At 39.9% G+C, this 288,358-nt stretch overlaps 6 protein-coding genes across 11 annotated transcripts; 3 read left to right on the forward strand and 3 right to left on the reverse strand.

Annotated features, from left to right (window-relative positions):
• Window positions 1–43,532: 43,532 nt before the first annotated feature.
• Window positions 43,533–89,112, forward strand: SYBU (syntabulin). 3 transcript variants are annotated; one of them, XM_048939373.1, is made up of 7 exons: window positions 43,533–43,675; window positions 44,169–44,370; window positions 56,923–57,120; window positions 80,323–80,425; window positions 82,817–83,020; window positions 84,023–84,172; window positions 85,279–89,112. In XM_048939373.1, the coding sequence occupies exons 1-7, from the start codon at window positions 43,649–43,651 to the stop codon at window positions 86,369–86,371; spliced, it is 1,977 nt and encodes a 658-aa protein (XP_048795330.1). In that variant the 5' UTR covers window positions 43,533–43,648; the 3' UTR covers window positions 86,372–89,112. The 3 variants fall into 3 exon arrangements, with proteins under 3 accessions (XP_048795330.1, XP_048795331.1, XP_048795332.1); XM_048939374.1 differs by having other exon boundaries at window positions 44,172–44,370; XM_048939375.1 differs by having other exon boundaries at window positions 44,178–44,370.
• A 13-nt stretch (window positions 89,113–89,125) lies between these two features.
• EBAG9 (estrogen receptor binding site associated antigen 9) lies at window positions 89,126–106,078 on the reverse strand. Of its 2 annotated transcripts, XM_048939377.1 has the most exons (8): window positions 105,897–106,078; window positions 101,103–101,277; window positions 100,071–100,168; window positions 95,891–95,969; window positions 95,598–95,756; window positions 93,990–94,097; window positions 92,952–93,043; window positions 89,126–89,671 (listed from the first exon to the last, which is right to left on the reverse strand). In XM_048939377.1, the coding sequence occupies exons 2-8, from the start codon at window positions 101,133–101,135 to the stop codon at window positions 89,551–89,553; spliced, it is 690 nt and encodes a 229-aa protein (XP_048795334.1). In that variant the 5' UTR covers window positions 101,136–101,277; window positions 105,897–106,078; the 3' UTR covers window positions 89,126–89,550. The 2 variants fall into 2 exon arrangements, with proteins under 2 accessions (XP_048795334.1, XP_048795335.1); XM_048939378.1 differs by lacking the exon at window positions 101,103–101,277.
• A 6,949-nt stretch (window positions 106,079–113,027) lies between these two features.
• On the reverse strand, window positions 113,028–122,343 carry ENY2 (ENY2 transcription and export complex 2 subunit). The gene is made up of 4 exons (XM_048939510.1): window positions 122,106–122,343; window positions 120,033–120,103; window positions 117,901–117,975; window positions 113,028–117,144 (listed from the first exon to the last, which is right to left on the reverse strand). Exons 1-4 carry the CDS (start codon window positions 122,171–122,173, stop codon window positions 117,068–117,070), a joined length of 291 nt encoding a protein of 96 aa, XP_048795467.1. The 5' UTR covers window positions 122,174–122,343; the 3' UTR covers window positions 113,028–117,067.
• An 86-nt stretch (window positions 122,344–122,429) lies between these two features.
• On the forward strand, window positions 122,430–150,533 carry NUDCD1 (NudC domain containing 1). Its single transcript, XM_048939509.1, has 10 exons — window positions 122,430–122,657; window positions 129,715–129,869; window positions 134,259–134,444; window positions 135,835–136,018; window positions 137,639–137,824; window positions 140,406–140,613; window positions 141,235–141,379; window positions 142,936–143,061; window positions 145,280–145,439; window positions 147,721–150,533. Exons 1-10 carry the CDS (start codon window positions 122,540–122,542, stop codon window positions 148,011–148,013), a joined length of 1,761 nt encoding a protein of 586 aa, XP_048795466.1. The 5' UTR covers window positions 122,430–122,539; the 3' UTR covers window positions 148,014–150,533.
• An 18,204-nt stretch (window positions 150,534–168,737) lies between these two features.
• On the reverse strand, window positions 168,738–184,637 carry TRHR (thyrotropin releasing hormone receptor). Of its 2 annotated transcripts, XM_048939396.1 has the most exons (4): window positions 184,438–184,637; window positions 183,485–184,340; window positions 172,569–172,955; window positions 168,738–171,892 (listed from the first exon to the last, which is right to left on the reverse strand). In XM_048939396.1, exons 2-4 carry the CDS (start codon window positions 184,277–184,279, stop codon window positions 171,887–171,889), a joined length of 1,188 nt encoding a protein of 395 aa, XP_048795353.1. In that variant the 5' UTR covers window positions 184,280–184,340; window positions 184,438–184,637; the 3' UTR covers window positions 168,738–171,886. The 2 variants fall into 2 exon arrangements, with proteins under 2 accessions (XP_048795353.1, XP_048795352.1); XM_048939395.1 differs by lacking the exon at window positions 168,738–171,892 and having other exon boundaries at window positions 172,378–172,955.
• A 64,418-nt stretch (window positions 184,638–249,055) lies between these two features.
• Window positions 249,056–255,656, forward strand: TMEM74 (transmembrane protein 74). 2 transcript variants are annotated; one of them, XM_048940159.1, is made up of 2 exons: window positions 249,056–249,134; window positions 250,078–255,656. In XM_048940159.1, the coding sequence occupies exon 2, from the start codon at window positions 250,284–250,286 to the stop codon at window positions 251,241–251,243; it is 960 nt and encodes a 319-aa protein (XP_048796116.1). In that variant the 5' UTR covers window positions 249,056–249,134; window positions 250,078–250,283; the 3' UTR covers window positions 251,244–255,656. The 2 variants fall into 2 exon arrangements, with proteins under 2 accessions (XP_048796116.1, XP_048796118.1); XM_048940161.1 differs by having other exon boundaries at window positions 249,067–249,134; window positions 249,824–255,656.
• Window positions 255,657–288,358: the final 32,702 nt, after the last annotated feature.

The following is a 288,358-nucleotide window of genomic DNA, read 5'->3' on the forward strand; positions in this document are numbered from 1 at the left end:
GTATATAACAGACTCTCCTAACATCTGCTCTGCCTGGAAATTGGGGTCTTTTCTGTTGGTGGTCGTTCAGAAGTCTGTGTTTTAGCCATCTGGAACTTTAAAGGCATTGATTTTGGTTCACAGTTTCCAAAATGAATGTTGGTCCTTCAGATGTGAAGGCAGTCTGCAGAGTAGAATCCATTTTTCCATCCACATGCCAACATTGATAATCCCTCAAACAGACTTGCTAATTAAAACCAAAAGCTGGAAATGCCACTTGAATAAAAAGTGGAAATCAATCCAAGTAACAGAATATAGGAATTAATAAGCAAAAAGACTATCGAGTTTCATGAGGGCTGCAAGAGTGAGAGGTCTGACAGCAAGTCTAGGGGCAGGTCAGCCAGGGAAGCCAAGATAATTCCCCACCCTAATGGGTAGGCTGAGACAGGACCCACTCTAGCAGTGGGAGCTGCTGTGCTGCCCTGCCCAGACGTGGGTCTCACAGAGCTAGGCTCACATTCAGGCCTGCCGCACAAGCTGTACCCAGGACTAGGCAAGCCCCAGCTGCCCTTCTGCTGGCTGCAATTGGTGTAGGATGCTGTCTGCCAGTCCATTATCTGCCATCCCACAGCCTCAGCCTCAGGGAGATGCTGGCCCCTGCAGAGCCCTGACAACAGTGTCAGTCTCCTCATGTATATAATAGATACATTCAATACTAACCATGCATGTTATGTGGTGTAACAGCTGCAGAAGCAAACCCACCTCAACTGTAAGCGAGCACCTGGAAGCATGGCATTTGTCCCAGGGAATACCTTGATCCAATGAGAGCTCTGCTCAAGGCCATACAGCTGATATACCACAAGTTTCTTCGGTGAAACCTTCTGAGGAGCACCTTTCAGGAAGAAGCAGTGGGCTGCCAGGAACCGAGAGTCCAAAGCTGCCTGCACCCATCCTCACTGCAACTGCACACTGCTGTTGCCCAGGACCATGAAGCCATCGCCCCACTAACAAGGCTGCTTTGTCTGGGAAAGCTGCTCTGTCAGAAGCTGCTCTGTCTACTTGATTTTCACTTGTAATTCAGTGGGTCTGGAGGGCTGCTGGAGTGGTGCTGTTTGGTTTCTTGCAAAGGCACAGTGTATTACTGTATTTGTACACAGCGTACTTTTCACAGTGAGGTTAAATCTATGGAGCCCCTACTTCTCTCAAAGTAACAAAAACAAAACACTGAAAGAAACACTTCTAGGTCATGTAGCCAGACCAATGCACTTAAAACGGACCTGTAAATTGCTTCCAAGATTTTCTGTGCACGTGACCAGTCCTTCCTTGTACCTCAGTGGTCTCAGAGATACATGGGCTGAGCTGCTTGTTTGTACGGGGTCTCAGATGCCACCATTTTTTCAGAATGCTCAGAGTAGCTAAGGGCCAAACACAACAGAGCTCAGGAATATTGTGGGGAATATATATGCCTAAATCATGGCAGCATCTTGAAGCAGGAGAAGATTTATCAGGCTTTAACCAGCTAAGATGGGAGGTAATTGTTTTGATTAAAATGAGAAATAGGGAGCAGCCTATGACGAGTGAATGAAGCTAGAATAGAAAATAGCAAATAGGGGAAACATCACTTCAGGAAAAGGAATTCATCCTGATGCATATGTTTAGTTGAATTAATAAAAATAAGTAAATAAATAAATAAATAAAATTTAAAACCCCATAACTAATTGATCTTTTGTTATTATCATGCTCTTATGTGAGATTCATATGTACTAAATGTATTTCTTTAAAATAGCAGTATTATTGAAGCCATAATGCTACACTGAATCTTGATATTGTTAGTCTCTGAGCTGGTTTTATGCTATTCTTCTAGTGCCAACTGTATCCAGAATGTCCTCTGCTCCTCTTTGACATCAATGAAAAAACTTTGTTGCTTGCCGTGGAGATTATTCATGGCCTAAGAAGATATGGGAATCACTATTAATAAAATAACTGTTAATAGGTATTAATTGGCACAAAGAGAAGTCTGCAGTTCTATTAAGTCTCCTCCCTGTAGTCTTGTATTGTTCCCATCTGCCACCTCGTGGCAGTAAACATTTAATTCAACTCGTTAAAAACATCATTCTAGACCCAGTTAGTTATGCACAGCAAACCACCAATTCTTTGTCCATCCCACAGTTTCAAGTTGTTTCCTTGTATAAAAATATAGAATCATAGAATCACCAAGACTGGAAAAGGCTCCCAAGATCATCCAGTCCAATCACTCATCTACCACCAAGATGTCCCTATTAAGCCATATCCCTTAGTATAACATCTAAACATTTTTTTAACACCTCCAGGGATGGTTACTCAACCACCCAACCTCCCTGGGCAGCTCAGTCCAGTGCCTGACTTTAGAGAAGAAATTTTTCCTGGTGTCAAACCCGAATCTCCCCCAGCACAACTTCAGGCCATTCCCTCTAGTCCTATCCCTAGTTATGTGGGAGAAGAGGCCAACTCCTACCTCACCACAACCGCCTTTCAAGTAGTTGTAGAGACCTATAAGGTCCTCCCCGAGCCTGCTCTTCTCCACACTAAACAATCCCAGTTCCCTCAGCCACTTCTCGTAAGACCTGTGCTCCCTCACCAGCTTCATTGCCCTTCTCTGGACACACTCCAGGGCCCCAGTGACTTTCTTGTAGTGAGGGGCCCAAAACTGAGCACAGGATTTGAGGGATGGCCTCACCAGTGCTCAGTACAGAAAGATGATTGCTTCCCTGTTCCTTCTGACAACACTATTTCTGATACAAAGCCAGGATGCCATTGGCTTTCTTGGCCACCTGGGCCTACTGCTGGCTCATGTTCAACAAAGCGTCAGCCAGTACTCCCAGTTTGGTTTCTACACAGTCTTCCAGCCACTTTGCCCCAATGCTGTAGCGTTGTCTGGGGTTGTTCTGGCAGGACCTGGCATTTGGTCTCGTTGAACTTAATCCCACTGGCCTCAGCCCAGCCTGTCCAGCCTGTCAAGATCCCTCTGTGGGCCCTTCCTAGCCCCAGGCAGATCAGCTCTTCCTTCCAACTTGGTGTTATCTGCAGACTTACTGTGGGTACTGTGGGATCCTCCAGTTGTCCCACACATGCCTGTGACCTCGAGATTATCTCTCTGTAACCTTTCCTGGCACCGAGGTCAGGCTGGTGGGTCTGCAGTTCTACAGATTCTCCTTACAATCCTAAGTGTGTTCATCACCACCTCCTGTTGTGTGTTTAAGGTGCACTCAAAGCAGCAGGGTCTCCACTCTCCCTTCAGAACCTCATGACGAGTATAAAATGAAACTTTCCTGTTAACAGGTTGGAAGACATTCAGAGCAAGAAGGGGAAACTAGATTAGATTAGAAAAATGTTAAGTGAGCAATTCACAGAACTGGAAATTAAACCTTGCACAGAACAGCTAAAGGCTTTGTTTGCTTTCTGTAATTGTCTGTGGAAGAGGTTATGAAACAACATAGAAGGGAAAACCACTGGTGAAGCAGAACCAGTCGCTGCCACAGGCAGACTTGGGAACACTGACTGAGAGTCAGCAGTGAAAGAGAAGAGGCCATATAGCTAGACATGATCAGAGACAGGCCATGGCTTCACAGCAAGTCAACCCTGGATTTGCCATTTCAGATATGAGGAACAGGCCACAGCTGTCATGGAGAACAAAGGGCAGAAAGAAAGGGCAGCAGTGGAAACAGAGGGCTCTGCTCCAGTTTCAGAGGAGTATTTTTAAAATCACACCAGATGTTACTGTTGCTACTGAAACTCTACAGTAGCATATTCAGCCATGCAGATAATTTGCCGCAGCAGAAGACAAGGCTTTCCTGACAGCCTATTGCCTCCAGCAGCATTCCATCCTACACACCAGTTTGCTTTATCCTAGCTAGAGCCATTTCAGACACATGAAGATCCTTCTGCATCAAATCCACAGGTCTTGCTTGCTTGCTTGTCAGCTGTGAGTGCTTGCACCACTGGCACAGCCCAGTGTCAGAAAAGGCTGGGCACTTAGAAAAGCAGACAGAGATTGAGCACAGCTCATAGCTGTGGGCTAGATTCATGAGGGCAGAGTGCTAAGACTGGGGACATAGAAGTCAAATGCTGTTAAGATGAACAATCTAGTAAGAAAAGGCAAGGAAGAGGAAATCCCTTTGCAGTGAATTTAATAGTGCCAACATTTACACACATCCTACATGATAGCATTTCTGTTGGAACAAATAATTACTAATAATATAGATTGAGGCACTTGGAAGTGAGGAAATGCCAGCACTGAGGCATAATTACATAGTCATTAATTAAACGATGACATACTTTTGGGTGATGCACGTGGAATCAGTCAGGCACTTTATAATAAAAGGAAGAAAAATCAGTTGCTTAGATCAGTTTTCCCTTGCATTTTCTGTAATTCAAGGACTGCTGAATATTTTACAATAATCTCTGAAGATGAACAAGCCCCCAGAACATTCAATTTGAAAACAGCTCAGGCAAAGTAATGAATGCTCTTTAAGCATTATATTTTCAGCCTTGTTTCTGTGGACAAATCTGTTTTTAAAACTGAAATCTTTTTATGGACAATGGGCCAATATTTTCTCATATTTTGCAGCTTCCCAGGCTGATTGCATTTCAGGTTAAAAGGTAGTCGTCTGGATTATTCATGCCTTGTTCCAGAAAGAGATTAAATGGTAGTATGATCAGAGTGGCTGAGTGTTGTTCTTTATTTCTGTCACCACACAGTGAGCTAATCAGTTAATCCAGGCCTTCTTCAAGTAGTCACTAGTCCCATGTATTGCATCTTCCTGTTTGCTCAGTCATAGAATCATAGAGAAATCCAGGGTTCCAATGGACCTCAGGTAGTCCCTAGTCCAGTGAAATTGATCAGGCCCATATCCAGCTCTGTTTTAAGTATATCCAAAGATGGAGACTGCATGGACTGTGTAGGAAACTTGGCTCATTTCCTTACTGGCCTAATGGTCAGAAAGATTGACTTTAGAATCTGCTAGTGCTCTGAATATATAAAGTGTCAAATTGATTTCACAGAATTTTTAAAAATCAACTCATATTTGGCTAATGCTGAGCATCAGAATTAAGAGATATTCAGCATTGCTCTCAATCTGCTTTTGTCCATTCTCTGCAAAATAGGATTAATATTAGACATTCCTTTCATGTTACTGGGAAATTAAATTAATTAACATATAAGTTATTATTTTGAATCAAATGGATGAGGAATATACTGATCGGTTTATGAACTAGAATTTGAATATTGAGTAATAACAAAGTCTAACTAATAAAGAAATGCAGTCCTGTGTGGGGGGTGGGAGGAGTGGTTATCTGTCATGGGTAAACAAGGGTGGTGAACTAAAGCAATTTTACTTATATTTATTTACTACTTCTTTCTTTCATTCTTAGTTAATGTAATTAATTCCAGTGGCGTTTCTTTGTATAGCAGACTAAAAGGAAACCAACCACACAATTTCTCTTTAATACAACTTTGTAATATAGTATGTTGGTTGTTTTTTGTTGTTTTTATTTGTTTAATTCAGACATGCTAAGAGAATAAATCTGAAGAAGGGCTTTGAGGTAAATGGTGGCTTTGGTGGCCTTGATTTGAAATGGAAATGATTCGTATGAGAAAAGGAGAACTGAAGATGCAGCTGTTTGCCTCTAACATTTGCCATCTACAAGAAATAGAGTTTTAAGGCGTCCATATCACCTCATTTTAAAATATACCGTTTATATTCTTTTGTTTGCTTGTTTTTCTTTTATGCAACTAATTACCTGGATGACAAGCATAAATATATAACTAGTTTGCTCAGAATCCCTTCCTCAATATCTCCTTAGGGTTGCCATTTGTTGGAGTAGCTGTAAAGTATTGCCTGACTGCGCCTCTAGATGTCAGCCTTTCCCATTATTTGGAAATGGAACGTCCTCAGCATCACTTGTTTCTAAGCAACCATGAAGCTAGATGGATTTTAAAAGATTCTAGCTCTCTTTCTCAAGTAATCTCAACAGTTTGGACTGGAAAGAGAATGATGATCAGAAGAGAGATGGGAGCTGAAAGCAGTGATTAGCAGAAAGCCTTTCTGTATCCCCAAAGGTTTGGACAGAGACTAAAACCAGGAGCCTCTGGAAATTAACAAAGAAAAGCCCTCTTTGAAAATATTTACTTTAACAACTTAGTGCACTGGGTGAGATTTTTTAGACATAAAGATTTGTGAACGCAGTCTTAGACTGTAATGATCATACCACATCAAGACCTGGCTCTACCCTCTTTGGGTATCTCAGGCACGTGAGATATTTCTGGAATCTTGCGTTTATTTTTGTTGGGTCCTTAGTACACCATATTATAACAAAGAAATTGCATTTGGAGGATTCTTCAATGGGAACATACCCATTCAAAACTGCAGTTTTTGCTGAATCTTCTTCTTTATGAAAGAAAATAAGCTTAAACATATGAACACTACGAAGTCTGAAGGTGTCAGCAATCAGAAAACAGCTCCTGCTAGAGCTATAACAGTTTAATCTTATAATCAAAATACAATATTTTTCATGAATATTTGGATAATGAAATAGAGAAACAAATGTAACAATAGTTCTATTGTGCTTATTTCAAATAAAGGGATAATCATATTCAAATAGAATTATATACAATTTCAATTATTACTCTATTGGGAATAGTCTCCAATGTTAAAAAAAAAAAAAAAAAAAAAAAAAAAAAACACATTAAATCAGTGAAAGAAAATTATATAGCTAAGACTGTATTTCTTAAGAAAAGAAAAATAAGTGATAATTCATGCATGAAAATCAAAGTGTTATGTCCCATGGATTTATATTCGTACCGTTGTACATTAACAAGTTCAATCTGACAAACACAGCATGTTGTTAGAACTCTGACCCCTGAAGCATGACCTACAGTTTCATGATGAAATTAATGGAATTTTCTTTTATTTTTATTCACTGCACTGTGTTATGAGCTAAAAGAAATCTTAGAGTTAGGTAGCATTCAAGAGTCTGTCATCTTCTGTCTTTAAAAACACTTGTTTTCTAATCAACTTTACTGATGGACAGTTGCCGAATAATTCAAAGTCAGATATAATTGTTCATTTAATTACAGCTGTCTGAATAAAGGTTCAAATAACAAAAAAATACATTCTGAAACTCATGAAAGAAAACCTCTGCTATAAATGTAGTCTCAATTAAAGATGGTTGTGCAATATTGTCATAGCCCTTTTAACAACCCATTAAACTGGTTTTGATTTACAGATGCTTTTACAGTACCCATGTGTAATGGAAATGGTGTAAATGATCTCATAGTAATGTACAAATATGAAGATACTTTCCTGCAACACAGACAACTCTGACCTTTTGTATCAAATTAGGGACCACTTAAAGAAAGTGGTAGTAAATAAGCCCATATGACAGGGTGGGATGTATTTGTAGGTACTGTGAGAGATGCTGTAATCCACTCTAAGGCCAATCTGAGTCATCACTGTGAGATCATGAGCATTAGGTGAAATCCCCATGACAGCAAAAGGGAAATGTCTTACCCTTCTTCAAAGGGCAAGAAGGAAAACCTGGCTAGCCAGTTCACTTAACATCTGACCACAGGAAAATTAAGAGTCCAGTCTTCCCAGAGGCCATTTCCAGGTATATGAAATACAAGAAGCTGATTGGGAACGATCAGCACCAATTTACCAAGGTACGTCAGGTCCGATGAGCCTGACAGCTTTATATGATGAGATGACTGGCTCAGCTCCCATTGGAGACCAGTGGGTATGGATTTAGCAAGCCTTCAGCATAGAAGCCCATCATATCCTTACTGTCAAAATGAAGAGACAGAGTGGATAGTCGAGGCTGCTTTAAGCAGCTTTCAGAATCTGCCTTTGTCCATGACTTTGTCCTCTTTTTATTTCAGCAGCAAAGGAGCCTAAGTACTTGTCTTTAACAAGCAAATCATTGTGAATTACAATTATTACCTGATCAGTTCTGACATCCCTTGGTGTGTGCAGGAACACAGTGCAGTGTACAGTGCAGGAAAAGAGTCTTTGCTGAAAAAACAGCCCACATTACAAGCTCAAGGAAAGCTGGACAATCTAAAAAAGAAAAAGTGACTGTGATCTTTGTTTACTTCACTGCCTGTCACTTCTTCTGTCTTCCATTAAGACTGTACAGATTACAGAGCACTTATAGATGTATTTGTGGCCTGATAACTGCTACCTACTTGTATTTTATTAATTTTGAATGTAAGATCAGAAGTACTGAACACAAAGTTTAGACAAACCCTGTATCAAGGATGACTACATTATAATGTGAAAGGAATTCTCACAACTTTTTAAGATAAAATTTTTAAGATAAAATTTAATTATTTAAGATAGAATGTAAAGGATCTAGGAGATTAAATTCTGCAATAAATTTACAGTTATACACAGAACTGACACAATGCTTAAGATTAGGAATTGAAGAACTGTTGAAAGAAATTGGCTGTCTACAAAACCAGCTCAGAAGAATCAGTAAGAGGATTATCTGGGTCAAGTTAGGATCTTTTCAGATCGACTCACATACCAGAGCCCACACCAGGAAATATCAACCCCGGAAGTGTCCTCAGAACATCCACAAAGAGGATTGATGTGGGAGTTGCTATCCACCTGCCTAAGATTTTGTGAATCTTCAATGACAGTTAAAATGGAGCTTGTGTGAAGGTGGATCCAGAGTTTCTCAGCACAGGGAACAGACATGTTTTAGGATAATGGGGAAAAAAATAAGGAAAAAATTACTGAAGTTCTACTATTTTCACTGCAGTGTTGGAAATAGTTTTGATTAATGAAATGGGCTGCAGTTTCTGTTCATGACTAAATCCTTTTTTCTAATAAAGCCAACCATATCTTGGGTTGTATTAAGAGAAGTGTGACCAGCAGGTCAAGGGAGGTGATTCTATCCCTCTTCTCTGCTCTCATGAGACTCCATCTGGAATACTGCATCCAGTTCTGGAGCCCTCAGTACAAGGACATGGAGCTGTTGGAGTGGGTCCAGAGAAGGGCCACAAAGATGATCAGAGGTCTGGAGCACCTCCCCTATGGGGACAGGCTGAGAGAGTTTGGGCTCTTCAGCATGGAGAAGAGAAGACTCCAGGGGATTAGATAACAGCCTTCCAGTACCTGAAAGGGGCCTAGGGGAAAGCTGGGGAGGGACTTTTTGTAGGAGTATGTAGGGACAGAACAAGGGGAAATGGTTTCTAACTAGAAGAAAGTAGATTTAGACTAGATATTAGTAACAAATACCGTGATGGTGATGAGACACTGGAACAGGTTGCCCAGAAAGGTTGTGATTGCAGCCTTTACGGAGGCATTCTAGGCCAGGCTGGACAGGGCTTTGACGAACCTGGTCTAGTGGGAGGTGTCCCTGCCTATAGCAGGGGGTTGGAGCTAAATGATCTTAAAGGTCCCTTCCAACCCAAACCAGTCTATGACTGTATGATTCTATGAAAATGCAATTTCTATCAGGTAGAAATTCTGATCGGTGTTCAGCTTCCCTACTCCTTCTTCCTCTCTTTGTCCTATTTCTTTGAAGTTCAGTAAAATTTAAAATATTCATTGCATGGCATCACCATCACTTCTCTTAAAAAGCTCAGGAATCTGCAGTACTCCTGACAAATTCCATATAAATAACATTATGGTTGGGTGAATCCATACAGCTGACTGGCACGTTTCTTCCGCTTTGTTTTTTTTCCAGCTTTCATAGGAAATAGGAAGTAAAATTCCTTTCCAGACAGTACTGTATCCAATGGAATTTGCTCACAGAGTAGAAGAGAATATACTAAAGATCTTACTCCATGGTAAACAGCTGAGCTGACATCTGAGTCAAAGTAGAACATGCTTCTGCCTTCAGGAAGCATTGCAAAGCTAATACCATCAAGCAGGCATCAGATGCAGCTTAGTAGATATGAAACATTGTGGTTCATCAAACTGACAGCTCTGGGAACACAAATCCTTCATCTACAACTTAGATATCAGGTAAGCTATGACAAATCAGATCTTTCACAAGCACGGTTATATTATTATCACACACAACCAATCGTGGTTGTTTATATCACCTCCATTTTGACTATCACCAAGGGCATCTATGTTTTTTCCTCTCACCTTCTGCCATAATACAAGTTTTTCTGGTACTGTATCAAGCATAGGTGATTAACTGGTGCAATTTGCTTGTTCTTTTATCTTCAGTTATTGTGTTGAGCCTAGAAGGTTAAACGACTTTTCACACTCTTTGATCTCAAGACTTTTAATACTGTGAAAATAAGAGACAAAGATTTTGAATTTGATCTGACACTCTGTGGGAAGCCAGCACTAAGTGGAGCCTCGCTTGATGTGTCTGTGGCAGCCACTGCTGCTAAAGCTGTGGTGGTGGCTACCAGCCGGAGCTCCCTAAATTCTAGCAGCAGTCTTCATTAGGAGACTGAATTAAGCTATCTCAAGTGTATTGCCTATAAAATAAAAAAGACTGCACCAAAACAGTCTGTAATTGTTCAGTTTTCACCAGCTTTTCATCCTCTAGCATAACTTATATGCTAACAGCTGTAATTTTTCTAACAGTCCTATTGCTATATGTGGCAAAGATCAGTAGCTCTGTATCACCTGTCACTTCATATCATCTTAATCTATCTGCAAGTATATGTTAAATTGGATTAGAGAGAAAGAGCTAATCTTTCTGTTAGTAAAACTAATCCTACAGATTGAATTTTCCTTCATTAGCTGTTTTATTGTTCCCTCCAGGAAGTACTCAAACCAGTTTACCAAATTAATCTGGATTTCTGATGGCTCTTTTAAACAGGACTGAGCTATTACAAGACAAACAAGGGTTGAGAACATAAGGAATGAATGTGTCCCCTCCATCTTTAGAAGTAAAACCCATTGTCTCTTTGCACCACTGGTACAGTTGGAATGCCATGCATAATCCAGAGCACTAGCTTCAAATGCATAGATTTGTATTTGCTAGGCTATTCTGTTCAGGAAGGAGGGACCTTGGGCAACAAGTCAAATGTATCCATGGTGATTTTCTTACATGCTAGTAAGATCTTGTAAGACTCAACTTAAAAATAGGGACTATTTCTCCATAGGAAAAAAGTGCCTATGTCTGTTATCTTTCTAAAGCTCAGGAAGGAAAAAATAAAAAATACTAATAATGAAAAAAATATCATAAAAAATAAAAAGAACAGAAAAAAAAAAAAAGGATGTGAAAGTAACTTGCAAGTCTGAAGTACATTTGTTCAAACTGAAGCACAGTATGATGTCAGAAACGTCTGGCTTGGAGATTAATTCTGAAATTCTTACTGATTAAATTTTTAGTCCTAACTGCTGCATATCTGCCCCAGTTCGACTCCAGTGCAATGTTTTCAGTAGTAGTTCTCCTCTTACAATCTAAAGGAAAAAAAGTCCTGTTATTATTTTTTGTTGCTCCTTTAAGTCATCATAAGATGTGTTTGCTTCAGTGAGTACTGTGATCAGTGTACATTTTGCATTTTATAAAAATAGCCTGCCCTCTTTTTCCATTGCAGCACGGAGGATGCTTGAAAATGAGACTGGCATAATAAGGTCAGCGCTGCTGTGTAGTGCAACAAACTTGTCAGTAAATGTTACTATCAAAAACAGCATCTCAAAATCATCTGCTTTATTCTTATTTGTTTAAGTCATGCAGATTCATCTCTCACCACATGCTGCTTTCTGTAAAAATATATGCACAGATTAAAAATAAATGTAATTAAAATCTTTCTTCTATAGGTAGGAAAAAGATTCAGAATTTAGTCACGAGAAGAAATGAGCACAGGCAGCTATACGTTCTTATTTTTTTCTGCATACTTGCAATAATGTTTCTGTGGTGAATTTCTTACATATTTAATGCTCTTGTAACTGGGAACCATGGTTCAAATCCTTGACCACGTATAAATCCTCTTTTGAATGCTTCAGTGCAAGATTCACATTACAGAAAATACTATGCAAATCAGATTACATTTTACTGCCTTAGTGATTGCCATCCTTATGCCCATTGACCATATCAACACTTTCCATACTGACACAGTAGAAACTCCTTGAGAAAGAAGAAATAAAAATAACAAAATAGTGAAAACCTTGCCATATAGGGAGAGGGAAAACATATTAGTTTGCTGGGAAAAGAAATGAGAAGGGTCTCGATAAAAGGACAAAATCTGAAGGAAAAAAAATAATGAAGAGAAGAAATAGTCACACTTATCTATTTTCCTAATGTAGAAACAAAATACAAGGCAATTATGATTTCATTTGTAGATCTTAGTACAATGTATAATATTCTGCCTTTGGTGTAAGGATAGTTGAATCTTGAGCATTTGTATTGAGTATGTATTGCATGAAATGTGTGTCTGGACTCAAATTTACTGCAGGAACCAAGGAACTAAATATGTGAAATTATGGCCATCAGGAGTAACATTTTGCTCACTTTGCCTGCACCTCAAAAGCTGTGGTGTGCACGACAGCCAGTCTGTGCCAATAAGCACTGACACAAGATGCACAATAGTAAATATTTATACTAATATAATAATCTGGTTACCAGTTAACTTGAAGGAAAGTGGAGAAAGCTGTTACGTGGGTAGGAACAGGATGTAGCAGGCTCCAGTCTGCTGGTAATAATCCACAAGTAAACAGATTCCAAACTACCTAGGGCTTTTCAGATAGTGCCTAGAAAATACCTTTTTCCTTTAGAAACTGTCAGGTATTTTAGTTTTAAGACATTTTTGCTTGTCTCTTTCAAGAAGAAAAACAACAGACTTGTGATGCACAGAAATGGTGTGGGTAACTTCCAGACTTCTTCATCTCCTTTCCCTGAGCAAGCGATTTACAGCTCAGCTTCCAGAGTGGGGAGGGATCTGTAATACACAGAGGTATCTAAAAGTGCAGTAATACCACTTAACTCTTTATTCAGTGAGTGTAGGATTTATTTCACAACCACTTCAGCAAATATGTTTATGGTTTGTATATTTGTGATGGCTTAGCATTCTGACATAAAATTACCCACTGTTTATTCAGGCTTGCCAAGCAGTACAAGATTGCTCTGCAATCTCTGCATTTTCAGATGTTTTAGAGTAAAACGAAGGTTCTATTTGGAGACTGTGCACTTATAAAATCCCAAGGCAGGAGGTTGCATAGCAATGGGAAGAGTACGTGTTCAATACTGAATCATCATCCTTTCCTTTCTGTTACTATGGTGATGGCAAAGCTGCCGGGCAGCTTGCTCTGCCATCTCCGTAACTGCAACAGGAGCTCTGATGGGATGCATGCAATACTCTCTGCTAATACCTTCCATGTCCTTCCCAAGCACAAATGAATAAACTGATCTTTTTTTTCAGCTGTGCATAGGTTTGTTGAAGTACTATGTCACCAGTGTTTAAGTGTCAGTGCACCCTGGAACTGTGTGACACTCAGACTGACTCTTTAAGTACATACACCTTTAAAATTTCTGCTGTGAATTATCTCTTTACTGTCTAAAAGGCTAAGTAGAGAACGCCTTAACAACCCATCTTTGAGAAGTCTATTATAAACATTCAACTTAATGTGAAAATGTGAAACCATTTTAATAAATGTACAAGAATAACATAGGTTTTTCAAATATTTTGTATTCTAGGGCTATAGAAAGGAATAAATGGAGAAGAGGTAAGCTGCAGATGCTCCAGGTATGAGATACATATGGCAGGGAGCCATCTCTCTCTCATTGTTGTGCCAAAAATATTTTAGTTAACACACTGAACAAAGAAGTAGGTCATATGCTGATTTCTCTTTATGAACAACACTTGAAAGGCTACACTGCTGCAAAATTACATCTCATTTTTTCAAACACATTTCGTCTTTCAAGATTGGAGAAGCAGCTATATTCATATGTATAAAAGTCAAGTTAAGGTGTGTGTGAACAATCCCAATAATCTCAAGTGTGGATGACCATTCAGTCCTTTAGCAAATCTGTCACATTACCCCAATTACAACCACTTTAATCCCACTGGGTAAAGGTCATTCTTTCATAACCACAACTACCACATATTTATTTTTTTTACAATGAAAAAGACACACACTTTTTTCCACTGAACAATCTTCATCTAATTCAGACAAAAAAAATGCCTTCTTGTTTGAACTTTTGTCTGAAAAGTATTTCATTATAGATGAAAGAACTTAAACAAGCCTGCAAGTGCTATATTACAGCAATAAATCTGTGACTTCAGATATTTTATTGGGGGCCAAAATATAGTAAAAAAAGTGAAATAATGGGTATGTTCCATAATCAAAGATAAAATAAAAGCAAATCTTTTGAGAAAACATCAGTCTGTCTAAACACCCATTAAGCAACTGAGCAGCACCAGAATCATCCAAGAAGTTTCAGAAAGACTATCTGCTTGCACGTATCCCCGTTCCTGGAGATATTCAAGGTTAGGTTGGACCAGCTCTGAGCTACCTGATGAAGCTGTAGATGTCCCTGTTCACTGCAGAAGAGTTGGTCCAGATGACTTTCAAATGTCTGTTTCAACTCAAATGATTCTATGATTCTATATTATTTTATTAACTTTACTGAATTTTGTTACATATAATCACACCTGTTATTATTTGTTACATATATTCTGTCCTTTGATAGATGTAAAATGTAAACAATTCTTTGCACGTACCTTTTCATTTTTGCGGTTCACACTGTCTACCTTTGAGGGTAGGCTTTATGGAGATTTACATACTTCTACTCATTGAAGTATGTAAATGCTCAGGCTGTGTAGTGGATCAGTTATACATCATGTAATGCGAATGGTCAAATGCCTTGGCCTATTATGCTAGTTGTTTTAAAGCCATTTTGACGCTACGTTCAGAGAGGCGTGAAGCACTCTCAGCTCTCCTGCTTGGTATGTACAAGGGCAAGCCCATTTTTTATTATCATTAGTCATGCTCCTTCCATAAGTACAGCTCTCCTAAGCCTGGAGCCTAGGCTCCGTCCCATGAGGACTAATGGCAGTCGCACGCATACATCACGCGCACTTCAGAGGACGGCTCTAACGAGGCCGCGGAGCGCAGCTCCCGCCCGCCGGGCCTCCTGCCGCGCTCGGGCGCTGTCCGCGGTGCTGCAGCGGGAATGATGCTGCTGCTGCCCTTCCTGCACGGCGACAGGGAAAAAAGGGTTTGGGGCACAACAGAAGCTATTAATTGTACTAACCCGTGAATGCAGGCAGCCAGGAAAACTGCAAGACAATTCTACCTGCGCCGATCAAAAACTAATCCTTACTAGTTACTCTGTGAGAACACTCACCTTTGTACAAGCATACATCTTAAGTGGATTAAAGCAACACTCATTCCATTGCAAAACGGCCACATCTTGATACTGATGTCTGTAGAACAAACCAGCTTTCTCCAGTGAGAAGACAGTCACTCTTCTGCCATTAAAGGCTGGATGTTGTGTTGAGGGACATGGTTTAGTGGGAGCTATTGGGAATAGGTGAACGGTTGGACTGGATGATCTTTTAGGTCTTTTCCAACCTTGGTGATTCTATGATTCTATGATTATATCTTACACTAATAATTTCAGAATCTGACATATGTCTAAAGCGAATAATACTATTTAAGTTGTATATGAGTTCTGGAGATTGTTAGAAATTAGTTGGGTTTAACAATGCAATCTAAGATATCCCACATTCTTTATTGAAAGAGAAGAACTCTTAGGCTGAACCTAAAAAAAACAGAAAAACGAAACAACAACAAAAAAAAAAACCTGAATTTTGTTGATATTCTCATTCTAGAACTAGTTTAAAGATGTTAAATGTAAGATGTAAACAAGGTCAAATATCTGAGTCAAGAAAGCACACATAATAACAGCTGCTTCCACAGGGGAATCGTGGGTCCTTCATATCGGGACACCAAGAGTCTTGAGAAGGAGGCTTATTAAGAAGAATGGGGCATTGAAAGCTGTTCTTTGATCAGGAAAATAAACGAGTGAGGAGCATATAAACAAAAAGAATAAAAGCAATTATAGTCAAAAATAGTGCATAAAAACTCTCCTTGAGACAAAGTAAACAAGTTGAAAATCCAAAAGGGGGATACCAGAGAAGCATAACCAAGCCTGTAGGTCTGGGAAGTCTTTGGAGGATCTTTTAGGATTGTTATTTACTAGTGGTTAAGATAAAAATTGATTCCATTGCTGTCCTATGATTTCATCAGCGGTAGCTCTTTTTTTTTTTTTTCTTTTCTATTTTTTTTCCTTCCTAAGTAAAAGCTTACGGATATTTACACAAGTTAGAAAAAAAGATCAAAATCCATTAATTTGAATGTCTGGGTAACCAACTTTTTTCCAACTTATGGTGCTGAAAGCACAAGTAGATCCATTAACGAGATGGATTTTCCACAGTCCCAGATGTGACACTAGCCGTGGGATAGATGGCATCATCCAAAACAGATTCTGCCCTTTTGTGCCACCTAGAATTAAACTGCTTAGGACTTACGATGGACTTCAGGATGGGAAGTGTTTACATCATATTCTGCTTGCCTTCATCTACTTACTCCTGTGTTTACATCTTTTTTTTCTTTTTTTTTTCATTGCAAACACTGTATCTCCCTTGCAGAAGGTGCATACTATTCAGGAGCAATACTGACATGTCTGACTCAGACTGGCTCACTAAAAAAAGGAAGGAATTAATCAACATTAAAATTGTGTTTTCATTTCTTGTATATGCTTTGTAGAAGTATTTCTGGGAAGGGCAAGAAGCAATTCCATGTACCTAATTTACTCAAGCCTTTAACTGTTAGTTGTTGTTTTTTTGGTGGATTTGTTGTAGTGTTTGTTTTCTTTTGTTTGTTTACATTCACTCCAAAAAGATGCAATAAAGCGAGCCTTATTTTATGAATAAAATATCTGGTTGGAAGCTCTTTGTCAGATCAAATCATTGCTCAGTAAAGTAAAAGAAGCAGTGCCAACTGGCTGTTTTTCTGTGAGTATTCTACCTAGAAAAAAAAGGTGCAGAATTTAGTACATCTTTCTTCTTTCTGTTTCCTAAATGACACAACAGCTGTATACTAAGTGCATTTAAACTACTTCATTCTGATATATGTTACCAGAGTGTCCAAGTCATGGTGCTAAAGGAACACAGCTCTTGCTGTGCTACCTCATTTCTTCTTATCAAAAGACAAGTCTTTTCTTGGTTAAAGTAAGAAGACTTACCATTTATTCTACTGACAGTGCTGAACCAAGCTTTGCTTGATTTTTTGAATCAAATCAACAGATTCGTTCTAAACATCAGCACTAAAAAGATTAAGAAAACAGCATTTGTGGGAGGAACTTAATTTTGAAAATCCTTCATGTTCAAATCTTCAGAATAATAGAGCAATCAAGAAATCTGCATGTTTCATCTCAGCAAGTAGCATAGAAATCTTAATCTTCAACTGTTACAATAATTCTAAAATTATTATTTTGGATGCCTTTTAGCCTGTTAGAGAGGATTTCACAGTAACTGATTTTAACAGTTTTTATCAATGTTAGCAGAATTTAATGTGAGTCAATAAGCATCCCAAATTGGCTGTACAATCCAGCACAACTAGAAAAGTGCCTGACAGAAAAAGAGCGGTTATTAATCTGATTGCAGGTGCCTTATGTATCTTTTAAGATTATTACTTAACCTTTTATTAGCTAACTTCGTAAATCCAGAGTAAGTTTTGTCTTTATTGGAAAAGTGTGACATAAAAAGTTGTCTTTTTAAATGTTGCTAAGCTTTGAGGCAAATAAATAATTATTCGGTTTGATGTAAAACATTTTTGCCTCTTTCTTCAAGGAAATCTCAACATTAAATATGAAAGCGTTGAAGTCATAATTTCACAATAGGTCAAAACTTGTAAATGAGTACATGAAATGTGCTTAGTCCATAATGCTTCCAGACTGGTAAGACTGCATGTTTTGATTTGGAGATATGGGCTCACACACAGAGACAAATCATTTTGCTTTTGATTGCAAGGTGTTCCTGGTACTTAGTGTGCAGTTCAGAAGAACATCATGCAGATTAATTGTGGGCCTATATTAAAGTTCACTGCTGTAACTTTCTTCCTTGATGTTGAAAACACACTACAGGAAGAAAAGAATGCACGGTGAATTTTTATGGGAAGAGCCTATGAGCTTGAATAACGTATGGGCAACAGCACTGCAGACAAGTGCCCTAGTTTTTGCTGTCATAAGTTTGTACTGAGAAATTTCTGCATTTCCTTTTCTGAGCTATCTTCATAGGAAGATAAAAGCTGAAATTCTCATTTATATTTAAAGTCCTCCATGCCAAGGATGCTCACAGACATGTGCTTCACAGAGCCACATTGAAATTCTGCTTCACTGCACAGTTATTCCTGGTAGAGTCAGCATAGATAAAATAAAAATATGACCTTGAATGTCAGCTTTCAGTCTTACATAGATAAGCACGGTGTCATTTGAAATTTACTGGAATTACCTGACTCATGTCAAGAGTTTATATGGAGTTTTTGTATGAATGATTTTTCTGGATTTGTATACCATAAAGAATGGATACCTTGTTGAATCTAGGGTATCTCTAATCTGCCCCAAATATTCTCTCAATTTTTTCTTGTTTTCATTGTTGTTGCAAAACAGCTTGTAGTACCCTTGCTGTACAGAAGACCTAATAACAAGTTCTCTGTATATTCTTTTGTCTACACCAAGAATATATGAAATAAGTTTGCTACACTTTTGTACAACAAACACATTTGTTGAACGTCATGCGAGTCTTCCAGTCAGTTAGGAAAAAATAGTTTTATTAATAACTAAGGACTAAGAATCAAAAGGAAAGATCCCTGTGACCTGCCATGCTTATTTTCTTTAAGTGTCTCTGATAACTCCCAGTAGTTCCCTCTTTTTCAACTAGGAAAACACAGGAAAGGCTTTGACATTGCTCAGCATTCCCATCAATTTTGCAGATGGAGTTCAAATGAACAGAATAAGTTACCACGTCTTCTGTTTCACTATAATTGTCCTTGTGCCCTTCTACTATCTAACAAGCGTTAAGTAATGTAGGTAGCTTACAAGGCAATTGCTGATTCATTTGAGAGAAATAAGCATTTCCAAAGCCAGTTGCTGCAAGCTGGTTATGTATAGTAGCCTGCTGACATGTTAGTTCACTTTAGAACCATCTTCCATGGTCTAAACTGGGGTACAGTGAACTACCGCTCATGTTTTAGAAAAATTTGTAAAGCTCAAGACTTTCAATTTGCTAGCAATCGTATTCAACATCATGATTTGATTTTAAATCTCCATAAATATTATCTGAGTAATGTATCCATACATTAGTGTAAATTATCCTCCCTCTTCAGAATGAAAAGGTCAAATTTAATGCAGAATTTTTAAAGTATCTAGAATTATTCATATCAAATACAAACAAAATACTCCATACAAAATAAAGCAATCATTGTTTCAAACAAATTATCAAGTTTATCAACTGAATTGCAAAAGTTGTAAGTCTGGCACAAGGTTGATGCCATTTAAGATATTTTAGGCTGTACTGACGAAAGGTTAAATTAACTCAAGTGACTTTGAATCTGTCATAATAATAAGCATGTAATTCTTCAGTATTACTCAATTACTGAAATATAACTTGCTACATTATAGAAACTTTTTGCCTGATTCCACTCTTTTGCTCAGAATCATCAAAAGAGCCATTTTAGTTGTACAGATGATTTCCTTCATCACTTGTGAAGAAGGAACATGATAACCAGTTCATATGGTTACTAGCAGTATACACAGACTCAACAGGAAGAAGGTGTTGTTCCCCATTTCTCAGTCTATTTTGACTATGAGAAAGAACAAGATGTCAGGCTATAAAATTATAACTCTTCTTTGCACTTGGTGCAGCCTTAGAAAACGTGCCTAGAATGGAACCTTGAAGTTTGTCTTGTATTCTGAATTTTACAATTTTACAAGTAAATATAATACTGGAGTTAGAGATTAACTGAGTTTTTCAGAAATTCACTTGTTTCAGATCTGCCCACAAAGAAAGACATAAACCTGTAATAATAACAAATGATGAGTGACACAAAACAACTGGAAAGTCTTTCATAATGAGAGAAGTATTTGCAAGGACTTTAATAAAGTTTGTATTAACAAAAATAAATGGATTGCATTTGACACATAGACAGTGTAAGGAAGTAGAAAAAAATTGCTTTGAACTTGATCAAGTTGCTATGCATGTTATCAAGGAAGATGACTGGCAATGTAATAAATCCTCTTGGAACAAAGGTGCTTGAAGAGATAATTCACGAGATGATACACAAGACTTTAAGATTCTAAATGTTTACTTGCTTCAGCTGTTTCACGTGGAATTATGATACTAAATTTATTACTTTTATGGAAGAATTAATGGTAGTTGGTTTGCTCCAAGATCTTCTGTTAACATATAAATCTGAGCAATTAATAAATATCATGTTCTGTAACTTGTGTATGCCACAGTTTCAAAAAATGGCAAAAGAGATGATTTTCCTTTAATTTGCATCTGCAAAGATTTTTAGTATTCTCAATGAATACAGCAAAATTGCATCAATAAAAAAATTAGCATGAAAGAGGATAATTGCCCCAGACTGCACTAACTATCCATCAGCAGACCTTAAGTGTCTCTGTTAAAAACATGCCTCTAGACAATGGGACAAATTTCTTCTGTGCTTGTTGAAAGAATTTGATGCTTAGTTGTTAAGCTTCAAGAAAAAAAATAATTTGGAAAATTATTTTGGAAATGAACCTCTATTTGTTTAAAAATATGTTTGTTTGTTTTTCTCTGTTTCTAATTAATATTTTGATACTGATTGAATGGTTATGGCATATGAGCTTGGATGAACTCCAGGTGAAAATTATCAGCGCTCTCAAGTGTTTTCCTTTCCTTGGCTGTGGAAAAACTCCTCAACTGAGGTAAAGGAGATCAATCTTCTCATCAGTTGACTATTTATGAGGAGACAGAGAGGACAGTCTGTCCTCAGAGCCTTAGAGTGATCTAAACAAAACAGTACCAGACACAGACTAGCTGTACACATTAGCCTCAGGAGGCTGTGCATCTGCCAGTCAGGAGATGTGAAGGATCCATAGATGTTTTCTTGCTGAAAATATCAGAACATCTGGGAAAGCAGGTAACAGAGGCTCTGAGGAATTAGATTTTTGACAGACTCTCCCAGATTAATTCCCTAAGGCCATCTCCATGAACATGCAGGGAATACAGGTGTATGAGAGATTCCCAGCTGAGTATGTCAGAGAAACAACAGACATCTTATTTTTATATAAATGTGTTATTTTCCATATCACTGCTGCCCTTTTATAAGCACAGCTATCACAGTCCAGTCAGTACCTTGTCAGTGTAATACACCAAAGAGTTTTTACAGTTGTGTAGAATATTAAGATTTTGAAGGTATCATTAAATCTCAATATTAATAAAATTGATAATATTGCTCACAAGATCCAAGGATAGGCTGGATGGAGTCCCAGACAACTTAATCTAGAGCATGATTTAGTGATTGGCAATCCTGACTGTAGTAGGAACTTGGAAGTACATTATCTTTGAGGTCCATTCTAGCCCCAGCCATTCTATGATCCTATGATTCTCTGATCCTATGATTGATCCTAAGTAATAATAACAGTTAATTCAACTGATAGGCCTAAGTAAGGACCTATTTTTTTATGACCTATATTTCTATAGTACTTCTGAAGGGCACTAATGTAATTGCTTTGAATGCAGACAGAGATTGGAAGCAAGGTGTAATAGGTTGAATTATTAAAAAAAATGATAATAATCCACAAGCAAACAAACAAAACCACTTAAAATAGAACCTGATATGTAATACTTTCTATTAACTCAATGATATTACTACGATTTCCTTTTAAGGTTGGATGGTATGAAATTAATTACCCTGTACGTTGCTGTGGTTTAACCCAGCAGGTGGCTCAGCACTGCACAGTCATTTGCTCATTCCCCTCCTTCCCAGTGAGATGGGGGAGAGAATTAAGAAAAAGTAGAACTCATGAGTTGAGATAGAACTATAAGAGAAAAGGAAAAGGATAATTGTTATGACTACATATATATATGTATATATATGAACATATACAACAAGTGATGCATAGCACTCACCAATAAATATCCAGCTAGCCACTTAAGCAGCAGCAGTAGGAGAGATATACTCCCACCCCCTTCAACACTCCTTCCGCTTGATGTCATATGGTATGGAAAATCCCTTTTGTCAGTTAAAGTCAGCTGTTCTAATTCTGTTCCCTCCCAGTTCCTTGGGCCCTTTGCTGCAAATGGCATTGGCTCTGTACAACACTGTTTAGCAGCAATTAAAAACATATCAACATTGTTTCTCCTCTAGAAACAAAACAGCATTCTACCAGACACTGAAGAAAACTCCATGGCAGCTGAAATGGAGACATACATCAATACTCAGCAGTGAAAGAATTTGCATAGGATGATTGCATTTGTCTCCCCAAAGCCTAAATAAGTGAATCTTTAAGGACTTTCTCTTTTCCTGTACAATTACAAAAACATCATTTCTCCAAAGAACCTAAAACTAGCTGACAAATTGAAGACAAATTGATAAATGATTTACAAGGAATTTTTAATCTTCTTCATATAGGCACAGCTCTCTATGTGGAAATAGATGGAAATAGATGTTTATAATGAAAAATCTCTTTTTGTTGCTCATACAGCACAAGGGTTGTGATTTAATGTCAAATTATTGTGTCTGGAGATATTGGTGTGTGGCTATAATTACTCTGAATGGAGGATGGGTTTAAAAAAGTTCATTTTCTTACTCTAGTTTGAATTATCTTTGTATATTGATAGGTAGATAGGCAGACAGACAAGCAGGAGATGGATAGATACATAGACAGACAGATATGTGTAATAAAAAGCATTTTTTAATGTAATAGTATATATTACATGACTTTTTATCAAGAAGTGACAAGTTGCACAAATCATTGAAGAATATGGGAAAACAGATGGGTTTACTTCATTACACAAATACAGAAATGTTGACCAAATTTACTATATCTGTATCAAGACAAAATGTCTCCAGTACTACCAAACAGAAAAACAGAATTGTAATAATTTGTGCTCTGTTCATTTCAAAAACTGTTTCTCTGAAACATCATCTACAGGTCACTCGATCTGCCCTTCTTCTCCCATAGTGCTTAGCAGCCTGTTTTCCAAAGCAAATTCTGTACATCATGATACATGTAAGGGACTGAAAGATTTCTATTTACAGAAGTCAAAAACAGATATAATTTTCAGTGTTAGGCAGCAAGGAGACTTCAGTAGAGCAGAGCTACACAGGAGAAGCTAGAGGTACAACCACAGGATTCCCCACCCACTGCAAAGATTTCTGATGCAGTTCATTGTCTCTGATGTTGCCATCACACAATTCCTGAAGTTAAAATATCTGTGGGTATTTACCTTTTCTTTTTATCAAGATTGTTTTTCCACAGATATCTCCAAGTAGCTGGAGTGTGGATCTTCCCATGGCAGCCATCCCTCTGCTCACAGCCTAATTATGGTCACCAAGCCATGGGGTACACATGAGCATCATCACATGGAGTCAGCTGGGAAAGAGGTGACCTTCAGGCAGTCTTGGAGGAATGACTGAAACATTTTCTCCCAGCTGAATGGATGGGTGACATAACATCACACCAAGACATTTGCACTCTGTTTTACTCTCCATCTAGTTCACATCCCTTCAAGGAAAATGGATCATCCATCTCAAACTGAATTATGTGTATGGAGAGGACAGTGTCGACACCTGTAGCTGGTGAAACTGTGGGAGAGGGGGTTCATTTCAGACAAGCATCCAGGTTTGGGCTCTCTGCCACAACCACACATGCTAAAGAAAAACCCCTACACCTGATCAGATGAGGGATTGGAGGCCATACGTAGGGCACAAGGTAAGATCAGGCTTCAGTGCTTGCTCTAAGTCAAGCATCTCTCCAACACTTCTGGTGAATAGGACCCTATGTATTATAGAGAGGTTCTATGCATTTAGTCTGTGAAAAAGGAGCAGTGCCTCTGAAAACGGAGTACTGTAATCAAGCGTCTCGCTAAATTAAGTGCCTACAGTATATTGTTTCTTCACGAAAAATAAGCTTTTTAAATACACTGCTACGCTTTTCTTAAAAGGCTTTTAAAGCTATGTGTCTGCATACATAGGGTTACACCTTACAATAACAGCTGACTTCCTCATTTACTGGCTAAAATCATGGAGTGACACTCAGATGTCATTTCAGTAAACAACATACTTTCCTTTCTTATATGTTATTCTTCAGATCAATATTTTAAGGATATCAAATGCCCTTTAATCATAGATAACTTTCAATAAACAAATGCCTTTCACCTGGCTTATTCTTGTAGCTATGAAAAAAATGATTATCAAGGGATTTAAAACTTCTTTTTATAATTAGGCAATACTCAAAATGTCTACAAGTGAATTAATACTTCATATATATTTAATCTTATTTTTTGTGCGCATCCTTCAGCATAAACATCCCCATAAAACACCTTGAAGTCATGAAAAATATTTAAGTTTTATTTCTCTGATGCATTATTACAATGCATAATTTGTCAGTGACCTCTTAAAATAGCCTGATCTTGAGCCTTGCCTTTCCTGACATCCTAACATCTGCATGCACCAAATGAAGTGAAGCAGAGACACAGTCATTGTGTTTTAGGAATATATGTGCAGCTCAAGTCAGTGGTTGCTTGATAAGAAAGAGTTCTTTCTCCCTCCATTGTGCATACTCTGCAGAAATTATTCATGCTAGGCATGAGCCTGATTTCAGCAGCACTTGTGTTTTCTCCTATCACTCCTCTCCTTCCAGATCTGCAGCTGAAAGCCCCATGCTGTGCTAGGGAGTCACTGTGCTCAGCTCTGGGGTGTGCAGGGGACATGGGTTGGTTGACATCAACTTCATAGCATTAGACAACAGCTTGGCTTTCCATGTCTGCTTCTATCAACAGGCCATGAATTCATGATAAATTTATCCCCTCTCTGATCCTATAAATAGGCTCAGGTTCTCTGTGAAATAAGGGGATTCTTTTGATTCTCTCCTTCCCTCTCTTTTCCATTTCGACCTTTCATTCATGATGTAGGAGTATCTGCCACCCTCCAAAGCAGCTGTCGTTTGCTAAGGCTGTGCTGCCTCTCTGGGGCCAGCCAGGAGAGGGTACTAGAGAACAAAGCTGCATCAGCTTCTTGGGGAGTTCTGTTCCTGGAAATGCAGCCCAAACTCCACTAAAGCCATTCAGCCCTTGCGCTGTCCCATTTCTTCACTTCATTCCCTTACTGTTTCAAGCTCAGTACTGCCCACTCTATTCCGTTCAAATGACACCTCAGAAGCATGGGCTAATAATGCACACACATCTCTTCAAGTCTGGGATTTCATCAAAAAGGATTCATCTGTTATTTGACATGGATTTAACATCCTCTAATTTAAAAAAAAAAATCAAGTTATGCAGCTGTCTCATCAATATTCTTGTTTGAAGGTTGCATACAAAAGACTGCAAACAGCTTTGAGGATCAGAATAAAGACACCAATTCATTTTTCCCACTGTTCTACTGCGCTGTGCACAGGGCTTGCAAGAGGCCTCTGACAGACTACAGTGTGTTTGGGGGGTCTCTAATTGGGGCATCTCACCTCTGGTGGGTCCTGACTCCAGCATGTGCTGAGAGCAAACTTAAAGAGACCATGAATTGTGCAGAGGTCTGAGCAGAGAATGGGGAAACTACAGCCCTCCCCCCCTTGTCTTCCTGTTACTGTTCACCAACCAAACTCCAAGGAAGAGTTTTAAGGAAATACAGTTGATGTTCTCTTTTCAGATTTCAGTAAAGATTTCAAAACTCATAGTATGTTTCTCACAGTATACTTCTGGACATAACATCCAGCACACAGGTAAACAAAAACATAATGTGATGGGTGAGCAATTGGCTTACAAGTCATGCCCAAAAGGATTGTAGTAAATGAAATTACATCAGACTGACAGCCAGTCATTAGTTGGGTTCCTCAGGGCTCCATTCTAGGGCCAGTACTCTTTGATGCTTTCCAAGTGATTTGGATGTAGGACTAGGTGTTTTGAGCAAGTTCACTGATGATATTAAATTAAGAGGAGTTGCTGACTCCATCAAGGGTAAAGAGGCCTTGTGGAGACAAATTAGAGAGCTGGACAATCACCAACCACACGAAGACAAGAGCAAATGCTGGGTTCTGCAGCTGGAAAGGGACAACTCCAACTACACATATAGGCTAGGGGGATGAGACAATATAGAGCAGCTTCACTTAAAGAGATTTGGAAGTCTTGGTCAATAGCAAGTTGATCGCGAGCCTTCAATGCACCCAGGCACAGAGGAAGGCCAATTGTGTCCTAGGGCACATCAAGTACTGAATTGCAAGAAGTCAAGGGAAAAGATTGTCCTGTTCTCTACTGCACTGGTGCAGCATCACCTTGAGTACTGTGAGCAGTTTTGGGCACCACAGTAGGAAAAAAAGACAAAACTATTAGAGAGCGTCCAAAGGAGAGCTATGAAGATGGTGAAGAGTATAGAATGGAAGACTATGAGGAGTGGCTCAGGTCACTTGCTGTGTTCAGCCCAGGGAAGATGCTGAAGGGAAGCCTCATGGCAGTTTACAGTTCCTCACAGGAAATAGAGACTTCAGAAAATGACAAACAGAATTAAAACAATAGACATAGGAAAGATGGCATTGCATTCTTGCATATATAAAACATCCAAGTGGAAAACCACATATGACAACAAATGCAGAAGATTTTATGGAGTACACAAGCCAGGTTTATGAGATCCCTGCTCCCCTGGTTGTATATCACTGGCAACTTCCACATGTACAGACACCTCCAGCCCCGCTCTTACTAAGAGAAGTGCCCCATGTCACCCACCAAAGCTCACAAGGGAGTTCTTTGCCACATTGTAAAAATTTACTTTTTTTCCTGGCACAATTCATTTACTCAATCACATCTGGAGGAACACAGCTCACCCGGCCATCATGTTGTCAGGACAAACTCCTAACAGAAGGCATGGTGCATAATCCACCAGTCCAAGCAATTGAGAACAGTGCAAGAGTCAGCAAGGCCAGCCTTTGTAACCCAGTAGGTCTGTGCAATTGAAAAACACAGAGTAGGTACAGTGCTGCTGCTGATAGAGCTGTTCAGTTTGAGAAGTGCATCACCTGAGAACTGCTGCAAAAGTGCACTGGAACACTGACTGATTTGACCAGAAGAGCATGGAAAAGAATCAAGGAAAATACTGTCAAATCCCAAAACTAACTTGATTGTGCAGAAGGTGGTGCATTCTGAGAGTACAGAGATGGCTGCAGTACACAACTGGGCAAATCCATACAGCAAAAGTCCACTTGAGATTTTTCATGACATACCCATATGCTTTACAGTAATACATAAAACGCAACATTAGTCCTGCTACAGAAAGTCCTTGACCTATGAATCACCAGAGGCTGAGAAAATAGTTTGCAAGCATGTCACTGCATACTTGACCCTGTCCTTATATTTTTTTTTGTACACCCACTGTTGGCAAGTAGCAGATGGATGCTGCATCACACAGGGTTTTAGCCCTGGCTCATACAGCCTTTTATTGGCTCAAGTGTCTACATGATAGTGATAATAAACATAAGTTTGAAAATAAAAAAGAAATAAGATTATTTAGACCCAACATTTCAAAAGGGTGTTTGACAGCACAGTATCATTTTTACACTCGTTTCATATTGGAGGCTTTCTGCGGCACGGCATCTTCATTTGCACCCTTTTCCTATATGTTAAAAAAAAAAAAAAAAAAAAAAAAAGTAAGTTGCTCTGAAGGTAATGCTTGCTATTTATTCTCATGGAAACCATAGAAGACACGAAAAGCAACAACGCCACTCAGTAGAGCAAACTCTTAGCTACAAAGTGCTATTGTTCAGCATAATCATTACAGCTACCCAATTCAAGCAGATGAGTTGATCAAGACACCCTTCATTTGTACAGTCAATATACGCTCAGCACAGTTAGAATCGTACTTTACAGGTGTGTACTTTGCAGGCGTTACAGGCGGAAAAAATATCATGGTAGGAAAGAGATAATGAAGGAAGAAATGCTAACCTGTACCCAAGGACCTAGGCTTGCAGTGGAAAACTCCAAAAAGGAGGGATCTCCAGGAAGAGATCCTTCCCCAGTGCGAGTCAGCCCTTAAACAGGGTCTACAAGAGGTGCAGCCAAGCTTTACCCCTTCTGGTCACACAGGTGAATTGCCTTGACCTGTGCTCCCAGAGCTGATTCAGTCCTTGCCTCAGGTGATCAATCAATGGTTCAGGCTGTGACTCAACAGCTACCACACACTATCTCATGGTGCGATGGCCATCTGGAATGTGGTTTGTCTTTCATGTCATGGTTGCCACTGCTGAAATACACCACTCAGAACCTCACTGTGCTCATATCCAGTGTTTGGTCTCCATAAATGATCAGCAAGCACCAATGAATGTCAATGGATGCCACTTTTCCCAAATGGAGAAATTCAACTCCAACTTTGCTTCATATGCGCTTTCACATCAGACTTTATTTTTTCAGACTGCCCCTCTGCTGCCATCTGTCACATGGCAACATCACATAATGGAGTCAGGGTGGGAATTCCTCTACTGCTGTACTACCTACATCCACCTGACATCATGGACCAATATCATAAAATGCAAGGCGTTAATTTAGGAGCAGCCTGTGTATATGTTGATTTTTTGGTATTTGTACTCATATCTGAGAGTAACACCTTTTTGAAATAAACATATCAGAGGTTGTTTCAAAATTGAGTGAAATGAACATACGTTATAAGTTGCTACGTGTTTTCATGAATATGAACACCTCTGCCAAGTTTAACAGAACTATCTGATGATAGGTCATAATTACAAGACAAACTTAACTGCTTCATAAAAAAAGTGGAAAAAATGAAATGCAAGTAACAGGGGACATCAGAAGAGAAAAAGAAAACCAAGTGACCTTGTACCACTCAATGGCAATGAACAGAAGATGCTGTTAAGTTTCATTCCACTAAAAAGACAGCTTGTCAGTGGAATGGTTGACACAGGGACAAGTATGGAAGATCTCAGCTTTGAAGAAGGACACAGGAGATGAAGAGGACCAAAGCTGCACTGAAAGAGAAGGTGAGATGTGCCAGGAGGCCATCTCTGGAGCCAAGGCTGATGGGCACAGGAGGAAGAAGCACATCCCTCTCATCAATATCCTGGGCAGCAACAATACCTGCACAGTCTGAGAGCAATGAGTGGGAAGAGCCTGAAGAGGGGTATGTTATTCTGCTAACATCCACTGGCATTCAGCTGGAAGCCAGGCACACTCTGGCAGAATCTCAGCTGCCCCACAGCCCTTACCTAAACAATCTTTTTTTTTTTTTTGTTCAAATTATCTGCAAGCATCTGAAGAAACAACAGATGAGTAACAGCCAAAGTGAATTAGTTAAGAATAAATTACGTCAAGACAATATAAAATCCTTTGTGACAGAGTGACAGGCCTGGTGGGCAACACAGAAACAGCTGAAGTCATATATTTTGATTTTAGTACTTCTTTTGACACTGTACTGACAGCTCATCCTCAAAGCAAACCAGGGACATGACTGAGACAGAAGTACCCTGACTGGCTGCAAAACCAGTTACAAAATCATATCAGGAGGACAGTTATCAATGGTTCATTACAAAGCATGGCAGCATACATTTTCCTCAGGGATCTGCCCCAGGTTTGCAAGCAGATTCATGAGTAGCCTGAATGAAGAAATAAGGGATACCTTATTAACGTGCAGACAGCTGAGCTGAATGGAGCTGAGAGAATGGAGAAGAGGAGGCTCAGGGGAGACCTCATTGCTCTCTATAACTTCCTGAAGGGAGGTTGTAGTGAGCTGGGGGTCGGCCTCTTCTCTCGTGTCATTAGTGATAGGACCAGAAAGAATGGCTTCAAGCTACGGCAGGGGAGATTCAGGCTGGACATGAGGAAGTATTACTTTTCAGAAAGGGTGGTCAGGCACTGGAATGGACTGCCCAGGGAGGTGGTGGAATCACCGACCCTGGGGGTGTTCAAGGAAAGACTGGATGTTGCGTTGAGGGACATGGTTTAGTAGGAGCTATTGGGAATAGGTGAACGGTTGGACTGGGTGATCTTGAAGGTCTTTTCCAACCTTGGTGATTCTATGATTCTATGATTCTATGATTCTATGATTCTATGATTAATACCTGAGATAATGCTTAGAATTCAAAAGAATTCTAATGAGTTTTATCATCTCAGTATAATAGGATGCTTTTCTGAAAAGAATAGATGAAAATTACTGAAGGAATAGGATGCTTACAGTATGAGGAAGAAATCATTAAGAAGCAGTTCTGCAGTAAAAGATTTGGATTACTGTGAAACACAAGCTAACACCGCTCTCATATGGAGAGGAAAAAATGCCCAGTGGTTTCTGTAGACACTAAAGTGCAAAGTAATTGCTGAGCTCACAGGGGCTGAGCTGGAGGAGCACATCCAAGTTTGGATGTCACTTAAGGGCTGATTCAATTAAAGCAGTACAGAAAGCGTGAAAGGGTGACTGCAAAACATGGCCTTCAAGAAAAAGTTTGCACAAAATACAAAATACAAGTGTTAAGCCTGAAGAAGATGATCAAGATGTAGGCTTCTCTGAAAGTAATGCCTCCTATTTATATCCATGGAAACTACAACAGATACAAAGAGCACAATAACAGTTTGATTGATCAAATTCTCAGCTACAAAAAACTATTTTTAACATAGTTATCACCTCTAGCTATGCATTTTTGCCAGCGGTGAACAAAAGCCTGCACACCAACTTGTAAAAATCTGCACCAGTGCAGGTGACCCACTGTTGCCACTGCTGAAACACACTGCTGTCCATGATATGGCATTATTATATGATATATTTGGAAAAGGAGATAATCAAAACACATGTGCATGGTGTTAGGAAGGTAGCTGACATGTTCATTACATTGACAAAACCCCACACCTCCAGATGTGCTTTCCACAGCCCCATGGGACACGGCGTACACTGCTGCCCATGGGGTCACTGCTTCCATTCTTATCTAACAGCCATACCAAAAGCAGCAGAATAAGATGCCATCTGCACCACTAGTTCATGCATTTACCGTTATCACAAGCACAATGATTTTCACCAGGAGCCACAACCTTAAGGTAGATGTAAAGAAAGATTTAATTGCCTCCTACACAAACTTCCTTCATTTAGTTTCTTTGCTGTACTGAAAATGCTGTGCTGAAAATGAATTCAGGCTTAGTTAATGAATGTAGATATCAAATGATGTCAGACTCTTTAATCTAAAAGCATTTTGTGAATGGGAAAAATTCCAAGTATGACTTCATACTGAAAATATAGATAATTTTTTTTTTAAGTCCTATTAAGAACTGAATAGTGGCTTCTGACAAAGAGCGGGGGAAAGCTTATAACAGCTTTAATAAAAGTAGAAATAAGTGATCATGAAAAAGAATCTGAGAAATGTGAAACATACAGAGACTGAGAGCAGCATCAGTGAAGCACTGCAGCATGAATACAGAGAGATAAAATCACTTTTTCTATGTCTACAGAACGTGAGTCTCTAATTATAGAAGCAAGGAATTGCCAGCATCCTTCCTGATGCTATTCATTGCCTGTCACTGAAAGTGGACCATGCCAATGGATGTTTCTACCCTACAAAGTGCTAATTGCTTCTCAACCCCCCAGTGTTCTTATCTTAGGTTAAAACCAACTTCATTCCTGAACTAATGTTTCTTAGACTTGGAAGTAGACAGAAGATGAAATTCTACCAAAACTGCAGGATATTGTTCACATTAGAAAAAACGTGAATACGTCACAGGAATTTGGACCACCACATATATCCAGATGAAGAAATGAGGAGTTAAAAAATATTAAGAGTTAAGCTACAGAACTAGAAATGGTCATTTCCATACAAAAGTTTCCATAGTTCTGGTTCTTATAATTGGTGCACATTTTAACATTCTTCAATCTGAATGAAGTTGAGTCATGAAACACACCTGTCAGTGACTTCTTGTAATTTGTTGAACACTTTAATAAAATTTATTTATGGGAGATTGCATCAGTTTTAACCTTGAAAACAGCAAAGAAATCCCTGCCCACTTCAAGAACTATGTCATCACTGCACAGTGCCTCCTAAGTTACAGGAAGCTGGCAAATAGAAGCACTATTAAAACTGTACATTTCAGTGAAGTCATTAAAAAACTTACATCATTTTATGGATCATGCAAAAGCACCTGTAAAAAATACTGTGGTTTTCAAGGCCAGCTTAGGCCATGGGAGAAACTATGATTTAGGCTACCTTTAGAAAGCAAACGAACTAAAATAATAACAGTCAGAGCATGTAAAGTGCTTTCCAGTTTTTTCTTACAGCTTGATAGTCGGATCAATCGGAAAATAATAAAACACTACTGAAAAGGTAGGACCATAAGCATGAAGTTTGAACTGGAATTTTTACTAGTAATGACAACACTTGATCCGCTTTCAGAACTGGAACTTCATCTTGTATCATATTTCATAATTCATATTGATATATGCTCCTGATTTACTCTGTGCCACAACACTGACAAATTCTGCAGTACGTGGGAGAAGATAAAGAAGGGAGGCATGAAAATGAATGGAATTATTTTGCTATGTGATGCAAAAGGTGACCAAATCCTGTAACTTTTGGTGGGATTAGACTGTGTAGCTAGTGCTGTGTGGATAATGTTGACTGATGACAAACTATGAAACATTTTTAGTGCGATACAATGAAAAGACGCATTCCAATATACACTATTTGGGGCTAAAAATAAACCAATATACAAACTTTTGCAGAATATCAATATAAAACTCTTGAGATTTTGTACTGTTGTTGAAGCACTGCTAAAATTGATTATTCACGGAGATTCCCAGTTGGCAAAAATGAAGGGTTGTTTAAAAAAAAAAAAGTTTAACTCAGCTCTGAAACCAAAACTGTTGGTAGAGTGTTCTGACAGCGTGTAAAGATAAACCCCCCCATGTTATCAGGCTCCAGCTACAGCCAGTTTCATCTGCTGCAGTGGAGAAAGGAGTTTCTCGCAGGAGGTGGAGGTCAGGTTACGGAAAATGAATGTTTGAAAAAGCCCTGGAATATCTGATGAGAAATTGCACCAGGGGCCCTAAGCCAAGAATATGTGATCCCAGATCAGATGTCAGCCTTGTTTTTCTTAGACAAGCATCCAAAACTTAGTTCCTTTTGGCAAGAGAACATCAGAAGCTGCTGTATTTGACACATGTACCCCACCGCTGATGTTTCCAGTACATACAACCTCATCAGTTCAGAGGTGTCCACAGAAATCCATTTACAGAGTAATAAAAGTTATAAGGTACTAGGTGTGCAGTAAACACTAATCCCATGTTTGCTGCTTTGCTGCAAATAGCAGACACATTACACCATAGCTTTTCTAAATAAAATGTAAAAAAATGAGTCAGCATCTTATACCGGTTCAGAGGAGCCAAATGGAATTTAAATCACCATGAAAACTAAATTCTGAAATAAGAGCAGGGTTTCTAAGCATTATAAAATAGGATTAGGAAGCAGATCTGATATTCAGATCCATTTTCCTTATAAAATAAGTTCCTAAAACTTCTCTAGTTGTCGAGTATTTGTATAAACTAAGTATTGGATAATGATTATTGTAGCTAGATGACTGTGAGCCTTCTTCATGGGTGTACCATTTAAAAACAATGATGATAGGAAGATGTAAGTCCTCTCTTCTTGATGTTACTTTTACAGTGAAACTAGTATAATGGTTTGGCACAGCTTGTGGTATTTGCTTACAGTAGGCTTGAGCAGGCTATATTTCATTCTGTCGCAAGTTCCCTTTTGAGTCAAGGCTCAAAGTCTGTTTCTTTTAACTCTACTGATACCATAAAAAATAATACTGGGTGTTACTTGAGTATTGTTTATGCAGATTTTTTTTAAAGTCATCTACCAATAGTGATATAATTTCAATACAGGACTGAGGCCAGATCCTTCAAACCACCAGTGCATAACTGTTGGTACAGTTGATGGCAATCCTTCTTGCAACAGGCTCATATATTTATAGGCTGTTGTGCTGACACGGATTAAAACTGTATTCCTCGAAGAGACAAGACTAATGCATCCAGTGAGTGAGTAGGTGTTTTTTGCTGCTATAAGCTCTCAATTCAAGCATTAAGCAGTAAGGACACTCTCTCATTTATTTATAAAATAGCTATATTAAATACATCCAAGAGAATGACAAAGATTGAGAGGCATGAGGAGTAAGAAAAAAAGAATCCATACATTACTATATTTGCAAAGGAAAAATGAACAGTTTTGAAACTAACAAGTTGATTCTGCACTGAGTCTGCCTCAAAGCAGTAAGAAGACTCAATGGTCACTCGAGGCCCAGAGGGACACCGCGAAGTACAAGAAAATCAGGAAACTAAATAGACAATTTTTAATAATGTTTTTACTAAGGAGAATTTTGAATTTCTGATATTGATATCACCAGTGGGTGCACAAGGGTTGTACTTATGTGAGTTACTGTCATTATCTAGAAGAATTCCTCCTTAAATGATGCTCAAAGTTAAGCCTGGTAGGAAGTGAAGGACAGAATCTAACTCTGCAGCTCTTCTGGTCTTTATGGATACAGGAGGACCACAGGACTGAATCATATATGACAATCACATAGCCTGCTCTGTTAGTCTTCCCCAAAATGAAGTTGGCCATGTGCCTGCCCTGCTGCTGGAGATGCTGGAAGCCAGCTGTGCCAGATGTGCCCAGGAGCACTGCAGCCTGGCAGGGACTCGCCCCTGTTCCCCTGCTCCTGCAGGGAACAGGACATTAAATCAGCTCAAACAGGCTTCCACTCCCATCCCTTCTACAGACCCTTTCTGTGCCAGCTTATTACAGCTTTACAGTTCAGCTCATTTTTCCAGATAGTGGAAGCAAAGAGGACCAGGACTTGGTTTCTTCTGGTTTATCTTGTCTGTTTTTAGAGAAAATGCAAATACAATCACAAGTGTATATCATAAAGTGAGCAGATAAAATGCAAAATCTCTTGATGTTTTCAAGCTACAGTAAGAATCACAGCTCTACAAACACACATCTTTCCTTGGAAGTGGAGCACTGTATTTCTGCCCTTCAGATATTTACTCAGATTCTCAGAAACTTTCTAAGCCTTGAATCAAAGCAGTGTCATTGCTGTTTACTGACAGTTGTGGAAAGTATATTTCCATTGTACAAAAGCAGATGCCTCAATTAAAAAGTGGCATTTGACTTTGAAGTGTCACAGATAGAACAATAATCTCACTGAAGGGAAATGTGAGAATGGTAACAATCCAATGCACACACATTGGGGATATTGTTGAGCAGAAATGAATCCCTCAGGAGCCACGCACCTGAGTCACAAACACACTTCTCCAATATCTCTATTCCACTAATGTAAAAGCTGCCAAGGGCTACAGCAATCTGTTTGATTGTGTAAAGAATTTACACACAAACTGGTATCACAACAATCTTTATGACGTAGTGGGCATTAAGCTTTATCATTTACTATTATTAATACCACGGTTGTTTATACTGGACAAGCATTTCATGTCCCTGGTTCAAGACCACAATGCAATAGAGGGGAAAAAAAAAAGATCCAAAGGCCTTGTCCCTGCTCACAGGCAGCAGCTCAAACTCTAAATCTGCCTTGAGAATGCCTTTGAGGAGGCGAATGTTGGGTAAGAGCATCAGTAACAACAGAAAGGAAAAAGACAGATTAATTATAGTATGATCTTTGGATTTACACATCATATAATGGGCTTGACAGAACATCAAGATACAAAAAAGATATAAAATATATATTCATCAGATAAATAAATAAAAAAGAGCTCATCACATTTCTGTTTCCTCTCTGGTGCTAGCGATGCTTTCATGTATTAATATATATGTGAATATCCATACATACATTTTTACTTGTTTTAACAGGACCTCAGTACTGAACAAACTCTTGCATATCTCTAATTTTATTCTTAAAGCAATCCCCAGAAGGTCTAATCTACTACATAATGTGATAATTAAGATATAAGTTTTCATAAGGTTCTTACTTTTTAAATTTCATTTAGAGTATTGTGTATATTTTTGCCATATAGAAGTACACTATCAAGACAGAAAGCCTCAGTTTTGACCATTCTTCAGCACTGTTACCTGTGAAATGTGGTTAAAATCCAATTCAGCTACTCCAAGCTCAAATTATAAAGCTCTGCTAACACAGTTTCAGCTATTCCCTTAAGTTGAACAGACACCGACATTGATAACACAACACCATTTTTGTTGTATTTCCTTATTTAAGAGGCACTTCAGATAGATTTGTGCTTCACACAGAGGGCATGAGAAATGACATTATTTTGGCCAGCAGCGCCTTGGATCACATCTGTGCCCCAGACAGCCTTTTCCCCATTACCTTACTGGCTGCCCTGCAGGGACTAGCACTGATAATTCCTCGTACACCATGTCTCTTGGCTACAGCACATGCAGCTCTTTTAGGCTCACACACAGGAGCCTATGGGGAACTTCCAGACATCATCTCTTTCTGTGTCATGACACTCTCTCATTTTGCCTTTTGATACTATGTAAGCATTCTGATGAATTGATTAAATTTGTCCTAGCTCCAATCATTACATTTTGCCAGAAGCATGTACCAATTGGTTTGATTCAAAGCAGAGAGCTCATAATAACCACGTTAGATTCCAGGTCAGTGAGAGTTTATCCTCTTAAATGTATTGAATGCCATCAACCAATTTCATGCTCATTTACAGACTTTTCTCTGCAAAAGTGTACTTCACTTCCTGGGAACATTTCTGATACGCAAGTATTGCTGCATCCTTTGTCTTTCCCACACTGAAGAGCATTTGAAATCAGAATCCCCTCTATTCACAGGATAAGAACAGAATAAAGTAGCTCAGAAATAAATCTCCTCATAAGAATAGAGAGACACAAATAGGTGTGGAAGGTGAATAAGCAGACACTTTTCAGACCCCTATTTTGGGGTAAAAAAACAAGTGCTGTATTCATCAAGAGATACTAGTCTAAAAATAAAACTAAATACATCAACTGCTCCTCTTCAAGTGATGATTCAGTCCAAATTTCCAAACAAATGTTTTTTTTCTGTCCACTCCACCCTACAAATGCAACACAGTCTGTAAATGTGCATCAGGTATTGAGGTTGCCCTGAGAGGTTGTGGAGTCTCCTTCTCTGGAGATATTCAAAACCTGTCTGGATGTGATCCTGGGCAATGTGCTCTAGGTGACTGTGCCTGAAGCTGGGGAGGTGGGAGGACTAGATGATCCCAAGTGGTCCCTTTCAACCTCAACCATTCCATAATTCTACTATTCTTGAAAATGGAATTTCTCCATTGATTTCTCTATTGATTTTCTCAATAACTCCAGGAGATGCAGCATTCAGAAATAATTAATACTGCTTATTTTCTCACTTATTCTGAGTTCATATTAAAAATATCTGTCTGATCCACCATACTTGCATCCTTCAGTTTCAGTGATGACTGGCTGATATCCACTGAGCCAAGACAGCGCAGTGCAGAACACTTGTTGCAAAGCAAAATAGCTTTTGAAATTAAACAGGAATCACAATGTACATGGCCATCTCAGAACAATCAATCTTTCTTGAGAACTTGTATTTTAGCAGCATTGCACCAAGCCCACAAACAGTTGGGGTTGTTGCTTATACCAGGGCTCATCCAACTGAAATAGCCTCACCCCATCACCTTTTTCAGGACCTCGCCACTGCCTCATCACAAGCTCCACTGCAATTCTGTAGAGAGTTTAAATCATATGAAAAAGCCATATGATATAGGAAGTACAGAGACTCAGCTGTTACAACATGGCTGCTCCTAGACGATGACACTGGATCGAGCCACATTTTAACAGAGGTTGTCAAAAGGCATGTTCTGCTACACAAGTTAGATAATATGCTGAAACACTGGTTTCAAGGTTTTTTGTTTTGTTTTGTTTTTATGATGTTTATACTATATTTCAAGAGCAGATCCAAATTGCATCTTAGCCCATACTTCCCAAGCTGTTTGGATGCAGAGCTGAGTAGTGAATTTGGCAGAGCTCTGAGAGCCCCTGGGGAAAGCAGTTCAGCCCAGCCAGCCCCTGAGCTTGGCTCCTTCTCACACATGGCCCTCCTCTCACCTCGCTCCTCAGTGCAACACACAGACCTGCTGCTGGCCATGACTCTGCCCCAGAATAATGCACACAATTTCACACAGTAACTTCAGATGCCTGAAGTCATACAAGTCAACTCAAGTCACTGCCAGGTACATGGGCTGCTACACAAACATCTGAGGGCGTGCAGTTGCTTCCTGGCTTGTGTAACACAGAGTAATACTGACACTGATCTGCATGGTGCAAACAGATCATCCAGTTCTTATCAGAAGTCAGATTAAATAAATGTCTTGCAGAAAATCACATCTCCCTTGAACTTTTCCCGACTGGAAACAGACACCCTGTTCCAGCAGAGATCTTCACTGGCACCATGTGCACAGGCAAGATCACTCCCCTCCTTCAGCTCAGCATTCCATTCTCAGGCATTCCTGCCTTTAACCACAGCCAGGGTTGAAGAATTCACATTGAGACATTTAAGTATTTGGCTCCAAAGTTGGTTGTTTTTTTTTTTTGTAATTGCTTTCCAAAACATTTTCCTATCCTGCTGGCAGAGCTTTTAACTTCGTCACAGATGACTTTTTTAAATCGTTACTATTCACTCTATGTAATGATGCTTTTGACAAGATGTACTTCCCACAAAGATATTCTGATAGCTTCTAGTCATATTCCTAACCTCTGACCTGTGTTGCCACAGTCTCAAATGAATTATTCTCCTATTTTGCCTGACTGACGTGAACTTACAGCTCCCTTTTGCTCTTTTCTATATATTATAATGCTACTCTGTCCTCTCATCTTTCTCTCATCTCCAGTATTTCTTACAGATAATGAAAGAATTTTTCAGGTAATTCTCAGAAGACCCTGAAGTGTAAATTAAGACACTGTTTAGCTCCATTTGGTGTTCTTTTTAGCATCTGGGAAATGTTTGAGGTCCACATGAATGGAAAATCAGGATCAACGTACCTAATAAGCAAAGCCAGAGGCTGTTACTTAGACTGGGGAATTTGATCTTATTCAAATAAGGTTAGACAGAATATAGACATATTTATTTCTGAAACAGAAAAAGCATCCATTTTGCACCACCCAACAAAACTAAAAAATTGTAAAAAACAGATCCATAAATATTAAATACAAATAGATTAAATGAGCATTCATTTGCTTATATTTTGTTTTCTTCTCTTTTTATACTTACCTTGTTGTTTTAAAATGATTTTCCATCTACAAGCTACGCAAAAGCATTTTGATTCTGATGTTTTAAATGTAATTTATTTGTAATCTTCTAATACTTCCACTTCTGATTTCCTTACTGTTTCTGTCTATCCTAACCCCTACTGACATACTGATACACATGACATCAAATGAACAATCTTGTATGCTTAGCAACACTTTCATTGTGTTTCTCACCGATAAACTAAACACTTGGTTAGAAAGCAAACATTTAAATAAGATCACCAAGTCAATTACATTTACTATTCACAATGTGCTGTGTTTAATTCTTTCTTCCCTGGCTCTGTGTGCTTTCACAATCTTCCCCACATTTGCCCATTTCCAAACTTGGAAAACCTAATTTCAGCATCATTCTCATCTTTCAGGTGGGGAAAAAAGGTCAAAGCACCACAGGCCTCAGCTAGTAAACTAAAGATGCTCTGTATGTCACAGACAGAGCACTGTCAGCTCTCTGACTGCATTAATGGAATAGTTCAGGATCTGCCCTCTGCCCTGCTCACTGTTTCCCTTGACCTCAGAGGGAGATGTGATTCAAGAACAAAATCTGGACCTGGTCCTGAAGCAGTATGAGCTACTGCCTTCATACTTTTGACCAAAAGGCCAGAGCAAACTCAGAGGAAAAATGCAGCCCACTGGAATGTGTTTAAATAAATCTAGGTGTCACGGAGTTACCCCTAAGATCTCTCTGCGTCCGTGACAGGGGGACAGCAGGCCCACAGGCCACTAGGCATGAAAACTTTGAGATTCTGTGATGCAAAGTAACTTGGCAACAAAACAAGATGGACTAGAAGATTTCAGCGGTCTTTTTCAGCCTTAATGATTCTAGGATTCTACGAAAAACACCTAAGATTGCAACAAATTTGTTTCTGCATCCTGAATGTCAGTGCTGTCAGTTGTATAAAAACATGAAGCTGCCCTGGTCTGAGCAACAAGCAGGCCTGGTCTGGAACCAGCTTCCAATAGACAATAATTTGATGGCAGGAGCATAACATTTCCCATAAAGCCAAATTGTACAAGAACTCAGAACACTGCCAAATAACCACAGCCCATAACCAAAATGGCCCATTCCTTCAGCTACCTGAGGAGAAAGCAGCCTCTGTTTCCCTACAAAGCCTGCCTTCTCCCTCTCCAAAATTAAAATAAATGAAGAGTGGAAACCTTCCTGCTGAAGCTGAGCTTCTGCACAGAGAAGAAGGGAAATTCATGGGTTTGGAGCGGCGAAGTGTAAGGCTGTGCCACAGGGATGGTCTCTGATGAGTCCTGGTCTCTGCAGGCAGCACAGATAAACTCCTTATGTTGGTGGATGGGAAGTACACACTGCTGAGCTCCACACAATTCCAAGAATGTCTTGGGCTTGATCTTCTGCAGTGCCCAATTCTGAGCAGAGGAGACCTCTCGTGTACTGACTTTCTCTGCTGCTGTTATTCTGAAATGCCAAAAGCAAAAACATCACACTACAAGAAATCAGACTGGAAGCCAGCATCTGCAGATGTCCAGAGTCCAGGCATCACCAGGTGGGACAAATAATCTCACAAAAACAAATCATAGAATCATAGAATTGTGAATGTTAGAATGACCACTAAGATCTTCTAGTCCAACCACCAATCCATCACACCATGCCAACTAAACACATCCCTCAGTGCCACAACTACTACTCTTTTATTGAACAGCTCCATGGATAGTGATCTTGGGCAGCCTGTTCCCATACCTAGCCAAATGTCACTGAAAGATTTGTAAAAACTTCAGGTGAAGTTTTTATCTTCATACATGTGGAAGCATCAATGCCCCAAAGTTCCTTTATGTGTGCTATGGGAAAGAATAACTGCTGCCTGATAACAGCTGGAAGGACATTATTCTCCACCGGGACAACTCCTGGCACACAGCTGGATCACAAAGAGGCCTCAGGGGGTGGCACACTGTATTTTCCCTTGAGATGTCTTCCTGCAGAGCACCCATGTGAGTGCAGATGTGAGCAGCAAGGCCTGGAAAAGGACTGCCCAGGTCTTGATCCCCTAGTAGGAAAGCAAAAGGCCTGACCAAGAGCTCTGGCTCGGTGCCCAGCCTTCCCTGGCAGCTCCTACAGCTCGGGTACTTTGCTGAGCTTGCAGCCAGACACAGCCTCCTCTGGGGATGGTGCTGCTCAGGAGGAGTACACTGACACTGTGTTCTGTGGGTTTTCTGAGGCCTGTAGGAATTTATAACATTTTCCCCTTCAACAGCAAACACAGTTTGAGTCAGAGTCGCAAATAAATCAGAAAAATCAGCTAATAACCTGAGCGAATCAGCTCAGGTAATATTGCAGGACTGGAAGTACATCAAAGAGAAGACTAAGAGTGATGCCCTACAGTCTTTTCTGGTATGTGTTCCTCCCAGTTCTAATAATTAACTACTGCACAGAAATAGTATTTTAATAAGCTGAACACTGAACGAATTCCTCAGTATTTATTATATGTACACAGACTGTTAAGGAAAAAAAAAAAGTGCTTGAACGTTAATGATCGTTCTGTGATTTATGATAGGGCCAGAAATCTGTATGCAAAAAGGAGAGGAGATCAAAGGGAATCGCATCCCATTTTGCCTCCTGAGGCAGCTCGGGGACTTCACTTCTCACATCCCTCTCAGCGAGGAAAAAATTTGAGCTGCAAATAGAAGAAAATAAAGCAGGCTTAAGCAATCGAACCGTCAACTGTAGAGGAGTTACTATGGCAATGCTGCACAGCCTCTCAGCTCCTCCACCGCAGGCCCAGCAGCGCTCTTCCACGTGCCACGTGCAGTGGCAGGAGCCACGTGCCCAGGTGCCCTGCTTTCTGCTGAACAGAACAGCAAATGTGGGGGATTAAAAGATGTGATTTGCAATTTTCCATTCTCCATGGAAACAGTCTTGGAGTATTAGGGGAACGTCTGGAGTACAGCTCCTGTTCTGCACCTCTGGAAAGTATATCCCACTGCTTAGAAGACATTTTATAGGCACACAACATTGCTGCTACAGGGATTTAAGCACTTCTGAAAATAGAACCATCTCACTTTGAATTACAGATGCCCTGACACTGCCCAGAGAGGATGGTATCACTTTTTTGGCAGAGCACAGATTCAAACTCTCCATAAGTAATGGATCTAATCCTAGCACCAGGTTAATCAATTAGCAATTATAACTCTGTACATCAAACAATTGGTGTGACAACCCTCGCTGGTGTCGACCTTCCTCTCTGAGGACTAGAGGAACACACATCACCTTTCCTATTGCCAACAGTATGCGTGCTTAGTGCTGCACAGAAAGCATACTTTTGCTCCTAATTCTTTTTGAGGCAGCATTTAACATTTGTTCGAACAGCAACCACAAGATCACAAAAGATACTGGAGTCCTTTGCACACAGCAGACAGACATGTGAAGGACATCTCTGCCCCAAGATACCTCTGCTGACAGCAGATCTCCTGCAGTTCACCAGGCGCTGTAAGGAGACATCAGGGTGGAGCCCCACAAGAACTCCGTGTTGAGTTTACCTCTGTTTTTGTGGACAAGGCGTCCTCTACGCCAGCAGTCCTGCTAACACGCCCATGGCTTTTAGCCAGTGCTTCCGCCAGACGGGGTTAGCATACGTGTGTCGGCTGGTGTAGGGTCAGCCCCAGTTGTCCCGGTGAGGCAATACAGTCGTTAAATATACTATACAACGTACTGTCTGAGGACAAAGTGAGTTTTCGCATCGCTACACGCTCCGTAAAAAAGCTGTCACTGAATAACAAGCGGCAGAAAACCTCTGCCACGCTGCGCTATTTATACAGCCGAGCATTCATCACGCCTGCCCTTACAACATCTGCCTCCGTTACATCTCAGCTCCGGCGCCTCAGCGTGAAATCCATAAAACTGCAAATAAAGTCAGCGCTGGGGCTGCTCGCGTTCTACGCGCTACAATCCCCGCAGGCTTCAGCGGGCGGCGGCGGCTGCTCGAAGCGGACGTGTCGCGCACCTGAAGCACGGGGCAGCGCCGGAGCCGGCCAGAGCCGCTACCGATCCCCGCGCTCAGCGCCCCAGGGCGGGCGGGCGGCGGCACCACGTGTCGGGGCGGGGAGCGGCGGGGCCGGGCCGGGCTCTGCCACCCGCAGCGCAGCGGCCGCCGCAGCAGCAGCCTCCGAGCGCGTCCCTCTCGCCCATGCCAGGTGCCCGTGCCGGACTGCACCGTGACTGAGCACCATGGGGCCCATGCGGGAAAGCGGCAAGGTGAGAGCCGGGCGGGAGAAGGCTGCGGCGGGAGGCGGCGAGACCGGTGGGCTGCAGGGGAAAGGCGAGCTGCGGGACTGGGGGCTGCGAGGTCGGGGAATTTCGGGCTGAGGGAGGAGCGGGACTGCGGGACCGGGTTTGGAGCGAGGCTGCGGAACCGAGGTTAGAGCGGGGCTGCGAGGCGGTGGCCCCAGGGGTGAGGCGGGATCCGGAGTGCCGCAGGGGGCGGGCGGGGGCTCGGGCTGGGCCCGCGGGATCCGCCGCCGCCGCCTTGGGGCGCCCCACGCCGCAGCCGCCGCTTCCTCTCCCTTCTCCCGCTGCGCGGCGGCCGCGGGCGGCAGAGCCGAGCCGGGCCGAGCCCGCGCCCCCCCGCGGGGCGGAGGCCGCCTCCTGCCCGCCTCCGCGGGCGGCGGAGGGCGCGTCCGAGGGGCGGCGGGCGGGAGCGGGCGCTGACGGCCGGGGGGCTTCCTTCCTTCCTTCCTTCTTTCCCGAGGAGGAGCAGAAGGCGCACCCGGAGAAGGAGGTGTCCCGCAGCCGCATCCCCCGCCTCGTCCTCCGGCCGCAGCCGCCGCAGCAGCGCAAGGTGTCGCCCGCCTCCGAGTCGCCCTTTTCGGAGGAGGAGAGCCGGGAGTTCAACCCGCTCAGCTCCTCCGGGGGCTCCGCCAGGACCATCAGCAGCAACAGCTTCTGCTCAGGTACCTGCCGGCCCTACGGCAGCGCAGCCCCCGATTCCCCTTGCAGTTAGATCTGCTCTTCTTCGTGTCCGTAAGTGACACCAGATGTTTCCATTTCGAGTTCTAAGGGCTTAGCTCTCCGCTGCTAAGAAGCTGGCGGTTTGATTGCTGTGGAACGGTTTCTTAAATAGAAAGATTTTCCTTAAAACCCACAGCATCTGCGTGAGGAACTGTGGAAAGCCCATGAGCCAGAGCCTGCAAGGTGGGGCGGTGGCTGTCGAAGCTGTGGGTTAGATATCTCAACTCATTTGTCTTTGTGACATTGACCTCCACGCTTGAGTCGGAGCACAGCGTGCAGGTGGTGTGTTCCTGTTCTGTGGAAGTTACCTTTGGGTGTTTGAAGGCTCACCCTGTCCCCAGACAGCATGCAGTCTGCCCTGAGCTGGGCATTGGGTCATGGAGTGGGGAGAATCACTGCAGACCACAGTGTCTACTTTCCAGACCCAGTGTGTGTCAGGGACTGCTCAGTGTTGAACTTCTGGCATTTGTGGAGTTCAGCACTAAGTCCCCATCCAGCAGTGAGTCACTCGGATGCTCAGTAGCTGTGAGTAATCCCCCAGCTCAGCAGAATGCTTCATCCCATAGGCAATTATGCACATGGGCTGTGAGGGTCAGATCACAGAGCCCTTGGCACTGTATGCATGTGGTGGTTTTAAAGATAATTTGGTGACTCAAAGTTTGTTTTTATTAGCTGGTATTTTGGAAACATTCTCTATCTCACTAGAACTCCAACTTGCAATGAGTGTTTTGTAATATTCCATTTCAGAGCAAGTTCCTCAACTTTCCTTTTCTTTCTTCATTAAGTATTTAAGTTACTGAGCCCAGTCAGAAATAGTCATGTTTATCATTTTCTTCACTAATTTGCTGTTTCTCTCAAGAATCAGTACTTTAGCAGTGTATACAAACAGTGAATTTCCCTAGATGAGGAACACAGCATCTGTGCCCGATTCCAGTCTTTCCCTCTCAGCCTGGATAGATTTTGCAATCCAAGCTCAGCAGTGATCTGTTGGTTATTGTTTGCGAAACAATGCAGGTCGTTAAACAAACAACTGCTTCGATCTGAGGAGCATGAAGCATTTTTCCCACACCATGTGCGTCCCTCCCTCTTACCTGTTGGGGTTTGCCTGCTTCCTCATAAGGATCCAAGAAGTAAAATCATCTGAAGCTTTTTACAGATGCATTAATTTTTTATGATCTCTCATAAATGGTTGGGTTTTTTCTTTTTTTCTTCCCCCCCCCCCCCCCCCCCCCCCCCCCCTTCCCAGTCATTTGGTTTTGCGTCCTGCTCTTCAGTCCTACTCAGCATGGTGCTGCCAAAGCTGTCCCACCATGCTGTATTGGCTATTTCTTGACTCCCCATAGCAGCTCTGTGCTTGCTGTGGAAGTCAGACAGTGTTCACATAGGCTTTGAGTGGTGTGATGCTGCTGCCTTAATCTTCCTCTCAAGTTCAACTGAAAATGCTTTTATTTCTTCTATTCATCTTTCCTTCTTTAAATGCTGCCTTGATTTAGCTTGGCTTACCTGATTTCCTCATTCTCTGAAGCCCCTTTGCTACCTTTCACTGAGAGACCATCTGTATTGCCACACACCCATTGTAGGCTGAACATCCCCAGCAGCAGCGGGCTCTCCAGCCAGCCCTCTCTATCTTCACTGGAGGGTGGTGTGCAGGAAGTGGATTTAAAATTAGTGGCAATCCACTTGGAGCAGAAAAGGAGAGCAGATGGAGGGTGTGATGAATGACAGTGTGATGGCAGTATGTAAAGCTCCTGAGCATTTGGATAAATGTATTTTCTGTAAGTTCTGTAGTGATCATTAAAGTCGAAAGTTTCTTGGTAAGCAGTGGGGATTGTACAGTTCCTTTCCTTTTGAACCTCCTGAAAAGTTGGTATCTACCTTTCTTATTATTGATACCCAACCGATTATGATGGGTAGATTTCTTTTTCCCACCAGAAGATCCGATTTTTTTTTTTTCCTCAGCCCAAGTAAATATGTGTTTCCTGTCTGATTCCCTAGAGAGAATCCCCTAGAGGATTTGATTCCTTTCTGGCATTGTCCATTTCCTTGTGTGCTTATATTGGTCTCAATGCGTAAGTGAAAGCTTGGATTTCTGTCTCTAACTCAGAGCAGCAGTATCTTCTGGATATCATTAAAGATGCTTTAGGAAGGCAAAGGACAGGAAGATAAGTTTCTTTGGGTACTGTCATGGTGTGAGTATGGTGGCAACAGCGAAAAGTACTGCTCAGCGATTAGCAAAAGATGCTTCATTCTCTTCCATGTAGTTACTTATGAAGAAGTTGTTAGTTCTGGCTGAGGTAAGCTTTAAATCTGCATGACCAGCTCCTCCTTGTCCTGTAGGACTGCATCAGAGGCTCAGTTGTTTGTATTGGTCGAGTTTCTACAGTTGACTTTGTGTCCGTTTCGCTTTGTTAGGCTGCATGAACCACAGTGGGGCTGTCAACCCGTTTTTCCTGCAGTATTCCTGATAAAATGTCTTTTTAGCATACCTTGTTTGTATGAAAACTGAAGTGGATGCTCTGAACGTGGTCTGGGAAGCTGAGTCTTTGTGTCAGTACTCACTGCATACAATCCCTCTGTAACATCTTAGCACATCTGGGGTCGTCTTTGTCATCTGATATGAGAGCACTGCTCTACCCTCAACCTCTGCTCTCCTTCGGCTTGGATGTCAGGCACAGAACTCATATGTCAAGTGATGAAAAAACACTCTCCCAGCAGCATCGTCTGGCTGGCCTGCTGCTGAGCGTTCACAATCTCATGAGTGTTTCCCTCATAAGTATCTCCTGGTATTGAACCTGCTACGCACCTTCATTTTGTCACAGAGGAGTGCATTTTAGCACCACAGACGCGATTCATTTGTCTTAGGCTAAGGAGCTGCACTGAGGAGGAAGGAGGCTCCCTCCAGCAATTGCAGATGCAATGTTTGCCTTATGAGAAATAGGATACGGGGGGTGGGGTGTTACGCTTTTATTGTGTGTACACATCTTCTTGATACCAGCTAATTGCGTGTTGGATTGAAGGCTGCCTGGAATTGCCCAGATCAATAGTGGTCTGCTTAGCTTTGAATTGTAAAAGAAAGTTCATTAGAACATTGCTTTTTTTTTTTTTTCTTTCCCTATTTTCTGCCTATGAATAGCTTTGATTTTGAATTTCTTACTGTGAGGAGGAATGCTACCTTTTTATAGGCACTCAGCCTTCTCCTCAGCCTGTGTCCAGAAGCCAGCTGGCCGAGTTTCTGCAGGTAGGGGAGCTTTGCAAGATGCACTTGTGCATTAACCATCAGTTCAGCAGCAGACTTAATGAGACAGACAAGCTGTTTTATTCCAGTAGCAAAATGTTCCACTTTTTGTAGTCTTGTCTACAGATCTCCTTTTTAACTAGAGTGTGCAGTACTACAGGCTGTTGAAAGACAGCAGTATCTCTGTACGTGAGTGATTGTGATTCTCTCCCCCAGAGCGTTCAAAAAATATGGGTTGGTTTGTTTTTTCCTTTCAAGTTTCCAGACCTGAATTCAGTCTTTATTTCTTAACTTTTTTTTTTCGTGGTATGTAGATCTTCTTTTAAAAACATGTTCCTTAAGTCCGTAGCGCAATAAATGTGGTGATATGGCTGCACTGTAGTTTCTGGGGTGTAACATAGCAGCAGCAGGAAGTTCAGTCCCACAGTTGCCTGCTCAGTGTCTGCCATGCATGGTCCACTGAAGCTCTGAGACTGTGTGCCAATTGGACAAGCTGCTGAGGGATGGAAGGGCTGAGTTCATAGTGCATATACCAAAAAAAGGGTGCGAGCTCCCAACAGCCATATTAAAATAGTGTGGATGCACTACCCCTCACCACAGTTTGCAGGAGAGGGGAGTTTGTAAAGGTCTGTTAATTTGTGTTACTGGACAAAATGCTGCACCTTCTGTTACCTTCTTAAATCATATCTTTGCTACACAGTGTTGGAGTGGGCTGTGCCACAAATCAGCCAGCCCTGGAGGCTCCAACACTGAAGTGTATGTACTTAAATTCCTATTTCTGAATAGGAAAAGATTAGATGAAAATGAGTTTGCAGTGTTTTAACAAGTCAACAAGATTAAGCCTAGGGCAGTAGTATAAACTACTAAAATAATTACCCTACTATTGATGTGTGTGTATATATATATATACAATTACTCTTTGTGTATGTAAGTTTATGTATACAGATATTATTGTGGAAACAGTGAGCTGTTGCGTTCTTCTGTGTTGTTTTAAGAAGAAATATTCTGTTTCAGTAGTTCCTTCTTGGCTCTTTTTTTTTTTTTTTTTCTCACAGTTACTGAATTGTACACTTAAAAGTTCTCAGATGCCTGATTCTGAAAGCTCACCCCTCTTTCCAGCCCTCCTGCTGGAAGCTGCACTTTTGCGCAGTGCTTTTGCCATTTTTTCAAATTTCTGAAGTAGAGCTGTTCCCCTGAGAATGTGATTGCAGCACTCAGTAAGGCAGTTTAGCAATCACTCTGATATTAATTTTCCAAAAACATTGAAACAAAGTCTACTTCTAAAAGCACACTCATGGCCTTTGCATAAAGGCGATGCTGGTGACATGCTTCCTTTTTTCCCTGCTGTTTCCCTGGAGAATTTCCTGCTGGGAAACGTGCATGCAATAATTTATTATTGCTTCATGCTGTTATCCACCATTTCTGTTTCTGTGCAGCAGAAATGTGTTCCAAACATGGAAGTGAGAAAAGTGCCTAGGTACTAAGAAGCACAGCCTGCCTTTTCCTCTGTGCTTGGCCTTTCTGCATCCCTTTCAACTTCAGTCTCTACTGCTTCTTACTACGTAACTATTCTTTTGTGTCTATACCACACAACAACATCTGGAAGCCAAAATATTTGACCTTTTGAATGTTTGTTGTTACCTTTTTATGTATCTGTCAGCACTTTGCAACCTGACCCAGATCCTACTGAAGTCAGCAGAAGCATTCCCATTGTCTCTGGGACTTTTTGGACTGTGTCCTGAGAACACTTAGTGCTGGTCCCTTTCTAGTGGCATTTGTTACAGTCTGCTGTGTCTTGTGTTGACTGTAAAGGCTAAAATCTAGGCTGTACGGTATGTTTTTTTCACTACCAATATGTAGTCCAGTACTCTTGCTTTAAAGTATTTTTTCCTGCAATTTTGTGTTCAGTTGAAAAGTGTCATGCCTATTGAAGAACATCACAGGTTGTAGAGGAAATTAAACGTTTATCTAATGATAAGTTTTTTATTACAACAAATAATAATGATAATTGATAGTAATAAATAATGGAATCACAATGCTTTAAAGGAAATTCTTACATCATAATTGTACATTTAAAAGGTTGATATCTGTCCTTAACATCTTGGATCAGTGTTTTGATGTATAGATCAGCAAATGCAATCAGTAGGTTCTATGGTGATGCTAAATGCCAGTCTGAGATAGAACAATTAAAAGAAAAAAAAAAGAAATACACATACTGCAGCAACAGATAGACTCTGTGTTGTGTGACTCTTGTGGTTTCCAAGCAGCATTAGAAGGTAAACCTTAGGAGGTGATATTCAAGCTACAAGGCTCACAGCTGTCAGCCATGGAGATAGAGCAGTATGGGAAACAAGGAATATAACACTTACACCATTTGATGAACAGTTAGAATTTTATTTGTGGTCTGTTTTATATGTTTTCTATACGAAAGTGGTACTTTCAAAACTGGGTAGGATATTTATCGCTTCTTCCTTGCTGCACAGTGGAATTAAACACACTCAGAAAATTATCTGTATGCACATACATTTCACGTTATGTGGATATGACATCCATAGCATTAGTTGCATTTGATGTAATCAAATAGCAGCAGTGGTTCCACTGCCAACAGTTGGCATCAGAACAGGTCAGAGAGTTCTGGAAAAGTTCCTTAAAAACTAATGAATTTTTTTTTTTCCCTCTCTCTTTTAAGACTCTGTGCTTTCCTCTACTTCAGTTAAAACTTTTCTTTAAAAATTTCAGGTAGATTTTCAGTCCTTTAGTGCATTAAACACATTGCCCAAATGTTTTCTGTGGTATGATATCAAAACTCAGAGGCTGTGCTATTCCCGATCACAGCATTCTCGTAGTAACAGCAGTCTTTTTATTGATATTTTGCTAGCAGGCCTTTATGCTTTTGTTGTCTAATAGCAGTACCATTAGCTGTGCTATAAATTTAATTACAAAGCTAGTAAACTGCAATTATATAGCCCTTTTTCAGATGGTTTCCCAGAACTCACATCAGTCCTACTTATTAATGAAGTGTTCAAAAATAATGAAGACTAGCAAAGGCATCGTTCGCTGCCAAAGTCGATTAAAATTTGTTGCCTTAGAGTAACAGCTATTGTCAGTCAGATGTCATTAGCTGATATCTGTAGAGACATGTTTATGGGAAATACTGCCTGGTGAAAGATTCCTAGGCTTTAGGAAGGGATAAATCTGTCTTCTTTGACCGTCCTCTCCCCTCTTCTGCAGAGAGTAAGCCTGTCACACTTTCACCATGCTGTGAGTGAGCAGAGGCACCTCTTGCTGAATGCAGTGAGCAGTTTGCATGCTGAACTTTAAGCAGTGCCTGGTCAGACTCTTGGCATGACAAATGCAAGCTGGTAAAGAACGGGTTTGGGGGAGTTTGTACACTCGTGGTAGGAACAGAGAAAAGGAATTGGAGATGTGTAATCTTTGATATCACCTATGGGATTAGTTTTTGCAGGTGTAACATTAAAATAGCTTGGAAGATGGATTGGGGGGGGGGGGGAAGATGGTCCCCAGCTATGGAATCAAGAAGTAAACTCCTGAGTATGTAGTTTGTCCAACTTCTTTTTTGAGGAAGGACCATTGCCAGCACTGCATCACATTAGCCATGGCTTTGTCTGCCTGAACCTTGAGACATTTCAAGGACAAGAGTCTGTGTAACCTTCCTGTGTGCCCTAAGGGAGTGGTGAGCTGCTAGCCTGCCTCGCTGCAGCCAAAATGGAGCAGAGTTAATTCAAGTTCTGCCTGCAGAGACATGGGGATTAAATGTGGAATTAATTTGCTTAGCAGGATTTCATATAAGTAGGCCTTGTCAGATAAACCTCTTCTCTTTTTTTGGACAGGGCTGTAGTTTTGGTTGCTCTTCTACTGTCCTTTAGAGCAGGGTAGAAATTAAACACCACCCCAGTAGGTTGTAAAAATCTAGAATGAATTTGGCGTTGATCAGATGGGCTAAAACTAGTAGCATGAATTTTAGCATTTAGCATTTAATTATTTTAGTAAAGTAATTGAATGTTTTTGTCTGCAGTCTGTAATTTTGTAAAATTGTTCTGGTTTGCAGGTGACAAATTGTTAGTAGCAAATGTCTAATCATCCGGAGTGTGTGAAGGAGCCTGTTAGAATGGCTGTGGTAAGAATGAAAAGCTATAGCACAGACAGGAACCTCGGAGAATACGTTTGCTTTAAGCTGTGCTCCTTGAATTATGCAGAAGTGGGAGCTGGTTTCCTTCCTTTTAAAGCCTCGTATTGTGGGTGTGAGTATACTCCACCTCTGTCTTTATAGGTACACTTTCATTTATACTGTTACAATTCATCCCTTTCCTTTGGTTCTCGGTGTTATCCAGTTTTTCCAGAATGATATTGTCAGTTTCCTGTTAATAATGTTTCCTAGTGGAGGAGTGAGCCCTTACACCCACTGGTGTAGCTGCCCAAGTCAGCATGGTGGTTGATGTAGTCAATGGAGAAGGCAGGTCCTCTAGGCAATGATATGGCTTGTATTCTCTGGAGAAGTCTAAATACAGCTGACTTAGCCTCTAGAGAAGCCTATTTCTCTCTGTTTACTATAGAAAGAGCATTAGCAAATGGATCTTAGGTGATGCATTCTTTGGTGTCTGCCAGCAACTTTTATTAATTCATAAAGACTCACACATTCCAAGATCAGAAGAACACCAAAGCAACTCTTAAGGATTTAAAACTGTGGGCAGACCAGCAGAACGAGAGACTATCCTGAAAAATTGTGAGATGGTCTTGATGGTTCACTGCTAATAACCAACTCATGGTGCATCATCCTTACAGGGATGTACGGAAAGGGAGAAGTCAGGATGCAGTCAGGATGCTAAGTGAGTTAAAGTTCATCAGAATCCTGTGTTTAATTCTGGAATCCACATCTCTTTGGAGACGAACAGAGTGCAAAGTTTGAGCACTGATCAGAGGAATCTTGAGAGAAGATGAAAATGTGACAGTAGAAAAGAGGTCAGATAGGGGACAGGCAGTGTAGACTTGTAAAAACGCAGAACTAAATCTGACAGCTAGGAATGAAAGTAGAAATAAGTGAGTGTTTCTACAGGAAGAGCATAATTAATTATCTAGATGGATTAAATAAGGGGGTTGGATATGTAGTATTTCTTGAAGACTTGAGGGAATGACAATATTTTTCTAAAGAAGGTTCTAAAACAAATTGCAGTGGAAACTGTAACGCTTCTGAGCTCAGAGGATCAGAGAATAATATCATGTGTGGTCTTAAAGTCTGTGAGAGCACTTTTTTTTGTCAGTTGCTAAGAGTATTATCACCTTAACACATTTGTCTTTAGTATTTGAAAGTTTGTCAGTGCATGCAAACATCAGAGTACACCAAGCAATTTCCGAGAATGTTTGAGAAGACGTCAACCCATGCTTGGCTTTGGAACTTGGCCAGTGTATCTGAGCTGGGAGAGGGGTTAGGCACAGCATTTTAGTGATGAAATCCAGCTGAAGCTTGAAGGGAAGAGCTGCTTCCAGAACGCTCTTGAGAGGCCACTGAAAAAAAGACACCATGGGTATAGCAAGGAAAGCAATGAAAGTCACGTGTTACTTAAGTGCTTTCCCTCTGTTTGCTTGTAAATAATACAGGCAAGATCGATAGACTTTCACAGCAGTTTTTGCCAGCTTTCTCTCTGCTATCCTGGTACTCTTGCCTGCAAAGATAAATCAAGTGTGTTCCTTAGAAGTTGTACCTGAAATCCTTTTTGGGTAAAACTTACAAAGTTATAAGGTGCTCCATAGACCTTGCTGAAAACTGTATTCTCACTGTGTCTTCAGCAGAAGGTAAATTCCATTCTGGTTCACTCATTCCTACTTCCCCATAGCCAGCTTTGAAAACAGATTCCTTACCTTGGCCAAATACTGGACAGTCTGGCATTTTTCACCTTCTCTGTCAGAGCTGCAGCAAAGTTTTGGACAGATATGGGGAAGATCTCAGTCCCACACTGCCTCCTTTGTATTGCTGAAGGCTTCTCTAGCAAGAAGAAATGAAGGTAAGTGCAGGGAATCTGCCTTGCACTGGGCATGTGGATGGCACCTTGGGGTTCTCCAGGATTCTCCTTGTAGCAAAGCAGCGAGGTGCAGATTGGTGCACAGCACAACCTCACTTGCACATGATGATGAGCTCCTGTGTCTCACTTGCAGCTGTTCTTTTTGTGATAGCAAACATTTTGATTCCTTAAAAGGCGTCATAAAAAGCTGACACAGAAGTCTGTCACAGTATTGAAAATTTTGGAAAATTTATGATTTTGTGTTCATTCTTCTAGCTGGTATCTTATAGAAGGATAAAAGTTATTCATGCGGTAAAAACAAACTGTCAGAAGAATGGAAGTTCAATAAAATAATTCATTTACATCAGCTGGAGTTGGAGTGCTCACCTGGTTATCAGTGGGTCTAAAGGTCATGAGTGGTGTGCACAGAGATCTATTGTTCCTTACGCCAAGCTCATTTGTTCATTTAATAAATGCCCTGTTGGAGCAATCACTGTAGTCCTTAAGCATAAGTTAAGGTTATGTAGATTATGTGGGGTAATCTGATCGTACAATGTGATGTGTTACAAGAGGCAGTGGTAGGAGGGCTTGAAATTGAAATGCTTATTCTCACATGCTTTCTTTAGCTACTGTTTTCCTATCTCAGAAATGTGTTTATTTGTTTGTTTTTTAATGCCCTAATTCTTAATGCTGCAGCTTAGCTATTTCATCATTACAAGGTTCCATCGGTTCTTGAGGTTCTCCAGATGGAATCCCCATAGCTCAATGAAGTCTCCCATGTAAAACACTTCAGTAAGGTTTGCAAAATTACGTTGGATTTTGTTGATGGAGATATGGAGTGACTAGTTTATTTTTCAGTTGTCTTCTTTAGTCTTTTTTTTTTTTTTTTTTTTTTAAACACAGAGTTCTGAAAATGATGCTACATAAAGAAACAAAGAAAGTGCAAAGGTTGTGAGAAAAATTAAACTTCATGAATGTACACTTCTTCATAAGGGTATTTGATTATAAATGTTGGTGAGCTTCTAAAGAGAAGATTGCTTATATACAATTCCAGAGCTTTCTCAGCCGTGCTGATTCACACTGCTGTCAGTAAGATTCGTTCAGCCTGAAGAAGAGACTCTGAACCCTTGAGAAAAGGAAATAGGCACTGATCTGGCAGAAAGCTGCCTCCTCTCTTCTCTGTGTCGTTATATTGTGATGTTGATATGATTGGAAAGGATAAAAGGAAAAGAGTGGTAGAGTAACCATACACAGGGAAAGCTTTTGCACATGGAAGGATGCAGGTATTACGCTGTACTGAGGGAGTAATGGTTAACAATTGCAAGGCTTCTCTTTGCTAGGGAGGGATCCATGGGAAGATTAGCCAGTTTAGGGTGTCCTTCTCATAAACATACAGTTGTGTACTGACTGAACAGTCTGCCCATGCAGAATCGGGCTTGGCCTCTGTTATGAACAGGATGGAAGTGGTGGGTACAATATGGTCATGCAGATTACTTGGTTCAGCTGCAGGTACTTGAGTTTCATATTAGGTAAAGGTAATGCACTGGGAACAGAGTGCAATTGCATAAGTAAGATGGCAGCTTTCATTCTGTCCGGGGAAAGAACAAACAATTACATTGCTCCTGGAGAGAATATTGAAGGGTTCCCAGAGTCAGGGTAGTGTGTTTGGTTTTGTTGCCTTTCTATAAAACCACCGTGACTTTTACAAGAGAAATGATTGTTCAAGAGGGGTTTAAATGAAGGAGGTGAGAGGAGTGGTATGTGGGTTTTGTCTCAACTCTGACTTTCTACTTTGCATGTAATTGTTAAGAGCTGGAGTATTTATATTCCTGGAGATCAGAAATGCTGCTCTATTCCAAGCAGTGGTTACCGGTGTTTGCAGTACAAGTGTTCCCTCAGTAGAATTCTGCTTTAACAAAAGCAGTCCATATGTAATGTGTATGTAATGTGCCCTTTTTCAGAAAGAGGTAACACACATCCACTTGTTAAAAATGGAAAAGCTCTGCAATCAGTCACTTTAAAAGAAAAAATAATCCTGGGAAACCTTTAGAAATTGCAGATAAATGAAAATCTTGACTTTGTGTTTGTAGACTATGTTTAAATCTAGGTAGTTCTATCGGTAGATAGTTCTCTTGTTCACATGGGCACATGAGACATGTATGCCTTGCTCATTTCTATCCACTACAGTTAAAGTTTAGAGACTGAATATGAGCCAGCAGTGCGCTCTGGCAGCTCGAAAGGCAAATGGGATCCTGGGCTCCATCAGGAGAGGGGTGGCCAGCAGGGACAGGGAGGTGATTGTCCCTCTCTACACGGCTCTTGTGAGGCCCCATCTGGAGTACTGTGTCCAGGTGTGGAGCCCTCAGTACAAGAAAGACATTGAGATTTTGGAAAGGGTCCAGAGGAGGGCAACTAAGATGATCAGGGGGCTGGAGCACCTCCCCTATGAGGACAGGCTGAGGGAGTTGGGCTTGTTCAGCCTGGAGAAGAGAAGGCTGCGGGGTGACCTCATTGCAGCCTATCAATACCTGAAGGGAACCTACACCCAGGAGGGGAGTAAACTCTTCAAAAGGGCTGACAACAGCAGGACTAGGGGAAATGGTTTTAAGTTGAAGGAGGGAAGATTTAGGTTAGATGTTAGGGGGAAGTTCTTTACTAGGAGAGTGGTTAGGCCCTGGAACGGGCTGCCCAGGGAGGTTGTGGATGCCCCGTCCTTGGACGTGTTTAAGGCCAGGTTGGACGGGGTCCTGGGCAACCTGATCTGAATATGTATGTTGGTGGCCCTGCTAGGCAGGGGGGTTGGAACTACATGATCCTTGGGGTCCCTTCCAACCCGGGTGATTCTGTGTGATTCTGTGTGATTCTGTGTAAAGTGACATGATCCAATCTCGTGCCTTGTGCACATTTGTTAATGCCATAGCATCCTCTAACATCGCTAATTCAAAAGAGCTTTTCTTCAGTACGAATTGTTATTGTGTAGCCCCCAATTTTACCTTTGTTAGACATACAAAACAAGCACTCATCATTTCAGCCCACCACAAGGTGTTGGAAACTTAATCACAAATGGGAGAAAATAGTAGGTACTTGCCAGGTTTCAGAGCCAAATTGAGATGTGTCCTGTAAGACTGTAAATAGTTGTAGCCTATATATATATATGCATAGGCTACATATAATATATGTATATTCTGCTAACTTCTGTACTTACTAGTTAGAAAGTTTGATGTTTTCCCTTTTCTCTTCAGATGACACTGGCTGTCCTAGTAGCCAGTCAGTATCTCCAGTTAAGACTCCTTCTGATGCTGGACACAGCCCAATCAGTTTTTGCACCGGTAGTGATGGAGACTTCTCCAGGAAGAAATTCAGTGCAGGAACAATGAATGAAGGAAACTCACAGCTGGCTCGATATAAGAAGGATACAAAGACAAGCCTTGTAAAGCCCGGTGAGTATAACATAGTTCCTTTCGTTTAAGTAATTACACTCTCTAATTGACAATTACATCTACAGGTGTCCAGATGCTTTGTATTGTGCTGCCTGTGATACAGCTAATGTTGATAGTAAATAAAAAAGATAATTAGGGTCTTTCTGTGGAACCACCTGCAAGGTTTGAAAACACTGCAAGTATTAGCTTGGAAATGTAATTAATTGATGTCTTCACTTTCTTTTATGAGGCTGGGTGGTGATGTCAAATAACAACTGAAATGTATTTTATCCTATTTCATGGTAATTGTACACATAGTTCACTGGCCAAAGATAAATTAATCTTGCTATCAAAACAACAAATTGTAGTCCTCTAGTGTTAGATTGATGGTTAGACCCTGCCTAAAGTTTATGCCATCAGGCTGCAATAGCTCTTGGGATACAGCATGTCACATCAAGACAGGATAATGGGTAGAGTGCATACACGAGTTATGCAGATGTAACTCCATGGTGCATTGTCTGAATGAAGAGCTTGTCTCCCATTGCCTCAAGCTAATGGGCCACCTTGGACCACCAATTAAATCAGCACCTGCTTGTCACGCATCCAAGACTAAATGTCCTGGCGTGTCATGGGCTGCTGTAATTTTAATGAGTAGATATAAAATGTATCTGTGAATCACATACAGACAGCTCTTGATTGCAGATTGTCAGGATATTTCTGCCTTTAGCTCTTGATTACAAATGGCCAGGATATTTTCACAGTTATTTAATTAATCTGGGAGACAGGGTGTTTTGACTCTGTGCAGAGCCAGCTGCAGAACTGACATGGTTTATGAGCTCAGATACTTCATGGCTATATTGTTTCCAGAGTTACTTTACCTCTAGAAGCATTTTAGACATTTTCATGAGGAGTCATCTCAGATTTTCCAGAACTATATTTCTGAGGTCAGAAATAGCAGAGAATCAGTTACAAAAACTCTTCACTGGCTTGAAAGGTCTGATTAAGTCTGAGTTACCGCTATCCTTGCAAAGTTCTTCGAATCATTTCATAGCTCCTATATTACTTGTGTGTTCTCAGTCTCTCATTAGTTTGCATAATGATGCTAGGTTATATATATATATTTTTTAAGATTTGTTTCTTATTTCGTTAAAATCAAGGAATTTGATGCAGGTAGAATGTGGAGAATATTGTAAACATCAGTCAAATCTGCAAACATGGCTCTCAAAACCATTTTGTATATGCTTGCAGACATAGCTTAAGAAAATGCATATAAAGAAGTTTTGAAGTTTATTCTATGAAGAGTCCTCTGCACATGGACAAATTATGCATGAGTTTCAGTAAATGACTTCACTGTTTTTAATTGTTAAATGGCAATGGTAATTTATTACACTTTTCCATTAGTTGTCAGTAGTAGCCTTCATTTTCCTTGATGGACAGAGGAAAAGGATCTGGGGGAGTTAGTGGACAGTCAGCTGAACATGAGCCTGCGGTGTGCCCAGGTGTCTGAGAATGCTGGCTTATATCAGAAATAGTGTAGTCAACAGGAGCAGGGAAGTGATCATTCCTCTATACTTGGCATTTGTGGGGCTGCACCTCAAGTGCTGTGCTCAGTTTTAGGCTCCTTACTGCGAGAAAGACATTGAGGCACTGGAGCATTTCCAGAGAAGGCCAACAGTGCTGATGAGGGGACTGGAGCACAAGTCTTGTGAAGAGTGGCTGAAGGAACTGGGATTGTTCAGTCTGGAGGTGAGGAAGCTCAGGGGAGACTGTATTGCTCTCTACAACTCCCAGAAGGGAAGTTGTAGTGAGGTGAGGATCAGCCTCTTCTCCTAGGTGGCTAGCAATAGGACAAGAGATGATGGCCTTAAGTTGCATCAGTGGAGGCTCTGTTTGGATTTTAGGAAATGTCTCTTCTATGTAGTGAGTGGTGAGGCATTGGAACAGGCTGCCCTGGGTGGTGGTGGAGTCAACGTTCTGGAGGTTTTCAAGAAAACAATAGGTGTTTGTGAATATGAGTGATATGAACTACAGTGATCACAGGCATGGGTTGGTGGTTGAACTAGATGATCTTAGAAGTCTTTCCAACGTTAATGATTTTGTGGTTCTGTGATTTCAGATCTTTCAACTGATTTAGTCTAGGTATTTAACAATATTTACTTCTCAGACAGTTCCTTTGCAATATTAGGCTTAAACACAGAATCATCTAGGTTGGAGAAGACCAAGATCGTGAAGTCCAACCATCGGTGTGACCTGCTAAGCACTATCACTAAACTGTATCCCTTAGTGCTGCTTCACACGTCACTTAGATACCTCCTGGGATGGGGAGTACATCACTTGCCTGGGCAGCGTGTTTCAATGCTTGACCACTCTCTCCACAAATAAATTCTGCCAAATGTCCAATCTAAACCCACCCTGGGCAGCTTGAGACCGTTTGCTTGCATCTTATTACTTGTCACCTGAGAAGAGAGACCAGCACTCTCCTTGCTAGTCTTCTTTCAGGCACTTGTAGAGATCAAGGAGATCTCTCCCCTCAGCCTTCTTTTTTACAGACCAACCACAATTCCCTCAGTCACTCCTTGTAAGTCACATTTTCTTCTGCTTTCTCCTGCTTTATTGCTCTTCTCTGCACACACATTCATATTTGTCTGTACCTCTACTCTCACTACATTTTTTGAGTTACCTGAGCAGTTTCAGTTAAATTTTTGTAATAGTAGAAACATCAGTAAGGTTGTGCAAATGTCAGTTGAAAGGCTAAAAGGGCAAAAGCAACCTGAGTAGGTTTCTTAGGTTCACTTAGGGTGAAAAAATAAAAAGGATTCAAAATCAACTTGTTTTATTACTGTACTGCTTATTTGACTGCTTTTAATGTTATTTTGGGGTAAGACAGACATACAACAATCTTCATCCATTCATTTGTGGCTTTAATTTGTTGTCTTTGTAGCTTTCTCTTAATGTGGTTTGTTCATACAGGTGGAGTAGGCATCAGTGCTTCTGTGCTCATTAACCTGTAAGTTTGGAAACTGGTCTCTAGAGCTCCAGATTGTTGCTCCTGGGATCCGTCAAAACTCTTCAGGCAGGAAATGGTTCCCATTGCTGTCTCTTGGTTTCAAGTGGATCCAGTCCGTTCCCTATGACATTTTTGTGCATGAATTTCTGGTGACTCGGAAGATATGGCCCTTGTACAAAGAGAAGGCATTGTCTTATAGCAAAACTTGCAGGGAGCAACAGGGGAATAGTAGAAAGGAAATGGATGTGGGAGGAGAGTAGCAGCAGTATATCCTTGTCGTACATACAGTTCTATATACAGCTGGATCCCTTGGATTTCAGTGCAAAAAGAGTTGTGCATAATATCTTTATCTCTACCATGAGTCCTTTCTGATTTATGAAAATAATCTCTATGCAGTTATTTATCTGGAATGCCTTGTGATAATGGCTGTGTAGCAGTAATGACTACACAGCAGGAGCCAGATGTAAGATTCAAAAGTCCAGTCTACCTATAACTTTTATGGACTGTGTCCTGTGCTACATTTTTTGTGTGAGCACTTCAGTGTACACCTTCAAAATGCATATTGTTTTGCAGAAAATTTATTGTTTTCCAGGGTTGTCTTCTTGGAACATGCTGAATTTCAGAAGTAACACTCACACAAATATTTAGATAATTCAGGAAATGTCAGAGTGGGATAGCACTGCGAATGAACCCTTGGGACTTTTTTAGGCTGTTCCCAAACTCCAGTGCTTTTCTTTTATGCTAGCAGTATCACTTAATCTCTCTTTTCTACACTTCAAATTATGAAATATGACATCGGTTTCTTTTCTCTAACAGCCTAAGAATCTCAGTCATACTCTGTTCTTGAAGTATTATCAAACAAGATTTGGATGTCCTTCATAATTTATGTTATTTGCATAATGAACCATACTTAATCCTGGAATACATTATCGCTACATCTTGCTAACCTTTGGAAGATTTATAAGCATACAAATGTTATGCATCTGTTGATAATAGTTGATAATGTTTTTACTCTGCATTAAATGTAAACCACAGCAGTATTATAGGTAAATTTAGCTTAAAATCTGTGGCTGTTTCCCAGGAAGGAATGGAGAAGACAGTTACATTAGGGAAGATACTTACAGTCCTTTCCAGGATTGTGTTAGAAGCCTTTTAATTTCAAAATTTCAGAACTTATTCCCTCTTTGGGGGTGTGATTCGTTTTTGCAATAATAAAAGCAACAGAAAATGCACTACAGGAAACAGCTCTGCAATAAGACTCAGTAAGTCTAATTAACACTAGTCCTAATTCTGCGTCACGATATTGTGCTGTATCCTGCAGCTTCTGTAAGTAAATAAACAGGAGCATGGACATTTCTAAGTATTCACCCTCCTGTGCTGCTGCTTCTTTGGAGGATCCATCCTGAATTCCTGCACCTCATGTCTAGATCAAGATGACAGTCTTTCTCATCTCATTTTTTTGCCTTCTGTAAAAATACTTAGTGCAAGGATTCAAAATCCGGTCCTGTAAGTTGGAAAGTCATGATAAACTAACAGAAATATATGGATAAGGAAAGGAATCTTGAGCAAGGATTGTCAATAACTTTTTCAAGTCTTGTATGTTTAAAATAACACAAAGCTGTACTTGAATTTCAATGTCCATGAGCATCATAACTTAAGAATGTGTTCAGCTTTTTTGACAAAAGTCTGATCATTGCCTTCTTACCTCTGATGCCATGGGCAGCTTTGGTCCAGCTTACTGAATGAGCTGTGGTTGGAGTTGTCTCTGAGAACCGATTGAGTTACTGAAGTTTAAATTATTAGGACTTATAAAACATGGAGATTTTCCCACCCTTGTCCCTTTTGCACCTTTACAGGTCCCTTCCAACCCAAGGCATTCTGTGATGTATGCATAACTGCATGAAACAGGTCCTAGGTGAGCAGCAGTTAGGGTCAGTGCCCAAGCCTTGTAAAGGCTGACTGTTCATCACTCACAGCTCGTTTCAGTAAAACCACACCAGGTAGCAAAAAGCTACAAAAAATTATTCTCTTTCACTCTTGGTAAAATATTTGTCCATCTATTGCTGGCTCTGGCTAAACTGGTAGCACTTTGGGTTAGAATTAGGTAAGTATTGAAATTTTGTTCTGTTTAAATTAATGGGAGAGACGCAGAGGCTGCTACCACTCAGAACACCTACCTTTGTAGAACAGTGGACATTGAGCACAAATTAAAAAATGTGGAATTCAATCTGAACACAAGGAAACACTGTTTTTTCCTGTGATGCTGCTCAAATGCAGTACAGGTTGCCCCAAGATACTGCGTAGTGACTATCCATGAAGATGTTCAAAACTCAGCAGGACACAGTTCTGGGCAGCCTGTTCCGGCTAAACATGAGTGGGGCTGACGAGGCAGATCTTGAGAGCTGGATCTCCAAAGGTCTCTTCAAATCCCAGTGATTCTGTGAGTCTGCGTTATCCAGGGACTTTTTTGTTTCTTTTTTTTTTTTTTTTCTCCTTTAAACAGTTCATCACACAGATCTGTTGCTAAGTAGTTGCAAGGCACAGCTTGTGCTTTTTCTGTCCTATGTTTAATTTCTGTGTACTGCCATTTTGCTTACAGTGAGGTCATAGACATAAAAGATACGTAAAGTAATTCTAGCAATCATTGTTCAATTCAAAATGTTATTTAACTTTGAGCCATTTGAAGTAACACTGCATTCAGCATGTATTTCCATTATGATCTTTTCTGCTTCTTCCTAGTAGATTTGTCAGGTCATAAAGAGAGGAGCCTTTGGGCAGGATGTCTCAATCTGAATGGATTAATCTCAGAGGGTGCTAGAACTGTTAGGATTTTTAGAAGGGCAGGTGGAGAAGGCTCTATTGGCCCTAAGTTTGTCGTGAGTGCTGAGTAGGTGCAGATGCTTCTTTATTTGACATTAGAGCTGATCACAGTTAACATAAAGGAGACTAGGAATAATAGGGCTTGTAGCATTTGGAAGCATAACGGTTAGATCTAAATAACTTAAACAGATGAAACAGGAAGTGCAGGTCTAACTGCTAAAGCATCATGCTCTTCCTGCTGATCTTTTTGTGATCTTTGGTGTGTGAGCATTAGATTTGCAGCACACTAAATGTCCAGAAACTTACTCTTGAGGTCATTCTGTGCAAGCATAGGCTAGTGAGAGGTTGTATACTAAAATTAAGTTTATCCATATTGGTACTCTACTTCCATATCTGTATGTATTCTAAAAGCAGAGTCACTTCTGTTGTTTTAAAAACAGAACAGAAAAGGTCTGATTTAGATTATATTGCTGAGATCTGGCTGAACAATTTTACAGATCTTTTGTCAGCCCTCTTGCTCATTTCAGTGTAATAAGATAGGAATAATAGTAATAATCCAATACATTGTATGTGCTTCATCTTTAAAACAGATTAGTTGGTGTATGAGTTCACTGAGAGGTTTTTCTTAGAGGCAGTTCTGGAAATAAGTTTCATCCTAAAGAACTCCACCTTTCTGACTGCAGAAGGGTATAATGATAGGACTTTTCCTATGTTTCATCTTGGGAAGAATTAAAAAATACTAGAAAAGCATGTTTTACTGATGCATTTGTCCAACAACATCTTATTTTGTATATGCATGGGTTTTGTTCATTTTCAGTACTGAACTTCTGTAAGCAGTGGGAAAATAATAGAACCATTGTCCCTGTTGTTCAGGAACAAAGGTACAGAATACAAAAACAGATTGATAGTACTAACTGGAATAGATCCTGTGTCATGCAAAGAGATTCATTGTTCTGAGTTGTGCTTTCACTTCCATGTTGAGAGTGGCCTCACTATAATTTCTCTGTCTCTGATAATAAATTGATGGAGCATCTTGCCTATGGCCATAAGTTGTCCATATACCAGTTTCTTCTTCTTTCTTCATAAAGTGTTTGATTTAATAACAATCACTTGATGTGGCTGTGCTTATAAGTATAAAACATAAATTCTCTAGAGTGTGCAGAAGCGAGAAGAAGAGCAAAAGCTTGGTTTCCCTGAGTAAATTAAACCTGATGAGGATGACTTTAACTTGAGCATTAGATTTTTAAGTGGCTCAGTATTTAGCAAAGAAATGATACACAGTGGTCAATTACTTGTGCTTCTGGAGGGCTTTTTATCTACTTTGTAAAACATCACCTTGGCAATAAAGTGGAGGAAGCTTACGTCATCTTTCTCAGAACTGTGTGTGTGCTTTGATTGCATTGCTTTTGTTCGTGTCTGAGAGTAGACTGTGTAACCATCCTCACATTCAGATTTGATGGTGCACAACATTTATTTGCTATAGAACTTTAATTTCACCCTTCTCAGTTTTTTCTATATGTATTTCATAGTGTTATTTGGGACAATAAAGTTTTTAAAATCTTTTGTAACATAGAATCTAACAGAAGCAGTTGTGGTAGACTCTGGCCATATTCCTTTTTCTCATTTACTTCTGCTTTCCTTTAGACTTCTAGCATCTCATGGTGAGCTTACACAAGGTAGCTACTGCTGATTTTTAAAATAAAAGCATTTCCAGATAATCATTCTGTATGCACAGAGCCCTTCTGCATATTTTACTGATGGGATCCACTTTAATTTCTCGTCTGTTGCTATGGAGCTGTGTAGATTTGCTTACTTGACCTGCTAGCACAGGGAGTTATTAAAGACTCCGTCTCCATGGATACAACAGGACCTAAGCAGACTTCACAGGAAGATTAAAATACACATCTCTGCTTTCAAAAGCCAAGTGCCATGTTCTGGTTCAAGCCTGCACTACCCTGATGTCTCATATCCTAGAGCTAAGCAAGGAGAGGTGACTGCCTGCCAAGATTTTGTGTGTGGTAGCTGTGGGTGCAGTAGGGTCTTCATCGCCTGTCCCTGCTTGTTTCAAAACTCTCACCACTACATTTTTGGAATGGTCTTTCAGTTGAACCAGCAGGTCATCCCATGGGGGTGACAGATCCTGTTGGAGCTCCTCTGTCTTGCATAAATCTCTGAACATCTGTGATTCAGAAAAGGGGAGATTTCAGTTCATGCATCTCCTTTGGTTACTTTTAGAAGCTCTGGGCTGTAGATGAGGACTGAATCTCTGATCCAGTGCCTGGGCCAGTTGAATATAGGAAATGGAACAGCTTTAAGAGCTGAATCTGTCATTTGCTCTTTTTCTGGTGGTTATAGAAGTGGTTTGGTGAGGTGAGGGAGATGAATTCATGATCTTGAGCCACAATGGTTAGAGTGATGGACTGTAATTTGTCTGACCTCAGTTCTATATCTGTAACATACTTGTCATCATCTTTGCATGCCCAGGTTGACTAAGGTCCTCTTTAGTGATAAAAAAGAAATAATCAACAAGAAAGATCAGTGGATCTAGTGTGCGGTCTTTGTGACCAAACACAAGTACTTACTTTAGGATAAGATAAATAGTGCTTTAAAATCAATGATTGTACTAACTCTTCACTGACTAAAAATGAGACCTAGGTTGGCTCAAACAAAGGTGAATACGTTAGAGGTATTTTCGTCAGATTAATCCCACCCACGTCTCCTCTGTTCTAATTGAGATCTCTGACATCTCTGCCATTAGCTCTTATTGGAACCAAGTACAATCTTTCCTCTCTCTCTCTTTTTTTTTTTTCTTTTTTCTTTTTTTTTTTTTTTTTTTTCTGACAGTAGGGGAAGACAGTCATAGGCATTTGGCTGCAGAAGAATTTAGTGACCGAGATCACACTTGGAAGCTCATGGCTATTCAGTGTAGGTCGCTAAGACCAATTAGATGCATCCGCTCTTCTGATCATCTCTGCAGAGCTTAGGCACTCCCTGTCCTATTTCTGACGACCACTGCCTCAGGTCTCTAGCGTTATTCAGGAAGATTCTGTATCTCATTTTGCACTGCAAATTTCATTTGTCAGCAGAAATGAAGCATTTTTAGGATGTGGGCTAACTAAATTACACTGAAGTGAAAAAAGTGCCCTATAACATCGGATAGATAATACTGGAATATAATCAAAGTATACTCTTTTGAGCAAAAAGGATAACTGTTATCACTGTCATTTTTAGTTTGCAACTGTATGTAGATTAGATTTATAGTTTTGATTTAAACAAATGTACTTGTGTTGGCATGATAAACATGTTCAAATAGTATTTCTTTCAAATGAGAATAAGCAAAGTAGTAGATGGATAAAGTGTTTTGACTTCAAAATATTTCATATTTTTCAATCTAAATCTACATGTTCCAATTTAAGTGACCTAGAGAAACAATTTTTTAGTTCTGCATTACAAATTTTACGATCTTCCTCTTCTAAAAACATCATTTAGATGTTACTTAGGAGAGATGAGTAGTTGTGTCATGAACGCTCAAGATGTGTATTTCTCGTTGTTCAGAAGATACTCAGGTTCTACCAAGAGCCCTGATGCAATGGTGAAAATGGAGTATCTAAAAAAGAAGAAATATCCCATCAGAAGAAGAAATAGCAAGAAAGACTAACTATGGGCTGATGTCACAGACCAGCAGCAACTAAGGGTACTGGGCACAAATCTTTTACAGTTAGATAGTTTACAGAATTGCTCAGTTTGGAAGGGACCTCTGGAAATCCATGTAGTCCAGCCCTCCTGCTAAAGCAAGTTCCCTGCAACAAGTCACACAGGAAAGCATGCAGGCAGGTTTTGAGTATCTCCAGAGAAAGAGACTCCACAACCTTCTGGGCAGCCAGTTCCAGTGCCCTGCCGCCTTCAAAGTAAAGTTTTTCTTCATGTACATAAGGAACTTCTTGTGTTCCTTTTGTGCCCACTGCCCCTTATCCTGGCTCTGGGCACAATGTAAAAGATCCCCATCCTCTTGACATCCCCCTTTAAATATTGCTGAGATCCCCTCTAGTTCTTCTCCAGGCTAAACAGACTCGACTTTATTTAAAAGTTCCCTTGTCTTTTTTGAACTGAGGAGTTCAGAAGTGGGCACAACTCCAAAAGTAGCCAAAAGGACAGAAGAGAGGAGGAGGATCACCTCCCTTTGACTTGTTGGCTGTGCTATTTTTATGGACCCCAGGACACCATTGGCCTTCTTGGCCCCACAGGCACACTGATAGCCAACCTGTTGTCCACCAGGAAACCCGGATCCTTCTCTGCAGAACTCCTCTTCAGCAAGTCTGCTCCTAATCTGTACTGGTGTGTCAGCTCTCCCAGATCTGTATCATCAGCAAACTTGCTGAGGGTGCACTCTATCCCTTCATCCAGGACATTGATGAAGATGTTAAACAAGACTGGATCTCATACCAGTCCCTAGGGAATGCCACTAGCTACAGGCCTCCAACTGGACTGACCTGCTAAGTTTTTTCTACCAGAAGGAAAAAAAAAGACTGGAGAACTTGGTTGAGTGAAGGGAGAAGAAAGTTTAGACCTGTTTGTGCATCTTTGGAAGAATGGACTTGAGTACATAAAAGAAGAGGGCTGTAACACCAGACTGCAAGGAAAGGTGAAGAGATGTACAGGCTTTTCCCAGGAAAGCTGTTCTACTTTGGATAATTTAGTAACTATTTTATTGGGAATTTGAAGCTGAGTTCCCAGCAGGCAAGCCATAACTCCTTTCTCTTTCTCTGGCCCATTAATTATCCCAGTATCACTCTAGATTTAGGTAAAGTGGGGCATCCTCCTTCAAAGGGAGATTCTCACTGTAGCATACCCTACAGGCTGGCTCTTGAATTTTCTGTCTGTCTGTGGAAGGTCTGAGCTGCTGGATATATGAAGACCTGTGCCAGCCAATCCATCTTTTCGCTCCAGATGCCTTTTGATAGAGTTACAGGTCTTGGGACACGCTTCTGTGTCTGGAAACAGTTCTTAGAATAAGAAATTTGTGGAAGATGGCTATAGCCTTTAATCAGGCAGGTTTTTTTTCACTCTTTTGCTAATCCAGAACTGAAAAAAACCGATATACTGATGCTACATACACTACACACTCTAAAGTATTTCTTTTAAAATATGTTTGAGGTCAAGTTTGAAGACAATTTGCAATTAGCATATTTACTGCAGCAAATTTTCTACTCCTTCTGGCTGTTTATTGTGGCTTTCAGCCTGCTTCACCTCCACAGAATGTAATGCCACGCATAAGAAAGAAGTCATTATAAATTCTTCCCTTAGGAGATTTTTTTTTTCATGCTCTGCTTTTAAATTTCAATCAATAGTATTGATGTCAATGTTTAGAATAGCTTTCTAGTTCCCCTGTTATACTAAGTATTCTGACTGTATTCCAGCTAAACTTTGATATGCACAGCTCCCACAATATTTATTTCAAGTCACTATTTGTGAAGTAACATGCATCACAGACTGAATCCTGTGTTGCTGCTACCTTGTTTTCTTTACAGATTTCCAGCTGTATTTGTCCTTCCTTCATAAACACTGTTGCCAGTATTTCATTTTATCTTTGAATATACAAATTGCATTTCCTTAATCTGCCTTCATAAACAGTGCCCTATAATCCTATTATCACTATTGTTGACCTTCTTTGGAATTCCTCCAGGTTATTAATGCCTTTATAATGAGAATCCTGGGATTTAAACTGTTTTCTGAGCAATGTTTATTCAAAAATTGATGGATTATTTCCCTTTTTATTTTCCTGTACCTCCACTATTTCTTTTCAGTCTGACATCTTATTATGTTCAAAGTGGAGCTATGCAAATAACTTTCATCATTGAAACCTTGTGGGATGATTCCCACAACCAGAATGTGGCTATTGATGGCTGCAAGCTGTTCAGAGGGGACAGGCGAGGGGGAAAGGGAGGAGGCATTGCCCTTTACATCAAGGGAGGAATGGATTGTGAAGAGCTGTCCCTGAAGAATGGCCATGAGCAGATCAAAAGCCTATGGGTGAGAGTTAGAGACTGAGGCAACAAAGGGGGCCTTGTGATTTGTCTCTACTACAGGCCATCTGATCAAGCAGAGCCTGTGGATAAAGCTTTCTTCCTTCAACCATAGGAAATGTCATGTCTGCTGGCTCTCATCCTTTTGGGGAACTTCCACCACCTTGACATCTGCTGGAGAAGTACCATGGCAAGCTGTAGGCAATCCAGGAGAGTCCTGGAACGTATAGATAAATAAATAAATAAATTCCGGAGTCATGTAACAGACAGTCCCACCAGGAGAGATGCAGTGCTGGACCTATTGCTCACAATTCAGAGGAGATTGGTTGGTGACATCAGGACTAGAGGCTGCCTGGGCTGTAGTGACAGTGGAGTTCATGCTCTTGAGGAGTATCAGACAGGCAGAGAGTAAAATCAGTAAGCTTAATTTTAGGAAAGAGAACTTCTAACTCTTCAGGGAGTTAATCAACGAAACTCCTTGGGAGTCTGTCTCCGAGGTCAAGGGAGCGGAGCAGAGATGGCCAGTAGTTAAGGAAGCTTTCCTTAGGGCACAAGAGCTCTCCATCCGCAGGTGTAGGAAGTCAGGAAATGAAAGCAAGAGATTGGCACAGCTGAACCAGGACCTGCTGGTCAAACCAGAGAACAAGAAGAAAATGAACAGGCAGTAGAAGCAGGGACGGGTAACCTGGGAGGAGTGCCGAGATGCTGCGCAGTTGTGTAGGGATGGGGTCGGTAAGGCCAAGGCCCAGTTGGAACTGTACTTGACAGGAGGTGCAAAGAAGGATATGAAGGGCTTCTACAGGTACATAAGTCAGAAGAGCAAAATCCAGGAGGGTGTACCCCTGTAGGCTAGTAACAAGGACAAGGCTAAGGTACTCAGTAACTTTTTTGCCTCAGTCTTCACTAGCAACTGCTCTACACACAGCCCTCAAGCGGACGGTTCAGAAGGTGGGAATGGAGGGAGTGATGCTCCTCCTACTGTAAGCGAAGATCAGGTTTACAACCACCTGAGGAACCTGAACATATATAAGACTATATCCCAAAGAGATGCATCCCAGAGACCTGAGGGAATTGGCTGACGTAGTTGCCAAGCCACTCTTGATATTTGAAAAGTCATGGCAGTCAGGTGAAGTTCCTAATTACTGGAAAAAGGCAATATAGCTCCAATTTTTAAGAAGGGTAGAAAGGAAGGAACTACTGACCTGTCTGCCTCACCTCTGTGCCAGGGAGATCATGGAGCAGATCATCATGGAAACTATGCTAAGATCTGTGGAAGAGAGGGATGCTATATGGGATTATCAGCATGGTTTCAGCAAGGACACTGCCCGACCAACCTTGTTGCTTTTTATGATAATGTAGCTGTATCAGTGGACAAGGGATGAGCTGCTGATGTAATCTGTCCTGACTTCAGTAAGGGTTTTGACATTATACCTCATAATATCCTTCTCTCCTCCGAATGTTCATTGCAGGGAGTTCAACTAGGTGATCTTTAAGAATCCCTTCCAACTCTAAGGTTTCTGTCTTTCTGGGGTTTGCTGCCCTGTCAGAACATTAAACAAAACCTTTGCTTCTGAGTGAACAAAGATGATATTCAATCCGAATGTCTAGAATGTTTGGAAAATATTTTAATGATTTTAACTTGCTTTAAAAGAAAGAAGAAATGTGACCATTTTCAAAATTAAAGCATCATTTCAAACAAAAAATGGGAAATTCTGATTTGCCTCATTTGGCCATGTTTGAAATCAAATCGTAAGTAGTTTCAGTGTTCTCTGAACTTTGTGTTTTGGTAATTGCATTACTCCCTTAAACATTTCAGTTTGCATCCTGGTGACTGCTTTTAATACTTTCTGAGTGGTGTTGAGTGAACATGTCTATATATTCCTTATGTTTGTATATCTGTATTTATATGTAGGCATGGAGGGTTAAGGGAACATCTTTATTTTAGTCCTGCAAATCTCACTTGCATGGTTTCACTTTGGTATAAAGACATCATATTAGCTGGTGGTTACAGGGCTCAGAGGTGGAAACTCATCCAGAAGCAGGTAAACAAGTCTTTGCAGATAGCAGTGGTGTTTGCTTAAACTTGGCCTGTTTAAGCAAATCCTGGTGAAGTCGTGTTTCAGATGTCTTCATTGTGTTTTTGTTCTCGTTCAAGTTATTATACTGAGCTGAAGAAGAGCCTAGGAGAAAGAAGAAATGTGTATCCGGTCCCTATTCAAAAAAAATTTTACCAGAACAAAAAGAAAAATAAAAACTAGCATAGCTGGGAGAGTGAATAGAGGTTACCCATCCTTCCCCAAAACTTTAGGACGTAGAATTTAATTTTCTCACATCTGTTCCAGGTGTGTAACATATCTGTGATGTCCTGCAGAAGGCTTTGATGGAAATGGTGCACATTCATGCGTTGGTTGAGTTGGTTCTCCTTGAGTTGGTTCTCCTTCTGGAGATTGAACCGGGGAGGTGAAGACCCATTTGAATTTGCTGATGTAGCAAGGGGTATTGAAGACAGGTGTCATGAATAGGGCTGGACATTACATCTCCATCTAGGTCTGCTGGATGCTGTGTGTGCATCTAGTGATGGAGTGGGGAAAGGTACAACCAAGTTCAAAGCTGAGTCTGGCCCTACAGATCCCAGTTGAGTCCTTTGCCCACTGAAGTAAACAGCAGAAGTGAGCTTTCCTAGGATCACTTTCACAGGGACCCTGGTGTGTTTGGTGTACTGTGACTCACCCCAGACACAGGGAACCGTGGTATTCCTGAGCCAGGTATTGAGCTGTTGAGTGCTTTTGCAGCTGACCCACTTCTAGGCATACCTGGAAAGCAGATCTGAGAGGCTTTGATGGCTGGAACAGATTCACTAGCAGGAGATATTTCCAGGGTAGGTGGCAGATAGAAACAAGGCCGTTCTGAAAAATCCCCTGCTGGAGCTGGGAATCTGGTGCCCTTTCATCAGTCTGGTCTCCACTTGCTGCAAGATTGCTTTCCCGAGGACTTTGAAATGTGTCAACCTTAATGGAACCTAAAAAAAACAAACTTACTTTATGGTTCCATTGTGTAACAAGTATTTAATGGAAATGAAAATTCTGCAGATATTGCTGCTTTTTTTTTTTTTTTTTTTTTTAACTTTTATGAACCTTATCTTTCTTACACATGGAAGCATTTCATTTTAAGTTTCCTGTTCCTCACTTCTGATATTCTTCAAGTAATTCTAAGCTGTTAGCTTTCTGAATCTGGGAACTCATCAGGCTGTAACTCTTTGGTGGAACTAGAAGAGTACAGTGTGGCCACAAACACTGAAGGATTAATAAGCTCAAAAGCACCTGCTTCATGTCTGTAATTAGTACTTCTCAGTGGTGAGTGCTGCTGGGGAAAAAAACGCCACAACAGCAGTCATGATTGGAGATGTATTGCCTGCAGAACTAACTCAGCTTTATTAGTATAAAAATGATTGTTTAGGCAACCAATGAATACATGGGGTAGGGTTTTACTGCTCTTTGCAGTGAATGACATTTGAACTCAATTTATCTTTGCAATCATTTCAATGTGCATGTTTTGGTAAACATTTGATTATTGTTTGATGAATTTTGCTTTGTATCTTTGGGACTGCAGAGTTGTTTAGGTTTGTTACCTCCCAAGATATGTTTCTCATTCCAACGTTTGTCTCTTCCCTGCTGAAAACATGTCAAACTGGTTTAAAATGTTTTGTTTACATTAGAACGAAAACCATATGCCTGACACTGAGGGTGACTGTGCAAAAGCTTTCAGCTGAATCGGGTGTAGCACATGAGCCCATGTATTTGCATGTTTCCTGTGGACACGTGCCTGTACAGTTAATTGCTGTAGACCCAGCAGCTTCTCTCTTCCTTGCCTGTTGGAACCAGGTTTAGAAGATGTGTGGAAAGGCCCTCTGAAAGCCCTTTGTTAAACTTCTGCCACAGCGTGACAGGAGGGCTGGGATGTTTTCCCAGTCTGTGATGGAGTTCACTCCCTTTCTGTGTACTGCTAAGTCATCGCTGCCAAAGATGACATTTTCCAGCTCCTAAAAATACATCTGACCAGTCTGTCTACTTCCTTTGAAACAGAGCAAATAGCACTGCCAGGTATAAAACAAAAGATTTCCTGAGATGACAGTACAGGCTTGTAAAAGATACTTGTATATAGGTGCCTTCACACACACATCTATAAAACTGTCAAATGCAAGCTGAGTACCACATTACATTGCTATCAGTATATTTTTCAAACACCCAGTCTCAGTGTAGCTAGTGAAAACAGTGTAGCAAAGTGGCATCCCTGAGGCTCTGATCTCAAGAGCCTGTTTGTGTGAGAGGAAGGTAGGCTCCACAAACCATTCCCTTCTGCTCCGTGAACATGTTCCCCTGACAGGGGACATTTCAGGCTGAGAAAAAATGTATGGGAGCCATTTTTAAGGTACTGTCAGAACAGCTCAAAGTGCATATAGCAGCACAGAAAGTAGTTAGGTCAGGCAGATTTCTGTACAGAAGATCTGCTTAAGTTATGTAAAGCAGAAAAAAAACTACTTGACGTGCTTTTTATCAGTTCCAGCATTCTGTTGTAGCTGCTCTACAAATCTGTGAGTTAAAACCAACCATTACGGAATACACAAGCTTTGATTGCAGTGATACACAAAATACACATGATGGCTCTCTGCCAGTATCAGTAATTAGTTTGTAGTGACTGTGTTCTTGGAGAAGAGCTTGATTGATTATGGTTTCACAGCATCTGCAAGTCACATTCTGTATTCATTTTGAGATCTGCAGTGCTTATAATTTGCATTAATATTGTTCAGATTATTATCAAAACTACTGTATTTAGATGAGATCAGAAAACTACATAATGAGATAAATTTTGATTATATTATTTGATAACAAATCTTCCTCTGAAGTCAAAAGATTAAGCCAGCAGGATGAGCAAAAATCAAGATGAATAATTAGTTTAGATCACGCAAGCAGCAGTCTGAGTGGAAGGGGTCATTTATAAAATCAAGTTTAGATCCAAGCAGAGGGAAGCAGGATCTGTGTTGCAGATTTTCCCTGAAGTCTTCTAGCTGGAGCTGAGCTGGAATCTCCTCACCCAGGAGGTCTGAATGATTTACAGCTCACAGTGAGCATTCTGCTGCACATCTCTTCGGGCTGCAGGGGGACAGGGGAGAGGAGACCTGCTTTTTCCTTAGGATTGATGATGCCACGCATTGCTGTGCCCGTCTGGTTCTGAGCATGCAGCTCACAGCTCTGAGCTTGATGACTGGAGTGCACACAGAGGGGTTAGTGAGGCACTAAAATCCAGGGCTCACAGCAGTGAGCGGGCAAGGAACACCTCCTGCAGGCCGTAGGAAATGCCAGAGGAGGGCCTGTCCTCCGTATAGAGCCCTCTGGTCCTGATTTCACTCATGTGCTGCTTGCTGGACTACCTCATATCTGTTCAGACATTTCATTCCTTTAAAACATGACCAGCCCTGGTGTTACAGCCATATTTCATGCCATAATTCAGAGGTTACCCAAAAGCATTTTCCTTGAGCAGCTGGAGCTCAAGGGAAAGGTTGGAATACAGCGCCTTCCACAGGTTAAAGGAGTCTCACTTCTCCTCAGAGATTCTGACACTGCAGACTTCTGGCAGTCTTCATTTACTTCAGCCTAAGTGCTAGGGAAGGGTATAAGACATGGGCAGAAGGAGAGGAAGCTGGACAGCTTGTGTCTGCCCAGAAGTAGTCAGCATGGACGGAGTCCCTTGTTTCTGTTCCTAGCTAACAGCATTATATCTGCTCTTACCTCATCGCACTGTGGTGTAAAATAGAATCGTATGCCTGAGATAAAAGTCTCTTCTGAAGTAATTGTCAGATAGGCAGTGAGACAAAGATCAGGGACTGGAAACAAAACCCACAGTCAGTTATGGGCCTAATGCTGCAGATCAAGCCTGATGCCCACTGCATTGTCCCTGAGACAAGTCTTGTTTAAGGGTGCTACTGAAGAAAAGCCTGAAACACTAAAGTGAGACTTCATAACTTCTTTCAAGCTTTTTTTGCTTCCTCAGTGAATACTGGACAGTTCTTCCCCAGATTACCTGTGGTGTGTGAGGACAGCCTTACAGGAACTCCCCCATGTTAAACAGAAAGGACACAGCATCACCATTTCCTGGGGAGATACTGTTTATGTTGTTAGAGGTTAGAAACAGAGATGTAGCTTTGCTAAAGGTTTCAAGATAAAGGAAACCAAATGTCCTAGAACTTTTAAAAGAAGCATTATGACAGAAGGCCATCTGCTTTTCCAGCTGCTACCAATGGCTCTGCAGGAGTTCTTGCACTCAGGCTCTATCTCTCCCCTGCAGTCTGCAAACCAAGTTGTTTGCAGAGACAGCATTCCATCTATTTCTTTATTTGCTGCTGGTGAATTTGTACACATATTTTGGTCCTATTGCCATTTAACAGGATATTCTTAAGGACAAGGAGGCTCAGCAAATTTAAGTTCTTTATGTTTTGAGGACACACTGTCTTTCAGGACTGTTTACAGTTCCACTTCACTGTGTGATGATGTGCAAGCACAGGGACTGGTCCATATGAAGAGACCATGTTAATGGAGTCACAAATAGATAAATTCTGTGTTTTCTGTATATTGACTGTGAAACAATAGTGAATTTCTAAATCAAAGACACACACACAAAAAACATAGTTATCGTGAGTTTTGAGAAGCTATTTCTACTCATCAGCTATTAATGTTCCTGTCACAAATATTATTTCAGCATTTTCCTTTCTTCTGCTTTTTAATCTCGCTGAACTTTAAAATGCACACAGTAAAGTTTCAGCTGTACTTCTAAGGGAAGATAAAGATTAATCCTGAATCACAAGTAAAATGTTAATACAGAGGCCAGAGGACTGTACAGCAAGGTCTTTGGCCATCTGCAGTGATGTGAAGTAGCAGGCTAGAATGCCATAGTCCAGGCATGCATGTGGGCCTGCTGTGCTTCTGTGTAAGAAATGTACATCTGTACATCAGGTGAACCTGATGAAGTGAATATGCACATGCTTGTATTTAAGTGGAATTGCCTATCCAATGATTCCTTTAATATTCAAGTTTTGCATTTCAGTTTGGGTTTTCTTATCACAGCCAGACAGTCCTGCTCAACATGTCCATGTTTCTTTGTCAAAATTCAGATCCTCTGGTAATGAAAGAAAGTGGTACCTCTCAATCTTGATAGTGACAGGACAAGGGGGAATGATTTTAAACTGAGACAGGGGAGATTTCAGTTAGATATTAGGAGGAAATTTTGTACACAGAGGGTGGTGACACACTGGAACAGGTTGCCCAAGGAGGTTGTGGATGCCCCATCCCTGGAGGCATTCAAGGCCAGGCTGGATGTGGCTCTGGGCAGCCTGGTCTGCTGGTTGGTGGCCCTGCACATGGAAGGGGGTTGAAACTTGATGATCACTGTGGTCCTTTTCAACCCAGGCCATTCTATGATTCTGTGGTTCTATGATTCTGTGGTTCTATGATACACGTGTACACATGCATGATGTGATATTTCAGTACAGCGTACTGTCCTGCTGGAGCCTATATACAATATAACCTGCCCAACATAATGTATCTGTACAGTATAATATATAATCCGTTATGTATATAATGTATATAATCAGAGCCTGTAAGTACTCTGAATGATCACTTTGCTGTATGGTTGTCCTGGCTGAGGAAGTAAATAGAGCAGGGATAATGGTGTGGAATTTCTACATGCCAAAATGTAGATGTGATGGCTGCAGTGCACATATAGGAAAAACTGGAGGCAGCACACAGTTGGGTCAGTGCCACTGCCCGTGGAGCAGTGCTGTGCTGGGTGCTGCACCATTTCACTCCTGCTCCTCACATACCTATCCTAGGTAGCCAGTTAGGACAAAAGACTGGTTTTGAGAAATGTCAGCTGCTTTCATGGTTAATGCTGTTTCTGGGGGTTGGTTGTTCTCTGCTTACATTCATGAGCTTTTGCAGTGACATCGTCACAGTCACAGAGCAGCCAGCAGGCTTCCCGAGGTCCTGTTGCTGTGGTAAATGGTAGATGGCTGTAGGAGGGACGAGAGGCTGTGCTCTGGCCCTGCCCGCGTTGCTGGTAGAGGGGGAGCTTCTCTTTGTTATGAACATTTGTAAAATGGAAGTAATACTTTACTTAACCCAGAATAATATATTGCAATTTATGGGCAAATGCTTGTTATTTTACATAGCGGTGTCTACCAAGTAGAAGAAAATATTTTTAGGTCTCCTAGTAACATTACTGTCAATCTCTGTTACATGCAAAGCTGGCTTGAACATAACTAACACACTTGGAAACATTACTGACAGTGACCACTTTAGTTTATAAAAATGTTCTGGAAAATCTCATGAATATACATATGCCCAATTTTGAGCATATTTTGAGTCTCAGTGCTAAGAGCTGTTATCAGAACCAGGGCCACAGAGGTTAATTCTTGCTTTGCAGAACAGTTCCTGGTTTCAAATTCATTTCAATCTTTCAGAAACCTCAGCAGCTGCATTTCCAGGCTCTGCTAAATCCTATCTGCAGTACCTGGCTTGGCAGCCCTCCCCAGCACTGCGCTGCCAGCCAAGCGGGTCAGGGAGCGGCTATTATTAAACCTTGCTTCCTTGAGATGCTTTCAATAGCAAGATCTGATTATGGTGTGCGTTGCTTAATCATAGATGAGCCCCGCAGGGCTCACACTGTCTGTGCTGGGCTTTGGGAGCTGCTGGAGTCGGCGGGGGCACCAATGTCTGGGAGGCCAGACAGCAGAGGTATGGAATCCATGCAAGGGGTTTACCTGTTTGGGTCCAGTTGGTAAAAGCAGATTTATGTGGTAGCAAGACAGTGCTGTATGTGCTGTAATCTCTTAGATGGGAGTGCTTTGTCTATCAGGAAAGCTGCTGCAGCTTTGGCCATTATGTCCAGTACTCATTTTACATCCCTAAGGAGAGGGTTACTGCCACCTGTGTTTGTAGACACGATATAAATACTCTGCGGAACAAAGCAGGGTTGTGCTCTGCCTCCCCGCCCTTCCGTGTCTTTGCATGTGGTTTCAATTTGCTTCTGGCTATAGCAACTTGGGGCAGCCCAGGTCTGCTTATCAGGGATGCTGAGCTGGGCATGGGTTTGTTAGAGGCTATAAAACTGGGTCCCTGTGATGGCATTCTGGGCTGTGCTTTTCTGTGCTTTGAAGTTTCTCTGGAATGGGCTGGGCTGATCAAGCAGCGCAGAGAAACAAAGGGAAGTTTGCAGCCATCTGTAAGATTTACAGGTCCACCAGTTTTAGGAGTACAGAGGGACAGTCACCTCCTCTGTCCAGGCCCCCTGAGCCTCCCTGCCTGCTGCTTCCAGCCTGCCTGCTTCCAGGCATGGTGCTTGCTGGGCCACAGTGCAGCTGCCCCAGTGCAGGCTGCTCTCTACTGAGTGCTGTCTCTGCACGTGACCTTTATGGTGTGATGCTGCAGAGCATTAAACAACAAAAACAGTACATGTGCCTTGAATGCCTCTGTAATTAGAGGTCTTCCATATGAATGCAGCCAGGACACTGAAATGTTTGTCCCTCTGGTGATTGCTCTGAAGTGGTCTTCTGCCCTGTCACGGAATCACAGAATCATCACGTTGAAAAAGACCTCTAAGATGAACAAGTCCAGTCATCAGCCCGTCACACCATGCCCACGAAAGCACATCCCTGCATACCACATCTACTCTCCAGGGATGGTGACTCCACCACCTGTGCCAATATTCTTTCAGAGAAATTATTCCATGTATCCAACCTGAACCTCCCTGGTACAACTTAAGGCCATTACCTCTCATACCATCAGAGAAAAGGCCGAGTCCTACCTCACCACAACCTCCTTTCAGACAGTTGTAGAGAGCAGTGAGGTCCCTCCTGATGTCCTCTTCTCTCAGCTGAACAATCCCGGTTTCCTCCTTCTCTCCCCGTAAGACTTGTGCTCCAGACCCCTCACAGCTTCATTGCCCTTCTCAGCACACGCTCCAGAGCCCCAGAGTCTTTCTTGTAGCAAAGGGCCTAAAACTGAACACAGCACTCAGGGTCCTCACATGAGTCCCCAGTAAATACTGAAGACTGGACAGAGGGTTGTACCCAAGTTTCTGACACTCCTTTGCTTCTGTGTGGGTACCAGGTACATAAACTCGATCTATAGCTTGGATGAAGAACAATAAAACCAGCTCAATCCTGCTGCATCCAAGTGTGTGGCAAAGACACGTCACAGGAAGGGCAGCGCTTTCCTTGCTGGCCAGCTGATGTTTGAGGTTGGGTGTGCGGGTTGGAGCCACAAGTCATGTGAATCCTGCCAGTCAGACTGTGTAACTGGGAAATTAAATCAATTTAAATTAAATTGAAAACGGGGTCCTAAGGCCATTAGGAACGGTTGTAGAATGTTTCATCCTGTTTCTGTGAGAAGATGCTCTGCCAGTGCCCTTCTAAGTGTACTCGGGAGCATAAGGTGTGCCTATCAGCTTTGTTAAGGATCTGAGGACTTTATTTACCAACATGGGGATTGTAGCAACTGTAGCTGCATCTCCCCCTCGTGGAAACATACTTCAATGGCCATCTGAGTAACAAACTGAAATAAGTCCTAACTTTAGGGCTTTCTTCCCGATAAGAATACTTTGTTGATACTTTTAAGTACTGCTGACCTTAGAAAAATGAGGGCACTTTTCTGGTATATAAAAGGGCTTGGGAAATACAAGCTGTAATCCATAGAAAGTCAGTAATCAGATAGATTAACACCCAAGAAGCAGCTGAGAGCCATGCAATATTATTGGATTATTTTAAAGCCATTAGAACTGCCCTACTGTGCTTCTGTACCACATGAAAACCTGCATATGTTTATACATATACATACATACATACTTTGTAAGGCTATATGTATTTATACCTATATACATATACATGTATATCAGTCAGCTCAGAATCCAAAATAGAAGCTGCTTTCCTCACAGCAAATGGTATTTTCATATGGTTTAAAGCAATAGAAATCCGGTTACGATTGTATGCTTTTAATCACTGTGTTCTTGAAGAAGCCATGTAAGCAGCCTCATCATATCCTGATAGCTGTGAGGAAACAAGTTGCCATAACAGCCTAATTCTACAGTGGCTTCTGTAGAGTGAAGCAGTGTCCAAAGTTTTTTTGTTGATGTGCCAGTTCTGAAGAAATACTGAAAGTCTGGAGCGTATCCAGTGCTTGTCCTTGGGGATATTTGAAAATTTATGCAACTTCTAAAATTCACACAAATAGACAAAGGAAGGATGCTTGTGATTCATTGTTAGTTGAAAACAGTCTTTGAGTTACAATTTCCACCGTGTCTTTACTCTTCCCTTTTCCTTTCCAGGGAGTGAAGCTGATTTTAGCTCTTCAAGCAGTACAGGCAGTATTTCAGCTCCTGAAGTCCATATGTCTGCTGCTGGAAGTAAAAGATCTTCTTTTTCTCGCAAGTAAGCAAATTTTCCTGTATGTTTCAAATGTAGCTAGTACAGAGATGGACTACTATGTAGGGTCTCACAGTTCATGCGTCCAATATTGCTACGGTGAGTTTTAAAACAGTCTGGGTAATACTGTGCTCTTGGGCAGCACTAACACTGATAAGAGCTGAAGAAAGTTCAGATAGAAGAAAGACAAATTATTGTATTGGTTAGAACAAAAATTGTCAAAATGTCAGATCAGCTGACTGATACTGATTTTTATCCGTAACAAGCACTGGAGATACATGTAGGAAAGTCAGAAGAAACAGTGGCTGGAGTAGAGGAGGAAGTAACTGGGTGCACATCAGTTAACCATAGTATTTTTAGCTCTTAACCTCAACCTTTCTGGTCAAGCTCTTTGGTTTTCTGCTATGGTTTGCTATAAATTGTCAGCTCAGTGTGTAACTTTCTAGGTCTTGACCTTGTTTTGGAGGAAGAAATCAACAATATTGTCTTTAATGCTCTTTTCCAAAGCACTCTCATCCAGCCTTTATGAAAACAAAGCAATATGCAGATTGAAAAAATATATGTAGTCATCCATCTAAATGAACCTTTTGTTGAAAGATTGCTGTAAGTTTTCTCTGTATCCTGTGTGAACGGCAAATGAGACAGCTTGTGAGTACTGGGGTGCTGGATGGAGCAGTCAGTGCACATTGTGCTCTGCCCACGCCGTCCCTGCTGCTGCACTTTTTTGAGTAGGTGGAAAGAGTTCAAATTGACAGGACTTGTTTCCTGCCCTTTGTGGAGTCGCGGGAGTGGAGCTGGCAGGCAGGCCGGGGCCAGCAGCAGGATACCCATATGCTGAAGTCATGCAGACTTCTCTGAGGTTGCAGTGTGCCCCAGCATACAGGGATCAACAGAGTGATGCTTAAAGAATAGTTTCATGTCTGTACCATGAGGTGGTTAGAAAAAGAAACAGTAGTTAAGTTCTCTGTAGGTTAAGTCTAACAAGTTACTGGCTGAGGAAAGGAACCCTGCTGAGTGTAATACGAAGCTCTGAAGTGACCTTAGTTTCAGTAAGAACATGTAGAATTTCATGTATCATTGTGTATTTAAATATAACTTTAAATTAGACCATACTGGCATATTTAAACAGATAGAAGTCCTCTGTAATAGTGCTCCTTAGAATGCACTGCTGTGTTATTACACAGAAGTTGGTGCCGTGCTGTACAAAGTGGAAAGAGATGTTTGCTCTCTAACATGTTCTTTTTTAACTGTTTGAATAAACTCACTGTGAAACATTTCAGTGTTGTCACAAACCTCAGTCCTTCACGTTATTGTAAAATAATTATAAATTCACCCAAACCACAGCGCTGTGATGAAGGCCTGCAGCACAGCCAGTCAGCCATCTGTTCCTTATAAACTGTTCCATTTTCAGAGAAAGGAGGAAACCAATTCAGACAATTTTAAGAGATTTTACTTCATAATTCTGTGGTATTTTAATTTTTATGTTCAAACTTTCTTTTTTGCTGGCTTGGTTTGCCTTTTTCCATATTTTTGAAACCTGCCTTTCACTGCATTTTAGAAGAACAACTTCCAGTAGAGGGTGAAGGTGAAGGTAGCAGTGTAGGAAACTAAATCAACTAAACAAATGAGAAAGGCACTTCTAAAAGCTGGCTCCAGTGCCTCAGTTCTTTGGCAGTTACCGGAAAGTGCAGATATAAATTTTATTAAAGCACACATGAGTAGCAGTTTTTTTAATAAAGATGGGGAAAAGAAAGGTAAATACGTATGACAGAAACTGAAGGAAAGAAGGAACTGTGCTTTCTTTGTCTAGTTTTAATACTATTTCAGCCTGCTCTCAGTAGGGTCCAAACTATATCTAAGCAAATGAATAGCTGATAGTGGCAGCTGAAACATTCAGTTTGCCAAAGGCACAGAAGAACAGTGGCTCAAAAAAAATCTGCCTTCACACTGTGATCCCTTAAGCTGCTTGCTGAGAATCATGAGAGAAGTCTTACAACTCTCCACCAGCCTCCAAGACCGGGCATCTCCTCAGGCCTGGTAGAGGAAAGCTGAAAAGTGGTCCTTTTTGAACTAGTCGAGTTTGCAGTCTTCTAATTACTTAATGGAGTCAGAGGTTCAGGGAACGCTGATGTGATGGAGTCACTGGAAACTGCTGCAAACTGAGAAATGTGAAAATGCCAGAGATTTCCCTACATCACATAGTTCAAGCAAGATTCTCACAGTCATCAAAAGAACCTGCAGTGGCTGATGAGATGAGCTCTTCCTTTTTTCCGAGCCACTCGTAGTCATTTGTATGTTCTAGTGGTATTTCATAGACAGCTTTGTAAAGTAAGACACGCAATGCGTTGTGTGACAAGGACAATCCAATATGATGTAACCATTTTGGTTCCTTTCCAGTCGCGGCCCTTATGGTCGGAATAGTGGATCCTCATCCTACAAGTCTGGAGCCAGCCCACCTGCTTCCCGTGAAAAGGACCATTTGTCAGCACTCTGCAGAAGTCAGCAGAATCCTGGTAACATCCATCAGAATTATGGGGTTTCTTCTCCCAGTAGCAGTAACTCAGGCTCATACAAAGGAAGTGACACCAGCCCAATAATGAGGCAAGTGTTTATCTAATCGCCCCAGCGTTCAGTGCTCTGACTTACCTTCTCTGCACTGGAACACGCTGTCCAGATTGCTGAGCAAGTCATCTCGCTTCTCAGTGTAGGTGTGACTCTTCATCTGGGTGGTTTGACAGTCAGCAGGATGCTCCAGCCTGTATTTTCCTATCACTGTAAAAGCTTTATTATTTCAGCACAGTGCAACTAGAGGTTACTCTCAGTCAGAGGCCTCTTGTGGTTGGTTTTCACTCCAAGACAATCTCTTTAATGTGGTTTCATGCCACCAGTTCTATCATGGATTTACTGGTTCTTTCACTGAAGGGTCCTTTTAATTTGGTGAGAGTTGGGTGTGGTAGAATAGAAAATGTTATGCACTCAGGCAGAAATTCATCCTGTTTAACTTTAGGCACCTGCCCAAAGAGTGCAGTTTCCTGTGCAGGAAAGAAAACAGATACCTGCCAGAAGATGCAGCAGTAGTGCAGAGACTGAATTGCTGCCATTCTACTGCTCTCCCTTTCTCTGTCAGACTACTGAACAGTTCTAGCACAGTAAACACACACTTAAACCTAGATACGGTGAATCGAGGTTTCAGTTTGTTCAATTTCGTAGCTTACATTTGGATCTAAACTCAGTTTTTCCACTAGCTTACTTGGCCATGTCTTTAGCTGAGTGCCATTGCCAGTGGTGTGGCTGTCTGCTCTTCAGTGCTCCACCCATTTTAGATGAGGTGATGCCTGGACATTTCAAAGTTAAATAGCTCTCGTTATCACTGCGCTGCAACCAATCACAATACATAGTAAATGCTTTGTGATGCCCACATATCAGCAGTCTCCAAGTACTTGACTTGTCAGAATGAGTCACTTGTGCTGACACTGAGAAGCCCCAGATGAATCAAGTGTAAACTCAGCTTTGTGTCGGTCAGTGTTGTGGGTTTTCTTTTTGCTAAGAGTGAAGAACCATAGGGGTGATGTTATGTGATGGCTTTTCTTTTTTTCTTTCCAGGCGATCGGGGAGATATTTGACTTGTGTTGATCACCACAGTGTTAAGTCACAAAATCCAGAGCAGTATTTGACTCCTCTGCAGCAGAAGGAAGTCACAGTACGGCATTTGAAAACAAAGCTGAAGGAATCTCAGAGCAAGCTCAAGGAAAGGTACATTTCATTTCAGAAAGAGGAGTTACAAAGATTTATTCAGGAGCATTTGGGGATGGGAATCCTGAATGGTTTCTGATTTCTTGACCTTGTAAAGTTTCAACTAATAAATTTAGAATGTGATCAGTTTGGTTGTTTTAAGGCATTTCATGTTTTGTAGTTTGCTCAGTAAACATGCACCATGCAGCGTATATATAAGCATGGCTCTTCTCCCTTCTTTGAAATTGCCTAATGAAATGTTTTCAAGGGATTTTTTTATCAGCCTGATTTAGAATCAAGACCTTTTATATATAAAAGTTTTGTCCCTGCAAATTCATATTACTTTAGTCTTCTATACTACCTCTGTCAGTGAAGTACGACTTCAAAATGTGCTCCTTCTTCTGTAATGAAAGAAAAGTTCTTGTACAAACCAGGGTGCCCACTTGTGTTTTTCTTGCTTATATTGAATTTTTCTGAAGAGCTCTTTGTATTGATGCTGAGAAGTGACAATGCATTATACAGTAACAGATGGCATTTGATTAAAGCTGGGCTTTAGGAGCTAGATATCCAGCACACGCAACCCAAGTGGGCACAAAGGGGCATTTGAATGGCCTCGCAGGCTGAGTCCTGTGGAACCCACAGTCCTGAGGGGTACAGCCGGGCCTCTGCATCTTTGAGGAGTGCAGCTTTCCTGCCGCGTCACGTCAGCGTCAGCTCTGGCTGTACACACAGAGCTGCTCGCAGGCGCAGGCACTGCATGGCACGTGCTTCCCAGGAGGACATTTCTCAGTTCCTGTGGGGCAAGGCAGTAGGAGAGGTGCAGGTTCTGTGCTGATGGAATCTAACCTACAGACCATCGCTTGCGCCTCAAGATGTCAGGGGCTGTAGCATGACCCCCAAGCGTGCCACAGGTCTGCTGACTGTGTGCGGAGGTCAGTGCCCTCAGTCAGCAACCAGTGAGTCTTGGCAGGCCACCTACAGCTCTCGGGAGTGGCAGCAGGTGGTGTCTGGAGGAATGTGCCTCCTCCCTGGAGCATCTCTGCAGCAATCCCAGTGCTGTGGATCCTCTCCACTGGCTGGCACTAACTGACCAGTCAGAGAAGTGTTACATTTTTCTCTTTCTCCAGGGAGACTGAAATAGAAGAGCTCAAAACTCAGCTAGGACGCATGAGGGAAGACTGGATTGAAGAAGAGTGTCATCGTGTGGAGGCACAGCTGGCCCTCAAGGAAGCGAAAAAGGAAATTAAACAACTCAAGCAGGTTATTGAAACCATGAAAAACAACTTGGCGGAGAAAGACAAAGGCATTCAGAAATATTTCGTAGACATAAACATTCAAAACAAGAAACTGGAATCTCTGCTGCACAGCATGGAGATGGCTCAGAACGGCTCCCTGCGGGATGAGGATGTGTCTGACGCACCAGGGAAGCCACTGGCACTGTATACCAAGCTGCCAGACACCCTCATTGCGGAGGAGCAAGCTTTGGAGGTTGATAGTGGGGTGCTTCTAAATGAGGACGTAGCTAATGGAAACGATTTGTTTCAAGAGACTTTCACCACTGCAGGCTCTGAGTTGGCTGATCCAGCTTTCTTCATCTCTGCTGTGGATCAAGAGATGCTTGAAAGCGTTCCTGCTGAAGAACTGAGGTCTTCTAGGAAGGAGGAGAGGAGCGACATCGTGATGGTGGAACAGTCCGTCCAGACCGACGTGGTGCCATACAGCCTTAATGTGGAGCGGCTCATTCAGAACATCTTCGGATCTCAAGACGTCTCTCCTCTGAGCCCACCCTCCTCACTGAAGGAATTGGGTGATTTTTCTTCTGGAAGCTTTAGTGATTCTGCTATAGTAGTGGACTTAACTCCAAGTGATCCAAACTCTGCTATCCTTTTGTCTCCTATGGAGTCTCCATGCAGAAAGGTGGATTATGGAGTTGATGAAAATCATGGCATGAAAGAACTTGATTTTACGGAAATGCGTGATGAAGTGTTTGGGTATGTAAATACTGCCTCTGAGACAGGAATAATGCAGAGGCACTGGAGTGGCAGTCTCCTTGTAGATCTCCTGGCTGTAGCAGCCCCCATTGTACCCACCGTCATGTGGGTATTTAGTACTCAGAGAGGAGGAGTAGATCCCATTTACAATATTGGAGCGTTGCTCCGTGGGTGCTGCCTGGTGGCCCTGCACTCATTGCGTCGTACACCCTTCAATATTAGAACCTAAATTCCACTGTCACTGGGCAGCAATGGGCTGAGGTAGAGAGTGGGGGATGAGAGATACAAAAAGATATTGTATATTCTGGCAGAGTCCATTGTTTTGCTCTTGAATACTTGATTTGCACTATAAATTGGTTCAAAAACATGTTCTTGTTTCCAAATGAAGAAAATTGAACCCTGTAGTTCCACAGAATGTTTTTAACTGACACAGCCCAGTACTGCTGCCTATAGTAGTCATCCTGCTCCCAGTCACCAGGTCCCTCCCTCTGCTGGTGCTTTTCTCAGACCAGCACATCCACACGAGGATCGGGGACAGCAGAGAGCTAGCACAGCTTTGTGGCTGTTTGCTGAGTTAGCCTTCATCTCCCTTTCCCTGTCCAGTTCACTGAGCAAATGCATAAACTCTGTGCTCTGCCTCACAGGCACCACGAGGTGCATATGGGAACAAAAGGCCAGGGAAAGGTGGGATACTTCTGTAGGCAACAGTAACAAAACATTTGTGAAACTACAGTGTTAAGTAACATGGAGACTCGTTTCCACTAAGTGTATCACACATGTACTCTAAAAAGCATGCTAGCGCTTGCCGTTTGTTGTCTGAAGCATCAATCCAATTTAAAGAAAAAAACTCTATTTCCCGACAGCTTCCAGCACATCCTTCATGCCTGTCTTGTGTAGTGCTCTTCTAAATCCTGCAATTGCTTGAGCATTCCACCAGTCTCGTGTGTATAAGGACTGTAACCACAATGTTCATTTGTTGGGAGTCTTGAAACTGTTAGGACGATAAATATAGGCGTGGATACACTTTGAATTTTAATGTCGTTTTAGAGTCTTAATGTATTGGAACCTGATAGTCATTTGAACCCTGTGAAATACCACCTATAAATGTATTGTGTTTTAACTTATTGTTTATTTAATTGCTTTATTGTAAATTACCTTTATAATCACAAATTCAGTAAAGCATGTTAGAAATGTTAAGAATCTATGAGTGCTTTATTGTAGCGAAGCTGCTAAAAAATGCTCCATTTCAGCTGAGACATGGCACATTCAGAGCAGGAGAGGCACCGCATCAGGGCGTAAGGAAGACATAGCATCCTGAAGAGAGCTTGATTGAAAAAAACCTGCTTCCAGCTCCAAGAGGAAGCACTGCACAGAGGGCTGTGCTAGCTCAGCAATGCAGCTGCTGCCCCCTCAGCCGCACTCACACCACAGACAGAAGCAAGGGACCTAATTATTAACTCAGTGCAATCCCAACTTGTAACTTCTCATCTCAGCGCTTCAAGAAGTGTATCAGGCTTCCTGGCATTTCACAGAAATCTAGAAGGCTTTGTGCAACATGGCCGAGAGCTGCAAAGTCCCAAGTACACACTGAGATGCACTGTGGCCCTCAAGCCATAAACTCTCCGTGCCCAAAACTTGAGATCTGTTCCTAAGAAGAGGCGACATCAGGTGGACATGGTGGAATTGGCTCCATGCAAACTTCCAGCAATATCTCTGGCCACCGAAACCTCGCTGCCCCCTCGCTCTCACCTACAGCCAAGCAAGTTTCCTCTGCAGTCCGGACCAGAAGAGGTCTCATGAGGCCTGATGGTACTGTGCATTGCTTTGCAGCTTTTGAGAGCCGGGCTGTTACCAGTAAACCACAAAGAGAAGGAATGATGGGGCAGTACCTAGCAAGTACTCAATGGCAACGATCGTTTTTCTCTTTAATTAGGTATGACAAAAGGGCCAAAATTAATATTAATAGGCTTCCTTTTTCCATGAATTTCGTACAAACATGGCTTTCCATTATTCCTAAATGTCTCCTGTTGTGACTGAAAAAAAACAATATGGAAAGTGCTTTGGTCCTATTTCAAAATGTGAGGAAATGGAGCATCATATATTAGAGAAAGTGATCTTCATGTCCAGGAGAAACATTCACTGTGACTGCCCAGGTTCCTTTTGTAGCAAGAAGGTAACAGAGCAGCACAAACCTCTCTAATGTTTAAAATTCCAACAGCTTGAACTGATTTTCAACCACACTATGGCAGGCTCCATTTAGCAGCAGTGTTTTTTAGATGTGCTGTTTAAAAAAACAGAGCTAACACTATAATAACATCAAAGTTGCTTCCAGCTTTTAAAAACACCTTCTGCAGTTCTGAGAAAGCATTCAGTTGCATTCAGGGAGAGGCTGCACAGCTCCCAACACAAAACAGGTAAAAACCTTGCTCTGATCTTTACCCAACATTCAGTTCTCTGCCATGGCAGAAGGAATCTGAGAAACACTGTTAACAGAACTACTAACTTCCACACTAGCTTTATTAATATGAAGACTTTTTTCCCCAATTACACTACCTATGCCATGAGTATGAAGTCTATATCTTTACTAGCTGTAGGAAGTAAAGCAGTGTGCTAGAAATGCAAAATTACCAACACAAATGAAATGATTACTCCCCTATGCTCGCATCAGCCTTTGTAACAGATGAACAGAATGCACCACTGTCATACAGCAGTGCCACTGCCTGCAGCCACTGCAGTGTTGTCAGTAGGCATGGCAGCACAGGAAGCTGCAAGAGACAAAAAGATGGGAAATCCAATTAAGAGCTCATCTATAACCCTTCCTCCACCAAAGCACACACTGCCAGGAGTACACTTATGGTCATCCACAACAAGGTCTTCTCATCTGTCCAGGTCAGTACGATCTCTGATGGATAATTCTAAATGTATAAATACTTTTATTTAAAAAAAAAAAAAAAAAAAAAAGAAGAAAAAGCAGACACTCATATCAGGTAGGAAGCAAAAGATTCTTTAAAACTGTTTAATTACATGTTTCAGGTAAGCACAGACAATACAGTAGATTCCCCACCACAGAATATTTACATTCTTTTCCCTTGGCTGGAGCTGTTCATTAAGAGTGTCTCTCAATCACTTTTGCTCAATCATGTTTGCTGCAAAGAAGGGTACTGGAATAGAATTATTGTAGGAAATTTCATTCCATCAAGGCATGATTTTGTATGGTTTTGGGTTTGTTTTTTTCCCTTGAAGAACTACCTATTAGTAGTTCAAGATATTTGGGGAGAATTCTGGCTTCCAAGATGATCTGAAGAATGCACTGAAACGAAGCAGCGAGTTGAAGTCCTGGAAATACTTAAATTAATACCAGTATGCATGTTGTAGAAGTGGAATCCTTCCACCGATGCCTGGTTACTGTTAGGAGAGTTTTACACCAATTTTGTTCTGTTCCTTTTTCATTAACCTCTGGGCCTCTTTCTCCATTTTCTTTCGTTGTTGTTCTGCTGCTCTTTTTTCCCTTTCTGCTAACTTCTGTTGTCTGTAATTAGAGAAAAAATGAACTGCTGAAGGAGTCCTATTTTCAGCATAGTTAACAAATACATTATTATAACTAATAAAGAACAGAGCCTTAGTCAACTGTAGTTAGTCTCAGAAGAGTTAGTATTTCATCACACTGAAGTCCTTTTCTCAGGATAATCTACTCTTAGACAATAATATTTCTTCAAAATATTTTACAATCCAAAAGCAACTAAATTCTCAAAGATTAAGCAAATTAGTGCAAGTATCAGACTAGAACTAATTAGGAAGATCTGTCTAATAATGAAATTACCCATTTTTTTTCAAATTCAGATCAACATGATTCAACTCAGAACATGAAGTTTGTGCCCCGCCTTTTCGCCAGCAGAAGCACCTGCAGCCATCCTTTTTATACACAACTGCTATAGACGTCTTCCTTGTGATCAGATGAGGTTACTTAATATTCCCTTTCACATGCTCAGGATTTGTGTTGTGCTCTATTGTTCAACACAAATACAGCCTTTAAGGAAGTAGAAAATAATAAGAAAGTCTTCAGTTGTGTATCTTTTTCAAGCAGTGATAAGAAACAATGCTAAACAGCAAATGTTACTAGCTGCCAGATCAGAGAATCTAAAGAAACAAGTTTCCAGTTTCTACTTCCCTTTCAAGAGGGAACACATTACTGAGTGGCATGGAGTCAACATTCTCCTTATTAGAGAAAAAAAAATGGCCAAGCTGCTTGCAGAGTGACTTCACAATTAAAAAAAAAAAAAAAAAAAAAAAGAATGAAAGCATCATTCATTGGGAAAGGGTAAACTTCATAAAGATTTGATAAGAATAAAGAACAATTCATTAAGAGAGAATGAAGAAATCTAATAGAATCATACCATAGAATTGCTCAGGTTGGAAAACACTTTAAAGATCATTGAGTCCAACCATACTACCCTAATTCTAACAACCCTCTGCTAAATCATGTCCCTGAGCACCACATTCAAACAGTCTTTAAACACATTCAGGGATGGTGACTCAACCACCTAATCCAACCTTTCAGTAAAGAAGTTTTTCTTTATATCCAACCTAAACTTATCCTGGCACAACTTGAGGCCATTTCCCCTTATCCTGTCACCTGTCAGCAGTGAGAAGAGACCAACCCCGCACAGTAAGCACCTTTCAGGTATTGGAAGAAAGCAATAAGGTTTCCTCTCAGCCCCCTCTCCCCCAGACTGAACAGCCCCCGTTCCTTAGATAGATACAGCAGCAAGGAGTTTACTTTCAAATCTGCTAGCTGCACACATGCATTCAACCGTGTAAAACAGAAAAGTTAAAGCTGGCTGCACTGAGATAACCTGCTTCAGTAGATTTTCAGTTACAGACAAACTGAGCACACAACTTCAAACAAAGACTACATATTATTTTTGTGTTTGACAGTGGTAAGAGGAGAGGGACTGCTATTAAATTAACTGCCAGAAGTTCTGCTATTCTCTAATAAACTGCTCTACTGCCATGGAAGAAGCTTGTAATTTACAGCAAGATCTACACCTCCCAGTCAGAAGGGAAGAGTCACATAGATATAGTGAAGTTCCATAGAGCCACATGAAATGCTAAGCAATTCTTCTATGCAATTGCTGTTGCAAAGTAAAGAGAGTCAAGCAGGCAGTGTCTTTTTCCCCACCACCATGAACTGCACAAGGCAGAACACTACACAGATTCCCGTATGAGGTTTCCATGCCCTTTACTGGCTGAGTAATTTTACTAGACTTTAATAAAGTCCAGATGAGTAGAGACCTTCTGCTGGAGGTGATACAAAGTCACCAAGAATAAATACACGCAGCATACCACACAGTGATCACCTTTCCTCTGCTCTGCCACTTGGCCATTATTCTCTGAACAATATTCCAAACTTCCTACTTGTTTTCAACATGAAGTTACCACCTCTCAGGATCATCTCAATAGAAAGCCTATGACAAACTACAGATCATTTTGTAGATCAAGACTCAGTCTCTTAGCATTAAGAATAGACTCCAGATCGCTTCTTTACTACAGTCTGTTGAAAAACAGAGCCAGGGCTGTCATTTTCTAAAGTTGTGTGTTAAACTCTGGATGTTAATTACACCACAGATGTCTACTGCAAGACAGACTGTAAATCCAGAAGGTATTTCCTACCAATCTTGCTAAAAATCAGCCAGCATTTTCCTCAATTAAAGAAAAACACTAACTCAGCGTGTTGTGAATAGAACAACGGTTTTCTTCACACAGCTGGGATGAACTCACACAGTCATCAGCTGTATTGAGGCAGCCATTCATCGCAGGCCAAGAGACATGCAAAACACACAGTTCTAAGCATACTCTATTTACCTGAAATATTTGACACCTATACTTCCCTGCTAAAGCAAGTAAAGCTCAATACTGTTCAGTGGGGCAGAGTAGGAAGTCTGAAAGTTCACAACTTGAGCCGAAGCCTTTCAGTTGTAAAAATAAGTCAGGCTCAAATCTTTACAACAGTTTCTATCAAGTAAGATGAGAAATTTGAAAAACAGAGTCGGGGGAAAATGCCACTGCTATTCCCACATAAGTGGTACCTCTCACTCTGTATTCTAGAGCATGAACATGACCACTAGCAAACAATACGCCTTTGGCCGTGCCATGAAAATCGACCGCACAGACCATTGTCACTCCAGAAATACACTGACACATGCACATACTAGATTATTAGCAGCAGGTAAATTCTCTAAGTCTGTGCCTGGGAAAGCTTAATCACTTGTTTTTAATAGTCTTAAAAACAGATCTTAATGGAACGCGGCAAGATTTCACTAAAATACAATGCAGCCTCTGCAGACAGCAGAAGTTATTTCATTTCCCAGTCCCACTGCCTTTCATTGACTACGTCTGGTGCACCACAGCCTCAGTGGACTGCACTTTTGATATTGGAGATCTTACTGAGCCTGCCGCTTTTCCAGACAAGAAAGGCAGTCCTTGGAAGACAAACAACCCAACAAAATCCATCATCACGTAACTTTCACTATTATATCACTATATATTAAAGCTTGAAATAAAACAGAGTAACAGAAGTCACTGCCAATTCAAATCACTGCGTGCAATTAGCTTAAATTCAGTCTGTATCTTGTTACCATTTGTACTCTTTCAACTTCTTAAAAGGGAAAAGCAAACAGAAGAAAACAGATAAGGAATTCACACTAGTTTTGTGAGACACAGAGAACTAGAAAAGTACTATCACAAACAAACCTGCACTTGATTCTTCAACATTAAAAAAGTTTATGTGGTGCTACACAGTTTTCAGTTACCTAAGAACTTCTTCTGCCTGCCAGGCAGCATCTTCCTCTTCTTCCCAGGCATTAGTATTTTCTTGCCAAGTATCCAAGTCTCCCAATTCAGGCTGAAACAAAACAAGAAAAGCTCTAACAACATGGACAAGAAGGTAGAAAAAGCACTTATTTTTAACCTTGATGCTTCAGACTTCCAGAAATATATGAGATACCTTAGGTTATCACCAATTTGTTATTCCCTGTTCTAAAACTGATTTTTTTTTTTTTTTTTGCCTTTATATTGTTAGCATAAATCTTTAGATTCTATTGCTGGTGAACAAAGGAAAGAAGGAAGCACTACAGTGCATTTTTAGGAAGGAGAAGACAAGTTAAGCAGATGGCATTAAGGACTTCTGGGAGTTGCATAGACAAACCAACACGTATATCCACATTTGTCCTTTATCCTCGGAATGATGTTTTTCTTCAACAAAGTCCTGTCCTGAATTATTTTCATTATGACAATCACAGAAAGCAGTATGACCATTCTGTACTGCTTTCTGCCTGGATCTTTCATCCAGTGTGTTAAACAAAACACTGTTAAAGAAGGCAGAAGAAAGCAAGCATTTCCCTCTAGATGTTGTTTGTTAAGGAGTAAAATTAGAAGACTTTCCAAAGACAAACTCTACAGAAGGAGAAGGGAGAAGGAGACGGTTAAAAATCGGTACAAGATTATAAAGCTAAGATAACCCAGAGGCTTTCTAGAAAAAAAAACTCCTACTCTTTTACTAGGAACTTACTGTGTGAAGTCCAAAAAATGCATAGTCCATTGGTTTAGAGGATTTGCTAGTAAACAGGCACTTTAAAACTTCCTACTTTTTAACCACTGGCCTGTTAAGCTTCACAACAGAGCAAGTTAATTAAAATTAGATTGACCACTTCATTAGTTTGAACCAAATACTCAATGTAAAAAGCATTTATTTTATTCCACAACTATTCCTTTTGCTCCCCACAACACAGAATATTCTTAGACAGTCATTTACCTGTCAAATAACAGATAAATATTTTGAGTGCACTTACAGACTGGTGAATAAAAGGAATATCTTGTGTAGCTGCTAATCTGCTAGAGAATCCTGCGTTTCCTTCTGGAACTCCAAAAGTTAAAGGCTCTCGTTTTTTAATAACTATCTGGAGAACAACAAAAAAAAAAGAAAAGAAAAAAAAGAGATAGGTCAAAGATTCCCTGGAGACCATACAGGTCTGTGCCTATGAAGGCAGTGCCATACAACACTGCACTGCCTCAAATCTGCTCAGGTTCTGGAAGCTGTACAGCTGAATCAACTTGCAAGCAGGAGAAGCAAAATGCACAAGACACAAGAATTCCCTCCTCCACCCCACTAGCTGTTATTGAGTCATATGAAAACAGATTGTATTAAAACACAGAAGGGGCACAAAACAAGATCCAATTAGCACATCTCATCAGTATTCATGAGCTAGTAATTACACTAGACACTCCTTGGAAAAATCCCATTTTCATGATTGGTCAAAGTAAGACAGTACGCTTGGGGGTAGCACTGAACAACTAAACTGTTTTAGAACACAAGCTATCTCAGGTTCATCAACAGCACTGCTGTGCAGACAACCTAAGCTTCAACAGTCAAAATGCAACTTGCTATCCTATCAACTGGTAAAGAGCTGTACTAATTTGGCAGAAAAATGAGCACTAATGCTCCTCTTGAAAGGTATGCTAACAAGTTTACCATGGCTGCTAAGTTCACGTTTCCCTTATCTGTTTTGTCCTCAAGACATGCATTTACCCACAGGTATGAGTGTGTGTACAGTAAAAGAAATTGAGATCTATGTCTTCTGGAAGCAGTGGAGAGGTAAAGTAGGCCAAATGAAACAAGTGGGTAAGTGTCATCTCCAGTTCATAGAAGCTCAGGAGAATCAAAGTCAGAAGGGACCTAGGAGGTCTCTAGTCCAACATCCTGCTCAAAGCATCATTAGCTCTGGTTCATGCAGTTGAGTTATGAAAACCTCCACAGAAAGAGGCTGTACATCCTCTCTGGGCAGCTTGTTCTGGTGCAAAAGTTTTTCAGTCAACTCAAAGACCTGTATGTACCTAACTAGATTTCAATACAGAAACAAAACAGAAAAGTTCATAGTGTGGATGCTATTGTGGAGACACTCTTCAGTCTTGCTTCCCTAACAAAATCTGATCTTTGAAGAGCAAACTATTTTGAAATATCAGCTCCCTAATACCATTTGCTTCAATAACTGACAAAACAACCACTGGTTTCTGAAACAGCAGTTACCATGCCAAACATCAGTATGAGCAGGACACAGAATGTCTCTTTCGAAATAACTGAAAGGTATGGAAGGTAGCTTAGTGCAGCGGTTCTGGCTTCAGAACTAGAAGTGATTTGAGGGTTTTCACCTTTATACTTCCTGTAACACACACACTATGAAGTTCATAATAAATTTCCAAGAACATTATAACAGAAGATGTAAACACAAACTAGAATCTCATTTGAGTCAGAATCAGCATTTTAAGTGGATGGGTTAGATTACTATCCTCATTTCAACAAGGCAACACAATTTTGCCTGAAGCACTGCATGTAGGCTGCCAATTTACTGATAGCCTATCTTAAAGCCCTCAGTAAGTACAGTTGAAAGCTCTATACCTACTTTTTGAGTTTTTCTTATAGTTGGTGTCATATCTTTAAAATAATCGGGTTCCATTTGTTCCACAGCATTTTGCTGAGCTGCCACGTTACCATTGCCACCTTCAATCTTCACACTGGTAGGTGCATCTTCATCCCATGAAGACCAGTCTTCTACTTCTGGCTGGAGAAGTGAATAGTAAAAGTTAATGTTATTTGCAAGTAAAAACTTGTCTTGTTGTATCTTGCTAAGACAGTAGAACTAGCATAACAGACAATCACTTAAAGTGATAAGTCACCTACCACTGAAGCAATTACCTGTTTGGGAACAGATGAATAATCCACTGTTGTTGGCAAAGTTATTTGGTCTCCACTTAACTTTCGCCCTCTTCCAGACCTGAAAGAAAAATGTAGGATTCCTCCAAGCTCTGAAAACATGAGCACTAAGTTTAAAAAAAAAAAAAAAAAAGGGAGTCTGAGAACAGCACTACTGCAGTCATGGCTAAAACATTAAGTGCTTAAACTATCCTAGTATTAACTGCTAGTCAGAGACTGCTAAACAAAGGAATTTCATTCCTAAAGTTGTGTTCACATGAATATCAAAGTGCAATATACTGTTCATATTTCTTTAAGAATTGCTTCTCCTCCGTTTCCATGACTGTTTGAAAAGGGACATATTTAATCAGTTATTTGCATATAGTTAGTTATAATTTTTAGATTGTCAGTGCTTAAGAAGCAAATACTACAGCTCTAGATTACCATTTCCACTGGAAGCTGAGAAATATTTCTACTGATCTGTGTTTAACAAACCGCTTGCCGAGTTGCTTTATTTAAAGCCCCTCTCAAGCACTTTTTCCTTCAGAATCCAAATAAAGATAGCAAAATATTATACAAGTCAACAGCTTCTGTTCAATACATTTATTTCAAGAACATTCTTTCAGCAATAGTTTTTTAGCAATTGTATTAGGTAATTTTAATTGAAAATTAACACTAACACATTGCTAATAAATGTAGATATTTACTTAATGGCAACACTCAAAGATCACAGTAACACCTAAAATATTCTTAGCTGACATTTGCTACATTTTAAAACCTTATAACACAAGAGAATGAAATTCAGACCCTGAAAGTGCAAACTCCTATAACAAGATGGTCATGGAAGAGTGAAGATGTGATTACTGCTACTATTGCAGCGAAGCTAACATTTGGAGATCAAAACCATAGTTTTTACTATTATAGAACATTCCACCATCATGTCAGAAGAGATGAATTGCATGTAATTGCTCTACTGTATACCAGTGAGTTATAAGATCATCATTTTTCCTACTTTGGGCCCAACAGAATCTTCCATAGGAAAGATCAAATGCTACTACCAAATCTTCACTTGATATAATTAACTCTAGCCCATTTAGAAACTGTTATTTTAAGCTGACATAGGTTAGGAGTAAAGACAGGCTGAAACATAAAGGTTTCCTCAAGAGGAAACCAGCATAGTTTCATCTACCAAAGTTCCTGAAAATCTTTACAGTAATACAACAGAAACAAAGAGCACAATAACACTATCCAATAGAGCAAGTTCTCAGCTACAAAATACTAATTTTCAGCACAGTCACCATCATTAGCTGTGCTTTTTCATCAACAATGAACAACACCCTGCATGCCACACTTATAAAAACCTGTACCAGTGGAGGTGACCCACTCTCACTGCTGAAATGCATCATCCACCACCTCACTGTGCTCACAACCTCTCTTTGGCCCCCATAAGTGTTCAGGATGTGCTAAAGAATGTCAATGGGTGCCCCTTTTACACTTGGGAGAATTCAGTGTCACACCTTTGCTCTAAATGCACTTCCACGTCAGACACCACTTTGTCAGTGCCCCTCTGCTGCCATCTGTCACAGAGCAACAACATGTAGTGGCATATTGGTGGGAAGGTTCAGACTTCACTGCTGTACTACCAACATCCACCCCCGACATCGTGGGTCAAGATAATAAAGTAAGAGGCATTACTTTCAGAGCAGCCCCCATAACCACTTTAAGTCTTCAGTCTTTGAGACGGAAGCTTACAGACATCTAGCAGACTTAAAGTCTCCCCTATGTTAAGAAATCAAAACAAATACAGAACAGAAAAGCAGTGACCAACTGTACAACAACCAAGACAGAGTACAATCTAAATTTGTGCTATGTAGTATGCACACAGATTCAATGCATGAGCAGGTTCCTAACAAAAATACTACTTTGGCAACTATATTTCAACACATCATTCCCAGATGATGCCCTTGGAAAAAATGATGTCTTCATACAAATGGTAATTTACTATTGCAGTGTAAACAGCAACGCATTTTTCTGTTTAATTTTTCCTTTGGCCTCTTTGCCTTTATATATGCAAATACATAAGATCTGTTTTAATCTTCTCCAATAGATACATGACCAAAGGAAAAACAAAACCCCCTCAAACACACGAGGAACATCTGATTCTTAGGCTGAGCTGATTCTGTTGTGTCTATAGGAAACACAAGTCTGGAAACATCCTCCTTTAAACTTGTACAACATGCTTTTCTTTAATAGTCTTCTAAGCCAGCACTTCAGCGGATGCAACTCCTTACTGAAATGATCCAGAAGTCAAGCTAATGACTCCAACTAGTGGTTCATAACACCAATCTAGCAAAAGTTATAACACTGACAAGGATGAAGAGGGAAGAAGCAACTTCTGTTGTACAACATAGGAAACAGTATGCTACACACAGCAGCACCGAAGGAGGCTACATATCCCCAGTCCTTCTCAGAAGGGCACACCACGCTTATAGGAACATAATTTTTCATTCCCAATCACTTCCTCACCTGCTCATTTCAATTATTACAATCATTCAGAAGTTGGAAAAGAAAAAAGTAACTGTCATTGCCTCCCAAGCAACATTAGACAGATACTGATTAGTGCTCTGAAGGTCAAATATCACAACATTTCTTGGTTTTGTTTACCCTTACTACCCAGCAGCATTGATGTTTGTCCACAGCATGAAATAACTTGAGATCTTAAACAGAATAAAATTTCATCTTATATTTTATTTATACCTATTATTTGCTAGGAACAAAGGTTTAAAGCATTTCATTAAAAAGAAAAATCTAAAAAGTTGCCAAGCACAATGCGTAGCTTTGATGACTAGAAAGATGAAGAATCTCTGAAAGCACTTGCTAAAATTAAGAACTAATTTAAAACTATGCAATCCAAATAGGTACAAGCTCATATCCATCTAACTAAAATGCACATTTCATTCAATCACATTTACTGGTTATCAGGTATACCCATAAGCAGGGATGCATTATAAGAAAACAGGATTTATCAAACTATGCTCCAGAGCTGACATTAAAATGGAAAATTATCTGTGGTTAATGGACTGAAACAACTTGATCCACTTACATGCATATGTGAACATTTCTAATTTTTCATTCTTTCAACTAATTGTTACTAAGCGTTCTGCTGTTTTTCATTCCCAATCACTTCCTCACCTGCTCATTTCAATTATTACAATCATCCAGAAGTTGGAAAAGAAAAAAGTACTGTCACTACATCTGCTAAACAATTATTTGCTGCTACTGCGTTCAGTAAAGGTCCATATACTGTAGCAGCTCAGTTGGCTGCTATTTTTGAGTGTTTGAAAACTTGAAGGGCCAGTGTTCTTGATTCACTTTAGAGTTCAAATTACAAAGCTAAAGCTAACTTCTCTGAAGTCATATGCAGCATTAAAATCTATCTTCCTAGAACTTCAAGAGGGTTGGAAAGAATGAAAGCTTCCTATTGAACCCTATATAACTATAAATCTTGATTATTGTTTTAATGCTTCTAGACACTACACTTCTGCATTCATGAGTTTACAGCTCAGAAGAACACTAAGTGGTTTTGCTTACTGTTGTAAGGCATAAAGCATTTTCACAAAGAAAATGGAGGGAATAAAAAAATTCTTTTGAACTTTAAACACTGCCCTCTGAACATCTGAATGAATCTTTAACAGGCAGAAGAACCCAGAAATCTCAATAAACTGTTTCTTGTCAAAGCAGGAAAAGAATCAGCTACATTTCATTATAATGAAAGCCCACTGACTGATGACCAGGTGGATGCTGCCATTAACTGAACTATTATAAAACAAAATACCACTCACTGAATACTTTTTAAAAGTTGGAGGACAATTTTCATTCATTTGACACAGGACAGCATTAATAGGCAATTTTTAAACCCTGTCACTCCTATTCAGAAAACGTTAATCATTAGAGCTAACATAACACAAAACACACTGACTCATAACTGCGCTACACAGACTCATGAGTTCCAAAGGAATATGCAGATTAAAGAATGAATTTGACTTATTTTCTATGTCTGAATTAGTAGCAAAATCAGAATTAGGAAAAGAGGTGTGTGTGCTCTAGGGAGAAGGAAAGAAGAGAAAGAATCTGTAATTAAAACAGAAAAGGTAACCAAATTAAGCCACCAAATTAAGTTTACCTGCATATTAACTTTTTAATAAAAGAAAGCAGAGCTGCCAGGCAAGTACAGATTTTAAAGAGCCGAAACTGTGTTATGGCCATGGTGAGAAACCCTTCCTGCAAAAGAAAAAAAAAAAGTTAGATGTAGCACATCATACACCCTTACACAGTCCTTAAAGCCATTTCCTTAGTTGCTCATAAACAGGGAGCATTCTGTGAAGTTACATTACTGCCAAATAAGGGAAAAGGTTTCTGGAACAGATTCTGTCTCCTATCTGGACGTGTCAATTGTATAGATAACACAAGCACATAATGAACACAGTCTTTAAACAAACTGCAGGCAATGATAGGTAAAGATACAAAGATATTTTTGAAGGAGAAGCACTTGCTGTCGATGGCAGTGATTGTACAGCTGATGTACTTTAGACACTAACAATGCAAGGAGAAAAGAATTACGACCAGTAAAAAGCTCACACTTCCTTGACCAAGTCTCGCCTACATAAATAAAAGATGAATAGGAAATCAACATTGAGTGAGAACCCAGAGCTGATGGCTTAAATTTTACAGTTATTTTAATTGGAGATGTGTGACGAGACCAAACACTCTATTTTAGCTACCAGTGTCATTGAAAAACTCATCAGAAGTGACAGATTCTGTTCATCCCACGTGCACTACAGCCCAAGTTAATCTCCCAGATACATCAGTGACCCTATGCCGAACCAGATCATGCTAGGAAACTCAGACAAGCAAAAACTGACCTTTGGCTGGAACCACTTATTCTGGCTGCTATTTTTAAGTGTCAAATTGACAATCTAGATAATTTAAACTCATCATACTGCATTTATTTCAACAAATCCCCTCAAGCACAAGCACAATGCAAACAAGTTAGAATAATATGCAAGGATCCCTTAAATAATATTCAAGGATTCTCTTTCTCTCTTTTAAAAGTGAACATTTCAGAGTAAGAAAGAAGAGATTAGGCTTCACAAATAGTTTTTAATTATATACAGCTACAGTTGTAACAACATTTTCTCTTGCAAATTTAACATACCTCCTGGTGAGTAGAGAAGGCAGCCTGTGACATTTTCCTCAGGCCATGAGTATTCCATGGAAGAACAGCTTGATTTCAAATATGTTATGGCATTTAAATCACTTTTATTATTCCAGGCTTTATGTTAGGAAGAGTCAGGAAGGTGGATCATTAGGTAGGCTGCTCCAATATTGCCCTGAGGATTTTATTAAAAAGTACATAATGGTTTTGTGAGCTACACAGAGCTTAGATTTACCTTATTGGTGCTCATTTGCTAGGTGTCTTAACTAGTACTAAACACTGTAGTAATATGGTACATACAGCACAGAGAAGGAATTATTGCTGCTGAAAAATTATACAGGGTTGCTACCAAATAAATGGGCCATTTTACTGTAGAACAGAAGGCTGAAGTATCTGAGTAACCACTAAATTACAGGCCATACTACCAAGCTGTAGCTCAGAAAAAAGTTGACTGCTGACAAGAATTAGTCATCATAAATCAATGCATTTTTCCCAGAGCATTTCTACTCGTGAATGAACAGGCTTCCAATATCTCCCACATGTCTGTTCAGCAGGATACCACAGCGATCATCAGCTGTGCTGAATGAGCAGGAGGGAGACAAAACCATGTGCTGCCTTCATGTCTGAGCTGCATTTCACTTCAACTATGGCAGCACCAAGCCCTTCAAGACAGAAAGTACCATTTGCCTTCCTCTTCTCTAAACTTTAATTGTAGCTGTCCCAGTTAAATCCTGCAACACTGGAAGTTGTCAGACTCCCAGTTTTGGCAACAAGAAGGAATAATTAGACACAGTGATTTCATTCAACTTTAAAAAGTACTTTTATCAATGTGTGTAGACTTTATATGGCTAATTAAGATATGAAGTGGTATGTATGAATTAATTACAGCTATATGTTAAAAGCTACGTAAAATGAATCTTAAACCAACCACTTGGTTACAGATTAGGACAAGTAGAGCATTACACCCAGGCATCTAAAACAGCACTTAAGGCATCTGCATTATTGTTCTAAGCACTGCCTAAAATTAAAAGAGCAATCATTTCATATTCAGACAGAACCGAACAAACACAAAGGTACAAAGAATCTTTGTATTTTCTGAGCTTGGTGCAAACTGAATACATCTGATACAATGACATTAGACTCGTTAAGTAAAACAAAAGTGTTCATTCTTTCTGTTGTCAGTCTTATTCCAGTACTGGAAAGATAGAAAGCCACGTACAGCACAAAGAAAGAACACAGACTGGCAGCACTCCAGCAAGAATCCTGGAACATTTCTTAATAGATGGAGGCAGAGGTAAAACACTGAACTAAAATTCAGAAAATCTGGTTGAGTGGTCAGCCTGACACAGCTTTGTGCATTTCACACCTCACGCCTCAGCTTCACATTGGTAAAATGGGATAGAGCTTTCCTCCTCCCATTATCAAGATTGCTTCTGATGTATAACATTTAGAAGGCTTACTGGTAACTGAACTTCTGAGCTCCAATAAAAAAAGATATTAATTAAACCATGAATCCTAATTAATATTAGCAGTCAGTGCAACAGTTTTGTGAAGTTCCCCAATTTAGCAGGAGTTTGACTCATATAGCTCATGCTGCCTTCTACTGGTAAAAAGTTACAGCAACTGTTCACATGGAAGGCGTGCGCTGAAAAGATTTAACCATGGTAGCAAGATGTTAAACACATTAGAGGCAAGTCAGAAGCACAGGGCAACTAATCCCTGAAAACAGTTTATGGATCCATAAAACGAATACAGTGAAGGGAGAGAAAGCCCGGAAATTTACTCAACTGAAACATTTCTACATCACTTATTGCTTTCAGCACAGGCAGCACTAGAGGGCTGCAACCCAGCCCTCACTGACAGCAGCCAGGAGGCTGCCTGCAGCATGGCACATACAGCCCAGCCATTAGGCAACCAAAGCACAATAAACAAGTTTCTCATCGGCCATTACTATAAAACAAGCACCTTGTTGCTTGCAGTAGCATTTCCTCTTTTATACCTACTTACACACACAAATACTACTTAAACCAGGCACGTCCAAGCTGTGGGCTGCCTGCAGCCCAGCACCACTCACACTGCAGCAGCCCCCTGCTCATGTTATCATGGCGGCAGCTCTTCCCACCAGAGCCAGGCCCTCAGCACCAATGGAACACTGGTGAGCCAGGAACACACCTGGGCTGGAACTGGGACACAGGGCACAGCACTAACTCAAGTGATGGCAAATAAATTTATGGCTTTTGACACACTGGCTAAGCACAGTACTGTGAACAGCAAAAAACATGCAGCTGTGCCTTCTGTTTTGGTAGAGGAGTTTGAGAACAGGTTTCAAGATGGCCAGAATGGGAGTTACCATTGCTTTGTGAGTAGATCGCACTTTCTTCCATATCAGCTCATCTGTGACTCTGGAATGAAGACAGCTTGGAAACAGCAGCATTTACTTGCACTAAATACAGATAATTAGCCAAGGGAAAGAGTCTAAACTAAATTAAAAATAACTTCACTGAAACCGAACGTTTCCTCCACCAACTGCATAACCTCATGAATAACCACAAAAAAAGCTTCACCCTCCTTAAGCAAAACACGACCATTTCCTCATACAAAAGACTAACATGCCCTTGAGTGCTCACACTCAGTAGGTGTCAGTAGCAAAACAAGGGCATCACAGAACCAGAATGCTTTCACTAAAACAACCAACCAGTAGAAATCAAATAAGCACCACATGATTTGTGCAGCTTCAGTGGCAAGGACAGTACCTCTCAAAGCCCATGCTGTATAAAATCTTAAACAGTATCACCACACCAGTCCAAAGATGACCAAGTAGGTTTACAGGGAGAAGGAATCTCAAGATTTGTAGACAGAGCTTAAAAAAACAAAGTTTATTTTCAATCACAAAGGCCTCCTCCAAACTGTGTAAAGTACGAGATGCACAGTGTATTTTTAAAAAGGCATTCAGTCAGGTACTGAAAGTCACTACCAGGATCTGCATTTCAGAGAGTAACCATGACCCTGTAACCTATTGAAGAGGTTCCACTCCTCTCTTCCAGGCCAATTTTTTTTTTTTAATTGCTTTATACAGAAACATAATATTAGGAACACCAACGCAGAAGGGAAAACAATGACTTTACCTTTTCAGATAAATTGATTATATGGCAACATGACTCAATCTTGTAGCCATGCTACTATGGCAATAGAGAGAGAAGCAGAAACCAAAGGAAAAAAACAAACAGGAAGTATCTCCTCTATCTGCCTACATACAGTTAGAGGGCTGTCCCTAAGAAACTGCAGTTTTAACACTGATATTCTATCTTCCAGTGCAAGCACACCAAACATGAAATTACAGGGAAGCTAGGAGAGATTAATATGCCTATGATTAATAGAAGTGAGACAATCATCCAAGGTATTCAAGCCCAAGAAGATATTTCAAGACTACCAGGAGCTGCAGAGGATACTAAAGCTAAATTTTATCTCTCTAATTTAAGACAGAAAACCAGAATGCGTTAGCCACAATAGCATAAACTATTCCCAGACAATGTTAAAAGAGCAGAGCTTACTTTTCTCTTTTCAGACCTACAACTCCTAGAGCAATAAAGCCTCGATAGTAATACCACCTCATTTCAACCCTTCCTCTCCAAGAAATGGAGTGTAGTTTCTATCACATTAATATCAACTCCTGAAGATTTCAGCTCCTGTTTTTAAGGCAAGATTAACTAAACTAGAAATATGCATCTGCTGACTAGTCAGTCAAATTCATTATCTGTAATATGCTACTGTCCTCTGAAAAAACAGCACACAGAACACAAAGATGGAAGCTGTACAATCCCATGATACTACACCATAACTGCTCAGACTTGAAGTCTTAGACACAATGCACTACTTCATGTAAACCCCTTCACAGCACTACAGTTCTCAGACCACAGTTCAAGAGACCCCAGTTCTACTCCAGTTTTCATTGGTCACCCTGGACGTCAGTTACCCACATCCACACTGAACGCCAAAAATCATTAAATAACACACTCTTCTTGTTAGTGCCACAATGCCATCTTGTAACACCTGTTGCCTCCAGCAAGCACCAAATATTTACAATCAAGATACACTACAGGACAAGATCAGGCTTGAAGAACCCTTTACACAGCTCACTGCTATTTCCAGCATATCCACAAGTATAAAGCACCAGCCATGTTGTTTCTCATCAGACACCCAACTGAGGCATCACAAACTCATGTCCAGAAGTGACCACCTATCCCACAGATCAAACCAGGGCCGAGCTTTTCCCGGAGTCAGCAGAGAAACCAGATGGGAGCAATTAACTTCTGTGTGTCTTTCAAAGATGTGCTGCCCTTTGAAGCCATACTACACTACAACTTTCACATTCATTTTTACATGAGTTATCAGCCAGCAGAAATAAAAGAAAACTTCAGCCTAGGCATCTCCACGCACTGGAGTTGCAATGAAAAAAGATGCGAACCGCACAGATGTGCCAGGACGCTTCCCTTCCTGCCAACGTCTGCCAATTCCCACAGCCCTCACGTCGCTCCCAGCCCGCGGCACACCCCGCGCAGCGCCGTCCCGGCTCCAGCAGGCAGGCGCACGGGCGGCCGTGGGGCCCGCGTTCCCCAGGCCCAGCCGGGCAGACCGTCGCCGGACAAGGCCCGGAGCCAGGACGTCGGGGCGCTGAAAGGCGTTAATTAGGAAGGACCGAGAGGGCCGGCCCCGCGGCGGGAAGGCCCCCAGGCCGGGCCCTCCGGCACCGAGGCGGAAGCGGGCACCCGGCGGTGAAGGAAGCTCCCCGCTCACCTGCCCCGGCGGGGAGGGCTCTCCGGGAGGCGCGGAGCGCCAGGGGCCGAGGCGGCCGCTCCCGCAGCCTCCGGCCGCCCTTCATTCAAAGCTCGGCACGCTGCGCTGCGCCGCCGCCTCCCGCGCCGCCATGTCGGCCTCCTGTCACCCGGGCGACGAGGCCGCCCCTTCCGGCCGCGCCGCTTCCCCTCGCCCCGCCAACCAGCGCCGTCGGGCTCGCTCTGCTAAGGGGGGCCGGGTTGACGTGGCCGCTCGGCGGCGGCCCGGGGGGAAAAGTGTTGAGCTGCCCCGTGCCGCAGTCTCGCCGGCGGCCCGTCTGCCTTGATCTAGTGCCGCGGCGGCTGCGCGGCCCCTGGGGAGTTTGAGCTTTTATCGCTTCGGGGAACTGCGATAAATAAATGCGGCGTTTCCTTTATTTAGTTCATTTAGAGGTGGAATGAGAGGAGAACACATCAAAACTGTCCCCCCTCCATTCTTGCGATTTTTTAATTCGGCGAACTGCAAAAGCGTTCTTTGGGATGGGAAAGATTCAAAGTTAAGAATCACTGAAGCAAAGTTTGCATGGCAGTGCAGAAACACCATTCAATCAAAAAGAAAAAAATAGGGGCTTTGATGTCGAATGTGGTGATATTTAGTTGCCATCTAATCGGATCACAGCTACTGTACCACTCTAGTGAAAACTCAGATACTAAATAACAGCATCTTTAAAATCCAGCAGAGCAAGGGGATCTACCAGGAAATGATGAAGCAAAGCACGCTTGTTAGATGAAGCACTGCACCTCTTCCAGTCTTCAGGTCATTTGTTAAAACATCTCAGTTCCTCATCCTGTTGAGTGTCTTTCCTACTTTCCTGCTTGCTAATACCTGTAAGGTTTCAAAACAGAATCATAGAATCATTAAAGTTGAAAAAGACCTCTAAGGTCATCTTGTCTAAGCGTCAACCCATCACTACCATGCCCACTAACCCATGCCCCTCAGTGTCTCCTCGTTTCTTAAACATCCCCAGAGACAGTGTCTCCACCATCTCCCCGGGCACCGCTCTTTCTGAGACAAAATGTTTCCAAACACTCAATCTGAACCTCCCCTGGTACAACTTAAAGCCATTCCCTCTCATCCTATCGCTGTTACCCGGGAAGAGAAGCTGACCTCCACCTCACTGCAGTCTCCGTTCTGGTCATTAGAGAGATTGATAAGGTCTTCCCTGAGCCTCCTCTTCTCCAAAGCAAACAATCCCAGTTCCTTCAGACACTCTTAAGACTTGTACTCCAGACCCTTCACCAGCTTTGTTCAGACTCCTCTGCAGGTTTTACTTTGCATGGAGTAAATCAAGACTAGGCCAAAGAAGAAATATCACAGGGGACTGGGAAGGTGCGTGCTGCACTCTATTTTAAACCACTCGGTAAAATGATGAAGTTATTTTCAAACACATCCTTCACCAATAAACGTTAAGTTTTCATACTCAGCAAGGAACAGCTTCAAGAGAAGAACTTGACGATAGGTAGGAGGCTGGTGGAGGCCCTAGTGAGGATGGGCAGGCCCATTAGTGCCCTCCAGGGCCTGTCACCCTTATGCCTGCAGTACCTGCATTCAGTAAAAGATACTCAATACATGCAATACTGTCTTTATACTAAGCACTTTTTCAAAACAATCTATTCAGCAAAGACTTGCGTCTTTCAGAATAGCTTTCAGTATGAAGAAGCAGAAATTGGAAAGCAATCATGACTTGCATTTACACATAAAAGCAAAATCACAAGCATGGCATGCTGTGAGAGGTCAGATTAGGAGGACAGCCAGCTTTTGTTAGAGAATATGTTCAGTTTTTGAGCATTACAGTCTACATACTCAGTAGGGAATAAGCTACACTTGAGAATGAAGCATTTTAAAATATGCAGATTAACACCCACACTTAATATCAGACTGCCAGAATGTCTCACCCACACAATCTTCCTGAATGCACAACGAACCCATTGCTCTAATGGGAAAAATTCCATAAATTGCCATTAATTTTTGTTGACTGGTCCATTAAAGAAGAATAATTGTCTTTGTAAAAATACAATTATGCAACTTCAAATTCAAGAAAAATATAAACATAACTTCATTTCTAGAATAAATATTTTCAGAAATTAATACTTCTCTTTTAAAGATGTCATTAACCTTAGCTCTACATTTTTAACTAAGAGAATTCCTTTGGTTCCTTTAGTTTTCCCAAAGAGATCTTGACTGTCACGTATTTCATTGCCACAGCAAATGTAGTACTTCAGCAGTAAACATAAAGTTTGAAAATAAAATTTATTGAAATTAATGTTTTTCTTTAATTTTATAGATATTAGAGATAAGCCTTCCTGACACTCACATACGTATTTACATTTGGTAGTTTCATTCTGTCTATAAAAGGGATAGTTTCTTTTTCAATATTAATTCTCTTTCATATGATATATATGCTTAATTTACTTGTGTGCCCTCTCTCACTCTTCTTTCATTTATTAAAGTAATGAATCACTAGTTTTTTTTATCTGCGTGTACCTTTCCTCAGTTACACACCTGCTGAATTGTGCAGTAGCTCAAGTTTTACACTCTTGGAAGAGATTTTACCCTCAACAAGTCTTCATTCTAGTGAAGTACAGTTTTTACAATTTCAAACAGAAAATTGAAGATTTTTTACTACCAAATTTGGGAGCAAATTTCTATATTGCTGTTATAAATTCTCATGTTACTCTTTGAAAATTCATTAACTGTCTTGAAACTCTAAATGACAGGAGACAGTTCCATCATTACATATATTTTCCACTCTTTTGTGCTATTCTTGAGCACATATTTTTCATAAAATCTATGGAGTTCAAAGAGTTTGCCTAGGTTAATGCAAACATGTATTCTAGTGTGTATAAAAATGTGTCCCTTTTCCAAAGTACATAGGCAAGTAATTGAAAGCTTCTTTTCTTTCAGAGGTCTTTCAGGCCATGCTCTTCACTGCTTGTGCCAGCATACCTTGAATTCTTTCCCTCATGTCTATTAATGCTGGATAGAAGAAATTACTATTTTGGCAAGAGTCTGTGTTGGGAAAATTCAACAAACTTTTGACAAGCATGTGTTATATATAAAATCATAGTCGAAACTATGAAAAGGCAAAATTTTGTTTGGAAGCAGTGTCCAAGAGAGGACAAGGAGTTGCAATGGCTGCCCAAATCTTCCTGAGCTCAGAGTGCTCAGAGCAGGCAGAAGTTTGGTTTTCTGCTGAACTGGACAGTTTTAGTTGCTCCCCTGAGAATGCTCTCAGGTTTTGATTCCTTTTGGTATCTCTCTTCTAGGCACCAGTCTTCAAACTGGAGCCTGGCCAGCCAACAGGACCTTTCTGCAGGCAGAAGCCCAGTCTCTAAGGAATATGTTCCTCAGGCTGAAAAAGGTTGGTTGATTTATTCAGCACTGTAAAGAATGCAAAGAATAAAGAATGTGCACCTTTATCCTGATGCTTAAAGATTTTCCTCCCCTCCATCCCTCCCTCCCTCCCTCCCTCCCTCCCTTCCTTCCTTCCTTCCTTCCTTCCTTCCTTCCTTCCTTCCTTCCTTCCTTCTTTCCTTCCTTCCTTCCTTCCTTCCTTCCTTCCTTCCTTCCTTCCTTCCTTCCTTCCTTCCTTCCTTCCTTCCTTCCTTCCTTCCTTCCTTCCTTCCTTCCTTCCTTCCTTCCTTCCTTCCTTCCTTCCTTCCTTCCTTCCTTCCTGATGATGGTTCAGCATACAAAATCAGTGCTGACGGTATACCAGAACTCAGTTTTCTCTGTCCCTGCCAGGTAAGTGAACTAATCACTGGGCTGCACAGACAGGCAGACTTCCTCTTGGTCTCTCAATTAGTTTTTTTTTTGGTTTGTTTTTTTTTTTTTTTTTTTTTTTTAGTAGCTTTTTTTTTTTTAGTAGTTTTATGTAAGTATTGCAATTTTACTTTTCCCATGAGACTCAACAGAAAAGACTATGGCCTGTCAGTAAGATCGTTCTCCCATGAGGCAGATTAAAAGTGAGAGAATACTTGTGTTTTGTAGGATTGGGAAGGAGGTAAACAACCCATCTCTTTCACAAATAAAGAATCTATATGATATTTAGATCTTGACTGTGTGATATAACTATTAGGCTCTAAGTTATCCCAGAGAAAAGTTTAGCCTTGATTCAGCCACATCCTAAAGGAAGCAGTAGCTGCTGCTGCTCTTTTGGCAGGAAGCAAATCCCATCAATAAATGCTAGGTGTAACTGGGATTCAGATCTCATGGGGATTTAAGCATTCTGTTCTGTTGTCTAAATACTGGCTTCCTCTAGCTACCAGTTGAGTGCCTCAGCATGCTTTTAGCTGCAGTGGGGTAACTCCAGCATGTACAGAGAACTGTGAATAGATATAACTGCAGCATCCATAATTGTATCTACAGTTATAACACTTAAGAGCTTCTGTAGCTGCCACTTCGTTGAAGTTGAGTAGTTTTTAATAGCAGATGTGAATATTGGCTTTTAAATTCAATTTAAAATGTATTGTAGATGATGATGTTCCATGTTGGCTCTAGTCTTTAATACTGATTTTAATAGAGAAAACGTATGCATAAAATAAACTACAACAGTTCCACAACTGCAAAATAGAGATAGGTTAATAGGACCTTTATACAACCAATTTATCACTTCACTACTAAAATGAAAAGCTCTCTTTCCATCCTGTATGATTTAGTTATTAAGTAACCTTGCCTGACTTACATTCACAGCCTTTTTTATGCTTCTCATTAAGGTAAAAATTCTATACACTATATTCAAGTTCTTTGAAGGTGGATCCTAGGAATGGTGTTGACTTCAAATTCTCTAAATACTTAAGTACATAGCACGTTGCTTTATAAAAATATGTGTGTGGATACACACGTGCAAGCCTGCAAATAGATGTATGTTTCACAGATTTGAATTTAGGGAAATGAATAGTTCACAGCATGGAAAAATTAGGTACAAAGCCTTGTTAGGGAGACAAGATTTTAAAGACAGAAGATTTTAATTCTAATGTTTTGTGGATTTTTTTGGTGGGCGTGGATCATGATGCTGTTCATACATCAATATTTGGTATTAGAATTTTCACCTATTGGTAAGATCATTGGATTATAGGATCACAGAATGGCCTGGGTTGGAAGAGACCTTAAAGATCATCTAGTTCTAATTGCCTCCCCCACCGTGGGCTTGCTTCTCATTAGATCAGGATGCCCAGGGTTCCATTTATCTGGTCTGGAATGCCTCCAGGGATGCAGCATGCTCAGCTCCTCTGGAAAGCCTGCTGCAGGTTGCTCTCTTCTGCTTACAAAAAATGAAACAAAATGTACTTTACTTTGATAGTATGGAAGAGAGAAATTTAAACTTTGTATACACTGGAATAGATCCACTGTAATGCAGGATAACTACAGCCTGTGATGATGGGGATTTTTCTTAATGAAAATGCTGTTTGTATCTTCTGCCAGATTAAATTGACTCTTTTCAAGAATAATTATTCTAGACCTGAGGAAAGAGTTTAGCAGGAAAAAGAGCAAACAAACAAACAGGAAAAAGAGCAAACAAACAAACTAACTAACTAACTAAAAAGGCTTAATCACAAATCCTCCCTTTTCTCATTTAAAAATAAATCAGTGCAGCATAAAATACCTATGCTCATAGATCAGAAACTTCAAAACTCAGGCTCTTAACTGAGCAACTGTGTGTTAAGACTGTATGGATGTTGACAGCGTTGAGCTCCCAAAATCTGACTAAATTAAATATTAGCTTAAGAAAAACTTTACTGTCTTGATTAAATTTGTGTAGGGACATCTAAATCTAAGTTTTGATGGTGGTAGTGAAACAGCAGCTGGTTAACTAACAGGTATAGTCTAGAGGAGGCAGCAATTAAAGAAAGGAAATTAGGAAATGAAGTAAATACAGTTTTCATCAAGTTTTCTTCTTTATTTCATGGCAGTGAGGAAGCACTTAAGCCACATCATGTCAACAGGTAAAAACTAGACAAAGATAATATTCATTCTGGTGTTTTTCTCAGAGGGAGAACAGGCCGCTTTCCACCCACTGGCTATTTGCTGAAATACCCTCTTGCGAAAAAATGTCAACAGGTATTTTGAAATCTAATCTGAAATACTCAAATATTAGAAGTCTGATCCAGGATTTGGGCAGAAACTTATCTCAGAATAAAATGCATGTGAAGAAATTACGAAACCAGTTAACTAGATGTGAGGATATTTTGAACTAAATTATCAAAGAGATACTACAGTTGGTAACTGCTACTGACATTCCTACTGTAGATTCCTAGGGTTTGATATTCTACCAAATCATACCTGTAATGGGACTAATAAATTCTGCTTGTATTTAACCAAAGCAGCATTTCTCTTTGTGGAAACTGCATCATTAGGATTCATTAAAAGGCTGATCCTCAAAAGTGGTAGAAAATCACATTTAAAGTGCTGCTCAGCTTTTCCAGACCAAAGGAGTAAAAAGTGGAATACGTTTACACAGGTCAGTGAACTGCTCTGAACTTAAAACTTTTGGGGATACCTCAGTATATTTTGCAATGGTGAATAAGTGCAAAGACAGAGTGTACATATAATCTGGTTTTTGTTCTTCAGCTGGAAGAAACTGAGCTGCTGTTGGCTGCTCCAGGGATCACTCCTGAACTTCCAGTACTGAACTTCCAGAAAGTTTGAGTAACTCTGAACAAAGCCAGCTCTTCCAGAAAGAGAGAGCTGAATTTGTACGCAGAGGCTTGAACAGAGCCAGCTGACAGAACACAGAACAGGACAGGGTGCTCTGCCCTCGTCAGTGCTCACCGGCTGGCGTGCCAACAGCAGATTTTATCAGCAGCAGCTTGATACTTGACTGATCAATGATTGAAAGAATGGATAACCTCTCTGCTAGAACTCTAACAAACAGAAATAATCAGGAATTTCTTAGAGGGTTTTGTTTGTTTGTTGGGTTTGTTTTTTTTTTTTTTTTTTTTTTTTGATGACCTGTTATTAAACCATTTGTTTAGTTTTCAGGTAAATGTAAAGAACATTTTGAGAATAATACCGTTCAAATGGAAAGCATCACAGGAAACGAGAAATACCCTCAAGTGAGACCAGATCCTCTCTCACTCCAAGCAGACTGCTGATTAACCTATTCCTTACACTAAAGTAGTGAAGCATAAATTATTTATGAGGAAACGAATGAGGTTTTCCTCATTCTGAGCTCATCATTACAAATTTGGCTCTGCAGCCACAGCTGTTTTTTCAGAAACCGAACAGCTGAGAAAAAGAGGCCAAGTAGAACACAATTCTGATTTCAATTGCAAAGAAAGCCAGCAGGTAAGAGCATTGGATATTCTTCATCGCTCTAGTGAAAACTCAATCACTAAGTAAGGCAGAGCCCAAGATGCAAGATATCGCAATCACTACAATTGAACATATTTTATCACCAAAATTAAACATACTCAATTATGTGAAAGAAAAGATGAGGACACAGGCTTAGTAGTGCAGAGCTATCAGTCCAAAGGGCCATCTAGGTTGGGCAACTGAGAAGCAAAAATAATAGCACTTAAGCATTTTCACATGCTTGTTTTCGAAGCAATAAAATTTTGCATGTTAATTTTATGGCAATAAACAAGAAGGAAGAAGAGGAAAAAATTTGATATTGGGAAAAAAATTGAAAAAACTCATAGTGACAAAATGATAAGGCTTTAAGGCATGTGAGTGTAAGTTTGATATCTCAGTATAATTCTCAGGTGATATTGCTGATTAATAGCTTCTTTTAAACAGACCATGTCAACACAGAGAAGTTTTCTTGGAAAACTAATTACCAAACAAATTAAAATGAAAGAACGTTTCAGTTCACCGCGTGCTTCACTTTTTTTCAGACTGTGTTTCAGTCCCCTCAGGGACTGACTAAAGAAGAGGATGAACTAACTTTTCTCTATTGGTCTTCCATTGACATCGGGAGGACTATTCAAATAGTCACATAGAATATGGTGTTCAGTGAGCAGCCAGAGATATACTCATTTACTCTGGTTGTTATCTGACCCATTATTTCAATGCCAATATACAAACTGATTTTATTTCTTACAGGCTTGTCTGCAAGAAGACTAAGCTGATTCTGCTGCTAGTTATCTATATGGCTGTCAGCTAAAAGTAGTGTAAATCCACAGCTGAGATAATTTCCATCAATCTTAAACTGACACATTCTTAGCTGTCTATTTCTGGGTGCTGTCTACACAAACATTCCTAAGGAACAGATACACTTCATGACATTAGGCATACTGAAATTTTGGGGGAAAAAAAGTTTCTAGAATCATAGAATATCCTGAGTTGGAAGGGACCTGTAAGGATCATTGAGTCCAGATCCTGGCCTCACACAGGGCCACCCAAAAATCAGACCAAAAGTTAACACATCTGTCTGTAAATGTTGTAGGTATGGGACTTTTAGCAGCACAGGTCATCTTATTTTTCGGTGTGCAAAAAAAACTACCCCCACAACAGCAAGAAAAATAAAAGGACAATGTTTTTCTGGCCACATCTTGAATATTACCAACTGTTTTCAATCCTCAACCAAATGAGTAGAAACAGATTCTGCAGACAACAGTTTGCAAAACAAAGCCATCCCTGTGCATCTGCTAATGAAACCAACAGTTAAAAATATTACATCCCTAAAGGGAGCATTTTATTTCTCAAGAAACCTCTGGCCAATAGCAATGCAAACCTAACCTCATTCTTAAATACTTATCAAGATATCTGAGCATTATTCTTTGGATCTGTATAGGTCGTTAATTATGCTTTTCACTCAGAGTACAGAGGCTGCACTGATCTGATGAACAGACCTCACTGTAGAATGTGCTGCTCTGTTTTGATGTCAGAAACAGCCCATGCCATGCAGACAAGCTGCTGATGTGTGACTGGTCAGCTGGAATTCTCTCTTTCTCTGAATGCTCTTACATTCCAGGTCAGCTTGGGCAAAACATTACAACTTATTTTTGGAAGTATGTGAAATAATTATTTGTTCAACCTTCAAGTTCAGATTGGTTTTGTGAATTTGTGAAAATTCATGTGTTCAGTCTTTATTGTGTACCAAGAGTGAACGCCTATAAAAGAGAACGACAAAGCACTTACAAGAAGTTAATGATGTATTTAGAGAACTGTCATGTTCTAGATGAAATCTCCAATGTTTATTGATTGGACAACAAGCCTTACACAGTATGATATATCAACACATGAAGTCTGGCTCTCTCATACTGCTGGAGATGTAAAATAAAGGAAATTAGTGGCTGCTTTGGATCAAGTTCTAGGTACACTGCGGCCATTCATCAAGAAGAGACTTCTAAAGGCCTGTGGAAAATATTGAAGCATGTCAGGAAAAACCTCTAAGAACAACAGAGGAAGGATGCGGAAGATATTTTACAGCCTTGTCCTGCATTTAAATAGATACTTAAACAGCACATATTATGCTGGATTACGTGAAGAAATATTCTGTCTTCTATCAGTTACCACTGAGTAAATTAAGCCTACAATGAAGAGCTTAGAGTAAACACTCAGATTTTGAAATCAAACAGAACATACTCATTGCAAATAATCATTTTACAAAGTAAGTGTATGGGCCTTTAAGTGGAAGAAAGAATTTTCTTCTTTCTAGTGTCCACCATTATTCAGCAGCTTAGAGACAAAAACTTAAGCATGCTCTAACTGGCATGGTTCATAGCAGTACCAGCCAGAGCCTAAAAAGCTGCAGCTGTGTTACATGGCAGACCCCAGCCTTGGCTTGTGCCGAGTTCCAGTCTCAGCAAGAACTTGGCCTTGTATGGTGTACTATTACAGGCAGATCCATCACACCCTGCTGCTCACTAATTCCAGTCGGAGCAGGTAATTTCATACACTTGCACTCCAGCATCGATCATCACACCTCTGCCATTCCATCACAGCTATTTACCACCAACTGGACTGGTTCAGCTGCTGCCCCAGCTGTCTGGCTTCAAACACTCAGCATGTGAAACAAAAACCCAGCTCTGTCACAGAGCATATTATTTTCTCTGAAGAAGTGGCCGAACAAGGATGCAGCAGAGCCCACGGCAATCCCCAGGCTGCGGCTGCCACCTCCTGGACTCCTTGGGTAACCACTCCAGCCAGCCATCCTGCCGAGTAAGCAAAATTGCCTGAACAACTCTGTGATACCTTTTGGAGTTCTTCCAGTTTGCAGTAATTAGATTTACATTCAGTCATTAATTTTTCCTCGTAGCCAGGTTAGTAGCTTGTTGAGATTCTCCTTATGCTCATTTACACTTCCTTATCAATTGAAATTTATCTCAAATGGAAGTTCCCTAAAACTGAACATTCTTCCTACAAAGCCACTTTCCCGACTTCCTTTTCATCAACTCTTATTATTTTTTCCATCATTCATAGTCTTGGCTGATGTTGCAGTTCCAAATATAATAATTTAAAAATTATAATCTTGAGGCTTATGTTGCATTATTACTGTAACATATAGATTTCAAAACACACACATAATTAAAAGTTACCAATAATACTGGCTAAGCTAGAAAACAGTATCAGGATAGTGACTTTTTTTGATTGAAAAGAAAAAGGAGTAGAGAATTACTTACAAGAGACACAGTTGCCTTTGTTTGAATCATTAAACCTCTTATGAGTTACTGAGTGTTTACAACACAAGTCAGAGACTTTGAACCACCCTCCAACAATGAAGTACTACAGAAGACAGTCTTGAATTTCTTCATGCTATCACAATACTTAGGAAAAATAAGCAAGAAAATGCTCAACAGCATGTCATAGCTGATTTTTCGGATTTCTTTTCTCTTCTGCATTACCTAACAACATACTTGTTAAAAAAATATCTAACTTTACACAACTGTACAAAACTGGACTACTAAAAGCTGAAAACTGAAACAGGTGTCACCCTATTACAGTGCACTGATGAAGAGCCATAGAAACACAAGTCCACAGAATTTTTTATTAAAATAACACCAAGAAATTGATGCAGTGCAACAAAATTTCAACTCATCTTAAAAAAAAAAAAAAAAAAAAAAAAAAAAAAAAAAAAAAAAAAAAAACACAACCCACCAACTTTAATCCTTAAGCATGGAAACTGCATTCCAATCCTGACACGACTGACATAATGCAGAAACAGAAATGCTGTATCCAAGACAACGAAGTTAAAGATTGGCATGTTGGGCGAGGAACGTTCTTATTCTTTGTAAGAGTTCTTTCTTCACACTGTCTGGTACTAAGGCTGAAAAATACAAGAAAGCAAGAAGTAAAAAACAAACAAACACACAAACAAAGGAAAAACACACTAATGTTAGCCAGGTTTCTTCTGGCCACAGTCAAGAAAATTGAAAAAGTCTTAAGGAAACAATTATTCAACAGTAAACAGGATATAGTGACCAGAAACTGGTTTGCTAATCCTGGGTACTTCTTCCTTTCACAAAATTAAAAGCAACAATCTCAGCCATGACATAAGAGTAAGGATCTTCACTAAGTCATTTTGAAGGCCTATTTTTTAAGACTGAACAAAGTTTCTCCCACTAACACCAAAGCTTATTAGAGAGCTCATGAACTACGTAAAGAAGACCACAGTATCTTAAGATTCCATATGTCCTGCATTTATATGCACTGTCCTTTGTTCTTTCATTCCAGTACCATTAATCCAGAAATTCCATTTAAAAGAGAACCAGAATTTTGAAACAACTCTGCCTCATACCCAATGTTTTCTTGGAAGCATTAAATCAATCAATCATAAAGACAGATACAGACTCGTGACTAAATAACAATCTGTAGCAGTTTACACACACAGTTCATTACAAATGCTGAATAGCTGTTACTTAACTTACACTTACATGTTTTATTCAGAGCTAACATTCAGATATTAACATTTCTCCTTGTATCAAACATAGGCAGTTTCATAGTACTGCTTTCAAAATATTCTTGCAATACATGTAGTTATGTTTATTAATGTGTTATGATGTCTGTTTTTGTGCTTTCTTACCTCTACCTTTGGGAGTGATTTCTGCCACCAAATCATCAACAGTAACATGCTCTAATCCTTTTTCTTTAATGACATCTGGGGAAGACAAAATACATATTTGAAACCTTAACTCATTAATTAGAAGACAAACCTTGTGTGATTAAGACAAAAAGCACGCAGTCACAGGTCACTGGGGAAGCCTTTAGCTCTTGACCTAAATTAGGTTATTAATTCACTTTTTCTACTGCATTGAACCGTGGATTAGATCTCCAATTCATAACATAGGTATAAGGATGGAAACCTACCAGTACTGATACATCTGTCACCTCATAGCTTAAAATAAATTTTAGAAAGCTTAAGCTTAATCTGAACATTATTAATTGTGCATATTACTAGAAAGTTTAGTAGTTTACAAGCTGGTCTGTTCATCTCATTGCTATGTAAACAATGTTTCTAAAGAGAAAGAAATGGAATTTGAAAAAGATTTTTCCTTCACAGAGGCAGTAATTATTTACAATTACTTTAAGCATTTTCATCAATATATTTCTATATATTCCAGAAAAGTTAAAAAGCAATTTTGAAAGAAAAATATAAATAAAATAAATAAAAGCTATGCTTATGATATCCTGTATCTTTAACACATACTGGTATTTAAATAAACTGTTTACTTATACTGTATAGAATGCTACTGAAAAAAATGCAAAAGTTCATGCTGAAAATACGTCTCAATTCAAAAGCATAAACCTAAAATAAATATTGTTTAAAGCAAGTTTTAACTGCATATCAGTATGCAGAACTGGAGTTTGATGTGGAGTTTGGACTGCTCCAGCACTTCAATGTCCTTTCTGTACTGTGATGCCCAAAACTGAACATAGTACTTGATGTGAGGCCTTGAGTGCTGAGTACAGGGGCAGGATGACTTCCCTAGTCCTGCTCACCATTCCATTCCTGATACAAGCCAGGATGCCATTGGCCTTCTTGGCCACCTGGGCACTCTGCTGGCTCATATTCAGCCGACTGTCCATCAGTAAACCAAGGTTGCTTTCCATCAGGCAGCTTTCCAGCCACTCCTCCCCACTCCTGTATGTTGCCTGGGGCTGCTGTGACCAACATGCAGGACTTTCTAGACTGATCAGCAGTAAAAACAACGAAAGGAAAAAAAACCAAAACAAAAAACCAACCAACACTCTGACCTTTCTACTGGAGGTTATTATGCACTTTGTAGGGATAACTGAATTTTATTTGCCGTCTCAGCAGATGCTGTTACAGTTCTAAGTACTAATGTAAGCCCAACTACTTCAACTAACTTTACAACAGCAGATTATAAAGTGTACAGTTGAGAAGGCAGACAAACATTCCTTTCATTATCTGTACTATATAAATGGCTAATCTCTGGCAGTGGTCATCAGGCAGAAAACTGCAAGCGTTCATCATTTCAGCCTTCTTTGCCAATCCGTCTATGAAAGCAATTTAGCAAACACAGTCCTATAAATGTTTGGTTGATAGATCAAATCAGAATTAAAGCAAAAGCTAAATGGACACATTATTTGCATAAGTTATTTTAGTAATGCTCTTGGAGGTTTAAATACTATTCTTAAAACAACAGTTTACAAGTCAGTAAATTGCAGTAATGAAAAACAGTTTTCTGAAAACTGAAGATTTAGGTGCCTAATGGTTCATCAGCTTGTTTTTCCTCATTTAGGTAGATTATTTTATTTTCATAATTGTTAAAAACTATTACAAATATATTCTTTTCTTACCTGTATACAGATGACACAGTTCTCATACTTTTCTAAGCTGTGTACTACTCTCTGTTCTCCCTTTTCCTTTCTCCTTTTTTTATCCACCTGTAGCACAGAACTCATCTCCCTCTAAATAAAAAGCTGTACGGTCATGAATATTTAGTGTACCAATTCCAATACTTTTATAAGGAGCTTAATAAGTTTAATAACTAGAAGAAAGTTTCAAGATTTTTTTTTCCCTAAATATGGCAAGATGCTTTCTTGCATGTGAAACCAACTAACAGGGATCGTTTCCTCTTCCCTGAACATCATTTAAATTTACTGTTAGGCAGTAAAGCCTAAATGTAGAACCTTTACTTGGTCACAGCCACAGTTGCCCACAAAGGATGCTAGTTATTTGAGCATCATTACCTTTGCAATGTGCCTTCAACTGATCCTTCCACCCGCATTCAATTAACTTGGCTCTCAGCAAATCTTTAAGGCTGTTAAGGCAATAAACAAACTCATTAGGAACAGCAAACATCCCTAACAAGCTCAAATATGTTTCCATTGCTACTCATAGCAGAATTTCCAAGACAGCAGCAGAAATGGCTGAACTGCATTCAAAGTTCATCCTGAATTACTATGAATTTCAGTTTACCATGTATGGTAAACTGTGAAAAGGAGTTGATTTAGAAGCTAAGCCTGTGAATCACTGGAGGTTTTCAAGGAACACATGGCAATTGGTGACACTATTCAGTGGGCAGGACGGTGAGTTGGTGGTTAGGCTAGATGATCTTAGTGGCCTTTTCCAACCTTAATGATTGTATGAACTAAGTCAATTTAGTTGCAAACACCAACTTTCAAAGTCAAAATATTTTATTTGAAACCAGAGCTTCAAAATAAATAAATCTTCCCTCCTCTCCTCTCTGAAAGAAGAATATGGTGCCATTTATGTTGTCCACTGTCTCTCCAATAGCGTTTTAATTTGTGTTGGGTAAGAAGGGATAGGCATCTTGCATCTTGGGGCAGCAAAGAAAAACAGTAGCACTTATTCTTTTTATTTGAAAAAAGTGTTTTGATATTTCAATCTCAAATTGGAAATGAGAAATCTGACTGATTTCACAACAGAAATCTAGATGTTAAAACAACAAAAGGAATCTTTTCTACTAAATTGTATCAATTGAACTAAAAAAAAAAAAGCTGTAGTGCTTCCTAAAATTTTTAAGCATAAGAAATAAGAATTTAAACTATAAATGGACAAGACGTACAAACACCTACTGCAGTGATACGTGTACACCATACATTGAAAGGGAGTACTGAAAGCAAACTAGAAAAGAAGCAGTACTGAAGAACAGAAGAAACAAGACGAAAGTAACATATCCACCCTTTTTCCTATGAGCTAGTATGCCAGCTTATCTTGTACCATCCTGAATTACCGTAGCAAAATTCTGCTTTTCAGAAGAGATGAAGTGTAGGAAGATGCTGCACCAGGTACTTATATACATATAAATACACAGTCTATGAAATGCATAGAAGACAAACTGCTGCGAGAAAGCAGAGTAATTACACAGGTAAATTTCACTGCTTTCAGGTATTTCTCAGCTCAAGAAATCAGAGTGCTTAGTTTCTGATCAAGCTGGTTTGTAGTACAGCTTTTAACATCCTGTCAAAACTCTACAGTTAAACAGGCCCCAGCACCATCTCAAACAATGGCGTGCTTTGTTGAAGCTCTGTGAAGTCACCAAGGCAGTGGTTGCAGTGAGCAGGTAGCACGGAAACAAGTCAGTCTCCAAAAGGTTCCAGTAGGTACAGGGCTGCGTCGGGGCCTAGGACAAAATCTCCAACTTACACAGGTATAGAACAGCGAAGGAAATGCAGCTTTTGGGACACAGTGTTACAACTACACTTAAAGAAGGGAACTGGAAAGTCAAAAGCAGGCTAATGATATCTGAATGCAGTGCAGGTAGACTGAGGAGACAACAAAAGGCTGAAAACTAGCTGCTGTACCACACCGTGCCATTCGCTCCTTTGTCTTTGCTGGGGACACACAGTGATTTGCACAACTGCCTTTTTATGCAATTCCCTGCGTATTTCATTCCTTAACAAAAGAAGGCACACAAAAAAACTTTAAAAGAAATGAATGGGTTGTCTCACTCTTTATCAGAACACAGCACAATGTAACTGAAGAAAAAAAAAAAGGGAGGAAAAGGAGGGAAGGGAGGGAGAGCAATTTGTGTACAAGGCAACAGTTCTCCAACACAACATACTGCATTGAAAAAGCCTTAGAGTTTCAGGCCAACCTCTCCCTGTCCATCATTTTAATCAGACCTTCTCCCTCAAATGGTAACATTAGACTAAAACTCTTCAGAAGGTAGCGCTGTCATAAAGTTTTATATAACACAGAGTATCTTGGCATTCAGACATTTGAGGACTTTGGAGCTGAACTGACCCACGCACCCTACACGTTTCCGACGCTGAGGGCCTGTTTCGGCACGGACTTACCGCTCTCGCTCTCCTGTTTCTATCAGCTTCTGGTTAATGGTGGCTCTCATCTGGGCATCTTTGTTCATTTTGCAAATCTCCGTTTTCCACCACCCTGCACGGAAGTCAGGCTGACCGAGACGAGCGGCGCCAAGAGCACTAAAATAAAGCGCAAGGCGCAGACCTACGCACGCGGGCAGCGCCGTCGGAAAGGAGCGCCGCGCTCAGCCCGCACAGCGCCGCCAGTCCCGGCAGCAGGAGGCGGCGCCGGCCCACGGCGCACAGCCCGCTCCGTCCTCTCGAACGCGGGCGCCGCCGGGAAATGCAGTCTCCGCCCGGCTCGGCCCGCGGCTCCCGGCTCGCGGCGGCGCTCAGCTCCGAACTACCGCTCCCGGCGTGCGCGCGGCTCTTCCCGCGGTGCTGCGCGGCGGTGTCGCGCGCTGCCCGCGTCCGGCATGGAGGGCGCCGCGCACTGCTCGCTGGAGACCAAGCGCCTGCTCCTGGACCCCAAGTTCGAGGGCTACAAGCTGTCCCTGGAGCCGCTGGCCTGCTACCAGCTGGAGCTGGACGCGGGTGAGGAGCGGGGCCGGTGATTTGGGGCGCTTCCGTGGCTCGACCCGATTTCTCGTTGCGATTGAGCAGCGGCGCCTTCCTGCCGCACGAAGAGCCGAGCGGCGGCACGGCGCCACGCTGCAGCGGGCTGCCCGCCGAGCCGGGATCAGTGCGTGTGTGCAGCCGGCCTTCGGGTCGGGCATGCGCGGTTGGACCGCGGCGGCGGCCGGGGCGGTTCGGTGCGTGCTGTCTGGAATTAGACGTGTGTTAGAATTAGAGGCATACGCATGAAATTAATGCCTCACGCGATCCCCTGCATAAAAGCCCTTTGTCTTCCTTTGCTCGTAGTTCAGACGTGGATGCTCAGACTGTTCATGACCTTGCTTTCTCTGCTGTGCGGTATCAGCATGTGAGTTGCTGAGCTGTTAGTGCGATGATTCACTCAGTTCTCATTTCACCCAGAAGAACACTGACAGAATCACATGGGGTGCATGCCTAACTCCGTGTCCCGTAAGCTCTCTCAGCGTTGTGGCTTTGTTGGTGTGTGATGTGCAGGTCAGATGTAAGGTGCATGAAGTAGCCTTTTTTATAAGAGCACAGTGCAGTATGCAGCTTGGGCAGGCTGGTGTCTATATTCACTGGACGATACACCCGACTTCTGGGCTACCTGCTATGTGTTGCTGTAGATTTGTGTTCAGTACATTATTTTAATAGCAGGGCAGAAAGGTACACTGTGTGTGAGTTGTGTCTTAAAGGATGAGTGAGTGAAGATGAGGTGATACCATTGTATACTGGGAAGTGTAATGAGAGTAACATTTTGTTATGTAGTGTAACATTGCCCTTTGTCACGATGTTGTTCTTACTGTGATGTTTTGTGTGTAAGGTGATCAGGGATGCTTTGTGGTTCTCAGATATGTGTACTGCATACCTATTTTAAATTGAGGACTCAATATTTTCGTTGAAGAGTTTGAATTATGGAGCTTCTAATGCCTCTAGTCCATTCAGGTATTTGGCATAACAGTTACAGTAACCTTTGTGGTATAAATTTGGTGTATATCTGTTCTCTTTTCTTGGTCTTCTTACTATAACACGGAGATCCAGACTTGTCTTCAGTCCTTACTTGCCAGTCCGACTAAATATAAATACCAAATTGCTTATTCTGTTCTCTGCTTTTGTGTATATGCACTTATTTTTCTTTTTTGTTTTTCTTTTGATTACTAATGTGAAATATAAACCAAACTAAGCCCAGTCAGTCTTCTAGATGACTTTTTTTGCTGTGTTTCAACCTGTCTTTGGACCATACTGATGGCTCACTCTCTCTGCTGTTTTTCTGCTTACTTCAGGGCACTTTCCTTTTAGTGCAGAGATGGTCTGTACCTGAACTTTGTGTTTTCTGCTATCAATGGTCTGCATTTATGTTAGATTGATGGCTTGCTTCCATACTTTGACTTGCATCTTGGGCAGAAGTTATGGGTTGAGCTACCTGTAAAACCAAATGAGATAAAAATTGACGCATGAAATTGATGCAGATCTACGTTATTGGAAAAGGAGAATGTGCAGCTGCTGGACACCTTATGCTGGCTGTCACACTCATGTGGACTACAGCAGCCTTCATTTTCTGACTGCTATACAAAGCTTAGTATTCAGTGCTAATTTGTCTGCAACTGTCAAACTGTGGTTGCCGTGAATTTGCTAGTCAAATGTGCAAGTGAAGCAGAAAGAAATTTCTAATAGCTTTCTATTTATTTATTGGATCTGATAGTGGAGAACAAGTTCATAGTGAATATCTTAAATTATAATGGTGGAAAAGAATGGTGAAATTCTGTTATTATACACTCCCTTTTAGATGCTGTAATTAGCTTGTTCTTTGCCCATTTGTTGCTTGGTTGCTCCCTATTCTGTCCCAGTTCTCCTGAACTTCCACAAACATTTTTCTGATCTCTCATCCTGGTACTTCAACTAGTGAGTCCCACGGTATTACTGCTTTAATACCCAGCTCTTCACCCTAAACGTATGTATTTCTCCTTTTCTTTAGTTTTTCTCCTTATTTTCCTTAGTTCCTGATATTTAGGTTTAGGTCTTAGGCCTTGTATAACTGTTCTTGTGTTGTACTTTAATTTCTCGAGAAGGAAAAAAATGATGTATAGGTATATAACTACATTAATGAAGATGGTTCCTACAGCAGGCACAAGTCAGTACGAGCTGTTTTGACAGTGATGTTCTCACAAATGCCTCACCAGTTTTTGGGTATTGTTTGATTTTTAGGTTCACTTGAGTGTGCAATAGATGCCATGTATGTTCATATCTGTGCTAGTAATTTGATCCAGCGAAAATACTTCATGAAATGGTATCTGAAAGGAAAGCATGCTTGTTTTCAGCAAGCTGTGTGCTTATTAGAAGTAAACTTCTGCATTCAGTCTATTAACACCTGCTACAGTATGCTAAGAAAGTCTTGTACTTTTGGTTAGCAACAAAATGATGCTGCCATTAACAGTGAAAACATGCTTGCTCGGAGAAAACTGATTCTGAGATAGAAGGATCTGTGTGTGCTGACCACTGGTACTAGAGAATAAATTCATGGACTGTCTTTCGCTAGTAAAGAGTGTACATGAAATACTAAATTCCTTCCACTGGGTGGCATTGCAAAACAAAATATGATATAAAGGTCCCAAAATAATGTGTTGATAAAATTAGTTTACATATTTTACAGTATTTTGAAGTCACTGTGATGTGTTCAGTAGAATATATGAAAATGCAGAGTTATTATTTCACACATTTTCCACTCTTTTTTTTCAAGTTCTACTGATTATAGAATCATAGAACTGCTCATGTTGGATAAGACCTTAAAGATCAACAAGTCCAACCACAGCCTAACCATGCTACCCAAACTCTAACAACCCTCTGCTAAATCTTGTCCCTGAGCACCGCATCCAAGTGTTTTTAAACACATCCAGGCATGGTGACTCAACCACCTCCTTGGGGAGCCTGTTCCAGTGTTTAGCAACCTTTACAGTAGAGAAGTTTTTCCTGATATCCAACCTAAACTTACCCTGGTCCAACTTGAGGCCATTTCCCCTTATCCTGTCACCTGTCAGCAGTGAGAAGAGACCAACCCTGCTCTCGCTGTAAGCACCTTTCAGATATTAGAAGAGAGCAACGCGGTCTCCTCTCGGCCTTCTTTTCCCCAGGCTAAACAGCCCAGTTCCTTCAGTCTCTCCTCATAGGGCATATTCTCCAAGCCCTTCACAAGCCCTGTTGCTCTTCTTTGGATTGCTCCAGCACCTCAATGTCCTTTCTGTACTGAGATGCCCAAAACTGAACATAGAACTCAAGGTGAGGCCTTGAGTGCTGAGTACAGGGGCAGGATGACTTCCCTAGTCCTGCTCACCCACTCCATTCCTGATACAAGCCAGGGCTTCACTATTTGTTTAAAGAATGAGTCTAACTTTTTACAGCTTTTTATGCAGAGATTTTTTTTTTCAGGGCAGGATAATAATAAGATCAGATTACGCTAGGGATAATTTGTTCCTTTCATTGATTCTTATGAATTGCTTTGTACATTTTCCTTTTGTTTTTAAGTAGATTTGGTATTAGTGAAAATCTTGGCTTAATTAGCTGGGAAATATTTTGAGTCAAATTAATTATTTTTTCAGTCATGGAGCTGGTGACCTACAATTCTAGACAAGTGACATAATTTTGCTAGTCTGAAATACCACACCTCACTGCAGTTGTTGGGTGATAATACTGAAAGCTGAGATTTAATTTATATATACATTCCTTCTCTTTGCTGGTATGGCGGAGTATGAATTAATGTTCTTTGGTTTCTGTAGTGCAAATTTGTTTATGAGAAACTGGAATAAGACTGTGTATTATTCTGTAGGAGAAGCTGTCATAAATTGCTGCTTGTTAGTTGAACTCAAAAAGTTGGAGCTATTGAATTAGTCTGTCCTAGATTCAGTTCCTTTTTTAAAAACAAGCAAAAAAACTTTTATGTGAATAAGGTGATTTTCTCATTAAGTATTTCTCTTTTTTTCTTCTCATTTTATTAGCTTCTATTTTGCCAAATAGAACCCTTAATTAATTTTTCACATTTTTTCCAAGGACCATCAAGAAGACTTGAACTGTGAAGGCTGCAGAAAGGAAGGAATGTAACTCCATCATAGTGTAAAATCTTCTATAACTGTCTGAGCGCAAGATATGTGAAGCAGATGGCATTTGTGCACAGATTTTACTTGATCACAGAATGAGCCTCAATTAATCTAATGATTTATTGGCAGAAATATGTATATACAGGATACATTCTGTAAGCTGTTGATAACCATATTTGAAGTGTTACGTGGAAATCCAGTACACATTTGTTTGCTTTCCAGGTTTAAAATCACATATGGTATAGTTTCTGACTTCTACTTATGAAGAGTTAATTGCATAATTCATCTTAAGAGATTTGGATCTCTTTTTACCAACTCCTATTATGCAGGGCTTGTCAGAATAACCAGCTGGAAAACTCAAGGACAGGGACTTTGTTCATGCTTTTTCATTCTTTATAGAGTTTATAATCCTACAGCTAAGCCATGGTGTATTGTTCCAAAAAATTTTCTTGGAAAGTTCTGAATTGCTTTAGGAAGCAGCCAGTTTTAACTGTTTTCAATATTTATATATATTTTAGTTAAAATTCTACTAGCAGCAATGTGCCTGGGGGGAGGGAAGGGTAGAAAACAAAATAAGACAACCTTAGCTTTTCTGTGTTGAAAACACTCACATGTTTCAGCATGTGAATTGTAGTTCCTGACTACAAGTATACCTGCCTATGCAGAAAGGAAATGAGATGTACTTGATTTCACTGGAAATCTTGGATTATATTTGTTTTTGTCTTTAATTGTTTGCAGAACATTCACATTGCCTTTCATCTTGTTAGTAAAATATCTGTGGTAAAGACTGTTTGTCCAAACAGTTTTAAAACACATTTTCATAGCACAACTTTTTAATTTCTTTTACAATGTAATTTACTGTAAAATATTCTAATTAGTTAAAGTAGAAATTGGAGTGGGTAGCATCTTTCACATTATGGCAGGTATATTTTCTTAACTCTTTTTTTTTTTTATTTTAACATTGTAGCTTTTTTCTTCTAGCCATGTCTTAGGAAAGAGTAATTATTAATTGCAGAGATGCTGAAATCTCTCCACTGTGGTGAATATGAATAATGAGTTGAGTTGAGTGGAATTAATGCTCTTGGTTTGCAAACATCAACAATGATTAGGAAACTAATTGCTAATTATGCCATCATTTTACAAACATTTTATACAGTATGACTGGAATATTTATTCTTAATTAATCAGACAGTTGTCTTGCATAGTTTTCTACGACCCCTGTTAATAGCCAGTGTCTCTAATGGGATCAGTTTTGAGCCCATAGTGATTATCCGATTGGTGATATGTGTTGTGATAGCTATTCAGTGGCACTCATTGTTTTGGAAAATGAACTACAGTTTGAAGTAATCATTGCAATAAGTGGAATAAAATACTGCTTCTTGAGTAGGTTTTAAATATATGCTAAAGAAAGGTGTAAGGAGTCCAAGGTGAGGACTTCTGGATAGAGTTGTGAATGGTTCCAGTGAACACGGTGTGAAGATTACTTTGCTGTGTTTCTGAGCAGAAAAAGAAAAATTTGGAAGTTATAAAAGTGGTAATTAAAATAACTAATATGGCCTTAAAATCACAGAATTGTTTCAGTTGGAAGGGAGGCTTAAAGTCATCTAGTTCAACTCCCGTGCAATGAACAGGGGCACCTATAGCTCAGAGCCACATCCAGCCAATGTCTCCTAGGTCAGGGCATCCACCGTCTCTCTGGGCAACCTCTTTCAGTGCTCACCAGCCTTACTGTAAAAGATTTCTCTCCTATATCCAAAAACCTGCTTCCTTATATCCTTCTCATTGCTTTGTTAATCTCCCTTTACTGTGGGTCTGAAGCTTACTCATCATGGGCAGACAGTTTACTTGTAAGTTTCTGAAGGATTTTTCTTGTTATGTCAAGTTTGAAATAAACTTCTTACAGAGAAACTATGGGTCCTGGGATGTCTCAGTGGAGACTGAGTAGTGCCAGTCTGTTGGAGACCATTTTAGAAGGATACACTAGATCTTTGCCACTGTCTTCACTTGAACTTGGAGATTTTCTGTATTTTGAGATGTTGAAACTACTCAGTCTCTGAATAGATGTGGAGAAGGAAGAAGGAATTGCAGCTAATTTAAATAACTTGCTTAGTTTTATGCAAATAATTCCAGCTAAGATTACTGCTAGCTGTGGAGAAGTTTTCAGTTTGCTCAAGTGGGTGGCTGTAAGTAGCATGCTGCCTATCCTGAAGAAGGTACTATTATTAGTGAACAGCCGTTCTTTGCAGACTCCTTCAGATAGAGAAAACTTGCATTGAAATTTTGATGGTATCTTGGAGATTGCTGTAGATTTCTTCAGCATCATTGTAGGTGCTAGGAACATACTTGTTCAGTAATGACCATGCACTAATTATGTTTAATAGTGTCTTAATTGTTTGCTTTGCAGTTGCTGATAGCATGATTCAGAGTTCAAGATTATGAAATTCACATAGTTAGAAGGTATTTCTTTTGTCCACTGTTTGCTTAGACTTATGGTTGAGCAGAATTATTTTGTTTTCTTTAGTACAGTATATGTATCAGGAATGTTTTGTAGTCTTTACAAGTAGGCTTAAAAGTAGATTTTACAAGGTTCTTGCTTTGTGCTTCCGTTTTTGTGAGGGCATTTAATAAAGTAGAGAGACCTCAACAGATGTTGGGAATAGTCAGTGTAGGTGACTGTAAATGGTAATGGTGATTACGTTACTGCGGTGAGTGATTGTGGTGCCCTTCAGTGTGCAGGACCTGCTTTCCAAGTTCATAGTGATACTGTTTGTTGTTTGACTACATATGCATAATATGTTTTCCTTCAAATAAACTAGGCCTACGGGCTATAGATGGATTAATTATTTTAAAATTATTAATTTAAGTGTTAACTTATTAAATTATATTCAGAAATATTGTTCAAATAATTTCTCTCTCTTTTCATCTTCCAGCTGTAGCAGAAGTGAAACTTCGTGATGATCAATATACCCTTGACCACATGCGTGCTTTTGGCATGTACAACTATCTTCACCTTGACTCCTGGTACCAGGATAATGTTTACTACATTGACCAATTTGGAAGGGTTATGAACTTGTCAGTGACTCTGGTAAGCAGAAACTTATTTTTAGAATAACTGAATTTGAATAGGTGTGGATTGATAAAGTAGAAAACAGATCAAGGAGATTCCAGATGCAAAACTGGAAGGGAAGCTACTGCCAGGAAGAGAGGTAGATTGACAAAAATGGGGTTTGCTAGGGGGATGAAAAGATTTTAAATGAAAATTTCTGAAATTTTTCATTAATAATAGTTTACTAGTATTGCACTGTATTAATACTATGTGTTATTCCTTCATGGAGAGGATAAACATATGGTCTCAAGCTGAAGAAAAGAGCAGGTACTTCTTATGCAATTGCCAGAGTTTTCTCAGCTATTTTGTTTGATGTTTGCTAATTTGAAAATCCAATAATTGTAGATAGAAGGAGAGAAAAGCTCTCCTTCTATTTATAGAATAAATATATATATAAATATATATATATTATATATTTATATATATAAATATATATATATATAAATAAATATATATATAAATATATATTTATTTAAATATGTGATTTAGAATTATAAATGAAAGCACATGTAGACCAATAGTGTAATCTGTGTATGGCTGGATGGAGGCAAAAAGCACTTGTGTCTGAACATGAGCCAGCAGTGCGCTCTGGCAGCTCGAAAGGCAAATGGGATCCTGGGCTCCATCAGGAGAGGGGTGGCCAGCAGGGACAGGGAGGTGATTGTCCCTCTCTACTCGGCTCTTGTGAGGCCCCATCTGGAGTACTGTGTCCAGGTGTGGAGCCCTCAGTACAAGAAAGACATTGAGATTTTGGAAAGGGTCCAGAGGAGGGCGACTAAGATGATCAGGGGGCTGGAGCACCTCCCCTATGAGGACAGGCTGAGGGAGTTGGGCTTGTTCAGCCTGGAGAAGAGAAGGCTGCGGGGTGACCTCATTGCAGCCTATCAATACCTGAAGGGAACCTACACCCAGGAGGGGAGTAAACTCTTCAAAAGGGCTGACAACAGCAGGACTAGGGGAAATGGTTTTAAGTTGAAGGAGGGAAGATTTAGGTTGGATGTTAGAGGGAAGTTCTTTACTAGGAGAGTGGTTAGGCCCTGGAACGGGCTGCCCAGGGAGGTTGTGGATGCCCCGTCCTTGGACGTGTTTAAGGCCAGGTTGGACGGGGTCCTGGGCAACCTGATCTGAATGTGTATGTTTGGTGGCCCTGCTAGGCAGGGGGGTTGGAACTACATGATCCTTGGGGTCCCTTCCAACCCGGGTGATTCTGTGATTCTGTCCCTGGGCAAATTTGAAATAGAGAATAAGCTAGACCAAGTCAGAAAAACATGGCAGTTCTCTGCTTTTATACTGATAACATTGACTGTCTTACACAGTCAGTTTTCTTGAGGCACTTGAATGCCTAAGTGCCCTGATTCCACTGCAGAGCCATTCTTTCTTTTCAAGCTGAGAAAACATGGCTGCATGGATACTGTCTTTCTGATATAGATAGTTGTAGTCCTTGCTTGTTAAGGAACAGAAGACTTATCCATGGCAATTTTACAGCTATCACAATGTCTTCTTAGCTGAATTTGTAATTTAGAATAAGATTAATTCACTGATGATTTTGACTTGTACCCTATTGAGTAATAAAGGTGTACTCACAGTTTTTTTACCAATAAGTATGTTTTTTTTGTTGTTGTTTTCATGATGATTTGACTCAGTCCTTCTGAATCAAATACATCTTCATCTATCAAGAATGAAAAGTAATCCAGAATTGTATATTAGCTAATTTGAATAACAGTACTTCATTTATAACCAGTTACTAGTCTCCCTGAAGACTTTCAAGGCAAGGCTGGATCAAGCCCTGGGCAACCTGATGTAGCTGTGTTGTCCCTGATCATTGCAGGGGAATCAATTTAGATGGCCCTCAAAGGTCCCTTCTAGCTCTAAGTATTCCATGATTCTATGATTCTATTAGAATTCTATGTTGAGAAAGGTAATAACATGTAGATGCTTCCCAAGATAGTTCTATCACTAACTGATTCAAGGCAGCTGTTAGATTTTTATTTTCAAGAGAAAAATTTTCAAGAAAGTTAAATGTTGTTGATGCACTATTGTGCTACCAGAATGTCAAGTAAATGGCTGCCATTTTGTGTCCTAATCTGCAGTACAGTGCTGTTTTGCAGAATAAATGTCTTTGCACACATATAAAAAGGAATTTCTATTCAGAAACATTAACAAAGCTTCTCTTCTCAAAAGTGCCTGTGCATATATTAGTGACATCTATGTTATAAATAATATTGTTTTAAGTAAGTACAGTTTACAAGTTAACAGAAGGCACTATTGTACTGAACTCTCTTTAGCTGATGATGAAGCAGGCTAATATGCTTATCCCAAATCCAAACTGAAAGATGTTTGTTTTTTTTTAACAAGTAACTTCAAATAGTTCTGATACCTATTTTTCCTGCAAGTTTGATTTTTGTTGGGAGATATGTTGCAGTTATACTTAAATGACAAATTCACCTTGCAACTTTGGTGTTTAAGAAGATATCATCTGTTAATGTTATGTTGTGATGCCCAAAACTACACTCAGTGGTTGAGGTGAGGTCGCATCATCACAGAGCAGAATGGAACAATCCCTTCTCTTGCCCTCCTCAGTGCTGGGCACGATGCACCCCAGGGCATGGTTGGTCCTTTTGGCTGCCAGGGCACACTGCTGACTTGTATTCAACTTCAGTCAAACAGAACTCCCAAATCCCTTGCCATTGGGCTGCTCTCCTGCTTCTCATTCCCCAGCCTTTACAAAGTCAGGTTTGCTCTCTTCCAGGCACAGAATCTGGCACTTGCCCTTGTTCAGCTTCATTCAGTTGATGATTGCCCAGCTTTCTAATTTGTCAGCAGCTCTCTGCAAGGCCTGTTTACTCTCAAGTGTCAACAGTTCCTCCCATTTTATCTGCAGACTCAATAGTAGTGAGCATCAAAAGGAAGGTTATTGTAAGAGCATTTTCTTTCTTTCTTTCCTTTTAGGTGGGAGGCTTTGTGATATGAAGACTTTTTTTAATTAAAGTTTCCAAAATTGTTGACTCCTGTCACTCCTCTTTAGTGTTGATAAATCTAATGTGGGCTTTAGAAGATTAAGTGATTGACAGTTGATAGTTTTTTAAAACAAAATTACATCCATAACTAATTGAAACTTACTGTTATGATTCACTTGAAGGCTGTCAGAAGTGTGGTCTTCTGCAGTGTTGCATAGCATATCCCTGTAATTCATAGTTCCGGGCCTGAAGCTTTTTCTTTCCGCAATTTGCATTCTTCATTCCTGTTCACAGCAATTATACAACTTGTTACAGTGGAATGCTTTTATTTCAGAAGATACTGCCTTTCAGTAAAACCTTAAGAAATTCTAGTAGAAGATGAGGATGTCGAAAGTGCTTGGGTGTGGAGTGTGTTTTTTCTTTCTTTCTTTATAATTCTTTCATTCTCCCTTCCTGAATGTGTTCTAAATTAGGTGAATAATTGAAGGGTTGCAGCGATGCAACTGAATCTACAGAGTGATCCTGAATGCTACTAGTAATTATAAATCTAATTTTCATCTTTTCTATTGCAGATTTTCTAAATTGCCCTTGTGCCTTTTCGTAGGGAACAGTAATCTCTAATACAAATTCAAGTAGGCCCAAAAGACAATCAGGCTGTTTGTCATCTGATCTTTTTTACTGATGCTTATTAACACGGTACTTACCCAAATCCAATTTATCTTGCCTAACTTTGAACATGTTCTAGCTGCATATCTGATTTTAATAACATTTGGAAAATATGATAGATTTGAAATTGTCTCTAATATGATAGTCTCAAAAAAAAGGATATGTCATGCTTGCATGCACAAACGTGCTCTTTCTGTGTTATATATATGTGAACAAGTTGAATAAGAAAGAGGGCTGAAGTTTGTTTTAGTTTAAAAGCCCTTGTAAATGCACTTTTTGAGTACAATTCTATGGGTTTTATTTCACTTAAGGTCTCCAGGTTCTTATTGGGAGTAAAATTGTGTGAGGTGAATGATAAATTATACAGGAATGTTAGGAGAAAAGAAGTAAAAGTTTTTAAAATGCAAAATGTAAATTAGTACTGTGAATTTAAAGAAAAAAAAAAAAAAGGTGTTGAAATACCAATTATAAAATACTTATGTTTTCAGTAAACAGATTGAATACTAAAATTCTACCACCTTTTCCTCATATGTGGAAGTGATGCTTGCCTACCTATGTTTTTCCCAATAGGCTCAATTACGTGAACTGGTGAATTGCTGTTGAAGTTTGTTGTTCATTTTTCTGCAGTGGTGAATTTGATTAGAACTTCATGGTAATGGTAGTGGGAGCACGGTTGGACTAGATGATCTTGTAGGTCCCTTCCAACCTTGTGATTCTGTGATTCATAAAGTGACTCTGCTTATAGGATACTGCTCTGCAAAAGCCAAGAGAAGTTTTCAGGCTACCTACAGATTTGACAGCTTACGACGATCGCCTTTGTGCCTCAATATACTTCTCGTCTTCCACATGGGTTACCATTTCTGATGGAACAGGAAGACTATATTTAATTAAGTCAGGCAAACGTGGAAACAGTACATCGGAAAAGTGGGAGGTAAGTCTTAAATTAACACGCTAAAGAATTGTACATTTACCAAATAATTCTTACTCCTGCAATTAATACGAGAAGCACACCCATATAATGTTATTAAAAAAAATTAAGCTTTCAATCTTAACTCTGTGGCATTGATAAAGTATTGTGTCCAAGCATAAAGATCATGTGAATTATTTCTTTATGTGAAAAAAAACTGTAAAATTCAAATGGTTGAATGGAAACAGCCTTTTGACTGAAAAAGAATCTGTCTAAACAGATTCGCTAAGCAGAGCGAGTGTTTCTAAATAGGTGACTCCACACCTGTCAAACTGAACTTCTTATGAGAACCATTTTCTCTTTCCCGTCTCTATTTTTATGGGTCAGCCTAGGTTTTCCTTCCACTATCACTTATTGTTAATTATTTCCTCTGACCTGTGGAGTAATAAATATTTTTTTAAATGCCTGAAATTATTGTCAATCAAGCTAAAGCTAATTTTCGTTTTATGTTAGGGAGCTTCTAGATTGCTTGTGCTGATGTAATTGCACTTGAAACGTTCAACATTTAATTTATCCTGTCTTAAAAGTGTGTCCACAGTGACTAGAATAAAATTTAAAGAAAACTGATGATTAAAAAGCTTTTATAATTAACCCCGAAGGCTTTATGCAGAGTAGGTGTAATCTAAATTGTAATATTTCCACATCTCTGGGAGAGAAAATTTTCATGCTGTACACTTAGCTCTGGAAAATTATTGGTGTTTGGTATTTTTTATTTAACTTGGTGGTGGTTACATTTCTCATTATTAAATAGTTTACAAAATCATTTCTTTTAAACCATCTTGAGCTTCAGCTACTATAAGTTTTGGTCTATTATTTCTCTTCATTTCTGAAAGATGAATTTGATATTAAATTACCACATTTTTCATGCAACTTTTTAATTAGAGGACAGTTTTCTACACAGTCAAGGAGTTTTTAATATTGGCAGGAAGTCAAGTGTATACCTGAAGTGGAGGATTTCAGCATGTGGAGCAGCTCCTTCCCCTGTGCAGTTTGAGAGTTCAGTCAAAAGGAAGCTGGTTATCCTGTGCTTCAACGCAGACATTTTTGTAGAGTTTTGTGCTTTATCTAATGGAGCATTTCAATCATTCTATAATATAGACAATAATAAAAATACTTCAGAACACTTTCTTGATAGCCAGGGGAGGAAGTACCAGAAATACATAGAATAGTTCTGTTAGAAGAGGGCTTTAGGGAGCATCTAGTCTAACTCCATTAGCACTTCAGAGCTAACCAAAAGTTGATGTGATTTGTGGCAAGCAAATTTTGGTTGTTTAATGTTCATTGAAGCCTTTCACTAATTTTTGAGTCTTTTAACTTTAACTAACTAACCTTTTACCACCATTTTGTCTTCCAGATTGTGTTTAATGAAGAACTAGGCAGTCCATTTATTATAGTACACAGTGTTTCATATGTAAAATCTGATAAACATTCAGTAGCTGTGCTGCTGCTTAGGGTAGAAAAAGATGAGTTGGACACAAAAGGAAGTGGATTTCATATTACTTTGGAATGGGTTACATTTGTGGAGATGAACAAAGCGGGTAAGTGTTCTAAATTTGTGTTATTGGTGGATAAAGGAAAAAAAAAACTTAAACCTAACAAAACCAAAAAAACACTGCAAAAGAAAAACAATGATTATGTTTTCATTCATTGTTTTAAATGTTGATTGTTCCTCAATTTCTGATGTTTGCATCCCAACAAAGCTGTCGTCAGATTTTAAATTCATTTTGAGTTCAAGTTCTCACTTGTAGACCTACAGTGTGACAAACATTTGGAAGACAGGAAGGGATAAACTTCTGCATGTGTGTAGTTAAGGTAATTAGAAAACAAGCTAAGAACACTACTTTGTGACATTATGAGATGAAATTCCCATTTAGCTCTGTCTAGTAAAATCTAAGTTCAAAACTATTTCTAATTAATATCTTCTGTACTTTTCAAAATGTTGTACGAGTGGTTAATTGTACAATGTAGACTTACTTAATTTGGTCATCTGTCTAATCTGAGGTCATCTGTTGATGCAGGTTCCCCAGCTGCCTGTAGTCCAGCAACCATATAGATGAAATCTTGCTCTGCCTTGGATTAGAATGGCTATATCTATTCTACTAATAGCTCCTTGCTTACACTTTTTAGAGCAGAGGAGGGGACTTTAACTGAACCAGAACTGAACAAGGACTAGAATTACACTGTAGACTGGTTCTTGTTCCTTACTCTATTTCTAAACTAACTTTTAGCATGTAAGGTAACTTTTTAAGGGCACCCAAATTATACCTGGTTTATCCATTATTGTCTGTATTGTACTGTGACATTGATATTTCTGTAAACTTATCACTGAGGTGAACCCAGACACTTTGGAATACTAGAGTGGTACAGAAGAATTTTTACCATTGTGATCTGGTCTTGTCTAATGTCTCTACTAATAAATTCCCAGTATTGTTTTTTTTCTTTCTCTTTTTCAAGTAAGGCTGTAGTCACAAGAACAGCAAATTCTTTCAAGGAAGAGGTGAAGGATATATGTGAAAAATCAAACCTTTAATATTAGAGATAATATTATTACGTGTCAGAATTTGGTCATATTGTTATTAATTGCTAAAAATCCATTTGTACAATCTGTTGTTACAGACAGTTGATCAAATACTGAGGGCTCTGAGTCCAGTTAGGTTTTGAACAACAAGCTCTAGAACCTATGACTTTACCTATGTTTTAAATCATCGGTATTCATATGTTTGGGAGCACACTCCTTGATGCCAATAGCTGATAACTAGAATCTCCTCAGCTTTTATAAAACACAGGCCTTCAAAAGTGAAGGCAGGCATTTTCTGTTAAGGGTGAAGTGTTATCCAGAAGCTGTGTTGTTGGTTCTCAAGCTCATATATCAGCTCTAAAAATGTTTGGAAGGCCTGTTTCTACAGAGGCTGAGAGTACTTTTGTTAATTGCTGAGCTAGCTGTAATTAAAGAAGACATCATAAGAAAAAAGGACAATGTTAAATTAATTTTAGGAACTACATATATCCTAAAGTCACTGAAAAAGAGATTTCCTTTTAAAGTACTGTTATCTAACTTGTAGGATTGCTTAGCGTTTTTAAGTGTAATGAGGTTCTTGTACAAGAATTTCATCCCCTAGAAAAATATACTGCTCAATTTTTTTTTCTCCATGTTATAGATGAACATAGGTATGAAATCTACAAAAGGAGAATTTTACAGGGAAAATCGGTCCCCCATTATGCATCAATAGAGCCAGGTGGAGATGGTCTAATGATTATATCCTACAAACCATTCAAATTTGTACAAGAAAAGGAAGAAATTTTAGAAGAAAATGACGATAAGAAAACAACAAATGAAAAGAAAGGTAAACCTTATTTGACAGTTTATGATAGATTGCTCTCTGTTTTGGCTAAGAAAAGAGCTTGTTTGGAAATCCTAGCAAACGTTAGTCTTAATATCTGCCTGAAATGTTTTTTTTTTTTTTCTTGATCCATTTATTTATTTCTTTATTTTATGGACAGATGGACTTTAATGCGTTTGTCTTCTTCCTGGAAAGTTATATTGTGCATAAGCCTAGGTGGGAAACAGTTGACAAAGGAGGCACATAAAGAATTTCTTTGACCCAAGGATAAAGGCATTTTGCCAAGAGACTGTACTGATTGTTTGCTAATAGTTGAGATGTTTAGACAAAAGTTAGGCTGCCTAAATTCAAGGATCTAGCTGAAGTACTCAAATGAAGAAATCAGTTTTCATAGATAAAACAAGGGGATGACACCCAAACAGTTGAGAGTGAAGCTCCCGCAAGGAGTTGTTCAGCAGTTTAGAAAAAAATAACTGACATCAACAAAAGACTACTTTTCTTCTGTTAAACCAGAGCAAAATGAACAAACTTAAATTTTAATCCTAAATGTCACTCAGCTCTGTAATATGGATATCTGTGTTGCTGCACTATTTCCAATTTGATTTTTGTTTCTGATTATGAGAGGTTGGTTACTGAACCTATTTTAACTGAATAATGCTAGCACAATACCAGCTCCAAACAGAGTTCACTTAATGCGTATGGGTGCACATATGTTGTTTCCCAACTCAGGAGGGCCATCTGTGATGCGTGGAGCTGCGATATCTTAAGAGATCTTATGATGGCACAGAAATGTAATGTCAGAGAAAGTAGTGAAACCTGAACTTCGATTTCAGGAGGAAGTCTAATTCCTCTTTAAGAAAGAGTTTGTCTTTTCAGAAACCTAGTGTAGCTATCGTTTCAGTTGCACGGTTCTATAGAACTGCAAGCAAAATAGATACCAAATAATGAAACAAAATGCACTGGCAGTAGAACTCTGATTTTTAGAAGAGCTTACAACAGTATATGAACTGTTAAGGTGGTTATGTTACTCACTGTCATTTTGGCTTTTCCCTTTGTTCTTTTGTGTTCTGCCTTGTACGTGCTTTATTGCTAATCAGGTAATCTAGAAGGTAGTGCAAAGGAAAAAAAAAAAGTCAAGGACATTTGGTTTGGTCTCATTCTTTTATCTTATTAATTAAGACCAGATACAGTCTGCATCAAATGTAAGATTTTTAAGGACTGTCACATCTCATCTTAACAGTTTCTGTGAATCGTATTTGTATCATTTGTGACTATTCTACTTCAGACAGGAAACTCACGGTGACAGGTGTAAGAGCACTTCCAGAGCTTCAGCTGCTGACATGATCAACCAAATATTGAACTGTGACAATGTGGAGAACTTCTAAAGCATTTCAGAAAATGAGTCCATCCAAACTTTATTTCTCCTCTAAGTCTCAGGGAAATTTTAAAAGAAAATGAATACACTTGTAGTTATGTTTTCCGTGGGTATATTTTCACTACTCAATCATGCTGTCACAGCCTTCTTCATGGAACAGAATAATTTCAGTTGGAAAGCACCTACAAAAATCTCCAAGTCCAACTGTCAGGAGTACTTTGGGGCCAGTCCAAAGTTAAAAAGTATTAGGAGCATTACTGAAATGCTTCCTAAATATGGGCAGCCACAGGGCAGCAGCCACCTCTCTAGGAAGCCTGTTCCCATGTCTCACTACCTTCTCAGTAAAAACTTTTTCTTAATTCTTAGTGCAGCTTTGAGGCACTCCCATCTGTCCTGACAAGAGATGAGCACCTCTCCACTTGCCGTTCTCAGGAAGTTGTAGAGAGCAGTGAGGTGACCCCTCAACCTTCATTTTTCTCCAGGCTTAACAAACTCGGCGTCCTCATCCACTCCTGATTGAACACGTCCTCTAGCCTTTAACCACCTTTTTTGCTTTCCTGTTTAAGTATTTTTCATAGAAAGGCAGTTTTTCTGGAAGTTTAATAATTAAGATAGGCATCGGGCAGATTGTAGACCCAGAAGCAAAATTCAGTTATTACCTCTTGGCAGGCAATTCTATTTCATCTTTGTCAAGTGAGGCAAATGAAGACTGTTTGGTCTTTTAAAACCATTTCTGTTTAATAGTCAGTGTGACTTCTGGCAAAATAGATGAGGGAAAAATGTTCATGTTTCTGAATAGCTTATATCCCTGAGTATGGAGTAGCTTGTCATAACTATCATAGTACTGGTGTCTCTTTGAGTTATTGATCACTAATGCTTCAGTGTACTGAAATACACTTTAGATACCAATTTCATAAGGCCGCAATAACTGTAGAGTAATATCTAATGTCCATTTGATAACTCCATCAACATATTTGAGTACAGACGTTAACAGAAGTTGTTTGCTAGATAAGTGACACATATTAATTTGATTGTTTAAAAAGAAGTTTCTGTCTAATAATCAGGATGTATTTTAAATAAATTGTTTGCAATAGAAGTTAATCTCCATTCTTTCCCAAGTCTCAGTTCTGTCTCATCCAGCGTTACATGCTGTAGAATCTAGGACAGTTTTAATGTAGATGGTATTTTGCTGTGTGTTTTCAATTGTAGATCCTCTCTATTACTGGCAACAGACTGAAGATGATCTGACAATAACAGTTAACATTCCTCAGGACGTCACTAAGGATGACATAAAAGTACACTTTTCCCCTGACAACATATGTGTTACATTGAAAGACCAGCCTGCTTTGATGGAAGGAAAATTATATTCATCTGTGGACCATGAAAGCTGCACTTGGATAATTAAAGAGAACAAAAGGTGTTGTATATGATTTTAAGGTTTACTATTGCTAGGAATTGATTTCAAGTGTATATCATATTTGGCTTCTGGGCCTCCTGGGAATTGAGTTATTTATTGCTAGACACTGAGCTTGTCCTTTCAGGCATTTACCTCCTCTGCTGAAAATTGCTCGCTGGCTTCTGCAGTTCTGTCTCAGTTCTGTTCCTTTAGCTCGTTATGAAAGTAATTCCTTCTTATAGTTACTTATTTACGAAGTTACATGACAAGCTGTTTTATACAGTGACATAGAACAGCATTTTCAAACTGAAAAAATCTATTTAAAAAAAAGTTGTATGTATAACTGTCTTCCATATTGTCCTGGTATCAAAGCAGGAAACTCAAGGCTTTCCACAAGCATGAGTGTGTTTTATTTGTTTTATTTGGCTTTGAGAAATCACTTGTCCTTCTTCTGGGTTTGTCTGTATTTTTAATAAATATTTTCAGTTAATATAGTTTATTTTTTATAAGGTGAATTCTAATTGTTTCTGTTGTATGGCTTTCTGTAACAATTCAGTTCTCAAATCTACATTCAGAGCTTTTTTTTGACTGCCATCTGAAAAAGATTCATGTATTACTTGTTGGCTTCTGTTTGCATTTTAGCTTGGAAATTTTTCTAATTAAGAAAAATGAGGGACCACGATGGCCAGAGCTAATAGTTGGTGACACAAAAGGGGAATTTGTTATGGATTCTTCCCAGTGCGCTGAAATAAGTGAGTCTCTGATGCATCTGACTTCTGAAGTAATGGTAAGAAGTTGAAAATAAAACATTTAACATATTTGCATATTTGTGTATTATTTTTTTCTTGATATCCAAGTGACGTAGCTCTTCAGTTCATTTACTGTTCAGAATCCTAGACTACATTCAATTTTGTCTGAGATTGTTAACAAACTAATGGCACTGGAGTTACGACTGTGTTCTGAACTGTAATATGGTCACAGGGGACTGAATTTAGCACACATAATAGTGTCTCTGCACCAAAATATAGAAATCTGATTAAACTGAAAAACAGATTTTGTTCCCACCACTTGTTATGGGCCAATTTAAAAGCAGTTAATTGAAGTAATTTTTAAGGATGTCTGTTTATTGTTTGTCAGTAGATTAGCAGCAATTTTATGCTGTCTTTCTAGAGATGCTGTGCTTGCCTTACGTTGACTGAGTGTAAATGACATGCTTTGCTAAGTTTTTGCTTTTTGTAAAGGCATGACTCATGAACTTTCTGGCATGTGGTTATAGAGAAAATCTTTACTTAAAATATATTTTTTAACTGCTGTTTGTTTAATACTTAACATTTTGGTTTAATTAAGAATTGGCATTTCATCTAAAACTTGTGAACTGTGACTCTCAGGATCTTGATTTAATACTTTTGGATTACTACTTTTTTGAAGAAGGCTGTAAAATTAAAGTAAATGCTGTTTAGTGTTTAAATTGATTTCACTCCTTTCTCACATGCTATTTGTGGGCAAAATACTGTAGTGTATCTTCTGAACTTCAAATTTTTGCTTTTGCAACCTGTTTTAAGATGATTTTTGTTGCAACTTTTCAGCTTGTGTGCAGTAATTATCACATTAGAAAACAAAAATAATAAAAACCCTGGGAAGTTTTTGTGTAAAGTAAATGTTCAGTATTTAGTTTCAGTGAAATTTGTGTTTTATATATATATACACATATATATATACTAAAAGCATGGATTCTTTTCAGTCATCTGAAGTGTTTATGACAATGCTGTTTACCTGAAAGCTTCTTTTCTAAAGCTAAGAAGATAAGAACAATAAATCATAAAGTTTGGCAGAGGAGAGTTGAACCCCAACATTTATCCTGCTCTGTTTTAAGTCTTGCACATATATGATGCCTTTCATGTTTTCTGTCATTTAAGGAATTTTCTTTGTCATTTCTTCCTGTCAGTTTTCTTTAAACTTAGGTTGTCAAAGTATTCAAATGCAAGGAAACAAACACACAAAAATAACCCCTGTGCTGAGCTCCTTTTACTTTGTGTACTGATTCAAAATGAAAGTTCTCACTAATCAACTGAATGGATGCAGAAATGACCACATGAATTCAAGAGCTCCATGTCAGATGAACTGAGCATTAGTGCCCTGTCTAATCTTTCTTTGTACATTGTTTGGCCTCAACTTCCAGACTATACTAGCTGCCAAAATGGTGTCATTTTTCTTGTTCAAGAAGCAACATTAATTCATAATTAATAAGAAAGTGTATATTTGTGTCCTCTGTTAAATATATATATATATACAGAGAGAGAGAGACTCAGATACTAAGTATACTTACATGAACTTTTCTTTCAGAATCCAGATCCTGAAAAGGAAAATCCACCTTGTAATGCACAAGAATTAGAAGAATGTGATGCTTTTCTTGAAGATGGCGCAAGTTTGTGCAGATTTGATGGCAATACCTTGAAGGTTACTCATGTAGTAAGTGCTGCAAATTATTACTGAAATACTTTAAAAAATTCATTTTCTGGTATGAAAGGTGAATTCTTTTATCAGAACAAATCCTTGAAATCACATATATGATGGCTGAAACACACCACCCACTGTCTCACTGTGCTCACATCCACTGTTTGGTCTCCATAAATCATAGAATCATAGAAGTCACCAAGGTTGGAAAAGACCTAAAAGATCATCCAGTCCAAGCGTTCACCTATTCCCAATAGCTCCCACTAAACCATGTCCCTCAACACAGCATCCAGCCTTTCCTTGAACACCCCCAGGCTCGGTGACTCCACCACCTCCCTGGGCAGTCCATTCCAGTGCCTGACCACCCTTTCTGAAAAGTAATACTTCCTCTTGTCCAGGATGCTCAGCTAGCTTTGATTAATGCCACTGGGTTCCATTTTTCCTGCGTGGAGGAATTCAGAGATACACCTTTGCTTAATACCCATTTCCATGTCAGACACCATTTTGTCAGACTGCCCCTCTGCTTCCATCTGTCACGCAGCAACAACATGTAAGGGAATATTGGGGGGAAGGTTCAGCCTCTACTGCCATACCACCAGCATTTGCTTATAACATCGTGTGCTGACGCTGTAAAGTAGGAAGCATTACTTTCAATTTTGATATAATAAGGAGGCTGCTATTACTGTGATTTTAGATATGTATATGTACTTTCACAAACAAGCTGATTGAAAAAGCAAAGTTATGCCAAAATAATGATAAAACGGAGTCCTTTCAGGAGCGCAGAATTCTTGCTCGTTCCATACCTCGTATTTTTCTCAGTAACTTTTCATATAGCCTACTAGAAAGTTGCATTTTTTTGCTAAGTTACTACCTTACTATAGTTCAGTTAGAGCTTAATCTGGTCTGTTGCTGAAAGGAAGAAACAAAATAGTCATCTGAGAACACTGCAAGTTAAGTTGAGTTTTTTTCCATTCATTTGTTTTTTCAAGATGCCTCTACTAAACTTTTTTCCAAGATGTCTCTAAGCACTGGTGTTGCAACTCATTGCTACCTTGTGTCATTTAAAGTATGTTTAGAACAACATCCTCTGTTGTACAGAAAATGTTGTGGGTACAGAATAAGATTCTGAATCTAATTTCACTTTTCTTCATAAAACTCTAGAAAAATTGTTGAGGATACATCTTACAGACTGTGGTTTTAAGTAACCTTCCTCAATTTCTACATCTGAAAAGATGTGTTCTTGCTACTTTATGAGATAGTAGAAAGTTTGACACACCAGTACTACGCAGACTTTTTATTTTCACATGCAAAATTAGTTATTGCAGCAAGCTCAATATCCTTAAAAACTATTATTACTCTTTCGTACTCTTTTATATGTTTCATTTGTTAATTAATAAAATTAGTAATGTTGAATGCAAAGTATGTCTTTATTGATAATCTGTTTCTGTACATGTAAGAGAATATTTTGGAATTTAGGCTGGGAAGTCAGAGTATTGTAGTATTCAGCCTGTACATCAGTTTTCCAAATCTGCTTTTAGATAAGCAGGTGTCCTTAAGGGTTATTTGCGTCACAGAGAAGGAATTTTTGCTTCCTCATTTGTCCACTAATTGTAGTATTTAGTTTGAAGGTAATTGGGATAGGTAGCTGTGCTTGTCTTGCCTTTCTTACAATCATTCCTTGTGAATATAAGTGCTTATTGAATGTTTTTGTCAATCTAGATATGTTTGATGAATGTGGTGCTGATCTGAAATTTAGTAACTGTTTGATTGTGAGCAAATAAAAAACTGTCGACATTTCTTAATTTTAGTATTCTAATTCTTTTTCCAGTGCCATCAACTTCTTTTTTCTTTTTTCTTTCTTTTTTCTTTCTGTTTTTTGCATAGAGACACTATTTCCTTCTCTCTTGGCAATGCAGAAAAACAGTGATTAAAGAGAGAATTGAAAGTTGTAGGTTAGGGTCCTCCTTCCTAGAAAAGTGTTTCTACACAAAACACTCCTGTTTGCTTGCATAATGGACATAATGTTTCCTTAATTGTTATCCCAAGCAACAACTACATGTGTTTGAAGTGTGTTTGCCACCTGTAGTGTATTGGACTGTTGATCAGCATAATGTGTTCAAACATTTTATCAGCTAGCAAACATTAAGCTGTTGAATAAGTAACTCTGGCAACGCATGTGACAGAATCTGCTATTCATGCTTTGAATCAATATTTTGTTTTTCTTTGTTTTCAGATTAATCTTGGAAGCAATCAGTATCTTTTCTCAGTTGTTGCGGATCCCAAAGAAATGCCTTGTTTCTGCCTGAGACATGATGTTGATGCTCTTCTCTGGCAGCCCCACTCTGATCAGCCACAAAACATGTGGGAACACATTGCAACTTTTAATGCTTTAGGTAGGAAGTTGTCATATGGGTCATAAACTTCTGAGACATTCTGTTTGAATATTCAGTATGGCTTGTGTTGATATTTCACTTAATTAAATTTGAAGTAAAAGTTACTGCAATTCTGTCATGTAATAGAATGCTAGCTTAATTTTAGAAAGAGCAGAACATCAGAGGTGTTTGGGGAAAACAAGAGTATTCAGACCATGCAAACACTGTACTGCACAGTAACAAAGGAGAGCTCCTTGGATAAATGATGTAGATTTAAGGATTTGTGAAAGCACGGTCAGCACCTTAGACACAGAAATAATCTGAGAAACATCTTCAGTTCATTGATGACAAGTCTAGTTTTGTATGTGCTTATGGTAAGTGGTCATTAGAATTTTCCCATGTTGTTGCCTTGGGTGATAAGCCTGAACAATTTGAAATGATTGTTTAGTGCTTATTCATATACAAGAGTTAGGAACATCCAATTATGTTGGTGCTCAGCAGGTTCAAAAGAAACCAAAAGAACTATTTCACATAGGCATCTTTATGCTATGAAACCTTCTGCCATAAAACTTTGTGGATGGGGAAATCATAAATTAAAAAAAAAATAAAATCAATCATGATAGGAAGGATCAATTGAGAGCGTAACAGTGCCAGCTCTGGTTCAAGAAGCACCTGAACTTTGAGGTTACAGTGTGTCAGAAACACAGAAAAATGTGACTATGAAGAACCCTCAGTTACTGCTGTATCCTTGCTCTCACACTTAGGAATTTTGTTTTAGCCATTGTTGGAAGCAGAAATAATAAGCTTAAAAGCAGAACATATTGAATATGTATAGATAGAAAAGTAATAATTGCTGTATCAGAGAAAGCAAAATAATCTGCCTGGCCGTGTGCTGTACCTATTAAATAATGGAGATAATCAAATTTCGTTTAAATTAATCCAGTGCAGAATTTGTCTGCTGTGACAATTACAGTCTTCATCTTCTCTAGGTGTGGTCTTGAGCTGTTCTTTTAATAATGTTGTGAGTGTGCCAATTAGTTCCCTCCATCCCCTAGATGTATTTTTTTTTTACCTCATCACTGTTAGATTGCATCTAAAACTAAAGGGAAGATAAGCTGTTTAATTAGATAATTGGATTGGTTCTGGGTTTTTGCAGTGTATTTTTGCAATGTATATATGAGCGATTTTTTAAAGTAGCATGTTATTTTCACTTAAGGCCATATTAAGCTCTAAATATTTTACTTTTATTACAGAAGAATTTAATTTCACAGTTTATTCTTTGTTTACTTGTTTTGAATTGCATTATACTGGAAAAATTAGATGATAAGGACTAAGGCTTTTTCATAGTATTGCTTGTTTCAAGTTTCTATCTAATTTTAAGTAATGTTCTCACGATGTTTTTCTATTGTTTTGAATATAATTATATATTTGAGCTTTTTGTACCCATGGTGTTTTTTTTTTTAATCTTTATCCCTATTTACAGTCATTTTTCTGTATTACATTGAAGTTTACTAACTAGATTACTTTGTACTAAACTAGTTTGCCTCTTATATGCCAAAGATGGTGTAAACTATCAGCTTGTTTATCTGCAACCAAGTTTTGAAGTGCTTTGCAAGAGCTAATACTAAAAATGAATATTTTCTATGTTAAAATTCCAAAACTTACATTATTAATTGTAGTAGCCAAAACAATAGTAATGCTCTTTTCTGTTTTAGTTTTTTGATTTTCAGAATTCATTTTTTAATTAGCAATGCAAAGAAGATGAATGATTTTATTTATTTATTTATTTATTTATTTTCTCAGTCCCAGTTTTAGACAGAAACTTAAGAAGGAACCAAAGGGAAACCTAAAGGATCAAGTATTTTTTTGCTCCAGATATCTGTTCTGTCAACTTTCTCTTGAAAAGGGAGTAAGGTTTGAATAGGCATTTGGCTGATTACAAGTAAATTCTAATCATCTAGTACAGTTTGAAGGAGCAGTGATTGATCTTGCCCCTTGTTACTGCATTTTGTTGAAGGAGCCTCTATGGATCATTTTGAGACAGCTGACCCATCTCAAGTTCTTGTGTGCCCTAAATTGACTAGATATGTGGGGCAAAGAGTTGAAAAAAGATTACAGTGCAGGCACTGCTTGGCTGTAGACAAACCAGTTGTGTATTACTAAACCTATTTTAGTCAGAAATTCAAAATTTTCTTCGTAATTGCCTGTTATTTTTGAAGCTAAGCTTGATTTTGACAGCCATTTAAAGTGTTAATGAGGCCACGGTATCACATTTCTTGTTCTGTCTTTCCGATCTGTGCAGGTTATGTTCAAGCATCAAAACAAGACAAGAAGTTCATGGCTTGTGCCCCAGACTACTCCTATGCTGCTCTGTGCGAGTGCTTGCGGCGAATTTTCATCTATCGCCAGCCAACTCCTCTGTCCACAGTTCTCTACAACAGGAAGGAAGGAAGACAAGTAGGACAGGTTGCTAAGCAGCTAGTAACAACTCTGGAAGCCAACGATCCAATCTTAGGCTTTCAGGCTACAAATGAAAGATTATTTGTTCTCACAACAAAAACCTTGTTTTTGATAAAAGTGAATGCTGGAAATTAATTAGTATATTTTGCTGTAGTTCATGTTTATTTGTTAAAGAAATGGCCAGGTAAATAATCTGAGGAGCTCAGTACATTTTGCTGAAGTTTAAAATAGAGATACTTTGCAGGGGAAACAGAATTTTTTCATTAGAACTTACAGGTAAGTCAGTGAGAGTTTTTCAGCTTCACTGTTGCTAAACTAAGCTTTTTTGGAGATGAATAAAAATGCCTTGCCTGCTAGCAGCTTTCTAGAGACTGCTGCTTGCATAAGAGAATAGATTTATGCATTTCTTTTTCCAGTGACCACTTGCTGGACTTCTGAAATTTGAGAACTCACTTCTAATTTTAACTAATAGTTTTACCTCTGAAAAAAGTCATCAGATAAAGAAAATACAGACTTGTGTTACAAGCATATAGTGTGCAATGTAAGGAATTGTATGTGATTAAAAGAAAAAATCCAAATTCACATACTGGCCAAAAAATAGTTTAACTCAAGTGGAATAATTTTATTGTATATCCAAATCAATAGTGTAAAATTCTGTGACTTACACATGTTCGTAATGGAATCTATTCACATTTTAAGAGATGCTGAAATAATTACCAGTAAAATTTTCTTAAAACTGAATAGGAGTGAATGCATTCAGTTGCTGGTGTTGATATGATTAAGAATACAGTAAGACTTTGATTCATACCATTCAATGTGTTATTTTCATTTCAAGATGTACTTAAATGACTAATTTACAATTAGAAAACAGCTAACAGAAAATGCACCTGAATTGTAACCTGAGATGGGAAAGTCAAAGGTTCAGCTGCTGCCTTAAATACCACCACAAATAATGTCACTTCTTAACTGTTCTGTACCCAGTGCATAAGTCCAGATGTGGTATGTGTCCAGTGCTATTGTGCACAGACCATGAGGATGCTTTAAAGTTGCTTTTTACCAAACAGGAGTGGATAATTTTGTTGAAAAACTGTTCTTGAATATTTTTTTCTTATTTTAAAGTGATCGTGTCAATAGAATTGAACCAAAAAGGGTCAGTTTTGACAATTCCACCTCCTCTCCATTTTTATTCTCATAGTTTACTTACAGCTCTATAGCAAAGGATGTCTAATGAGTAGATTTTGTGCTGTCAAAAAAGCTGCTTTGTTCTGTGGTACCAGAGTACTGAGAAACACAGTGAGTGTCCTGGGAGTTTGCATCTGTTAATATTATTTCCGACCTCTGCGAGAATATATTGAGAAGAAAATATCTTCTTTTTTATTACAGACTACCAAGTTCTTGATTTTAATTGTTTTCACTTGCCCATAAACTCTGCAGATTTGTATCAGTGAAATTGATTAAATGGTATGGTGGGAAGTTGAGAGGGAGATGAGCAGATGTCGTGCAGGAGATAAATAAAAGAAAAACCCTCCAAATTCAGCTTTCTGGGGAGCCTGATTTTTCTCCATTTTATGTCATTGTTATTTTGTGTATTCATTTGTGAAAAGTTTTTTGTTATCTGGGTGTGTTAAAATGGATTCCAACTGCAGACCTTCACTTCTCATGCATTTTTGTTTAAACTGTCTTGGAAATACTTGTTAAAAAGCCTCAGTGAATGTATGACTTTTAAAACTTTTGCGACTCAATTTCATGTTGAGTAATAATGACAAACAGACGTGGTAGAAATCATGTTGCAGTCCATGCAGCTGATTATTTTCCAGCATAAAATAAGTGCATTGAGATTTATATGAACGTTACTTAGTAACACTAGTATAGATGAGAATTTCAGGTCTTTATGAAATTCCTTCTTGATGTGGCATACATTTCTGGAAACATACTTCTGTTGTCTTCTGGAACACCTGAAGCAAAGTCAAGTAAAATAATCAGCTCTTCACAGACTGTTATAATCTGTAATGACTAAAAATATGCTTCCCCAATGTGTCCATTTCAGGGGATTTCTCATGGAACAACTGAACGTGGGGAAAGGTTCATCCCATGTTCCATGTTGCTCGTGTGTTCATGATTATGATGTTCTCAGAAAGGATTTATCAGTCTCTTTCATTTTGCTTTCTCTGTGAGTTAAGGACATAGTAAAAGATTTTCTGCCTTGAGGAACTGTGCATGCTATTGCAGAGCAAGCTGCTATAATTAAATGGCTGCAAGCCACAGGGAGACGCTTACTATCAGCATTTCCATTTCTGTGTTCAGTTAATTTTAAGGCTTATTTGTTTAGCGTATTATTGTGGGCATATACAGAGTAGAGAATTGGGATATTTAAGACACAGTTTTCTGAGAACCATTCTTTTTCTTTTTTTATAAAACTTCAAGAAGTAAAATCCTACATTTTAAGATGGTGCTTTCTGAGATGTCCCAATCACAATTTGTTTACAAAATTTCTGAGAAACTATTGGACTATTAAAAACTTGCGTTATTTATTTCAGTGTACTTTTGCAGTGTTTCACTTGGCTGTGTATTTGGAATGTATCGTGTATACTTCTACAAGTTTAAACGAAAAAATACCAAATTTAATAATAAAAGTTTTTTAATTGTTTTGAAGAATTTCTGTTTCTTTCAAATGCTCATCCTTCCTATGTTATTGAAACAAAATAGAGAAATAGAAATAAGCAGTCCCTTAAAATAATACTGATTATGTTAAGGAGTTTTCTATTGAGACAAAGTTCCATGGATTGTCAGCGCTGCAGGGTCATGCATGTTGCCAATACATGCACTGCTTCAATCTAGGTTCTTTGAAAACTCCTGTACTGTTTTTTAATTTTTTTTTTAATTATTATGTTGTTGTTTTTCTTCTTCCATGCATGTCCCATATCTGCTAATGTACAAATTTATGGAGATAATTGCTGGAGGGTGATGATTTGTATTCTTGTCTTAAAGTGTGCATTGCATTCTCTCATCCTTTGTCTTTGGTGTGTATGTCTGTGTACCAAATATCTAGATAAATGTTTCTAAACTGAATTGATTGAATTGGGCAGAGAGTGAAGAGTAGGAAGGGTTTGGTCTGTACATGTCTTATGTGAGAAAGTGGCTCTTCATTAATAAAACAACAGATGCTGAGAGAGTAGCAGATAAAATTGAAGCTTATATATATATTTTCTTCAGTTTGCTGTGCTTTGTTTCAATGATGGCCGTTATTACCACTATAACTTCTGAATTTCCTTCCTGTCTGTCAATTTACATTTTCCACTATCGTTATGCTGGCCAGAGCTTGAGCTGTGAGTGATTGTGCCTTTATGAGAGCAGATTTAAGAATGAGAAATATGCTCTGCAACAGCAGCTAGGAGAAAGGATTGAGAAATGTGGGAGAAGCAGCCCTGCCAGCCCCCAGTATCAGTGCAGGAGGAGAGCAGGAGGTGCTCCAGGCACAAGGTAGAACATTCCTGCAGCCCAGGAGAGGCCCGTGGTGGAGCAGGCTGTCTCCCTGCGCCGCACAGGCATCACACAGCTGATTTCTATGCGCAACCATGCAGGAGTTGGTGACGCAGCAATGCACGTGGCCTGGGGGAGATGCAGCCCATGGAGGAGCCCATGGTGAGACAGGAGGACTGGGGGAGCTGCCGCCTGTGAGGAACAGTGCTGGAGCAGTCTGCTCCTAAAGGATGGGCCCTGTGGTATGGACTCGCATTGGAGCAGTGCTTGAAGAACTGCAGCCAGCCTCTAGGAAGGATCAATTCAGGAAAGATGACACGATCTAGTCATTCTATGATCACCTATGATCTAGTCCTTCTACGATCTCCTTCTATGATCTATGACCATCTGGTAGATGAAGGAAAGGCTGTTGATGTAGTCTACTTAGTTTTCAGCAAGGCCTTTGACACTGTCTCCCACAGTATTCTGCAGAAGCTGGCAGCCCATGGCTTGGATGGCTGGATAAGGAACTGGCTGGAAGGCCTGGGCCCAGAGAGTGGTGGTGAAAGGAGCCAAATCCAGCTGGCGACAAGTAGTGTTCCCCAGGGGTCAGTGCTGGGGCCTGTCCTCTCCAATATCTTCTTTGATGACATGGATGAGGGCATTGAGTGCACCCTCAGTAAGTTTATGGATGACACCAATTTGGCTGGAAGTGTGGATCTGCCTGGGGGTAGCGAGGCCCTACAGAGGGATCTGGACAGGCTGGAGAGCTGGGCTGAAGCCAATGGGATGAGGTTCAATAAGACCAAATGCAGGGTCCTGCACTTTGGCCACAACAACCCCAGGCAACAACACAGGCTTGGGGCGGTGTGGCTGGAGGACTGCGTAGAGGAAATGGACCTGGGGGTATTGACTGATGCTCAACTGAACGTGAGCCACCACTGTGCCCAGGTGGCCAAGAAGGCCAATGGCGTCCTGGCTTGCATCAGGAATGGTGTTGCCAGCAGGAGCAGGGCAGTGATTGTCCCCCTGTACTCAGCTCTGGTGAGGCCGCACCTCGAGTTCCGTGTCCAGTTTTGGGCCCCTCACTGCAAGAAAGACATTGAGGCCTTGGAGCAGGTTCAGAGAAGGGCAACAAAGCTGGTGAGGGGTCTGGAACACAGGGCTTAAGAGGAGCGGCTGAAAGAGCTGGGATTGTTCAGTCTGGAGAAGAGGAGGCTCAGGGCAGACCTCATTGCTCTCTATAACTACCTGAAGGGAGGTTGTAGTGAGCTGGGGGTCGGCCTCTTCTCTCGTGTAACTGGTGATAGGACCAGAGGGAATGGCTTCAAGCTGCAGTAGGGGAGATTCAGGCTGGACGTTAGGAAATACTTCTCTGAAAGAGTGGTCAGGAGCTGGAATGGGCTGCCCAGGGAGGTGGTGGAGTCACTGACCCTGGATGTTCAAGGAACATTTGGACATTGTGTTGAGGGACATGGTTTAGTGGGTACTACTGGTGATGGGTGGATGGTTGGACTGGATGATCTTGAAGGTCTTTGGTGATTCTATGATTCTGTGACATCCTGTGGGAGGGACCTCATACTAGGCAGACTAGCGGCTGTGGAAGAAGAGACAGAGATGAAATGTTACAGCCTGACTGCAACCCCCGATCCCTTGTGCTGCTCAGGAGGAGGGAGAAGAGAGTAGTACTGTATTACAATCTCTTATGGTTATATTCCTTGTAGTTTGAACCCTAATGCCATGGGGATGCCAGTGCGTTGGTTGTTTGCTCTGTTCGTGTCTCCTTGATATTCAATCAATCAGAAAGTTAAAAAAAAAGAAAAGAAAAGAAAAATGTGAATTCAGCACATTTGAATGGGGTCACCATGTCTGTTTTTATGGCAGCAGCCTCTGAGCTCCATGTTTAAAACACTGGAAGGTCTCCAGTGCTGAAGCTACGGGAGCTACTTACCACAAAATTTCATGCCTACGTAGCTTTGAGTGTTCCAGCTCAGTTATCTAATGTTAATACGTCTCGATTTTCTATGGTAAGGAAAATAAATGAACTTGCTAACTGACTTTTATGTCCTTCTCATATTGTGGTGCACACAGTGCCCAAGGTGAAGCTGCACAGTGCAGAACAAGAGTGGGACAGCCCCCTCCAAAGCTCTCTCTGTCTCTCTCAAGTGGCACTGCAGAATTCCTGTAGTTAAGAACAGATGGACAGCAGTGCTTGTGTGTCCTCCATGTGTGTCCCCCATGTCTAATGCTCTTACCTGTGGGCAGCCATGACACTGGTGGGAGGCAGCACTGCTTTCCTTCTTGGCCACCATCTTGTTGTAGGGCCCCACTGTTTTTTTTTGTTTGTGGTGTTTTTTTTTCTCCATTAAAATACTTGAGAGAAAACAGGATGTATGAATGCTGACAACATTCACAGAAAGAGGGTATATTTTAAATAAATTGAGTATCATATGTGTTTATGTGTATGAAAGTGTGCACAGAAGTTGAGGACAGAAACAAGCCATATGGCAGTGGGTTACAAGTGGCTGCACTGCTTAGGGAAATTAGTAACTCCAGCCATTGATATACATGTGCCTACCAGAATTCAGATGTTCATATGCTGGTGCTTCAAGAAGCCAGGCAGAGAAATAAATAACCATTCGAAAGACAAAAAACTAACCAGCATCCAGATGAAATATATATATATATATATATATATCAGAGAATAAACCTTTAAAAATGACTTAAAAAAAAAAAAAAAGTCTGAACTTCTACTAAGAGTCTGAAATATGTTGCCTTTAGCTGCTTCAAAAGCATCTGTCTTCTGATGCTCACAGATTTTTTCACACTCTAAAAACATTTCATTAATATCAATATAGCTTCTGTTATTACTGAAGCAGAGTTGAAGATTCTTAGGAGCCATCACTCTTAACTGTTGACTTCAAAATACTTGCTTTCTCTCTTCATAAAAGGGAGAAGCACATTTATAGTACAAAATGCCTTCCTTCCACTTCCTTCCCATGCGTCTTTTCTTTGGCAGAAACACATTCTTCTTTCAGAAAAGAAATGTAGTGGAAGCCTTGCATGCAGGGATATTAGAAGCAAAGTTTTGTGTAGCTTTCACTTCAGGACACCTACTCCAGGAGCAGGGGAGTGGTCAAAAGATTACTGGGTCTGGATTTAGGCATTCTGCAAGCAAGCAATATTTTTTTCACTTTGGAGCAGAAGTAGATTGAAAGCTTATTCTCTCTTTGTCAGTAAGGATTCTGTGGTGGCTGGTTTCCCTGGAACCCTGTAAAATTAGTCTCAGCAGGCACCTGCTGAGGGGTCCAGCCAACTCTGCTATTGGAGCTTATTTTCTCTCCATGGTTAACGCTAGACCTGCTTGTTACAGCCCTGAGGTGGGAGCTGGATGGGGAATATTACAACAGCACATAAATGCCCTGGCCTGGCAAAGCTATGTGACGGTATGCTGGTTTTCGCTTCAACCAAGGGCTGTTTGCCATGGCCTGCATGAGTTGGATTTTTTAATATTGTTTTTTACTAGGAAAAGAAAAAAAAACATACATAGTAAGTAGTAACTATATGTCAAATTGTTTATTTAGATTTATTCTGAAAGAATATTAAAAATCCCATTGTATTAATGTCAGAGCAGTATCACTTGATTTATATGAAAATATGGTCAGATTCTAGATAAACAAAATTAACTTACTACCAGCGGCATTCAGTGTCTCCAGGAACCCAAACAAGCAGTTTCAGTAAGTGCATCAGTGAGTTATCAGAGAAATTAAAATTACTTCCCCTATGTAGCATTAGCCAAAGGTAGGGACTGACATGGGAGGCCCTTGCTGGCCCCTTGCAGCCTGAAAGGCAACCTAGAAGTGCTCCAGCCAGCTTCTGTTGTACCTCTGAAAGCAAAAGCCTATGATTTATAAACTCTTGTCTCCACCTTTCAACATCCTTCATCAACAAGGTAAATGGAAGTGAGGCCAATGAAGACTGAGTGTCCTATATTTTCGTCCACGTGTTTCTCTTCTGGCAAAGAAATAACCCTGGCTTCTCTAAATCCATGGTAATACGTTTCAGAGAAAACTCTGTTATTCAACACTGCAATATGCTAAGAGATTTATGGTTTTAGTTGCTTTATTTTTACATAAGCTTGTATTTTGTAATTCATAGTTCTTTTAACTTTTAGTTATAGGAGAATTTTAAGAAAGATGCTACTGTTATATTCCTGGAGTGCACTAAAAAGAATGTTGCCAGCAGGTTGAAGGAGGTTCTCCACTCCTACTTTGCTCTGGTGAGGCTGTGCCCAGTTCTGGGCTCCCCAGTTCAAGAAGGACGTGGAACTTCTAGAGAGAGTCCAGTAGAAGATCAGAGAGATGATGAGAGACCGGCAGTATCTTCTTTATGAGGAAATGCTGAGAGACCTGGGGCTGTTCATCCTGGAAAAGTCTGAGAGGGAATCTCATCTCTGTTTATAAATACCAGCATTCTGTGATTCAGGATTTATGCTATGTTTTGTTCATGTGTTCTTTTTTTTTTTTTTCTTTTCTTTTTAACCTCCGTTCTCATTTTCTGTGAAGTTCCGTGTTTGAATTTTGGAATTGTTCTTTGCCTTTTGCTACTGTTGAACTGTTTTCTGGGTAACAGAACATGACATTTTTACAATTTTACACTGGTTTCATGAGAGAATGCATTGCTACAACTTTCATTTTTACCTTTTAGGAGGAAATATTTTCACTTTACAAACTGTGGCTAAAATCTTGCTCCCAGTGAGCAGAGCTACTGGTGTGACTGTACTCCTGAAGTCACTGTATCACAGAACCATTGAGTTGGAAGGGACCTCTGGAGATCACTGTCCAACCAGGGTTCCCTAAACCCTGACTGTATCCACTAATATATATTATTTTCCTCCCCCTCTACTTCATGCTGGGAAAGAATAGTTTACTTTAGTGGATGAAATCTGTGTACTATCGTCCTTCAATTTCCTAATAGTCTACTGCTTCCTATAATTGTGAAACACCTTTCAGTCACATTCATTGTGGAAATTGTCCCTAAATTTCTCTAGATATTCAAGATGAACACTTGTTTCAAGAACAGCTCTGTGTTCATTGAGACAAATCGTATTGGTTTGAGGTTCCCTCTGATACCCCGCAAACCTGAGAAATGAGAAGATACCCATATGAACCCTTGGGCAGAGTGAAATGCATTTCTGCTAGTACAAACCCAGCACTCCAAGAAATAACCAATATGATTGTCACTTGCTCATCTCACATTTCTCCAAGAAATCTGTTATTCTGCACATGCTGCTCATCCCACAACCCTTCACTGTCAGCTGGACAGTAGGCTCAGCTCAGCTGCATGTTTGTAACTGTAAACCAGCTTATTTCTTTCTGATGCACTCTTGTTCTTGCCTACTACCACTGTGACCTCTGAAGCACAATTCTGGACCTCATAATCCTCACTCCACTCCCTCAGTCCTTGTGTAGCAAGCAAGATATGTGATTGCTGAAGCTTGCTCACTAAGTCAACACTGGGGCTAGGTTTACATTAGAATAACTTGTGTTCACCAGTGCTTTTTTACACACGCAAATCATCTGTCATTTTATTTTTTCTGTTTCCCTCTCGGGGAGGGCATATGCATTGCATTTATCTGCAGATAAAATAGCTATGCATATCCATTATGACTCTACTTGTACTCTTTTGTATTGACTTAGTTGTCCATCAACAATCATATTCAATATATTCAATAGTCACTCTGTACAGATGTAATCTCCTCTGGCCCAGCAGAGAACTGCTATACTGCTATTTTGCTTTATTGTTATATTGTTATTCCAGCTGCTTTGTACTGCGTGTTGTCAGTTGAGGAGTTTCTAGTCAGTCTTTCTCTCGGCATTGGGCTGTACAGAGTTTTGAATTTTGTTGTACTTGTGAGAGTGGGATGTGTCTGGATCCATCTCAAAGGAAGCCACTTGTAAATCATCAAGCAGTTAATGCAGACACCATTAAAATGTGATGCCTTTAGAATCTAAGGATCTCCGACTAAATTAAATTAAAATTAAATAGGAATAAGGATGTTAAAAAGGAGTTTAGTTTTTCTGCCCATGACATGAGTGTCCATCTTCATCTTTTGGAAATGCTTCATTATCCTTGAAGCCTGGGGTCTTCGTAACCCAGTTATCTCTCTTGCAAACTGTAACTGCTCAAAAGCCATCAAAAAATCTGTCAGATTAGCCCTATGTCAGATTAGCTGTATTAGCCCATAGTTCACTATGGATTGAGAGTTTTTTGCCAATGGGGTGTTTAAAATATAAGATTTATTGATTCCTATTTCTGCACATCTGCTATTGTTCTTGCTGATAAATAAGAAATAGGTGTATTACATGACAAAGTGTTTTTTTTTCATTTTTCTTTTTTTTTTTTTCTTCAAGGTTTTAAACACAAGTCTGTGGAGCTGTGACACATTTTCTCTGCTGACTAGGGTGGAGAGAAGGGCAAAAAGGAATCATGTACCTGTTAGACCATATCTCTCATGGGCTGGATTTTCCCTTGGGGTCAAATACTATTGACACAGGATTAAAAAAACGGAATGTTAAAGCTTGTTCTCTTTCAGGCTGCTGTGATATTGACTTAAATGAGCAGTGCCAAGGTGCTAGCAGGTCAGCTGGTGAAACAGAGGTAGGAGTTGCCTTTTCCCTGCTGCCTCAAGCAACACAGGTTTTATGCCAGATTATGGCACTTTGTAGCTAAGGTATCTCCCTTTTGGAAAGGATTCAGGCTTGCTTATTTACAGTCAGATTTAGTCTTTCTAGGATGAAGCAAAAGGAGTGCTGAGGAACTGGTTATAAGCCAGCATTGTTAACAGATGAGCTCTGGAACTCAGCACTGCAGGCACCTATGAAAGAAAGAGGAAGGACTGTTTGACAAATGCCATGAGAAGTAAATTAGTACTTTGCACTCGCAGTAAATTACATTTAAAAAGGCGCTTGATCAACAGTGTGAAACATTCCTTAGTGAAGTGGTAGTTATTGTGGAGAATACCCAATTCCAGCACTGCAGAAGTTGTACTAAATTTAGGCCATAAATGGGGACTGGAGACACTGTCTCCTCCGGCTCTCCTCTTTGTTTTTAGAGTTAGGTGTTTCCGATGTCAGAAATGGTGTTGCTCTAAAGACCTGGAGTTGAAAATACAGCTTTTCTGGAAAGGCCTCTCAGCAGGTCTCCACCAACGCCTCCACACAGATCTGGCCTGTGCCTGTTGCTGTTTGCTGGGAAGCCATGGATGTCCCTGCCTGCTCCATCCATCTTCACCTTTGGGACCAGAGGTGCATTCACTCAGGGGGAAATTCTCAGATGGGAGACTCTTTCTCTTTTCTGCTGTCAGAGCAAAACAAAATATTAAAAGCAGTGGAAACTGGGACATAATTTTCATGTGTCTTTATTGGCACAAACCAGCCACTGGAGCTCACTGGGCTACTAAAAAGACCTGAGAGGAGAAAGAAAAAAAGATCAATCCAAGCCTGAGAAGATACACAAAAGAGAAGATCTTTCATGTCTTAGAATTATCACAACTGTAGAGATTAAACACATTAGCCCTGTTTTTGTAACTTGTGGAAAGTTCAGTTTTTCTTTTGTTGCATCAAGAAAGATGGATCTCAGAAAGCTGATTTATTCTCTCTCTCTCTTCTTTATTTTCAACTCTTTTTTTCCCCGGATAAAATTGGTTTATTTTCTGTGGTATGCTTAGTGATAAAAAAGACTACACCTAGGACAGTGCATAGTACCTATTCATTTTCCATGAGAGAAATCTTTGATCCTGTGACATGAAATGGCTTTTGAGTACCATTTGCAATTGTTGATCATTGAATTGTGGGCAGATGAATATTTTTCAAGAAGAGCAGAGGATGCTGTCAGCAGAATTTTAAAACATGCATTCTTAGTTTCCTTTTTGCCTGGTTTTCTGTTGTGACTGATTTCTACCCAGTTCAGCAGCGACAATAAGACTGCCACAAAACAGGACTTAAAATAAGCTCCTGGGAAAAGAAACCCTAAATATGTCACAGCTCAGACAAAGATATCCATCAGAGCTGCTTTTCTTTCATGCCAGTATTAGGAAGTCTCTGAAATAGTTCTGTAGGAAACAAAACTGATTTCTTTGTTCTAAATACCTGTGGAGCAACTTGTTTCCAAGTGTGTGCATATCATTGGTTAAATAATTGAAAGCAGAGAGGCGTAATTTGAGTCCAGTGTTTAGCATTACTGACTTGCATGAGGACAGTAAGGATTGAACAATATGGATTTATACTGGAGGCAAGTTTTTAAAAAGGATGATGATGCAGATTAGCTTTAGCTGGCCTTGAAAATCAGCCACTATTGTGGAAATCTCAGAAACTCAACATTTCATAAAATAGTCTGAGGAATTCCCTGTCCTGGGAATCTGATCTCACTGCATGAAATGTACAACTTCCATGTCCTTGTGTTGCAGCCAGGAGGGATGTGCGCACATTCCATTAACACTGAGTGCGAGAAGGGAGTGTGAGCTGACGCACAACTACATAGATGAACTCTGCCTCCCCGTTCTGTATATACTGGCACAGATGAAGTGCAAGAGGATTTTCAGACTAGGTGTGGACTAAAGAATAGGAGTGCCTCTGCTCTGGTTAATGGCTTGGCTACACCTAATGAAGTGTAATGAAGCACCCAACACTCTTTGTTTAGAGAGATAGTCTTTATTTACTGACTGACAAGAGTGCTTTTTCAGGCTCTCTTGCAGCAGTGATGACAGGAAAACAACACAAATTACATTCTACATTATCAAAACAAAATAACCAGCCAATTATCTAGGTCTGAAATTAATTAAACCTCAGCCTTTCCAGATCCTGACCCAGTTTCCTGTTAATTTTTTGTTTTCCTTCTCTGCTGCTCATATCTGTTTCCTATCATTCAGTTCTGGATATTATCTGTTCTGCCTTGCAGGTCTTTGATGTTAGGCTTGTGTCCTGCTACTTAACCCTGATCTTTCTTGGAGAATCCCTTCCCCAGGCATCTCCTCTCTGCCTGGCAAATGTTTGGAGTCTGAACAGTGCAAGAGTCTCAGGCCAATTGCAAATCACAAAGCTATCTTAACAGATGATGATGACAGGATGGTAGAGATGGTAGGAAATCTTTCAGGAGTATCTCCCTTGTGCCCAGTGCATTGTTAGCCACCACGTCCCAAGCAGTGTGACTTTTATTGTGTCTTCTCTCATTTCACTCCTCTGCTTTCATTCTGTCTCTGGAAGGAACGCAGCAATGAAATCAGTATAGATATTGTGCTTTACACTCTTTATTAGTGCTCTCTGGGACAGATCTCACTCTTCTTGTGGTGTGCTGCTCATTGTAAAGGACTGTTCTGCCCCTCTGCTCCCAAGCCAGCCACCCAGATAATGACTGGCACCCAGTTATGGCCACCAGGGCTGCAGTTTCTGATGGCACTCAAAATGTAATGATTCAGCTGCTATACTTAACATACATGTTTGTAGGGCACCTGAGAGGCAGTTCAGCATGAGGAGATTTAAGTTTTATGAACAGTTGTGCATCATTTTTATAAAGAGAAGAAAGGCAATTCTTACTCATTTTATTTTTTTTCTGGCTGATGTTGTGTATGTGAAGGAAAGGAAGAGAAATTCCTTTGAGGAGAGAAAAGAGAAGAGACATTTGATAACAAAAAGTCCAGATTGAAAGCAAGCCAACAGGGAAGCAATTTTCCCAAATTATAGCACCAGATAGCAGAACTTATTTTGAACTCAACGTTGTTAAAATTGTGTGCTTTTCTCTTCCAAAGTTTACATGTGATGCTACCCATCTCAGAAAATACAAGATTGCTAAATGGTAATTGAATGTTTTATAAGGAGATTTATCAGTAGAGGCACTGCTGCACAGTGAAAGCACAGTTAATGCCTTCATTGCTGAGAGATAGGGAAGCATGCCAATACCTGGCTGTCAAACATAGATTTAACTGTAAGGTAAACAGACAGGAAAATCCACCTTCTGAGAGGTAAATAGCTTCCAGAGAACTATCACAAATCTGTTTAGAAATGTTTTTGCTGTTTTCAATTGGAAGTGTTTCAGGGAGGAAGTATTATAATTTTCTGAAGCAGGTGCACCCATTCTTATGGATTTATTTTTAATCTTTCCAGGCTGAAACAGATGGAATCTCGAAGGAGCACTGTCAATGTTTAAGTGACATCTTTCCCCAACTTCAATTAATTTGAAAAACTAAACTTCTAATAGGGAAAAACAAACCTAATTCAAAGCCTAGATACTTATGAGGCTCTTCCTTTCTATCTTGACAGAGTCTTCAAGCTGCTGATATGTAAATATTTTGCAAATTAGGCCCTGAGTATCTTGTTTTCCGCAGGAAAACGTTGAATTCTAAATATTCAGTAAAGTAAACATAAACGCAACCAGACAGTCTGCAACTCTGATTAGTCATCCAAGCATAAGCATTTTGCAGCTTTCGTTACTCATTCAGTTGATTTTCTAATTCTAATACAAAATGATAATATTTATAGTAAAATTTAGGCAAAACTTTGATTAGAAAACACTGCAGATGGAGGTTTGTTTCCTCTTCTCAGGAGACCAGATGTGCTCTGGTACATTTGGTGCTACACCATAGAAAATTGAATATATTGACTCTACCATGAAGAAAACTACAATAGTTTTTCGTGTAGAAAATTCATCTGTTTAGATTAAATTTATTGTAGACAACACATCACCATAGTTCTAAAAGCTCTAGAAATAGCATCAGAAATTTTAGTTGGCATTCAGTGCAGCTAAGGCCTGCCTCCAGTAAAAGGCCTCCCATAAAACCACTGTTAATATACACAGGCTTTAGCGGTTAGCCTGATAAGATATACATTATAAATTTGCATTTGGCTTCACTCTTGATGGTAGCTCTCTTACATACTTAGCCTGTTCCTGTGGCATATTTAAATATGTCACTTTGAAGAATTATCTTTTGGGTACTACCATAGAGGGAATTAAAATAATTTATTTCCCATCTGAATTTTTTTCCATGCGATGTTTTATTTCCCACTGTGTGTCCAATACATTCAAGCAGCCTGGTTGCTCCTGGCACAATCTTAGAGTAATAGGTTTCTGAAATATTGACAGAGGTCCAGTTTTTTGGGCCAAAACCAGAATCAGAAGAATCTGATTTTTTACAGCTGTCATTAAGTGGAAAGAGAGAGTTTAATTTTGTTATGATTATGAGAGGAATGGAGAGTTAATACCTTTGAAAAAGAGGATTCTATTGATAAAAGAAAGGTAGTAAATTCATTTACTTTCTGTGAAAAGAGAGGTGTGTGCCTCTCTCACAAACTAGATGAGAAGATGATTTCTAGCTTTGGACCCAAGGGCTGCCAAATGGCCTATGTCCATGCCGTATAAATTCTCTGACTCCCACAGAGAGTGTGGCAACACTGACAGTGCATGTGGGACTGTAACTTCCCATGGCATGAGATATGCTCCAGAGACTCTACTACAACAACCTTACCAGTGCCTATGGGGCAGAAGAGTGCCCTTTCCTGTGCTGTGCTGCTGCTCAATTCACTGCTATCCACTGTGTGCAAGTATCACCTGCAGAACAGCTTTTTGGAGTAGATCAGGCCTCTATTATCCCAAATTGCTGACTGTATTTTCTGCAGGCTCTGGGAGCTATCTCCTGTTACTATTTATTTGCTTTCATATAGTTACTGTCCAGAATTTGAAAAAGCTCTTTGTGGACAGGATAGTTGCATTTCATTGCCACAGGACTTCTTTCTTCTGTAGAGTTGTCAGGGGAACTGCATTGTTGTGTTCTAAAATTGATATAAACTCAACATATGCCCATCACAGACAGGAACTGTCACGCCTCACAAATCATCCTTGTTGGATAGATGGCATTTATTTTAGATGCTGCTTGCTTCCTGGGCTTGTTTTTTTTTGTGTTTTTTTGTTTTTTTTTTTTTTTGGTTTTTGTTTCACTTGCAACTATAAAACAAGTGAAGTATTCATGTAAGAATCTCTTATTGTAATCTTATTTTCATTATTTCCTATTTAGATATATCCAACTTATTGAATATAAATTGTGGCTAGCAATGAGAAGGAGCATTTATGTACCACTCACTTCATAGAAATTTATTGTGTGAGATTGCTATTATTTTTGTTATTCCTTGTGTTCTATCTTGCCCCACACTTTGATCTTTCAAGCTTTTGTTCTCTGCACCTCTGAATTACAAATGTGTACACAGTAGAAATATCTCACCATCTGATGGAATACAATTCACTCAGGATACAGAATTGCCAACACAGAAGCAGCTTTCTTTTCCCTTAATACTTTTTCTGGTTTAAATTCAAACACTAAATTTTACAGTAAGCCCAAGAGTTCTCTGGGTTAATGTGACAGAGTTCAGTGCATCACTTCATGATAGAAAGGAAAAAGCTTCATCAGACAGGTCCAATCTGTGTAAGTCAGCATCTTTGCGTGAGTGTATGTCTGTAGAGTGTTTTGTGATATACCACTATATCACTTTTGGAAACGATATCAAATAGTGAGTGAAAGTGCATTTATTTCAGGATGGGAACTCAGCAAGGTACAGGGGTACAGGATGCTGTGGCCCTCGGGAACCTTTCTGCAGCTGATGCTTGATGCTCTGCAACTGCTGAGCTCTTGCTCCCTGGATTCAGTGTAGGACCCTTAATCTAAGATGTGATCACCACTCTGTGCCGTCTTCAGGACAAGTTAATGCAGAGTTTCAGTATTCTGTAGCTCTGCCTGTATCTTAATTCCAAATATCTAATGATTCACCGTTTTCATATAAGTGGTAAAAAAGTGTATACCTTTCAGTGTCTGTAGGTGCTGTTTCTAAATGAGCTTGAAGTTCTGGCTCTCTGTCCCATGAATGATTTAAAAATAATAATCACTTTACAAATTACATTAAGGAGCAATTGTAAGAACAAACTACAATTCATGTCACAAGTAGAAATGAAGTCAAAGAGAGGCAAGCTGTACTCTTGCAGTATTTGGCATTTATAATTTAATCTCCTCTTCTGAAGTACTACCCATGTTTTAATAAAAGTGCTTCCCATCATATGTACATTCTTTTGTTTTCATAATAGATTTAGTGACTGCATTCACCCCTCTGCGCTGTCATCAGTGACTGCAGCTGAAACTAAGTGCTGCTAATAATTTTTACTTGCCTTTATTGATGTCTTCCCCGATGTTCCATCCAGCAACATTTTTCTAACATTGACCACTTCCAACAGAGCAGGAAGACTGTACTAGGAACAAAGAAATCAACAAATAAATAAAAAAGAAGAAATTGCATTATTTCTATTTCACAGACTGTGAGTCTTCTGTGGACCCAGTACATGACCCATTTGTACAAAAAAAAAAAAAAAAAAAAAAAAAAAAGAAAAAAAAGAAAAAAAGGAGAAAATCTATAGAAAAGCCTGATTCACTGAATGTTCTACCATGTTTTTCAGATGTGTCCCACAAACCATGCAAGCTGACTATCGAGACTAGTTTTCCAGGTGATTTCAGACAGGGTTGAAGAGGTTTCCCAAGGCAAGGTAACAAATCCATGGCAGTACTCATTGTGAGAAGGGGAGCAGATGTTTTTTTTTTTCACCAAGTTTATTTCTGACCTGCATTTGCCTATCAGAATGACTACAAGAAACAGTATCACTGCGTTCATGCCTGCAAAATGTTACCCTGTAGTTAAAATCAGGTTCCCAAAGTTTCGTGTAGCCCAGCCACGTTTGCTACTGAAGTTCACTCAGGGATGGTTTGGGATGGTACTAGCCCTTTGTTGTAGTTAAGATTTTCTCAGATTAATCAGACGTACTCTTGGGAGCCAGAGGCAACCTGGGAAATAGCTCTGAGAGGTGAGAAATGCTACACTCAGCTTCAGCAGTGTTCTCATCCCATATTTATTCCACTTCCACATGAGAAGCAATGGCATCATTTAACGCTACACATGGGGTGTAAATCATGAGTTGCTCACAGCCTCCAGAGCTGTATCCTGTCTTTCTTCTGCTCTCTAAAGCTAATGTCCTCACCACAGTATTGGCAAAAGGTACTTGTTTCATAGAATGACAGGATATCCCAAGTTGGGTGGGACGCAGAGATACCATTTTGTCCAACTCTTGGCTCCACACAGGGCCACCCAAAATTCAAACCTTATGTCCAAGAATGTTGTCCAAACACTTGTACTCCACCAGCTTGGGGCCATGACCCTGGAGAACCTGTTCCAGTTCCCAAACACACTCTGGTGAAAATCCTTTTCCTAATATCCAACTTGTCCTTCACCTGTAGCAGTGCCATTCCCTCAGGTCCTATCAGTGGTCATGAGACAAAAGACAGACAAGTTCCTCCTCCTCCTCCTCTTTAAAATATTGCCCAGGTGACACGTCTACCTGTAAGTCCTCTCTGATCTCTCTATAGGAGACGAATCCACCATTCGTCAGAACTCAGTGCTCACTCTTACAGTAAAATCAGAAAGTGGCATATATCTTAACCAATTTGTGACCTTTACTTGCCCTTCTTCCTAAACCTATACTGTTGTGCTTCCCTTTGTCTTCTCCCATGACTAAACCTTTAACTCGCGTTGAGTTCATCCCTCTTTGTGTAAACTTTTTGTGCTTTTCCTTCATTCACTTTCCTCCACCTTTAGCATACCACGCTAGCAAATATGCATATGTTCTTTGTTAAAAAAGTCTTGAGTGCTAGCCAGATTTTATGCCGCTGATATGACAGTTTTGCCAAACAAGCAAACACTAATTATGTAACAAATTGTGGTGCAAATTCTTCTTTCCCTCATCTAGTGTCAAGTATCATTCATAAACAAATCTGTGCTGCATGTAGTCCAGTTTTCCTGATAGCTATATTCCCTTGAGCAGTTCAGTTGATCTGAAAACAAGCTGGCCAGAAATTCCTTCAGCTTGGCAGGCTGTTGATGTGCATTGCAACCCAGTTTGTTTTATGAGGAGTAGAAATACACTGTGATTTTTACACCCTGCTCCAAGCTTTCCCTCTCCAGAGGGGCAGTGAGGGCCAGCAGTGAGAAAAGGAGCACTGTCACAATCTGTCAGACTTTAAAAGAAACAATTCTAAAATCCCCAGAGAGTTCGTCTGCATTTCAGGATGTACTACCTTGAGTGGTTTGAGAAATAATACATGGCCATGGACCATAACAACATCCAAGGCACACTAGGTAGGAAGAATATAAGTTAGAAAAGTAGTTAGAATTATCTAGAACAAAGCTGTTACAAAGTTATAACAGTGTGTAATATATAGGCTTGATTGGGTTGTTATTTCATTTCATGTCATATTTAATCTCATTTAACTCATTTTTTCTTTAGAAGCTGTAGTATTTTTGACACCTTGATAAGGTAGCAAAGACTTTTACTTACTTTTAAAGGTATTTATGATTTTAGACAAGAACAGTGAAGAAGCTATAGAGGAGCTGTCCTGTGTGCCCAAAGACACAAAGCTAATTCTAAGTTTAAAGAATGTTCAATATGAGTGATGGATGGAAAGAGGAGAAGATAGCCAGAAATAAGGACAAAACTGGATGAGGCTGGGTGCAGTAGTTGAGAAGTTTCTGTACATGATGAGGAAGCATAGTTTCCTTGAGTTTGGCTGTGATCAAGTTTACTTTCTTTATGGTAGCCCATATGGTGCTGTGTTTTGGATCTGTCATTGCAACTGCATTGATGGCACATGAGTGTTTGACTATTGTTTTCTCTTTTTATCTTCTCTTTTGCTACAGGATGTAGACCAAATGGGAAAAAGGTTGGGAGGGAACGGTTGAGACAGCTGACCTGAATTGGCCAAAGGGACATCTTATACCTCATAACAGAAAAGGAGAGTGTTGCATTCTTGGCATCCGAGGTGTCTGCCTCTCATCAGTCTGCTTGTGGGATGTGGAGAGTGATTGTCTGTGCATTGCATGTCTTTCCATCTTCCTCCTCCTCCACCTATTTAACTACCTTTACCTCAACCCACAAGTTTTCTAATTTTTGCTCTTCCTATACTCTCCTCAATCCCCCTGGGGCTGTGGGGTAGAGTGAGCAACAGACTTGATGGGAGCATAAATACTGGCTGGGGTGAAGCCACTTGTCTTATGAATAATATAAGATAGGTGGCTGGTGGGTGGTTTCTGGAAGCACATCCCATTTCTTAAATCTGGAATGCTTTTTTCTATGTTGGTTGATTTGCGTGTTTTGTTGTTCTTTCTGTTCTTTATTTTTGTTCTGTTCTGATTTTGTTTCATTCTTTTTGACAGTTTTCCTACTTCATATGCTTTTATTAAGCCTTGAAGAAGTCCATCTGGCTAGCTGGCCTGCCATCACCTTTTTAGGATCTTTCTGATTATCCTTTGGGAGATTTACACAGATGTTATAAAACACCAGGGTTTCCCATTTGAACCCATTGTGTAGTCAGTGCAATCCACTTGCTCCACGTAGCATCAATAGCATGGTGTGTAGAGGGAACTTTGCCTTTAAACAACTTAGCACTGTTAGTCAAAGTGCTAAAACAAGCTGCACTTCAGTACCAATTCAAAGTTTCTGAAGCAGCCCAAATCCCTTCGTATGATGCTAATACCTCTTTCTTCAGCTGGAATATAGCATTCTTTGGATCCCCTGTATCCTCAGCTCCAAAATCCTAGAGATCTACTTTGGATCTCACCTGATGTTCTTTGCCAGAGACTCTAGTGGTGCCCTTTTCCCCAGCTGCAGCGTAAAGCATGTTTTTTACATCTTGTCTTGTTCGGACTGGTCCCAGAGCAACTGCACAGATTACCTCCTGTTTAATTTGTTCAAAGGCTTGCTGTTGCTCAGGGCTTCACAAGAAATCATTCTTTTGCATTACCTAATGGAAAGATCTTGCAACAAGATTATAATCTGGGATATGCATTCTCCAGAAACCCATAGCACCAAGGAAACATTGGGTTTCCTTTGTTCTCTTTGGTGGAGGTACAGCAGTGGATTTCTGACTGTGCTACTTGCTGCATTGCCCAGAAATGGAAGAGAGTTCTCCTCAAGCACCTGGAATTGGAAATCATGTGGGAAGTACTGGAGACTTCTGGGAATTGCAGTCTGTCTCTTCTTAGCATATCTTCTTCTCAGCCATAACCGATGTAGGTATAGTGGAGACTTCCAGGAGCTGGGATCCAGGAAGTGCAGCTCCCTGGCACTGTGCTCCAGTACTAACAGCTGGCTGCATGATGTTGTGGTATGGAATACCAGTTGAACCAGGGCAAAAGTGAACTAAAAGTATGTTCTCATGTGCTTGTTAAAAATCAAGTTGCAATATAATAATCTTGCTTGGTATTTTATTACAATAACAACAACAACAAAAATCCACTACGAATTAATCTCCATATCTGCATGCATCAAATAATTACAAAATGCTTATTTTGAACAAAAATTGTTCTTCCTGCTTTGGAGGACTATATTTATCAGCAGTACACTTCACAGACTCTGCACAGAACAATTTCACGACCATATTAGTAATAATTTTATAAGCTGCACATAGTAACGGAATGATCTCAGAGTTACTCTGGGTAGATGAAAAAAAAAATCCTTCAGGATCAACTGATCTTCCATGGTTTCCATACAAATTTTCACAATTCAGTACAACAGTGATGGGATTCTGGTGTCTGAGTCAGAAAGGCTGAAACTCACTACTACTTAGTGTACCACTGCAGCTGAATAACAATGAAGTATCACAAGAAAACAACCTTGTACTGAAAACAACAAAATATCAAATAAAACTCCATCTCAAAAAGCGAAAACTAAGTACTGCAAGATCATTTTGAAATTTCACTGCAGTTTGTAACAGAACAGTTATATACGGCAGAATTCATACTCAGTAATATTCAGTAATTGAAAGATAAATAAGTATCCGCAGCACTGTTGAAAGAACAATTTAGCTTTGCATACTCTTGAAATAATAAGCTCCTTTTTTTTTTTTCCATGGTGACAACTCTCAAATCTGTTTTTGGTTTGTTCTTTACAACGGCTTTCTAAAAACAATTTAGGAAGGTTTTTCTACTTGCAAAAGCTGAGTGGTTGATCCTGTGTAGTACTAGAGCTAGTCAGCAGCTTCTAAAGAAGCATCAAGCTCTTAGCTGTACTGGCAATACTTCTGTGAAATGAAGTTGGTGAGAACTTTATCAGTTGATTTGTGCCATTCATTTCCACAGCAGTATCATAAATCCCTCCACAATGTTATTGGAGCTGCTTTAATATATACCCTAAACTCTTTCCGCCAGGAGGCTGTGCACTAATTTCAACTACTGCATTTTAAATGTATCAAACCTTTCTTCTGCACGTTACCAGCACTGAAGCTGGCAACATCTCACTGTTTCACAGTAGCTCCAAAATAAAATGCTAGAGCAGTTTTCTTATGTCAGTTATTGAGTGAAGTTCCAAATAACAGTGCAGTAAGAACATCATCTCTTATATCAAAGCCATGAAATGAGGATACAGACATAGATTTCAATATTGCTCTATTTCAGACAATTCTTTCAAGCTAAATGTTACAGAGGAACCTAAATAATAATATTACTTCAGTCTGTAGTTGACATCTAATCACATCTAGCAAAAAAGTTTGCTATACTATTACTAATAAACAAAAACACAAATTTTTAAATGCAGTCTCACATATCTGATGTACAATGTAGATACAAGAAAAATGGCTGGTTGCTGTTATATACAGAAGAACAAACATAGTGCTAGATCTAAAGTCACACCAGCAAGATCTCTACCAAAGTTTCATAGTTCAGCTGTACGGGTGAGTGTAAAATTGGAATGTATTTCAGAATAACATCCTTAAATTCACAATAAATTATGAATTAAAACTGCTCCTGAACTTACATCTGCAATTCATCTTTATGCATACAATTTTGTATGCATAGTTATTTATTTTTGTACAGCCTGATATTATTCACTTTTTTGCTACTGCAAGTGAAGGTGCAAAGAAATTGCATACATGAATTCTAGACTTGTGTTGAAATCTTACTCAGAATATGGCCTTGAAAAAGAAGTACAGGCTGAGAAAGCAGAGATACTTTTGGAGCAAGAATGCAAATGGATAGAATTTAATTCTGGTATTGTCAACCTGTAAGAGTTCCAGTTCAACCTGATCTACTCTGAAAGTGGTCACAACAAATATGTAACTTTGAGTTACACAACTTCTTGGCTGACTTGCCTCTCTTGTACCCCTCCACTGATGCTACTGAGGCTTCCTTTAGCCCACGCTGGATAGATTTTGAGTAGAACAATATTTTTTTCACAGCTTCTTAAATGTTGCGCACAAAAGCTGTGTGAGTTCATAGCAAACAGTAACACACAGGCATTGTCTTGAATCTGTGTTCTCATAATAGCACAAACACGAACAGGTCTGGAGCAATGAGAAGAATATGCAGGTAGCTAAGATCGCAACTGGGAAGCGATGGTGGCTTCTCACAGGGAACTGGGATAAGCCATGGAGATCAACACCCTCTGCTGGTGGGATCAACTGCAGACCGAGCCCAGAAGGTGAGCACAGCACAGAAACTCATTGCCTGTAATACCAGCTTCTGTTTCTGGCTCCAGATCATAAAAAACAGTGCAAAAGGTGATAATGTAGAGGAAACATTACAATGAACTTGGAGCATTGAGAAAAAGTAGCAATACTTTCATTGTGTTTTCTCTTGGATACTGTCTGAAAAGAAAAATGAAAAAAAACCTGCCTTCTTTACTGTGTTTTCTTCTTTTCCTTAGACATTATCAAAGCTATAAAACCCTATCAGCAGCCTCAGAGACAACTACTGAAGTAGGTCAAAATTAACTAGTAAAAGCTTGCCAAATAGCGTTCAATATATATTAAGTTCAGACAAGATTTATTTCAAGTGGTCCATCCCTAATCTAGCTTGCTGAAGAAAGAATTCTGAAAGCTTCCTACTTTAATTTGTTTATTCCCTGCTGTGAATTGATTGAAAAGCCCTCCTATTTCATGCTGTTCAAGGTAGAAGAAAAAAATAAAGATTTCATACTCTTTGCCATTAGATTTTTTTTTTTTTTTAAAGCTATGACACCTACAATTAGATCTGCATTTCTGAGGGAGGTTGGAGTCAATGGAGGACAGTTACTGTCATAAGTAGTGGTTATGGCTGTTCTCAGAGATGTGGTGAGAGTCCTTCCATTACACACAGCAGCATGGAGGAGGGCAATTCTCTCAGTTTCACTGTCTGTCTCTTTGAAGAGCAGCCTTGCTGTTTTGGAGATCACAATACAAGCTGAAGTACTTGCATATTCCACTGAAGTCCATTCACCTCTTAAAGTTTTGTTTAGTGTTTCATTCAACTGGATCCAGCACTGTACTGTTTTGACTTCCCAAGAAACTGTGTTTTCTTGCATGATACTGACAGATATGTATAGATATATGGTAAATCCTGCTATTTGGTGAGCAGAAATGCCTTTGTATGTCATACAGGTTGGTGCAAAGAGATCATCTGAAGGATTTGTATGACTGCATACTCAGAACATGGTGTGTCTCAGGCCTGAAAATCAGAGAGACGAAACAAACTGAGAAAAAAATATCTGCCATCTTCATTACATCTGCAGACAAATTAAAAAGTCGCCCAGTGAATTATCTACATTGTAAGATCTTATGTATATGGACTTACGAACAGCTAAGCACTGTTGCATAAAAAAAGTGTCTTCAAAACAGCAACGTGCATCATCGTATGAAGAGAGCTGGGTTAGAGAGATGTGCATCTAGCTGGGAGATGGGCATGCCTTTGCAGGAGTAGAGTGCTGCTGTGAGGGAAGTCTGTGTCTTTTCCTTGTGCCATGTGCATGGTGCAACCAGGTTAGTTAACTCTGAGCTGGAGCCAAAAGGTGACACACAAGAAAATATCCCACTGCACCACTGCCCTCTGCTTGTCAGGGAGTAAGGCTTAGCCTGTGTATTTCTCCTCACTGTTCAGTATGCACCATGTTCTCCTGGTCACAGCATGCCCAGCACAAGGAACTTTGAGGCCATCAGTTTCCAGATCCGGTCAGATGAAGTAATGACATTGTCCTGTTTGGTGGCATGCCAGTCATCCCCACCAGCCTTTCCCTGCCCCTCACCGCTCTGCCCCACCTGAAAGCTATCCCAGTACCACCCAGTGCACATCAGCATGCTCTTTTATAAGGAATACACACCAAATACTAAAAGACATTAACTGTTACCTCAGATGACAAACATGTGTCACCAATGGATGTTTTTGCAGAGGACAGATAAGTGTTGGTGACAGTAATATCTTCTAGTTCACTGCTGAAGTGATCAGACTCTTTGATGACGTTATAATTTAGAACCACACTGTAATTGGCAGGTTTCTTGTCCCGTTTCAGATGGCAGTTGCAGAGTTTCCTGAAGGCTGCTCTGAATTTCTGAGACATGAGATTATAAATTACAGGATTGATGGCACTATTTAAATAAATACAGATTCTGCAAAACAGCAGGAACCAGTTTTCTTGGAAGGGACTGGAGAGAAAGGAATTGACAACCACCAGTGTTCGATAAGGCATCCACAGAAACGCAAAGAGGACTACCACCACAGCCAACATCTTGGTAACCTGGGGGAACACAGACAGACACAAGGTGAGCAGATTAATACAGCTTGGAAGGAACAGATGTCTTCCCAGATCTCTAGGGCCAAAGCAAAACTACTGACAGGTTTTTCAGCTGTGAATTTCAGAACTGTGTTTGATTCAGAAAGTTCTACTGTAGTAAGAAAAACAAACAGAAACAGCACTTGGTTTCAAATTCCTCCCAGTTTTTGTTAAATAACTGTAGATTTTGCAGCTCCTCAAGCTGGAAGATCTCCTTTGGACTACACAATCTGTAAACTAATTCAAGTTGGAGCCTATTTTCATGATCTGCTTTAAGAAGTACCTTGTGGGGTTTCAAAAGCCAAAAGTATTTTTTTAAAGGAACTAGATTCATTCTTAACCCTAAAATCCTAATATTTAATTAGATCTTCATTATTTGTTTTTTATTCTGAAATGTCAGTTGTCATCTACAAGCAGAGGAATATAAGGGATTATTTTAAGACTTGATTATTAAAAGAGCTTTCATCTATTGTGTAAAGCAAAAAAACAGCCCTTGAGAATACCCAGGATATCTGAAATGAACAAGAAATAATTGAAAAGTTGTAAAAAAAAAAAACCAACCTGTAAGAGGGCTGTTCTCTTAAATTATAATTTACGTTCATTGTAAATATACACTATATATACATACAGTAATTGAAGTCCTAATATATTATAACATATATTGTATATTTTAAACTCTAGTCTCTACACTAAAGAAAGCTTGAAAAGTATTAAAACAAGGTAGAAAATACAGTGAAATGTGACTACATGGGAAATACCAGGAGATAATACAGTGGGGTGCTGTCATATACATCAGGGGATGACTTCCTTAACTGTGTGTGCATGAACTGAAAAGCAGCGGACAGATTCTGGTGAGCTATACCTGCTACTTTTGTGTTTCGTGTTTTCCTTTACTATTTGCCTTTCTTCTTGACATAAAGCAGTTGCTGCCTATTGACAGAATATTTTAAAGAATGACTTTTTACCTTTGCTTCATTCATGTTATACTTTATTCCTTCTAATCTGGGTTCTTGAGGATATACGTAATGAAGCAGCAGCTATTGTTGCCACAGGAAACATTATCTGGCTGTATAGGTTATAATTCACTGCTTGCAGATCTGATAGATGTAGATTAATAAGAGATGAGTTTCAGCTGATGCCTCTAAGACAGATAATTCCACTAAAATTACTCATACAGCGGTGCTTTGAAGTTAGAGCGTATCGTTTGTTTTTTGATCAGATGTATGATCTCTTGAAATGCACTAATACAAAGGCTATAGTTTGATACTATAATTCTCGGCCCTTCTCCCCCACTTTTTATTTCTTTACAGTTCTGTTCAGTAGGAGCCAAAAACCAGACTGAGGAATATTATCTCCCTACTTTCTCACTTGACTGATACATCTCCTTGCAACTTCTAGACCACCTTTCTTGACTGCTGTGCACAAATCATCAATGTAACATAGCAAACCAAAATATGAATATCTCGAGTAGCTAAAAAGTTTCTTTTTTTCTTATCTCTGAGTCAAATCTGAAAGAAGCCCTGCAGACTGCAAGGAGCACTGTGATTCAGTGCTGGCCTGCTCTTGCTCACAAAGACTGGGGATTCCTTATCTCTCCTTCCTTTCATCCCTCCTGTTAGGCCCCAGTATGCAGTTCTACACTGCAGAAGTCCATTCAACTGAGAACAATCATTTATATGGAAAATAATCCACATTTAAAGGAAAACATTATGCCTTTGTAGGGCTTAGATTAACAATGGAACTAACTAACAGATGTGTTGCAATTGCTCAGGCATTCAGAGGGAGAGTAGGTAATAGTCCACATCGGCATTGGAGTACTTTGCTACCAGAAGCTCAGGAGGGGAATTCGTAATCATAGCTCCTGATCAGTGACAATTTAAGTTTCTTCTGATTATGTCTTTAAGGAATAGAAAATCACTTTCAATGATGTAGCTGTCACTGTGAATCCTAGGTTGTATTAGAAGTAAATTCATCATCCTTACTGTTAGAAAATGGAAATACATTAATTCATGATGTTTTAAGTCACATAATTGATATGGCACAGCAATGAAAAAATGGCTATTATCTCTCAGGTCATGTTCTATATGCCACAAAAACATACACATATGTACTGCACAAATTGTTGGCTAAATTTATGTGAACTCGTGCCTATAATGTGCATTTTTTATTGTATCTAACATCACTAGCTTATACTGTTGTCATGTTCAGCTTATCGAGGCTGTGATTTTACAAATTATTAGGACAGGCTCTTAGCACCAGATAAAATATATCATGGAGACAGCAGAAAGTACTCTGAGCTGAGATCAATTCAGTTTGCAGATTTGAATGAATCACAGAATGTTCCGAGTTGGAAGGGACACAGAAGGATCATCAAATTCAACTCCTGGCCCAAAACAGGACCACCCACAATTCAAACCCTACATCTGAAAGTGCTGTCCAAACACTTCTTGAAATCCCACTGTCCTGGGGAGCTAGTTCCCATGCTAGACCACCCTAACCCATTCTCTGCCATGGATTCTACAGCAAATGCAAGAAGCAGGAACATCTTATTCCTTCAGCTGATGCAAGCCAACAAGAATTTGCCACAATTCTAAAGTGGCCGCAGCATGTCCTTGGAGGCAGAGAGTTTTCTTGTCCATTCACTTCAGACGGTAACTGCTGTGCAGCGGTTACGATATATACGATTACGATACGATAGCAGCTCCTCTGCTTTGGACTGATTAGTTTGTCCCCATTGCGACAGGAGGTCTTGTCACCCCTCTGCACTCTCAGGGCTTCTGAACTAAAGCTGCTGCTATTGTGGGCTTTACTTTTTCCCCCATTTTTGTCATTACAGATGAGCCCAGTATCTACACATGACTTAAGTCAAAGCTGCTTTCTTCTCCACATCAAAAATCTCCACCGGGATGGATGGGTATATGCAGGAATGGGGGAAAGTTTGGCCCATTGTACATAGCTGTCACAACCATTTTGAAATCACTTCATACGAAATTTAAGTGAACATTATTATTGTCAACCCTGTGCACAGCACAGGGGTTGGAACTAGATGATCTATAAGGTCCCTTCCAACCTAAGCCAGTCAATGATTCTATGGTTCTGTGATTATTTTTGGAGGGGCTAATTATTTTGTATCAGTGAAGTGGGATATAAACATCAAGGGGACAAACTTTTAAGGACCTTCATTTTAGTGCCTATTCTATCTAACCATGCATGAAAGTTCTCTGAAAACAGAAGCATGGCCATAGGAACACTCTAGAAGGTACTGGTATGTCCACTAATTACTCAGATGGAGGCAAGCACACTGATTGCTCTTTTCTTGTGGGTATGCACAGCCTCTTCTATGTTCAGAGTACAAATTGTTCTTAGTTAAATAAATTGAAAACATGACTAGAAGTGTTTGAGAAAATCCATTGTAATTCAAATTTCAAGTGTACTTTGAATGTAAAGTGCTTGAGACTGAACATGCTACTGGCTGCATGCAATCCCTCTTCATGTCCTATTTTTTTGTTTCTGATGCTGTGAAAAACATTTTAAATGTGGGTGGGTTTTTTTTGTTGTTGTTTGTTTGTTTTTGTTTTCTGAGCAGATTCTCAGTATTTTAATTCTGAATTGGTTTCCTACCTTTCCTTTTTTGCTCCAAACCCTCATAATTCTAAGGAAGTGATTTTACAAGACATTTTCATTACCACAGTATTAGTAGTTGCTTGTTTCTCCTTTGATCGTTAGTCTCTCTTTCACTTACAAGTAAAAGTCAATGTCATACTTGCTCAGTTACTGTGCCATAGACTCACCGGTGTTTTACAAGCATGTAATAGTATCTCCTTTTGCTGTGCTTGGTTGTGTTCGATATCATTTTTTTCATGCTTGCTGGTGTTCATTGCAAAGCAGAGAGTGTACATGCTATCGCCCAAAATATTGAAAGTTGTACAATGAGGATGAGGATTAAATAAATAAATTGATGTATGGTATTGATATAATACTGCAAATGGCACTAAGTGATGTGATTGAGGATTTCATACGAGCTATACAGAACTGTATTTTCCATTGCTAGTTGGAATTCATGCTTGCTCTGCTATGAGTGAATAGAGAAGTTTTTATAGAGGACAGCTGTTCACGTACTGCATCGTCATAGAAAAGAGTCTCACTGGAGGGTAACCTGCTTTTTTAAACAATCCTAGAGGGCCCTTAGATAATTTGATTGGACTCAACAGCTAACTGAGAGATATGCATAATGTTCCATTCCAAGTGTAAATAAACATGTTCACTATGTAAGGCTATGTCACTTATTCACAGTTCCCTTCATATCTAGGAATTCCTTTGGAGAAATTATGAAATCTACTTGCAAGTAAGCAATTCAACATTTATGTTATGCACAGACAAGGAAGACACTAACAGTTTAGAAATGTTGACACATCCTCATCCCTGAGCTAGTAGTAAAAAAAAGAAAAAACAACAAAAACTATGAAGTAAAGATGCATGTATAGATTTGTTGGCTGGTGTTACTTGTTAGTGAATCTCTATTTACTTAAGAAATTTGCTCTGATGTACTTTGAATAACTCATTTGCTGTTTGTAACATGAAAATGTTTCTTCCGATCTTTTTAATAAACACCTTGAGAATGGAATGCCTAAAATGGACAGTATCAATGAAACTGGAGTTGACCTTCAGCTTTTACTGCCACAGTCTGACTTCATTGTCCCATACAGAAACATAAAATAAGTTGCTAAACTTTCTAATGTTCAAGTAACAACCATTACCATTTTCAGTCTGGAGAAGAGGAGGCTGAGGGGAGACATTATTTCTCTCTTTCAATATCTGAAAGGTGCTTACAGCGAGAGCGGGGTTGGTCTCTTCTCACCGGTGACAGGTAACAGAACACAGGGAAATGGCCTCAAGTTGTGTCAGGGGAGTTTGGATATCAGGAAAACTTCTTTACATAAAGGGTTGCTCAGCACTGAAATAGGCTCTCCAAGGAGGTGTTTTAGTCACCATTCCGGGATGCGTTCAAAAACCATTTGGATGTGGTGTTCAGGAACATGACTTAGCAGAGGGTTGTTAGAGTTTGGGTAGTGTGGTTAGGCTGTGGTTGGACTCAATCTTTAACGTCTTTTCCAACCTGAGCAATTGTATGATTGTATGATTCTATGATTCTATTTCTGCAAGCAAAGGACACTTAATGTTACTGGAATTGGAACTGGTGGTGAAAAAATAAAGAAAAATAAGTGTCTATTTTGATATGGACAACTATGTGCAGCGTAATTGTTTTTAAACTAATAAACTGAAAAAATGGATTGGCTTTTTTTTTTTTTTTTTTTTTTTTTTTTTTTCTCTTCTGTAGCACTCATAATTAATTAGAACTGTATTTTTAACCCTACTTGCAAGTAAAATGTCTCTCAGTCGCTCATCTGTCTGCTGTAATCTGCATCCAGCATTTACAGATAAACTTTCAGTCTTGCTGATATTTTGATGTATTTCCAGAAAGTGGACTTAAGAATACCCTCAAATATTCACCTTGGGAAAGGTGCTTTCAGTTGTTAAGTTTGCTGTAAGCATTCAGTTCCTACATCACCTGGATTCCACGTTGTGTGTGCATGTCATAATGCAAATATATTTGTTTCACGTGCTCTTTGGAGTAAATTAAGTAAGTAGGGCTTCTTTACATGTTGGTGCAAAGGAAAAAGAAGGCTGTATTTAAAGACTGAAGAATTATTACCTTAAATTTCAGATGTGTAAATCTAAGTTGTAATATGCGTATGAATATAAATATAAGTTGAATATGAACTTCATGATGGGGCGATGAACTGACTTTACTGAATCTTTCTTGCCTAGAATTTTCAGTAAAGACCAATGGTGCAGGCAGGTGTTTTTTTTCCCAAGCTGAGTTTAGGCACATATACATTGCTATTTATGTGCTATAAGCGCCAGTAACTGCAGTAAATAAGGTTCCTCAATTGCTGTTCATTTTGACAAGGATACAGTCTGGGAATGAGTTTTCTGGAAGATTTAACAGTATGGATGGTTTGTAAGTACCAGTAGCAGGCTGTTTTGGACTAACAGAGATATAGATTCATAGACTAAAGCCTGAAAAATCAAAGATTTAGTTATTGCAGTTGCCTCTGTAATTGCAATCAAGAAACTGAAATCCACTGGCTGTATAATGGGGTAACAAGCAAAAGGTCTTTAGCCTCTCACAGCATCGATAATGGTACTACTCTAAATACATCTATGGAGCAAAACACACAGACTAGGAAATGTTGAACATGATATTAAATGTATCATGTGACTAAAAGGAGGGTGTTTTGACCTACATCTTGATTGGTTGCTTATTGTAAGAATTAACTAACTAATCAAAAATACCTGAATACTGCAGTAAGGGAAAAAGATTGAGTAAAATCACACATATAATGGATTTATCAAAGGCTAAGAGAATCCTGTAGAAATCTCTTATGAAATACATGCCTAGCAGGAAGCAAAAGTAGGAATGCTTCCTTCTTAGACAGATTTGTTGTCTGTTGTAGTGAAAAAAATTATCATATGATTCTATGATTCTATGAAATCTCAAACACATTTTTTTCTCTGGGCTCTTGAGAAGTGCCTCTCTCTATCAGCTGTGGCATGCTGTTAGAGACCGTGAAACATCTTAAAGAATAATGCCACTAAAATATTGGCTGTGTTGAAATCAGTGACAAAGCACTGATGAAAAGAATTGGGATGTCATACTGCCGCTCGCTTATAAAATGACTTGGAATATACATCTTCAATCTTTTTGTGTGCATAAATGCAGTTTTTACCTTAGTCCTACAGCAATAAATACAGTTTACAAGTTCTTCAGGAGGACGAGGCTTCCTCAAATGTTCAAATTAAGTGTTTAATTGGAAAACCCGAATTCACAGTCTGTATTTTCTGGTGAGTAATTTTTTAATTACTTCACTTCTTAGGACTTGTGATCATCTATCCAAATGATCATACAGTTGTTAAATATATCTTAGCATTGAATTTGCATTGAAGTTCTTTCTTCAGCTCTCAGTGAAGTAAATGGGACTTTGAACAGCCTTGCCTTAAGAGATACCCTTTGTCAAGAAATCGTATTCTAATCATATTGATCATTCCTCTATTAAGCTTCGAAGTTTCAGCTACTTTGAACTCAGTTTAACTGAAGAGTGCAGGAAAATGTGCTTCGTCATTGTCCCTCTTGTTTAACTTGGGAAAATATGTACAGAAAAACTATTTCATTCTGTTTTCTCTGGTTCAGATTTTGCAAATTTCTCAGCAAAAACTATATCCTATAAAGTTTATCAAAGAGGTGGCCAACAAGGTCTCACTTTACTGTTAGTTGCCTTTTCATTTTCTCTTAATCTTCTGTTGCAGAGAACAATTTGTCACTGTTTATGATCGAAACCCTCTGTAGGCCTTCAAAAAATTTCACATAGAAGTCATATTTTCAACTCTCTACGATATTCAGCCTAGCAAGGTTATTTCCTTTGCAGTGAACAGGTGAAACTCCACTCAGCACAATCATCAAAAGCTCTATCAGATCTAATAGGAGTTTAGGATGCTTCTTTAACTAGCAAACTAAGCACATGCTTGAGAGTTTACCTGCAGTATTCTCTGTATTGAAACAAGCTTAATACTGGTTAATGCTATGTAGCCATGAGCCTTTGCTCTCTGAAAACTGAACTTATCAATGTTGGCCTTCTTCTGGAAGAGATCTTCCCTCAAGAGACAGTCTGGAGTTACCTACTGACTTATACTATCTGATCAAAGGCTCTGCAGTCGCAATGAAGGATTCATTGCTTTCTAGAAGAAGTATTTAGCTTTTGACAAAGAAGAGGTAGAATGAACTGGCTTCTATTTCTTCTGGGAAACAGAAAGCCTGATGGAAAACACAAATTAGAAATGGACTCCAACATAAAAAGCAGTGCCTAAGTTACTCTTCACATTTTAAAAAGTCAGCTTCTAACTCTGGGTTACATTTCTTACCAGTAACCTAACTGACATATTATTATTTTTGAGGAAAACAATTGAAATTACACAGCCATATGACTCACAGTAAAAAAAAAAAAGTATTGTGGATATATTGAAACTTAACATTAATTCTTGGAAGCTGACATAGAAATACAAAGTTGACAGCGTATGCTTTACAGTAACACACTAATATAGGTAAAAAATGCCTAAAAACAACACGATGATGGAATCTATTTCTGTTGTGAGTCAGAAACAGCTTCAGCTGCTTCTCTTCAGGTGAAATGTAGCTGCTGTGTGATGAAGTAGAGGATAGAGCCTGCATTTATGCAGGTAATTAGCAAGTTTTGGACACTTCAACAAAGGAACACTTTCAAAACATAGATGACATAGTGGGTAGAAAAAATTAAATAGTATGAATCAATAGTCTGGGTCAAGCTAAATCCATATCAGTCAGGCAATCCAAGTCATACTAAGCGGGTGCTTTGATTCACATACTGACATTTTGGATTAATCATCAAAAAAGGCTCTGAAAAACCTTGTCTTAAGCCTGCATGAAGGCTGAGGAAACCAAAGTAACCTGCAGTCTCATCGTCATATAAATATGAGTTCATAATTGGTTAATTAAGATGATCAATTGTAAGAATGGAGTGGAAGTGCCCTAGGTGTCTGTGTATCTCAACCCATGCGGCTTCTTGCTCCTGTTCTTTCCATTTTGTCCCCTGATCCTTGCAGAGGAAGTGAGGGTGCAGCTGGGTGGAAGTTTGCTTCAGTTCGTAGCCAACCCGTCTCAGGAAAGACAGCTGATTTCATTTGTCAGAACGTACCTGGATAAATATAAGAGCTACAGCAGGGATAGAACTGTGCACCTCACTGTCAGTCATTTTCTCTGAAGATCATATCCTGGACATCACATGAAGATTTTAGATTTTGAGTTTTTAGATTATCTGAATTTGAAATTCCTTTTTCCATTTTAAAGCACTAAATGCATTTGTGCAAATGTTAACTAAAAAAACCAAACACACTGCCCTTGCTTTGCTTCCTGCGTTGCACTACAGAGAAAATGCTAACTTTACTCATAAAACAGTTAGTCTCATCCAACAGGTTGCTTGGGATTTTAGAAAATCTCTGCTGCCTTTACAAAACCAAAAGCACATCATGCTGTAATCCCAAATTTCTGTTTTCATTATAATTTAGCATCAATTCTCTGCAGTACTCAGTTCAAAAGACCTGTCTGCTTTTCAAGTGATGCTTAGCACAAGTTACCAAGCGTGCGTGCTGAGGTGATATTGAGAACTTGAAAGTAAATTATCTTCTACTAATTCATGAACAAAGTATAGTAAACTTAAAGACTTCTGGGCTGAATATTAACTATAATTGGAGATATAACTAAATATAACCTAGCCTACATGTTTCAGTGTGCATTCCAAGGCACAGCTCTCATGCTTTGTAAGCTCCTGGTGCTCTAGGAGGCAGCTCAGTTAACTTTTCAGGTCTATGTCCGTACTAAGGAGTACCACTCCTCTCATTGAACAGTAGCAATCTTCATAGCATAAAAACAACATAAAGTTCAGCTTATAACCTGAGGGTGCGTTCAGCTTGTTTGAAAGGGTGTGCAGCTCAGCCTTGCTTCCAGCAGGACTGCACAGAGTAGAGGGGCAGAAGCATCCCACCTGGCAGAGCAGCCCTCTGCTCCAGATCCCAGCAGCGGGTGCTGACAGGCATGAACCAGGCATTCAGTGTGGAGCCACACACCTCCATGCTCATCCACACTGCTGGATGCAGCTGAAGCCTGATCCTGAAAGCCAATCCGTCAAGTGGTACACCAGAATTTGTCAGGACTGGACTAACTGTGCTGACAGCTGTGAGTGGGAGGTAGTGAAATTCATTGCAAATAGCCATAAATCATTCCACTAACTAAATTCATACATGCATGCATAATAATATATAAAAAAGCTGGTTAGACCTATACCTCACTTCTGAGCCACCAGTACAAAAGAAAATATTTTCTGAGAGACAGAATATCATTTACCAGGCATTTTTATATACAGATGTGCTTATGTAGACTGTTCATGGGGACATCAAAGAAAATAAGGAAAAATAAGAACTTGACTATATTTGCAGAGTGACACAGTGCCTTACCGGGGACTAAACAACAAGTCTCCTAAACTCCCAGGCTAGTTTATTTTCCTTAGAGCTCAAAAATAGCTTTGTGCATTTGATTGGATTACTAATAGGCTGCAATATAAAGAAACTGTCATTTAAAGCATTTCATTCTTTACTGACACTTCCTAACTGCTTTTTGTTACAGTAGAAAGATTACTATTTATTTTCTAGTCCTAGAAGTAGGTGATAAGAAATAGGCAAGAAAGAATACATATTTATATATATGTATACATGTATCTATGAATTTCTGCTTGAAAACATATCAAAAGAGATAATATATTCTACCCCCTTCCATGTATTTAGACCAGTGATCTCTCAAACAAGTATTTAGATTTCAAAAAGCCACTGCAAACTGCTGTTCCTACCTGTCTTCTAGAAGCAATAGTGCTATTGAAACTCTTGTTAGTCATCTTGGAATTCACAGCCTTGTTTTGGTGAGCCACATCGTTCTTCCACGTCTTAGAGTTTTCCTTAGGGTCCGAAGGGATGGGATTCAGGAACAGTATTCTAGCAATCAGTCCATAGAGGACAGTTGCCAATACCATTGGTAAAACATAAAATATTCCAAAGTCCATCATGTAGATAGGAGAGTAATAGCTCCTGGACACCTTGTAGCCACAAGACACAACAGTAGTGTCTTTGTAGACTGCTGTATTGAGATCTAGCAGGAAAAACCAGAGCATACAGTATATGGAGGTGAAAGACCAGACAAAAATAATGATCTTTTTAGCTCTTGAAAATGTGCATAGGAATTGAGCTTTGATTGGGTGGCAGATAGCTATATATCTCTCGACGGTGAAAGCAGTGATGGAAAAAGAAGAAGCATTGATCCCTAAGTATTGGAGGTAAGTGATGCAGAGGCACCCCACGTAGCCATACACCCAGGATTTGTACAGACTTTCAGTGATATTGGGTAGTCCTGCAGCCACAAGCACCATGAGATCTGCCACAGCCAGACTCACCAGATAGCAGTTAGTGGGAGTTCTCATGTGTTTGGTTCTGAGGACCACCAAGACCACCATGATGTTGCCCACGATGCCCAGTCCACAGATGAGGAGGACCAAGAGGATGGTAACCACTTGGTATTCAGCTGTAATGATCTCCTGGCTTGACAGCAGCAGCCCAGTGTGGTTCTGCTCGTCGCCTGTGCCATTCTCCATCTTCACCAGCCTGTCGCTGCTCCTGCCTGGCGCTTGGTCTCAGCACATGTTCTCCATGGTCCTGCAAAAGGAAGAGTGGAGCAGAGTGTGGATGAGACACACCCAGAGCACGTTCTCCATATAGTCACAGTCCCATTCCTGTCCTGTTCTCCACTCACCTGAAAGCACTTGGACTTTCAGTCTTTTCAAATTCGATTACCAGATAGGCTAATCCTTCCAAGACTCCATGTACACAGGCTAAAAAACTTTTCTCATAACTGGTGTGAGGTATTCGTCAGGACACAGCACGTGGAGATTTCCACTCGGTAGTGGAGGAGGAGGCAGGGAAAGCAGGCAGCCCTGCTGCACTGCCAGCTGGCTGCAGCCCTGCACGGGACTGAGCGAATTCAGCCCTGGCCGCCTTCAGCATCTCCGCTTTCCAGGAGGAGCCACAACGAGCTGAGGGTGGAGACAGCAGCGGGAAGTAAAGGGAGAGAGATTTGTAAAGCTCCACAGGTTTGCTGCTTCCCGCTGCTTTCCCTCTGCTCTCAGATGGCTCACTGATCGATCACGTTGATCTACCCTGGAATCAAAGGGGAAACTGACTGACAATAAAAATACACTGATTTCTAAAACTCTGGTCTTCCCTCTGTCCTTGTGGAAGTGCTGGTGTTTTACATTTCCCCCTGCTTTGCAGGAAACTGTAAGCATCCCTACAGAGCTGTCATAAAGAAATATATCTCAGTTTTAGTAAGCAGCAAGAAAAACTAGTCCTTTCCCTTCTCCATTTCCCTTCCCTTCCCTTCCCTTCCCTTCCCTTCCCTTCCCTTCCCTTCCCTTCCCTTCCCTTCCCTTCCCTTCCCTTCCCTTCCCTTCCCTTCCCTTCCCTTCCCTTCCCTTCCCTTCCCTTCCCTTCCCTTCCCTTCCCTTCCCTTCCCTTCCCTTCCCTTCCCTTCCCTTCCCTTCCCTTCCCTTCCCTTCCCTTCCCTTCCCTTCTCTTTTTTTCTTTCCTTCTTTCCATTTAGGGCAATTGTTTTTGCTTTAAGATGTGAGGAAAGGTATTATTTATTGCTTGTTAGCCTTCAGCATTTCTGCTACTGGTCTGTATCTAAGATGGAAGTTGTTGCTGTATGACTATAAGACATGGAAAATAGATCTTGATTATCATGCAATAGAGAGTATATCTACAAGAAGTGTTCAGAAGATTTTGATAGTGTTAGTCAACACCATTTATGGAGCACTTCCCTTTGCTTTCCCTGTGGTACTTCCCAAAGCTATAATGTTCCTGTAAAATCTGAAGTCATTTCAGAAAGAATTTCAAGACAGTAAATATTTGTTCTGTGTAATTAAAGCATCCAGTGTCATGGACTTGGCACAAATATTGTGTGATATGCATTGCCTGCTACATTCAAATTATCTTCTTAACATAATCATCAGTCAGAGATCACATACTGAATCTGGAAATCAGTAAAAGATTGGCTTTTTCTCCTACTTAATGCTGTGTGAATTTTGCCAGCAGCTGTGTTGGTAGGTGCAATATTGCAGCCTTCAAAATACACTGGCTAGTTTCAAAACAATTCAGCATTAATATATGCAAGCCCAGCAGCTGTGCCAGAGAAACTGTGAGAGCAGATGGAGCAGAGATTGCTGTGAAACTTTTATAGCATGTCTGCTGCTCCATTTTATACACATACCTGTTGGTCCAGGCATCAGTTGATATTACATGTACAAATGAGCACATATGCTGCTAACAAGTCCAAACAACAGACAGAAAAACAAACTCTTGAAATGTTCTGACTCCTGCTAATAATTTTCTGTTGGTACAACTATTTGTGTGGGAGGGAGGGGGTATGCATTACATTGATATACCCTGTGCTGAACACTGCTTAGCTAACAACATTCTTGTACAATTTTTTCCCCAATTCGTCTCAATTACAATGTGTCTGCTCACTTGGGGCACAACAAAGCCGTAACAAACTGTTTCATAACATTAGGCACAAACTGAGATGGAACAGTGAATCACTATAAACACTTTGTCCCAACAGCTGTAAATTATTCTTAATTCTGTTTCCCTAACTCAGATCACTTCCCCAACTGGCCTTTTCTGTTCTAAAAAATGGCAAGCAAAAATGGCAATCTCATACCCTATCACCTGTCTGGACTCAGAATTCATACAATTTCTTAAATAATGTGTATTGTTTACTACGTACGCACTTCTGAGGAAGTGTCAAGCGCTCCCTGATGTGCAAATACCTCCAGGTCTGCAGTTTTAAAGAAAGACACCATCCATGATGGACCTCCAGTGTCATCCAAAAGCTGGCTTTTTAAAATTGGTTACTAGTTACTGATATGATTGGCTCTAAATGGGTTTTGGATTTACACTTGACCTGGTAAAATAGCTAACTTAACTTAGGTGGTCAAGAATTTATTCGCCTACATCTGCTTCACCACACAGCTGTACTTTTGTGCTAATGCAGTGAGCCTATGGCATAATTTGGCTTGTGGGACAAATCTGCCTCTTCAAAAATCTGTTATGAGTGAAAATTTGAGGGAATCAAGCATATCTGCTTCAAGAGAAATCTCATTACCCATGGGCAGTAATCCTTTCTAACTTGTTTTTAAAGACTTTCACCAAAGAACACCCCTACTAAAGCACTGCTAAAATCCTGGATGTGTTTTCCAGAGGTGTCCAAGTGATTTAGGACTTGTCATGACTTGAGGATTCCTAAATGCATCTCACAAATTCTATTTGATTTGGGGGATTTTAATCTGCGTATCTACATAAAAGTGCAGATCCCATATCAGTGCTGATTTTTGCGTATCTCCTTTGTTTACTTTTAATCTTTGTAATGGACTGGTCTTGGCTGTTACATCAAGAACTTTTAACCTAATTGTTCTGAAAAAGCATTTGTCACAAAGAATAAGAAAAATGGTTGTAAGCAATCGATTGGCTCACACTGGAAATACTGTTTAACTATTGCCTGGCAACAAGGTCACTGGGTACAGTGATCTGCTGAGACAGATCTGAGATCATGGGGCAAAGAGGACTGAAGGGTGTTAAAGAGGTCTACTCTTTTCTTCACTAGTATCTATCAATTTGAGTGGAGAGAAACTGTTACTAGAGAATGACGAAGCAGAGGGAATTTTACCAGAATAAATGCAGAGAGTTCAGACTACTGAAGGGGCAAGGAAGCCTGCTTTAATGAAGCTTTTTGATTTTCTGAATCAATCCTGCATTGACTGGGACTTTACCATTCGAGAGACTATCATCTAAGTCAAAGTCTTCACAAAAAAGTGGTCTGAAGAAAGAGGGTACAGCTCAAAGGGATAAACACAAAATGCTTCATGTCAAAAGGGAGAAAGTAAGTACTCAAATTCAGTGTAGAAAAGCTGGCAAGTGAACTCTGGAATAGACTGTCTGCAGAAGCAAGAATCTTCAGAACTGAAGGTCAATAAAGAGCCATCTGTAATAGATATAGCTGATTTGTCCTGGGAGTCCTAGAAAGGGCTGGATATCTACATGAGGTTTGTTCTGGCCCTGCTGCCCTCTGATTCCATCACTGTAAACCTTGTATGTCTTTCTTCACTTTCTTCCTCTCTTATGCAATCCTGAGGAAGAAAAATGTGATCCTGACACTTACATTTTCAATGGGATATGGAAGGTCCTCAAGTGAAGACAGAACTGCTCTGTACTCCAATAAATAAAACATAAAGAATAAAGGTACTCTGCATTTGGTGACAAATCCCATCACAACATTTGTGCCCTACTGTTCATAGGAAGGAGAAAGGCCTGAATTCTGCCCACCTTGGAAAAACACAGGTCTGTACTCTACAAACTGAAGTTCTCTGTGCTGGGAATTTCAGTCTGGAGAAATTCAGTGCCTTTCCTAGGGAGCTGGAATGCATCCAACACAGGGAAGATTGGACAGGCCTTACAAGGAGCACAGAGCCTCTGCTTGAGCTCTGCTCTACCACTGCATGGTGAAATGGACATCTAGATTTCAGTGGCACAGGCATAGACGTGAAGCACGGCAGTCAAAGAGCAGCAGAAGGAGTCGTGGTATGGTTACAAAATTGCCATTACTTCAATGAATTAATGTTTTTCAGACTTTCCTACAATAATCTGTGAGCAGTGAGGTTGAATGCAAATTGCAAATAAAGGTTATAATCAAGGATAATTGATTTTTTTGTAGTTCACTTTGTTATCCTTCCTTTTCCAGCCCAACCTCCTATCACAGTATAGTCATTAAAATAATTATTACTAAGAAAGGAGTCTCCAAAATAGTGTAAAATTCTTATGATACTTATTTGAATTGTAATCACTGTACTCTAGGAGCAAATTTAAAGATGGTACTGAGATCATCCACAAGTTGATTTTAATAATGCTATGTTCATTAGAGCTGTCAGAAGGTCTGAACCCCTCTATTTCTCCATTTCATAAAGTGAGAAACAAACAGGAGTTTCTTTTCTTCAAAAACAGTTATCTAAATGATATTGTGACAAGTGCACTGGAAATAAAAAAAACTGCCATTTTATGATAGTGAGAAGGAAAAAAAGAATACCTCTCCCCAGGAAATCAATTACATAAAGGATTATACCTGTAAAACATCGCATTTTTAATATCTTTACTATATTGAGCACTGTGCAAAGCATAATTTTTCATTAGAAAAAAATATTAAAGATGACTATAAAATTTCTACAAATGCATTCACCTATGCTTTTTATAGAAATGAATTGTGGAAGCATTAGCAATCATTTAATGCTATTTTAGATTAAAAAGGATGCTGAGAATTTCACTAATAGTCAAATTTTTCCAGATAGGCTTAAAAGAGCTATTGGCTGTGAAGGTCAGCATACTGAATATTGATAAAAAGGATTTTGACACTACAAAATGAGCCTTGTCCATTTGGCATTAGCATTCGGTTGACTTGAGCACTTCAAAACAATACTGACCTACAAAATGAAAGGATGTTTCTGCAAGCAAAATGCAATTCCAAGTTTTTCATGTACAGCTGACCATTCTACTTCCTACTGTACTGAGGTATGAAGAAAGTATGAAAGTTCCATCTCATGCTACATGCCAACAAATGCTTTACACAGCTTTCAAAACAAACATCATTATGTGGAGATGACAATTTCTGTCTGAAGTAATTTGCTGAATTGGATTAATTGGATTAATTGGAAGATAATTGGACCCACACTACGAACAAGACATGACTTACAATGTCTAAAATATACACATGCCAAATATGCTAGACAAAGCACTCTAGAAGTGTGCAATTTCATGCTCTTTGAGGTCTCATTTCTTCTATTAAAAACTGAGATGAGATTATCAGCCATCAATTAAATGTGAACTTAACAGAACATAGAGCACGTTGTTACATGGGTAAGCAGCTGTTGTCCTTATTGTGGTAATATCTTCAGGAATCCGTCAAGTCAGGTGTTGTTGGATTATCTGCCTAAAACCCAAGCAAATTTATCATAATGATTGTTTTAAGTAATGCATTGTCTGTTTGTAAAATTAAGTTCCACTTTTCCTCTTGTGTACACGAGGCACTCAAGGATCCAGAGCAAGAAAACTGATAGTTCTTATCCCCATTCATGCAAAGCATCAGGGAATAACTACAGTGGGGTTTTAAATTGTAATGTACATATTTCAAGAAGAGTATAAATGTAAAAATAAAATAAATACTTGTCATTTTGGAAGCAAACTGAAAAAAAATGTTAAGGAATTCTTTTTAATTTTTGTGCTTTCAGCACAAAGAATTATAGAAGAAAAACCCTCACCAACCTAACTGCAGGAAAAAGTCAGCGATAAGACTGTGACAGAGAGAACATTAATGAAGAAGAATGAGAATCTGCAAATCTGAATTTTTAAAGAAAAACATAGCAAGTTGAGAGAGAGACTAGAACAGGAAGATTTGTGTCAGCATATCAGAAAAAGGATTGTAAGAAACAACCAATAATTAAGTGTCCCTATATTTATCTGTATCTCTCTCTGCTAGCAGAGCATTTTTGTGGCATTCCAGGCATCACACTGAACTTGTTGTTTGGAGGGAAGCTCAAAGGATTTGCCCCACTATATAGTTCTGTCTCCATATGTTATCTGGAATGATTTATTTCAAAATAATTTCTTGGGCCTGTCCTACCTGCTTTTTGGGCATCTAGCATATACATAAGTGGCACAGGGATGTAAGTGATGTGGTATGTGTGGAAGGACTGAGTCAGAAATCAAGGTTTAGCTGCAAGCTAATCATTGCTGTACCCAAGAAGTTAAATGTTTCAAGTCATTATAGCACCTGCTGAAGGGAAAAGGATAAGTCAATTTGCTCTAATTATACTTCAGCACACACACAGCAGTTAGGCAACTGGATTAATACTATCCAAAATAGACAAGTGAGTCCTGGATTTCTGGATATGTTGATTCTTCTTTATCCCCAAGCTGCTTTGCACACAGATATGGAGTATTGAGCTGAGAACTTAGAAAATCGTAGATAAAAAACAAAACAAAAAAAGAAATAAAATTCACAGGTTGGAGCAAGGGAAATTCCAGTGGAACACAGGAAAGAGTCACTCGCACTTGAGAAAGTCTGAGCCAGGGGATGGAGCCCAGAGGAAGGTTGGCACCTCCACCCTTAGAGACCTGCAAAACTCAGCTGAGCCTCTGAGCAACCAGACCTAATTTTAAATGTTGGCTCCTTTTCAGAAGGGTTTGTACTACATGACCTCCAAATTTCTCTACTGACCTAAATTTTGCACAGCAACATGGAGAGTTTCTGAAATGTCCTTCCATGGAAAAGCTGCAGCTGGAAGAAATGCATTCTGTGGCAGACTGTGTGTCCTTGGGACGTTCCTGGATTACAAGAAAGTTCTCACTGTACTTCAGTCAGATGTAGGATGAGGACTTTCCAGCACTGAGCTTTGCGCAGGTACATAATAGAATAATCACATAGGTGACATACAGCCATGCTGAGCCACACACTGCTTATGCTCCTTGTGACTAACAGAATGGAGTCACACATCACTAATTCTGTACCCCAAAAGAGTGACATAACCTTTTAAAAGTGCTCATAACAAAACTCATTTTGTCATAATAAAAGTTTATGTAAAAGTAGAAAATTTGGCATAGCAAAAAAATAACCAAACTCACTAGACTAAGACTGCTACAGTAAATAAAATGCACAGTTAAAGCTCCAGTGTGCATGAATGTTTGTATTTTCAGTTATGAACCACTTACGAATATTCAGTTAGTCAGATTACTGATGTTACGCCTTCAATTCCTATTTTGTAAAACATTCTTACTATGCAGGCAAACAATAGCAATTGCTTTAATGTTGCTATTTTACGTTTTATCATATAGAAAACTTTCTCATAATTTTCTGGGCTGAAAATAATATAATTAAGGATCTGCTTGTATAAAAAAAATAATTATTTGAATGTGCAAATGTAACCAGAGTTTGCAGAATATGTTAACGGACCTGTGAACCTTTTTGCATGTTATTAATGTTGGTTGACTTACTGGTTTAATTGCAGGACTTTTTTTTATAATATAAATATATTTTGTGTTTGTTAAGATAGCATTAGGAGAACCTTTATTAAGTCCAGAAAAAGTAGACTTCAAGGATTTTTGTAAGTACTAATCCGTTTTCACTATCAACCTCACAGAAGATGCTTCAAACCCTCTGTGTACCTTTACTGATTTCAGTGGGATTTCAGTGATATTCTAACATGTGCTATATATATTCCTAAGACACAGAATCACATTACATTACACAAATCATTTATGGATTGTTAAGTTTCTGTGTAGTGTAGTTAAGAGTGGGTTGCCAACACGTAGGCATCTTACATTGTTTCAGCTGCAGATTGCATGCATTGCTTGCCTCTGGCTGTGAGCTGGAAAAGGAGAGTGTTTCCCAGAAATTCTGTGTCCTACCTGCCAGCCCCTGTGTAAGGCTTGGGTTTTCCAGGATGAGTGATACATATCTCCATTTAGCTGCATCCTAGCCCAGCTGAATAGTGCTTAGTTGTTACTGGGTCTATTGAGCAGCTCTCCAATAGTGTTGACAGGAGATCAGAAATTCAGTGGGTGTGCAGACTCTTACCATTATTATAAACATATATTTATGTGTTTCAGCTTTGAACTGAATTGCATCTTAAGGGCTTGATTCAGTTACTCAAATATAGCTTTCTAGATCCATGTGATATAGCTTAATATACACATCTAGGTGATGACATACCCATATTGATAATTTGTGCAACCTTCTACAGATAGTTTGAATCAAACTGTATCTATGTATCTGTATCTACCTATCAGATTTTTCTTAGAAAAGACTGAAAATCAGATTTTTTAAAAAAACAAACAACACAGAACAAACCAAGGAAGTTTCTTATTTTTTGCTTATTTTATTCTGAAAATGGGTAGGAAGGAGACTTCAGTTCCCCACCTCTTTATGTAAAAACACGAACAAGGAAAGAAGCAAATTTTAAATCAAGAGGCTTAAAGATGATTTGGTTGTGGGTACAGCTGGAAAATGTGACAAAGAATCCTAGAAGAGGAGCATGCCTTTCCAGATTGCCAGCTAAGGTTGTCCCTCTTGGTCATCCTCAGAAACTTTTGCTATTTCCTGTGTTTTCTATCTAATAGCTTTTATGATATATGCCAGAAACTTGATTGTGAAGTCCAGCCTTGTACCCTTTAAAATCTGTCTGTTCTTTGGAATCTCAACAGTACTGCCAGCAAGTCCAGCAAGGCCATTTTCAGATATATTTTGCATGCCTGTAAAAGACAGCTCTGGTTGAAAACGGTGTAGCTGGGCATAGGGAGGCTTCAGAAGTCTCAATTATCGCTGGCAAGCCATTCTAGGTAAAATTATTTTCTTTGCAAAAGGAACAGTAATTTGTTCTCAGTCTTGCATCAATAGCTATGAGACAACTATTTCTGTTGTCAGCGATTCAGGGAATAGACTCAAATTTGAAATAAGGAATAAATTTTTCACAGTGAAGATGGTGAAACACTGGAAAAGATTATTCAGAGAAGGTACGGGTGCCCCATTATTAGAAGTGTCTGAAATCAAGTTGAACAGGGTTTTGACAGTTCAAGATGTCCCCACCCATGACAGGAGGAGTAGACTAAATGGTCTTTGTCCCCTTCTACTTATGAGACCAGGCCTCAAATACTGTGTTCAATTTTGGACCCCTCTACAAGAAGGATATTGAGTTACTTTGGTGTGTGTGGAGAAAGAAACTGAAGGTGCTGAAGGGATCATAAAAAACAAGATTTAGAAGGAATAATAGGGGGAATGAGTGTTGTACAGTCTGAAACGAGGCAACTGCTGGAGATTTGCTTCTGCTAAATGAGCTGTCAACATCATGGAAAGTCCTGCTTATCTCCCATGGGCTCTCTTCCAAAATAACACCGTGGTAGCTTCATTTTATTCTGACTTATATGAAGTTCTATCATCCTTCAAAGAAAATTAAGTGATGCCATTTGACAAAACAGAATTTCAAAGAAGAAAAGTCTACTTTATTTCATATGCATACTTTGGATTAATACAACTGCTCATATTTTGAAAAATTCAGTGGAAATCCCTTTGTAATTCTGGACAATAAGTAGTCATTTAAGTCAATTAAGACAATAAGTACTGTCAAATACTTAATAAAACTCAAAGTATTTAATAATTAGTCAGGAATTCCATTCCTTAAGATTTAGCTTCTATGAGCACACACCTTTGTCATAACTATCAATAATAATTTCCTATAAAAGAAATACAGTATTTGAAAGAAAAGAAAAATATAATAGCTATCTGAAAGAACAAAGCAGAATTCTTGTCTTTGATGGTTATGAGTTTTAGATCTCATGAATCCCATCATTTTACTTCAAGGTCAGAAGAAATTTCTGGTTCCTATTTAAAATGAATTTTCTCTCTGCTTTGTGTCTATACAGAGCCTTAGATCAGGTGGATAAATACTAATTCTACCATGTCTCTTCTTCAGTTTTGTCATTAAATTTAATTTATTATTTATTTAATTTATTGAATTTATTTTCACTCTGGTATGAGAAAGGAGTGAATCTTGTGCTTCTTCATCTGTTCAATCTAAAGAACTCTTAGAAGCTTTAATGAACTTTCATTGCACTTAACAGAAAGGTCAGCAGTTTCATATATTTAGGGCTGTCAAATAGTAAGACAAATGGGTACATAAAGGACAAAAACTTGAGGTAGAGGATTCATCTAGTGTTTTGTAAAGAATATCAGAAAACCAATGTGGGAGAAAGACATTATATGGGCCTTAACACAAGAGAGAAACTTTGATTAGAATCTGTGCTTTGTGAGATGCTAGAAAATGTAGTCAGAAATGCATTCATGCAAATAACCAATTGCTTTATTTCTGCTGCTCAGAGAACTTCGCGCTTGATTCCGTAAGTGCAGGTTTGATAATTACACTGAGGCATGCAATCCTAAGGACAATGCAGTGACATGCATGTGAAATAGCTCATTTGAAAAAAGCACAGTGATAACAAAGAAAGGAACAAATCTTTTACGTTTTTAATTGGAGATAAGCCAATAGGTCTGAATCAGATAAATACTGCTCAAGTTGTAATCCTGGGAGATAAAGCTGATTTTCCCTTTATTCTTTTATTGCTTAGGTTACAAAGGTTTAAAAAAATGATAAATTTGCTCTCTACTTAATTATAATTGTATTGTGAATGAGCAGTGAGGAGGTAGCTAACATCTGTAAATTGCTTTAATGCACCACATAACACTACAGCTATATTAATATCCCTTAATCATTATAAATATCCCCATTAAGACAGATATGAGAACGCATTTTTTCAGGTGCATTAGGAGATATACTTGCATGAATTATTATGGAAAAGGATTTTAATTAAGAGTTGAAGTGTTGTCTCACATGATTGTAAAAACACATTTTCAGCAATGGATGGCATGGTAGAAAGACAATTTTATAGTATGCATAGCTCCATCATTCTGCTTGGCTTCTTGTCCTTCTTCCTCCACAAACCTGTGTGCAACTGTGTATGATACAGCATAGCCTTCCTGTTAGCTTTCCCCCTTGCCCTTCCTTGTAAATTTTCTGGATATTTTTCACAGTCACAGTAAGCTACAAAGGATCATAGGCTATGCTGACACAGATGAGCTCATAGCTGTAGATGTCAAGTCAAAGACTTGACTTCTCTGTTACAGCTGCTCACAGCACAATGGGACAGAGAGGAGAAGGACGATATCTGTCAGATTGCCCCCACTGACATGGCAAGGTCAAAGTTGTAGCAGGCAAGTGGGGTTGTCGTCCATATCACTGGAAATCTAAAGACAGAGAAAACAGCAGGAAAAAATACCCACTGAGTTAACTTCAGCATGGGATCACCCCTGCAGAGGCTTCACTGATAATAGTGCTCTACCTTTTCTTAAAAGTGATCAGTAGCACCGCAGGACAGTGGTGGCTCAGACGTGCCTTCTGATTAATCTGTCAGCAGAGAAGATAAATAAAAAGCACAAAACATATTTAAAATTGGATACAAATCAAAGTAGGACTGTACAACCCAGAGCTCAGTCACTGAAATGGATAAGCAACTCTAAAGTCATTAGGAGTGGTTCCACTCATTTTATATGGTATGTAGATTTGAGAGCATGCTGGTGCTGCTCATCATTTGCCTCTTGTAATCTTTTGCTTTTGTCTTCAAGATGAACTGCCAGAGTTGGTTGCTGTGTGTTAGTGAGGAATTGGTATCAGAAGAAAATACGTTAACATCACAGGCTAAAACCAGCGAACACCAACAGAGCTGTAACACAGCCGTAACCTCTGCCTCTCTGACTGTACCTCGTCCTTGCAGGATGGACCAGGTTACAAGTGGATATACACAGCCTTTTCTATGACTTTCTAGTAACATGTGAGAATAAATGGCTTTACAAAGGATGAGTAATCAGCAAGACCAGCTCGAAAATCTGGGATGTAGCACAGAAGGGATGCTTTTATACTGCAGCTTCTTACTTTGCTTGTATAGTCTATGAGAGTCAACAGAGCTCCTGAGGGAAATAAGAGAAATAAGAGTGGAATAAAACAAGGAAGGAGAAAAGAAACAGTGAGAGAAGACATGAGTATCAGTGGCAATGGATGCAGTAATTTGAAATAAATACTGACTACATACACATAGACTGAACAGCAGTATCCCCCAAAGAGCTGGTGGATACTGGTATGAGTGTGGGTGGCAGCAGCTGTGTGCTGGGCAGAGCACGGCTCTAGGAGGCAACATGGCTGCTGGCTGTTCAGGGAAACACTCCTTGCTTGCAGCTGAAGGCTCTGAAATTCCTCTGACAAATAGCTGCCAAAGAAATGTGAAAGGGAAAGTTGCAGGGAACGAGCAGCTGGGAAGAAAACATTATGTTTGACGGACTTTTCTTTTTTGGAGAGCTAGGGTAGTTAAGACAGCCAGAAAAGTTGATATATATGTTGTTTTTTTTTTTGAATAAAAGCTAACGTGCATGGAGTTGGGGTCTTGAGTGCAGCACTGGAGGAGGAGGTCAGGCAGTGGGGGAAACAATGGAGTGAGAGAGAGTTTGGTCAGCACTGTGCAGAGCAAGCCAGCAAGGCCTCCCCACCCAGTGCTGGAGACCCTGTCATCCTGCTTGTCCTGTGCAGCCCCATTATGTGTGGTCATGAAGAAGGCTTTCTTTCCTGCAGATCCATCTGTACCTGGCTGTCAGCTCTCAGCATGCTTCCTCAGAGTAGGCATGGGAGAAGATCCAGATCCTGTTCCACCAAGATCAATAACAAGTCTGGATGAGGTTGGACCTTTTAGTCGCAACAGCACTATGCTGCAGGCTTCAAATTCGGAAGTGAGCTGCAAACAAGTCAGATTCATTCTTTCTTTCCATCAATGGCTAATGAAACAGAAAACAAGCAGAGCAGGCACCCACACAAACTTGGTGCTCATCTGAAACAAAACACAGGATGTGCTGGATAGACTAATAGCTGTACCAAGAGCTTTCTCACCTTCCTCATTCTAAGGACAGATACTGAGAAACAACAAAAACAACAAAACATACCACAGAAGAAGCATGCTTTCCTTTGTTTTCTTAGAAACATTACTGATGTCGCCTTTCTTCAGCACTGCTTATGGGGCCAAGCCATATGTGACTCACTGAACAGCAGCCATACCTCAGCTTTGCCTTTGCTGACGTGAGGGAGAGAGGATGATTATTTGCACTGCTCTGTTTGTTCTTCAGATGGATTTTGTTTTTCATTTTGTTTTAACAGTTGCTTCTTGCCTTGGTCATAGTTGACATTTTCCATGCTGGATGAACTTTTGGTCATTCCCTAGGCTTCTGCAACACTCCTGAAATATGTGATTATATGACACACCATAAGTCAAGGTTGGGCTTCTGGGACCAAATTCTCTGCCAATTCCAGTTCAATTGAGTTGGCTCTCAATTTGGCACTCCTTTCAAACAGGAGGCACAAGGCACTATTTGGACAAATGTACCCTCGTTGCTTTTGAGAAACAACCCCAAAAATCTGCCTCGTGAAGACTTGGCTGGGTGTTTTCTGTGTTAAACGAAAGCCAGATCTTAATGGACACACTCCTTCAACAAATCTCAACTAAAAATATCTGATACATTTTGCCCATTCATGTGGTTTTAGCATCTTCTCTTGTGGCCAAGGCCACTTCTGAAGCCAGGCAGTGCTGAAAGCTGTGAGCTGCATATTCAAGGTTGATAGGACCTTTTAAGAAGTGTGTCTGTAACCAAAAGGATGGGTACAAGAGCTGTTTTCTTGAAGGTGACTGTGATATGGCTTGCATTATTGTTTATGCTACCCTGACAGAGATGTAGTGCAGGTAGGAAGGTGCTGCAGCACTTGCAAGAGTGTGGATAAAATGTTACAGTTTCGAGCAAGAAGACAGACAAATCAAGGCATCATTAAACTTAGATTAGGAGAGAAACGCTGCTGTTCACTGGTAAGTTTTGCTTTGCAGAAAAGGATGGAAAAAAAACCAAGACAGCTCCTTTTTTTATGTTTTAGCCCACCTTTTCTGCCTCTGCAATAAAACAGCGTGAGAAACTACTTGAAATGCCAAGCGTCGCTATTTATAGTCTTTTGAGAGACTGGGTCCTGGTAGTTGATGGAAAAAAAACAAACCAACATTTATATTACAATTCATCCTGTTGGACAGTAAAGCACAACGTTTGTCTGACTTGTTCGTCTGACATGGGCATTTGGACTTGCATTTTCGTGTACATTACCATAAACTGGCATCAGTATGCTTTATGCTTGCTCTGCTCACAACCTCCCAGGTGCAATATACTACTTCCATACCAATGATCTTCACATCTGTGAGCATTAGGGCTCAGATCCAGACCTTACTCTGCTGGAATTCCACATTTCCTTCCCCTAAATCTGATATTTCTGCACATGCATTTGTGTGACAGATTTTTCTTCTCATTGTGTCTTCTCAGATCCCCAGAGGCAATAGAAATAACTGTCAGTCCAAAAGGAAACTTTGGTTTTGTCTTATTGATTGTGATGGCATTCATTCATACTCTAAGAATTTGTCACACAGTGTCATTTTTCTTCTTTTAATTTTTTTGTGTAATGCATTGTTACTTTAAAAATCTACAGAGGATTTCAGTTTAGTAAAACACAGAAAAACAAAGCTAGGAATTTTTCTATAAAGTTTCTTGCTTGCCCTTTGGTAGTTTTTGTGGGATGTAAATTGTACTGTGTGGTTACCCATCAGACAGCAGCTATTTTCACAGTGTATCATCCTGAAGGTCTGTAATTTCTCTGGGAGGATGCTTGTAGGCTTCTCAGTAGTCATTTAAGCTAAGTGTGAAGAATATAGTCCTCTGGTCCAGCTTGTCTGTAGACTAAATCTCCTCTTGGCGCTCTTGATAAGTTGCACTCTTTACCACCTTGTTAAAACATGCTTAAAAAATATGGGGAATTGTGAGCCCAAATATCACATTACATTTTCATCTGGAGACATCTAACACGTCTATATGTTTGGACCAAAGAAGATCAAGAAAGAGTTGCAGAGCTACTCTTATAGGTCACACATACATTCAGCAAGGTAAGCAGGCAGTGAGTCCATCATGATGGCAGTTGTTTTGAAGTTAGTATTTCCCCTCTTCTGGCTAAATGGCCAAGCTGGCAGATGAGTCAGGATGATATATCAAAAGTTATCAAAGTAGCAAGTCCTACTTGTTGGACAGAGAAGTCATGTGGCTCAGGGGAATCCACTTCCTTACACTGAAAGTAAATTTAACTTGTACTCTTCGTAACTTCTGGATCTGAAGAGGGGTTCTCTCTAGGAGCTGTGGCTTGCATGTATCACTGGAGTAAAAGCACTTCTGCAGAAAAGAAATCAAAGCTAACTTGCTGGAATACCATTTAATTTTTCAGTTGCTACATGGTCAGTTTTTCAATCAGTCCATTCATTGCTACAGTCAATTGTGGCCGTAGAAACTATTTGTTCAAAATGGTCTTTCTTTGCATGTCAGACCATTGCTAAGGCTATTAAGGAAAGATACATAGTCCTTCACTTTGCTTTTTTTTGTTTGTTTGTTTGTTTGTCTGTTTGTTTTAAATAGAATCAGCTCATAAAGCTGGTAAGTCCTGGAAAAACTCCACATTTGAGCTTCATGAGATTTTGTATGGACAGTTTTTGTTAAACTGATGGCTAGGGAAGGGATTTACAGCAGACCAGAAGGAAGAGTACCAAAGCACAAGGAAGCCAACAAGGTAAAATATATGAAAGTATAAGACAATGTCAAGTGAATATGTCAACTAATGCCCAAAAGACCCACATATTTCAAATTAAGTTTAAAAAGGGCACTGGTTCTAATGTACTCCACTCGATCTATATGTTGATGTAAATTGCAATCAGAATATACCAAGTCAGTCTTAACAACATGCAAAGACTTAGGATTCTTTCATTTAATGCCTTGCAGATGACTTTGTGTATTGCGGAGATGAATTCTCATTTTTCAGCAGTTTATGAAGAGCCAGAGAGGCAGAAAGCCTCATTGCTCGCAAACATTTCAGAAAAAGGTACAGTTACCCTAGCAACAAGCCCTTTATGAATGGTCTCAATACAAACAAGCTATTTCGCTATGATATATGTATCAGAAAATGTCTGGAAACACTGTGGACTTAGAAAGGAAGGATGGCCGCTCACAATATGCAGTACTTCTTTGTGGCTGCTTGTCTGTGTGAGCATATGCTGGGTGTCATTTTGGAATAGTTTTCCTTTGATGCTCTTATTAGAAATAGATTTACAAATGATGTGTAGAAGTAAAACATAACATATATTCAATCAGATCAAATGAAAATATTTTGCACTTATTCACTCTTCACATTTTCCTGGGGCAAATACAGCAAGTCAGTTGCAAAGGAATTTTGTTTTAAAAAATTACCCTTGGTGACAAACAACTGAAAAATATCCCTGGAAACCAAGACTTTAAACAAAGCCATTTCTGCTATAGTTTAGTGCTATAGTGGCTAGTCAGAGGAAGGGTGATTCATACTGTACATAGAACCATGTGTGGTCTATCTCATCTGAAGATGAGAGCTAATCTCAAGGAATGTTCCTGATGTGGCAAGATGTAGAGGTGTGTTTCTTGCTCTTCCCAGTTCTGAAAGCACACTTTTCAGTAATGAACTTTTGAAGGATGGTAAATGTTGTGAGTACTGAGCAAACAGAGAAATGCCTTTTGAATGATGTATTCTTTCTGGTCTTCATTATGCAGTTGAGATTCTAAGGAGAGAACAGGCAGCCACAGCTCTTGTTGATAAGCGCCTATTAAGCCAACTTTGTTATGTTTAATGTTGATGGAGTAACAAAAGAATGAAAACAGTGAAAGCTGAAACTGTTGGATGACATTCAGAGGCTGGAGGTCCCTGGCATAGTTGCTAATTATTTTAATTGATTTTATATCATGCCATATAAATGTCTTGCTTTCAGAATGAATGGTTTGACTTACAGTGGCCTTTCTAAGCCTTGCTTGCTTCTTTGAAATGTCTGTTTACATCCTGGATAAGGCAGTCTGTAATTCCTAAGGAAGGAACAACATGTATCTCTAAATCATTTTCACATTTTCTTATGCATCAGCCAAAGCAAGCAATGGACAGCCATGCCAAAACAGTGGCAGAGGAAGCTTATACTCCAAGGTTAGTCTTCCCTGGGGGAGCTTGTATCTTCCAGCTCTGTTGGTGCAGCATTGCAAAGCTAGAAAGGGGCCCAGGTGTCTTGCAGAGAGCAAGGCAGGTGTGGGGATCCTTGTACTCTGTCTCTGTTGGAAGGAGGCAAACTCTCAGCAAATCCAGGGGAGCATCTTGGGCTTCATGCTAGCTTATGGCAAGGCCTCAGCTCTCCTTTCCTGCTCATGCCCTTCATGGTCACAGTCTGTCAGGGTGTTGAAATAACAACATAATAAATTAAATTGTTTAAACAGTATAATAAAATAAATTAAATTACCATTTCCATCACTGCTACTCTTCTGTTTTTTTTACTTTTACAATAAATGTTAAGTGGGTTTTTAAAAGGATTTTCTCTAAATGAAGAGTAATCACCACACATGAATGGAAAAGCACCAATGTAAAGCGTCAGTGATACTAAAAAAAAGTAAGAAAATGACAGAAATAAAACAAAAGAAAAAGAAAAACAGCAACAAAAAAACCCACGACAACAAGTGGAACAACAGATAGTAAATGATAATTTTTAACTGTATGAGCATGATGCTGCATCTTGTCTTACATGAAAGTATCTCTACAACTGGAGCACACATCAGTACTTAGCCTCTGAGAGTACAGAAATCCAACCAGTGGAAAAGAACATGTAGAAACTGGAAAACCTGACTTGCATTGGGATCACCAAGCCTTTTTTCATCCTTTCTTTGAAATGACTCCAACAATCCAAAATTGTTTCATTTCAGTGTTCCAATTTACAGCGGTCATGCTTTGGTCATGGAACAAAAAGAAAACGAAAAAAATGAAAGTAAGAGGGAAATTAATTCTGGTGCATAGCTGTTTAACAAAGAAAAAGCAAATGATATGAACAGAGCAAAAGAAGAGTCATATGAGAAATCTCACATTGAAATGGCTCAGTTTTCTTCTGGACATAAAATTGGTGAGAAATGTGCGACTCTGCTCTGGAAGTGATAGATATGTTTAAAAGGGTGCACCTAATAAGAAGCCCTTGAGTTGGTTGTGAGCAAGGTAAGAGGACTTAATGATACACTGGGATTTATCCAGGGTTGTCATAGAATGTTGAAGGTGCTTTAAACATGGAAAGATCTGTGATGAATGCAAGGCCCAGGTGCTTGTCTGTCACACACACCTGGCCCTCACGGCAGCCCTGTCATTGGCCTGCTAGGGAACATCAATGACAGTTTGTTTAAAAAAAGGGTTTTTTTTCCTTTACCTGCACTCACTGTTTAGGGTATAATTCCAGGAAAAGAACACTGTTAATTGCATGTTTCGTCACTTACCAGAAGAACTCTTGATTTTGACACAACTTCTTCATGTCACCATAACAATAAAGGGAAACACCACTTACTGTTTCCATTGCAGTTAGCAGTTTGCCTTTTTTATTATTGTTACAATCCAATATAGAAACTCCTTGCATCAATTATCAGTTTATTTAATGCATCTTCAGAGGACCTGGTATCCACTAAGATAATGTTAAAACCTAGAGTGTGTACTTTCCTTCATTGTCTGAAAATATGTTCTGACATCAACATAAAAGGTCAGCAAAGCACCACCAGAAACTGTTTGATTACCAATAGGTAGGACAGAGTGTATTAAGACAGCTCTCCTGATAAATGTTTTGAAATGACTCTCCTCTGGAAAGCATTGGTTTGAGTGCACTGCTCCTCAACCAGCTGATTTCTGTTGTAGATCGTGCAATATTCAGGTTTTACAAAACTTCCACTGGTTACTTTAAAAATAAAAAACCTTCATGTCCATCCTACGCTGAACTAGTTTAGTAAATTCACATGTAAAAACTCATGCCCTATTTGTACAATTTGTCTAGAAATTTGAACATGTACAATAATTATATAAATTGAGACCAACGGCCCATCTGAGTGTATTCTGGTCACAGTTTATTCACCTTTGTTTCTTTTTTTTTCAGCAGATAACAGCAGATAACAGCATGAGAGAGGTGGCCTAGTATGATATGTGACCTGGTAGCCATTTACAGCACTGTCATTTGCATTAATGATTTGATCTAAGTGATCTTTGGAATTGTGTATGAGGAATACTCGTGTATTGCTTAATATTGGTCTTAGTAAGATTTAGTCACGAACATCTAAAGGGTGGGGACCTTTGAGTTAGAACAGGGTAAACATTTAATAGGCACACACAAAATGCAATAGTTCAGATGAAAAATACATGATGTTTCATGCAGCCAAGCGTAAACAAGCCGCTAATAAAATGTCACTTGTTAATTACAGGAATATGTGGCTACTGAATCAGATTTTTTTATTTTTATTTTTTTTTAATGAGAAAAGAATCTGAACGTTACCACTTTATCTAGAAAAGATAACAGGGGATATTACATCTTTTAACCCACAGCCTGGATCATCTCTGGGTTAGTGTCTCTAATAGAGTTGATGCCCCACAGATCTAGATTAAAGGGGTCACTGAATTTAGAGTTGGAGAGGAAATCAGATGCTTTATGTGGTGACTTATGTCCTGTAGAAACACAAAGGCAGGTGCAGGACCTCACATGTTTTGCAAAATGCAAGTGACAAAGAGAAGAAGATATTTAAGAGAAAAGGTGGGTATGGCCTCTGCAGAGAAAGAAATCCTTGAGCAATTTTTGTGGAGAGACATCATTTTCCCAATCTGTTAATTGAGTAAAAGATGATTTTCTGTGCAATCAATAGATTCTGTGAGAAGTGGCTGTGGTGCATGGCAGCTGTGCAGGCTACAGAGTCTTAGAATCATAGAGCCATAGAATCACCAAGGTTGGAAAAGACCTCCAACATCATCCAGCTCCTACCATACACCTACCACCAGTATTTCCCCACTAAACCGTGCCCCTTAGCACAACATCTAAATGTTTATTGAACATCTCCAAGGAAGTGTCCATCTTCCTTCACCTTGGGCAATGCTTCCAAACATTGCATTCCAAGAGCATTTTATCAGTGGAGAAATGACATTTCCTGCAGTGGCACCATTACCAAGCCCAAACTCTTGGCACAAGCAGAATTTTTCCCTTCAGGAAGAGCTGGGAAGTGTTCAGCAGATATAAGCAGTGCTTCTGATCTGGAGCAGCTCTTACCCATGCAGCTGAGCACTAAATCTCAGCTTGGATCATCCCCAGGGATATATCTCTCTCCATAAGCTGGGCTAGTGTTACAAGTGACTCAGCACTAAGCTGCACTGAGAATACACACAGCCTCTTGGGTTTATGGATTTGAAAGACATTTTTTCATGTCTGGCTTTCTTCTCTTTTTCTTTTTGCCCATAGTCGTGTTCCTACACTAGACTGGATCCAAAATGCAAAGTATAAGGGAATTTTCTGCATTGATTCCAACATACGTTAGATCAGGTTCTAATGAAATGAGATATGAGAAACACTTCCAATCCCATTATTCACAGCTATCAGAATTACTTTCTTTCTAGACAGACTTCAGAGATTGTTTTCATAAACTGATTTCTGCTATTGCAGTAATACACAGTTAGAATTTGCTTCCTCACCTTTTGTTCAATCAGAGCCATAAATATTGCAAAACATTTTTGTCAGAGGTCTTCTCAAGGGGTTCAGACTCCAGCCAGTTTGAGCCCTGGAAAATGCACTGGCTAGGATTACTGCTTTTCATGAAGATAGAAGAAAGGGATTAATGCATGCAGCTTTCTGTACAGTATCAATGATTATGTATGGGCGCTTTTCTGTGAATTGTTATCCTGAGCTTTTTGCTTTCCACACAGTGATCTCCATTTGAGAAAGGCCAAATAATTTCCTTGACAACACAGCATTAGTGGTCAGATCATTTTATCCCCACTAAAATAATGTTAAATAGTGAAATACATATAACAAAGGCTTAGGGAGGCGGTGTGGATTTCCTAAGTACTTTCAGAAATACATGGAGACATCTTTCACATGCAGCCTCTGCAACTGGGATGAGCATGAAGGCAGTAGATCCTTGCAGCTTCAATCCTGCTTCACAAAACAGCTTCAACAGGGGCAGATCCACTCCATCCGGGGGCACTGGGTGAACCTGTGAAGTAGCGCGTTCAAGGCTGAGACTGGAATGGGTGTGAATGGAAGTAATTGTTTCATTTTATTTGAAAATATAGCTTCCAAAAGGATTCAAGAACCCAGGACCAAAATCTTTAAAGATGCAACCATATATTCTGGATATGTGGATATGCAACTGGGCACAATGCTGCCATGCCACAGCCTTTGAAAAGACTCACAGAGGTGGAGTGAAGCTTGGAAAATTCGCACACACATCTGCAAGGATAATTTCAGACAGAAGCAATCAAATTTGTTTCAGAGGAATTTTAATTGTTACCAAAAAAAAAAAAAAAACCCTCAGCAAAGTACATTTTATGCTGTGTTACATCTGATTAGTGGATTAGTCTACTGCTTTGTTTGGATACAGAAGTGAGATGTTAGAATAAAATGAAAGCAAGTACAGATAAGTCTCCAGAACACCATTTGCAGATTTTCTCTTATCCTTCTTCACCACCATCTGCTGCCTAGGAAAATCAGGCACTTGGTATTCACTGAAAACAAATAAGGAAAAGACAAAAAACAGTATTGAGACTAAGAAAAAGATTGCCTTATCATGCTCTACAACAACCTGAAAGGAGATGGTGGAGAGGTGAGGATCAGCCTCTTTTCCCAGGTAACAGCAACAGGACAAGGGGAATAGCTTCAAGTTGCACCAGGTAGGTTCAGGTTGGATATTAGGATACATTTCTTCTCAGAAGGAGTGGTGATACACTAAGACAGGCTACCCAGAGAGGTGGTAGTCACCAACTTTGGAGGTTTTCAAGAAACATGTGGATGTAGCACTGAGGGTCATGATTTAGTGGTGATGGGTAGCATGGTGCTGATGGGTTGATGGTTGGAGCAGATGATCTTAGAGGTCTTTTCCAACCTTAATGAGTCAATGATTTTTATGACTCTGTGATATATAGCATGCATATCCCATGGATTCTTGATTTTGTCCAAAAGTGCAGGATAGGAAGGAGGCGGAGTTGTGGAACACACAACGGTTCCCATGTCAAGGCAAAAGTTCCTAAATAACAAAACAGACTTTTGGGACATTTCAGAAAAAGGAAGAAAGCCCTTGACTGTTTTGAAAGCCATGCAATTTATTGGACAGGAAAATGGAACCTTTCTATCAGTTTCGAATCAATGAAAATATTACTGTGCAGAGTGACTCATAGCTGAAGAAATGTCCTTCTAAAACATCTTTTATTAGAGAAGCACAGCCTTCCCACAAAACTAAGGAACCTGTGAAAGTGTAATTGGTAGCTATTATGGCTTTTTTTTGCTTCATATTAAAGGTGCTTGGAAACACACTTCAGTGATACTCCCATCACACATAAAAAAAAAAAACACCCACTATTTATTATATATAAACCCACTATTTATTATACTTATTTCTTCTAAACCAAGTTCTGTGAAAATGTATGGGAAGAAAGTGGTCAGAGCTTTGTGCTGGAGAGCTGAACTAAGCCTCCACAGAGACTTGCATTTCCCTCTGTGCCTTCTCTTCAGCTGGGCTGTAACAGTCATGTTAATCAAATAGCCTTAGGGAGACCGACTGTGCAGCTTTCTGCTTATTCATATTGCCTCCTCTTCTTAGCTCGCTAATTTCAGCAGTGACAGCTGTTGTTTCCATACAGAGGATTGTGGTCCCTGCTCTGTTTGATGTGGAGCAGTGGTAGGCCTCCATCACACCCAGCAGGCGCTTCTCTGGTGGTTTGGTGCAGGGTTTTCAACTGGACAGAAGATTTTTTTTTTTGTGCAGTTCTATCATGAACCATCTCTTAATAATGGGGAATACCTTCTTCTTACTCAGCTGGAAGTCACATTTCTACTTCAGAACATGAAGGAATTTGGCTGTTACCAGCCACTGAAGAAACACATTGATCAAGAGATCTTTAATTAGAACTGGTGCTGACAGTTCTTTGTTATTTTCCTGTAAGAGATAAAAGATCATTCTGGCTTAAAGCACAAAAATATCAGAATTGTTCTTTATGCATCAATAAGCCTCAGAAAAATAAAATATCCCTCAAAGAAAAATGTGAATGAAAAATCTTCAATTGAGAATAAGAATACATGATTTTAAGCAGGTATTTTTCCCTATGACATTTCAGCTTGGTGGAAGAACAGAAGCAATAATCTTTTCAACTCTTTGTGGAAAACAAGAGTTTTACACACAGACTGTGGTCTTCTCCAATTTCCTCTAGAGAGGAAATATCTTGAGAAAAATCTGAAAGTTACTCAAATCCTCTGTGCTAATATTGCTTCCTGTTGTCCTTTTTTATGAAAAGAACTAAAGCATTTCTTTTGAAATCAAACCATATTTTTAAAAAGGATAAGAATTTTTCAAAAGAAATTGAAAGAACAATTTGCAACTGTTCCTGTAACAAGGGAAGTTAGTCATAGAATTAGAATCAAGGTTGGAAAAGACTTCCAATATCATCCAGTTCAACCATCCACCCACCAACAGTATTTCGCCACTGTAAACAATGTCCCTTAGCACAACATCTAAATGTTTCTTGAATGCCTCCAGGGAGGTGACTCAACCACCTCCATGGGCAGCCCATTCTAGTGCCTGACCACTCCCTCAGAGAAGAAATGTTTCCTATTATTCACCTGAACCTCCCCTAGTGCAACTTGAGGCTATTCTCTCTAGCCCTATCTCTAGTAACACAGAAGAGAGGGGCCCCCACCTTGCCACAATCTCCTTTCAGGAAGTTGTAGAGAGTGATAAGGTCACCCCTGAGCTCCTCTTTTCCAGACTGAACAATTCCAGTTCCTCAGCTGCTCCCCGTAAGACCTGCAGGTGTAATGACATTGATAGTTTTGGAACTTTACCTAGAAATAATTGTGGAAATCAGTGTATTTCAATAAATGATAACTGTTTGTTTGTTTGTTTTTCAGTATTTTTAAGCACTTGTTCGGTTCCTTCTCCCTTCCACTCTCCACATTTTTTTCCCCAAGAATTATAAGACCAAACAAGCAATAACCCATGTAGACATTTTTACCATCAGTTTCTTCCCTCCACATCTCTGTAAGTGTGTTCTCTTGTTTTTATGCAGTGGAGCTACTTTAATCTATTGCTTTTTTATCTCATTGGAAAATATTTCCTCAAATAAATTTTAAAATTTGAAATAAGAATTTAGATGTTTCATGTTGAATCAGATTATAACATAATGTAAGATCAGTCATAATAGGTCAGATCATCATGAGGGTAATGTTGCTCTCCAGGTTGTTTTGAAACTTATAGCTGTAAGCTACTTCTCTTTTCAGGATAGGTATTGAACAACTCTTCCTTTTTCATTCACCTTCTGTTCACAATTTGATAGGCTTTTTGGATCCCATTATAAGTGCTTTTTTTCTTTTGTTGTCATCCAATTTGACACACAGGAAGCGTCTCGGGAAGATCTTTTTGAACCAAATTCTACATACTCCAGGGAACAACATATGGTTGACATAGGAAGAAAACTGTCTAATACGATGAAAAGATGAACCCAAGCGAAAGAAATCTTTAACCTACAAGGCAATCTGAAACAATAAATTACCTTATAAACAATGTATTTTCAGCATGAGCTGGTTTCTGGGCAGATGAAATTGGCAAAATGACAACAGTAATGCAAATCGATTTTCCAGCCAAGGTGTTAAACCTGAAGTGAACTTTACCTAAAGTAAAACTTTAAAACCGTAAGCAGAGTGGCAAGATTCAAATGGTTATTCTTAAAAAGATAGTCATATTCTCTTTGATTTTTGGAAATGGAAAAAAATGTGGTTTTTCAACCAACCATTTCGTTATTGCAGTAAAGAGTTCTTTTTCTACTTGCTAATATAATTACAACACCAGGAATTTACAAAGTATTTCTGCTTGTGTGTTCTCCAAAGACCTCATCAAACAACATTTTAACTTGTGCAGAAATACTAAAACAAAACTGTGGCTCTTTTCTGACTTCAGCTCTTTTATGAAAGACTTTGACAATGTGTGAACAATATTGATTCGCTCACGTTCGTCCAGATCCAATTACAAGTGTGGGGTTTCAGCTTCTTTGTCATTGTAATACAAGAAATGTTAACTCTGTGTTTACATATGAACAGGAAAATAAGGAAAAATGTGATCCAGACACTGAAATGAATCCATCATGTTAGAATGGGAACTGAATTGAGTACCACCAAGTCTTCATTTCATTACCTCTAATTTCCTCTCTACTCAGTACCAGTGAGACCACACTTGGAATACTGGGTTCAGTTCTGGGCTCCCCACTCCAAGGGAGACATGGACATGCTGGAAAAAGTCCAGTGTATTATCACTGTCCATAAATACCTGAAGAATGGGTGCCAAGAAGACGGAGCTGGCTTTTTTCAGTGGTGCCCTGTGCCAGGACAGGAGGCAATGGACACCAGCTGTAGCACCAGGCAGCACTGCTGTGCTGTGCGGTGCCAGAGCACTGGCACAGGTTGCCCAGAGCTGTGAGATCTCTTCCTTGGAGATGTTTGGAAGCCCCCTGGCCATGGGCCTGGGCCCCCTGCTCTGGGTGTCCCTGCTGGAGCAGGGATGGGCCAGAGGGACACAGAGGGCCCTGCCAGCCTCAGCTGTTCTGGGACTGGGAGGCTGTAATTTGATAATGTGCATATCTGAGGAGATCCAGAAGGTACCTGTCTACACTCACAGATCCACTGGTTATTTCTTTCAGGATAAGTGTAAGGACAGACCATAATTTTTTACTTTTAGAACTTACTGCTCACATGTTAGAAGACCAGATAATTTGCAATTTCTCAGGCTTGTTCCAGCTCTTTTCAAAAGTACAAAAATGCTTTTTTACGCCCAGGAGAATACCCTTTCATCACCACATTTAGATGGCTTCTAATTAGTAGAAACCTGCTATTAATTACATTTCAAAAGTCTAGTTAGAAAAAGCATCTATTACGAAATTAAAGAGAACATTTGACATTCAATAAATTGGAAGTCATTAAATTCACTTGTTACTGGCTCCATGCATGGTTAACTTAGCGGTTTTATATAATTTTATACATTTTTTTGTATTATTATCTTTTAAATCTATGAATGCACAAGAGTAACAAAAAGAACAAAAAAACATTTGACTCATTTCTCAGCCTCCATCACTTTGAAATTAATTACATAGGACCCAGTGAACAGTGCAAAGCAAACCTCTGACAAGCTGATTGTTCACACTTCAGTCTCCTGGTCGTTCCCTTGGTGTTGCTCAGCACATGCCAGGCTGTGACACAGGTGTGGATTTTCCCTGAGGAGTAAACAATCACTAAGAAACAGGCTTCTTTGCCATTTGATGCCTTCTTTGTCAAAATCTAAAAAGAAGTCAAAAAAAAAGGGAGAAAAAGTTTACTTTTATCTGATTCTTCTATGTTCAGATGAGGAAGAATATGTTTGCATTTCTCATGCATACGGAAGGGAAAACCAAGGGAAAATTAGGACCCTGAATAATTTCTTCTTCTGTCTGAGCAAATCTGCAGGATTCCAAATGTTTGGTGGCATCTTATGCCATTAGGAGCTGGTTTCTTTAAAGTTGAGAGTGTTCTTTATAGTTTGACTGTAAAAACTCTGGGAAAGCAGGAGGATTTTTTACCTCTGTTGTACAGCATATGGTGAATGACCAGAATTTGTTTCCAGTCTTTATAACTATAAAAATAAATAATAGAATAAAGTAGTTCAGAAGATGAATTATCAGTATCTCAAGGACCATGGATCTGAATTTGAGGTTTTTCAGGCTGATTTCTATTTTTGAGGGTGTTGTTTGGTTTGGTTGTTTTTGACCAGAAGTAATTCTACTTCTTTAAAAAAAGTAAACAGAGCCTGCCCACTTCTAATGATGCATTGCAAGAGATACATTCTGCAGCAATGTCTGCCAGAGGGGCTGCAAAACCCACTGAAACAGACAAAGACACAGAGAAGGGAAACATGCAAGTGGGAGTGGGATGAAAAAAAAGTCTCTGAAGACATGGCTATACAAAGGTCACACATGTTGAGATTTCTTGGAGAAGCCTTGACTACATTTGTCTGCCTGGACACCTTCCCACTGTGCATCTTCAACAGGCTGTTCAGCACAAAGGCTTGGAGTGGAAAATACCCATTATTCCCCTTTAAAATGCAACACTTCAAGTCTCTATACTCACTTTCTGGTTTGACTGTCAGCAGTGCTCCATTTGTGAAGTGTTCCCCACCTTTACTGATGAATGCCCAAACGTTTCCTGCCTTTATTCAAATTTTAATAAAAACAATTCAATCCAATGAAAATTCACCAAATGAGGAATATAAATCCTGCACTGGCACTCAATTTTTGTAATTCATCAACAAACAACAGGGTTTTGCTAAACATTTCAGCTTCCAGACAGAAAACTCAGAAGTGTCCTAGAGTGATAAGTCCCTCAGTTTGCTCTTCTATATACTTATTTCAAGTATTTACTCATCAGCATGCAACTCAGCATCACAGAAAGCACTGGAAAACACATTAGAGAAGTAAAAAAGCAGGAGTAGCAAATAGAAAGAAAAAACTGTTTCGTGAATAAACTGTGCTTCTCTTTTTCTCTAACTGTGCTCTCTCATATGAATCAGAAGAGTCCCTGAGCACTGGTTTCGATTCTTCATATACTTTTATCTGCTTATATTTCCTTTTTCATTGATAAGGTTTCTAAAAATTCAATAATATAATAGGGTCTTTTTCTTATGAAAAAGATCACTTTCTGATTTATACATATTACAGTTTCCTCCTTTATATATTACAGATCTTTCCTCTGGAGGACAGATTCGTTAAAGAATCTGCTCAGAAAACAATAGCTGTGGCTGAAAAATGGGCTGTTCCTTGCTTTAGGGGTAGAAGAGTGCTAATCACAGAAATAATATTTATAATAAAAACTGAAAAAGTATGGCTGCCTGGAGATCTATTTCATTATGACATGCCAAACAGATGGTAATGGTATGGTAATCGTAACACTCCTTGTCCAAATACTCCAAATATTCATGCATCTCACTAGATGATTACTCTAAACAGAACATTTATGGTAATTTGTACATAAAACTAATGGATGATGCACTAGACTAGGAGGTGAACTGGATCAAGAAGTGTTTATTCATACCAACCATCATCTAGGCAAAGGACATAGTTGTTCTGTATTTCCTGAGCTGTAATGGGGATATGATGTCCTACTTTTGGTCTGTGTTCTGTAGACCACTGTCAGGCAGGGCTGACCCATATTGGCTGTTTGGAGAGCACCAAGAACAAAGTGGGTGTTCCTCTAAGAGGAATCTAATGAATCTAATGAATGAATGATAAAAGCACAAGCAGTACAAGCTTGCTACTGAATTTTGTGTTTGCCAATTAAAACTATGTTTTGGGGGGAAAGGAATGGAAAACATCTCTTTTTGCAGCTTAAAAGGAACAAAAAGATGAAATAAGGCTACTCTACTCATCTCTCTTGAAGGAAAAATGACTTCTTTCACTCCCGTATCCTGTTGCTTATTAATGTCAGTAATTTGCATAGCAGCTGTTGTTCTATAGCCAGTCCTTTTTAGTCCAACTCAGGAAAGCTGCTGTCAGCTCTCAGCTTCATATGCAATAAAAGGATTTTTCATGAGGTCAAGGCAGAGACTCACATCAGGACGTATGTGTGCTTTCTGTGGATGAGTACTCACACTGTATTCATTGCACTGCCAGTTTTTATTGCTTCAATGAGTTTCCTCTTCTTAAAGACACATCTGCATGCAACTGATAATGAAATAAAACTTCCTCCAAAATAATTTCATGATGGTGTTTTATCTAACAAGAACATTTAATTTAAAAAAAAAAAGGCAAATGAAAATCCCACTTTTGCATTGCAGATAGAGAAAATGTTTGCTTGCTGATTTCTCAACAAAATTGCTAGTGTTTTTCTTTGAGCTTCATCTTCCTTTCAGTGGCCCCTTCAGTTGCAGAAAGCCATTCAGGTATGATACTGGACACAATATCAGGCATTGTGAGCTGCAAGTTAAAAAGTGAATTTATTCCAAACCTGTGGACACATCCAGCAGACTGCTTTGACCAGTGCTTCTTATTCTGCAGAAAGACATCTTCCAAATTTTACAGCTTCCATTTTCTTGGACATTTCCCCTTTCCTTCTATGTCCTGGAGAGGCAAATATGAAGCCTTCTCTTCCTACAGATTCTGGTCCTTCTCTTGGAAACAAATTCTTACCTTCGTCACCACCACAGCCTGATGAAAGGAATAGTCAATTCCAGCTCCCAGACGGGATCCCACTCACTATCCCTGCAGCCAAGATTGGAAGGGAAAATGGCACATATTTTTCTTGAGAAGCAAAAAGAAATGATGAAATACTTCAACAACCAGAAGGAAAAGGATATTGAGACAAAGAGGTGGGAGTGATGAACGGCAAAGTACAGCAGACATCTCAAACCTGCATGGCTGCCTCATACTGCAGGCCCAGCATGTGCTTGGTGCTTCTTGTGAAATGTGAAATGTCTTGGGATCTCTTATTGGTGAAGAGTCTGTCTGCCAAGGGGAAAAGACTTGTTTGCTTCTCACAGCTCTGTGCATTACCTGAGGTGCCAATTGAGAATAAGAACTGGCCATTCAGAATCTGCTCTGCTCAGAGCTGCACAGCACCCATGTCTGAGAGGCATGCTTTTCTGCTGCATGGAGCAAAGCTGAGCAGGAGACAAAGAGGAATGTACAAGACATGGTGAATCAGGAACACACATGAAGCAGGCACCTTCACTACATGCTATAGTATAGGTACACATTATTCTCCTTGACTCCCAGTTTCCCAATGGTGAAAGAAAATAATCAGAAAATCAGAAGTTTCTGAAATTACGTTTCATTGATGCATTTATTTTTAATACGTAAAATATAGATGAAATCAGAATATATGAAAATTGTATTAAGTTTCATTACTTTATTTATTTTTAATAGGTAAAATGCAGAGTAAAAAGTTTTCTGTCTTCTCTGGATTACACAGCTCACCTTCAGTTTTGTACAAGGCCATCCTGGCTCCTCAGTTTATTTGGCACTGCTGTTATCATTGCTTGCTTGACTCAGCTCTTCTATTTTTGGAGTCTTGGAGTGCAAATCTTTGCTTATACAATCTACCTGAACTTGGAGGCACAGAAGGTCATCCACTCCCATGCAAGGAGACAGCACAGAAGGTTTCAGGTGTGGAAAACAAGGAAATCCATTACCAAACTGTAACTGTTATGTAAAGAAGAGAAAACACTGTATAATAAATTCATAATCATTACATTAATGGACCATGCTTCAACCAGTGTATCTATCCAGAAGTAGCTGAAAGCATCATTTGACCTAGCACTCATATTTCCATGGGAATGAAAAACACTGTAAAATATTCTCTCCCCTCGTGCACTAAGTGTGGTTGTGGAGCTCTTGGAGGCAGAGAAAGGGTACAAAGGATCAAGAAAATGATGAGCAGCTCAGATCAAAGCCTGGCTGCCAGCCTCCAGCTTCCATTACAGATGCAGAACAGAGGCATCCCCTACCAATTAGCCACTTCTACAAGGCAGATGGATTATTATTCTCCTGACTTAGAGGCTAGAAAAGTTGTATACAGGTGCATCATGGGTCAGAAGCATCCTGTTATGGTTTCAAGTTCCCAGGAAAGACAGTACTCTTTGCCCTCTGAGTTCAGATTACTCTTTCCATAAATTCAGCCTCCAGCTATCAACACTGACATTTACACTTTGGAGAAAGTATAATGGCAAAATCACTACTATGCTGGGCAGCTTGCTGTCTGGAGGAAAATACATTGCTTCTTGTCTTCTAATACAGTCACACTGTACCTAAAAGTGTAACAACTGACTACTCTAAATGTATTAAAATTCTACTAGACATTAAAATTGTCCTGCCCCTTTCAGAGTGTAGAGTTCAAAAAAACATTCTCCTCCTCAGCTGAAGGAAAAGGTTGATCATGCTTCTTTTTATTTTTATAAAAGTGGATGTCATCAATTTCAACACATTTTGTGGAGTGTAGAGGAGGGAAGTAGGGGTCAAGAAACAATCCATCATTTGGGACAGAAGAAATATTAAACATTTTAGATGTGCAGGACAATACAATATTCTGCAATTCTTACTGCCTCGATACAGAAACTGAAATAATTTGAGACCAAATGTAGCAATGGCATGTCTTTGTGTGGGCAGGAAGAGTGCTCCTTCTGAGGGACAACACAGAGACTCACAGGGATGCTGTATATCACCTATATGCTGGATGTTGAGCTGCCCTGTAAAAAACACAGTTCCACATTTATCAGGTGAGTCAAACCTTAAGCAAAGCCTTTGTCTAAATATCAGTTGGAAAGCATTGCAAAGGGCAGTCAAAAATGGAGAAAGCAAACAAATACAACTTTTGATCATCTGACATGGTGTTTGATCTGGCTGAGCAGTCTGGATAGCCTGCTTGCAGTTGGAGAGAAATGGAAGCTTTTGTTAAAGAGAATGGCACATCCTACCTGCAGAACTTCAACATCATCAAAAATGTACCCCTGCTCCTTCTCGTATTTTGCTTTTCTAAGTAGCAGATGATTAAAACCTCCTCCTCTTTTCAATGAGCTCTGAGTGGGATGCTGCAGAAGTTGCTGAACACTGCTTGACTGATGCATACTCCCTCACTGGGGATAACTGGCTGTTGGCTCATAGGTGGTGGACTTGCTTGCTTCAAAATAAGGAAAATCTGTTGAGATTTTGAACACCAAAAATGTTAATATTTCATTTTATCAAGTACCTGCTTTGCCTATAGCAATGAACTACGTTAATTCACCAGTATGGCATTAAGCAAACTACAGTGTGTCCTGCAGACACTGAGCTCCTTGGCCTCCTGCAAAGGGACTTCCCCCACTCCAGCACAGCAGCCAGTGAGACCTTAGGTTGAGCATGCTAACTGCAAGAGCCATGGATGGCATCTCAGGGTTTGCAGTGGGAATTTCTTAGGCCAGGAGAGGGGGAACATAGGAGTCGTCAAGGATCTGTCTCCAGAACCACTGCATTTCAAAGGAGGCTGAAATCCACTCATTCTATCCATTGAAAATGGAGCCAGGCTCTTCTCAGTGACATCCAATGATAAGACAAGGGGCAATGGGTGCAAGCTACAACACAGGAGGTTCCCCATGAATATGAGAAAAAAACTTCTTCGCAGTAAGTGTAACAGAACACTGGTACAAGCTGCCCAGAGAGGTCTTGGGGTCTCCTTCTCTGGAGACATTCAAAACCCACCTGGATGTGCTCCTGTGTGACCTAATCTAGGTGTTCCTGCTCCAGCAGGGGGATTGGACTAGATGACCTTCCGAGATCTCTTCCAATCCTTGACATTCTGTGATTCTGCGATTCCCCACATACGTTTCACCAGAAAATTGCTGAAAGTAGCATTTCTATGAAGTATCCCACCTTGGAAACTCCTACCCAAACTGCACCTCCTAATGAAAGCTGATGTTTCAGTTGAGTTCTGGCCAGCCTGTTCAGCTTTAGCAGTTTCTGGGTCAGTCTGGTGTCTAAGAGTCCAAGGCAACAGGGACAAAGTCCTCACCCTCAATCAGCCTGACCTGTTTGCTAGTTTATTTGTTACTTTTTTGCTTAATAACCTAATACAATCCATTATTCCTGGGAGGAAAAGCAAAAACCTGAAAGTAGGATAGGAAATGCTTCTAATTTGTTCATAAAACACTTTGTCTAACAGATCAAACTACCCTAATCTGAGGCTCTGCTGTCTCCAATATCCAATGGCATATTTGGTTTATTTGCATGCTCAAGCACTGCAGCTGTCCTTTGTTTCTATGTTTTTGGAGACAAGGAGTCACCTGTAACCCTTGGACATTTTGGATAAAGGTTCTGCAATGTTTATCTATACAATAAGACCAAAGAGAAAAGAGATTACAGAGGGAAGAGGCCCATCTATTGGCCAGAACAGAAAATGAAAATTAGACCAAACATTTTCTGAATCTTAAGAACATCCTATACACTATGAAAAAATATACACAAAAGAAAAATATCAGAAATCACCTGAATGACAATCAAATCTGATGGGATGTGGGGTCAGTAGAGGCTTTGCCTGTACTGATGTAATCACAGAATTGTCACAGAATTGTAGGGGCTAGAAGGGATCTCTGGGGGTCATTAAGTCCACCTCCCTGCTAAAGCAGTTTCCCTACAGTAAGTTGGATAAGAGTGACATCAGTGTTGAAGTGCATCACTTCATGTCAATGTGTATCACAGTGATTTCATGTTTTAATAACCTCAGCAGTTCTGCTTAAACCTGGCAGTGCACAGCTGCTGAGATATCGCACTGAGCTATGATGACCTGCTCCAGTGCACCACCGATTGGCAAGACCTTTTTCACCCCGAGATCTTCATGGTTAAACTGAAGAACAAAGGAGAGAGATTTTGTGTTTGAATTTTTTATCTATATTGATTAAGGATAATAATTGCAGAGTTCAGTCATTTTTCAACTTCATGTTTGTATATCAAGGTCAAGAAGCAAAATCTGAGATATTGAGTAAGGGACCATCTTTGCTGTCATTTCATTAATTGTGCATGCATCTGGGATTGTTACTACAGGAAATACTCTATAGGAACAGTCACATTTTGTATTCTGTTGTTTACCTCGAAGTTTAATTTAGGAAATTTTGTTTAGAGCAGAGCCATGATCTTATGCACCTCCTCATCATTCCGACACTCAAGTAAGTTGCTTTCAATGGCTTGGTGATACAAGTAAAATCTATTAATCCATAGAGTATTCTGCAAGACTTAGTAGAGAGAAATCTTTGTTTTCTGTGTAAATGCCTTTATTTGAGTGAGCAAAACTCTTTAGTTTGAGCAGGTTATTTCTGGGTTTAAACCAGAGCAGTAATTCCTAGGGTGGGCTATTCTGTATACTGTTACCTTTCTCTGCTTCCAGCTAGCTCTCCAGAAAGTTCTCTGTGTAGGAACATACAAGGTCAGTCTACAACTTAAAACAGAAGTCTAGAGAAAAGCACAAAACAGAACCATCATACATGTTATGTCTTAGAGCTCTTCTACACTCATTTGTAGCTTATTGTAGCGAAGTCACAGGGTTTCTGTGCATTTAGTAAACCCCAGTGGATTTCTCTTCTATGTAGCTGTCAAATTATTCCATGTAAACTTTTAGCATCCATAACAGCTTGTTGCAAGTGGTGCACATAAGTCTCTACTTTCAGAGTGGTTTTGTTTTTGCTTCATGAAAAGAGATTAAAAGTAAAATTATTTCATCTCTATACAGTGCATAAATTCTTCTGCCCCTACAACCAGGTGAAAGCCCTGGGGTGGAGTTGTAGTGCTCTAGTAGAGTTCATTGCAATTACAAAGTTCCATTCTGGCATAATCTTCCTTTCATTTCAGACAAAAGAAACAACCACAGACATTTGCCAAAATAAAACCATTCAAACAAACAAACAAACAAAAAAAAAAAAAAAAAAAAAAAAACCAACCACCCAACAAATATGGAGCAAGTAAAGTAAATTGAAATGTAGAATGCTGTGTGTATTGTGTGAGAGAATGGAAATAGAGGAAGAAAACAAATGCCACTGAAACGCCATCTGGCCATCTGCTGACCCTCAATGGGAAGCAGTTAGGCCTATGGCAGAAGAGAAGGATAAGAAGGTAAAAGACCTGGAGAAGCCCACTGCGTATCACTGTGTATTGTAACCTAGTTGCCTTTTACAGACCTTGAACATGGCTCTGCCTTGCAGAGGAGTGCCTGTTGCAGACAGTGCCCATCAGCTGCAGAATGCATCCAAAGATCCTGTTTTACACAAGGGATCTGCATTGCCAGGGAGACCAGATACGTGATATGGAGGAGAACTGAAGTAAACTGGTTATTTTCCATCCATGAGAAACACAGCAGGATAAGTCAGTTTCTAACACTTACCTGAACAGTAAACCTGGTCACAAAAATGCAGTTGAAACATTTTTCTTTGCAAAAATTGCTCATTCACCAAAATCTGAACATGTTATTGTGATGGTGAAGAAATCCTCCAGCTCCCAAAGTGTTTTCTTTTAGAAAAATTATAAAACAGGGCTCACAGCAGCCTGCTTAGTGCTGCCTAGTACAGTGATGCTCAGAACAGGAGGTTGTGCATTATGGATCTCTGACCTCTTCCTAAGCAGCAAGGAACAAAATGTTTTCAAAGATAATGTAACAGAAATGCGTATGCAGAAGAATGCCTTAAAAGGACCTAAATATGTATGTAAACAGAGGGTTGACCTCTAGTTTTCCATGAAAATTGCCACAGCTGTTTCCTCCAGAAGGCTTATTAAAATTGCATTTTTCTTGGAGAAAGATTACGCTTGCTCTTATCCTGATCATATGGTATCAGGTGACATAAGTTGATACAAAATGCAATGCTTGGATCAATATCATGATAATAATGCTGAGAGAACTGGAAAAAAGAAAAAAAAAAAGAAAAAAAAAAAGGATAAAAGCATCACTCCCCACAGAAATGTTGATCCAGTGACCATCTGTCTTACTTCGGTTAAGTGCTTCACCACTGAAGCTTGGCATTAGACAAGTCAGCCCATAAATTAAATAACTGAAGTCACACTACAATTTTTGGCTACAGTGGTCTATATTTTTAAGCTGTCAACATATAAAATGTCATATGTATTTCTTTTTGGGTAGACAGTGAGCATGTGCCAAATCCTGCCTACTCATCTTCAGCATGAGCATAGACATGTAGTAACTATAGCCTCGGTTTCTATTAGACACTCAAATTGAAATAAATACTCTTCAGAGTTTAAAAGCGTGCATTAAATGCATTTTAAAATATTTGCTTACTGGCTGGGATGAACAATGTCTGACTAAAGACGTGCAATATTCATGCTGAAATACAAAACGGTGTCAGTGAGAAACAAAGTCACGAGACATGCTGGAGTGCTGTGTCCACATTCTGCGCTCAGACAGCAACAAAGGCAAGAGAACCCATTAAGTACTTTAAAATATCACAATAAGAGGTTCATTTTTACAGGCCATTAGGATGCCATTAGCCTCATCTCTTTGTTTCCAGGCTGCCCTCAGACTGAAAAGCAAATGTCTAATTGGATGCTTTCATTAGAACAGAAAAAAATAATAGTAATGTAATTTTAACAAAGACAACACAGTGGATGGCTGCCCACTCAACTGGAAGGCTGATGAGAAGCTCACATGACGTTCAAACGTGTTTCAGACAGATTTAAAGCATATGCTGCACAGAGTAATATTTTGCATAAACAAACATTGCAGTGATGTGACAAAGGTTCTATTGTTGATTTTAGAGTAATGGTAACTGTCAACATGTTTTACACTTTCATTGTCAGCATAAGGAAGCTAATTCTAAATACAGGAGATAAGTTTACGTTATTTTCCTAGATGAAAACATTTCCATGTTGATCAGTTCAGTGCCACCAGAGAATGGCCTAAATCACATGCGAAAATAAAAGATTAAAAGCTTGCTGCTGGAGACACCAAAGTCTGAGGCTCTGGTCCAGCAAAGAACATAAGCAGTTGATTAAAAAGAAGGTCACGTTTAAGCCTTCTCATCTTCAGCAACCCGCACAGGTCTGTGCCCGGTGGGATCCAAGTGTGCTTCTGCAGTTCAGCACACACATAAAGCCCTCGTTTGCAAAGCTTGGGGAGTCCCTTCCCATGAGTCTTATGCAACTGTGCAGAAGTCCTTGCTGCCAAGCCTTCTGTGCTATTCTTACCCCACACTAGTAGATGTTAACCAGCTACCCGAGCATCACCTGCATCTTCATGTGCTGTGAACATATGTGATTAGACTTAATGGTGAGCTTGTTAACAGATAGAGAGGGGATTTTGTGTGTTATCAAAGTGTGGCTGTGGCAAGATCTCAGAGACCAAGCATGAGACTTAAAGTAAGTTGGAGGTACATATAGGCAGCAGGAATATTTACAGCTGTACGCGCCAAAACTTATTCTGGAAAGGACAGAAATGCTATGCTTCACAGCTTGATCTGTCACTTGGAAGGCTAACATGCCATTTTTGTAAGGGAACAGATTTCCCTCTCTAGACTAGCAGGAGGTGTGATCCTTCCTTTGGAAGCCCTGGACCTTGCTGCAGGCAGACAGGAACAGCTCTGAGCATGGGCTGATACCTCTGCTCCTGAGGATAGGCTGTGTGTCGTGTTAGAGAAGGCATGGATGGGCCCAGACTCCTAAAACTGCTCTCATGCTACAGAAACAGTGTTTGTAGGAACAGGTGAAGACTTTTGTAGAATAATAATAGAACATGGTAATGAATGAGTAAGAAGATGGGGGCAAAGGTACATTCAGAATCAGATAGCAAAATACCAGGAAAAAAATCCAGAAACTAACTGAGGTCCCTGGAGAAAAACAAGAATCATGACTCAGCATCAGCAGCAAAAATCTTGGTGTCTTGCAAATGAAAAACATGCTAAACCCTCCATTAATGTGATATAGTGTCTGCATTTATCCGGTAAATATATTTCTACTTTCGATAGCCATAATAATTTATATAGAGTTATTCCCATATAAGGGTTTTCTGTATTTATGATAGAATGTAGGTACTCCAGCTCTGTCTATAGAACAGTAAGAGTATTGAGAAAACTTTGAAAGAAGTAAAAAACAAGCAGGCATCCAGAGAACAGAGAAAAAGAGATGTATTATTTTAAAATGTGTCAGATGTTATGAAAGCAGCACTTGCAGATTATGACATCTCGTGGCATACCCGGGTAACTACAAAACTCTTTATTATTTTTTTATTATTCTTTGTTTGTTTCATTTTCAAGAAGAACTTGGAATCAGTGTTGACTCAAAGAGCAATATCCTTATTAGAAAATCTACAGTGGGAAATTTTAAGATTAAAAATACAGCTGAATATCATTCATTCTGGGAAAGAAATATTAGGTTACTGCTCCCACACCTGTGATTCCTGCACAAAATATCTTTAACTGCAGTACAAAATATTATAAACAAAAGAATTGGTAAGTTATCACATCTATAAATCTAGTATTTCCTAAATTCACATCTTTTGATCATAAAATCTGAGCTCTGCAAGTAGGAGTCTATACAACACTGTTCTCAGAGCATAGTATTTTAATCTCATAGATCTTCTAATTGCAAGCATCACATTATATTTTGAGCATTTGTAAGTCACTTTCCATCCTTGTCTGTGACATAAGCCCTGCAGAGAAGGACTTCGGGGTTCTGGTGGACAAAAATTCAGGAGCATGCACATGCAGCCTGGAAGGTCAACTGCATCAGGAAAGGGGTGGCCAGTCAGGCAAGAGAGGGGATTTTTCCCATTTGCTCAGACCTTGTGAGGTCCCATTTGGAGTATTGCATCCGGGCCTAGGACCCCCAATATGAGAAGGACATGGAACTGTTGGAATGGATCCAGAAGAGATCCATGGAACCATGGAACTGTGGATCCATGGACCAGTGGAACCATGAAGATGATGAGAAAGATGGAGCAACTTTGCTATGAAGAAAGGCTGGAGGAGCTGGGCTGGTTGAGCTTGGAGAAGGGAAGGCTCTGGGGTAACCTCATTATGGCCTTACAGTAATCAAAGCGGGCTCATAAACAGGAAGGAAATTGACTGTTTACACTGTCTGATAGTGATAGAACAAGAAGGAATGTTTTTAAACTCAGGGTAAATTTAATTCATATATTAAGAAGACTTTTTTTTACTTAGAGGGAGGTGAAGCATTGGCACAAGCTGCACAGAGAAGCAGTGGGTGCCCTGAAGGTGTTTGAGGCCAGGCTGGATGGAGCCCTGGGCAGCCTGACCCAGTGAGTGACAGTCCTGTCAGTGGCAGGAAGTTGGAACTAGGTGATCTGTAATGGTCTTTCCAACTGAAGCCATTCTATGATTCTATCTATGATTAAGGCTCTGATTCAGGCAGGACTTCATGTCCAGTCTGTCACTGTCCCTGACAACCATGGCTGCCTCTCAGCTCTGAGCATACAGAACCAGTTCAAGGCTTCCAACTTTGCCAGTGTCTTCTTACGTGGTCCAGCATAGCTGACATATATCTTATTTATTTGTAATAAACCCCGAATTTGGTTATCTATGAAATGTGTTACACTTTGTCATTATCAAGCCATTCTTCTGCCTACTATCACCCAAAATTAAACTTAAACTTTAAGATTGTGCTTAAATACTGTAGTGAACTGGCAATTTACGTTTCTTGCCCTTGAAAATGTGAAAAGAATGTAAGTAATTTTTGCCCTCAGTATAGCATAAACGTATTTGTTCACAATTCCTTTAATTTCTAAGAGATTTTCAGTTTTCATTATTATTCATTGATTCTCCAGCTTTGTCTTTCTTAGGCATTCATAAAAAATACTTCATTATTATCCATGAAGCACAGTCCATTAGCATAGCTGCTTTACTGAGTCAATTGTTTCTTCATTAGCAACAGCTCCTCAGAAAATTCAGGCCTTTTATGTTTTTTTGAATTACTTGTACCTTTTCATTTCCTCAGTTGTGTTTCTGAAAGATTTCATTTTTTCTACAGCTGTTTACATTTATGAATATCTTCGTAAGCTCTGCTCTTCCAATCTGTGATGTATTTTTTTTCAACTGCATTAGCTGTTCATAAAAACAAAATGCCATAAGAAGAATTGGTTTGTAGGCTCCATCCTGTACTTAGGAGTGCAAATCAATTAACTCTCTTTATTCCTTCAAGCAGGAAAGGAAACATTTGTGTTCTAGCATGCTACATTAACAAAGGTGTATCTAAGAGCTGTGCACTTCCATGCTGCTCCACTTGGATGACTGCTGTAACCTTCCTGAGATCTGAATGTGCACAGTTTGTGTAAAGCACAGAGGCTGCATTTTGGAAACAGCATAAAAAAATATATCAAATTGAAAGAGTAGAGAACAAATTTAAAAAGGTCTTTTCTACACTTGGGGGTTGCCTTTCACCTTGTTAAATGGTGACCCACATGACACTTTCAGTCCACTCCTAGGCCACCCTTCCCAACAGGATGTGGGGTCACAGAGACTTCTGCTCCATGGCCAGCTGGCAAGCTAGGATCTCCAGGACCTGATGTGTGCTCAATGGACCCACGCTGGCCTCTCAGCAGCTTCAACAAATGCTCAGTTTGTTCTCCAACATGCCTGCCATCTTGTCGTACCATTTGAGTACGAATGAAAATACTGTTTTCCTGACTGTAAATCCCAGACTGGAAGCAACTTCCTTTCTTTCTAGAGCTACTGACCCCAAGAACAGAGCCTAAAAAATGTTTCAAGTATATTTTTTAATCCTACCACTCTTCCGATATTTTTATAGGCTCATTTTCTGGAATGGAGAATATTTCTTATGGGACAGATGGTTCAAAAATGTTAGACATATAAAACAAGGAAGACAGATTTGTTGAACCTTCCCTCTATATGCAGCTCACTGTATAAAGCACAGTTACAGCTCTGCATATCCTCAGGTACAAGACTGCTTCTCCTTTCTGGGTACTACAGTAGCATGCAGACTTGAAATATATGCTTCAAGCCAAGGACAGTCAAGACCTCAAGACTTGCCTTCATCCAGACTATAGACATGCCTACATCCATACCTACCTCTGTTATGATGCAGTCATCCTCCAGGCTAAGAGCTAAGAAAGTGTGTAACATGAGCCATTCGCTACCATTGCAAACTCAAGCCAAGGTGAGAAAAGAAATGTCAGCTAGCTAGCTTTCAAGAAGAGCTCCTGGATGAATGGAAAGAGAGAGAGTTTGTTGATGTGGAAACCTATAATTTCAACATAAACCTACAATTAACAGATGAAATAACAAGATGAGAAAGATCTCAAAAGCTGTGATCAGTTATAACAGTGAGACAGTTTTTAATATCTCAGTATTAGAGGTGAAAGGGTAAAAACAGTAACAAGGGAGGTGTTAAAACAAATTCCTCCAAGCTGGTGTTAGAGGGCTTAATGGAAATGTGAGAAATGAATCAATGGTAATCTGTTGCAGGGGAATGTTGCTGTATCAGTGCTACGTTGCTGCTATAAAAAGGAGCTTCATGTGATTTTCATCTGTGCACATTCAAATGAGAGCTGCTGCCATGAAAATTTACAATCAGAATAGGTGGCAGAAAGAGTGCAAAACATGTAAAGAGGGGATGCACAGAGACAAAAGATGCAATCACAATACAAATGCAGACGTTGCACAATGGCATTCGCATCTGAGGATACAGCAGAACACTAAATATTGCCAATCAGGAAAACAACCATTTGGACACAGATTTGGTAACATTTTAATTCTCAGATAAATCCATATATGAGATGATCCAGGAAAAGCAGAGAATGAGATTCTCCGGACATTATTTTACACAGTAGAAAGTATTCTTCCACTGTGACTTTCTGTCTTTCTGGGGCTTTTCTGGGCTAGCAAAGGCTAGGTAGCTGTTCCAGAGCTTCTATACATTATGTGTCTTATTAGTTTTGGTTTGGATGGCACTTCAGTCCTAGCACTAAATCTTATTTCCTTCAAGAGAAACTTCTAGATAAGCATGTCCAAAAATAGATGGCACAAATTACTAGGGCAAGCTCGTAGTTTACATCTATAAGTATCAAGCTCAGTTCCTCAAGAGATCAAATGTAGATTGATGTAGAATTTGTCTGCTATTTACTGTTAAATGCATTTCTGTTCTTGAATTCTAATATTCCATTAATGGATCTGGGCATGCAGCTAGGCAAGCAGTGTTACATGGAAGAGGTCAAACTAACTGTCCTAATTTTTCTTTGTCTCACCTAAGCTGAGCTGGTGGTGTTCACAACAGCTTCACTTATGGTACCTGACATTATCTGTATTTCTTAACACACTGAGACTGTGGAAGGGATTTCCATGGTACAATGGGGGAAAAGAAGGAATCAATTCATTTGTATGTAAATGAAGTAAATATGACAAAGACTAGCTACAGTTGCCATCTGTTGCACAGCTTTTTCACATGGATACTGCCACCGCATGGGGCTAACGTAATGCACCTCTTGGTGTTTGATCATTATTGGTCTACTCACATTTCCAAAAGTAATGACAGATTTGAGGCACTGTAAAACTTGTAATAATCTTTTTTTTTCCCTCTTGATTATATGGTAGCATACCAGTGAGAGCCAGGGAAAAGAACAAGATACATGTTTGAGAACATTCTAAGTAAAACAAAAAAACAGGAGTTCAATGACAAGTTGTATTTTATTTCTGATCTTTTCATTCTTTAACTGCACCTTTTTAATATTCTTCCTGTATTTAGTAAAATGTGAAAGGTCAGAGACTCCCTCACCAGGAAAAAAAAACTGGATTGCTGATCTCTTCATCATTATTTTTAGCTTTAGGAAATTACAGGAAGGGAAAGCCATGGGAAAAAAGAATAACTGCCTTCCTCACTGTCTGTGCAGATGCTGATCATAAGGAAAGAAAGGCAGTATTTGCTACATAGCTGGTACCATTCCCCAACTTCAGAACCGTAGATGTGAATCCCTGTGCAAAAATGAAGATGATTTCTTAAGTGTGGAGGGTATTTTTCATCAGAATCTTATATTACGAGAAGTTAAACCTTGAGGCCTAAATACATCATTCTCTTTCACATCATTTAAGCTAGCTGAATCCTTTCTAATGCTCAGTAAATAACAACGTATTTTGCTGGACAGAGTATGCTGCAAAGAGATATTCTGCATCAAGCGTGGATTTAAAAGTATTTCTCTGTTGAAGAGTTCAATTTTCAATACACTGTACTGAACTGTGAAATCACTTTTCTTCCTTGTCACTCAATATTTTTCACCTATGTACACATTTTCTAATTGCACAGTTTGTGCTGAAGCTGCCCTCACTTCAACAATTTAGGTCTACGTACTGCAAAATGCTTATCTCCATCAAGTTGACGATGGCTGGGTGAGGTCATGGAGGTAGTGATGGGACCAGCTGAGAAGAGCATTGGCCCCTGCACAGTCTGAAATGTTGCCTCATCAACCGCTCACCTCTACACAGTCCAGGCAGCCTGAGCAGAAAAATGGTTCATTTGAACTAAAGAGGTCAGGATGTGATAAGATTGAACTAAAGAGGTTGGAATATGATGAGTTTCGTCCCTGGCTAAAACCTGAGAGAGTTACAGATTCTTCAGCCAGTGCTAGTTATATCTGGAGTTAATGAACCTTAGTGAATCACTGATCCTTGGAAACAGAAGAGGTTTTCCAGCAAACATCACAACTGTGGACAGGCATGTTGAACATCACACGGCTTGTACGAAAGATTAACCATACTCACACCCCGTATAACCATTAAAACTTCATAGGCTGGAATGTGATAGAGTTCTCTAGTCTGTATTGACTTTGTCTCCTTTTTCTCTGACATGACAGTAATTCATTCCCTGTGCCACTGACAGTCCAACAGTTGAAACCAACCTGGAAGGTGAATAGATACTTGTGCCTGCACTACAGCTCATGGCCCAGATAATCTCTCTCAGAGGTAAATGAAGTGAAATATCACATCACTCATCCTTTCTCATGCTAAATTCCTCCTAATGAAAAATGTCAAAGTGCACAATCTTTCCATCAGTGCATCTTAAGCCACAGCTAATTATAGAGTCTGAAAGGTTACTTGGGGAATTACTGTGATGAGTTTAGCCAGTGAATGAAGTATCTTGAAATTATTAAAAAACAACAATAAACCATAAAAACAACAACAGTGAAAAAAAAAAAAAAAAAAAAAAACCACTCTTCTGTCCTTCAGGACTAACATTTCTGTATGAATATTTTATACAGAATATTTCAATGCAGTAAATATCTTAGAGAAACATCCTTTATATTTCTTTTCTCTCTTGACATGGTTTAGTAGGAGCTATTGGGAATAGGTGAACGGTTGGACTGGGTGATCTTTTAGGTCTTTTCCAACCTTAGCGATTCTATGATTCTATGATGATTCTATGATTCTATGATTGTAAGAATAATTCTCCTTGGCCTTCCCAGGACAGAGTACTGAATAATGTATTCAAAGCCTGATACATCTTCTATTCTTTTTATTATCTCTAATTAGGAAAAGTACAATTGTAGCTGCCTTTGGAGTCAAATTCTGCTTACTGTCTCTAAATTTTAGCCACATTGCACTACCACCTACAGACACCAAGGACACAAGGGCCTCCCTATGCCGTGTGCCAGACTGATAACGTGGGTCCTCTCCAGAGGGTAGAAACCCTTCCCTCTTTGAAATCTGTTGGAGTTTTGTTACTCATTGCAGTAAATCTCAGACCTTCTCCATGAAAATCCAAATGGTCAAAGGATTTGAAAAAGGACTGCATCAACCAAGCACATTTTGAGCATTTCTATCTTAAAGTCTCCTGATCCACCCAGTGACATCCTCTCTCTCATATGGCTTTTTACCCATATTTTTAACTGTCAGCTTGGGTATGTATCACCAGCCCTGCTGCAAACCTCCTCCCTTAAAACCAGACGAAAAGCAGTTTCCTCCAAAGGGGTTATCTGAGGTGCCTTTTCTCCTAAGCAACTATGTTAGGAACTGCTTCAGGGTTTTCTCATACAAAATTGGAGTTTTACGAGTTACTCTCTGAGTTAGTCAGCAGACAAACATTTTTCCATACCACTTACATTATATTTCCCTGACCTTAGTTTTTTTGTTTTGTTTTGTTTTGTGTTTTTCTCATTTTGCATGCAGCATTTCAAGATAATCAGTTTTATTTGTTTATTTCTTTGTGGTTTTGTTTTGTTTTTTTTTTTGCTGGTTTATGCAGAATTGTCTAAGTCACATTTCAGCGTTGGTGAAATGTTGAACAGGTGCAAGCTGTGGTCCATCTGCCAAATGCATAGTTTATGTTGGGCAGAGACAGAGGAATAATAGTACTATTTTTCTTCTTTCCAATGTGGCTGAGGCTGGGATGCTTAGGTCTGGGCATGCGTTTTATTGACTGTGCCAGTCATGCTTTGATATTTTCTAATTTTAACAAAAATAAAAATAAAACCAGAAGTTTGCTATTCTAAGTGATCCTGCAGAGTGACAAGGCAACTGAAAAATGTATTGAAAAATTCATGTATTTTTAGTTGCCGCAGAGAGTGAATATGCAGAACCTGATCTCCCCAGCACCATTTGAATCCAGAGAACTACCTTTCCTTCTCTGTGAAAAAGTAAAACCAGAGCCGTGTGGCAAAGGTAGCTGAGGATGAAGGCATTTGTAACATGTAAGAGGCCAAATGTTCCCACTTAAGAACCATACAGAAAAAATTTTCAGCACGTTGTTCCCAGCAAGACTGTACACGTGTGTTTTGCACATTTTCTTCCAGAACATATATTGAAGTGGGCTTGGCACTTTGCTCATCTGTAACTGATGTATCAGTTTATGATGTGAAGATGCACAATGGCACTCTAGCAGATGGGACTAAGAATACCGTGCCAGAAATTCAGCATTTGAAATAAGTTTGAATAAGACAAGTTTATCATTTGAAGGCAAATACGTATCTCTCAGTACTCCCTGCTCAATTAACACTAAAATCAAAGGATGGTGCCTCATACTCTGTCCTGAGGTAGCTAATGCTATTTAGCGACTTCCAGATCTTTCAAGACTTTTTTTCTATTGCGTTGTACAAAAAGACCTGTCATTAAACTCCTCCACTACACTTCGTTTTTAACTTCACTGAGTGTTGATTCAGTTAAATGTCACATAACAGTTATGTGACTTAAACAATTCAGTAAGCTTGCAGCAAACTCTGGATACTTGTTTAGGCTTTTGACTTGGCTTTCTTTATCTGTCTCTGCTTAACAGAATAAATAAATCCAGATGCAAGACACTCCTGAAAATTATCCTAGGTGAGAGTTTAGTTAGTAGGTGAATTCTCAGAAGAAGCTAAAACCATCTCAAGTCTCTCACTCAAAGGGAACAAATAATTTACCCAGATATGGAAAATAATTTTTAGCTGTGACTTGTCTTGCTCTCTTGCTGATTTTATAAAAAGAAGAAAGTATTGTTTGCTTTTGTCTGACAATTATCTATGTTAAAAATGTATTTCTCACCTCAAAATATTTAACTCTGTTCCTTTTGTCTGAAAAATTACCTATATTTATGCTAACCAAACTCAGACTTAATTTCACGTTGAAAAATAATTTTAATGCATCAACACATAAATTTATTTAGCCAAAACCTGTTTTACAGAGAGAATTGTTTTTTAGCCTTCTTAAAAATAAATAAAACAGGGGTACTGGAGCTAACCTCGTCTCCTTTTAGAAATGACAGCAGAGCATGCATTTGGATACCATACCATCAATCTGAAGGCTTCCAGTAGAGATGCTAAGAATATTCTCTTGGCGTCAGTGACAACACATATGAATTATCAGTCTTATATCTGACTTTGATAAAAAAGAATTTCATTACCAATTAATTCTATTATAGCACCATTCCATTTCTTGTCAGTGAATTACCTATTACCAACTTGAAGTCATGTCATTTTTCAGGGAGAATCTATTTATAAGTGCACATAAAGCAAACTAATTGAAAATGTAATTAGATACCAGCTTCTTAAATAAATGAGTAGGCAGTGCTTCTCATACCTTTTCCAAATAGACCCACATTACCATTTTGGCTGTGACATTCAATACTGAAGCTGTATCATCGTCTGTCAAAAGGTATTATCTCAGCCTCCACAGGCACTTGCATGAGGGAGAACACCAGGGTTGTATGGCTCCTCAGGAGTGCCAGCGATTCAAGATGGTGGATGAAAGTGATGGAGTTGAGCTGATGCTGGCTGGGAAGCCATCAAAGAGCACTGCCACTTCCCAGAGCACTGTCCTCACCTCTGGCCCCAGCCAGGTTGACCTGATGCACTGCAGCCCTGGCTGGGGCTGCCCATTTGCCTCATGGCTTTGGCAATGTAAGGAAATGTATTCAATACATTCAGCCTTCCTTGTTATATGCTTACATTTCTAACATTTCCATTGCCTGTATAAAAATACTGAACATTTAGTGATGGAAAAAAAGTCTATTTATAACAGGTTGACTTCTTTCAATCAGCTGCTCTTAGCTAGAACTAAAGTCCATCATTAGCTGTGGAAATCTGCTGCCTTCTGAAAGGGCTACTCGAGGTTTAAGTGTGGCCATGGTGTCCAAAACATCATAAGTACCTCTCATTTTTCCATAAGTGGTGTAGCGGTGCTGCTTAAGTAGCTATTTATTCCAAAACTGGAAAGTGAGTCCACGGACACCATGTGCTGTTGCTGCAGTATCCCTGACCACAATGTCAACCCACTGCCACGTCCAATCATGCAGAGATTACATGGGTCATCATGCAGAAACTAAAAAGTGGCATGGGCATAACGTCCCATTCACCCCAGTATGACTTGCTCAGTGATACTCTTTCTGATGTCTATCTGTGTATAATCAAAGATGCAGAAATAACTGTAGCATATGTGCAAAAGGCAGCACCATCCAGAATGCCTTGTATGTTCAGCTGTTCCTTTGTTTTGTGCATATAAACTTCTGGGCATGTATATAGACTTCTGCTCATACAGACTTCCTCTACACTTCAATTCTTTTCCTACCTATAGTTCTCTTTCTACCCAGCTAAATGGACATTAATTTCATTGACTGCCCATCCTGGTGTAGAGCAGAACTGCAGATTTCCTCTGCAGCTCAAGTGCACACAGCTCTCAAGGCAGCACTGCAAGCTGCATCCCGTGCCCAGCATGGAGCATGCTGTACTTCTCAGGGCATTGATTTCTGTTCCTGGCAGAAGCTGAGGCTGTAACCATAAACAAAACCAGAGATAAGGCTGCTATGTACAATGGGGACAGTGGAGCCAAGAAAAAGCTACCTGAAATCCTCCTGGCATTCCTATGCCTTCATCTTATTTATTTACTCTAAACTCTGTGAAGTACCTAACAGGTATGGGGAAAAGAGGTTTAGAGTCTGCATGCACTCAGGAGCCTCTAGACTTTTAGGAGAAAGTAGTTTCTATTGTTCCAGTAGAGAGCTGTTAGAGCAGAGCCCTATTTCAGAGACTCTATGGAAATAAGACTCAAAGTTTCAAAGTAGTCTATTTGTTCTCATATGTGCCACTATAGAGAAATGAGCAGATAGGCCCAACAATCTGCATTTTGCCAGAGAAACCTCTGATTTCACTGTGATATCTTAGGACTGCTCTTTACGGTGCAGACATTGTCCCCACAAAATGCAAGGTAAGCAGCTACTGGTAGGCACCTTTTCATACCAAGACCTTGTGCTGCACATAGCAGAAGGAAACATGCTGGTGGAAGAATCTTTGAGTCAATGGATGGAATTTTGGAATTAGAAGAAAGGTAGAAGTACCAACATTTGAACAGTTCTACTGCTTAGAGTGAATGTCAGCAGCACAAGTCCAATTTCTCGTTCTGAGCTCATTCAGAGCACCCAGTAACCAAAAAATAAAATTTTCACTGTGAAAAATATACTTGTCATCGCTGAACTGGAAGCTGGCAATAACAACACTAGCAGATGTTTAAAAAGACAAAAAAAAAAAAAAAAAAGGAAAAGTCATTCTGTCGTCTCTATGATTAATTTGCTACCTGAAAAAAATGTCAACATTAAATTTTCTGTATAAAGAAAAAATGAGCCATTCCAATACTAAATGGTGCTGTTGACATATCTCCTTAGGAGGAATGACAGACTTTTTCAGATCATAGGCATGAGTGCCATTGTAAAGATTAATGAGGATGAGGACAAGTACATCAAAATCAAAATTTGTTTGAATCACTAGTTACTTGACAAACAGCAAATATGTAGATTTAGGCTGATGTATCTCAGTGGAGATAGTGAAATAACTGAATTTATACCAGTACAGAAATGGTAGAGGTGAATTACCATTATTCCTTTAGTCATTGATTTGTGTTTTTTTAATCTTCCTCTTGCCTGATTTTTCTTACAAAAGCATAACCTTCAAGTTATTGTATGGAGTTGGCAATGGCACTGGAATGATCACATACCACTGAAATATGCATATGTACTTTTTTGGGGGGGCGGATTAGAACAGAATAAAACAGAATGATCTTTTGTGAACTAGACTGGGGTTATCAGATGGTTGCAGCTCTGAAAGTAAGGGTAAAAGTGGAAAGGACATTCCTATCTGCAACATATTGATTCCAACATCATCACCCAAATTGCTTTCTTCTGCCACTATTCCCATCCTCCCCTTCTCCCATCATCTCATTTTGTTCCAAATGAAGTGTCTGCAGCTAGCACAATCACAGACGTTATCTTGGGTGAATTTCTGTGCCATTAGACAAGCTCAGGTTTGGTTTTTGAAGGTGAAGATTTTTGCTTTATAGGATCACCATTGCCATAGACCCAGCAGACTATATTTTGTAAGTGGACAGTGCTTTTGTTAGTCATGCAGATCTGCAGAAGGTCATTTCGCCACAGCATGCACAAGTGCTACTGGCTATGTAGCACACCTTCTCAAATGTTCTGTTTTTCCAGTTCTTTGTACCTCTGATGATGCTCAAGGAGAATTTCACACCTGGCCCTGGCTCCTGATTGACATCACATGTTGTACTTTGTTATGCATTAAAAGTGCTTTTTTTTTTCCATTTGAAATTTATCATCTATGAGAAGATAGTGACAGTTAACATATATACACTGTGTTTTTGTGTTCATTTTTTTATTTTATTTTTTTTTAAACATAAGAGACCAGCATGACAGCTTGCTGGATGACTGAGGCTGTTATTTCCACATAATTGGAAAATCACTTTGCTGCACTGAATAAAGCAATGTTTACATAATTCCATTTTTAAAATTCCATACTGCAGGATGCCTAGCTAACACTCTAAAAGCCCTTGACCAAAATTTAAGAGCACAGTAAAGAAATGCTTCAGCCAAACAAAAGCGCACAGGTAGGTTTTTTTCATAGCTCTTTAAACCTTCAGCTAGATTCATTCCCCTCCCCTAGGTATGATTTGTTTTTTTTTTATTAAACACACCAGGTACGAAATAAAACAATAATTTTCAAACAAGAGTGGATTTTTGGTGTGTGCACGTGTGTGTGTGTGTGTGTTTTATTTGTTTTTCCCCTACCTGTTTGATCAAGGACATAATTTAGGATTCTTCAAGGAAAAAGAGATCTTTGCTGTGCGAGGAGGCTAGGAGCTCATTCAGGCACTCCGTCACCCTGTCAGGGGATGCTGTTGAGGCCTCAGGCATGTCTCAGTCTCTTGCATCACTGGTCAAATGAACCTTTTGGTTTTACAGCCTCCAAATCTCCTCCAGCTACTCAGACAATGATAATCATTTTGACACATGATTATCAGAATTTGCCTTTATTTTAAGTAGATCTCCAGTATGAATATGATCTTTAAAGCTACTTAAATCTGTTTCCTGAAACCTCTGATGTTGAAACATTTTTATCAAATCAAGGTAGGCTTTCTGGGTGAGATTCAGTGCCATTTTAGATGCTCCAGGATGTGACACCTGGCTGTTGTTCTAGACTATTGGAGTTTTGCTGTTGAATCTACCATCCTGACATGGATACCTCAGATGCTCTTCAGCACCTACAACAATACGAGGTTTGTTTTTAAGTTAAATTAATTCATCTGAATGTCAGTCTGTTTTTTGATCTTAGAACATACACTGGAGACAGAAGTTAAATAAAGTCATTTTTGCTACATCCAGAGTTACAAAAACGATATATTAGGATGAGTAGACATTTGGCATTACCTCCAAACTAGTAGAAAATGAAGTGTTTGCATTTCTAGAAATGTATGAATCATCCTTGCAATAATGCATGCTTAAGATTTATGGCAATTTTCATGATATAACACTACGTATTCCAACCTACATTTGTAATTCATGCTTCCCAAGAATAATTTTCAGAATTTTCTTGCATAATGTTGTCTAAAACAAGCTGTAAGATGCTTGTATATATTCAATATATCTTAATTAAATCACTATTTGTTCATATTTATAGAAAAATTCAAAAGAATTTTCTTCATGACCTTGGAAGTAAATTTTATTTAGTACTGTAGTACTAGTACATCATAATATGTATTCATAATTAAAAGCTGTAATATTCAATTTTGTTCACAGGAAAACCAAATCAACAGCTAAAGATGTAAATAGAAAAAATACCATTAAGCCAAAGTGTAATTTGGTATAGGAGAAGATATTTCATATGAAATTTAATTTCTAGGCCTATATCCAAAAGTCACCTTGAACACGTGGGTAGAGTGAAATTATACAGACCCTGACAGATATGCATGTCTGAGAACACCTTCCCCACCTGACAGTCTCCACTGTTTAACGGTCATACCTCCAAAACTATGTTTCTACAACTGCACACAATATTCTTGCAGTCATTTTTGTTACAATAGCAAATAATGCAAATTTATAGTTGCATATGACTGAGAGAGACTGTTGGCCACTGTTCTTATTAGCTGCCTCTGTGCCATGCAGAATATGAATGAATATAAACTGAGAGAGCAAGGTAGTCAGGAAGTTGCTCTTTTTTCACCCACCCATCTTTTAGATTGGAATGTGAATGATGACATGGATCTAGAAAACAAACTGTACACTTCTCCTGAGGAATTTACAGTCTCTACAAATGAACAACTGGCAGTGATGAAGAGTTCTTGCTAAACAAGATGTATTCACTACATTTAATTTTATTTTAAGAGTCCAGAGGAACTGACACACATCCCTTTCACAACCAAGCTTGTCTCTTACTCAAAGCAATTCTTCATATGCTGGATCTGAACAGACCAAGTTTAGCAGAAAGGTCTTCCCATAGTAGTATTTCAGAGAAGTAAAAACAACCTTCATTCTGCTCTGTAAAGTCATATTCAACTTCAGCATATGAAGGAAAAATGGAAGAACTAGAAAAAAATAACAGGGAAAACCAGTGAGACTTTGAGAAAATAAGATATGAGAAAAAGAAACAACCCAGTTCCACATCAGGCATGCACGTTTTGGAGCCTTACTGACAAAGAAGTCTAATACTGCTTAAATAAGATTGTCACAGTAATCCCATTGAAAATCAATGACAACTACTTGCTTAGTGTGGAAGTAATCTAAATGCAGCTGTCTTCATTGAGAATGCCAGTCTGTGTCAGAGACCAACATGAGCAACCATTCCAGTCAACAGAGTTTAGTGCAAAATTCACCTCATCCTAACATAAATGTCCACCTTTGATCCGATGGATCTCTGTGAACTGTGTTGATTTGACCTCCCCAGCTATAGTGTTATCCAAGGCAGCTGGTTCAAATGTGGACATTCATGTTGTGTATCTCCATATTCAGTCAGATGAATGCCAAATCTGACTCCACTGGATCCACTTGAATAATTGCAATGAAACAGATTACTTTTGATGTCGAGTCTTATGGCTACTCAGGGAAGAAAAGAGACTTAGAAATGCATAATGAGAAATTTGGAGTAGGAAAATGAAGACTTGGCAGCAGCATTCTGAACAGAGTGAACATACATAAGAAGGAAAAAACATCTGGAGTCCAGTAGAGAGCCTTGTACTAATCCATAGATTACATTTAACATGCTAAATAGACATAAGGTCATTTTTCAAACTCATAGAAAGTTAGGAATAAAATTAGACCTTTTCCTGAACACTTCTTGTCCTGACTTCTGAAGTATGTTTCTAAATTTATACTTTGCCATATCTGTTGTAATCATTAAGTTATTTAACTAATAGTGTTAGAGCAAAGTAAAGAAATAACTTCATAGTAAGCTAAATATGAGAACCACTGTCTTTTCTCCCTGTCCCAGCTTCTGGCCATTTTCAGAAGTGATTCACTCTGAGCCCAGATGTTGCCTCATGTAGCAATGTCAGCATCCTTTACTCACATTGAATCAGTTATCACCTGTTCCCAGCGGGAGACATATGTTCTCTACGCCTTTGGTTTCACACTTGCAGAGCTATGTTTCACTTGTTTCTCCTTCAGCATAAAAAGTGTATCATTTCTGTTTAACTATAAATTGTCTTCCTATTCCATGATCTCAAGATCTATCAAAGCGTTGTTAAAAAAGTGTTACAGAACACATACAAGGAAGGGAGAGAATGGGATAGATTTGTATCAGTGGAAAATACCCTCTCAGATTGAAGCTGGTGAGTTTCAAAAGACAAGAAAGATATATGGATATGTAGAGAGATATAGGGATACATAGAGAAATATATGGATATAGAAGATATATATCTGTTCTGAAATAAATTTAATAAAATCTTTCATGGTCATAAGAACCATTTGATCTCTCCTGTTATATAAAAAAATGTGAATGCAAATGCTCCCGATGTAAAATATATGAAGAAAACCAGGCAAAAAGCAGATTAGTAGTTAAAAAGAGAGTGCATAAAAAATGCAGTCTCCAAGACTGCAAAGCAATGCAAGCCTAAGCCTAAGTCAGATAGCCCATATTTTCTCTTTCAACACCTCACTAGACAGTGTAATTATACACTTTTCCTTCTGATGACCAAATAGCAAAAGAGGTGATAACATTGTAAAAAGACAGATAGCTAAATTCCTATATGATGTGCACCGAAACAGAGAGATACTCATTTCCTTGTTTCCTCTTCAAAATTATCCTAATTATTTGATTAGGTGGAAAGAATCCATTATACATAATGCACAATTTTTTTTTCTTCATCTGATGGCATTAACAACAAATTAATTAAACTAATGATAGATGTATTAAATATTCCTTTCTCATTTAAATTTATTTTTATACATCCATGGTCTATGTTCTTTATTAATCTTTTGGAAGTACAGCCATGGGTATTTTCCTCTCTGTGGAATTATGTCTTTGAAACGAAGAAATTGTTGGTCTCTCTGTTCATTTCTTATTTTCCATGTTAATTAAAAATTTGTCCAGATGGCACTGCACAAATGTCTTTCATGCAGATTTCTGGCTTTCAAATGCAGCTATCCACCTCAAAAATACAGCATTTCCGTCTACATGAGAAAATAACTATATCTGGTTCATTTTCTGTATGATATTGTGTGTAGGAGAAATGATGTCACTTGGAGTAAAAGCAGGGGAGAATAGGAGACATATCCCATCTTCCATGAAAATCTTCACATAACTATTCATGTGTATGTTTTATACATGTATATATACATATACATAGATGTCTCAGAAGTAAGAGCAATAGAAAATTTCTTATTACCTTAATATAATGTCTACTTAATATCCTCAGCCAGGTAACCATATAACATAACATATAATAGTAGAATCATAAAATTATTTGAGTTGGAATGGACCTTTACAGGTTACTGTAGCCCAACTGCCCTGCAAGGAATAGGGACATCTACAGCTAGATCTGGTTGCTCAGAGCACCATCCAGCCTGACCCTGAATGTCTTCAGGGATGGGGCACCCATTATGTCTCTGGGCAACCTGTTCCAGTGACTCAACATCCTTATTATTAAAAAAAAAAAAAAGATGTATCTGTATATCCAGTCTAAATCTTCCCTCTTTTAGTTGGAAACCATTGCCTCTTGTCCTGTCACAACAGACCCCGCTCATACACCTGTCCTGTTCTTTCTTATATCCCCACCTTAGATTCTGCAAGGCTGCTATCAGGTCTCCCTACAGCCTTCTCTTCTAGCTGAACAGCCCCAGCTCTCACAGCCTGCCCTCCTAAGAGGAAGCGTTCCACTCCTCGGATAATTTTTGCTGCCCTACTCTGGATGTGCACCAACAGGTCCAGAGTAGCACTGACATATTTCTCATCTCTTGAGGGAAACAAAAAAAAAAAAAAAAAAATCCCGCACAGAATTTGCCAGAAGACCAGATGCCTTACCAGGTTTGATTGCCCCTTTCATGAATACTCTGAGAAAGTGTACGAGCAAATACATCTTTATTCATGGACAGACAACATGGTAGTGCACTGAGCGCATGGTACGAACAAATCCCCCTGCCTTGCTTACCAACCTCCTGATGCCCCTCATGCAGGGGATGGCACCTTTGAACAGCGATCCTGCATCATCACACTCTAGGAGGCCTCACACCGATGTATTCCTAACCACAGAGACTGCTCCGTGTCACTGTCTTGCACTGCAGTCCCTGTCAGTATGGAAAGGGCCTTGTAACAGAGATCTGCTGGCCCAGGAACTTTCAGCTTAAAATTGCTTTTTTCTTTTTGAGAGTCAGCCTTCCTGCAAAACCTACCTGCCTATTGTTTCTCCGCAGACATTATGAGAGGTCATTATTCAACGTAAACGAAGGCCCCTGAGGATCTTCTGTCTGCTTCTCCCCAGTAGCGAGACAGAGACCTCTTTGAATGGATAAACACGCATATGTAGCTGTTACAAACAAATATTGATTCTCCATAAATAATGTATCACAAGCTCTTCAAGTGTCCCAGTACGCAACTGCCATTTTCAGGGTGTGCCTGCAGTCCTGTCTGCGTGTGTTGGATTCTACCATCATTGCAATTCTGTTACATACATAACACAGTAACCAGATGAAGATACACTGATGCATCAAGAACAGAAAAGTGTAAACCATTTTCTTCAGAAGCATCGCTGTCTTAAGACTTCTGCTTGTGAAGGAACCAATACAGCGTGCTATGCCTATTTGAAAACCAACTTCGATCTCTTTCGGGGCCTACTTGGAGCTGTCTCATGGGCTAGGGTGTTGGAAGGCAAGGGGGCCTGTGAGAGCTGGTCGGCATTTAAGCAGCTCTTCTTCCAAGCTCAGGATCGGTGCGTCCCTGTAAGGAAGAAATCGGGAAAGGGTGGCAGGAGACCTGTGTGGATGAGCAAGGAGCTCATGCACAAACTCAAAGGAAAGAAGAAGGCCCATGAAATGTGGAAAAAGGGTCTGACTACTTGGGAAGAATACAGGAATGTTGTCAGGGTCTGCAGGGATGCGACAAGGAAGGCTAAAGCCCGCCTGGAATTAAATCTGGCAAAGGGGATAAAGGATAATAAAAAAGGTTTTTTCAAGTACATTAACAGTAAAAGGAAGACTAGGGAGAATGTGGCTCCCCTGCTAAGTGACGGGGGTGTTCTGGTAACGGGGGATGCTGAGAAGGCGGAGATACTGAATGCCTTCTTTGCTTCTGTCTTCAGTGGAAAAGCTCCCCCTCGGGAATCTGAGACCCTGGAGATTAGTGAGAGGATCTGGGGAATGGAAGACCCCCCTTCTGTCAGGGAAGAGGTGGTCCGGGAGCGCCTAGGCAACATCAATGTTCAGAAATCCATGGGACCCGATGGGATTCATCCATGGGTGCTGAAGGAGCTGGCAGAGGTGATTGCTGAACCGCTTTCGATCATCTTTGAGAAGTCTTGGAAGACGGGGAAGGTGCCTGAAGACTGGAAGATAGCCAACGTCACCCCGGTCTTCAAAAAAGGCAGGAAGGAAGACCCAGGCAATTATAGGCCAGTCAGCCTCACCTCTGTCCCTGGAAAGGTGATGGAACAGCTTGTACTGGATGTCATCTCCAGACAACTGGAAGAAGAGGAGGTTATCAGGAGTAGTCAGCACGGGTTCACAAGGGGGAGGTCGTGCTTGACCAACCTGGTAGCCTTCTATGATGTTGTCTCTGGCTGGGTGGATAGGGGGAGAGCAGTGGATGTAGTCTACCTTGATTTCAGCAAGGCATTTGATACTGTTCCCCATGACGTCCTTATAACAAAGCTGAGGAAGTGTGGGATAGATGAGTGGACAGTGAGGTGGGTTGAGAACTGGCTGACTGGCAGAGCACAGAGGGTCGTTGTTGGTGGTGCAGAGTCCGGTTGGAGGCCTGTAACTAGCGGTGTTCCTCAGGGGTCAGTGCTGGGTCTGATCTTGTTCAACATCTTCATCAATGACCTTGATGAGGGGATAATGGCCACCCTCAGCAAGTTTGCCGATGATACGAAGTTGGGAGGATTGGCTGACACGCCTGAGGGCTGTGCTGCCATTCAGCAAGACCTGGATAGGCTGGAGAGCTGGGCAGAAAGAAACCGGATGAGGTTTAACAAAAGCAAGTGTAGAGTCTTGCATCTGGGGAGGAATAATTGCATGCACCAGTACAGGTTGGGGGATGACCTGCTGGAGGGGAGCTCTGTGGAAAGGGACCTGGGTGTCCTGGTGGATGACAGGTTGGCCATGAGCCAGCAGTGTGCCCTTGTGGCCAAAAAGGCCAATGGCTTACTGGGGTGCATTAAAAAGAGCGTGGCCAGCAGGTCAAAGGAGGTGATCCTCCCCCTCTACTCTGCCCTGGTAAGACCTCATCTGGAGTACTGCGTCCAGTTCTGGGCTCCCCAGTACAAAAAAGACAGGGATCTCTTGGAAAGAGTCCAGCGGAGGGCCACGAAGATGGTGAAGGGCCTGGAGCATCTCTCCTATGAAGAAAGGCTGAGTGAACTGGGTCTGTTCAGCCTTGAGAAAAGGAGACTGAGAGGGGACCTGATCCAGGTCTATAAATATCTAAGGTGTGGGGGGCAGAATGGCGAGGCCGGACTCTTTTCAGTGGTGAGTGGAGACAGGACAAGGGGAAATGGCTGGAAACTGGAGCATAGGAAGTTCCGCACAAACATGCGCAAGAACTTCTTTACAGTGAGGGTGACGGAGCACTGGAACAGGCTGCCCAGGGAGGTGGTGGAGTCTCCTTATCTGGAGATGTTCAAGACCTGCCTGGATGCCTACCTGTGTGACCTGCTGTAGGGAACCTGCTTTGGCAGGGGGGTTGGACTCGATGATCTCTGGAGGTCCCTTCCAACCCCTACAATTCTGTGATTCTGTGATTCTGTGAAAATACGGTTTGAAACACTCTGCAATTAAAAGGAGCAGAAGAGCTGCTGTAATATATTTAATATTTCATATTTCCTCCCATGCCTCCTAATGGAAGTAAAATAAAACCATCAGGCCAGGTTTCATTTTCCTCTGTCAATAACAGGTATCTTCACTAAGCTCAGTCTTAACAAGTGGTGTTACTTCCTCTAATTTTCCAGCCAAGGAGAACAGCAAATAGAAAGTCCTTGAGAACATGAGCAGTGGTTATGTGACAAGAAAAAGAACATTAACAGCCTTAACCATGTCTGATGATATTTACTACTCTGTGGGTGTTTGATCTGCAATATCTGCTACTGTTATCAAAAGAAGTCTTATCTAAAAAACCTCAATTTGCATTCTCCAAATTCAGAGGACAGGCTGGAAGAGTTGACTGTTCAAAGGGATGAAATATTTTTCCCTCTAGTTTCACTCTCACCACACCTACCTGGAAAGCAAAGAGGATCAAATCTTTGCATAGACTTCAGAGGTAAAAACACGAAGATAGATGGTTTAGCTCATACCCATGGTCCCATGAAGGACTGATCCTTGCATTTTGATCCTTTCCAGTGCTTTGTTCAACCTGTTTTTCTAAACTTGACCAAGAAAAGTTACCAAGTCTATCAGACTTGGCAAGGACTATGTTGCTGTCTTGTATTTCCCCTTCTGTTCATCCAACCCACATTTTAGGTTGTTGTGTCCCACCATTTGTTCCCATTCCTTGCAGAAAACATTTTATAAGGCTTTTTACCACTAGAGGATGGGAAATGGCAATGAGAAGTCCCAGACTATTTTGATTACAAAAACACAACTGATTTTAACGGGGTCAGGACAAAACACGTGGGTAAGGCTTTGCTCCACACATGAACTCATCATTATCCTTAGCTTAAGGAACTGGGAGAGATACAAAGAGAAAGAGAAGGAAAGCTCTGATTTGTGCTCTCTTGAATCTGGGCTGTTCTGGGAAGTGGAGAGGCCTCATACTCTTTAAGGCACAAATGTTACCATCAGCCTGCATGGACCATCGCACTGCTCCAAATCCCCACAGACATACCTTTCTGGTATAATATACTTTGATGCTATGATTTATGAGTTTAGTAGAGCTCTAAGGCTCTCTTCCTCCATGCCAATGGCTCTCCTTCAAGTTGGGCATGTAGATTTTATTTCCCTCATTAGCTACCCCTTGTCCATCTTAGATGGCTAGAACAAGGGGATGAGTTACAAGGTTTGAGTCTCTATACTTTCATCTTGATTATGGTGCTAACACATTGTCTGGCTTGTAAAAAATCAGACAAACTCCTCCTGTTTCAGCTTCTTCACTTATAAAATAAGAGAATAATGATCTCAGATTTTTAAGAATTTTAAACACATGGACATAAAGTGTTACCAAGAGAAGATGGCTTTATTCTTCTTTCAAATTTGTATGTGTGTTTTTTAATAGAGGCTCATTCAATAAATCATCAGTATTGCCTCTATAATGTGAACCCATTTGCATTGTTGTTAAAAATACTCTTCAGCAGTTTTGCTGATAATAGCAAATCTCTGCCTACTATCCTGATACTTTCTATAAAACCCCATTCTGTCACCAGCAATACATATTTTACTGAAGGCTGTGTGTCCTTGTCTTGTCAGAAACTGCAGCCTTTGCTTTCTTCTCTCATCCATAGTTTTATGTGTACCATAACAGCCATGAGTAATTTTTGTTTCCAGATCTAGCGTAAAGAAAAATCACTAGTTTATGGGACAAGCTATTATTTCCTCATATTATGTTGCACTCCCTTTTTTTTTTTTTTTTTTTTTTTTTACTGCATTGTTGTCTGCCCTTTAAATCCCTTCCTTAAAAGCTGCTCAGTGATTTTCTATGCAGCCTCTAATTTTCAGGTTGGCTTCACAGAATCACAGAATTGTACGGGTTGGAAGGGACCTTCAGAAATGTTAGAGCCCAACAGCACTGCTAAAGCAGGTTCCCTGTTATGGGTTGCACAGCAAAAGCATCCAGTGGGTCTTGAATAACTCCAGATAAGTCTCCACCAGCTCCCTGAGCAGCCCATTCCAGTGCTCTGTAACTCTAACAGTAAAGAAGTTCCTGCTTCCCTAAAAGACAGTCTCTCATCTTATTTTCCTTTATGTGCCTCCATCCCATAAAATATTTCACTGTATATCATAGAGTCATAGAATATCCTGCACTTGACGGGACTCTACTTGACTCTACAAATGATAACAAAATGACTCAAAACAATGACTCTACTTGACATCTGATGGGCTATAAGTCCCAGATCTAATGTGTTGTTACTGGAGGTGAATTACTTTTTCCTTGTAAGAAAGCATGAAGGTATTGAGAAGAACCAGTAAGAAAAGCATTTGAAAAGGCAACAGGAAGCAGTAGCATACATGAGCACTCAGGGTTGCAGCCTTTGACCAGTGGGGTGGCCAGGGAAGAAACATGTCCTTAATGCCCCAGTTGTGGCCACAGTTGGAAATGAATGAAGGTGTGAGTGACAGCACAGTGTTGTTTCTCCATCAGTGGGAAGATATTCTGGGGACATACCTGTAGAAGCTCCTTCAGGGGACATCCTTCAGCTCAGCTCTCAGCTGTATGTAGGCATACAGTGATTGCTGGAGGCATCTCTACTGCCTTAGTGTTCAACCACTGAGGCAATCTACAGTGGTGTCAATATGATCAACAATAGTCAGCCTGTCTGCTTCAAAAAACTTCACACACACCAGAATTTTGCTCGGGTACATTCCACTATGCAACCTGAGCCCAGGCTGCTGAGAAAGAGCTGTGAGAAATCTTTGAGACGCTGGAGAGAGGTCAGTTGAGGGGTATTGAGACAGGGATTCTGAGTTGCCCAAGGATTCATGAGAGAAAATGGAGGAGTACGAGGGGAGAAGCAGTGAGGCTGCTCAGATCAGTGTCACAGCCTGGGTGAGTCAGGACATAGTTCCAGCCATTGGATGGACAGCATAACTGCAAGATGGCAGTTCAGCAACATGTGGATCTGGCCCATCCCCTGTCAGTGCCCACAAGACCGGCAAAGGCTCTGCGTGTGCCACATGGAGAAGATGAGTTCACCCTGACAGCTTGTTAAATCCTACCTGTCTTTCATGTGTGTTAGCCCAGAAGTAATTGCTTTGCATTTCTAAGTTGCATTCCTCACTCTTGCAGAGTCTCTGTGTAGCTAAAAACGTCCAAAGAAGCTGATTCAATGGGGCCACCAAAACCAAGCGTTGTTTTCCAGGTGGTCAGCAGTCCCACTCTTACACCCCTGCTCTTCCATATGACTTTACTCTGTCCTAATGCCAGGGATTAACTTTTTTTATTCTTGCTCAGGAGCTGTACTTATCCAAACTGTGATTTCACATACCCAGACATAGAAAGCAGAAGCATTCAGCAAGGATTTAATCTCCACTTGATGATTGTGGTGCATCATTATCACACATATTCAGTTTCTTTGTCTCTCTGTAAATTTATTTACTTATTGTGTCTGTTATTAATGCACAATGGATATGCATTAGTGAAGGAACCAAAGTAGAATTAAATTGGTTTTCTATCTACATTTGCTTTATAAATCAATAAATCTGTGACAGTAATGTGTTTAAAGCACACATAATTGCTGGATATTTCTTTGCATGGACAGATATCCAAATATTTGCTTGCTATCCTCAGAATACTTATATTTTCTAAGCAATACATTACTTTTTAAAAAAAATTTTCAATTTACATAGAAGCTTAACTTCGCCTCTTCACTCACTTCTATTACCTTTGTTATTCTTCACAGACCCATACTCAGATCCATATATTTCCTTTATAGGTTTTAAATTTTCCTGCAGCCCCTTGTTACTGGCTCCCTAGCCAATTTATTTTACTCAGCAACATGATCTATTCAAGTGAAAATGGGAAGTTTATGCAATAGTCTCTCTAGACTTCTCTGAATATATTACTGTCTGGCCGTTCTGGCCGCAGCATGCCTTATCTCAGGAACTATGCAGCCTCACAACTCTCGTACTGGGACCACTGGAAATACACCGTTCTGTGAATAGGTGAGATGAGGAACTAAAGATCCTGCAAACGCAAGAGCACTGAAGGATTTCATGTACAGGTCATGAAGCTGAAAGTTAGGGATACAAAGGAAAAAAATGTGATTGGAGGAATGCTTCTTGGAGAAACCTGTCCAGCACTGGAAAATTCCCTGGACTTGTAAGACTAAGCAGATTACTTTTAAATTCATTCTTCATCACCCCACGATGGAATGCACCACTCAGAAAACTGCTTCTATTTTTTCCTGTTTTCTCTGATTTATTCAGGACTGATGTGGCCCCTTAGCAAGGCTACAGATACATTGCTGGAGTGAACCTACTTTTAGATCCTCACAAGCCTTCTTCCAGTCTTATACTGAGCACAGCTTATTCAGAACAGAAAAGTCATATCTATCTAGTATAGACACTTATCTACAGTTGAGTCCACTGAAAGAGAGCTTCCAAGCAGTTCTTGAGCATGGTTTAGATTTAATCTCATATATCCATGCTGAGACACCTTTATCAGTTCTACTGTCACATCCCATACCATCACTGTGTTGCTACCATAGCAAAGTTCAGACTCTGAAAGGACTTTATGATGTAGTAGGCTGCAACAGAGAGAACGAGGCTCATCAACTCTGACAGTCTACTCCAGTCTTTTATTCCTGTCCCACTGTATGTCCATCAATCTGTTTTTCAGCTCTATGTGGCCATTTTTTTCCATGACAAATGTTCTTACTTCCTGCCCTTGCTTGATTAATCTTTTCACCAGCTGTATTTGTGTTTGCAGAGTATGTGTTGCTATGCATTCATCTTTCCACCTCCACACCTCCGAGCTTTGGCAACTCTCACTTACATTCTTTAAACAAAAATGCTATTAACTCTTTGCATCCAAAATAAGAAATGTCAGTGTTGTGGAATATGACTGGACAAGGATTTTGCTATAAAGCCTGTGCACCACAGGTGGGAAATGAGACAGCATCACATGGGAAGGCTTAAAAGAATGCCAACATTTGGACTGACAGAATCATGGCTTGCTCTCTGTTCCTCGCTTTGTGGAACTGTAATTATTAGCAACAAATTAATATACATGCCCAACACAAGCTGGTATATAATAGGGAGGAGTGTGGGTGGCCAAGCAGCAAGATGTCTGTGTGTGAGTAAATAACAAGTAGCTATGGTCCCAGCAAGTGCTTGAGAATACTGCTATAGCTCCCGGGGCTCTGAAGGATCACTGATATGGGCACTTGCTGTGCACTGATAACAATTTCCTGCCTCTGTATCCACTGTCAGAAAGAAGCTGCACCCCCCCCCCCCCAAGGCCTCTGTGAATAGTACTGAAGCCCAGGAGAGGGCTCACACTCTCCCAGGCTGCAATGCCAGGCTGAACAGTGAGGTTTTTCCTGTCAGTCACTTAATTAAGACTTGTCTGTATGAGCTGGCAGGTGCAGCTTGCTGCGTGTTCCTATCCCGCTGCTTCCGGAATGGAAATACACAGTAGTCTTATAGACTGCACTTGTTTCTGCTCTAAAGTATTTGAACAATTTATAGGTACACTAGTTTGTTTCTTTGATTAGGTTTTATTTCCTTCTTTGTACTTATTTCAAAGAGGGTATTGTTACAAAAAGCTCCAAGGACAGCCTGTGCTGTTTTCCCCATTCCATAATTTTCTTCTTACAATTTTTCTTCAAAGAACAAACAATACAGCATTCAGTGCATTGAAAGTGCAGTTTGCTAATGGAAACGTTGCCTGGAGCTGCTTCCAAACCATTCTCCTGACCAGCCCCAAGCAGTAAGCAGTCTCAGATAGGCATGGGGGACAGATTCATCCATGGGAGTCCTCTGGCATCACCATGTCCTGGCAAGCAGTTTTGACATTTGTGAGCATCAGATGGATCAAAGCGTTGACTTTTTGCCTAATGCAGTGTTTCAGAACTGTCAATGAGTCCTTACTCAGAACTGCCCTGTTTCTGATGCTGGGATAGCTCAAGACACTCTGTCTTCTCTTTTCCCTTTCTTTTTCTTTTTCTTTTTTTTTTTTTTTTTTTTTTTTTTGGCTCTTTCCCAGCTTTCTTTTACCCAGTGCTCCTGCTTTTCTACCTGATAGCCAGGCAGGTGCTGTTCCCTTTTAATCCATCTTCCTTTCAGCTCCACACCTAAGTTCCTCCCTTCACACCCCTCAGAGCCTGGTATTTTCCCGACAGTACAATATCCATCCACGATAAATCTCTTTTTCCTGCTCCACAATTTATTTTCATAACCCAGTTTATTCCTTCAGAGGAAGCACAAGCAAGAAAATTCAGTAAAGGCTCATGGCAATTGCTTATTCCTTTTACGATGCCTGCTTGGCAGCTGTGGTTTTAGCAGTCATTTATGCCTGCACACAAAGTGAGGAGCTGCGGGTGGCGAGCCTGCCAGCACGGAGCGATCTGCTGAGATTTCCCTGCAAGTCTCACAGCTGCGAGAACGCTTCCTGAAGTCTCAGCTTTGAGAATTGTGAGATCGTTTGACAAGGTGATTTGATTACTCCATACAGCACAACGATAGCTGTTATGGCTCTGGGGGAGAAAGCGCGTGCGATGACCAAGCTAGACATCCCGACAGCCTCGCGCGGCTCGCCCTATTGCCGCGCGTCTCCCACCCCGTTTCGGGGGCCGCCCGGCTTAGCCTCAACCCGCGCCGCGGGCGGGGCCAGCCCGGCCCCCGGGGCAGGCGGCGCAGTCCCAGCGCTGCCGCAGCGGCCCGGCCCCCGCCACCCGCCCTCGGACTACAACTCCCAGAGTGCCGCCGCCGCCGCCGCCCGCCGGCACAGCCCGCCCGCCCGCCTCGGCGCTGCCCGGCGCGGCTCGGCGCTGCCGCTCGTCTGAGCGCGGGGCGCTGGCCGTGGCCGCAGGTAGGTGTGCGGGGCGGGCGGCGATGCGGTTGCCGAAGGGTGGGAGCCGGAGCAGGAGGAGGTGTGCTGGGTGTGCGCGCGTGTGTGCCGGCTGCGTGGGTGCGGGTGCCAGCTCCGCACCGGCGGGGCACACACTTGTGCGCGTGTCCAGCCGCTCCCCGCGAGCGCGTTACGTGCAGCGACCGCTGAGGTCCCGGGAAGAGCGGTGGGAGCTGCGTCCGTACCGTACCCAGCGCCTCGGTGCCATCGGTGCACATGTGTCGTCTGCGTGTGCAACACGTTCGCGGGGCTGCGCTTCTCCCTAATTTCACGGGGAGTTCGGCCTCGGGTTGTCCGGGGGGCTACGGAACAGGGGGGGATAACGAATTAATTGCAGATGAGAAGTAATATCCGTCTTTGAGTCATCAGTCGTTGAGGCATAATTTCATTCCGAAAGCTCTTAATCAAAGTGGAGATCTGCTATGGGAAAGCACCGCTCTTCCCATGGGATTATCAGATTTCCACCGGAGAATACAGATCCTGGATTACAGAGCTGTGTGGGATTTGTGTGATTCTTTCTAATTAGTCTCCCTTTCTGAGTTTAAAATTCTTAATTCCAAGGGAAGGAAGTTACTTGCTTCTAAAGGAAAATAGCTATCTTTTTTCTTTTTTCCTCTGTCATTTTACATAGTTATTCCTGTGCTCTGCAGATGACTTACTGCCTTAATTGGATATTGGTGTCAAAGGTTGATTAGAGTCCCTAATAGATTTTGGATCTGCAAGAGGATTACGGCTTTAAGTTCGTGGTTAAAACAATCGTGTTTGTCATCTCCCCTTGAGCAGCAGAGAGGACGAGCAATGTATTACATTTCTGTTATCTGCTCTTTGCTTCATTAATGTATTGTCAGGAGGTTGTCGGGTTTGCCTTTGTTGTTGTTTTTTCCCTCTGCTATTTCATTTGCAGACTGAAAAGAAATGAACGTCAGAGGGGATTTGTTTAATCATTTAGCAGCTGACACAAGCCACGTCCCTAACAAAACAGTGGTGAAAGAGTAGAAGATTTTTGGGATTCTGCAGCTCGAGCACCATGAGACTGCTCTGGGGAGCCAGGGGCAGCGCTTGCTGAAGGATGCGGTAGCCCAGTGGCCGGGGCTCACCGAGTGGAGACCGATGGCTTGCATGGAGCTTCTCTACCTGGCCGAAGAGAGCAGGCAGGGTGCCCTGGGCCCCGCTGCCGGCTGGAGCCTGCCCACCCCTCACTATGAGCAGCAGCAGCAACAGCAGCAGCATGAGACAGGAGAGGTGGACTCTGGAGCGGCAGCAGCCGTGGCAGCCCTGCGCTGTGAACGGCACTGCAAGCCCTCACAGAAGGGCTCCATGGCTGAGCCCACCCCAGCACTCCTGTCCTCCTGCTCGGGCAGCTCACCCCAGGAGCACCCCACACCCTCCAGCAACTCCCAGCCTTGCCACCTGCCTGAGCACTTTCCAGGGGAAGGGGATGGAGGGAAGAAGAAACCCTGCTGTTGTATCCAGGAACTCGAGACATCCTTCTCCTGCGTGGATGAAAATGTAAACCTGGAGCATACAAGAAGTCCCTCCAGTCCAACAGGCAACCAGGATGCTCCTCAGCAGCGCTCCTGCCGCGAGCTGCCTCCCGAGTGGGTGCACGACTCTCCGTCCCTGGTCTCCGAGGAGGATGAAACTGCCTCGGAGGCAGCGGCTGGGAAATCCTTGGACTATGGATTCATCAGTGCCATTTTGTTCCTAGTCAGTGGGATTTTGCTGGTGATCATTTCCTACGTGGTACCCAGAGACGTGACTGTGGATCCCAACACGGTGGCTGCCCGGGAGATGGAGAGACTGGAGAATGAGAGCGCCAGGATTGGGGCTCACCTGGACCGCTGTGTTATTGCCGGGCTGTGTCTCCTAACCCTGGGGGGAGTGGTGCTCTCCAGCCTGCTGATGATGTCCATGTGGAAAGGGGAGCTGTATCGGAGGAGCAGGTTTGCGTCCTCCAAGGAGTCTGCAAAGCTCTATGGGTCGTTCAATTTCAGAATGAAGTCTGGTGCAAACGATAATATGCTTGAGCTGTCATTAGTTGAGGAAGATGTGCTTGCCATGGATAATTAGTGTGGTCATGATTTTTAAAGCAGCGTTTCCACAAAAAAAAGTATGTTTCATTAAAGGAAATAGATATGGCTAAAGATAGCTGGTGATGCAGTTTGTTTTTCTGACAAGAACGGTCTTTCTGTGAGCTCTCTAATCAAATGTTTGCATTATATGAACACTTACTGTAAAGGGAGAACATGCCAGAGCAAATGCAATTGGTATAAAATAATGAAAACCACAGAATAAAAAGAGATTTTTGACAAGTAGATTCCTTAGATAACTCCTTTATCCTAACATAAAGTGTTCCTTTGGTGTCATGCCTACATAATTTTCTTATTACTTTCATATATAGAACAGGAACGACCTTGACACGTTGGAAGCTTGTTGCAGCCTACAGAAGGATTATTAACTGTCTGCTTGGTGTCATGTTAAGAAACAAGGCTGATATTTAATTAAAAGAGATTTTTTTTTAATAATTAAATTCTAAGCCAGTCCCTTGTTTTGTATGAGTGAGACCTGTGGGCAAAAAAGACCGCTTATTCATGGCTTACCACAAATCTCCCATATTTTCAAGCAGTGCTGCAATTAGTGGTGGTTATTTAAAATATAAAAATAAGAGGCAAAGGGCAAAGAACCATATGGCTCATGGTGGTATTGCTGAAAGACAAAAGGCTCTTTCAGCTTGAGGTCAGTGGTTCCATTTCAGTTCAGATTAGTAATGATTGATACTCACTAACTTCTGATAGCTATAGTGGCCCATATAAAGGAAGTTCAGTTCCCAGTGGACAGATGTCTTTGTATGAAAACTGCCATCACTTGAATTAACTGACCTCCTGTTAGGAGTCTCAAAAGATCCAAGGAGTAAAAAAGCATGGGGATGCAGAAACTGAACACATCTCCTTCAGTACAGATGCCAGAAGAAATTCAAGTTCTGTCTCAGGGTTTGCTTATAGTGGGCCTGTCTGCATCACACAAATCCTTTTGAAACTTCAGTTTCATGTCACTAGGCTGCTGGCCTTCTCATTACCAGAAACAAAAGGTCAGGATGGAGCTTTAGAGGCTCATTCAATATAAACCAAATTCCGTACAAAAAATAAGTTGTCAGGAAACACAAAGGTTATACATCAAGCAGTTGGACTGGCTGGCATGGGACTGACTTAACGTAGGGGATGATCAAGGGTACAAGGAACTATCAGTTGCCATTATGCAGCACAGTAGCCCAAAACTTCTATTACTGATGTGTTCAGTATCAGCCAGTTTCTGTGGAGCATTAAAGTTGTGGTCTTGTGATGGTGGGAAAAACAGCAAAGGTTGCTGTATGCTCTGCTGACCTTTTGTTGTGATTGATTGCTAATATATATTTGTTATAGCCCCTGCCATAGCCAAATGTGAGTGGAGAGCTGTGTCTGTAAGGAACTTGCCTGCAGAACTGTGATAGAAACACTTGGTTTGTTGTCAGCTATGGGTTAAATCTCAAATATAAGAAATATCTAATATTTGAAGAATGAGATTTTTTACTATTGTGAGATAATACCTGAGAAGAGTCTTGGGAAGGGGTGAAGGGGGAAGGGGCAAGGAGCAAGGTATAGAATAACTAAAAGACCTCCTGCAAAGGCGGTGCTGGGACTCACTGCTTCTGACATCGATGCATCCCAGCTAGAGCTCCCAGCCTGTCTGCTTTCCTTTTCAGTCTGCTGTGACTGGTGGAGATCATGACCGCTGCCTTATTCTTCTTTGGAGGACAGTTCGACATGAGGCCTGGAGCACCCTGGCTGCCAAAGGGGGCTCTCAGTGGCTGGTATGACAGAGAAGTGAAGGGAAAAGCTGTATTTTATACCCAAATGAGAATGTTTATGGTCCATTCCAGCTCACACTACATGTAGCGGGGGATCTGCATATCTTCTCTGTTCTGTGTTTTAAAGTCCCTCTTGCTCTCTTCTCTGGCTGCTCATGGCAGGAGGCACACACAGCTCCTGTGCCTGGCACTCTCCTGTGCTCAGTCCCTTGGGCTCAGCGGGCATGGCTGCCCTCTGCAGAGAGCTGGAGAACCTGCACCGCTCTGCCTTCATGCCTTTGGTCGCTGTAAATAGCATAATGTTGTACTCAGACTTTAACTTTGACCCTGCAAAAGAGATGTTACTTAGCCGTTACTCGTTCTAGCTGCTGCATTAGTTGTGTTACTTGGTAACTAAAGGAGCAGCCTTGTTTGACGGTACTGCTGCCTAACAGATGTTATTTGCAGCTGTGTCATGATACAGAGCGTGTCTGAGGGCACGAACTAGCAGTGGCCAGCAGTCACCTTGGGAGAGCTTACATCCCTCCAGGTGTGTCGTCAAGGAGATTGAATTGGTGAGGCCAATGGACTGAATTCTGATAAACCACTGGAAAAAGGTGCCCAGAGAGGTGGTGGAAGCCCTCATCTTTGGAGGTATTCAAAGTCAGGCAGGACAGGGCTCTGAGCAACCTGATCTAGCTGCAGGAGTCCCAGTTCATTGCAAGGGAGTGAGGCTAGATGGCTTTTAAAGATCCCTTCCATCTCAAAAAGTTCCATGATACTATCAATTTCTAAGGTGAAAAAGAGGAATAGCTTCCTTATGTAAGGAGAACCTTCAGCCCACTGAGATCAGTGAGAGCAGGGAATGAAATTTCTCGAGAAGCAAGACTTGGAGAAGAAAGGCTGATTGCTAGCTGTCTTTTGCCTTGTGTGTAGAAGGACACAACCCAGGTTATGTCCTCCAGAAGCACGGGGAGGCCCTGCCAAGCAGGAGGGCAGATTGCACCTGGACAGGGGCAGCAGCTGGCACAAGGCAGGGGATAAACATCACGAGGGGCAAAAACCCTTTCATCACCCCTAATGGGAAGCCCTGTGCTCTGGGCTCATGTACACTGCAGAAGCTGGTGGATTTTGTGAGCCATTATTTTTATTTTTTAATGATACACATGCATAAAATTGGAGTACATTCCATAATTGCAGGAAGATGACAGCTAACACTGTAAGGATCACAGATTTCTTGTAGGAACCATGGCATGCTTTAATGCTGGTTATTAGCACTAGAAAAGAGCATGTTCCCCAGACTGCCAGTATATTATTATCAAGCGAGAAGTTTTCTGACACTTTGTAAAATGCCTGTCACAGATCATAAGCTTGCAGTACTTAAATGAACCCTCAAATATTCCCTGAGCATTTTAAGGAAACATAAGTCAACCTAATAATCTAAATGTACACTGCAGAAGTGTGAGGAATAAAAAAATAAGTAAATGACAGAAGTAACACAATCTCTTCATCTTGTTGTTCGTGTGTGCTACTAAAGAAGTGAAGGCAGACTTTTAGAGAACGGAATGCAAGAGTTTAGCAGATGAACAATCTCAGGACATTTCTCTGATCACCAAACAAGACACCTGTGCAAATGGCAGGGGTGTGTGGGTTGGGTGTGTGATATAAAACCTTGGGACTCTCAGGTTCTAATGATGTGCAGTGTGAGAGAAACCCAAACACTTGCTATCTGGATCTTGGTTGTAGGAAATGAACATATTTGTCTGCTTCCTGGTAGACAACTGTTCTCATCACTTTGGTCTCAAATGGCTGTACCATGGGCTGAGGCCAAGGGCTATTAATTGCCTGTTCCTATAACCCAGTCATTTGATTTCCCCTGCTCAGAAGCTAAATGCTTTAAGGATGCAAGTGTGAGGACAATTTTTTTAATTGCCTGGGCTTAAACTTGTTGCATGGATCTATGGAGGGCTCCCTTCTTGGAGAATGTAAATTTGGGGCATCTGAGGTGGGTTTCAGGTACCACCTGTAGCACTCTGGAAACGGTTATTCATATCAAGGAGGAACATTTTATTCCTGGCCGACCCTCACAGCAAAATGTGACACTTTCCCATCTTCTACCTCATAGCTGGAGTGCCAGGGCATGTGGCTGGGCTCTGCCAGACCTCTGCCTCCCTGGGGATGGGTCACGAGGCCTCAGCTGGGGCTCCTCCCTGTGTCCCCACTGCTCCAGCAGCTCCCGGTGACCGTTTTTATTTATTTATCTCAATCAGAAATCTGTGACAGAGGCTGGGCCATCTGGGAGCTGCCAAAAACCTGATAGGGGCTGTGCCCGCAGCGAGACCTGCGGCAATGGTAGGACCCCATCCTCACTGCCAGCCTAAAGCCCAGTCTGCAGCAGGGAACCCCAGGCTCTCTCCAAGGATGCTATGCTGGGTCGTCGCTGTTTTTGATACGTTTACAGTTTTTTAATCTTTGTAATTCTTTTAAAAGTCTGTCTGTAATGAATAACGAGTTTACTGACTGTGAAAGCAACAGCTATAATCTTGTAAAACCCCTTTTTCTCCCACAAAAGGGTGAAACGTCACAGTTCATCGTGAGCTTTTCAATCGTGCATTTAATGCCTTATTATAATTGCAGCAGTGTTCTGTAAAGATTAAAAAATAAACGCGTGTAAAGCTGAGCTGTGTCGCTGTTGTTATCTTTGCCCCTCACTGAGCTACTGACTGCAGACAGAAAGTGCCACACGTGCAGGCTTAAAATTTGCCTACACGGGTGTCCCACCCAAGTTTGTATTTCCAGAAAAGCAGAGAAGCAGTGGGCAGCCGTGGCTGTGTGAGCAGATGGCTGTGGGGTGCTGTCGTGTGAGGTGGGTGTCAAGCCCCTGCTCACTGTCACCACACACAACTCAGTGTTGAGGCCGTCTCCACACCCCAGCCTTGCCATGGCTTGCTCTTGGTTCGTGCATTTGTTTTCCCAAAAAACCCAGTGCTGAGCATGCCAGCACAGCACCTCATCCCCCCTTACCAGCCTGTGTTTCCACCCAGTCAAGGTACAAATGTATGGTTTTGAAGGTCATGCCTTGCAGTGTCATTTTTCATACACTGAATGAAGGGGGCCAGACCTCTTCCTACTGCTATCATGTTAACCAAGGCATGCGAGGGAGTGTCACTCCAGAGTCTCAATTCAGTTTGGAGCGGGCGCTGTCTGTGTCTGTCTGAGTGTCCACAGCACCTGGTACATTAGGGCCCCGCTTCCCCAGTTGGGTTTTAGGCTGTTGTTGCTACAGCAGTAATAAATGCATCCCCAGGGGAAGTAAATTGACTGCAGTAAATTGCCCTCATGCCAGATATAGCCTATGGTGTATTACCAGTGGTTATTAAGAGGTTAAGAGAGTAGGTGTATTTATAGATATGACTATCTATGAGCTGAAAGATCTGGGAGGCTTTCTAACTGAAAGCAACCACTGTATTGTTATTAATTTTTACAGGATTCTTTTTAAGCTTATATTTTTACATGTGGAAGGACTCATCATCATATATTGTATGCACAGGGACTTTTTTTCCCTTGTATGTAAGTCTTGACAAGAGTCCTTAGATTGCAGAGTTCTCTGATTTTCTTACTGGTTTAAATTCAGTTGTGGCTGTTACACCTTTGCATAAAATCAGACAAAACAATCTGATTAATATTTGTTTGTATAAACATCAGTGTTTCCCACTTTATAGAAACACAGTCAAATAATGCATTTTTATTAGATTGAAATGCAATTACAGCTAAAATATTTTTGCAGACTTGCTGTATTAAAGGCTTGTACCAATTCTTCTAATTTACACGCAGAATTTTGCACTTTTACATATGGTAAAAATTCTGAGGTATTGCCATTAACTGAGCTGCACTTTGTGTAGCAATTGGTCATCTTTCTGAAAAATGGCTTTGCAATCTAAACCATTTGTATTTGTTCTTCACTTACAGACCAGCTCTGAAAGCGCTTCCATGTGAATGTATGCAGCTGCTTGAGAAGTGAGATCTCCTCTGGCATGATGCATAGTGTTTACATAAAGCCTCCTGCACCTTGATAGCAAAGCAGTGTATAGGACAGATTCATACTGACCATTTTACAGATGAAGTGGCTTGCCTCTTTTGCCCCGAGAGCCAGATGGACAGCTGAGAACAGACACCAAGGCCTCTTAAGTCATAGCTGAGCACTGTGAGATGGAACTTAATCATTACAAAACCCTTGAAATAAATAAATACGTAAGGGATGGCAAAAATATGCATATATATATATTTTTTTTTTTAAGAATGCCGTTGAAAAATTGTTTTGTACAAACCATTCACGTACAAAATACTTTAAAAATAAGTAGCAAAATCAGTAGTTAAATTTTGTTCATATTTGCAGAAATTCTGGGGACACTTTGCACATTTAAGGCATTTGTATTATAGTAAGCTTTTTTCAATGTTTCAAAAAATCAATAGGCTTCTGTTCAAATGATAAAACATATCTTTATACCAGCACAAAAAGCTTCTCTTTTCCAATAATAGCCTCTGCTTTGACAGATGTGTTTGCAGGAAAATTTAGCTATTGTTGAATAAAACATTTCCAGAAGCAAAATTGATTAAGTCCCATTTGTAAAGAAAAAAAAATCAATTCTTCCCATTAGAAGTATCTAAAAGATGTTGATCAGCTAGAAATGTAAATAAAGTCCTTTAATCACTAGTCTCCAGCTGCAGCATATCCATCTACAGGAGTTTGTTTTCTGTCTCTTTCTATCTTTATAAGATAAATTTCCTTCAAATCTAGCATGAAGCAGTTTCCGACACAATAGCCAGAGTAACTGTGCTCAAACGTAAATAATAGCAAGTAGCTATCCTGACATTTTGGTGTTGCATTTCAAAAGGATTCATGCAATAAATGTACATTTGATAACAGTATATCCAGCTGGGAACAAAAATATATTCACTGAATATCAGAGTAGTGGAAAGTACATGACTATTTTCAATTTCTATGTATTAGCTTCTGATTGCATGCAACAAAGACAGCACTTTCAAGATCTCTTGATTAGTAATTGTTAAGGGCTGTTAAGGGTCAAGGAGGGCTATTAACACAGAGATGCAAAGCCTCTGACTCTATAAGTCCCCAAGCTTTTGATTTCTAAATTGCTGAGGCAATATGCTGGTGCATGGCTGTCTTAGACTTTGTTTTAGATACAGCAGGATGTGCAGCAGGCTACTATCTGAGATAATGTTGTGATAGATGGGACTTCGATTTGATCCAGTCTGACCTCATGTTCTCAGAAGTGTATGCGTTGCCTATAGTGAGAATACCAATTAGTTGCGTTAGCATCCCAAGGAAGGAATGCAAATCAATAAGTCACAGCTTACCTTTGTTTTTCCCTTCTTACAGGATTGGTAGCAATGGCTGGAAGAGCTCTTGAGAGGTAATTTTCCAGTCTTCTGGAACTTCATTCACCTCCATCAGCCCTCAGAGATAATTGCTCATGGCTACAAGATCGCTTTATTGCTTTACCCAATTCCCCAGGCACTACAGGGTGAATTTTATAAGGCTCACATGAGTTATCTGTGTAGTCTCTTTTTCTGTTCTCTGCTAGCCTAAGTTCTTAGTAAGTTCTAAAGTCAGCATATAGTCTGACTTGGTTTAGACTTTTTAATGATGTACAGAAAAAAATATTAGAGCTGAACCACTTCAGCCTTCTGAGCATCATTTTCAGTTGTTTCCTTCTCTCTTCGCAAAGCAGAAAAACAGTTGTTTTTTTTTTCTCTTTCTTCTGTAAATATAGAGCACTTCCACATCACCTTTTCTTTCTCTTTTAGCAAGATCTTATTGGCTCTCCTCGTCTGTTGCCCCCACAAACGTTGCACAATACTCTTGTACTCATTATTATTTATTTGTCCTAATTTCTCCATTTGGAAATTTATGAAATTTCAGGGCATTCCCATGATGAGCCAAACCAATATTTACAATGTTTATTTTTCCTTCACATTTTCACATTTCATATGCTCATCTTGTGCCCTTAATTTTGGTTAGGGATTTGCTAAATTTCCTGAGTGTCTGTCTCCTTTAAGGTTCTATTTCATGGGAATGAACTAAATAATTCTTTGAATTTACTGAAGTTCCTTGTTCCTTAGGTGTTCTGTCTCCAGGCAGAAATAGTGTGCTGTACCAGCTCTATGTTGTGCCTGATATTTTTTTCTGGAAGAGATCCAGCCTGGAAGCAGCCTGCTTACTGGGTTCCCCAGTCCAGCACACATCTCCATTTGTTCCTCACCCGTCTTTACTTTGATTCAGGCAGCAATGGTCTGTGATAGAGATTTTGTGGCACTCTTCCCGATTGAGCTAAAGCATGTTACTAAGGAAAATACTACGGACTTACCTATGACATCAAATGGGAGCACATAGCTATTGAGACTGGAAGTATCTTCACTTAAACTTCACAGGATATTGAAACCAATCTCAGCAATGAGACAAGTTAGAGACAAAAATTGATATTGGACAGTACTGAAATGTCTGTGTTCAGCTGCTGTTTTAAGTGGTTTGTACAGACCTTTCAAATTAGGTTGCCAACGAACAGAGGAAACACAGCTTTTAAAAAGTCAGAGAATTATTAATAGTGTGCTTGACCTCCAGATCTGCACAGCCTACCAAAAGAGCGTCATTTGTCATATGCCTAATGCCTTATGCCCAATTATGCAGCCTCTGCTGGGAAGCAGTTGCTCAAAGGAGAAAAAGGTTGCAGAGAGTGAGGGTCAAAGATTTAGGTCTATGATGGACTGTGGGAGGGAAGGAGAGAGACCTGCTCATAGTCAACCCCTGAACAAGAAGAGAGGGGTGCAGGAATTGTTACCTCATACATCATTCACACGCTAATGATATTTCTTTTCTCAGTGTCAGAGAAGAACATTGACTGTGCTGAGTTTGCACTTTCAGCTATCGAGTAGGGATAGAGAAGTATGGAAAGAAGCAAATGTGAGATCTCTTCATGAGGAAACAAACATTGCAGTGGCATCCAAGAAGCAATCTGGGGTCCAGCACTTCTGGCTGGGCTCCTAAATGTTCTGGTCTGTTCTGTGGCATCTGTGCACAGAAAAGCAACCCAAACCTTTTATTAACTTTAGCCACTGTCTATGTAATCTAACGTGACAATCCATCTCTCTTATTGCTGTTGTTTAGTCAGGTTTGAACAATACCTTATCATCTGTGAGAAAAAGAAGACATAGTGCAGACAGCAAGTTTCTAGGTAAAATTAGTCTGTCTGGGAAGGGGAGAAAGATGCCACATATTGGGCTGAACAAATCTTTGCATTGATTTCTAGAAGCACAGTCCTTCTAGGAGCACCACAAATGCATGTCTTTATTTAGCACTTTGATTCAAGGACCTGTCACAATTTCTCTGGTCCAGACAGCTCCCTCTTTGCTCATGTCTGGGATGGCTCTTGGTCACAAATTATTTTTGCTTGTGCTATTCTTGCTTTAGTCTTTGGTACCAACTCCACAGTTTTTCATAAGTTTCACATACACATGCATGCCAACAAAACCACTTGAACACAACTTGGTGGCAGTGAACGGTGTCCAGCTGACACGTGGCACCACTGTGGCTCCAGGGGTACATATGTGATCCTGGGTAATGGAATGTATTTCTATTTTTATAAATAATTTTCACTATCATTTTAAATATCTATAGAGGTCTCCTTTGAACAGTTTTATCTAAAAGCCCCAATCTTACCTATCAATGGACACTTGTGTTGAGTGCTCCACAGCCCAACAAAGAACTGGTACCTCCTCTTTGGCTGTCCTTTGCATAGGAAGAAAGACAGAATTACTTCATACATCCTCTCTAGTGCAGGTGGGATTAAGCCTGCCTTTTGGCAGTGTTGAAGATAATTTGGGATAAAATTTGAGGCCAGTAGTAAGTTGCTGCTCTACACAGAGCAAGATGAAAGGAAAGGAGCTGTGACTCAGAGAGATAAACAGCTCCTGGGGATACTCCACAGCACATTGGTAATAACTCAGGGCTCAAAACCACTGTAAACAGAACAGTTTTTAGTGACTTCTTTTTTTACAAGGTTGAAGGTTAGAATTCAGGCTGTGGAGAACTGGCATGGAAAGTTTATACAGTATTTAATATTTAATATTAATCCTTCACTGAAAATGCCCCACATCCCATTGAAAAGTGCTGCAACACATACAACAAGCTTACATAAATAACTACAGTCATTTATTTACACACAAGATGAACCAGTGCATTACAATTTGGGTGGTCAGTAATCAGACATCACAAGGTGCATGCATATCACAACTCCATGAGAAAGGGCATCCCCCTTTAGCTTGAGCTGAAGCTGTTGTCATGGGATCCCCAAGCTAATTGTGACATTCGTCCAAGAAATGAATGTTATGTATGATAATGTTTGGTTTAGTTCCTGTTTTAATAAAGTTATTTTAAGCATATGCATTCACCCATGCATCTTTTTTATCTTGGTAAGCAGAAGGGTATAAAAATAAGGAAAATGTTTTCCATTGCTTTTTTGTTAGAAGAAAATGTATGGGATGTAAAAGAAGAAATAGGGAGGGTGGTGAATATCTTGTCAACAAGCAGGTAGGAATATACATTCCAGAATTTAATTCTAGCAATAATTATTGAGGAAACAGATTTGACATTTCATAGAGTCAACTTAATTTAAGCTGTTGTAATACTGCAGGCTAATCAAAAAATTAATCCAAACAAACAAAATCAAATATGTGCTCTTAACAATAAAAAGGCAAGTCACAGTGTATCTATTTATTAAAGCTACTAGTAAGTTATTCTTTAAAGTAATTAACCAGTTTTTCATCAATAATAAAATCCTGAGTGTGATAGCAGTGTCTTCTTTTGATGAGACATCCTAGATGTCCTCAATGTGTTCACAGTCCTTATCCATTTCTATTTTAGTGGAGTGGATGGTGAGTTATCAGCAGCTTCTTAGGCTAAAATGTATGTTTCTAGCGATGGTAATGGCAAAGACTTCTTTGAATTTACTGCTTAGGACAGACCTTAAATTCTCTCTCACATCACTGTGTCATCTTTCAAAATAAAAATTGATTTTGCAGTTAATTTGAGGACACTCTGTGTTCTCTGTGTTTCCTGACGTACCCCCAAGCCTTAGGCAGTGGCTTTATGAAGAGCTGAACAAATCCAGCAGCTTTGTGATGCTCCAAAGAGGGGTCTATTTTCTCTTTACTCTTCCCTCTCTTCCACTCCATCTCCAGATGTCTCAGCCATGCAGTCCCTCTCTATCTTCCTTGCCAATTCTGATATTTGTCACACTTTATGGCCACTTCCTCTCCTCTCAGCTTGTTTCAGAACAAGATCCATACACAGGAGTTCCTTACGATGCAGTGCTCCTGGGAAATTGCCCTCTGGGACACAACTGTGTGTAAGTGGGTACTCAGACTCCTGCTTGAGCTGTGCAAGCATTTGAGCTAACCAGACACAGAGCCATTTCTGCTGCGGAGAAGTGCAGAGCTGCCATAGCATGGCACATTGCCTGAGCAATACACTTTGCCTCTCATCATATTAACCCAGCTATGTGGTTTGTGGAGTGGAAGAGCCTCATGCATGGTTAATCTAGGATTGGTCAAAGGGAGCTTGACCTGAATGTGTCTGCCTCTGTATCCCTATGTCCTTAACCTTCGTGTTGATTGACCTCAGTGCTTTGTTAGCTCCATCTTTACCCCTACCCCTCTCCTACTTCAGCTTCCACTCTCCTGTGAACTCTCTCTTGTTACTTCACAGTCTCTTTGCTATCACGAGCTGCATGCAAACACGGTGCTCATTGTTCTGCTATCTCAATAAAATATGTGTATTCCATTTTGTTTATTAGCTAATTAAACTAATCTCTCAAAAACCTTCAAAATGTCTTCTGCTCTTCTGCAGTGAAGCTAATTTATCTTTCAGTGCTAGCAGTAGGAAAATGGTCCATATGCCCTGCAGAGAAGTTTGATCTTCATATACTCTTACAAGATCCAAAGTGTTTCAAAATAATTATCTACAAGTCAGATTTAGATGTTCGGTAACCTTTAGCCGAATAATCTGCAGCAAAAGAAGCATATGGAAACTATAGGCATTGTCTGATCTTATCCCTCAAATAGACAGATAAATAATTTGCCAAAAAGAGATGGCTTTAGAAGTTAAGGAATTGCTTTCTTTGCTCAGAAACATGTCCCAGTGGTTATTCCCTTCCCTAGAGTTGATCACTGTATAATACTCAGTGTGTGAGCCTGCTTTCAGAGTTTAGTAAAAATTGTTGGTAGAGAAGAAGCCATTTCATACAACCAAAGGTGAAGTCTGGAGGGCACCTCTGGAGCTCGTGTAGCCAGAGCATGTTGCCCATAGCTTGTCCTGTTGTGTTTCAAGCATTGCCACAGATGGAGACTTCTAGTCTCTCTGGGCAAGATGTTTCAGATCACTTGCACAGTAGAAAAGGTCTTTCTGGTTATTAAGCAGAATTTCCCTATTTCAGTTTGTGCCTCTCACCTCTTGCTCTGTCAGCTGATAGCACTGAGAAGAGCCATCTCATCTTCTTTTTGCCCAGCAGGCATTTAGGCATATAAAGAGATCCCCCTGAGTCTTCTCTCCTTCAGGCTGCACAGTCCCAGCTCTCCCCATGCAGCATGTGACTATGATAAAACCAGAGCATCATACTTCCAGCAGTCATGCAGCAAGGAGCACAGTTACACCTTGTAACACCTTCTGCCAGAGTCTAGAGACCTCTGCCTCTGCAGATAAAAAGGGAAATACTCTATCAAGGCAGATGTCTCTTAAAGAAAAGGGGTTTGTCCTCAACATAACCAGGTACTGTATGGTGCTCTAGAAGGAATTCAGTTATTTCTTCCCTCTAACAAAAGAATATTTTTCTTAGCTTTTGTCAGATTGAAATGAAAATACATGAAATGAGAAGCTGAAGCCTTTTGCACAAGCATGTTAAAATTAAATTTTATTATTTTGTGAATTATTCTTTGTCTATAGTCATCTAAACCTAGTCATGAACTGCAGTCTTTGCAATCGACATATCATCACACCACTATTAATCATCACCAACTCAGTTCAACATCTATCTGGTGTGTTTTGGTCTCATTTTTGTGTGGGCTTGATTCATGAGCACCAGAAATAAAATGCAGATATTGAGCACTTCAGCTTTTTTTTTTTTTTCACTGAAGAAAACAGCTTCTAAATTAACAGTCAGATATCTAAGGCATATATCAGTTCATACTACGCATCAGCAAAAGCATATCGTTATTTTGCCACTTGCTTAGCTCACAAATGATGTCATGCATTTCTTGTGTTGTACAGTGCAGGAGGTTGCTACATGATAAAATCCCTCTCTCCTCCAAAGTTTTTTAAATATCACAGCTTTCCTCCCCTCCCCCCTTTATTTTTTCTTTTTGCCAGAGGAGACTCTCAGACTTTTTTAGATTAATAACAGATTTCTGACCTAAGATTAAAAAAAAAACCCTGTAAATAATAAAAATGTATATCCTCCAGCTAGATTGTTAGCACAAATTAAAAATGCAAACAGCTTGTAATTAGCTGCAGAGGTTTCTTCTCTGGCCCTAAATCAATGGGAGCTTTGCCAAAGGCTGTGCCCACATTCTGCGAAATTCTCCAAAAGGAAGAAATAATTCTTCCATAGCTGTGAAAATAGACATAGCAGGAATGAAATTTGAGGTTGCAGTTGCAATTGATCTTACTGATGTGGCAAACCAACTCATGCTTGCTTGGCGGGACAGGATTTCCCTGTGGTGTCATTTCTGCTGGCCCCTTCTCTTCCCTCCTGGCATAGCATCTCCCAGAGGGCGTCACTGTGCCAACTGGTCTCCTGAGCACCAGCACAGAGGGAGTGCAGCTGACAGCACATTTTCCTCTCATTGCTAATAAAGATCTTCCAAAGATGTGTTCCTGCTTCTTTGTGCTGTCTGATGTCTAACAAGGTGCGAGCTGTTACTAGGCTTTTACCTCTGCTGCAGCACTTAAAAGGTCCTTGTCTCCTATTCAATTGCTAATTTTCACTAAGTTTAACAATATGTATGGCATTTCTGCCCCCTCCAAATTAGATTCCAGTTGGGTAATGGGGTTAATATTCATGGAGAAAGGATATCCAACGGACATGTGCATATGAACACATATACACAGTCAAACTGCATGAGCTTCATTTCACTTTGTGGAAGTGGCCTACTAGAAAGACACTAACACTAGGACAAGCCAGGCATTTTTAAATGCGTATGTGATTTGGTTACATTTACAGTTCTAATAATTGTGGTTTCAATATTAGTAACCATTCTTGGTTGCTGAATGTGATTGTAATAAACAAGACTTAATTTTCTATGTGCATGCTTTCAGCATTTCCCATTCTTACAGATTATTTGATCTGTTAATAAATCACCATTAAAATTACACCTGTGCAGGCAGGAGGAAGGTATGGATTAAACAAGGTCTAAACCTTACAGTAGTCACTCCTGGGAAATTTATGGGCACATTAATTACTGCCTTTTGCCTCTAAGTTCTTCTGCGCATTCATGCTATGTACCTACATAAAAAGACACCGAGAACAACTTCATATTGTCCTACACTGAAGGAGGGAACTGAGGCACACTGTTATCCACAATTCAATCAAAAATTATACTTTGATCTTCGATCAAGCAAAGGAAAATGTAGGGTTGTGATCTGGTCTTCTGAAGCAACGTCGGTTTCCTGTGAAGCAAATCAGCGCCAGGTCAACCCAAGCCTTTGTCACGACAGCAAAGCCCCTGCACAGGATGTTCTCACTCCAGTCTAAAAATACCTATTGGCAAACAGAAATTGATAGTAGAGAGTTACAGCATTTAGCAGATGGATTTGTAGCCTGACCAGCAGCTGGTATTTTAAGCAAGTGGGAGTCATTAACTATGTGAACACTTTGCCTAGCATTTTTCTTCTCTGGAAATTTTAAAATCATGAATGATGGTTTTAATAGTGATATTAGCAATAGCAGCTCTGCTTACAGTTATAACAGATGACTTGTGTGCTGTGCTGCACAGGAGAGCAGAGAGGTGATAACAGTCTCTTGTGACACTGGATGCAGTGGCTAATTGCAATTGCTCTTTGCTGAAGCCTCCATATGCTTTCTTGGCCTGAATTAGAGCTGCTGGACCTTATGCAAATCCCATACTGTGACCACTTTCCTTCACCTTCCAAGGAACAGCCTGAGCATGCCTTCCCTTCTCCTGTGTACTGCCAAAGGAGCCAGACTGAGTTCAGGGAGTGGAGAATTTCCTCCAGCCTACGTTATGCAAGCCCTCGCTTCTCAGAAGAAAAGGGGAAGAGGGGCCATTCTCCAAGGAGCTGCCTCTGGATCACAGTGTCCCCCAGTTACCTTGGAGCCAGGACTCCCATGTATCGCACTTACTTGGGCCTGTGGCTAATGAGGTAAATTAGCCCTCTATGAATAAAATATCTGTCAGGCAAAGCAGAGCAGCACACGTTCCCCTGAAACGCTTGTGTGTATGCATGCCAGGAAAGGCGATCTCTGGGCGCTGAGCATGCACAGAGAGGGGTTACAAAAGGCCAATTCTTTGTGCAAGCAAGGCAGGAGGGTGCCACATCCCATAAAACAAATTGCTACTGTTCCTGCTCCTGAGAACAAGCATCAGGAGAGGCTGCTATTGAGTGCCCAGACTATCTTGCACTCTCTGTGGATAAATGGCTGTTATAGAATAGACTGTTTCAGTATCTCTGGAATGCAACGTCAGGTTAGTGGGAACAGGTAAATGGACCTTATTTACTTAATCAGACTCTGCATTGTTGGATTTTGTTTTTCTTCCAGTGGGTGATCAGGTTTTTATAAGGTCAAGTGGCATTTGACTCCAAACATCCAATCTGTTACAGAATGGACAGGACTGAATTAGCCTAATATCAGCTCAGGAAAAGATGCATTGAATACAGACATCTTTTTGTACAGAAAAAATGGGCTTCTATATTGCCTATGCTGCAGTTTCATATCAGTTATTTCTTCTTACAAAGGGCAGAGTTTGAATGACAGATGTGCCTCGTTTTATTAAGCATAGTATTGTATAGCATTACTTATTGTCTCTTAGATCACTTCAGTGACTGGCATTTTCTACTCCTCTTGCAGCAGTGCAGTAGAAAGGAGAGCCACAGACAGCACAGAAGCTTTTCCAAACTCCTCCATTATTCTGTACAAGTGTTCATTGCAATAGCATAAAATGTGTGTTTTCTCCATATGCTTAGTGTGAAATGCAGAAAAGATGAACAGAGCCTCTTGGCTGAGATATATCAAAAACAGGTTCATCTTCTACTTGACAAATGGATGATCCAGTTTCCATAGTTCCAAACTTCTCCGGGTTTTTCCAAGCAAGCACAGAGAAGCAGAGCCTTCTGCTGAGCCTCTCACTCTCTTTTTCTATGAGAGTTATCCTGATGCAGCCTTTTTCCCCCGTGCTGTAGATGCATCAATGCATAGGCACCAAGTTCAGACCTAAGTGGATGCTCACCGCACTGCTCATCTTACCTGCTTCCAAGCATCAGTGGTTCCTCTGCACAGATTCACATATACATATCAAATGCTGCCTTTGAGGTGCTTTTTCTGAGCACTAGGCTGATTCTTACCTTTGTGCATTAGTACATTTGATGAATTTCCTTGGGGAAATGAAAGCTGAAAGTTACTGCTTGGAGCAGCCTGAGAGACAAATTAGGAGTTGGAATAAATTCTCAATAGATTATTGGAGAATCGTGAGATGCAAATGTACCTTAGATGAGGAAAAGTCCCACAAGACAGTTACCAGTACTGAAGTTACATGATATTAGGTAGCCTAAGGAACTATTTTTTACAGCTTAGGGGGAAGTATATGATCAAATTAATCTTTTCAGCTCAAGTGGTTCTAATGTTATATACCATCTTTATGTCTAGGAAACAAGTCTCACTTATTTGGGATACCAGACTGGCCAGTTACCTGACAAAGCCCCTACAAGCCCTGTTATGGTACTGGTGAGATGCAAACAGAGAAGGAGACACAAGAGCCCTAAGGTAAACACTGACAAAAGAAAGATTAAATAATACACTTTTATTAAGACAAAACATACGTGTGATGGAAGGAGGTGCTGGGGATGAATAGGGAGTTAGTTGTTAATAGATAAATGGCTTATCTTATGTCTAAAAGGATTTTTTTCTTGAATGCCACCAATTACTTATTAGACAGTTCCAGCTTAATAATTGTAACAGAACTGGCTATAGTAAACACACCAACAAAGCATTAATAGATATGCAAAATTAAATCTCTTAGCTAGATTCATTACTCCTGCTATTGTATCAGGTAAGGAAGTAATCGGATTCATAATGAACTGCAGTTCTGCACTTTGAACAATGAGAATGAAACAAAACAGTGTTTCTGAAGTGTTATAAAAGGAAATCATCACCTCATTGTGTATTCAGAAAGCAGTGATTCCGGCGATGTGATGGAAAAAAAAAGAATAAAGTATAAAATGACTCATAAAAGAAAATACCCCATGTGAATTCCCAATTTTTAAGTTTTCCTTATGGTGTATATTAGTTCATGGAATTATTTGTGTGGTGCACAAATGTGCTCACACATTTCTGAAGTCTATTTTTTAACCTTGGTAAATCCTATCTTCTCTAATAACAGAGCAAAAACATCTTAGCCTGTCCACTATGCTTTTTCAAAAATTAGGATGAATCTCTTTAACCCTTTTCTGGTATCCAGATGGTTTTCAGTGATATTCTCTGCTGCCTTTCAAAAATAATGATAGAGAGTGCTTTTTACTTCACTGATATACTTCTCCTTTAAATATTTGTAAATTTTTCCTTTGCCTCTCACAGACTTGAGTTTAGTCAACAGTTTATAAGTTACCAGTTTATAAGTCTTCCTGAGTACTTTGGCATATTCTTCAGAGAGGTCTCTTGTCCAGTGTGGTCAATATTTTCATAATTTATAAAAATATCTTAGATCAGATCTATAAAGTGAAAGAAGCACCTGATTGTCTACTTTAATCTACAGGCCATCTAGTACCTGAAAAGAACTGGGCATCTGAGAGTGACACAATCAGAAGTTTAAAACCATCTTGTCAGACATTCCCAAGAGGCCTCAATCCTACCCTTTAATTTTAAGAATTTTAGCTTGAGGATTTTTTTGGGATGTATTTTCATTTTGACCCATGTTTCATGTCAGGAATCCAATGGCTTTCTTCTGTGCCTCCACCATTGTTGCTGTGAAAAAAAACAGCTGTAAGCACACAGCCCTCCTTTCCTATCATTCATGACTGCTATGATCAATAAATATATGCACTGCTTGTAATATCTTATGTTGAAATTGAATACTGATGTCCTCTATGCTGAGAGGTCAATGAAGGCCATTTAAGTGCCATGTCATAACCGTATTGCTTCCTTTTTATTCCACTGAGGGCTTTCCTCCTTCTTTTCTTTCTATTTTGCTCTTTCCTCCCACTTCCACATGCAGTAATCCAGTGCATTTGGGAAGCAGCTGCAAAATGTATGGATCATACCTCTCCTGCTGTGTTTGACAGGGGCTGCTGCCTCTCATGGAGGAAAAGAGTGTCAGAAAACTGGTCAGTAATATCTTGCTCCTGTACATTCTTTGCATCTTTTTACAGTTTAGGTGTGTTTAAATTACCTCAGATGAAATCAGGATACAGTTCAGGCTACATGGCATTGATCCCATATTAATAACTGTCTATCAAATTTTTATTTCTGCATAAAGATTTTATTGGGTAACTTTATGTAACACAGTTTAAAACATTTTACTTGATGATCTTTTAAATTTGATTAAAGAAGTAATTGTTCTTCTATAAACAATTTAATCAAATGGCAAATAGGAAAAAAATATATTCCACCCCTTCTTGACTAAATTCTGCCCTCATTTATCTTATCTCATTCCTTTCTACCTTTCAGCCTATAATAAGAACTCTCTAAAAATGTTGCTGTTGCATATTAAGAAGGAAGAAGATAAAAATGCTCAGATGCAGAGAGAGATGTTACATTAAAGACAAAACCCCAAACAAAAAGAGAAGGGGACATTAAACACAAATTGCTTCCCAAACAAATAAATCTTATGTGTTCCATGGACATTGCTCCCTCTAATGGGAAATTAGTGTTAAAGTTGCATGTAGAGTCTGCCTAATACAATCCAGAAACATCTGTGGATACAGCTCACACCACCTTCTGGAGGTTTCTGATTTTGTTTGTTTGCACTTGGAAAGAGGTTACCATGAGATACACAGGTAATGAGAATATGAATGCTGTAGAAGGGAAAGAGAGGTTGAGTAGAGCAGGACTCACTGACAGTGGTTAAGAGAAGAGAAATGTTGCATGAAGATGAGACAAACAACACCCACAGGTAATGGGAGCCTAGTGAGGAAGGCACAGATGTGAATGTCTGCAGAAGTGATTGCACAAGAGTAAAGCTAAATTTCAGCTAGTGCCAAGAGAAAATGTAAAAGAGAGAAAGAAGTGCACCAGACCCAGGGCTTTGGAGCTTTGATGCATAGTATCATGATGATCCGGGGGTGTTGGTTGATACTCAGCTAAACATGAGCCAGCAGTGTGCCTGGGTAGCCAAGAAGGCCAATTGCATTCTGGTCTGTGTAAGAAACAAGCCCGCAGGAGCAGGGAGGTGATCCTTCTGTACTCAGCACTGGTGAGGCTGCACCTCAAATATTGTGTTCAGTTTTGAACCTCTCACTACAAGAAAGACATTGAGGCCCTGGAGAGTGCCCAGAGAAGTTCAGCAAAGATGGTGAGGGGTCTGGAGCACATATCTTATGAGGAGAAACTGAGGGATCTGGGATTATTTAGTCTGGAGAAGTGGAGGCTCAGGGGAGACCTTATCACTCTCAACAACTGCCTGAAAGGAGGTTTGTGGCATGGTGAGGGTCAGCCTCTTCTCCCACATAATCAGCAATAGGACTAGAGGGAATGGCCTCAAACTGTACTGGAGAAGGTTCAGGTTGGAGATTAGAAAAAAAATTTGCTCTCTGAAAGAGTGATCAGGTGCTGGAATGAGATGCCCAGGGAAGTGGTTGAGTTACCATCCCCAAAGGTTCTAGAAAAGTTTAGATGTTGCTTGAAGGAACATGGTTTAGAAGGGAAGCAGTGGTGGTAGGTGGACAGTTGGACTAGACGTTGTTGGAAGTCTTTTTCAACCTTAATGATTCTATGCTGTACCTACTTCTGTTTATTTTCTGTTTCAAGTTGCAAATCAGCTGGGAGCCTGAGGTATTCATGTGAAATCATCAGTTATTATTGGCCTTCAGGAAAGAACATTAACTGAAGGGATTTGGTTTTCTTGTTCCTCTAATTCTGTTTTTGCTGGGAAAGATCTTAATGCATCACTGGATCTCACCTCTGATTCATCCTTTCCAGACTGATCTTCAGAGGAAGAAAGCACTAAAACCAAGCTCAGGAACTGTGGCCTGAGACTAACAACAGTTACCACAATTAGCATCCACTGCCTGCAAAACTGGAAAAACAGAACCTCAGCTTTCTTCCATATTGCCTTGGCTGTTTTCCATTCAATGCAATACATTTTGTCAGATTTTGCTGTGGGAAGTGACAACACAAATCTTGCTGTTGGGAACATATTGGCTGCCACACTGATATTCCATCACTTAAGAAAAGGGTTAAAAAAATTAACGTAGCATTGTAATCCACAGAGAAATTTTATTCCAAAGTCCTCTGACGTCAGTGGAATGAATCCCACCATCGTCATTGAGTACTGGCTTAAGGCCTTAATAAATATAGTATTTATAAAGGAATCATTGTACATAGTGGGTGCAAAAAAAGATGTCTCAATAATTCAGTAACCACAACTGAGAAAGGAGTAGAGACAAAGAATAAGGCAACAGCTGCTAGAGGTGAAGGCTTAAAAATCATGGATACTAGTCTAAAGTGAGGCATGGAAGGGAATTTGAAAGACATGAAAGTTAGGTCGAGATTGGTCCAGTATCATCTATTCCTAGACGAAGGCAAGAAAATTGTTATAATCTAATGTGTCTTTTATTCCTTGAAGCACAGTTGCCTTAGCAAATTTCTTTTTCCTTGGCTGATATTCATCACTTCTTCTCCTGACCACAGCTGCACTATGCACACAGTTAGAATAACACCATAATTTACATAATCAGCCCAAGATGAGTTCTTCCAGCCCTTCACAGTGACAGACACATCTAAACGTGCTGGTGCTGCAGCCCTTCTTTTGTACAGAAAAACAGCCCACAAAGAGGTGAGATAGCAGTTCTGTGAGTGCTGGGGTGTAACATTCCCTGCATCTGACAGCTCCTGGACTCTGTTTAATAAGATTTCTTTGTGGAAGTATCTAGTACACTGCATCCTCACATCAAGGTGTAAAGGGAACTGCCACTGTCACCTTTTGTGAAGCCTACTCAAGGGTTTTGGAAAATTTTCAGAATTTTACCAATTTTGCCTAACCTAGGACATCATTTTAAAGTGTTGTTGTTGTTTTTATTTTACTAAAATTAGACCACAAACAGTAAATTTGTATGACAGCTTGTCAAGCTAGCTCTTCTATTGTAAACTGGATCCATGATCTTGTTATGGCCTGGTTTCCTCCCAGAGTTATCCATCAGATAAAACTGCAGTGGAGGTCCTTCAGACATCATAAGTTTAGAGAACCAAGTTCATAATTGTCACCAATGTTCATGAGTCATAGAAGAATCACCTCCTCACCTCCTCTTTGTCTGCACGTATTTGTCTGCATGTATTTCATACAATATATGCATCAGGACGAGTTCATCTCCTAGATTATGTGGCTCTTCGAGCAGTAAGTCAGGAGGAGCAGCCCTGATTTTGTAGGCATGAAAAGTGCTGTGTTTCACTTGAGGCCTCTGAGCAGCCACCAGGTGGCCTCTGAACAGCGTATCTCCGTTCTCTCTCATGCTGCCAAGCGAGAAGCGATGCTTGAATAAAACGGTGCCTACACCTGGGGCTGCTTTTCAAGCATTGCAGCAGAACAGTGAGAGATGTGGCAGTGCTGCCCTTATGTTGGTCCGAGGAGCATTCACTTTTATTACGTATTTACACTTTCTATCATCTTTTGCAATTTTCTGCAGACTGCGTCATTCTGACAGTTTCCAGCAGGGAGCAGCATTTGTTCATTTGTGAAAGATAAGAGGCTCCAGCGTGAAAGGATCAAGTGCAGAAGCTGGAACGGAGACTCAGAAATTCCCTGTATTAAACACAAATATGTTTGGGGATGGGTGGTCAACCAGAACTGTGAGGGGTGTTGTAGGGGTTAAGGAATTGGCTCTAGGCCTCTCTTGTTCTCTTTATCCGTGTAATGCCTCTACAAGTACAACTTAGTATTTAAGGTGAGAGGTTGGGTGCTCAGAGGCAGTGCTGGCAGAGATCTGGATCAAAACGTTCACATTTAGGGAACCATTTTCATCAAAAAGTTTGGAGTGTGCTCCCTTGTTCAGAATAGTTGCTTCAAGGACTGGAAATCCAGAATAAGCTCTTGCTAACGATCTGTGTATATTACCAGCACCCAAATATTAAGGCATATTTTTTTTCTTAGAAGATGAGTAAGGTTCTTCATCTACCTAGAACACTGGCTATTTTAAAAGTTTTCCATATTAAAAATATTTTTCTAAGAAACTATTTCGTTCAATGAAATCTTAACTTTAAAGCCTAAGTCTCAGTTCAACACTTTAAATTGTTACATCTTTCAAATCAGCCTTCCATAGAGGCAGAGACAGTCACAGATTATTTTAGTCCTTGGAAACTATAGCAGAAAAAAAACTGTTCACTATGCTAAGAAATTTCTACTGAAAACAATATTGTAATACTTGTTGCCAACCTGGTGTTCCTGGAACATCTGCCTGTTTCTTCTCACAGCTACATGTAGTACAATATGTTTTTACCTTGTCTACTTTTCAAAGCAGGTCTGAATGAACTCTCCACAGCAAACAGTAACAGACACTCCTTTTCAATACTGACAGCATTGGTGGTACTGTTACAATGCTTCCCACCTGTCCTGGTGTCATTCCACCCACTCCTGCTCTGCAGCAGCCTCCTGCTGCTGCCCTGCTGAGAAGCAGCTGTATCCCACCAGTGTGCTCTCAGAGTGGTGAAACAGTTCATGCTGAGATAAATAATTGCTATAATCTATGTAGACATATCCATACTGGCTGCAGTCCACCAAGCTAGATCACAAGACCATTGAAGCTAAAAGAGTATTTGCTTATGTGAGGGCTCTACAAGATCCTGGGGCTCTCAGTGGGTATCTAATAGCTAAAGCTTCACACCTTGGGCTTCCAATCCCACAGTTAAATAGAGGAAAGTAAGTCCTATCCTACCTCTCACTGTAATGCTATATAACTCTCTAATACCCTGGCCTTCCTTCCAGTCAGAAATGTGCATAGCCACAAATTACATACAACTGATTTTTACAGACATATTTTACTTTCGTCATACTTATGCTCTTCATGTTGGGGCCAAATATTCCTTTTAATAAAATTGTTAAGGTCATTCAATTGTCTGAAATATGCGTTCTCACATCTTCATTTGCATAGATTTATTTTTTTAAGTACAAACTTTGTGTAAACTTAACTTTCCATGTGCTGGATTCATAATGCTTGGCTCTGAGTTAATAACAACATTCCCCTAACATTTTTTAATCCTCAAATTACTATATTCTTTTAGGAGTAACTCCAGATTAACATATCTTTATTTCCTGGCATCTCTTAAGTGTTTTTAGATAATTAATACTGCCTTTATGTCTGAAAAGCCCCAATCCAATACCAACATTATGTTTTCGCTGATTTGAAAATTAGTAGTCTTACTGTTATGAGAAAAACATGGGAGCAGCACAGGAATCTTTGAGTACTCATAGTGTCCAGCAGCCTATGGCTTGGGAACTCACTGGGGAAGTGTCAATGTCTTCATACCTTGTAACCTTCTGCAAATACTGTTTTCAGTGATCAATCCATTTTCTCCTGAACTCATGCCAACCGTGATCCTATGGCCTCCTGTGGGGAGGAATCCTGCAGCTCTCCAACACCCTGGGCAAGGTGTTGCCTACCTCTGTCTTTCCTGGACCAACCTCACACTAGCTCCATTTGATATCTCTAGCTATTACAATGGGAAAGGTGGCAAAATGCATGCACCAACTCCATTCCACTGCCTTTATAGTGATCCATTACCCACCTCAGGGGTTTCCTTGTTGTTCTGGACACTCAGCTGCTTCTTCATGGGAGTCTCTCCCTGTGATGACCTTTACTACCAGGCACATATAGTAGGAAGTCAAGGACGCTGACTCCACTTGGGGCTACCAAAGCCACCAGAGCTATGACCTTGACACCAAGGATCTGCCCCTCTGTTCAAAGCAGACTCAAGTTGGCAGCTCTCGAGGAACCATTCAAGCCCTGCTGTTCAAGCTGCACAAAATCCCAAGTTTCTTTGTCTGCAGCACATGCTGCAGCTTGGTGTGGTAATAGCTGAACTCCAGTTAAATGAACCGCAGCCTAGCCACAGCAGCACGGAGCTCAGCAGAGGGTAATTTACCCTGCCTCTTAGCAGGGATCCTAAAGTGCCATGACAGGTCCAAGCAATCTGTCAGAGAGCAGCCTGTTGAGCCAGCAGGCTCTCTCTGGATGCTAATACATTACAAACAATAGACTCATTATATGCAAATTAGCAGGAGAGGTGGTGATTGGCCACTGCATTACAGAGCCAAATGCTCCACTGAAAAGTTAGCTGAGATCTTCGCTTGAACTACCCCAAAATGCCAAAGCTTACAGCATTAAGTTCCCGCAGCATGCATCTTTGTTGAACAACGACTGGGTTTCCTCAGACAGCCTGCACACAGGTCTCCTGAATGCTGCCCATACAGAAAGCTGGAACCAATGTTCAGTGAGCAAAACTCATGGGGAAAACAATAACAGACTGATTCAGACACTGAGGTTCTGAAACAGTACTGGTTTAGATTAATTTTAGTTCCCAACTCCATTACAGGTTTACTTGCTGAATGTCAGAAAATCCATCTGAATCCAAGGAGTGAATTCTGTATTTGTGGAACACACATACTGGTGTTTTTTACACATCGCACACCAGGCTGAGCTCTAGGAGCACGGCTGCAGTTGGACGCTGCATGAGGACCTTGGTTCAAAGCTAAACACAGAGCTACAGCCAACTGCTTACTGTTTTCTCCAGTGATATTGGACTGTGGGAAGGTTGTGCGCCTTCTGATGCCAGTGCAAAGCTGATCTTAATTAAAATGTTCCATTGAAAATGTTTCATAAGATAGGAATACAAGACCGATGTCAGTCTGACACAACTCACTGTGCTGCCTGAAATCTGGAAGTGGCTGGCAGGTCGGGAGCTGCTGCTGCCGCTGCACTGCAGCCAAGAGGAGTCCTGGGCACACATTCTGCCTTCTCAAAGGTGTTTTTTCCTTTTTAAAATTTTTATTCTTTTCAAGCACACCATGTCAAATACGTTTCTGGTGCTTCTTGGCAGATAAGAAGCCTGTAGTGTCCCAATGGCCCTGATTTGTTCATGATAACATTGTGGAAGATAAGTAAACATTGACTTCCACAGACGTGGTGGTAAATTCAGCACTTTTACAATCGAGTTGATAGGGATGCCTCTCATTACACACATCTATTTCTGAAAATTCAACCACCGTTCAGCAGAAGTTAACTCAGCAACTCACCTCTCCCATTTATTTCTCAGAGAAAAAAAATAAATAAATAAATCTTCACATCCCTCTTCCCTGTGAAGGAGAATTTGACATAACTGGGTGGCTCAAGGCATCTATGGCGAAGGCACACATAGGTGTGCATGGAGCTTACCTGTGTTTCTGTTATGTTCTCACTGTTCCCATTTTTGAGTTTTCTACATAAGAAAAAGCACACAGGATCCCAACTACCAGTGCTGTTTCATTAATGATGAGCATACCATACGGTGCACAGAACACTTTGCAAACTTTTCCTAATTCAAGGCAGTACTAAACAGCTATTTCAGCTGCAAACATAGGATAGGGGAATGTGACTCAACCTACATAAAAAAATTATTTTGCACTTACATTGTGCTCCCCTTCCAAGGATTTTACTGTGTTTTCCAAAAGAATGATTTTAGCTTCACAATATCCCTATGTGCTTACTGAAGGAACAATTTCCTCTCACTCACTGATGGAAACATTGACAAAGAGGCTGTAGACCTCATAATCATGTGTTTAAAGTACAGAAATATGCATGCAAAATGTAGGCATAGAGCTGAAAACGATTCTTAATTTCACTAACTACACATGCAGATAACCAGCTAAACACATTGTGGTGACTTTAATCCAAATCCAGTTGTTGTGGGCAAGATATGCATTAAAAAAATATGCATGCAGGTCACTCTGAAAGTAATGCCTCCTGTTTAATTCCTTGAAAACAACAACAGATGCAAAGAGCACAATAACACTGATAGAGAAAATTGTCAGTTACGGAACACTATTTTTCAGTGCAGTCACCACATTCGGTGTGCATTTTCACCAGCAATGGAAAAGAGCCTGCATGCTGTGCTCATGAAAATCTTCATGGTAATCTGGAATGTGACTTGTCTCTCCTGTCACTGTTGCCACTGCTGAAATGCACCACCCACCACTTCACTGTGCTCACATCCACTCTTTGGTCTCCATACATGTTTAGCAAGTATCAATGAATGTCAGTGGGTTCAATGATTTCTACATGCAGGAATTCAATTCCATGCCTTTGCTTCATGTGCACTTCTACGTCAGATGCCATTTTGTCAGTCTGCTTCTCTGCTGCCATCTGTCACAAGGCAGCAAAATACAATGGAATTGTATTGGTTGGAAGGTTCAACCTCTACTGGCATACCACCATCATTTACCTCTGATGTTATGGGCCAACATAATAACATAGGAGGCACTACATTCAGAGCAGCCCTCATGTATTTGAAACCCTTATACACCAGAACTTCAAGCTTTAAGGTCATAAAGGAAACTTGCAAGTTTATATGGTGCTGCTTTGCAGGTATCTTCACCTACCCTACCTATTTTCTAACAGAAAATGTTTCCTTTCTAACCAGAGACATGAGCATTCTTGAATCTATCAAAGAAAGCCTTTACCAGACATTTCTGGTGATGCTGTTGCTGAGTATGGTGAGGATCTTCATAAAGAAGAGGGAGCAGGCACACTGAGAAGCCACACACTCTGGTGGACCCAAATCAAAATTAGGGAAATACACAAGCTGAAAACACAGATTCCTTTGCAAAGTTTTGTAAAATAATTTCTTTTTCATATAACGCAATGGGTTCTCTTTCTTTCTTTCCTGCACATTTTTATGATATTCTGAGTAATTTCCCATCTAAAATTCTTTTTCTTCCCTCCACAGGCCACCATCCCCAGAAGTATCATATTCGGCCTTCCTCCGACTGGAGTTTTGAATGATTATTTTGGAGTCTGGCTTTGTCTCCCCTGAGTCTCATATCTAGGGATCAGCGAACTGGCTCATATAACTTACAAACCAACCTGAACCATAATTTAGGACTAAGGAAATGTTTGGAGGTTAAAAAAAAATCAGTGTGCTTTTCACATTCGTACACCTCTTTACTTCCACCTCCTAGAATCAGCTGAAATGCCAAATGGTGCCAGGTGACCTGGTGCCTCAGGAATTTGCATGAAGTTTGGAAAGCTCTGGAGGTTTACAAAGCAGCTAATTTCTTGGCTTGCTTCTACACCAAACTGCCAGTTGTTAATGACTGTCATTGAGGGTTGTTGTGTTTTTTTTTTCTTTTTCTCATTTTCTTTCATTCAGTTATATGATAACATCTAATTCATTTAATGTTTGGAAACATACGAGTCGGGGGCCAGTTGCATTAGGACAATCAGAAAGAAGTAATAAATCCAAGGAAATGAATGAAAAGGAGAACTCTGTTCTTGACTTCCAAACCTGGTGGATCTAAACTCACGCTGCTCCATACCTCTGAATAGACATGGATGCCTCCCAGAATCAGTGGCTGTATTTTGCCGTATTGCCGTTTATTTTGCCTGATTTACCTGGTAAGTAACAAACATTGCTCACTTTAGAGTCAGTTATGTGAAGACACAGGCTCCTCTCCAAAGGGGAAAGAAGGGTGGAGAATCAGCAGAGTGGTTTTGTGAGTTTTGTTAGTTTTGCAATTGCAAGGTGGCCTTGAATATTTCATTAGATATATTCTAGTTAACAGAGACACTAAAATGCTCTCATTACAGTACAGGAGATCTTTTCATGCCATAGACTGGACCCACTCCAACAACTCCATGTCTTTCTTTATGCTGGGTACCCCAAGCCTGGACACAATACTCCACATGGGGCCTCATGAGGGCAGAGCAGTAGCATCTGCTATAGCATTATTGTTTGTTTGTTTGTTTGTTTTTTTAACAAAAGCTCATCTGTTCACATATCATATTGTATACACCAAGTTAACAAAACTAGTTTGGAATATATTGCAGAGTTGGTATGATACTGTTGAAATGACAGATGTGCCAATGGTTGAACTAGATATCCAAAGGGATAACATCAAAACCTGCATGTCAACTGGCATTCGTTTCAAACACAATGAAACATTGCCCTGCTGCCTGTCTCTGCCTTTGCAATCATACTAAAAATTGAGAAAAAAACAAACAAAACCAAAAACAATTAATGCCCAAGCAATTCTTTAGAATATCTTCTTATTTTAACTGAACATTTAACTACATGGCTGCTTTTGTATCTTCCAGCTCTATTAAAATGCTTTGCTTTCTATACCTTAAGTCATTAAAGTAACTATTAAGTGAAGGCATTTAGCAACACTTTAAAATTTACAAATATTAGTCAAAACTATTAGATATGACCTTGCCAGCAGATACATGATTAATAGTAAGTGAATGTTCACCTAAATGGAAGTATTCATATTAGCAATCTTTTTTTTTTTTCAAGGGTTGCAGGTCCAGGATCAAGACTGACTTAATATTCATTCTGTGTGACAATTTCATCACCGTTTTAGCTCCACCATTTGTAAGTGAAGTGGCTTTTCTTTTAATATATTAAAATACAGTGTTGTTTTTTGGCTTTGGTATTTGAGGAAAAATAAGATAGTTCACAGATTTAATAAAACAACTGTAAGACTGAATTGCTTTCCAGGGGAACTCACCCACGTGTCGTCCTACATTTCAGCAGTGTTAATTCAATTAGTTCTATAGTAATTCAAATAGAGCACTATGGTCCACACTGTTGGATCTTCCTTTGAAAGCATTTTTATCCCCATGAAAACTGAATGCCGAAAGCTAACTTAAATTTTCCTGCACCACTATGAAGAAGCAGATCCAATTCCCACTGCAGCTCACAAAGCCATTTCAATTACTCCTGCAGTAAGAACAATTTATTATGACAGTGTCTCACTCTTCATTGACCCCTGTTCAATTTATCCTCAGCGAGAGTACCCACACTCCCAATCTCTGTTAAACTACTACTGAAACAATGTCCCTCTCTTCACCTATTCTTATCAATTTCATGATTACTTCTTTCTCAAACCACTTTAAATTGGCCCTCACTGGATCGTGCTGATTGATTTCAGCTCAGTGAGCCAAGATGTAATTCTAAAGTTGATTGGATTTTCAGTCCTCCCAGATTTCCTTCACCCACAATTTGAAGCCTGCTATTGTCAGGAAGGCAAATATTGGGAACATTAAGTTGCTAGCAAATGAAGTAGAAAACTGTGTGCAGTCTTGGATTATTGGAACAGTGGGAGCTGATATTCTTGCATCTTTGCTTTATGGATGTCACGAACAATGTAAGAATAAACTCAGAGCCACTTTGTCATTCACACCTTTGGCAGCTAGTTCCTTTAGGAAAGTGGCTGTTACTGCCAAGGTTTTTTATTGCCAGTGAGTATCACTAAGATAATTACTGGAGGTGCAGAATGTAGGGGAAGAATAGCTACTCTATTACTTGACTGACAAATAGTGCTGTTTTATTTGCAATTAACCAAGGACTGCTAAAGAAGATACCTTGGCTTGATTTAGTAATCACTGAAGTACTCTGGTGAATTAAATGCTACAAACAACACTCAGCACTAACTCAGCCATAAGCTGGAGAGAGTTTTTGTGGCTAGGAGTTTATTATGACCAATATTAACAAAGAATTTTATATCCTTGAAGTCCTGGGAAAACAAGCTGGTAGGCTTACCGTTACTCATTAATCTATTTCAATATTATTTCATGGATATCGCCATCAGTGTAATGTTCGCAGGTCCTGTGTTCACTTCGAAACACTGTAGGATGACACTCACACTTAAGGCACTGCAGCTGAAGACATTTACAGAAGCAATGAGACAGGTCTAGAGTGATGCTGCTCCCATGCAGGGGTGTAAGAACAGCTGTCTGGAATCAGAGGAAAGATCTGGTGGCCAAATTTTGTCAACAATCATTGACAAAAGCCAAGAGAAGAATCCAAAGGCAGGTCAAGCATACATATACTGATGATTTTCCAGTCTCCCCTTCCATTCTACAGTCTGCAGCTCAGCAACCTCCTTTCCAGAAATGGGATCTATGTGTGCAATAGACCTTGAAGGAGTTCTCTCCCACAGATTGGCTGCTCAAGTTTGAAGTCATGTAAACCTTTTGGCATCCACTACTGACCATACAGCTGTGTGTTCTACAGCCTCAATAGCAATGGATGAATAAAAACTTCTTTATTATCTGAACTATCAACTGGTAATTTAATTGGATATTCTGTTTTTAATGGAGAGAGACAGTGAACAACCATTTCCTACTAGCATCTCTTACACCATATATTGTTTTATCTATCAGAAATCCATCTGCCCGATCTCCCTTCATTTACCTCTTTTCTAGGGTGAAGAGTCATAGACCAACTGTTCCTGGTGTTGAAGTTCTTCTACATCCTTGATCAACAAGCTGTTTTCTTACTCCCCATTTCCTGATCTTGCATTTGGTTTTTGAAAGACGATACATTTTAAATCATTTTCTTCATTTTGATAAACTGGCATTAAAATAACAGTGAGAATGAGGTTTCAGTTCCTACTGACAGCTTTACTTTTCCCTTTGACTTCCATGTTCTCCACATCAAATCTTTGATCTAAATAACCCTTTATTCATTTCCATTTTGACCTAAGGTAGCCAAATGGTTGCCATGCCAAATAAAGAGTGTTGCTTCTCACTGTGCATCTTCCACCAAGTTCAACCATTTATGTTTCCCCTCTCCAAAAGTTCACAAAAGCAGTACTGGTCAAGGATCTTTTTAAGAGAAAACATTTAAAATCAAGAGTTGAAATAATGTATTGAAGGCATAAAATATTAAAATAACAAGCAGTTGTCACACCTAGTCTCACTACCCTATGCATCACAATGTAAATTTTGTTCTGTTCCCAAGATTTTAGCTAGAAGGAACATTTCTGTAAGCAAAGTTTGGCTGGTAGAGATTGTACTATACACTATGTTGATCTATTCAATCTTTCAATAGACTACTCAAACTATTTAAAGTCCAAATTAAATTATGTCAAAGAAAGCATTTTTATGTATTCTTTCACACACTCTGAGAGAACTTTTGTTTCAGCTAAATCATACTCATCTCTTGGATCAAGAACAAACACAGATTCTATAGATCAAAGAGCCAGAATATAATGCCCACTGAGTAAGATGTGTCACTAAGCGAATGAAAACAACATCTAGCAACAGCTGTGGGTTTTGAATGATGCTCAGGTGAGCCCCAGTGAAGTTCAAACCTGACTACTGTCTGTAGACAACACAACCTAATTGCCTCACTGTGTTTCTCACCAGCCTGAATATGAGAAGGGGTGCAGGGAACAAAGTGTTGATACACAGCAGTGAGCCTTTGAAACTGATGATAAATTTTACAATAGTACCATCTGGGTGATGAAAGACTGCAGTCATTCTGCTTCTGCCACACTCACAGACAAATGCAAGCTTTGGCTTAAAAATGGCTGATAAGGAGTAAAATCATAAAATCACTGTGGTTGGGAAAGATCTCTTAGATCATCCAGTCCAAATATCCACCAATACTGCCTGCTAAACTATGTCCCTGACTACCACATCTCCATGTTTCTTCAACACCTCCAGGAGCAGCGACTCCACCACTTCCCTGGGCAGCCTGCTCCAGCACCCAACCACTCTTTCAGTAAAGTTTTTCCTAATAAGAAAAGTTAGAAAGGTGAGAGGATGTGTAACAATCAGCTTTTCTTGGTATCCTCTGAAAGGAGAATTTTTGTATTCAGGCTACAGAGTTTCCAAGTTCAGTTTCATCAGCTGAGATTTCTTTCTGTTCTCAGCTAGTGTTGTGAGGCTCCCAGAGGATACAAGACATCCAGGGATAGCACCTAATGTGAAATAATTTGTCTTTGCAGTCCACAAGGAACTCAGTGTTCCAAATCTGAAAGCCGTTCCTGTCAATTTAACATTATATTCTTCCAAGTGTGAAGCCTTATGAATACCATTGGTGAAGATATGGCATGTAAGTAGAACTAAGCCTTAAAAGTTAATGAAAATGAAATATTTGAATGTAAAGCCAAATCACACTATCCCAACTACCATTCCCTTTTCTGATATCAAGCAGGTCTGAGCGACTATCAGTCCTAATGGCAGCCATCTGCACTGGCCGGCCAAATGGCCACTGATTTTTCAATTAGCCAGAATCCTAAGCCAACAACAGTACTGGCTGTTCTCAGGGGAGATCTCTTCTTTTCAGACTTGGCACTGATTCTCTCTTCCTCTACTACAAGGATTACAAAAGTGAAATAGAGTGGAAAACATCAGATCACCAAGGTCATGTGATGTATGAGGCTATTAGAGCAATTAGATGAACAGTTACTGAATTTTATCTGTTTTGCTTCATAAAATAAAATTTTAAGTAGGCTCATCTATCTCACCACACCTGATTACTCTGGAGATCTGACTTGCAGAAAACATTTAGAACGGCAAGAAAACTGTACATATGGGCATCAAATTACTTGTAAACACATTTTGTCTAGTCTATACAATACAAGACTGCAAGAACAGGACCTAACTTCAATAAGGGTAAGGATCATTTGACCTAAGAAAATCTATCAAATGATTAGGGGTTTAGTTTAAGCCAACTCTCCATACTCATTCTGTAACCAAGGAAAAGAGCCAGACACCTCCAATAAAATATAATTCCCTCGTAAATTAAAATAAATGAGAAGAATCTGCAGATTTCTTTCTTTCTCCATCGCCAACAGAGCAACCACAGATGTTTAGTTCAGATACCTAGCATTTTGATGACTGAAATGATCCCACATCCACTGACTGAGCTATGGCATTTAGCATTTCATTTTGATTCACATAAAGAACTCACACTGGAAGACTCAACTGGAATTAAATCAAGTGAGATCTGCAGTAACTGTACCCATCCTTAAAAAGGACCCAGGCTTCATGCTGCACAGCTCCACAGATTCTTTACTTATACCAAAACTCTTGCAGACAGGAAAACCAAACTCATATGGGGCTGTATTAAATATGTGTAGCTCACAGGTTGAGGGGAGTGTCTGTTCCTGTCAATTCCGAAGGGGACGCTCATCTCAAGTGCTGTGTCCTACTTTGGCCTCCCTCATACAAGCAACACATTGACAAACTGGAGGAATTCCAGGAGAGGGCTATGGAGGTTATTAAGGGGCTACAGCAAGGAGGGACGTACAAGAAGAGGTTGAGAGAACTGGGATTTTTGAGTCTTAGGAAGGCTAAGAGAAGACATAATTGCTGCTCACAGCTACATCATGAAGGCATTCAGAGAAGATTGTCTGATCTCTTCTCAGTGGTGCATGGTAGAAGAATGAGACACAAGAGGCACAACTAACAACAAGGGAAATCCAGAATTGTTATAAGGAAAAAATTTCCTAATGGAAGTTGTCTTGAACTGGAACAAGCCGTCTAGAGAGGCTGAGCTGTCCATCCTTGGAAATATTTAATATTCAACAGAACCAGTCTCTGAGCAACAGGACTAAGTTGGCTTTGCTCAAAGTAGGAGGTTGGACTGGATTATCTCCAAGCATCCCACGTAACCTATATCATTCTATGTTCCTATGACTTTATGCAACAGTTTTCCAAAATAAATAAATAAACAAAAAAACATTATGGTTTATAAAGAACAATATGGAATGTGATACTGACATGACTGGGTGATATACAAATTCAAGATACAGATTAAGGCTTGGACATATGGGTAGAATTGATCTCATCTAACCTTAACTGTCCAAAATGTCAATGTGAAATCTTACAACAGATGCTATATTTCCCTCTGTAATTAAAAGAGACAGACAGACAGACCTCTTGGATGGAAACTGTCTGAGCCATTTAAAAAACTAAGTGAGATTTTCTCTGTATGTCAGTCTTCCTACCAAGAGATCCTGGAAGACTTGGACTAGATACTGTCTAGTTACTGAGGAGGATAAAACTCATTCCTGTGTCAAACAAAAGAAATACAAATATATTAAAAGAAATATAGAAGTGAGTGATATGAACCGTTAAAAGAAAAATTTTAGGAGAGAGGAGTGTCAAAGTAACAAATGCAAAGGAACATGGATATTCCAGGTTCTTTCACATTCTACAGTGGACTTTGAGAAAAAAAATGAAAAAGAAGGGATTCAAGTGACTACGAGATACACATTGTCTTCCCCCAGTGCTTAACACAGTGGACTTTACTGCCAACTGGCACCATCAAGCCAAAGAGGAAACATAAATACTAACAACATCTTTCCTTTTCTGAGACTATGCATTCTCAAAATAATCCCAAATAGAATTACTTTGGCAACACTGAAGTTCAGATAAAAACAGCATCTAATCATATGCATATTAATATAATTGACTGTCCAAAGTAATTTCAAGAGACATCAACACAAAATAATCAGTTTAAGATAGTGTGCTTTGGCTAACAAACAAAACTAGAAGATACCTCAGACTAGGGCTCGTGAGCACACACTCAGCTGCTTTCCAACAGCCGTACTGAATAAACAGCAGAATAGCAGCAACATTAATTTAAGAACAAAAAGCAAAAACTCAACCGCCACAGAACAAGGGACTTACTGACTTGAGCTAGGAAATTACTCACATATTATCCCATAGACAGTCTACTCTCCAATTTCTCTCTTCAACCACTCTATTGTTAAAGATCAATGCTAAATTTTGTGATCTAAAATTTAGATATCTGATTTAGTATATAAATGTTTCGGTGTCTAAATCCTCTTACAAAAATTAACTATGCATTTTAGATCTTTTCACTAAAAACATCTTTTAGTCAGGTCCCTTTCCAAATTTTTATTTATTTTTAATATATACTTTATGTATTTATACATAATCACATAGATATTTTAAGGCAGACACACCATTATGATATTCCAATCCTTTCAGCATTCATACAAAATTCTACAATTCTTGAGTGAAGTCAAACATCCTCAAGTTTTCCTTCATAGATGTTGGCCAACATGGGCTAACATGGTCTAATCTTTGTCAGATTTGTCCTCCCAGTGATTTGATTCCCACTTCCAGCCTCACTGCAGACATTTAAGGGCCAAAGCACCTCATACTGCGCAGTCTGCTGTCTTCTTTTAACCAGTGTGATGGTTCCTCTTCTGTCCTATAGTTCTTCTGACAAGAGCACATCCAACTCAGATAGGACAAATTATGTTAGTTACACAAAACATCCTTGAGCCTGCTACACAGCGTGTAAAAGTTTTAGGAAGATTTTTACTGAAATTTGAAAAACAAACAAGCAACAACCAGAAATGTAGAAAATAACTTTGTGTTGAGATAAGTGACAATGAATGTCTAGGATCATTTACCACTTGCAATCCACAAAGCAACAGGTAGGATTATGGGATGTATAACAAACAAACAAATAGAAACAGTAAGTAGTATTTTCCCACCACTGCTGAGGAAAGATCAATGCAAGCTGTAGCAGATAATTTAGGATATATGTTGGTCAGTGAAGAAAATGGTGAGCCAAACTTACAGGAAAAAAATACAAATTTGCTGCAGCAGGATGAATAAGAAAACAATATGTCTCATTTATATGAACAGGATTGTCGTCTACAAGCTCTTTAAGAGAAAAAAGGACAGACAGACAAAATTATTTAAGATATCTCAATTATTTAAGATACATTAAAACACTAAATCTTTCAACTATCTGTAATACATCATTACAGTGGGAAAAATACGCTACATAAGCAGGACTTCCATAATAGCAGGGTTAACCTTGAATAAAATACCATTCCTGTGCTGCCATCATTCACCTGGAGTTACTCAGAAAACTTGTGTCTCCGAGTTCAGTCTTTGGCTTAGGACACTCTGCACATAAAAGTTTATTTGCATGTAGGGGAAAAGTCTCACAGACTTTGCATCATCGCAGAAGAGATCATAATTAGGTATAAATTGCAGTTTCAAAGCATAATCGCTCAAAAATCACTCAGTGAGATATTGATACTATTACCTCTTGCATATGATTGTCCTGAAACTATCATTCTGTTGATTTATGTTATAGTAATGTGAGCATCAATTTTCACTTAAGAGAGTATTATGAAATTCTCTATGAGAGTTATATTCTTAAAGCGGAGAAGTGAGAAAATTCCACTAGGGAATTGATATATCTCTCCTGGAAAAGGTCACTATTAAAAGTATGTGCAGGTAGATCCATTAACTGCAATTAAAAGATGCAGGCAGTCAGACTAGGATCCATAAGCACTCACATAGAAACGTTCAACTCCAGGTATTTGGGAATACTTCACAGGCAGCCCTGTGCCTGACTGCTCTGTTCATGAATGCAATTTCCTGAGATGGGAATGTACCTTGAGCAGGACTGGTGGATCCAGAAGTTAAGAGAAGAGATCCAGAATTATAGCAAGCAGAAAATGCATAGAAATCTCCTACCGTGGCTATTTGAGACATGATGAAAAGCTCCAGCTAGGGCTGGTGCAAGATAACATCTGTGGATTATTTGTGGGACTACCCTTGCTAGACCTTGAGATAGAACTGTGTAGAATGGAGCGGCCTCATCAGATCTGAAGCAGAAGACTTCAAATTCAGAACTGGCCGAAGACCTGACAGGACAAACAGATTCTTGTACGCTAATAGTAAGGCTTCAAAAAGAAAGTGCATGAACACAGTCATATTCCTGGCAAACAAACAAAGGGACCGGCCTTTCAACAACGGTATCTGGTGGAGGCTGAGCCGTTAGGGAATATGGTTTTAAATCATTTATTTAAACAAGACAAGGCTCTGATCTTGTCAAACTGGTGAAAATCCAAAGTAATTCCAAAA

This window comes from Lagopus muta, chromosome 3, assembly GCF_023343835.1.
Source record: "Lagopus muta isolate bLagMut1 chromosome 3, bLagMut1 primary, whole genome shotgun sequence".
Classification (NCBI taxonomy): Eukaryota; Metazoa; Chordata; class Aves; order Galliformes; family Phasianidae; genus Lagopus; species Lagopus muta.

Excerpts from the sequence above, each read along its gene's own strand:
- SYBU (XM_048939373.1), top strand. The coding sequence starts at position 43,649 with ATGGGGCCCATGCGGGAAAGCGGCAAG. Across the intron at positions 44,371-56,922 it reads CAGCAACAGCTTCTGCTCAG|ATGACACTGGCTGTCCTAGT; the intron begins GTACCTGCCGGC and ends TTTTCTCTTCAG. Across the intron at positions 80,426-82,816 it reads AGATCTTCTTTTTCTCGCAA|TCGCGGCCCTTATGGTCGGA; the intron begins GTAAGCAAATTT and ends GTTCCTTTCCAG.
- ENY2 (XM_048939510.1), bottom strand. The coding sequence starts at position 122,173 with ATGAACAAAGATGCCCAGATGAGAGCCACCATTAACCAGAAGCTGATA. Across the intron at positions 120,104-122,105 it reads GAAACAGGAGAGCGAGAGCG|CCTTAAAGATTTGCTGAGAG; the intron begins GTAAGTCCGTGC and ends TTGCCTTAACAG. Across the intron at positions 117,976-120,032 it reads GTTGAAGGCACATTGCAAAG|ATGTCATTAAAGAAAAAGGA; the intron begins GTAATGATGCTC and ends TGTCTTCCCCAG.
- EBAG9 (XM_048939377.1), bottom strand. The coding sequence starts at position 101,135 with ATGTCACAGGCTGCCTTCTCTACTCACCAGGAG. Across the intron at positions 100,169-101,102 it reads CCTTCTCTACTCACCAGGAG|GAAGGGTTTCTCACCATGGC; the intron begins GTATGTTAAATT and ends TTTCTTTTGCAG. Across the intron at positions 93,044-93,989 it reads TTCCTTTTATTCACCAGTCT|CCTGAATTGGGAGACTTGGA; the intron begins GTAAGTGCACTC and ends GTTTTGTTTCAG.
- TRHR (XM_048939395.1), bottom strand. The coding sequence starts at position 184,279 with ATGGAGAATGGCACAGGCGACGAGCAGAACCACACTGGGCTGCTGCTG. Across the intron at positions 172,956-183,484 it reads CTATTGCTTCTAGAAGACAG|GTTACCAAGATGTTGGCTGT; the intron begins GTAGGAACAGCA and ends GTGTTCCCCCAG.
- NUDCD1 (XM_048939509.1), top strand. The coding sequence starts at position 122,540 with ATGGAGGGCGCCGCGCACTGCTCGCTGGAGACCAAGCGCCTGCTCCTG. Across the intron at positions 122,658-129,714 it reads CCAGCTGGAGCTGGACGCGG|CTGTAGCAGAAGTGAAACTT; the intron begins GTGAGGAGCGGG and ends TTCATCTTCCAG. Across the intron at positions 137,825-140,405 it reads AACAACAAATGAAAAGAAAG|ATCCTCTCTATTACTGGCAA; the intron begins GTAAACCTTATT and ends TTTCAATTGTAG.
- TMEM74 (XM_048940159.1), top strand. The coding sequence starts at position 250,284 with ATGGCTTGCATGGAGCTTCTCTACCTGGCCGAAGAGAGCAGGCAGGGT.